This window comes from Neovison vison, chromosome 11, assembly GCF_020171115.1.
Source record: "Neovison vison isolate M4711 chromosome 11, ASM_NN_V1, whole genome shotgun sequence".
NCBI classification, from domain to species: domain Eukaryota; kingdom Metazoa; phylum Chordata; class Mammalia; order Carnivora; family Mustelidae; genus Neogale; species Neogale vison.
Genome location: NC_058101.1, coordinates 179,766,446 through 180,054,803, shown reverse-complemented (window position 1 = coordinate 180,054,803; position 288,358 = coordinate 179,766,446). Strand labels below are relative to the sequence as shown.

At 41.6% G+C, this 288,358-nt stretch overlaps 1 protein-coding gene across 2 annotated transcripts; it reads left to right on the top strand.

Moving 5' to 3' along the window:
• The first annotated feature begins 51,125 nt into the window (after positions 1-51,125).
• Positions 51,126-284,576, top strand: UNC5D (unc-5 netrin receptor D). 2 transcript variants are annotated; one of them, XM_044225400.1, is made up of 15 exons: positions 51,126-51,273; positions 65,820-65,963; positions 91,553-91,656; positions 178,254-178,434; positions 181,336-181,500; positions 200,147-200,179; positions 215,549-215,587; positions 219,243-219,620; positions 225,496-225,580; positions 244,686-244,854; positions 246,504-246,731; positions 254,883-255,032; positions 262,024-262,188; positions 269,253-269,431; positions 281,421-284,576. In XM_044225400.1, the coding sequence occupies exons 1-15, from the start codon at positions 51,192-51,194 to the stop codon at positions 281,623-281,625; spliced, it is 2,307 nt and encodes a 768-aa protein (XP_044081335.1). In that variant the 5' UTR covers positions 51,126-51,191; the 3' UTR covers positions 281,626-284,576. The 2 variants fall into 2 exon arrangements, with proteins under 2 accessions (XP_044081335.1, XP_044081336.1); XM_044225401.1 differs by lacking the exons at positions 51,126-51,273; positions 65,820-65,963; positions 91,553-91,656; positions 178,254-178,434 and having other exon boundaries at positions 181,211-181,500; positions 215,402-215,587.
• Positions 284,577-288,358: the final 3,782 nt, after the last annotated feature.

Below are 288,358 nucleotides of genomic sequence, written 5' to 3'. Positions count from 1 at the left end.
CGAAATAATGTATTAAACACTATTTTGCATTATAATGTGCTTTTGGGGGACATCTTCAGATTATTTACTCTAATGACAGATGCATGATAATGTAATAACATCTTTTCTAACCAGAACCTTTACTTAGGCTACAATATTTTTGTTACTCTTTAAAAAAAAAAATGCTGTGAGAAAGCCAAGTGTTACTATATTCATTTTCCAGATAGAAAATCTATAATCTCTAGAAAGAATTGATTTCCTAAGAATTACAGATAGATGGTGACTGTGATGAAAAGCAGTGCTCCTCATTCAGCTGTTTGCTATTCAAACCATTTGTACACCCTGGCAGAATTCTAATTTTGTGTGTGTGCCCCACATAAGTTGAGTCAAATGTGTTGGAATATTTATTCAGATGCAATTGTCCAGAATAATTCTGACAGATTAGGATTTTGTCCCACATCTAGAACATCAAAATTTGTCAGCTACCATTTTTGTGATTTTGGTTCATGTGTATTTTAATTATTTGGTTCATGTGTTTAAATATTTGGTTCATGTGTATTTCTGTTTCATAAATTTTAAGATCTTTTTTTAAGATTTTATTTGAGAGAGAGAGCAAGAGAGAGCATGTGTGTGCACACACAGGAGGGGAGGGGCAGAGGGAGAGGAAGAAGCAGGCTTTCCACTGAGCAGGGAGCCTGATTTGGGGGCTCCATCCCAGGACCCTGGGATCATGAGCTGAGTCTAAGGCAGATGCTAAGGTAGATGCCACTCAGGTGCCCCAAGATTGATTGATTGATTGATTGATTGATTGATTTTGAGTAGTCTCCACATTCAACATGGGGCTTGAACTTGGAACCCTGAGATCAAGAAGGCAGATGCTTAACCTGACTGAGCCAAGCAGGTGCCCCAATTCTGTCTTATAAAAAGGGACCTTTCTTTCCCTGTTTTAATTATACTTTTTCTCTTTCCCTATTTCATTTTTAAAGTCTCTGACAGAATCTTAAAAAATCTTGTTTTAATACTTTTTTTTCCCCACAGTTCCAGTGTTCTTTCCCCTCTCCATGGCCTTTAGGGCTCTGGGTTTTGAATTAGGAAAGCATACGTGGAAGATGGGCCCCTGTGCGTCTCCGGGCTTACAAAGTAGTGTCGGGGTTAGGACTAGAGACACCTCACAGCTAACCTTATTGCCAAGGGATGGTCGGGAGCTTATTTTAATCACAGGAAAGAGGGAGAGACTGAGGCATCTGGACTTGCCGGAGGTGCTGTCATAGCTCAGAACAGAGGCACAGGGAGAAGTCAGTGCATGCAGAGATAAGGATGGAATGTCAAAACATTTATTCCGAGCAGAATTTTGGAGGAGGCTGCACATTTCTATTTGGATGACAGAGCTTCTTTCTATTAAATAGGAGAAGAGCCACAATTTCGAGACAAGCGTTGAAGTAATTTCTGCTTTGATCTTTAAGGAAGTGGGGCTTTCCCATTTTTTTTTTCCCCATTCTGGCTGCTCCTGTCTGGGCCTCTCACACACCAGACAGCTCGTTCATTTTGGTCCTCAGTTTACCTGATTCACGTCCCCATGATACGGCTTTCAAGTAGAACACAAACGGCCACCTGGGTAGCTCTCTTGGCTAAGCATCCTGCATTTGACTCAGGTCATGATCTCGGGGTCCTGGGATGGGACCTCATGTCGGACTCCCTGCTCCGTGGGGAGTCTGCTTCTGCCTCTCTCTCGGCCCTTGCTCCCGCTTGTGCGTGCGTGCTCTCTCTCAAATAAATAAACAAAATCGTTCAAGGAAATGAAGTAGAGCATAAAATGGGTGAATTGAGAAATATTTTGGTAGTCTGATTGGGGGAGTTTAGGGAATACGTTGACAAGGGAGAGGACCGAGAAAAGGGCAGGAATCAAACATGATGCATATCTATGTAATTTTTGAAAACTGTTTCATTGAGATACAATTTACATGCCACAAAGTACACCCATATTTTAAGTATCTCACTCATTAGATTCTAGTGTAATTTTAGAGTTGTACTGCCAGCGTCAGTTGAATGAAAAAAATCTGTGTGTTTGACATACAATGTCACATTAGTTTCATGTGTGTAACAGTGATTCAGTTTCTTCATGTGCTCTGCTGTGCTCACCACAGTGTAGCTACCATCTGCCACCACACAGCACTATGACAATACCATTAACTGTATTCCCTGTGCGGCGCCTTTTATTCCTGTGACTTATCACTGCTTAACTGGAAGCCTGTATCTCTGACTCCCTTTCACTCATTTTGCCCATCCCCTGACCCCCTCCCTTCTGGTGACCCTCAGTTCATTCACAGTCTAATTTTAAAATACTTTCATCTCCTTAAAAAGAGAAGTTAAGCCCATTTACAGTCACTCCCCATGCTCATTCTCTGGCCCTAAGGCAACAGCTAATCTAGTTTTGATCTCTATAGGTTTGCCTTTTCTAGACATTTCCTATAAATGGAATCACACAATGTGTTTTATGTCTGGCTTCCCCCCCCCAGCTGAATATTTGAGATGCATTTGTGTTGTGGTTTACTTACGCCATTCAAAACCTATGGGGTCCTTTCTTTTAGAGAGGTAGCACCAGAGGAGACAGGATTAGCAATGAAGAAGGAAAAGGTGATAAATTAGATTTTAGATATGTCCCGAGTGAGGTGCCTCTTAGATTTCCAATGAAACCATCTGATTTATAGATGGTAATTGAAACTCTGCACATAGATTAAAAAGCGAAAGAGGAAAGAAAAAAGGTACCCTAGGACTGGACCTTGGGGGTATCCAACAGTTCAAAGGAAATACCCTTTGAGCTAAGAGGACTAACAAGAGTAAAGTGATGAGAACATTTCTAGAACAAGGTAATTGTTAAATATGTCAAATGCTATAGATATGTCACTTAGGTTGGGTGCTGAAAACTTCCACTGGTGAATTGTCATGGAAGCCATTGGTGATGTTGGTTAGAGTTGTGTGACGTGGATGAGTCTAGTTTGAGTGGGTCAAAGCTTGGGTAATATGGAATCATGAACGTAGGGCCACCTTTTGTGAAGGAGAAGAAAGATAGGTAGAGCTGAATACTGCTTTTGATAACAGGATGGAGATTTTAGCAAAACTAAATATGGATCAGGAGACCAGTGTAGGGAAACTGGAAAGCTGTCTGTAGTCAAGAAAGGCAACGTGGTAGGCAAGCATCCTGGGAAAGCAGAAAACCAAGATCCGGGGCATGCTTCCAGCATACCAGGAAGGTGAGATTGGAGAAGTGAGATTTACGGTCGGTCTTAGAACTTGTTTCCACCCTGCTGATACATTTGGATTGATATGGCTGGCCTGTTTCTCTAAGGGCTGTTGGTTGGATGTAGACACGAGGCATGCTCAGTCTTGTGTATAGAGGAGACAGAAACCTGGCTTCATGAGCTCGAAACTCACAATCACTGAAGGAAACGTGCGACTCCTCAATAGTTGACAAAAATTAAGTTTTTTCAGAACTTACCTTACAGATTTTCATGACTTTGGGTCCTGTGTCCTGCTTTCCCCGGGTATCTCCTGCTCCCTAACACTTAATTGCTTAGAATCAGGACCCCTACCAGCCTAGTCTGAAGCACGATGTGAATAACCCTGCAGTAAGCACCTCTAACATTTGAATCAGCAGTTGGCTCCTTCACATCTCTTTGCTTTAATCACAACAATTGATCTGCAAATCAAGTTGAGGGAAGAGCTTGGGAATTGGTGCAGACCCATCGCCTCGGTAAATGGGTAAATGAAATGTTTCTCCAGCTAAGAATACACACCACAGCACAGGGGCCATGATGACGGCGGTGGGGGTGGGGGTGGGGGCAGGATTGTTTCATTTATTACTGTCCTCCTGCCCGTTTGTAGGCGAATGCATTCGCAAACAGTTCAGACCAGAGGCCTCATAAGCATCTACCTTAGGGCAGTAATTGCACTTGGGAGGAATCTTTGGTTAGTCCCCTCCTTGGTGGAAGATGGAGTATCGGCCCTGCTAGCTCTGTTAGTTCTCCCTCATGGACATTTGTCTCTCTGATTCATCATCACGGAATGGACCGACACGACAGAAACCTTCTCAGCAGGCAGCCCACATGTGATTCAGTGACTGTCTCAAGTTCCGTGGTTGGGTAAACTTTGCTCTCTGGGGCGAAGACTTCCAAACAAATGTTGTAAATATATTTTAATTATGTGTGTTCTGACATCCCTGTGCCAGAGGAAACAATTTTTGAGGAACTCATTTAATCTCCCTTGAAAGTTCTGGTTTTAATGTTGAAGAGCTCAAGAGAAGAAGAGCTTGGAGAGGGGAACGGGGCAGGGGAGAAGCTGTAGGACTAAGTCGCATGCAAGGGGCCCATCTTCATTCCCAAGCAGGGCATCATTAATATGTAACAGTTAATACCCTGTATTGCTTCTTAACTATTGCTTATTAGTTGGAGCATTGCACAATACTGGAAAACATCCGTGAATCATGCAGACTCAAATATCTAATTTTCCCACCCCACGATGTTTCATTAATACTCATGCTGGAAAATGCGAAACATCTGATATTCTAATCAGATTTTGTGCAAATGAAATTATCAAGTTGGGAACGGGTAAACGTCCCCTGGCCCCACTCAAACCCAAGACTGCATTAGCAACAACAAGAACAAATGAGTACCCCCACCCTTCATTTTAGGTCATTTATTTCATGTTTGAGGGGCATTAAGCTATGTGTGCTAGTCCTGTTACTTCGTTTTCAAGATTTGTCTTCACCTCTTTTACTGACTCTGATCGGCTTATAAGATGCCAGATGCTTCTGTTAGCTCTGCATGTGTCTAGTCATGCTCTGAGTACGTGAACCAACGACGTACACGTAATATACATTATACTCCTCTGTGGAGCCCTTCTTAACCTCACCTTTCAGAGCACATCAATTCATGCTCCTTGGGAGTGTTTCTACCTCGCCTGCTAGACTCTGAGCATCCTGAGGGCTGTTTCTTCCCATGATGCTCAGCACAAACCCTTGCAAAACTTGAATGATCAGTAAAGAATTAGAGATCGAAGGCTTATATCTGAATGAATGAAAGCATTCAAGAGTCGTTCAAGATGGGGCCAGACCATTGTGAAATTCACCAGATGTTATCTACGTTTGAGGGGGTGGGTGTGGATAAATAAGTTTTAAGAAATGAGTGAAATGTATAACCAAAAACATTCTGTGACAGGGCTTCATAAAACTGTTAAAAATCATAAGATGACTATGAAGTAAAATTATAATGAAACAAGTGAAGAAAAAGTGGTGAGAAAGATTTCTTGAGGCATTTAGAATACCACAGGTCTTAGAAGTGTGCCTCTGAGTACACTCTTAGGGAATATGTCTGAGTTGTGCATCGCCGCCTGGCATCTGACCTGGTATCCAGTAAGTGCTCAATACACTTGGTATACAGCAGGTGCTCAATAAAAATGTGGTGTCTGAGGACCGCAAACAGGTGACCGTCAGCCATGAAGGTGCTCTGTGGAAAAGTTCACCCATTCCACAAAGCATGATTACCAAGGCAGTAGATCTAGGCCCATAGATGTAGAGGGGCTTAGTGCCAGAAATAAATTCTCTTAACGCCATCACTTCTGGGTGCTGCCTGACCAAGGTTAAAAGTGAAAGAAGCCTTCAGTGGCTAGCCCAGAGGGTGCTTGTCCCCTAGGTGTTGCTTTTGTGCTGGTGGCTGCTTTCCTTTAAGTTTTTGTACCCAGGATCCTATGGAAGCAGGAAGAAAGGTCTCACGTAGAGACCAGGCTGGGCTGCAGCCTGGGGCGGAGGCCATCTGTGCTGGGAGGGATAGGAGAGGCCTCTGGGGGAAATGTTCTCCAGTTACCCAGAGCCAAAGCTTCCCTTTGGCATCTGACTTTCTGGGTTGTTCATGTCTTTGTATAAGGGCAGGTGGACAGATTCTGTAAAACAAAAATGTCAGGAAGCTTCTTTAGTTCTCCGTAGTTGCATCTTCAAAACAAAACAATAGAGAAGGAAGAAACAAAATTCTCAAATCACTGCACTTCTCATTCAGAGTTGAAATAAATGATTTGGATTAAAATACCCCATCTTTACCGTCATTAGAACGTATTTAATGAATACAGATTCCCTTGAGCCTTACAGACTTCCCTTTCTGGCATTTTACCTATGAGCAAATAGTATCTTCGGCTTCATTTGATGTATTAACAAATAAAGCTTTGTGTGTGTTTGAGGGACTGACTCATGTTTTTTGAATGTAGTTTCTTTTCTTAGTCTCTGCATTAAGTAAATGTGAGAGACAGTATTATAGCTTGCAATATACATAATATTTAAAATTGGAGAATTTTTTGGGTGTGTATAAATGTATACATAGGTAGATAGATAGATATGTAAAAATGAGGAATTAAAATGCAAAAGAGGCTGCCATGGGATGATCCTGTCTTTTCAGCTACCACTAGTGTTTTATGAGCTTATTAATCCTCATTGGTACATGTAAATGTGTTTGTCTCCCATGGCCAGATAGAGACCTGCTTTATGGGAAGTTACCCCTCTTAATTTCTGTGCAGGCTCACCGGGCTCAGGACGTCCTGGCAGGACTTAACCTAAAACATTCAGAGAACAGGGTGGGGGGTGAGCTTAGAGACCAAAGCTGCCTATAAAGTCATCCTTCCTACAAGCCAAAGTCTTCTCTAGTCCAAGAGCAGGTACCATTCAGATCCAAGCAGAGTTATCCCAGCTGTGTGTGAGCAGGATCAAATTTTGGGCTGTTCTTAGGACCCTGGATGAAGTCTCCCAGAGACCTAGTCCTCATGTTTAATAACTGGCCTTCATTTACATATGGTATGTCCGTGGGCCCCCTAGTGCCTTCTAACGTTGGGTGCTTTGTACTCAATATAGAGTATGTTCTGGAACCCTCACAAAGACTCTGATGTAGATACTGGTATTTTTAACTTCTTTCTTAACGGATAAGGAAATTATGCTTCTGCAAGTGTGGTCCAAAGGCCACGAGCATCAGTATCCGTTAAAAATGTGTGTCCTGCCTTTTCCCAGAATGACTTAAGCAGAGCCTGCAATTGGCAACATTTCCAAAATTCACACATCTGCTAACGTGGCCCAACCAGGGCTCAAAGGCGCCATTGCCACCAACATTCACATCCAGGTAAAGTGACTTGCCCAAGATCACAAGCTGGCAAGTGTCCGATAGGATGTGACCTAGCTCAAGACTTTGTGTAGTTCTCTCTCTGTGTATGCTACAGTTGTATTCTCTTATGGAGAAATTAAGAGTAATGAGTAGCATAAGTTTTTGTTAATTAGAATGCTTAAAAGCTCTGCGGCAAGTTTTCTTAATAGGAAGGGAGTTAGAATCTTAATTCCCACTCCCACTCCTGGTGTTCCTCCCTCTGAATCATCACCCTGCGAGAGCGTGTATTAGAAGTGCCTCCTTGTGTCTCGTGCTATCTTAAGATCTAAAGAAAGCGAGTGGGCCAGTGAGAAGAACGTTAAATATAGCTGCCTGCTATGCATGCTAGCCGCGTGCCGGCTCAGTGCTTATTAGCATTTACATATGATTTAAATTTCAAGAAACTTATAAAGTCAGGAACGTTATATCCTCTGATTTTAACCCATGAAATGGTTGCGGTGTGGAGCTGACTTTTGTTAACCACGGGCCTTAAAGGATGGATCAGAGGCAGAGAGCAATAACGAAGGCGGGAGGGCATCCCAGGCAGGGGAAAGTGTGCGATTCAGTTTGGAGGGAGGGAGTGTCACGTTCATGGGGCTGGCTGGCTGGAGTGAGTCAGTAACTACCGAAAAACTCTCATTGAGTTCTGGCATTGACGCGCTGTTGTGAAAGGGCCCTCGCTCCGGAAGGACACGGCTGGATCCAAATCCTGGATCGGCCATGAGCAGCTGTGCGACCTCGGGCCAGTTACGTAACGTTTCCGGTTTTAGATTTGTAATGTGGCAAAATAACAGGAGCACAGCATCGTGAAGAGTTACTGAACAGCGGGAGCGCTTGACATTGCCTGTCATGGGTCCTTTATCTGTGTCAGCCCCTGGTACTCAAGCCACTTTGGGAAGACGAAAGTAGTTTTAGGTATAGTCCCTGTAAATACAACTGTGGGGCTAATGATCTACTTGGGAAAGGGTGGAGAAATGTCCAAGTGGGATGTAATCAGTAAATTGTATGAGAACAAAGGAAGAGAAGGGGAAGGAGACAGGTTTACCTCAGGCTTAAATACCATGGGAAAGTGTTCAGGTACCATTCAAACCCTCTACTTTGTTGGCCCCTTTGTTCCTTCTGGTCATTATAGCCGGTAAGATAAAGTCCTAGATTTTTTTTTTTTTCTTTAAAGATTTTATTTATTTATTTGACAGACAGAGATTGCAAGTAGGCAGGGAGGCAGGCAGAGAGAGGGGAAGGGAAGCAGGCTCCCTGCTGAGCAGAGAGCCCGATTTGGGGCTCGATCCCAGGACCCTGGGATCATGACCTGAGCCGAAGGCAGAGGCTTTAACCCACTGAGCCACCCAGCCACCCCAAAGTCCTAGATTTTAATACACATCAGAATTTTCTGGGGAATGGTTTAAAAAGAATATCCTTGAGCGTTTGAGGTCTAAAAACCTTGTGTTAAGTCTGGGGTAGGACTCTGACATCTGAGTTCTTATAAGTCACTCATTTGGTGGTAGTGGATCTTTGGTGGCTTTTTTCCTTGTGGTAAAACAGAACCCATCTTCCCGACTCGGGACCCAGCAACCCATCTCTACCCTCAAGTTCCCTGACACCTTATGTGCCTAAAAGATAAAGGAGCCATTGTTCTGGACTGGGTAAACATGTGAAGACAGGAACTTGTTCGGGGTGATTTGGATCAAATCCCTTGGGAACAATGAAGAAGGATGTCAGAAAATTATGGGACTATTTTGGAGATGGGAAAAACAAAATGGGTCCTGGAACAACTGAACAGTCAGAAGCTATTTTGGTAGGCTGGCTTGAAGAAACTGAATCGGGGTTTGAAAAAATGACATTGGGGTATGAGCAGCGGTATGCAGCATTGGAAACTCCCAATGGAAGGGAGCTGGTTTGGACAGTCAGGTGTAGCAGCCCCCGGGTGGCTCAGTCTGTTGAGCCTCAGCCTATTGGTTTCAACTCAGGTTGTGATCTCAAGGTCATGAGATCGGTCCCTGTGTCTGGCCTCCATGCTCAGCAGGAGTCTGCTTGAGATTGTCCTCTGTCCTTCTGTCCCCTCCCTTGCCTTTGGACCCTCCTCCCTTGCCCACGCTGTCATACACTTGATAAAACACAAAACAAACCCCAAAATAGAGAATCAGGTAAAAGTGGGGCTCATTAGAGACCAGACCTGGGGTAGGGATGTAGGCCATCAAAACACCATTGGGCGGTTTGTGGTGAGGGTCGGTGTGGATAACAAGCTCAAAGGCAGAAGTGGTAAGGGAATGAATACGCAATGGCAGTGGGTGAGGAGGCCCGATGGTACAGGATACGTATGGAACCCATTGTTAACAGAATTAACAACATATTAGAAAACCTTCAGCTTTACAGGCGGAATGGTCTATATGGTGGGTATTTTTAAAGCTAAACCTGTTACCCCATAGGAGAGCATATATGTTCAGTAGGGAAAGAGATTTTCAGTGTTGGCTCTGGACCCAGACCTCTCGTGCTCAAATGCCTGCTTTCCTGTTCCCTCTTCAGTGAATGGAACGGGTGCTGTCACCTGCCTGTGCTATTCCCTCACAGAGTCTGAGGGTCCTTGGGATAATTAGGTCAGTTAACATACTGAAGTGTTTCAAAGAATACTCGACATTGAAAAATTTCTTGATGTTAGATAGTATCATTATTTTTGCTTAATATGCTTTCTTGCAGCTTTAAGTGGTAGACAAAGACCCGGATCAGATCGTCTAAATCCTAAGGGTATTGATTATTTGACACAACATACGTTATTACTTCAGCATTCAATAAGGATATCAGAAAACCAAGTTCTTTTGGATTTTATTCTCTGTAATCCCCAGTGAGCAGGGTCTCACTTCAGATTGGGTCTACCTTTGGTAACAAGATCACTGTAACAGTTGTAGCCACAACTGCTATGTCACATCCAGACATAGCATTGTCTAGTAGAAGGGGGCGGGGGAAAGGTCCTTTCTTCTTGGGTGTATCTTTTTAAGTCCCAAAGTGCCCTAGCATCCTGCCATTCACATCTCAATGGTCAACATCGCTTCCAGTGCCTATTACTGGTAAGGCAAATGGCTTGGAATTTTTCTGATTGGCATAAGAAATTGCAGAGCCTCATGAAGGAGAGTACAAGATGGGGTTTATCTTCAAAAGGAGGAAGAAATTAGTCAACAGTAGTATCCACTAGACTTAGCATCACAAAAAATCTGAGATTCAAAATTTCAAATAGTAAGGGGGTATAGCTCAGTGGTAGAGCATTTGACTGCAAAAATTCAAATAGTTTACCTAAGATCACAGTTAGAAAATAGTGAGCCTGTCTTTGAACTATTGTGGTTGGCCCTAAAGCTCACAATTTCTTTAAAGATTTTATTTATTTATTTGACAGAAAGAGTGAACACAAGTAGGCAAAGAGGCAGGCGGGCGGAGGGGGGGGAGCAGGCTCCCTGTTGAATAGAGAGCCCAATGTGGAACTCAATCCCAGGACCCTGAGGTCATGACCTGAGCCAAAGGCAGAGGCTTAACCCATTGAGCCACCCAGGCGCCCCAGGCTCACAATTTAAAACTCTTCCTTACACTGTGATTCATAGACCCATTTGCTTTGGGTAGCGCATACATCTGTTTGGAGTCTGAGAGTGCTGATTCAGTCATTGCAGGGGGACATTGTGGAATGGAGGGTTCACAACAGGACAGCTGTGGTCCAGCACGAGCTCGTGACTCTGTAGGCATCTAAGGACTGAGTTGGAAGTGACCTGTGAATCCAGAATGGGACACGTGTGACTTTGTGGGTCAGGGCTCTTGGAAAAGAGCTGTCACCCTCTATGACTATATGAGATGGACCACATTGCTTGAGCTGATTTATTTAGTGTCATTCTGGCTTTTCAGCATCATGTGTGACGGATGAATTCATGCCCTTCGACGGTGTTTTTGTAGGGGTGAGTCCTTGGGGCCCATCTCCATCCTCGTTTCCCTTCTCATCAATCCCCGTTGACAGACCCGCAGCACAGGTGAAATAATATGGTTATTGGGGCCTTTAGAGGGAGTCTGTCCTTCACTCTGTAATAAGAATGGCTTCGTGGCGTAGGTGCCAGAGGACTGTGACAGTACAATCTGGTAGATTGGGAAATTGTCAGCGGTCCTTGGTTGACGGATAAAAGAGGAGTCAGAAAAACCATAGGAACCTTGCTCTCAGAACTGAGTAGGTTGCAGAAAAAAGCTGGGCTTTCATGGAATAGTAAGGGGCCTAAAGTCAGAAGCCCTTGCTCTGTCGCTCGCTGGTCCTCAGATGGCCAATGTCTTGAATTTTCTTCCTCAGTAAAACGAGTTTTATCATGGCAACCCCCCAGAGCCCTTAGAAGAAATGAAAGGGTTGAAGCATGTAGGAATGCTTTGAAAGTTAGAAACTGCCCCTAGGAACGTCCTGGCATCTTGACATTCCCGTTATCTCACTGTTTGGACACCAGTGCATTCTAACTGTGGTGACTTTGGAGGGTCTTTTGTCTGTTCCTTTTAAAGGGAATGGCTATTTTCAGAACAGCTAGGAAGAAACGTTAAAACTCTGACCTCAGTCTAGATCATTTCAATTTTTTTAATTATCCTCGTTAACTGAGGGCCTGACATTTTGGCTTTATCAGAGCATCAGGAGTTTTCTAATGACAAAGATGGTCCTTCTTTTCAGAGATCCATGAGGAAACAAAAATGGGGAGGGTTTGTGCTAAGCTGCTGCACCTGTCTCCTTCTGTCATTACCACGTAGGCAAGTCAAGAGGGAGGCCTCCCGAGACAAACTGCACCCTTTTTGAAGTCCTGCTGGAAAGTAGAAACTGGCTTCACATCTCGTCAGCTTTCTCCTCAACAAGATTTTAGAGAAGAAAATGGCAAAATGGCAGGAAACAAATTTTGATAGATGGCTGGGGGCATGAGGGTTGGGGCTGTGTCTCTCCGAATGCCCCTGAAGCCCTGAGCCCCTTAATTCCATACACTGGTGATAACCTAACCTGGAGTGAGAGGGTGAGCCCAGGGCTTCGTTTGCCATCCAGAAATGAGCTGGAGGCAACTGGCAGAATTCTGTCAGCTTCAGAAAATGGAGTTGAGCCACGTGGGTGCCTCAGGTTTGATTTAGTGAGCACAGTTTAACACTTAAAACAATAGTACGAGTTTAGTAGTAGTAGCTAATGTCAGGGTGGCCCAGTCAGTAGAGCGCCTGACTCCTGGTTTCGGCTCGGATCATGATCTCCGGGTCATGGGATCGAGCCCTGCATTGGGCTCCACACTCAGCATGGAGCCTGCTTGAGATTCTCTCTCTCCTCCGGCCCAACCCTCCTTCCCCCACTCACTCTTGCTCTCTCTGCCTTTAAAAACAAAACCAAAAACTAATGTCTAAATAAAATGTAATATTCGTTTAAGTTTATTTTCATCCCGTCTCACTGCCACTCCTCAAGGTGGATGTTCTACAACGCTCATTCATAGATGAGCCTCTCAGGAGCCTTTGTGTCCCCCTCACGAACTGATATCGTCCACATTCAGGGGGAACTGACTGCTGGCATTTGCTCTTTCCCCATACTTTTTACTATGTCGTGGAATGAAGGCCTATACTCAGAAACTGTGTCAACATGGGGAGGTAGCATAGATATGCGGGATGGAGTTCGGGGCAGGAGAGCGTATCAGAGTCACAGGGGGAGCACAGTCGTTTTCTTTCCTGTGGCTCCATCAGGGGATAGATGTGGTCGTGGGAAGATGGGTGAGAGGCCTGGCCTCAGCCCTCCATGGCTGGTGTACCAGGGCCAAGAAGTACCAAGCGGGAAGTCCAGGAAAGGATACTGATTGCAAAGGCACTGTAGCAAGGAAGGGAAGGCAAGGTCAACCTGGATCCTATATGAAGATCTTCAGTTTACCTGGCTTTCTGGGGCAGTCCTTTTTATTGGGGTCAAGGGAGGCAAAAATGGCTCTTGGAGACCCTGGGACATATCACATGCTGGACTTCTTCCCTGCACTGGATATGTTCCCCATCCTTTCTCACCAGCTCCTTTGTTAAAACAGCCATCACCAGTTGTGGGCTTCATGTTTTCAGCACCTCCAAGCACTTACCACCTCCTGGCTCTGACTTGTTTAGGGAAAATAAAGCTTCATTGAGGAGGATGTGCCAGATTGCTTCTTAAAACCCGTGCCCCATGAGGATGCCCTAAGCCCAGTAGACAGGTGACTCACCACCCCCGTAGCCCCACCAGTAAGCTCAAATGCAGACCACTTGCCCAGCATTGAGACAAGTCATGCTATAAATTGGAATCAGTCCCCTTGCTTTTCTAAGGTGGTTTTTGCCTTTTTTTTTAAAAAAAAAGTGGTTTCCATAGGTACCATGAAAGTTCTCCATCACCTTACCTATTCTGTGCTCTTGTCATGATGAAGGACTTAAAAAGGAAAATTGATATGTACGAGAGAATCTAAAGATGACACACATAAATCAATGTCTGGTATTTATATAATGTCACACTTTAATTATTAATCCCTTCATGACAGTAACAAATGTATAGTAAAATTTACTAATTTAGACTAATTGAAGGAAAGGCCAATTATATAGCAAAGCCTCCATTAACTGGAATCCAACTAGCAAGACCCAAAATTCGTCCCTTCTGGGTCTTCCTACATTTGTAAGAGAATCCACCACTCTTTGGAAAACCAAGCTTTCAGGGACTTATCCCCTCAAAAGTGATTTCTAGATTCGATCTTATGGTCAGTGCAAGAGAGTTCCTCTTTCACCGAACCCTGATCTTTCCCTCTACTTAGCTACAAGAAGTGCAGCAAAATCCTGAAATGCCAAGAAAATACTAAAATGAAGTCTTACAGAATTCTAATTAACATGATCTCCAGCTAGCCCTCAGAAGCTCAAAACCAGTGTGCAGAGCCAAGTTAATGACAGTAATATCAACAATGTAGACTTCAGTATCATTCAATAAGAAGCATCTTCTGGGGTTTGGGTCTTCATTTCCACCACCACACTAGGAAGAAAGTTCTGTGTTTACACTTGTTTTACATGTAAGATAACAGAGGTTCGTGGGAGTTAATTATTGAAGGTCCCAGTAGTAAGTGGTAGTGGTGGGGATCTGAATCCATGCTCTGACTCCAGAGCTGGTTGCCTTAACCACTGCCAGAACCTTCTGAGTATCTGGCCATTTGAGAGAGCAAGAGAGAGGTCGTTGGAGGCGGTGATGTACTCCAGTAGGAGATGGACAGTACGCTAAGGAGAGCTCAGTTGAGATGAGGGATGCCTGGGTGGCTCAGTCAGTTAAGCAACTGCCTTCAGCTCAGGTCATGATCCTGGAGTCTTGGTATTAAGTCCCACAGTGGACTTCCTGCTCGGCCAGGAGTCTGCTTCTTCTGCTGACCTCTCTCCTCTCATGCTCCCTCTCTCTCTCAAATAAAATAAAATCTTAAAAAAAAAAAAAAACGCACTTAAAAAAAAATAAAGTATATTGAGGTGGGATTAGTATCTCAGAGTTGGAATAAGACTTAAATATAATTCTAACAAGGAAACATACCTGGCCAAAACACCTTATCCTCCTAGAATATCAGCTAATGGATATCAACTATGGTATGCTACGTTACAATTATAATGTATAAATTAAAAAAGAAACTTAGTAACTTTCCCACTTCATAGCATCATGCAAATAAAGAGTTCTAGATTCCTGAGTGGAGATACCTGGACTCCATGTGGAATGGAGGCTTCTGAAGTCTTTGAAAAACAGGAGTCTTTTCACTAGCTTCACATTTTTTCCTTCCCCCGTCTTTATGTTGCTGAACTCTCCATATCAGGATAAAGGATCATCATTTCTAATTAGGGTAGACAATGAAGGGTTGTTTACTCTAAAATATATATGGCTAGTAAATTATTGAACTTGAGACCGGGTTGCAGATGTCTGTGTTTGGCTGAGCCTCGACTCGGCACGCATTCTGAGGTCTATTACTCAAAGACACGTACTCCCCTAGAAAAAATGAATATGGGAAGGATTGTCTTTCTGTATTAACACCCAAAAAGAGCAATCTGGTCTGCAGTTGCTTCATTAGTTACCTGGCAGCATTCTTGTTGGTTCTTAGAAAATTTTACCATTATCTATAAGAAAACTAATTAGATTTACTAAGAAGAATTTAAATTACATTTCTTCCCTGGCCAATTATTAGATAGGATTCTAATAATCTGACAAAGAGCAATTTCTTGAACTTGGGAGGGTATAACAGTTTTGAAGGGAAACACTGGCAAATGTGTTATTTTAGTTTCCTTCTCATAACAACTCATTCCTCCCTTTCCTGTCTCCTCCCCTGTCAATCTGGGTGATGAAACATTATTCTTTGTAGCACCCACTTTCTCAGAATTTCCCTTTAGTATTCACAATATAGAATTTTTTTTTAAAGATTGTATTTACTTAAGAAACATCATGAACAGGGGAAGGGGCGGAGAGAAACAGCATACCCCCTGAACAGGGAGCCCCATGTGGGGCTCAACCTCAGGACCCTAGGATCATGACCTGAGCTGAAGGCAGACACTTAACCAACTGAGCCACCCAGGTGCCCCAAAGTATAGAAGTTTGCAAGAGCTGTTCTGGATTCATTCTTAGCATTTTAAAGACCTCCTTGGATCACACAAAACAACTGACAGGATTCACAACCTTGCTAAGCACCTACTGAGTGCCAGGGCCTCGTGTAGGTATCTGGGACCCCTCTTTGAGCCAGCTGGATACATGTCCCTGCCTTGATATATTGGGTGTTTCTAGTAGAGGAGACTGGGAATACACAGTGTATATTTAAATCAGGAATGTAGGATGACAGAAGGTGGAAAGGCCTATAGGGTAAGAAGTAAGCAGATTAGAACATGAGGAACTGAGAATGAAGTCCGCACAGGTTGCAGTATTAAATAAGGTTGTCAGGGTAGGCCTCAGAGGAAGGTAATGTCTGAGCTGAGTGAAGAAAGTGAGATTATGACACTTTTGTCTAGAAACTCTAAAGGTCTGTCCCCTCGCTCAAGACTCAAATTCCCATGTCCTAAAAGGCTCCACCTGTGTACTGTGCCTTCTCCCCTTTATTTTCCTGTCCTCCCCATCTCCCTGCTTTGCCTCCTACCCACTCTTCCCCCATACACAGCTTCCTCTGCATTTGCTGCCTATGGTTCCTCTAGTATTGCAGCCATATTCTTACCTCAGGACCTTTGCACTTGCTCTTTTGTATAACTGAAATATACTTGGCTAATAATCCATATGCTTTTTACCTCCCTTGCTTTCCTAAACCCTCCTTAACCACGTTATTGTAAATTGCACTTCCCCCTAACCCAGGAGTTTTAATCCCTCTTACCTGCTCTATTTTTCAACATGGCACTTTATCATCAAATATGCTGTGTATTTTTAAACTGGTAAAAACATATTTATTGTCTATCTCCCCCTAAGAACATCTGCTTGAAGGGGAAGGATTTTTGTCATCTTTGCTGAAATACCACTCCTAGCACAGTGCCTGACACAGAGAAAGCATCAAAGATACTGTTTTTTGAATGACTGAATGGCATGTCTGATGGTTGTTTTATTAAATGGATTCTTCTAAAATCTAGGAAAATAGTTTGCTTTTTAAAACTAATGCATTAAACTGGTCATTTTGTTTACACTCTTTACCATTTTTAAGCTATTAGAAAAATACACTTCATCAGTGGATTTCATAAAACTCCAGCTAAGTAAATTGGAATTAATTGGTTATTGTTACAAAAACAAGCCACCTAAAAATCTATTGGTATAAAGTGTATGTGGGGGGGAGTCTTCTGAATAAACAAGAATAAATTAAATTAAGCTGTTCGGTACAGTGTTTTAATACTGGAATTCTTATTGCCCTCCTGTTCTCCAACTGAATCTGTTTTACATCTCAGCAGCCACATGAACTGACATGCATAAACCCCATGCAGGAAAGAATGGTTGAACAGTTCATGGGCAAGACTGAAGACCCAGAGTGCTTATGTGCAATCGTCTCTCTGTCATTAACTTGCTACAAACCCGTTTAGCCTCCCCATGCCATCACATACCCATCTGCCAGGCTCTTCTATGGTTAGGGAGTGAGCAAATGAGGGTCTTTGAGAGAAACCTTTAAAGGAGACATTATCAGAATGTCCGTGATCCATCTCTGCCTCCCAGAGCAGATGGAAGTCACTGTAACCATCCAAGAAGACTCAAAGCCCAACATACATTTCCAGGCAGGCTTGTGTACAGCATTCCAATCAGAGGGGATAATCTCATGATTTCTAGGAATAAGGTGATGGTGGGAAATGATCTTTGGTCCTCGCATTCGGGCCGAGAGATGCCACTAGCCTCGGACGGCTTTCAACATGGCTTTACTTTGAATGTACCATTTCTTTTGGCTTTTTTTTTTTTTTCTTAATATATGAAAATATTTTCTCTTTCCTTAGTGGCAATTCAAACACAAAGAGAAATCAACATTTTAAAATTCAGATAAGCGGGAGTTAGTTTACAGTTAGAGATTTTGAGCACACTGCTTTTGTGTGATAATATTTGAAATTTATTTCCACAAGTTATTGCACATTCATTTCTGGAGTTTTCATTGCAGAAAATTGCCAGAAGGAATGGATTTTGTCTTCTTCAGCTGGCAGAACAATTTTCCACCTGTCGCCCAAATATTTGATGAGAAGGATTATGTTGCCGGCTTTGAAAGTTTATACTGTGGATCTTTAGAAGTGAGAGGTCCCTAATGAAACTACTACCCTGATATCAGAGTCCAGCTTGCAAAAGTGTCTATGGAGCTGTGGAAGGATTTCTGGTGGTTAGGGGCAATTTCCAAAAGACCAGTTTCAATGACGGAAACATGCGTTTGTGCCAACACGCTTTTCAACTTGCTACGTGGCAGCTGACGTTTTCTTTTTATGCTGCAACAGTATTCTTTGTAGCAAAACTCTTGTGGCCTTGCCGAAGATCTGAATTAATTGCCTGAAATTATTGTTGTTCATCTTCCTGGTAAATGGAACGAAGGAGAGGCACTGGTGCATGGGTATAAATGAAATTGTCGTTTGATTTCAGGTTCAAGTAATTGACTGTCTGCACTGAGTTTTATATCCCTCTGTAGTTTGTTAGCTGTATAGCCAGCATCGTCTGTGCAATCAACAAAAACTGATTTCAAAAATCCATGCATAATGGCAGCAACCTTTTAAACTGTCAGAATAAATATGAAACTGTTTTTCCCTTGTTTCTTCAAACCCTTTATGGACATCATAAGTAACAATAATATTGCTGCTGTCAGGGAATTTTTTTCCTGAAACCTGGATTTTGCGAGGGTGTATCAGGACTTTTCAGTTACCTCCAGAGAAAGGGCTAACATTCATGGTCTGCGTTCATGTCCCTAGATAATGAGCCCCTGTCTTGGATTTTCTATCTTATTTTTCTCTATCCCCTGAACCCTGCAAGCCAGTCAAGCCCAACTGTGGCTTCCTGCATATTCCTTGAAAATTACCTAAATTGCCATGCTTTAGTTCATGCTGTTTCTCATCCTATTGATCAAATTTTCATTCTAACTACCCATCATGACCTAATACAAATTCTACTCTCTCCAAAAAGCTTTCCTGAAGCATGCAGCTGGAAATAATGCCTTGGTGAACTCAGACCACGTCATAGACTTTATTTGTGGAATCTTTTGACTTATTTTTTTCTTTTCTTTTTTCTTTTCTTTTTTTTTTAAATTCTCGTCAGTTGTATACAAATCTAGAATAAGATGGATTTGATCTTTAAGAGCATTTTTGTTAGGTTGTTTATGTGGATGTGCTAGCCTCGCTTCTGAGTTATGTGTATTTTCTTCTGAAAACCTACTCCAGTTTGTACCGGATGTTTGTACTTCCCTCTGCTCAGTAAGGTGACCTGACTTGTCATTTCCTGTTGGTCCGTCACTGGCAGAGCCACTGGTGGGCTGAGGGCTTCAACAATCTTCTAGAAGCCATAATCTGTACTGATAGCATTGTCAACTGATGGAAACACAATGTTCACGATGGGTGTACCCAAGACACAGGATGGAAAAGCTGACTGTACGTCCTTCAGTCTCCCCTCCTCTCTGTGTCCCCTTTAAGGTGTACCTTCCCAGAGCTTTCCCTTCAGTCTCAGCCTCTGGATTCCTTCTTCCTCCCTCTGTCTGGGTACAATCCAGTGAATATCTTTGCTTGCCTATTTTGTGCTTTCCAAGAAGACATATACCATCCTGGGTACAGGCAATGTGCAAATGGAGGAGGAATCATCTTTTTGGAACATTAATTTTACTTAAAAATGCAAGACCATTTTTTGTTTGTTTTCATTAGCTAGATATATCAAGTAAAATTCAAAATCTACCCAAATTTTAAGATGAAAGAGGTAATAGAGAAATGTCTTATGTGTGGTCCCACTGTTCTCCTCACTTGACCCTCTTAAGAGATCTACATTCTTTCCTCTGCCTTTATGATTATTTCAGTACAGTAATTTAAAAAGCAGTAGGAATAGGATTTTGAGGTCATTTAGCCTTTTTGTAGCTGATAGATTTTGTTCCCTCTTTACCTTCTTTTCCAAAACTTTGTCTTCTCTTCTCCCCCAAAACCAAAGTTTCTGTCCCATCTTCGTGAATGTGCTTCTCTTTGATTTCTCTGACCGGGGTAGCTAGGTGGTTGATACAGCATCCAGGTTGTCATGCAATCTTGTTCAAAGAATTTGGGAACCAGATGTATGGGTAGAAAAGAATGGAAAGGAAGGAACTACTTCTTGCCGGTGGCATGGTATCTCTGTAACAGAGCAAATCCTGACATGGGAGTTAATAAAAATTGGCAATGTGTTGGTTGGTTGCTTGTTTGTTTCCTTTTATTTTTAAAGAGCAGGAAATGAGATTAGGAAAGTCTGATTACCTGTTTGTGCAAAGACCTGTGCTGTTCCAGAGCTGCAGATAGGTAAGAGAGCTTTGTTGACCCCTTGACTTTAACCTAGGATGCCATGGGGTTGCGGAGCAGTTGGGGAAAGCACACTATTTCCAGTGTTTAACAAAGCATTATGAAAAATGAGCATTTATTCATGGCACGTTTTTCTGATTTGGGTTGGAACTTCTGAAATTCAGTAGGGTTACACTGGGAATAATGGATTAATCAGAGATTCTGATTGTTGTCTGAGGATTTAAAATAATACAATAAAATGTATACCTCTTTTTAACCTTGGTTATTTTTAACTATTATTTATTAAGTGGTATTAGTTTTCTATATTTGCTTGGTGTATTTTTAACAAGAGAAATAAACAGTATAGATAAAAATCAAAGTACTTTTTTTTTCATACCTCTGTTTCCCCAAGAGCACCTTCTCCTGGCAATTTAATATCTTCTATTTTATTTTTATATTTTAGCATACATTTATGTACTTGTAATATTTATTGTATTGCTTTATGGTTATGTTTTATAAAATTTATAAACATGGAATCCTACAGATATATTCTTCTATAATAAGTTTGTTTTTTCTTATATGCTAAGATTTTTCCATGTTGATAGATAGACCAATGGTCCCTTCTTATTTCAGTATAGTATCCTATTCCACAAATATGCTTTACTTGATTTATTAGTTCTCCTCACAGTAGATGTGTTTATTGATTTTACTTTTTGCCTAGAAAATATCCAGAACATATTTATGCATGCTTATTTTGGCTCGTGTCCTGGTAGAAATTTCTCTATGTCTCTAATTAAAAAACAGTGGGAGAAATTATTACTTAACAGAAATTGGTTGCTAGGCAGAGTCTTTTAAATGATATACTCCAAAGGAAGGAATGGTCAAAGGAATTGAATGTATTTGACATAATGCACCCCTCTCCCTATGAACAGTGCTAAATTTAAGTTATTTTAGAAATTTTCTCTTTACTCTTTGAAAAATTACCAGACTCGTGATGCTGGATGGGCCAAACCTTCAAGATGGGGGCCATCACGCCCCTCACCAAGAGGGTTCTTGGCTTTGCATGAGAAAGAACTCAAGAGGAAGCCATTTGAGAAAGGGACAAAGAGTTATTAAGTAGAGAAGTAAGAAAGGGGCTACTTCATAGACAAAGTCACAACGTCTCCTCTCAGATGGATAGGAGGAAACCCCCCTTTGCCTCAAATGAAGAGTTTTATAAGTTTTTATTTTATTTTATTATTATTATTTTTTAATTAGCTAACCATATAGGGAGGTTAACTTTGGGTTTGTCATTACATTGAGTGGTGAGTTTTTCCATTGTCTTAGGGTTGTGTAATTACCAACAGAGAGCAATTTAAGGAATGTCCAGCCTATATGGCCTTTACTTCGAGAGGAAGTGAGGTCTTGCAGTTTTCTGTGAGCCAGATCTTGTGATTCTTTTTATGACCTGCTGACTTTCAGGTTAAGGGTCATCCTACAACCAAAATGGCTTTCCTTTGGTCAGTTTGTCTGCCTGGTCTCCCTTCTGTCCTGCTTCAGTAGGAGTCCATGGATCCTTGGGTTACATGTTTTAGTATCTCAGAACACTGGAGTTGGAAAATTTTTCATAGCATTTGACCTAAAATCTTTTCTATTTATTTATTTATTTAAAATTTTTTAAAAAAGATTTTTATCTATTTATTTATTCTTTGACAGAGAGAGATCACAAGTAGTCAGAGGCAGGCAGAGAGAGGAGGAAGCAGGCTCCCCACTGAGAAGAGAGCCTGATTTGGGGCTTGATCCCAGGACCCTGGGATCATGACATGAGCTGAAGACATTAACCCACTGAACCTCCCGGGCACCCCTACCTTAAATCTTTTCTAATTGAAGTCCCATTTTCTCTCTCTCTTTTTTTTTTTTTTTTTTTTTTCTCCACAAGTGAGGAAGACCAACTACTTGCTTCTACCCTTGAAATAACTGTATGTCCCCATATGCTGATCTGAAGGGTTTTCTTCCCTTTAGACTTCGTAAGTCTAGTCTCTTAAGTTGTGCTCCTAGGACTTCTTGCCCTAAGTCATTTGTGTAGTTCTAATCAAGGATTTTTCAGATTGATCTATATCTTTTTTCTTCTTTAATGGCTCAAAATTTAAAAATGTGATGGCCTTGAACAGGGCTGACTGTATTACTTCATAATTTTTATATATGACTTTCTGAATTTATACTTATGTATCAATATGTATATATCTATTGCTTTGTTTAGGAAATAGATATTGTGCTCCTTCTAAGCAAGCCCTCAAAAGTTAGAACAAATATGTATACTCAGTACATATCATGCACTAACAGTACTGGGTGGCTGGATTACATATACAGGAGCTAAGACTAAGAAATGCTCAGTCTTTCAGACTTCTCCCAAGCGTGTAGCCTATTTGGTTGACCAGTTAAGGCTTTGGATGTGGTACACAAAGGCATTTTTTACTATTAGGCATTTATTTAGTTGATAATAGGGGGATGATGTGATTATCTAGAGTATGCTAGAAGATTTGTAAAGTAAGTTCACAGCAGAATTGTTTTCACTAGCTGAGCACAACGAAACAAAGTGAAATGGCCATTGACAAGAGAATGGATAAGTAAATCATGATATATTCACGCAATAGAATATTGAAGTAAAAGGCATGATCTCCAGCCACATGCATTGACAAGGATGGATTTTTTAAAACAGTGCTGAGTGCAAAAAGCAATCAGAAGAACAGAAATGGCCAATAAACATATGAAAGATGCTAGACATCCATAGCCATTAGGGAAATACAAATCAAAGCCATAATGAGCTAAGGCTTCACACTCACACGAGGATGGCTATCATCAAAAAGAAAGATTGTAAGTTTTGAAGAGGATGTGGGGAAATTTGAACCTTGGAATGTGGTTGTTGGGAATGTAAAATGATGTGGACAGTATGCAAGAAATAGCTATTTCTCAAAGAGTTAAGCCTAGTTACCATATGACCCATCAATTTTATTCCTATGTCCACACAGGGCACCTGGGTGGCTCAGTTGGTTAAGTGTCTGCCTTCAGCTCAGGTCATGCTCCCACGGTCCTAGGATTGAGTCCTGCATCGGGCTCCCTGCCCAGGGGGGAGCCTACTTCTCCCTCTGCCCTTTCCCCCTTGTTCATGATCTCCCTCTGTCAAATAGATAAATTAAAATCTTAAAGAGAAATCATATTTCCACACAAAAAGTGTTTGTGAATATCCAGAGCAGCATTATTAATAGTGAAAATGTCCCAAATGCCCATGAACCAATGAATGAAGAAAAACAAACTATGGTATGTATTTGATAATTTAAAGGAAGGGAACCCTAAGGAACGCTACAGTATGGATGAAGATTGAAAACATGCTACTAAATGAGAGAAGTGGTCACAATTCATGTTATATGATTTCATTAATATAAAATGTCCCGAATAGGAAAATCCATACAAACAGAAACATATTAGTGATTGCCGGGGCAGAGAAGGACTAGAACTGCTAATGGGTATAAAAATTTCTTTTTGAGGTGACGAAAACATTCTCCGCTTAGATCGTGGGGGTGTCTGGTTGACTTGGTCTGTAAAGCCTGTCCCTGTTGATCTCAGTCCTGAGTTTTAGTCCCATGTTGGTCAGGGAACCCACTTCAAAAAAACAAAGCAAACTTAGATTGTAGTGGTGGTTATCGAATTGTGAATATGCTAAAACCATTGAATTATCCACTTGAAGTGGGTGCATTTTATAGTATAGGAATTCTATCTCAAAAATACTTATATTTTAAAAGGAGTCCAAAGAATGCATGTACTCTATTGTGATTTTTATGACACTCAAAAACAAGTAAACAGAATGTTGTCTACGGTTACATTCCCATAGGGTAAAACCATAAACCTAAAGGAGGGAGTGAGCTGAAAAAAGGAAAATAAGAAAAATATAGCATAGAGTGGTTGTTAACAGTGCATTTCAGACAGGACGTCCTGTCCGAGGGGAACATGGAGCCATGGTGTTGGGAATATTCTGTTTCCTGTGGATGAGACAAACGTTCCTTTTTTTTCTGTGTTGCTTCCCTCGTGTTCACACTATGCATGTTGTTTTAACCATTGCTTACTACTGAAATGTTTATATGCATCAAGAACCGAATAGTAATAATCTGAATTCAGCCTTCTCTACCCTTTTTTTAACTACTTGTATTTATTTTGAGAGAGAGAGAGCGTGCATGGAAGAGAACATATGATCAGAGGGGAGGGACAGGAGGAGAGGGAAAATCAGGCTTCCCGCCAACCCGGGAGCCAATAAGGGGCTTGATCCCAGGACCCTGGGACCATGACCTGAGCCAAAGGCAGAGGCTTCACTGAGTGGCCCCTTTCTCTGTCTTTTGAAGGAGATAGTGCACTTGCTATTCGTGGGACCATATGTTTATACTATTTCTATTCCCTCAGACTGCTAGGGAGGGACAAGGGGTAACATCCGGTAGAGGTGGCCCATGGATTAGCATGTTAGTGAGATTTGGGTTACACAAATTTGAAGTGTTTTATAGTAGGAAAAAAAAGGGGGGAAAGCATTTTTTTTCCCTAAAAGGAAGGATTTTGTTTTATTTTGTTCTGTTTTACTCTTTAAGAGGGAATACAAAGGAGGGATACGTGAGGGTAAGAGGTGAACTGAGAGAAAAAGGCTAAAACTACGTGAGGGAGGGGCACCTGGGTGGCTTGGTCCCTTGAGCTTCCTATTTTGGCTCAGGTCATTGTCTCAGGGTTGTGGTCTTGAGCCCCAAGTCAGGCTCCAGGCTTGGCCAGGTGTCTGCATGGGGTCCTCTCCCTCTCTCTCTCTGCCCTTACCCTGCTCATTCGCTCTAAAATAAATAAATCTTTTAAAAAAAAAAATTACATGGGGGAAACAAATTCCTTTTAGGAAAATGACTACCTGAAACCCAATTTTGGTTGTTTTCCTGTTATAGAAGAGGAATTGCATCAATGACACAGAGAGGAGGTAAACTGAACTAGTTTAGAGAGGGAGAAAGATATAGAAGCTAAGAAATGCTCAGTCTTTCAGATTTCTCCCAGTGGCTCCTTGTAGAGATTAAGAGCTGATGATCCTAATGCTGTGATTTCCAACCCCATGAATGGTTTGGTTGTTGAGAATTTTATTTGAAATCCCATTTGAATCTTAAAACGTAAGATATATATATAAGCCATGATATGCATTATGTATGTGTGTATCCATCCTTGCGTTGTAAGATCTTTCTACCTTCTGAAACATCCCTAGTGCCTTTTTTAAATCTGTCTTTCTCTTTGCATATGTGTCCATTTTTCAAAATTGTAAAAGTAACATGGTATTTTAAGCAGCTGCTCTAACGTTGTTACACACTTATCTAAATTGGGTCTCATCAGCACCTTAATGAACAAACTCTCTATAACCCAGCCTTAATCAAAATGTTTTTTAAAATTAAAGCAATGATCAGCTCTATGCACTTCCCTTAGGTATTGAACTTGAGATGCCTTGAGGAACAGTTCGCATAATTGTTTGAATATTCGAAGTCTGACATTTTGTGACCTCATGACCCAGCCCCCAAAATGTGGCACATTGTATGCTTTACTAATCCTAATATCCTCGTGTAATATCTGCTAATTCTAGAAATTAACATTTAAGTATGTTTACTTTGTTCAAAGACTATTTTTGGAATAAATTCTGTGACAATGCTTTAGGGAATTGGCGTCATACTTGAATGTCTAAAATCAGATTTTAGGAATCATTTTTCTAATCAGTTGTGCACCCACTTGGCAGTAATCTGATCTAAACTCAATTCTTTTAGTCTTTGATGAGCTCTCATGTGGAGCCAAATCTAAATTCCCTCAAAGAGCGATGTTTCACTTGCCCTTTTTCTGATCAGTGGAGCCCTCCCAGAACTCTGAGAGCTTGGGAAGATGATTACAATGAGCTCCGCGATTTCAACCAGTTCCTGAAATGCCTTCGCATATTTTTACCCCAAAAGGTGTTTATGCAAAGACAGGAAGTTTCAGCTAGGAGGAAAGAAATACTTTAAGGTAACTTTGGGCTTAAATGTCAGGTTTTTTTCATTTTAATCTTGGTTTCAGATGGCAGAAAGAATTCTATTAAGAGCTGTGTTTCTAGTTCCCTAAACCTTGACTTCATCATTAGCTAGTTGAGTAAACGTGGCAAAGTTACATAGGTTCTATGATTGGCATTTTTCTTCTCCCTAAAATGAGTTAAGTGGGATGATTTCGATAGTGCTTTCTATCATTAACACACAAAGATTCCTAAGATAGATTTGAACCACTCTGCCCCTTTCTGCCCTTTCCATAACAAGGATGACCCAAATGTCCCTACAAAGTACTTTTCTTAAGTGCCTGTCTTCAAAATAGTGTCGTATCGAGTTTGCCCTTGCTCTGCATACTTGCTGTAGAGACCTGATTAATAGAATTTACCAATTAGTGATACCAATTGGTATCTACCAACTCTGTCTAAGACAGATCTATATTAAACAAATTATATTAAATAGATCTAGAACAGTTTCCTTCTTCGAGTCATTTTGTGACTTAAGACCTAGTTTAAGGGACACCTGAGAGACTCATTTGGTTAAGTGTCTGCCTTTGGCTCAGGTCATGATCCCAGGGTTCTGGGATTGAACCCCACATCGGGCTTCCTGCTCAGCAGGGACCCTGCATCTCCCTCTCCCTCTGCCGCTCCCCCTGCTTGTGTGCTCTCTCTCTCTGTGTCAAATGAATAAATAAACAAATAAACAAACACCTATGTTTTACTTGTAACTATGATGGCATATGTTTATCTAAAACGTAACTTCACAAACAAAAACTGCTATGAAGAGATACTGCTATATTAGTAGATAATTTTTAAGGAATGACAGATCTGGGGTGCCCAGGTGGCTCAGTTGGTTAAACATCTGCCTTTGGCTCAGGTCATAATCCCTGAGGGCCTACGATCCAGCCCAGGTCAGGCTACCTGCTCAGCAAGGAATCTGCTTCTCCCTTTGCTCCTGCCCCTGCTTGTGTGCGTGCTCTTTCTCTCAAGTAAATAAATAAAATCTTAAAAAAAAAAAAAAAAAGATATCTGATTATTCACTTGGATGGTCACATGGATAAAATTAGTTTCAGAGCAGAAATTCCTTTTAGAAATTAAGAATGCACTCTTTTGACCCTTTAACTTTTTGTTTGTTTGTTTGTTTTAATTGGGCAGAAAAGCAATGTGTTACTTCAAAGATATTTAGTCATAGTAAAATCCAGTGTAGCTATTAAAAAAGAAATTCCTTTCTCTCCCTGCCCTAGAGTGTTCATAAAGAGTCTACAAATACGGTCTGTTATTTTGTGTGTGTGTCCCAAATATAACTGGCATAATTATCTTCATATTTGGCTCATTAAGCATTACATTCTTCTGTGAATCACTGCAGTGTGACAAGGGCCCAGGAGTGAAATAGTTCCCTGTGACAAAAGTAAAAAGTATGATTCTGTTCTAGTCGTTTTACCTTTAAGTCTACCATTGTCAATTGAGAACGTGGCTTTGATGTATAATTAATCTAACTGAAGCCTACCGCTTTCCACTTACTAATAGAAAACCAGTAATCTGCATTTACGACAAGCCCAGACCTTCAACCAAGCCCAGAGTCCACATTTATCTTGCAGGTTTGTGTTGTTCCCTGTAGTTATGGGGAGAGCAGCACATTCTTCAGAAAGTGGCTCCTTGAGTCCTTGGACACCAGAGTTATAATAAGAGTGGGAGCTCGCCTCATCAATCTTGGCTGTGTCCTTACCGCACATGCGGCCTCCGAAGCGTGTGGTGCCTTGGGAGCCGAGTGGATTCCCTGATCACCCCCAGTCTTTGTGGCTGTCCTAGTGGTTTCATCTGGGGTTAGTGAGAGGTTGGGGACTACAGGTAGAGGATAGACTGGAAGATGAGTGAATTGTATTTTTGGTTTGTTTTTGTTTTTTGCAATATTCACCTTTTAATCTCTAGAGGATTAGGCCCAGAAGTTAAATGTTGAGAGATGAAGGGTTACTTTTTTTTCACATATGAAAAATCTAATTTCTGCCATCCAAGAAAAGGGAATTATCCAAGAGGGATAAGTGTTTATATCACTTACACTGGTTTTCACGGAGTATTCAATGCGCCTCATATCTCAATAATTTTTAGTGACAGCCAAATGCCCAGATTGCTCCACTGAGTGCGTACTGAGATATCTGATCTTTCCGTACCCTCCATGCTGATCTTTGTTCCAGCCCCATACTTAGGCACACTGCCTATGTGTGGGTAAGTGGTTACTCGTACTTATGATGGCTCAAAACTTTGTGTGCCTTCACTTTTGCTTTTATCGCATTTTATTGTGAGCTTCTGTCTATAATAAGTCACCTGGACAAAAAAATAAGAACACAAAAAAATAAGAAGTTTCACACTGAGATCTTACAGTAAGCATTTGTAAGATCCTTGGTTTTTTTGTTCTTGTTGTTTTGCTTTTTCTCTTTGTTCTGAATTGAGACTTTCAGGGTCTTCTCTTATCTTTTTGCTCCAAGGACCTTGGTCTTGCCAGTGGCATTCCATATAGTAGATAAACAAGGAGGCGGTGTTTTGATTGGAATCCCTTGTTTGTGGTGATAATCATTGTACTCCAGAGGCTCCCACCGGAAAGATGGACAGTGTCCAGTCAGATTTATTGTGACTTCTAAAATCAACTGGTCATTTTAAAAAGGGTTTATTTAATTATTTGAGAGAGGGAAAGACCGAAATAGCGACAGAGAGCACAGTGAGGAGGTGAGGGAGAAGCAGGCTCCCCACTGAGTGAGGAACCCCATGTGGGACTCGATCCCAGTATGCTAGGATCGTGACCTGAGCCGAAGGCAGACATTTAACCAACTGAGCCACCCAGGCACCCCTCAACTGGTCATTTTTATAGCCAGCATATTGTGTTATCATCCATCCAATAAGAAAAGATCATTTCTAAGTCTCCATTTACTTTTACATTTTGCTTCTTAGGGATTGTATAATAGGGATGTAATGCAGTATGGGTCTAGGAGTTTTTCTGGTGAGGGGATTCGAATGTCATACTTAATAGCTTTCTCCAGAACGGCTGTATACCTCATTTGTTAGCTTTAAGCACTGTCCTATACTAATTTTTATGTCTTGAATTTGTTTTCTTCTGTTAAAAGTATTTAGTGTGCTTTCTGTCAACTTTGCAGTTATGGTGCTAAATTCTAATTCTAATCGGCTATAAACATCTTTGCTGGTCTCCTCTTTTAGAGCCCTTAGGTTGAAGATTGTAGAGTTACCTAAAGATCAATTCTAGGGGTGCCAGGGTGACTCAGTCGGTTAAGCGTCCTACTCTTGATCTCAGCTCAGGTCTTGATCTTAGGGTTGTGAGTTCAAGTCTGAGCCTACATTAAAAAAATATACACACACACACACACACACACACACACATATGTTTGACATTCAGATATATATATATGTATATATATGTATTTGTATATGGAGATAAGGTGTATAATATATATATTAAGGTGTATAATATATATATATTATATATATAATGTATAATTGTATACATATATTTGTATATGGAGGTAAGGTGCTGAGATCACTAAATAATTAAATCATATCGTGTAATTATATATGTATATATATATCTCAATTCTAAACAAGTATAAGTTAAAACATTTAGATAAAACTGTATCTGAAAAGTACAGAGATCATTTTTAAAGGAAGGATACCAGAACATATTTCCTTCCTCAGATTTTGCAATGCTGTTGCTTCTGTGATACTTAAAATGGCCATAGAAATTGTATTTGACTAGGCAAGTATTGTAGTCAAACTTGCTTTAATGTATATTTGCACTTCAAAAAAGACTCTGAGACAGGAGAAGGAGTAGAAGAATGATAGTGTAATGATCTCAGCATCCGTTTTCTCTTTTCCGCACTTACCTAACAAGAAAATTTTGATTCTCTCCCAGACTCCCTACATCTTTGCCCTGGAAATTACCTCTAAATGGTAGGAAAGGTTTCATTCCTTCCAAGGCACATGGACCCATTTGATTGATGGTTTAATATCTTCCCCCAAAGTACCAACTAGTATTGGTTATTTCTTTTAATTTCAAAATCTGTTCAGTAGTAACACAGGTCATTACCAATCTCCTGACCTAGACCCTAGGTGCCAAAAAATTAAATGCTCTCTTTATAGAGCTACGGATACCTGCAAGGTATCAGCCTCCTGATGACGAATAGCAAACTGGAAGGGCCCTAGCGATAGGTACATGTTGTCTGATTCATACTCATTTGTATATAGAGGTAAGGTGCTGAGATCACTAAATAATTAAATCATATCATGTAATTAAACTTCCTGTTAGAGTGCTCTTCTCCTTCCATTGTTCTTGCTGACAGCATGTAGACCAGGTTTCACCCCAGTGCAATTAAGCTGATTAGGTAATTCTAAGCTGCTCAAGTGTGTAGTGGGCTTTTCTGTTGTTTCCATTTGTTGTTGTCTTTTTTTTTTTTTATAAGCTTCATAAGTCAAATGCTACATTCTCCACGTACAACTTTAGGTTTCTAAATGATGTGCATAAGGCCCTTTACCAAACACATGACAGCAGAGTCTAGTGGCCTTAATCCTCAAAGAAAATTCAGGTCGTCAGAATTGTGGGTTGTGATCTTAGGGAAGGAAAATCTTTCCTTATCTCTTCTAGGTGTTTTGGCCGGTCTAATCATTTAACTGACAGAGGGCAGAGTTACAGGAGGTAAAACACACAGACACACACATACACAATTGATTCTGTACATATGGGATCAGAAGAGACCCCGAATCGCTAAGGAAATGTTGAAAAACAAAAATAAAACTGGGGGCATCATGTTACCTGATTTCAAGCTTTATTACAAAGCTGTGATCACCAAGAGAGCATGGTACTGGCATGAAAACAGACACACAGACCAGTGAAACAGAGTAGAGAGCCCAGATATGGACCCTCAACTCTATGGTCAATTAATCTTCGACAAAACAGGAAAAAATATACAGTGGAAAAAAGACAGTCTCTTCAATAAATGGTGCTGGGAAAACTGGACAGCTATATGTAGAAGAATGAAACTCGACCATTCTCTTACACCGTACACAAAGATAAACTCAAAATGGATAAAAAACCTCAATGTGAGACAGGAATCCATCAGAATCCTAGAGGAGAACATATGGAAACCCCAAAGGTCTGAGTCTACCTGGCAGTTAGGCAATTGAGGCTTCTATGCTATACTGAGTTAAAGAGAAGGGGCTAGGGTTGGAACTACAATCGGGGGAAAGACAATTCATAGGAAGATGGGAGGAACAAGTGTTTGGTTAAAATTAGCTACTTAGATACACACACACAGTTACACACACATTTACTTTTTTCCCCCTGTGCCATGGGGATAAGTGTTTTTGCCATAAAAAGTTATCTATGGTCTTACTTCTCTTCATGGTTCAAGCTCTCTATCCACATTCTTTTAGAGAAGGGAGGGAGAGGTGTAAAAACACAAAAACCTTTCACTGAATCTGCTGGGTCTTTGATTGCCTTCGGCTCAAAATAATCCTCATGTCATAGTGCCATATTTCGGGTGCATGTATTCTTCCCAAGAATCCCACCTTTGAAACTTCCCCACGAAATTGCACAGTCCAGATGCTGAGTTGGTAGTTGCTCTCTTTGATCCAGGCTCTAGTCCTGACAATAGGTCCGTCCAGTTCAAGTCATTTTACACAAGCAGTCAGGTATGCATTAGGGGACAGAGCTATAGAAACAGAAGGACAGCAGTTAATGATTGGAGGAGGGCCAATCCTGCTTTCAGAGTTCTGAGGGTAGCCAGTCAAGAAGATTTCTAGCTGTCAGGCTCAAGGCATCTCCGAATGGAGTGAGGGCAGGCAGTGGCAATTCGACAGAGTTTCCTGGTTTGCAATGGGACTGGCAGCTGGCACAGGGACTGTCTATACATGACCTGTTTATAATTTCTTTGAATATATATTACAGTGTCCAAGTTCAGCTTACATGGCTTCAGTAAAACGACAGTGTCCTGTTCTCAAGGATTTCAAGTTAGAAGGTTGGAGAGAAATTGGAAGTGTTAGTTCGGAGAGTGGTAGTAAATAATTTTGGATCTAGCCCAGCTTACGGGAAGAAACAAAACCTCAAAGACAATGAACAGAGCTAGAATCTAATCTTTATAAGTGTGTATTCTACTGAAACATTAGTTTTCTCTCTACAACCACCCCCATTTCCATCGAAGATAACCAAAGTAAAACTAATTTGTTTGCCGATCACGTCGAGTTTCAATAAAGTTGGCTTGATTGTTTACATAAGTCCAGCAAGAGTAGTGATTGTTGAGAATCTTTTAATCTGTTGTGCTGGAAGTTTTTAGAAAGAATCTCAGATTTGAAAAAGCCTTTCAAGGCTTGCAGATATCCTGAGCTGCTCGTACCTATCAGGAGTGACCTTCTTACTCACCTGCTAAGGCTGCGGGGATCCCTGTTTTCAAGGGGATTTATTGACTCCATAAAGTCCACGGGAGCTCCTTAAAGCTTCCTGGTTATATCTGCCTCTGTGCCCAACTCTCTCCAGCCTGACCTTCTAATTGAAGCCTCGGTAGCCTAACATTTTCATTTGGGTGCTGTTAAAAGGAGAACAGATTCTAAAGGAACTTCTATAAATAACTGTATTGCCATGAAATAAGAATACTAAGAGTTTCTGAATTCTGGAGGGATCAGGTGGGGTGGATAAAGATGTTTCCATTCTGCTTGTAAAGGTATATTTTACCAAACTGCTGTCATTGTTCGCTTAGGAAGAAAGGTTTCCTTATATCTGGAAAACAAAATATTAAAGAGCCAGCAGTATTTCAAACAAAAAGTCATAACAATGATCTTTCTCATCACTTTTCTCGTCCCTTGTAATTCTTGTTGATCTTGGTCTTTCATTAGCAATTTTATGAAGCCTGATCAGTGTTTGTTTTTTTCATTAAAGTTCTGTAATTTCTTAAGCTAGTTCAGTGACAGAACCTGAGAGTTCTTAGAAACCTGTATTCTCTAGTACTTGTCACAGTCCTTTCCATGAATTTCTCTAAAAATGAAAGTGACACTGGCAGGAATACTGTTGAAAAAGCGTCTGAGTAAAACAATAAACTTCCTGTAAATGACCAAAAACATAAAAATGGCAGTCATTGAAGATCAGGGAATCGCTCACCATTGATAAGGAAACTTGGTTATTTCTGTGATGCACAACATTTAAGATAATAACTTGAACTGCAAGAGATAACATTATACCAGGACATTGCAGATATTTTAGAACTCTCAAGCAACTGTAGAGTATTTGTATTAATAACATTTACCCATATAATATAACCTAAGCATGTTTCAGTTTAAGTAATCTCTAACCCCAGCATGGGGCTCAAGCTCCCTACCCTGAGATCAAGAGTCAGATGCTCTTCTTTTTTTTTTTTTAATTTTTAATTTTTTGTTAGCATATAATGTATTATTAGCCCCAGGGGTACAGGTCTGTGAATCGCCAGGTTTACACACTTCACAGCACTCACCATACCACATACCCTCCGTCAGATGCTCTTCTGACTGAGCCAGCCAGGTGGCCCAATTATAACCTAAGAAGATATATTATCATTTATTTCACAGTTTTCCCATATAATTAATTTACCAGTAAGCCTAATTAGTATAACCTACCTCTTTCTCTTTCTCTCCACCCCCCTCCTTTTTTCGTATGGAGACAGAACAAATCTTTTGAGATGTTCTAGAAATTGCTCAAGCCTGGAAAATAGTTTGAGGCCAAGAAGACTTCATTTAGAAATTGAATTTTGGGAATTGTGTCAAAAATATCAAAAATCTTTAGGCATTTAACTAAGATTACAGATAATTATGAAGCAAAACTTAATTATCCATTTAACCAAACTGACAAAAAGAATTCAAAGACAAGTATAGAAGGGTACATAGTCTGAGCAAAACTTAGGGGTTTCAGTATCAGGAAGATTTGGGTTTGCTTCAGTAATCCAAGACCTGATGATAAAGATAATGTGAAGTGCAGAAAATTAATTTGATAAAACATTTGTTTCCAGGCGAATTACTTAAGAGGTAAAGAAAAATTTTTCACAGTATCTTATCACGAGCAGACTAACCATCCAGAAAACATTGTCCTTTCAGCAGATTTAGATTTATATTAAGCACACGGGTGGTATTAAAGCTTGATTTTAAGACTCCTATTATAACCATTCAGTTTTTAGCCAACTCGACCATTCAAGGTTTCCTCTCCCTACTCCCCCACTCCCCGGTCAACTTCTTTGCCCATAGTTGGTCCTTTCTATGAGCCTTAATTATATGTTAGAATTCTTTTTTTTTAAAGATTTTATTTATTTATTTGAGAGAGAGCTAGGGAGCAGAAGCAGGGGGGAGGAGCAGAGGGAAAGGGAGAGGCAGAAGGAGAAGCAGACGCTCCATTAAGCGGGGAGCCCAATGCTGACTTGATCCCAGGACTCTGGGATCCTGACCTGAGCCTAAGACAAAGGCTTAACCAACGGAGCCATCCAGGCACCCTTGTATATTATAATTCTTAACCCTTAGAAACCTTAATTTTTAGTGAAAACTATGTCCTTGTGAACTGTTTGTTATACCAGCATTCTTTAAGTTGGTTGTGAATATTTCATGATCTCTTAGAAGCATACACTTTCTCATAGTACAGTTTATTTTGCATGTGGTACCAGACATGGATACTGGCAGATCTAAGTATCTTTAGTTTCTCTGTAGTAAGCCAAAAGGAGATAAACTTCTGTAAATAACCAATGTTTCTGTATTTCATATTATTTGGAAATGTTCTAGAGAGTCAACGAAATGCCATCACTTAACCTAGCACAACTCTTACCAGCGGATGTCAAAGAAATTTAGCTACTTTTAGGTAGATATACCATAGAACAATCATAGTTGGAATGATTACCTAAAAAGTCTCCTCCTATTTCTATTTAACTCCCCTTTTGAGCAACCATTTTTAGATCCTTATGAAGATTTCATTAGACATTAAAGCAGTTAGCCATCATTTTAAGTTATCTTCCTTGCTGACAAAGTTTGTAATAGAGATTGTATGAGTTCATTTGACTTTTAGTAAACACAGGTGGAATGTGTTATACTTACTACTGATATCTCTAAAATTAAACCATCAAAATTAAACTAGCTCTTGCCAAAGAATTATAGGAAACCATGTGAACTTGATATACCTATGAGTTCACTTCCATTATATTTCTAAGATTTAGAAATACTTAATTTGATAAGTACTTATTTATTTGTAAGCCGGTTAAATAGAGTTCTTGATGAATTAATTTGGCAATAATATTTAGAGGTAGATAGATGCCATATATGACTGCATCCATAGAGGAATATAAAAAGGCAGACACAGAGACTTTGTATCTTCCATTCTTAAAATTTTAGCTGTAAATCAAGTGCAGTACAAAATTCACAAGTTTATTAATCCTGGTGTCTGTGCAGATGGAACAGGAGAAAGTTACCCACTTAGATGGTTCTAGTTTTTTCTAATATTTGTGGAGAAGTCTTTTAGGATTTGTCTTTGTCCTTGACAAGTGGTCTTTATGATGACTGTGGACCAGATTGGGCAAAGGAGCTTTTGCAACTCCTGTCTTACTTTTGGTCATAGAGATGGTATAGCTTCTGCTCCTCCTGGGGTGTTTGCACTTCAAAGACATGGTAAGATTTACATCTTCAGTGACAGATAAGAATGCAAGTTTTCTCCTGGGATTTTTGGAGTGTGTTTGTTTATCAGAAATCTGGGGCAAATTTCTCATTTTTCTTGAGTGCACCTCAATTGTACTTTCAATGTCCTGATTATTTTCATGGTGTCTTCAAATATCTGAAGGCAAATAGGAAAGGGTGAGTGGACTTGAAGTTGCTCTTAAGAGTCAGTAATTTTGTATCTCTAAAGATTCAAGGTACAAATCAAGAATTATTCATTCTAATTCTTTTTGTTTTGTTTTTTGGTGGTTTTGTTGTTTTGTTGTTTCTTGGTCTACATTTCTGCAAGCTGTGTTCAAAGAATTGGGTGGTTTTTTCCCACTGTAATAATTTTATTATTAAAGAGTTTGACTAGCTCACCCAAGCACACTATTTTGATTTTGCCCTTTTGTCAGAGAGAATACTGTCTATTAATATGTAAAATACAAGATTTTTTGTGTTCTGGAACTTCAGGATTTAGAGTGTATGCCTTTTTTTTTTTTTTTTTAAGATTTTATTTATTTATTTATTTGACAAAGAGAGATCACAAGTAGGCAGAGAGGCAAGCAGGGAGTTGGAGGAAGCAGGCTCCCGGCTGAGCAGAGAGCTGGATATGGGGCTCCATCCCAGGACCCTGAGTTCATGACCTGAGCCAAAGGGAGAAGATTAACCCAACTGAACCACCAGGCGCCCCTAGAGCATGCCTTTGAAAAGACTACAAACTGTTCAGCAATGACTTTTGTACCTTCTTCTGCTTTCTGAGTGCCCAATTTAACCTTAGATCAGTTCACCTGAGGGGGAAAATCCTCTATTTAGGTTTCTGTTCACCCCTGAGTGTCAGCCTCCAGCTAAACCATTTCCTGGTCGTGTACAGGAGGGTCTGGAGCTTTTTCCTGCCAACTGTTGCCTCTGTGAGGGAGGTTTTCTATGGCAGGCGTGGGGGTGGGGGCTGGCTTGTGTGGTAACTACAGTATTATCATGGTTGTGAAGAACACCCCTTAGCAGCCAAATATATTCCCGGTGAGGGGGCTTGTGAACGGCCACTAATCTTTTTAATTCCCCTTTAAAACTGGTAGGATGTTCTAAAAGTAAGGGTAAAGGGCTCGGTAATTTAGATGTGCTGTCGTTCACAGGACATGCATTCTTTGAATGGAGGTCCGCGATATATCCACAAAAGCCCTGAAACTCAGAGCCTGATTACATAGCCCAGCAAAAAAAGAGCCTTATGGTTTGTTTATCCCTGATGCTTCTCATAAATTTGCTTCCTGGCCTTCTGCATTTATATGAGTAACTTTTGCATTTGGGGCCTAGAGATGAGGCTGAAATGCTCTTTAAATCTTGTAGGAAAAGAGAAGCTAAAACAGGCAGCTGAATGTTTAACTGATTTTCTGGGAAATTTTCTGGAAGGAAAACATTGGGGAGGTAAAGGGATTTGGGGAGGCAATCAAGCCAGGTCTTAAAAAGGGAAATTTATGGGATGCCTGGGTGGCTCAGTGGGTTAAAGCCTTTGCCTTTGGCTCAGGTCATGATCCCAGGGTCCTGGGATCGAGCCCCACATCGGGCTCTCTGCTCAGCAGGGAGCCTGCTTCCTTCTCTCTGTCTGCCTGCCTCTCTGCCTACTTATGATCTCTGTCTGCCAAATAAATAAATAAATCTTTAAAAAAAAGGGGGGGGGAAATTTATGTTGGATGTGGGCTCTAGTTTTTATTCTAATTTCTGTTCTTTCATCTTATTAAGGAAATCTCTACTTTTTCTTTGGTCTTTCCATAGAAACCATAGAAGCTTTTGTGATGAAAGCTTTCTATTTTTTTTTTTCCCACATATAGTTTTCCTAAGTCAAAGAATCTGTTGTTGTCATCAGTTTCATCCATTGATGAGTAGGATTTATTATTCTTAATAGCTGTTCAAACCGGTAAGACTTTTTATGGCTTAACTAAGCATGCAAGAGGCAGTCCAAAGGAAAGTGCACATGGTGTGGCCCGCAGAAGATCCAGAAAGTTCTCTCCTGAGTTAGACCAAGAAAGTGAAGCCCTGTGTTGTCATGGGTGGTAAGAATGGTGTAGTGGAACCACGTCTGTGGTCTGCCATGGGATCATGTGATGCCTCTAGTCAGAGAACCACTGGTCTGTGACCCGGGAAGGCACTGCTGGAATGGGACTTTTCCAGCACTAACAAGAAACATAGGTTGAGAGGACAAAGGCCCTTCACAGACTGGGGACCTGTATGACAAATTTCCATGAGAGCTGGCGTGGCTGGACAAAGAGTGTCACACCTGTGACACACCTGTCACTGTGTCACAGACTCTCAGGCTATTGGACTGGCCACACACTACACACCTGTTCTTGCCCCTTCTGGCAGGCAGAGACCTGAGAGAATATGCTCACTGGTCACAAAGCCAGGCTCTCAGTGCATGAAAGAAGATGAAAGGAAAACTTCCTCTGGTTTTTACGTAGATGACCCACAGCAAAGTTGTCTCAACAGACACTGATCTGCCGAGAACTTTGAGTCTGTGCCGCCAGCGGGAAACACAGACTAATGGGACTCCGTCTGGGTTCTAGTCTATGGTTTTCTCTCTTAGGACAGTGCCATAAAAGACCAAGAGGAGAACGATGGCCATCTCTTGAAGGAAAAGGATCAATAGGAAGCAAGAGTGCTCTTACTAGATTTTTGCCAGAGTCGCTATACCCAAGGAACTAGCTCATGCTAATATTTTTCTCTTGCTAGTCTGCAGGGGGGCGGAGGGAAGGACTTTCACCACTTGCATTTCCACCAGATCCCACAGCCAGAGATCAGGAAAACTGACATGGTAAGAATTTTTACCATCTGTCAGCTTCGGTCAGAGGTGCCGGATCTCTCAGCCGTAGAAGCTCTGGAGCGCACAGTCTCAGTGAGTGGAGGGCTCCATGTTGGGGCACCGCATCTTCAGGGGAAGAACACTTTTTCCTTCTCCCATTTAAGTCCCTGACCTGGACTAATAATTAAATTGATATAAAATAGGTTAACAGGAGACAACAAATTGATTTCCTGCATAGGGGAACCCCAGAGAGATGAGGTTCCCAGACTGTTGGGCGGTTGAGGGCTATATGAGCGAAGAAGAGGTGAGGTTGTGGGACTTCACAGGAGAGGAAGATAATTTACAGGACGATAAGAGAAGCAATTGCTCAATAAGCAAATGTTTGCCATGTCCCAGGAACTGGTCTTTGTGATTTAAAAATTTAACTCTGGCATTAGCTCTCTTCCTGATTTAGACTCGATTTAAATTGTTTCAGACAGTTAAGGGAGAAGTCGAAAGCTCTTAACAAGTCTTGGCCTTGATTGCCGTATCTTGAAACAGTCCACATGCAACCATGCCTTGTTTTCAGGTCGTGTATTCTCCTCCCCCTGACTTTGTAAGGAAAAATATGTAAAATTTTTAGACATTTTTTGGAATGCTGAGTATTGGCGGTTCTTGACGTTGCCATTTTTTTCCTCACAAACAAAATAATCTGCTGGATGGAAATCTGCTTTTGTCCTTTGCCCATCCATCTGTCCCTTAATTTTCATTTAATAATTAATAATATGCTAATAATAATTTGTATTATATAGTGAATGCTTATTACATGCCATATAATAACCTGGTCAATTTACACTTACCTCCTTGGAGGTATAAAACAGTTTTATAGTACTACAGTACTAGAATACTACAGTATTCTTTGTCTACGTGGAAGAATTCAGAGGATGAAGTAGGTTAGATATCTTGCCTAAGATCTTATAACTAATTTTGAGAGAACCTGCGTTTGAAGCTCTAACTGCAAGCCCCAATGTGTTCCCATGTATCCAACTGCCTCTTGATAAAAGATGTCAGGAGGAACAGTATTTCATGTTTTTAATGCAACGTGGAATAAATCTGTTTCTGACAGGGTCTGACATCCTCTCTAAGGAGGATAAGGAAATTAAGCCCCCTCAGTTGTACACTTTCCACCTCCCAATCAGATGACTGTCAGATCAAGTCAGGGCACAGCTTCTGTTGCTGGTCACTAGTGCCGTGTGGTGTATGGTCAATCTTTACTGAATACCACATCTCAGCAGGATCAACTAAATCTGTGTATTAGGAAAAATAACAAAGGAATTAAAGGATTTCATATGAGCATCCAAACTTCATCCTCATATCAACATCTCATGTGATTTCCAGAGGAAGGACTTTGTTGTGCAAAGAAGGTCATCTCATTAAGAAATAGAAGACAAATCTTGTTCCTCTTACTTTTCTTTATGAATCCTCCTCATAAAGTATTGATTTTTTTTAAACTAAATTCTTCTCTACATAAGATCTTTTTTCTCTAGAGCCAACCATTTTAGTCAAAATTCTATTGCTTTTAGAATCATGGAACTGATCTTTTGATTTCTGTAATTCCAAATTAGTGATGAATGAAGGAATTAATGGATTGATAGAAATAATGTAAAATTAGGGTATAATTGGTACGATTAAGTACCTTATACGGAAACAATGGAATCTATGCATTTAAGTTATGTTTGTACTTAATTTTAGAGATTCTATAGCTACATTTTTCTTAAAAGTGGAAAACAAAATCAAAATGGTAAGAACTCTGAGTTTGCAATTTGTAAAAGGGTAAATGAAAATAGTCGATAAACATGTTTTAATATTCAACTTGGCTGGTAACCTAGAAGTATATGTGAAACAATATTCATTTTACCCATCAATTTATCCAGTCTCCCCAAATGTTTAATGCTGCTGAGGATGAAGAAAATTGGTGAAGTTCTGTAATGCTGGAGGCTATGTCAATTTGCAAAGTTATTTTGAAAATAAATTTAGTCAGACCTCCTATGGGCTTAATAAATATTTGAAACCGAGAATGGTCACAGAGTTTCATCATGGCTTCACTGAACTGTTTATTTAGATATGCTTGTCCTTTGCCTTCATGGAACCTATAGCCTCCAGGAAGGTCCGTTGGTATACATGAATAATTATATAGTAGTACGAAGTATTATGGAACGACAAAGAAGGAATGTATCCCGGAATTTCTGTTGTCCCAGTAGGGCTTTACATATGACGCGTCAACTAAATAAAGCCTGAAAGATGAGAACAGGCTATAAGCCAAACAGGGAGAAATTGGTAAGTTAGGCAGAAGGAAAAGCCTGGTACAGGCAGATCCCAGGTAAAGAGCGCTGGAACCCTGAATGAACTGATGGTCCCTGGAGCCTCCTGGTGGTGTAGTGATCAGGGTGAAGGTGAATGAGCAAGAAAGACGATGAAGACTGGGCCAGTGATAGTCATTTAGAGTAGTGGTGATGTTTAGGGGCAGAGCAGAAGGAATAGGGATGAAAAGCAGTTACTGAATTACAAAGATATTTAGGAGACAGAACCAGTAGGGCTTAGTGATACATGGGATGTGGGGGGTGAGCAGGGGGACGTAGGGGATGCCCAGCCTTGAGGAACTTGAAGAACTCAGTGACTGCTAAGGTCATTCTTTCTTTTGGGGAACTTAGGCTAAAGAACAGATCTGAGGGGCCAAGTAATAAGTTGTGCTTTAGGCATAAAAAGTTTGAGCGTTCTACAGGGGTGTGGTGGTGGGGGTGGGGCTCAGTCGGTTGGGTATTGACTCTTGGTTTCAGCTCAGGTCATGATCTCAGGGTCCTGGGATTGAGCACCTGTCAGGCTCTGCCTTTAGCAGGGAGTTGGCTTGGGCTGCTCTCCCTCTGTTGGTGCTCCCGCTTGCTAGCTGTCTTGCTCTGTCTCTCTAAAATAAACCTTTAAAAAAAAAAAAAAGTTTGAGGGGCCAATAGGGACATTCATGTGAATGTATCTGGAGGCAATTTCTTATACAAATTTAAATGTCCAGAGAGGGAAATGGGTTGAAGCTCCATATTTGTGTCAAATCAGAATATAGGTAAGTAGAACATTATAATATCAATGTAAAATAAAGTTTGAAAATAACTGTTAAATAGTGAGACAATGGCAAGATCAAAACTGATATCTACTCTCAGTCATTAAAGAATCTGGTTAATGAAAAGTAATACCATGACATAATGATGAAAAACAACTCACAAATATGCACAGCAAACCCCAATATTCAATACGTATCTGATAAAGAAGGATATGGGCATGAAATATACTGATGAATAGCAGTAGTCTTTGGGAATTTGGTGACAGTGGATAATGTTTTCAAGAATCGTATTTGTATTTTTCTCTAACATTTCATAATAAGACAATTTGCAATAGAAAACATCATAAAAGTTAAAGTTATATTTTTTGTTGTATTCGATTTTACTAGAATGTTTGTAAGTTACAAGGCCATCATAGGAGATTTTACAAGGTTTTCTGTGTATAATATCTCAGATGATAACACAAGACTTAGTTGTATATTCAGTCTTTTGTATCCTGTCCAAATGAAAGCAGCATAATGGGGAAAATATTATTGTAAGTGTCAACAGAGAGATTTCAACCTAAGCTTGCTCCTTGGAGCTTTCTGACAAGTTGTTAAACCTCTGAGGGCCTGAGATAAGATTTGGCCCAGATTTTATCTAAGGTGAACTCCCACTCTGTTTTGCTTCAGCCCAGATCACGTACAAAATAATATATCAAACCACATTGCAGTCAAATTGGCCCATATTAAAATTTTGAATTTTGCAACTTATGGGTCACCATCTGGGTTTTTAAAATGTGACCCGACATGTATTGGAAGTGTGTTTATTTCAAAGGGAATCTCGTGTTTGTTCCTTATGCTTTTGTTTCCCACCTTTTGTTTCTTCTTTTTGTCATAAAAAGATTGAAAGTCCCTGCTGTATTCGTGTGCAGAACATAAAACACGAAGCTCTTCCTGAAAGGTAATTTTCCAAGAATGAAAAATATGAGAATGGTGTTTGATTGTTTGGTTTTCTGTCATTCAGTGTTGCATTAAAACAGCCATTTTCCCATAACTATGAATGGTCTCACTCTCAAAAACTGTCAGTTACAAATGAAAAGCGATAACACTTTGAAAAGCAAAACCTTTTCCCAAATCCCACGAGGTTTTTAGAAGAATTTGAAAACTAGTCAGTGGTATACATTCATACACAAATGTATCCATTGTTGGGGGAAAATTTTAAGAAACAATGTCTAAGCTTCATCTTATCTACTATGTTCAGCAAATATTTCTTTTTTTTTTTTACATTTTAGAATGAAAAATTTTTATACATCTTAGTCTAATCCTTTACATTTTTTCCTAGGGAAAGGTTTGTTAGTCTTTCTCCGATTAGTGAATTTTAATAGAAGGTAGACACCATGAAGTAAAATCTAGAATTTGCCATAGTTTACAGAGCTTTTGTATGCCTTCACTCAACAGATAATTCTGTGTATGTATGTATGTGTGTGTGTGTGTATGTATATATATAAATAACATATACATATGAACACAGTATATATAGGTATATATAGAATATATTTTTCTTCTAAGTATTTATTTTTGGAACACATTTTGAAAATGGAGTGAAAGCGAAACAGTAAAAATTTAAATCCTCAATAATCTCATCACACATAGAGAACCATTGGACTAAATCTGGTCTCTTAATATCAGAGTCCTACTGGAGAAACTCTTATCATGGGAACAAGTGTTTCTTGCTAAATCGGATTGTATAGTGCTTGTTTATGTTCAGGAACAAGGCCTGCCATCAGAAAGAGAGTAAAATCTCTGACTTAGACTCAACGGCAGAAGTCTGTTTTATGTATAAGTCAAGGGAGAACCAAAATGTTGGTCATTTTAAAAACAAAAAGAACTTTCCCTGTGACCTTGGGTGATAATGCCACTTGTGCTGGTGTGGCTCTAAGAGTAACTCCATCCCAGGGATCAGAACAAACATGGCTTCTCCCTCATTCAAAGTATACACAAAGAATCAGTTTAACATGGCTTTGGGGCCTGTGTTGTTAAACCAAGAATGCTATCTCTCTGTAGTTTGGTAGTTTTTCTGTGTCTGCACCTTGGAAAGCTCTTAGTCAGAGGCACATAGAAACAGATGTTGGGGGAATGCCTGGGTGGCTCAGTCAGTTAAGCATCTGCCTTCGGCTCAGGTCATGATCCTGGGGTCCTGGGATTGAGTTTAGCATCTGGCTCCCTTCTTAGCAGGGAGTCTGTGTCTCCCTCTCCCCACTCCTGTTTTCTTACTCTCTCTTTCTCTCTCTCTCAAATAAAATCTTTTTAAAAAAATTCTTAGAAACAGACTTTGGAGTCAAGTAGGGCCAATGATTTATTATAACTATTCAAATAAACTCTAAAATGTGAGTTCTAATGGAGATAAATTTATCTGTCCCTAAGTTTTCAACTTGTGTTCCGTGATGGCACCTGCCATGATCTGGAATGCCTTCTCCCGTTTTTCTCTTCAGTTCTCGTGGCCAAACTGTGCTGAAATGTTTCTTCCTTGTGATGTTTGCCATGAACCCTCCCAAAAAAAGCCGGGTTCTTTCTCCTCACTGAGCTCCTATGACGTTTTGTGTATACTTCCAATATACTGTTGACATATTTATCATTGTTTGGTAATTTTTTGGTCTCTTATTTAGTACGTGAGCTCCTTGGATAAATTAACTAGGTCTTGGTTAACTTTGAATCGCCAGTACAGAGAACATTGACTAACCGTAGTAGGCATGCACACAAACGTCAATTAAAAGAAAGAACATATGAAGGTGAATTATGATAATTTGGGGAATAGTGAATGTGCTTTCATAAGCTCTGCTGAAATCTAAAGTTTCTTGTTTGAGGAACAAAGAATGACCCTTCATATTTCTTGGACTGTGTTGTAAGCATTGTTTACCATCTTCCACTCTGCAAAATTTAAGATCTGCTCAATGGAATAATATCCTGGGCTGACGAGATAGAAGATCGACACAGGTGAGGTGAACTATGCAAATGCAGTGATATATAAAACATTTCCATTTTTATTAGATGTTGGCAAGCAGGCAGAGTAGTTTGAGTTTTAAAAAAAAAAAAAAAAGGAAACTTACTGAGACCTGGGGAAAGTGTCTGTGTTTCATAAATTGCATTAAATATTTGGTATGTAAAATTCGGGCTGCTCCGCATTCAGTGGGAGCAGTGCATCCCCTAGCTAATTAAATAACCATATGGAGACAAGCCACATTTCTGTAAACAAAAGCAAAGACCCCAGCTCTATTGTGTTGTCTTTAGATTATGCAACTTGGTTTTCCCTCCTATGGTTTTCTGCTCCGACTTGCATATTGCTTTGGACCAATATGCTCCCAGACACTGAACGGAATTTAAAGAGCTCTTTCCGAGGTGCCTTGCTTCATTTAAATATTGCAGTGAGATGGGCTCTGGAATACTGGGAAGTCTCCTATGGTTAATAACGGCTTGCCTCTTGAAGGCGATGGTTTTGGGATCTGGCCAGCAGGAAATCCATTGTGTATCATCCTCTTGCTTTGCAGGATGACCATGTGCCTGGTGGACGGTATGAGCATTTGCTACGTGTTTGTCGAATAAATAAATGCTTAGCAGCATCTTTTCATGGGTTTTGACCTAGCAAAATTATGCTACCATACATATGGGTTGCAAATAGTAAAAAACGTGTTACAAGCAGTAGTTCATATCACGAGGGCTCCAGGATGAAAATAAGAGTTGTACACAAAATTGAAATATAAATATTAGAATAATAAGCTTGGGAATGGAAGTCATAGAGATCATAATTAAATAAATATCTTTCTTTTGTTTGCTCTCCTTTATCCAGGCACTGGCGGTCATAGTGGTGGCAGATTATATTTATGTAACATTTGGGCATTTACCATGTATTTTTTATAAACATTATCTCATTTTAATGTCACAAACCACTGACTCATTTCAACTGCTCATTTTTATAAAGGAGAAATTTGGAGCCACATAGTGAAGTTACTCACCTAAGTTCACAGAGGTAGCCCAGAGTTTAAGTCAGATTATTTGTTTCTAAAGGTCTTCACTTTTACCAGATTTAGTTTTTGGTTAATGGCAGAATTATTGGTTGGAACTGAAACAAATAGAAATGTTTTGTACCAGTAAGAGTACAGGCATACTTGGGAGATAGAAGAGGTACATTTTATCCACAAGAATTACTCTTGTGAGTAAAAATATGAAAATAATTAGGAATTTCTCACAACCTATTAAAGCTCAACTTCATTTATACTCTAACCCTGTGCAATACCAGCATACTTTGCTGATAGCCCAGAGTCTTATGAATCCCACTTTGGAATGACCCTGGCCTCCAGTGTGCCCAATCCTGTTACATTTTTAACAGATCAACCAGTGAAATAGTGACAGTTTTGTATGGTTAAACATGATAGAAAAGCATTACCCTGACTGCAGCCTCTTTCTTACTGTCTCCTAAAATACTCCTTGCTTTTTTCTGTTGTTGTCGTTTGTTTTTTTAGATTTATTTCTTTATTTTTAGAGACACAAGTGTGCATGCAGGTGCACAAGGGGAGGGGCAGAGGGAAAGGGAGAAGTTAAACAGACTCCCAGCTGAGTGCGGAACCCTGTGTGAGGCTTGATCTCATGACCTTGAGATCATGACCTGAGCTGAAATCAAGAGTCTGACTCTTAATGGACTGTGCCACCTGGGTGCCCTACTCCTTGTTATTTTTAATTGGAGTTTCAGTAGTTAAATATTTGTGCTCAGAGGTGAAACTATTTCCAAATGAAATACTGAAAAAGCTTTCTCCTTATGTTCTTCACAAACACGTATTCGTCATCGTCTTTGTTTTCTGACTTTAGTGAGGAGACCCAGTCATTTGATCCGAATTAGTTGACTACTTGCTGTGCTGTTCTCTCAAAAATATTTTCTCAAGACCTTGTCTAGAATGTGTCCGTAATATACCTGGAACCACAGTCTAGCTAATAGGGTGACTGTGTGAGCAATCTTTAAGAATATTCTACTTAATGTCGGCTGTGAGTTACCACACACGTAAGGTATCAGTTTATATCTTCTTTTGGTTTTAGGAACTGCTCGCTACTGCCATAAGGCACTCACTAAATTACCGTACCAGACTTCCAAGGGTCCATTCATCAGAACTAAAATGAAATTGCGAGGTGATTGGAGTCCGAGGCCTGCATTCAAATTCTCAGCCCCATTGACTAGCTGTATGACCCTAGACAAGGCACAGAATGAAAGCATTTTGTCAAATGCGAAACAGGACAGAGTCCCCACCACAGTGTGGATAGGGAGATTGAGTGACCTAATCCACATAGAAGGCAGATCACCGTAATCTGTGATCATTCACTACATGGCCGCTCTTACATTTATTCTCTGCTATCCTAGTTTCCATGTTTCTTAGCTGTCCCAAATTCAGTAACACTGAGAGCATTGGAACTTAATAAAGTGAAGCTTGGAGCTCTGGCTTTGTTGAAGAAGGAAGATCTAGTTGTATCCGAGAAAACTCGCCTGCAAAAAACAACAGAAAATCTGACTATTAGTTGCTTAAATAAGTAAAGATTAAAAAAATGTCTGGAGATGGATGTCCTGTGGTGTTATGTCAGCCTCTATATTGTCTGCTCCTTTGGGACTTTTTTCCTCTTGATCTTCCCTAGTTAAGGCAGAGATGAAAGGGAGAAGGGACAGAATGTAACATACCTATTTCCTTTATCAGGAGAATAAAAGTTTTCTCAAGAATTTCTGCTTAGGACTCTTTTGCTACGAGGTTGTCACATGACCGTTGCTACCAGCAAAGGAGTAAAGTGACTCCATGACTTCTCCAGCCTCTACTATAAAAGCAGGTATGGGAAAAGGCAGTTGACTGGGTCATATGGTTGCCAGCATTCGTCACACTAGCTTTAAAACTTTTCTTTAAATTAGAAACCAGTGGCAGATGTACTGAGATCATTAGAAACATTTACCCTGAAGCCCAAAAGTTTTCATGCTGGCTTCCATAAAACCATTTATTAAAGTAAGTTGTTTTTTTCCCACCCCTACCTCCCAGCCCCTTGCCACCGCTGAGAAGAGAATCTCTTGGCAGCTTTTAAGCCCCTGAAAAGTACCCACGTCACCTCCTTTCTTTCTGTCACATCCCTTTTGCTTGATGAATCCCCTGAGAATGTCCATGAGCAATTAGGTTCTAAGCAGTAGGTGGGGTTGAGGACAGTGGGCATCCTTGGAAATGGAGGCAGATGGTTTCCAGCCTCATGGGGTAAGGAAGGGGTATCAGCATGGAGGTCAGCCTATGGGGGAAAACCCAGCCTTCTTGCAGCACTGAAGCCATCTGAAGGGCAGAGCATTACTGTAACGTGAACTTGATCCATGGGACTTAGGGGAGGAGGAGTCGAGCTAGGGAACAGTGTTAGGTAAATACCATTCCCAACAATTTACTATACAAACGGGGGGGGAGCAAACAAACAAATCATTTATTTTATTTCTTTGTTGAAAGGATACAAATGAATGGTGGTATGTATACAGATATATCTATGATCTCACATTACCATTGCTACCCTTGATAAGTAGATTTTTTCCTTTGTTTCTTGTTTTCATGGGTCCTGGCCCTTTTCCTATACACACATGACTTTGACATGGCTTCAGTAATAATTAAGATGTAATGTTACAATTTGCCTTACCTTTTCCCCCCTTCTATGAGCATTAAGAATGATTGATTCTTAATGGAGGTCCTTGAGTTGGTGAGGACACTTACCTGCGTACTTTCCTCTTTCACTCTCTTGCTCTGTTTCAGGTGAACACAGAACCTGTTACTTTATTTAAAGGGTATTTCTTAAAATAACAGGAGGGTAGCCTCATTGCTTTTAGAACAGCATTTTGTGAATTGGATGGTTTAAACTTGATTTTGATCTAGTACCTTTTGTCATTTTATTTATTCTGAAAAATGTGATCTTATTATTTATTTAAGGGTAGTTACTTAAGATGCTCCCTGCATGGCTTCTCCGCCTTTTGGCTAAGATCAAGTGTATGATGCTCCCTGCCCCCGTTTTAGTAGTTACTTTGGACATTCACACACTGTTACTAGTCAAGCAAGATGCACCCTTCAGAGCCTACGCCTGTGGCTGTTCATTCAGGCTCTCACCTTAGGGTTTGGATATCCTTTATCAGGTGACCCTCTTCTGCAGCAGAGAATTACTTTGGACAGAACTCAAGCCCATGATGGGAGTGTGAGCTGTTTGATGTCCATATAAAATCTCTTCATACCTTTGTCATTTCCTCTAATGCATGGATTTACAAAAGCCTGAGGGGACTTGGTATTTATTGAAGATGGAAATGGGCATGAGCAGTCAGTAACAAAATGAATTAATACATGATCTATTTCATGAAGTCCATTGGAAATGTAATCTAAAACACTCAAAGAAAGCCTCTCAGATTCTGTCCTGAAACCCTTCTTATTCCATATGGCATATACACATTTTATTTTCTGGGTGACTATGTTGTACTATATTAGGACATAAATTGTTTATTCTCGTGCTATTTAGAGCATTTGCTTTATGATGCATTTTTGCTTTATGATGACTTTTTTTAAAGATTTTTTTTAAAAATTTATTTGACACAGAGTTCACAAGAAGGCAGAGAGGCAGGCAGGGAGAGAGAGGGAAGCAGGCTCCCTGCTGAGCAGAGAGCTCGATGTGGGGCTCGATCCCAGGATCCTGGGATTATGATCTGAGCTGAAGGCAGAGGCTTAATCCACTGAACCACCCAGGTGCCCCTATGACTTCTATATTACAATAGCATTTTAAAGCTTACAGTACCTTAAATACTTTATTGTGTGAGGTTTTCCCCCTTATGCTGATGTATTTAGTGGAAGAAATAGTTTAGAGATGCAAGCTCTTGTTTCGTTTAACTTATTGTGGGGGCAGTGGGGTGCTTGTGTGTTTCCATGGCTAGACGTGTTTTTCATAACTTGCAGTCTTTTATTTCCTCACACAAAAGTAGAATTAGGGGCAGACATACTTCTTGTGCCCTAGTCCCTTCCCCTTGATTTGCATTTGAGAATGTCCCAAGTCTTAAAATATTACCCCCTAGTATCGTGACTTAGGTTTACCTTTGATGGTACTTACTTCATATAGGTGACTGACTTAAGTGTGACACGTAAGAGGCTTGGTTGGTTGTTCTGAATGACACTGGAGGCACACAGGGAGCCGCGTAAATCACGGGATGCACCCTGTCTGTCATCTAGGCTCGCTCTGGATGAACTGGATAGTTCCTCCAGTGCTTTCCTTAGGTCCTTTTTCCCAGCTTCCTCTTGGAGACGGGTTTGCTTTGAATGTGAATAACCCTTTCCGGGGCATAGTTGATCTCACTACTGAAATTCTTGCTTTCTTTGATCTTTCTCTGGAGTAGCCATGGAAGCTGTACTTGTTCCTTCTGGTCATTTCCAAAGTGTTTAGTTAGTGCCCAGATCATGCTCCCCTTGACTTTGCCGTAGTTTCCCGGGACTTAAGTCCCTGCTAAGTGTAGTGAAGAGGTAGTGAAGCAAAGTCTTGGCTTCTACTTTTCCCTTTTTATTTTGCTTCTCTCTACGTATCAGTTCCTTAAATTTAGGGGAGAATGATGTCCATTTTTTTTTTTTATCTTTGAAAAAACCTAATTATAGGTCCCAAAGTAAAAGCTCACGGCTATCTTAGGGATTCATTTTAGTTTGTCACCTTGGAAGTGAGATTCGCAGTATATCGAGGGGAGTGTCGGGGCAGAGAACGGAGCTGTGAGCCTGCGGAACACATGTGCATTCCTTTTAGAAGAGTCAGTAGGTTGGTGAGGTTTTGGAGAAAACTCTTTCTAAGATAAACTACCAGCCAATCTTCAGTTTCAGAGGTAGAAAAAGCAGACAATTTGGAATTCTTTTCACATGTTGTAAGACTGAGTATCCTCCGACAACATGGTCATTACCCACGCTCGTTTAGGGGAGAATAGAAGCTGTTTCTGCCATTATTTCAGAGTCTGAGGCAGCTTGGGGCTCCCATTGAACACCTTGAGATAACCACTCACCAGACTGAATCTAAAGGTTCAGCCTCTCGCCCACCCAGATGTTGTCTCCGTTCTTTCAGCAAAGACCTGCAGACTCCAAAGTGTGGTCTGAGGGAATCTATTCCTTATTTTCCCCGTCTGGTGCCCCTGAGGATGTGTCCAGCTAGTGTCCCATCCTATACTACTTCAGCCTCTAAAAGAGAAGTATCCGCACGGGCCTTACAAGCATGTGGTGTGGACAGGAGGAGGATGCGGTATTTCCCAGCTCAGATCCTTGGAGCCAGGGAGGGTTATGCTTTGCGCCCTAATGCGTGTACCATCACTCCAGGCGGTGTCCTCATGGCCTCTTCGATTTTGCAGGAAGTGACAATGGCGAAGCCCTCCCGGAGTCTATCCCCTCAGCTCCTGGGACTCTGCCTCACTTCATCGAGGAGCCAGACGATGCTTACATCATCAAGAGTAACCCCATCGCGCTGAGGTGCAAAGCAAGGCCAGCCATGCAGATATTCTTCAAGTGCAATGGCGAGTGGGTCCATCAGAATGAGCATGTCTCCGAGGAGAGTCTGGATGAGAGTTCAGGTAAGGATGAGAAACCATTCTTAGATCGTCACCTGGTGTCCTCCCATGGTTGTATGGCTGGGAAAAGCGGTGTGGGCCCCCCACCGGTGATTTATTTGGATGACTACTAGTGAAAATTAATAACATAATTAATCTAATTAATATAGTAATACAACATAATATAATTAATATTGAATGAATATTAACATCATCTGGAAATATAAGGTGCTACCATACGCTTGCTTGCTTATTTAATTCAATTAACCAACTTACACTACATAATCAGTTTCAGATGGAGTGCTCAATAATTTATCGGTTTCATGAAACACCCAGTGCTCATCACATCATGTGCCCTCCTTCATGCCCATCTCCCAGTGACCCCATCCCCCCACTCATCTCCCCTCCAGCAACCCTCAGTTTGTTTCCTAAGATTAAGAGTCTCTCACGGATTTTCTCCCTGTCTGATGACTTCCTATTCAGTTTTCCCTCCCTTCCCCTATGGTCCCCTTGCTTGTTTCTTATTGTATGTTTAAATGACTGCACAGCTCTTTGGCTAGCCTATTCTTGGAGGGTAAAGGGGCATTTTTATCTCCCTGCACTATATAACTTTAGCACCCAATTGTGTATGGAAGCTAGTATCCTCACAAGAAATAAAACCTACCAGTCACTGCTTTCATTTTCTCAATTCTAAATATCTTGGAAGGCAAATCTTCCACCAAACACCTTTTTTTTTTCCTTTTTATTTCACCAAACACCTTTTTAAGCAACATAATTTCAGTTTCTTTAATCTTTCCTCCTAGATGTTATTCTTGTGCACATCGTTCTCCGTGGTTGTGGTTTCTGAGCCTCCTTTCTTTTGATTACTGTGTAATGACAGAGCCCAAATTTGATTGCCAAATTTGAATAGTATCTCCACTATGAAAAAATTGAGGGACCATCTTTATTAATGTGGCTGGCTTGGGCTTATGAGTATGATGAGAATAATGATCATATTGCTAGTGTTTATTGAGCACTTACTGTGTGCCAGATCTCATCTAAGCTTTTGACAGACCTTATCTCACTGTCCTTCCAACAGCCCTCTGGGGTAAATGACATTATCATTACCTTCTTATGGATAAGGAAATGAGACTCAGACACATTAAGTAAACTACAGGTTTGTGCTGGATCTGAAAGCAAGAGCATTTGACTTAAAACTTTAGTCAATTAGGTGCTAAAAATTAGCAAAATTTAGGAGCGCCTGGGTGGCCCAGTTGGGTTAAGCATATGACTCTTGATTTCGGCTTAGGTCATGATTTCAGGATCATGGAATCAAGCCCCACGCTCAGCAAGGAGCTGGCTTCTTCCCTCTCCCTCTGTTCCTCCCCCGGCTTCTGTTTTCTCTCTCTGTCTCTCTCTCTCTCTCTCAATAATAAGTAGATATGAACAAGATGGGATCGGGGAGGGAGACAAACCATAAGTGACTCTTAATCTCACAAAACAAACTGAGGGTTGCTGGGGGGAGAGGGTTTGGGAGAAGGGGGGTGGGGTTATAGACATTGGGGAGGGTATGTGCTTTGGTGAGTGCTGTGAAGTGTGTAAACCTGGCGATTCACGGACCTGTACCCCTGGGGATAAAAATATATGTTTATAAAAAATAAAAAAATTTTTAAAAAACATAAAAAAAATTAAAAAAAATAATAAGTAGATCTGGAAAAAAAAACTTGCAAAACTTATAACTTGTTAAAATTTAGTGTGTAACAGAAACAGTATATGCTTTTGAACTTTGGCTCCTCAAACTAACTGAAAATTTAGCCTCACCCTAAAACCAACCTGCTCTCAGCCTAGATTATTGCGCTTAGTCCCCACTCACTGTCTAGATAACCGATTTTGAAGAAGTCAAAAAGCCTGAGTATAATTAGGAAGTTTCAAGTCAGCTTAGTTTATTAACTATATGCCACTGCTACTCGATTACTGGAGGCCTTGCAGAGTATTCCAGGAATGCTAAGATGCAAACAGTGATCTCTAGGACTTTACACCTGTTGATAGGTAGAAGTCCAGTATACCCATAGTGCACTTAACCTGTGGAGGATTAAAAAAAAGATGATGCCCAATTAAGAATATCAGGAAAAGTGTGGAAGCTGTAGCATTTGAAAGGGACATCAATGACTACTTAATTCAAATTAAGTAACTGAATTAATTTATTAATTGATGCTACACTAAATGGGAGAGAGAGAGAGAGAGAGAGAGAGGGATCTCTGTGGCCTGGGGGTTTCGATATTAGCAAATGAAAGAAAGCTTAGTATCTGTTCAGCAGGAGGTGTGATTTGGTGAAATAGAAAACAGGATGTGGGAACTGGCAAATTCAGTTCACTCTGGCTCAAAAGGTCTCAAATAGGAAGTGAGGAGTTCTTTACTTAATTTTATGAATCTTGGAGGTAGAGCGGATTGGTTCTATTGACGTATGGGAAAGCAGTGGCTGGAGCTCTGCTTCAAGGAATGAATCTGGGGCAGGTGTTTGGGATGCCAAGAAGAAACAGGAATGGGTGATTTAGGAGATGTCGATATTTCAGTTGAGGGAAAGAAAAGTCTGCCTCTAGAGAGAGCAGTGGTCACAAAAACAAGAACTAGATTTCTGGTATGAGAAGCACCTTAGCAAATTGGACTGACTAGCTGAATGAATGAATGAATGAATGAACGAATGAATGAATGAGACAGAGGAGTAACAATCTCAACAGAAGCAGAAAGGGGATGCTATTGATGTAAGTAATTATGTTAGCAAGGAGAGAAGGCTGAGATCATGGGACAAGCTGAATTTGTAGTATTTATGGGTTGTAAGGAAAAGGGGTAGATCTGGGGTTTGTAGAGCTGAGAGACAGAAGAGTTAATTGGGTAGTCATTGGGAAAGGAGGAACTCGTGGAGGCAAAGGAGGTGTCCAGAGAGAATGAGTAATAGGAAAAGGAAATGGGTCTAGAGCGCTACTTCCTTAGGAGTCAGGAGGATGGATATCAGCCAGCAAAGAAGCAAGCAGAGGAAGAGTGTGCTGTTTTCCAAAGCAAAATGTGACACTTGTTTCAAAAAGATCTTTGGGCAGTACTGTTTCTGCCTGGGAATCAATAAAGAACTAACCCTACATAAATAGTGCTAAACATGATACGGTTCTGGACTCTTTTGGGATTGCATTATAGATGCATAACTTCAAAAGGCAGAGGGACACCTAAAACCTTACACCATTCCCTGTTGCAGTTTGGAACTGGTATGAGGAAGGGGGAAAAAAAATGCCTGTTTTCGAGGTGGTGTTCTTCAGACCAAAAGCATGCTTAGAATTCTGGAATTTAAATGTGCAAACTGGAAGGAACCTTAGTGATACTCCAATAGCCCTATTTTATACAATAAAAATCTTATGTTCCAAGAGCTGCAACAAGTTGATGGCACAGCGGTTTCTAGAACCCAGATCTCCTGAGGTGCCTGGCCGGCTTAGTCAGTGGAACGTACAACTCTCAATCTCAGGGTTGTGAGTTTGAGCCCCACGTTGGGCGTAGAGATTACTTAAAAATAAAATCTTAGAAAAACAAAATGGAACCCAGATCTCTTGCTTTCTACTTCAGATATACTTTCTCCATACTTAGAAGCCACCTTCACCTACAGTTTCCTGTTCTTCCTAGTCTTGATATTAACAAATTCACTTACTGACACAAGGATGGGTTTGAGCACATGGCTCCTCGTTTTCCGTCATGAGCCTGTTTCATATTTCTGTTTCTCAAGTGGGTAATCCCATAGCTATCCCATTGGGATTTCTTTATCCCTCATCATTTCTGCCATCTCTAGAGGGCTAATCCTTTATTCTAGGCCGTGTTTCTGGCACTGTTAAAGACGAGTTTATAGCAACTGAAGACATAGAGATATACATTACAAGGTATAGTCTCCCTCTTTAAAAAAAAAAGGATTTGGCATAATCAAGACATAGGAGGAAGACAAATCAAATCTTGGTGTCAGCAAAGTTTCTTCTTCTGTGTTCCCAGGGTTGGGATCATGGATACTCCTTGTGTTGGGAGAGACTGGTTCACAAAAAAAGCACCTCCATTTATCTTGATGTGAAAACTTCAAAGGAGGTCTCTGAAATCTGGGAGAAGACAATGAAGGGAACAGCATTTGCCATGGGAGCAAAAGCCCATAAAACAATGGGAGAATATAAAAGGCTTATATATCTTATATTCAATTAGTCCAACTGGAAAGGACTCAAGTACCAGGGGCACAGTGAGCCTCTGTGTTTTATTGTCAGATGCTTCTGGCCTAGATTTTGTCCAGTAATGAACTCAAAATAGCAGAATCCCATTGGGTTAACTCTAAATGAAAGCTAGGAAGAACACTGAAAAATGGCTGGGTATTTTTTGATACCACTCCTAGAAAATCCTATATCCATTCTCCTAGAAAGACCTCTTGATAAGTATTGCAAGCCAATTTAACACTGTGCCCTCTTGTAATTTTGCAATGTTGTGTTTTGCTATTGCTTCCCCCTTTTAACTCCCCTGGCATTGCTAGGCAACTCCATGTCTTGCAGATAGCAGTGCTGATTACATTCTCTGTTTCCATGTAAAATCTCCCCTCTCTACTTAAAAAAAAGGGGGGGGGGGTTGGGAGAACAAAAAGGTCAATAAAAGTCACAAATTTCAAAGGAACTGGGAAGAACACAACTTCCTAAAGGACAAAAACCTGAAGAGATTATATACCAATTTTTTGTTGAGAAAGAACTTCTATTTTAGCAGCTACCTTTCTGAAAAGAACTTAATAAGCACAACCTTTTCTTCCACGTAATTTTGATTGAATCAATAGAGGGGGGAAAAAGCTGTCTCTCCCTAAACAGTTTTCTTCTGTACTTAATGAAAATTGCTGTCTACTACGCACTGCAATTCTGTTTCCTAAGGTCGGTATTAATAGAGGAATAGTGGAAAGTGGAGCGAGATGAGTGGAGATGGTGTACGCCAGACCAATACATAAGGGCAATTAAGGTTGGAAACAAAATGGCCTCTGGTATTGAAAAATAGATGCATTACTTCCCTTGAGCTCTCCAAGGCTGAGCTCGAGCACAGGGCTTGACTTAATGGCTTTTGATTGAGTTTGCAAAATAACTCCTGCCACTCCAGTAAGAGGGAAGGATGCCAAGAGACGAAGGACAGTAGGACCACATTTGAGCAGAGGTAGAGAATTGTCTGTGTTCTTGTAGGAAGTTGGTCGTAACTGCTTATGTATCTTTGGCCAACATGTTCCCTGTTTCAGCACTTCCAGAAAATTTTGATATTCTTTTTGCTTAACATTTTCTTCCTTCAAAGTACTAATGGGAAATGCAGAAGACCCAGGAGTGTTTGGAGTAGACACGGAATCTTTTGTATTTCCAAATTGGAAGCAATGAGTCCTTGCAGTTGTTAAAGGCTGCAAACTGCCTTTGGTCTTTCTGGTAATTTGGCCCCATCATCTAAGAGTTCAAATAAGAAGAAAAAGGATTGTGTGTTTTCACGCAATTTAGCTTGGAAAACCCAGAGCTAGAGTTCTTTCCTGCAAAAGGCACAATTTATTTGACATGAGTTACTGTGTTTGCACAGACATGGCTATACCTCTTAGTAATGTACCCTTTCAGTTCTGTGCACAAGCCAAGGGTCCTCTTTCATTTGTTCTGCCTCATTTCGTTTGGAAATATGGGAACTCTTCTTCCTGGTGTTTTTCTTCTGTTAACATCTGGAGTTGAGAGGTAATCCCAACCCGGGGAATCGCGCCCCTGAGAAGGAGGTGGGGAGTGTTCAGTACCAGAGAAATTAAGATATTTAATGTAACAAACAGGCAGACACACACACAAACACCCCCGAAAAACAACCAACAAGAACCAGCAAAATCCGTCCTTGGCAATCAAGTTAATGCAGCCTGTGGGAAGCTCAAGTTATCAATAAGCAAAACCACTTCTTTATTGTTCAATAAAAGCAGGGGTTCCCTTAACAACGCTCCATGGCTCTTATCTTATTCTACCTTGGAGATATTGAACTCTAATGAGTGAAATAATGCATATTCCAATGTGTTATGGGAAAAGTCTCAACTCCAGTAAACTAATATTTTTCTTCTTAAAGAATATCATTTCAGAGCTTTCATTGTTAGTGATTTCCTTCTTAAACAACTGGAGCCCCTCTCTGGGGATAAAAGGTTAATGGATTGTGTTGAGAAAAGGGAGAAGAGTAGAAATAAAAATGTATTAAATCTTTAAAGTTTGTATCCAAGAACTTTGCTGTGCTAGTGATGGGGATTTGAATAGAGCTTTTTCCAGAAAACCATTAATTTTGAAGTTACCCTCGATGATTCACAAATCACCAAGGTACATTTGGGAAGCATATATTTTAGTTCACATAACGCAGAAATAATCCATCTCTCAGGTGTTCCATTGACAGTTTGTGGGTTTAAAACTCACTTTTATAGAAATGTTCTTCCATCCCACCCAGATTTCATCTTGTTCATCACTCTGCTTCTCAGAGGTTTCTTACAAACTTTTCAGGAAAATAGTATGAATTCTTCGCATAAACTTGTGACAAAGTATGAAGACCTTGTTTCTTGTGTCCAGTTTGACCTTAGATACAAAGAGTTGGTGTCCATTTGCACTCACTCCATCCTTAACAGAGATGGAAAGCAGCTCACCATTTATGTAATTATTTTTTTTTTAATATTGTATTTATTTATTTGACAGAGACAGCAAAAGCAAGAACACAAGCAGGGGGAATGGGAGAGGGAAAGCAGGCTTCCTGCAGAGCCCGTTGGGGGGCTTGATCCCAGGACTCCAGGATCATGACCTGAGCCCAAGGCAGATGCTTAATGACTGAGCCACCCAGGCACCCCCATTTATGTAATTGTTAATAACAGTTCCTGATAGGGACCGGCATTGTTGTAAACACTAAATTCTTTACCAGTGCCTTTGGAATTTTCCCATTTTTTCTATTCATACAGCACTCAGAAGTGTGTTTGAAGTAGGAATGATAAGAATCTAAAAGAAACTCTGAAGACAATAGTGGTTAAGAGCATGTGCTATCGGTGTTAGATGGTACCATGTTTGTTTGAAATCTGGCTCTCCCTTTACGGAGTCTTTCTGGTGTATATGTTTCCTAGCTGCCTTGTACCTCAGTTTCCCCAAGAGTAAAATAGCTGTAATTGTATCTACCCCATGGAACTGTTTTTTTGTTATTGTTGTTTGTTTGTTTTTTAAAGATTTTATTTATTTGACAGACAGAGATCACAAGCAGGCAAAGGGGCAGGCAGGGAGAGAGGAGGAAGCAGGCTCCTGTTGAGCAGATAGTTCCATTCGGGGCTTGATCCCAGGAGTTTGGGATCATGACCTGAGCTGAAAGCAGAGGCTTTAACCCACTGAGCCACCCAGGCGCTCCTACCCCATGAAACTGTTATGAGGATTACATAGTCTGAGGGCCTGGTATCTAGCAAGCAGTCAGTCAAGGTTAGCTTTCAAAAGGGTATATCTAAAATGGCGGCTCTTTCTCTCTTTCTCTCTTTCTTTCTTTCTTTCTTTTTTAGTGGAGCAAGTAACTGTTGATTACTTTTCCAAAAACAAATAGAGAATTGGGAACTTTTATAAATCCAAAAAGACAAAAGGACTGATAATATTAAGAGGCAAATATTGGTCTTTCTTGGAAGAATTTGTTCCTGGCTTGCGTTTCATTGCTTTGTTTTGCCCAAGCTTTATGTTATTCTCTGAGCCAATGGTAGCACTGTGGGAGGTAAAAGTATGATACAGACCCTGGCCTCAGGGCACGATCTACTCCCAGCAGGTGATCGGAGTGACTGCTGGAAAGGAAAAGTCACTGATTGGGGCTGCAAGGTTGGAAATCATGACTGTTGCCCACGAAGCTGTGAGTGTCATATCTGAGGGATCCTTCACGGGGTGCTGTCCTCTAAATAACCCTACTGTGTCTACTCTGGGCTCCCGAGTTTCCCTCTCTCTGCTATCAGACAACACTATCAAGTTAATTTGCTTTCGTCTGCCAGACACCTCTGTGCTGATTAATTCTAATCTCTGGTGTGGAAGAAACTGGAGAGCTCGAGCGTATTCTGAGTTTCTGTACTTAACATTGAACTTGTGGTGCTTCTGAGGAATCCGTGGAGTGGTTATTATCTGGGGGGAACTAAAGAGTATTCATTAGGCATTGTGCACATTCAAAGGATTACTATTTTTTTTTATCAAAATACATTTTAATCTTGTTGCTAGGATGAAGTGGCAAAAGACATTTAGCCCTAATTAAGCATCTGCCAGTAAATGAAATATGGTTCTACCTTTTAATTATCTACGTTTAACATACTATTTTCAATAGCGTGTTGGCCTGAAGAGATCTACGGTCCCCAAAGAAATGGAGGCACGCTTCTGTGAAAATGCTTCCCTGATATCTCAGACTTTTGAAACTTCAACTCCGTGTCCTGATTCATGTGTCCTTATGAGAGCCTTGCTTTAGACATCGTTCTAACTAGATAAGGGGAGAGACTTCTAGTCCCAGGTGGAATGAAGCTTCTAGTACCGCCAAGAAGTGGGAAGCCACTCCCGTGTGGTCCTGAGCGGTCTGCACTCCTGCCGTGGTGGTTTTCTTGCCCCGTTTTGGGGGCAGGTTGAGAGGTCTCCCCCTCTAGCCTGTAAACATCTCCAGGGCAAGAATCTTGAGCATCTAATCTTTAAAAAAAAAAAAGGTGGAATGGGAAGGGGTGTGCTGGGTGGCTCAGTGGGTTAAGCATCTGCTTTCATCTCAGGTCATGATCCCAGGGCCCTGGGATTGAGCCCCAAGTTGGGCTCCCTGCTCAGTGAGGAGTCTGCTTCTCCTCTGATCTCTGTCCCTATCTCTCAGATAAATAAATAAAATCTTAAAAAAAAAAAAAAAGAATCTTAAGCATCTACTTTGTCACAGTATCCTCAGCTCCTGGCCGAGGGGCAGGCACTTTTGATGCTCTGGGTTACTGTTCTCAAATAATGTATGTTGCCAACCGTGGAACATCTTTGATGGGTTTCCTATGGTGTGGGGACTTGTGGCAAGATAAGAACAGAAACAATAATAACGTGGTGTTAGGAAGAAATAAGGTCATGCATGTGATGGCACTAGTAAAAGTCAAGGGCTGTAGAAAGGTATAATAATCAGTTATGATAATAGTGATATTATTCAAAATATGAGGAAGCTTCTCATTGTGGAAGCCTGCTTTCGAGCCTCTAACCCTGGACATGGACGAGGCCCTTGTCAAAGTGGTAGACTCCCTTCCTCCAGCAGAATGGGTTGTTTCCTGTCTTCTCAGGACACAGTGGAGTAAGGAGGGACTATCTCAGAGGGGACTGAGACACTTCAACAAATGATGGTTCATTAAAGTGGGTTCCTAAATAAGACATAGTTGCTTTTCAGGAGGAGTTTGATATTTTTCTTCTCCTCTTCTGAAGAACTGAGGAAGGCCCTATGCTACCCATGAAGCTATACTGGAAATAGGTTGGGGTTTTTGTTTGTTTGTTTTTGAGCTTTGTGTACAGAAAGCAATATCCTCATTCTCTTGGCGAACAATCCCCAATCGTGAAACGCTACGACGTGGAAAACGAAGCACGAGGTTGGAGAAATGCTGAGCTACCCTGGTCCAGGGAAAGGGCCTCAGAGCCTTGGATGAAAAAACAATTCACCCAAACCTGGTTTGCTAGCTTCTGACATCCTGCGTGTGGTTTTCAGATATGAACAATATCTCCGAGGAGGAAGTGGGGTCCTTAACTTCCCGTCTTGAATCCGGTTATCCAGTGTAGTTAAGCCAAGCATTACAGAGGGACCGCCGAAAGACTGACGGACAAGAACCCATGAGGGACGGCAAGTGTCAGAGAGCTGGGTCCGATTCTTCCCCAAGTGCCCATCACCAGGTGTATGTGAGAACAGTTTGACCACCGTCCCCACGGCAGGACGCTGCGGGGCTTTGTGAACATGCGCTAACAAGCAGTAGATTAAAGCGTGGGACAGCTGTTAGGTACCAGGCTGCAGTTGGCATGGTGCTGAATGTTCTCCTCTTTCTTTTCCACGCCACAAGTTAAGACTAAGGCTACAGAGCCCTTTTATTAGAAGTTGGCCGGGAAGAAATGATTTTCCTTCTTTTTCTCGCAACATCGCCCTCCCCGCTGTCTTCTGCATTTCTCTTCTTGGAACACTAAAGCGTCTTCCTTCAATTAGTTTGAAAATTCTGTAACTTTTAGTCTCCCAACAGGATTAGACCTGCTAAGAGTAACTAGTGTTTTCTATCTGATAAATAAGGGGATTACAGCAATAACTGCTGTCAGCATTTTTCTCATTTAAACAAATAAAGCTGACAAATGATGAAGTTCTGTGCTGCTCTGTTATGTTTAGTACACACAGAGCAATTATTCATCCGCTGCCAACGTGAGTCTCCGTACAGCTGAACCATCCGACGGCGGAGAAAGCTGATTAGCATATCAGTCCCATAGTCATATTTTTATATTCTGGAAGATTCTAGTCCATAACAAAGGCTGATGGTTATAATTTACACAATAATTTAAAGGGTTGGACTTTTCTAGGCTTGTTGGAATTGCACGAGTTCTCAGGTACAGTGGGGCTCTTATTTAAGAGACGTCTTCTGTCTGCCTGGGATTTTGGAGCCCTGCTAGCATTTTCCACGGACAAGTTAGCTGTCATCTCTGGAGGTCTCGGAGTGGATGGCCGTCCTTGCAGCCCCCGCTGGAAGAACCACGGTGGAGGGGAGTGGGTGGAGATGTCCTGAAATAGAGCTGCTTCCCGTGGATGTTTGTCACGCGTACAGTTGTGTGTGCGTGTGTGTGTATATATATCACTAGACAGCTAGAATGGAGATTTGAGAGAGAATACACTATTTAAAATTTTTTTATTCAGTAGAACTATTTCTGTCGTGGTAGAGATAAGTATAATAGAAAGTATTCATGGTTTTCCATGAGTTCTTATAGAGGGAATGACTTGACAAGACTGGAGGCTTCCTGCGGGAAGAAGGTCTCATCCAGACAGTGTATCTGGGGGTCTGGGGGTGATGATGTACTTGGGGCCTCTTAAAGAAGCCTGTGGCTCCGATGCTCCCTGCAGGGGAAATGCACTGTGTTTAGAAATAGCTGGGTTATATTCATTGGGCTTCTCCGATCCTCTGGGAGAGCCTCTGAGAAGGACTTTTAACGGAGCCATCCTGACATTGAAACTGTGACTTCCACATGGGCGTTCACCGGCAGTTAGTCTCCTAAGATAGTGGTGGAATCAGTGAGGACCTTCGCGGGGACCGTCAGTGGTCTACAGTTTATGTTTCCCAAAGCAAATATGCAGCTGTCTGTCTCTGTGTCTGTATGTCTGTTTAGTTTCTGTATCTGATGCCTTGACGTCTTGGGGTAGTGCTGCTCCTGGAGGGACTGTCCAGCCAGAGGGCTGGCTGATTCCCAGAGAAAGCCAACAACTGGCTTGGGAGAGTGCCTTTCATGTGTAAACCAACCGATCCAAAGCCCGTCCCATTAACCACTTCTTTTATTAAGCTGTTAGACTCCAGGGCGATAGTCCCCATCCTTGCCCTCAGCATCAGGTACCGGACAGCTAAGGACGGCCAGAGCCCACTGAAATTTTCAAAGGAGCCAATTCTAAGCCTGTTTGCCCAGCCAGTTCCCATGGGAATCACAGTAAAGGCTCTGGCCCCTCTTTCCCCCATACCCCTCTGCCTCCTAGCGCCCTCCGGTGGTCCTGCATAGTATGCTCTGCCTATTGTCTCTAGGGATTTTTGAGTTTAAATGTTTCCTTTTCGGGATGGTTGTTTCCATCTGATGTGCACCTTACCACACCTCAGTGTGGTAAAACAAATCCTGGGTACCCTTAAAACACCGTGTGCCTAGGGGAGCCTGGGTGGCTCCATGGATTAAAGCCTCTGCCTTCGGCTCAGGTCATGAGCCCAGGGTCCTGGGATTGAGCCCCGCTTCGGGCTCTCTGCTCAATGGGGAACCTGCTTCCTCCTCTCTCTCTGCCTGCCTCTCTGCCTACCTGTGATCTCTGTCTGTCAAATAAATAAATAAAATCTTAAACAAACAAACAAAACAAACACCGTGTGCCAAGAGGAAATCATAGCAAGTTTTGCTGTTTCGATGTGAAAACTCCCTACTTCATAAACAGGATCATCCTGAACCATTTTGAAGGGGGTGTTTGTCTCCATTTCCAGTCTAGATGAAGCTGGTGACTTAGATGTTCTCATAAGATGGGGAAAGAATAAGTACATAGAATAGAATAGGTCCCCATTAGCTTAAACACATTTCTAGATTTTTAAAAATTTATTTGCAAAAGAGCGAGTACGAGCAAGCAGAGGGAGGGACAGAAGGACAAGCAGATTTCTCAAGCTTATAATTGAGTGCTTCTCTGAGACCCCCCCCCCCCGATTCCTAAATGGTGGACATAGTTTGTCTCCCCCTGTGACAGGACTTCTGACACCTGGGTTCAGTGATTGGGTGTTCTCTCCCTTCCCTTGCACTAGTCAAAGTAAATCATCCACCATTTGCCTCAGATCAAAAAGAAAAAGAGGACACAAGCCCTCTGTTCGAAGCCCAGCTCCTTAGTTTTGTTTATTTCAACTTACTTTCAAGTCCCCAGCATGTGCCGCCACGCTCCGATTTGCTTTCTGTCCTAACGACCCTGCTTTGTCCGATGGCGTGATTTTGATTCTCCTGGTCTCTTCACCCGCCAACCCCACCACCTCCTCACCTTTTCCTCCCTCTCATACTTTGTATTTCTTTAAGTGCAAAGATGAAAACACCACCGTCCTTCAGAACCCCTCTAAGGCCTCTAAGGGCCCTCTAAGGCTGGCAGAACCCCTCTTTAGTGTGGGGCACAGCTTTTGGGACGCTCACTTCTCCACCAGCCAAAAAAGGCTACTTCTGCACTGGCCCAAACTGGGAAACGTGGCTTGTCAACGGTCATCAGGGTGATTTTCTGTATGTGGTCCCTCCTCAGTATTGAGAGAGTCTAACTCCCATTCCCCACGGTGATTTATGTGGTCATAAAACTCTCTCTCATCACACACTGTAAGTAACATGCTGTGGATCTGGGAGACAGAAGTGTCTCCTCAGTCTTGACCAATCCTATACCCGTCTTCTTCTTTAAATCCTGTCACCACCCAGGATAGAATCACACTCCACCTCCTTCATCAGGAGCCCCCTGCTCATTTAATTACACTGTTGATTCTGTCCCGTGAATTCCTTTTGCGAATTTAAAGGGAAAAGCACAATTGTGCACCTCATTTTTCTTTAAATGTTCCCTGCATTAGTCTTATTTCTGTCATGAAGTATAAGCACCTAAAATATAAGGACAGAACTTTAATTTTTGAGACAGACCTGCACGTGGTGCTGGATTTTCAGGAAGACAGATCCAGCTTCCAACCCCAGATCTGCCATTATCAGACCGTGTAACTGTGGACAAATGAATTCATCTAAGACGGTTCTTCGGTCTGCCTAGTGGGGATGCGAGGGTTTCTCCTGCGTCTGTGTGTTGTGAAAATGTAAGTGAGTGACGAGGTTAAAGGCTTATGGTGATGCTAAGTATGTCTGCGGAATTCAGGACTCTTTTTCTCCCACACCGCCTTAGCATGCTGGCCGGACGGAGCGAGCACATGGACTGTCAGGGCTGCTCTGTGGCTTGTGATGACGGGACTGGTACGAGTAGTAAGGAGTGTCCTCTTGCATCCTTGGCAGTCTGTGCAAGGTGACTGTGCTGCCCAGAGCAAGGAAAGCTGATGATCGTCCTGGGTCAGGGAGTTGGAAGAAACTCACACTCCCTTGTAAGAAAGACCCAGCATGTTTTCTAACTTCTCAGGAGGATGCAAAGTCATGAATTATAATAATAAACATTAAGATTATAATAATAAACATGAAGGTTGTCTTAGTTTTATCTTATTTTCCACACGTAGCCTCAGCTCCTTTTCCAGTAAGAGCCTTTCCTTCTCTCCCTACGGGATGGCCCCTGCTAGAGGGGCTTCCTGGGCTCTCATGGACAGGGCTTTGAGACTAACATAGTTTAATTTGTCTGTGTCGCATTTGTTGTCCAAAGCTTTTAAAACCGAGGCTTGGGCTTCCCTGCCCGTTTGCACATGATCACGGTTCCCTCTTCCTCCTAAGCCACACTGCTAGACCCCAGCCCGCTGCTGTGTCCAGGCGGAGGGCCATTTAGAACTACCTGGAACTACATCTCTGGGGTCCGTGTGTTGCCTCTTTACCTTTTAGAATCCCAGAAGTTAGTGATACTACATTCCTCATTGTAGGTTTCATCCTAAGAAAGACCAAGAAGAAGTACCAATTGAGAACCTGTGAAAATTATTATATTGTATTAGACCCACGTTGGTGGGTAATACTTCACACTCCGGCTTTCCAGCCTACTCAGCTGTTGGAATTTAATTAGCAGCAATATATTATTGTCAGAGTAATTAAAACCTCGCCTTGATTAAAAACAGAATTGTGTAATTAACAAGAAAATGTTTGGCTAGCCTTAACTTTCTGATCGGAAATGGCAGCGGCCTCAGTGGATGTGCTCTGTCTCCCCACCAGGCTTGAAGGTCCGGGAGGTGTTCATCAACGTCACCAGGCAGCAGGTAGAGGATTTCCATGGGCCGGAGGACTACTGGTGCCAGTGCGTGGCCTGGAGCCACCTGGGGACCTCCAAAAGCAGGAAGGCCTCCGTGCGCATAGCTTGTGAGTACATTTGGGGGGGATGGCCTTGTCTGGTAGGACCGCGGGCCAGAGTTCAGTGCCGCCAAACGGGCTTGGGACGCGTTGGGCGCTTCTGTAGAATAGAGATTAGCAGACGTCAAGAAACGATCAACGATTGCTGCCTCTATTAAATTTACTCTTTTAAAGTTGTATTTTAAATGTTTGATAATTTCCTCTGGAGTACAATCAGCCAATCAGTTAGGCGAAGAGATTCTGCCTAGACCCTCAGTGCAGGTGTCTCCACAATGCCAGGAAAATCGGTTCCTGGGAGGAAAAAAAACTCAGGTGAATGGGTTCTGCTGTTCGTTATCAGTGACGAAGTTCAAGGGGCATTGATGGAAAGAGGTGAGCAGTGACTGTTTACTGCTCTTTCCAGCAAACCTGCAAAAATAAGACATTAAAGATTGGGATTTTTATAGCCTACTATTGAATCTCTTGTTTCTGAATATTAAAACATGGAAATGGGGTTTAAAAGTGCATGTGTTTGACCCATGGAGAACTCCAAAAAGGGAAAAAAAGAAGAAAAAGAAAAGACACTTGAAGAAGGGAAAATTAAAAAAAAGAAAAAAAAGAAAAGAAAAAATTGTTTTTCAGGAGAGTCCACGATTTCTTCATCATATTTCAGCATCAGTGTTTTTAATATCTCAAACATATTTAGAAGTACAGGAACTTCCTTTCTCTTCCTTTAAGATGTCTTCATTCCCCTACCCCCATTATCCCACCCCGACGAGTCCCCATAAAACCTCCTTTGTGGCCCAGGAGTGTAAAAGCTCCTCTGGAAAGAAATTGAGAGAAGGAAGGCAGACTTGGTTATTGTTGTTTTATTCAAATGCTGCCTTTTGAGAGTGCCATAAAGAATACGGGACAAGGGGGATTTATTTGAGGACTCAAGGAATTCATAGCAGATGTCGATGGTTTAGGGATTGAGAATAGGAATGAATTGCTATTTGCAGAGACATTTATGTTTCTTGGGAAATGAAATCTTCTTCTCAAAATATGCATTTCACCTTCACTATACTGGCAATTTGGGAGGCCCTTTCCTGAGTGTTGACGGGGCCCTGGTAGGCCAAGGAGAAGAGGTCATTGCATGAGCTGTGCTCTTGATGTAAGAGCCACGGGAAACCATTTTCCTATAGTTACTTGGTTAGTTTTAGCCAACAAGTACTTTATGATTCTAAAGTGGAGGTCAGCTGAGAGAGGGAAGAGTATGTTCAATTTTTACTCTTCCTTCCTTAACACCACCAGCTCTGTGATCTCCACCTGGCTTCGGCTAGGCTAGTCGCCATTTGACCCTCGTCAGGGGGATGCAGATTGTCTTCCAGGCTCTCTCTGTGTCTCTGAAAAAAAGGCCAAACAGCACAGGGGTTTTCAACATGGCTTCCCTCCTTGTGCGGCTTCTCTGCACCACTTTTCCCAGTCCTCTTCTTCCTCCATGTCTCTGAGGCCCCCATGGCCTATTCTTTTTGATTTGCATCTCCCTGATCTGTCCCCTCCAGGCTCTCTCACCTCCACACGTGCTCCCTTCATTTCTGATTGTTGCCTGCTTGCTAGAAAGCTCCTTCAGGGAGCTTCCCCTCGCTCACAAAGTTTGGCAAAGAATGGCTGTATCTCTCCTTTGTTCATGTCCCATAACCTTTGATCATGTACACCGCATCCGTCCAGGCACTTGGCTGTTCTACATGTCAACCTCTCTCTGACGTGGGATGTGGCGCCTGCAATTCCAGTGTCACCTGTCACTGAAGCCAGGTGTTGCATGCCTCTCGGTTTCCAGTTCCCATAGTTGGTTTTGTGATAGTGGACAAGTTATTCATCTCTCTCTGTCTTAATGTCTCCAGTGATAAAAGGGCGCCTAGTTCATTGAATTATTGCGAGGGTTACACGTATCAATAACTAGAAAGTGTATAAATCTCTACCTGGCACAGAGAGTTGGCCCTTCTCAGTCATTAGCTATTGTTTTAAGACGTACTTGAGAAATGGAATCACTTCTCAGTAGGTGTCTTACTACTTATTGAAACTAAATGCACGGAATTATAATTGTAGTGTCTTAGCAAATTTTCTGCAGGTTATGGCTTTATAGACTCTAAAAATCCCATTCTCAGGCAGCCCTAGGATCCAGCTCTGCCAAGCAGGATAGGACCAAGGAACACGACAAATGAAAAACCCTGTTCTATCATTTCCTGCCTTTTTTGAATCATCTGATACTTTTGTGGTAATAATCTTCCCAGTCTCTTCAGGGATTAAAAAAAAATCATTCTGTCATTCTTGTATATGATATGCACATGAGAATATGATAAGCATGTGATTTCTAAGTTAAAAAAAATTGATCATTAAACCTATGTTATACAGTTAAGGCAATCTCCCATATTTAAATGTATTTTTAAATTTTTGTGTGTATCAAGTGACACATCCTTTAATTTAAAATTATTTATGCAAGTCAAGATATGATTTGTCATTAAATATTGCATTTGACTTGGAGACCAGTGTACATTAAAATGTAAATTGAAATTTAACTATGTTTAATGGCATCAAAAGTGGAGGGAAAAACTGCCTTTAGGATCTTGCTTGAAATTCTTTTCATTTGCTCGTGGCAGGGTGGAGGGGAAGGCGCTCTCTCTCTCTCTCTCTTTTTTTTTAATAACTTTCATGTTTTGTTGAAATAAGATTTCTGGCTGCTATTTGCAAGTACTTCCCAGCAAATAACACATTGCACATGAGGATAGTCTTTATTCCCAATAAATGAAAAGCCAAATTGGATATAATTGTCACTGTGTTTCTTCTTTTTAAGATTGGTTTTTGAAGTACTAAAGACATCTTAATGTGCTAAATAAGGATTTTGATAGATGAATGTAGCTTATGAATCTGATGACAATTGTCTTGAGGGGACTTCGCAAAATTAGTATCATTTTTATATTATTCATTAAGTTATTGTCGTTCAACATCAGAGCTCCGTATGTTTCCTACATTTAACCGATGATGCATTCACAATTTAACAGTTTTGAAACTGCAGCGGGCAAAACCTTCATGGCAGTTGGGGCCTTCAGCCAAGGGACTGGCGTGCCTTGACATTGTCATATTAGGTAATCAAGAATATCAGGAAACTCACTGGCATGATACCATTTAGACATGATTTGATCTTAAAGGGAAACAGAATAAATACAATTTTTAAAATTTATTTAACACGTAATTTTTTTGACATGGACCCCCATGGGTTATCAGTTAGATGTGTAGATTCCTGGCATCTGCCCCAAGCCTCTTGGACCCAATTCTGGAGGAGGGACCAGGAAAGCTGTGTTTGTACAATGTTATCCGGACGATTCTGTGATCCGGTAACCTTGGGACATCCTGCCCAGGGACAGTGCTTCTCAAACTTTAACATGCATGAAAATCAATTGGGATCCTATTAAAAGACAAGTGATTCAAATAAAATGACTCCGGAAGTCCGGTTCGAGGTCTAAGGTTCTATTATTTGTAAGAGTTCCTAGAGGATGCTGCCAGTGGACCATGCTCTGAGTAGCGAGAGCCCCCACAAACAAACAAAACAAAACAAACACAAAAACCAAAAACACCTTTATGAAGCACTCCTTTTTTTTTTTTCTTTAAAGATTTTTATTTATTTATTTGACAGATCACAAGTAGGCAGAGAGGCACGCAGAGAGAGAAAGAGGAGGAAGCACACTCCCCACTGAGCAGAGAGCCCAATGCGGGGCTAGATCCCAGGACCCTGGGATCATGACCTGATCCAAAGGCAGAGGCTTTAACCCACTGAGCCACCCAGGTGCCCCTTTATGAAGCACTCTTTGGGAAATGTTGATTTAACCCATTCGTCCAACTGCCTCCTTCAATAGCTGAATAAGTGATGTTCAGGAAGGTTAGGTTGGCTTGACCGGGGGTCCACCCAGCAGATGGCAGACGTGGAACCAGATAGGATACTCTTTCCCCCCTCCTCAGTACTCTTGCTACTAAGCCCTGTCGATTCCTCTCTATCGGATGGAATTTGAGAACCAACATAGAAAAGTTCACACGCATTGAAGTGTTTCCGTAAGGAAAGCAGTGATTGCTTTTCTATTGTTTCTGAGTAAATTCCTCCTCATGGTAATGTTATTGCATTTATTGAATATATTTCAATGCATATAAGTTGTATATATTATATATACACACATGCATATATGTGTGTGTGTGTGTGTGTGTGTGTACACATATGCACATGTGCACACACACGCACACACATGAAGCCACAACCCAGCCTCTAGAAAACAGGACGGGCTTTGTTTTAGTAGCCAAAGTGCCTGTCATCTTAAACTATTGTATTTTCCTTAATAATTCCACACTGTGTCAGGGACAGGTTGGCCACCTTCCAAATGCCTGGGGCTGGAAATAGCTGAGGCCCCGTTTCAAAAGTGATTTTCTAAAGGTAAAAATAAATAAATAAAGCCACCCCCACAGGCCTGGCAGAAGCCCATCTCCAGGGAGGGACTCCCACGGGCCTTCTCTTGCTGGTCTGATTCAGTCCAGCTGGAGGTAGCCGGGCCGCTGCGGCATCTGTTACTTCTGCTGCTGGACGGTTGTCAAAACTGAGAATATTCAATTATTCGTAGTTGTTTACTTTCATGAGTGAACATTTGGCTGCCTAGCTGCTGCTTTTCTTTCCTATTTTTCTCCCTCTTCTTCATCTGCTTACAAAATGTTTTGCCTTTATCATTAACCCTTGGTCGGTCAAATGCTGCTTGAGACTTGAGCCCTTAGAAGATTCTAGCTGGGGCTCGAAAGAGGGGAAGCCTGTGTCTCTCATAGTCCCATAACAAGTTGGCCCCCTGGAATGAAACACAGCAGGAAACCACTGTTTTGTTCATTTTTTTTTTTTTAAAGATCTATAAAATATACATCCTGAATATAATTTAAACAGGCTGCTTATTTGATGCTCTCCTAAAATATCAGTGCTGTTGTGCCAAGAATGAGTGGAGAGTTTAAAAGGAGAACCTCGTGTAAAAGCCAGGGAACTCTCTCTACCTAATTTTATAGGCACACCGTGAAAATGGTATTATTTTTATTTGTTTCTTTTTGGGGGGTGGTGGTTTCTTTTTGAAAACTGTAGAAGAGAGACATCTAATTAAACCTGCATTATGGATCTCAGCTTCATGGCTCTGACAATTTCACCTGCTCAGAACTGTCAGTGACCCCCCTGCTCCTGACAGCACATTAGGTGTGGGAATAAATAGAGGCCCGTCTGCCTGGCATGCAGATGCAGCCTTAACCTACATTTGCAGCCTTGTCTCCCACCTCAAGTCATGCAGCTGTGCGGAGCTCCCACTAAGTTAGCCCAGCTCCGATTCTGGGACGTGAGACCCGCTCTTCCCCTCTGTGACGTGCTCATATTCTTTGTCCTCCCTGGAGTGTATTTTCAGCCTCACTTTACACTCCTACCTCTTCCCACCAAATTCCCACATCCAAGGCCCATCTTGTATGCTGTCTCCTCTCTGAAACCCAGTTAACTAATCCCTTAATGCTAGCCAACCTCAGCACCCGACAAGCCAGCTGAGCCATTGACAAAGATACCCCCCCAACACTACACCACCCTGCCCAGTAGCAGCTCCAGCTTCAAAATTAATAATAAGATCTAAATATCCACTTGTGAGTTCTCCTAGCAATTTCTTTACTACTTGTCCCACGGTACTTATTATAATTTGCCCAGAATCATGGTGATTTTGAAGTTATTTGTGGATTTATTTCCCTTCCTAGGATGGAACCTGCTTTAAGATTCAAGTGTATCACCCTCACTTGTCCTGACCTGTGAACCTACTGCAATGTCACGTTCCTGGTATTCAGAATGACCGTTTGGTTTGAAAAGGCAACCTCATCAGTGTCAGGTCTGATTCTATGCAGGGACATTTGTTAGTGGTTTGTCACAATTGTGCCGTGGTACTAACGGGACATCTGGCTTCTCAGCAAAGCCGTAGCTCGGCAGGACATTATTATAAGGATCACGTCTGGCCTCCCTGCCTCGTGCATACTCCTAATGATCTTTCCTGCCATAAAGAAAGGGTCAAGTAGGTGAAACATTACAACCAGGCAACTCTGATAGGCAGTGCGTGGCTCCAAAGGAGGCCAAGTCCACCAGCTCTGGAAGCACTGTTTCCCTTCCTCTCTTTTCAGCACAGGGAATTTGCTCCCAAGTTACGGGGAAAAAATTGTTAAGACCTCTCAGTACTTGGTCAAAATTGCACAGAAGCTGGAAGTCTTCCTCCCCCTCTTCATGGGAGAACATGGCCAAAGTGAAGAGAAAATATTATTTTACTATTATTTATTTATTTTAATATTATTTAAATATTATTTATTATTACTATAATAATATTTAAAAATATTATTTTACCAAAGGTCAGTCATTTCCTTTACACTGAAATTAATTTACAATGGACCCTTGAACACTGTGGGAATTAGGGGCACTGACCCCCACCCCTACCCCCACCCCATGCAGTAAGAAAATCCACCCTTTAGAACTTATGACTCCTAGTAACTTACCAGTTATAGCCTGTTGACAGGAAGCCTTACAGATAACAAAATCAACTAACAAATATTTTGTATGTTTTGTGTATCATAAACTGTATTCTTGTAGTTTAAGCATGCTGGGGAAAGGGAAATGCTATTAAGAAAACCACAAAGAGAAAATCCATTTATAGTTCTGTACTGTATATACAGAAAAAAATCCACACGTAAGTGGACCTGTGCAGTGGTGCACAAGGTCAGTGTTCTATGAATATCATCGAAGATATGAGAGTCGGGGCCTCCTCACAAAGCTGGGCACTGTATGGGAGCATCTATCCAGGGAAGGGAATGGGGGTTGAAATGCAGCCTCCATCCCACCAGCCAGGACAGGTACCTGAAACATGACTGCAGTCACCTGAAGTCAGGGGCTGGTTTTTCTCGGCACAGAGGTGATTTTTTTTTCCAAGTCTCCTGTTCATATTTGTCTGATTTGCACATAGCTTTGTGGCAGCAGGACTAGGTTCATAATTTGCGGGACTGGGTGCAAAATGATGGTGTGGGCCCCTTGTTCCAAAATTAAAATTTTGAAGCCACCCACCTGGGATCTTTCAGGGGGCCCCAGGCAAGCCCCTGGCCCCATGCACGCGAAGCTGGCTGTGACTGGCAATAATGTGATGGTTCAGGAAATCACTGCATATAAGTAATGTTGATATAAAAAGGGAATAATTGGCCTAGAAAGATCAGGGACTCATTCACATTGATTCCATGTAGAATTGGGAACAGGATCATTCTGTTTTACTCCAAAGCCAGAGGAAGCATCATAGGCTCTAAGTTTTCAAATGCATGATTGGGGTCATGTTGGCACCTGGAAATGTTCGTTGACAAAGCGTTTTTCTTTCGGAGAACAGGTCCTGTTCTCTTGTGAACTGTGCACAGGCCAGCAAGGGGTACATGTCTGCCGGGGGTTCTCTAGAAGGAATTACTGCATTCGGTGGATAGTGAAGTATGCGCTCATAGAGGTTTTTAATGTTTTTTTCTATGTTGACGTAATTTCAGACTTCAGGAAAGTTACAATATAGTACAAAGAGTCTCCCAAAGTCTTTGACTGAGAATCTTGAAATGTTAACATTTTAACACCTTTGCTTTGGCGTTCTGTCTCCTTCTGCGTTTATGTATGGTTTTGCATGTAGACTATTATGGTTTATTTTCTGACATGCTTAAGATTCAACTGCAGACGTCATGCCCCCTTTCCCTTAAATACTTCATTGTGTCTGTTTTTAAAGAGCAAAGATATTTTCTGACCTAACTAGTAGTAAAATTATGAAGAATTAAGATATAGATATAGTACAATTAGATATAGTACAATTAGGAAGAAATTAACATGGATACGATGCTGGCATCTAATCCTGAAACCTGGTTCATGGTGCATCAATGGCTCAGTAACATCCTTTCAAACAATAACAAAAAACCTACATCATGGATTATGTTCAGTTAAAAGGTGACTTTAGCTTTCTTTAATCCAGATAATTCCTCAGTCTTCCTTTGTCATGCATGACCTTGAGTGAACTGTAAATGTCAGTTCTTTTGTATAACGTCCCTCAATTTGAACATGTAAAGAGGAGATCCCACTGGCCAAATCTGGGACAATTTGAGTTTCAAAATAATTGGTAATGACAGATGACAACTCAGTCCATAATCCAAAAATCCATACTGGTGTTTTGAAAAATGACTGAATGAACATATAAATAAATGGGTGCAAAGTGAGAGCTCTTCCTTAGAGTAGAGTAAATGGATAAATGGAAAATCATTATTTAGCACCCTCATAATATTCATTGATTTAGACAAGTATCACGGATGCTTAAACTAGAGAAAAGTTTCAGGAGTAACAGGATATTGATATAACCTCGAAGTATCTCTCCACAAGATACTTAATGATTTTCAAAGGGAAATATATAGCTTTTCAGTGGAAAATCCTGCCATCTACCATCTTTATCAAGTGATGGGTGTTGACCTCACAGTAATGGGACCTGTCCACAGTGTATGTCTCTTGATGTGAGGGACTGAGCAGATTGAATCACTTAGTGATGTTTCCTCCAGAAATGTCTAATCTGTATTTAACCATAGGAAAACATTGGACCAAGCGTAAATTGAGGAATGTTTTACATAATAGGTCATTTTTAACTTGTCTTTCAAAATGCCAGCCCTGTGTGTAACAACACAGGGATGTTCTGGGGAGAAGAGAAGCTGCCTCTCTGTAGCATCAGCTATATTTCCCTTTTAGGTCAGTCAGATATAAACATGGATTCAAGGTGTAGAAGGTAAATTATTCTTAAATTGTGCGAATATGCAACTTGAAACTTTAAAGCCATATCGTGTCCCATCTTTCTAGGCTCTGGCCATCAATGCAGGGGAGATATGAATTTGTTCTCCTCTGCCCATAGGAGAACAATAAGATGTTGTAAATCTGTGAACAGAGTAGAATGATTGGGATGGAATTGATGGAAATGGTGCTACCTTGGCTTCACTTGTGTCCAGTTGAGTACACCAGATTCCCCAAATAATATTCCTTTGTGCTACTTTTACTGACCATTATTTGACCAAGAAGAATTGGAAAAATTATGGTCATCACCTTTTTAGCACCACCAGGCTGCTCTTCTTGTGGTAACGATAAACCTTCGACTTCCTAGAAAATGGCCGTTTCTGTAAACACTTTAGTGTAGCGGGGAAGAGGATACAGATTTCATTGATCTCAACTAAGGAAACCTTCTGACAGATAATGCAAACAGCTGTTAAGCAAAACAAAAATAAAACTTTGTTAATCTTCAAGGACTCTGAGCTTAGTGATAGTATTAAATTAGTCTTGCATCTTTCCACAAGAACGAGGACATTCTAGATGATAAATAGCAAAGAAAAGCTAAGTTAGATGTAGAAGTGTTAGCCAATCATGAATAATTCTGTCATATTCTAGATGGCACAACCATTAATCAAATTCCATCCCTTCCTTTGAAGAGTTTACAGTCTAGGGAAGGGCTGTGTTAGGAACAAGTATTTTCAGTGAAGCATGGTTAGTGGTCATTAACTTCATTGTGTTTTGGGAGCCCATAGGAGGGGCACATTGTAGCTTCTCAAGATCTTAGATACACTTCCTGAGTTGATATCTGAGCTACTTCCTGAGAAAAGAGAAGGGTTAGCAATTTAAAGAACAGGGCCAAAGTGCAGAAAGATGGAACGATATGAACTACTTAGGAAAACTAGGAGATGCCACTAGGAGTAGATAGGGTCACATCAGAGATGGTGTTTGAATTCTTGGTTGAGTTTGGACTCATCCAAGATGTGGCCTGGTGCCACCGAAGTGACATGAACAGGACAGTGTTGTAGCCTTGTTTTCGAAATCTCATGCCCTCCCATTCCCTTGAGCCAGAGAGATTTAGGGGAACAAGACAACAGCAGTCCAGGAGTGGAATTCTGTAAAAGGTTAAAGGGTGAACGGAGAAAGAGACACAGAGGAGACTGGGATTGTGGGGGAGAAAGGTTGAAGAGGCCCCGGGAGACCCAAGAGGGAGGGTAGACTTGTATGAAGGTGTCAGCAGTCGTTAGTGTCCATGCGATCCAAAGATGAAGGTAAGAAGTGAGAAGAGTCCATGAGATGTGATCATGTCAAGGCTTCATTGGGTCTGGGCAAAGCAGTGTACTGAGAGGAGGCGTTAGGAGATCATGGTGGATCTAGGTATCCATAGGAGATGAGAAACCAGAGGTGGTATGAACAGCCTTTTCCAAAAATCTGGCCACAGAGAGAAGTTAGAGCAATGACTAGAGTTAACCATGGGAGGAATGGACAGTGATTTAATATAAGCATGAAGATTAATAGGCTTCCTATACTCAAAGCTGATGGAGAAGGAACAGGAGCATCAGAACGCATGGCGGAGAGGTCAAGAGCTGGCTTTGCATTTTGGGATCAACTAGGTAGCTTTGCACTCCTGCATAGAACCCCCCAATCCCACTGTACGTGAGATCCACATGAGAGATGCTTAGAGATTAAGATTACTGGACCTTGGTGGAGAGCCACGGCATTGGGCTCTCTGGGGGGTGGGGCCCAAGCTTGCTTTTAGTGACCGTTGCTGTCTTTCCTCCTTCTCACTACCCACAATTCCATGTGCTGTGCAGGTTTCTCCTTCTCTTCCCATCTCTAAGTACTGGGGTGCTCTAAGCCTCCCTCTTGAAACCTCTTCTCTCCTCAAGCCACAGACTCGCCCAAGGTGAAAGCTCTCCCTCCATAGCTTCAGGTCCTGTCTGTTGACTGTGGATGACTCTCAGCCCTGACCTTACACCTCCTCTCCTGACTTCTTTACCCACGGCCCACCTCGTATATCCTTGGATATTTGGGAAGCATCCTTAACATAATACGTGCCAAAGAGAATTCTGTTGGTTTTCACGCCATCAGCACTGCTGCAAATCTGTGTTTGTCCTCCAGTCTTTCCTGGCCCAGTTAGTGGCCCCTCAGGGGCTTCTGCCAAGACCTGGGCGTCATCCTTGACTCCTGCATTTCTTCCAGCCACATCCCACCCAGTAGCAGCCTTATCTCCAGAACACACCCGGAACCGTCCCACTTCTTTCCATTGCTACTAATAATTGTTATTCCTTTACCCTGATGCTCTCCTCCCTGCTTTCACTCTTAACATCTTAAAATCCATTCTCCACACTGAAGCCACAATGCGTTTGCTTCCAGAAAGGTGCACAGCGTCTGGTTGGTGTGATCTCTTAGATCCTTCTTCTTCTGGCAAGATCGATTCGAAGTAAAGAAGAATGCAGTTTTTCCTCCTTTCTCTCCATTGCCATATGGGGCCCAGTAGGAGGCAGGGGCGCTAGATGTTTGGTGGTGTATGGTTGGTTGACATGCTCAAGACACTGGCCACATCCTGTGCCGATCGACCTTCCTGGCTTCAGGGAGGCCTGGAGTGGGGGGAAGAATCAGAAAGCTGACAAGGCAGGTAAAAACAAAAACAAAAACAAAAACAAAAAAACAAACAAAAAACCCAAAAAATATACTCCCTACTGCTGGGGTAGCTTTTTCTTTTGGATTCTCCTCCTCTACTTTTTATTCCCTGCTCTGCCCCCGCCCACATCTCAGTAGCTCTAGTACTGAATTCTAATGAGACAGTGGTTCTGGAAAACTTCAGGTTATTTTTAGGTCATCTCTTTTGAACCTCATTGCTGGTTCTCATCCTTCCAATCTCCTGTGGAGGGCTGTGAGGGTGCCGGGAAAGTCAGGAATGATTCAACATGTCTTTGTTGCTCTTAAAACTCTGTCTCATCAACGATGGAGTCTGTTTTGCATCCGAGTGTTCATCAGGATGATGAGCTGTAGGAACTCTACTGCAGCTGGGAGGGGGGCTGGGACTTAAGGGACACTGGGGAGAGGGAATCCTGACAGTGGGAAGAGGAGCGGTGTGCCCTTTCTTTATACTCCTTCAGAGCTGGGCAGCCCAGTCTAGTCAATGATTCCTGGGACTGCGCTTTTTTTTTTCCCCCTCCATCAAGAGCACTTTGGCTTGGTGTCTCCTTCTCCCTGCATCTCAGATTCTGTGTCCCCATTAGCACAGCAGGGAGAACAATCGTGAAGCTTAGGGGTGCACTGTCCTGAGACTGTTCAGTGGAACACGATGTAAAGATACCATAGGCAAGGTATTAGCTTTTTCTAATTTGATCGAATGCTTTAAAACTAAGGGAGCTGAGAATTTCTGTATTTTCACCTAATAACTTTTCCCTCTTGAAGCTTGTGAAGATCTGCTATTTAGGTCAAACTTCAGCTCTCCTCTATGAGCCAAATCAATATAATCAATACACAGAAAGTGCCTTTAATGGAGCTTGGAGTCCAAGCAAACCTCAGAAATCCTTCTACAGGCATGGTTCCCTTGTATGGAGTCTTGCCTATATCTCTTTGTTGAGGGAGGTAGTGTTGATAAGCCTAAGTGGCCATGCTGTGTCCCTCCAAGGCCCGCTAGCATGTCCATCGGACCAAGAATGCATATTTAGGTTGACTGCATAGGAGTAAATTCAGTATGAGAGACCCTCTCAAGAAGGCTTCACATGATCATGTACTTCTAGATTCTTGCTCTTTTGGATGACTTGATCCTGAAAGAGAACTGATGGTTGGCCAAGGCAAGAGAAAGGGACAGACAGCGACAAAGAAGCAGGTTGTGGTGTCCTGAGACAGGAGAAGAAGACATGCGTGAGTGTAAGCAACAGAGAAGCAGAGGCCTTTGATGAGAGCGGGTGCAAGTGACTAAGGCCACCTCTGTGCTAAGAGGACTATGCAGTCACCCAGCACATAGAATCACATTGGATCTCTTCATCCCCTTGCTTGGTCATGTTACAGCCTCTTTAGGACCTGCTTGTTTATGACACTTTCTCTTTCAAGCCTGGTCTTTCTTGGTTTCCAATCAGTCCCGGACTCAAAAGGAAGATTCTTTTCCTTCTGATTTTCAATAAATACTCAATTTTTGATGGATTCCAAGTTTTGCATCCTTGTCGACAAAAGAAGCCCAATGCAATGGAATGGATTGATTTGGGAATAGCTTGATAGAGAGCAGGTTAAATTAGTGCTCCGAGTGGTTTATAAAGCTGCAGCTGTTTCTCCCCGCCGTAATGTGTCCCTACTGCTGAATGCTGCTTTTGCAATACCACTGGTGCCTGACAAACTAGGCTACTTAGTGTGCAAGGGGTAGTGACACACAGGACTGGTTATAAAATGATTTATGGATAACAGCCATTGAACAGCAGAGGGATGGCTCAGTACGGGGATCTAGCAAAGTCCCAGAGTTATTCCGTGTCCCTGAAAAACAGCCGTGAGGAGTCCCTGAATGACAGGACCCCTTTTATCAGCCAAATGCCTTCTTGTCCCCATAAACATAGCCCGCTCATGGCTTGGCACCAGGGTGGGGCTAGGGAGAGTACAGAGAAGCCCATGCACTTCAACTATGGCCAAAGGTGTCCCTCCTTCACTAATGCTGCAGGATTTACTCGGCAGGAGACAAGCCTACAATAGTCACAGATCTTAGGAAAGACAGACATAGATGTGGAATTACACTTTGGGGCCAGTTTTCCTTTGGGGACACATGGTGAAATCAGAACTAGAAGATTGACAGTGAAGACATGAAATGAAAGATAAGAACAGTCTGGCTTCACTGTGGTTCGGTGGTCAAGAAATGTGCAGAATGCGTAGATCTCAGCAAGGCAGAGAGCTTTAGCCAGGCCTGCAAGGAAAGCACATACAGAGGAAGGAATGGACCTGACAGGAAGCCTTTTATATGCTTCCTCAGGGAACTGGAGTTAGGAGCTGACATCTTAGGCCGTAACCACCTAAAGGCTGGAGGACTGAGACAGAACCAAGTTGGGGCACGGGTCCTTGACTTTCATTTTGCTGGCATCCATCTGTTCTGCCTTTGAACCAGCCCCTTTATCCCAACAAATGAGCTGTATTTGGCTAAGTTACAAATTTCTTTTATGTATGACAAATGGGGTTTGTTGTTCCTTCCGAAAAATATTAAGTGGGAGAGATTCAGCGCCGATTTGCATACCAGTGTGGTTGGACGCTAATGGGACATGGTACCATCCTCCTGCAATCTTAACAAATGACTATGACTATGACTATTAAAAAAATGACTATGATTTTTCACTGGCTGATTTGGTTTGAATGAGTAAATTATTTTTATTTCATTGCATTAACTGCCAGAACATTGAATGAGCCGATAAGTCCCTGGTGTTGCTGAGCCGCAAAGAACTATTATTCGGAATTGAATTTTTATTGATTTTCTTGTGCTACAATGACTTTTCTAACATAGTAGCATGAAAGGAAAATGAGAAAAAGGCCAAGGAGGGCATGGGGCGAGGAAGGGGAGGCTGCCGCTTCCCATGGCCTCACCCCAGATGGACTGCTTATTGGCAGGTGCTGCTGACTCGGGATGATCCTGGTGCTGATGAGATGATTTATAGGTTAGCCAAATACCTGGCTTCATCACCTTGCCCTCCTCTTCCCTTCTGCTGTCCTTGTTTCCAGCCACTTTGTGCCTCGATGGCATTCTGCCGTGGAGCGGGACTGGGCGGTGGGGTGATGAAGGAGCGGAAGTAGCCAGGGAAACTCTCCACGTTGGTCAGTACCAGTCCTGTTAGCATTGTTAGCACATGTGCTCACGTGTGCGTGTGCACGCACATACTCATGGGAAATGAGTAAGTGTTACTTTAACATTATTATAGTATATTTATCTCTTCATGGTTTTGTTTTTTCTAGTCATCATAACTATTGGAGATCTAGTTGTATATAAGTTCATAATCATACGAAGGAGATGAAATGGAAACTCATTCATTCATTCAACGAGTACTTATTGAGTGGCTACTGTATACCCTGCTAAGTACTAGAGGCAAGTCAGTGAACACAACAAATGAAAATTTTTGACCTCGTGCACAGATTCCTGTTAGTCAAATTTAAAAAGAATATTTTAGAATTGACAAAAGGTTGAAAAATAGAATCCTCCTTGTTTCCTTTAATGAACATGGTAAGAGTGAAACTTGCTACAATAAAATGAAACAAAGTGTCCTTCTTCCCTGGTTTCTGATTCACTTTGATCTACTTTAGAGAATCTTGACAACTCCTAGGAAAGAGTGACTTTTTTTGGACAGTATTTTTTCCGGCTATAAAAATAATCTATGTTCATTGCAGAAATTTTAGAAAATGCAGAAACCAATGAAGAAGAGAATTGGTACACCCAGACTCATCCAGTAGCAGATCATTGACATGTTGAATTGTTTCTCTTTAGGGCTTTTCCTATAACACATAGAGTAATCCCACACCAGTTGCTATTTTAAAAATTTAAAACCTTCAATCTTGCTGTGTATAGATGCAGTTTGGTTCAGTTCCCTTATACAAAATGACATGAAAATTATTATTTCTCTTCTTTCCAGAGGCCGTGTGAGCATGATTGTAAGTGAGATCGGAAAGTGGAAATCTATTTATATTCCACCCTCTCAATATATATGAATAGAAGACCCAGTCTAATAAAAGAGTGTCCTTATGTGATGTGATAACTTATGGAAAGAGGGGTAGCTAGGCAGGCATTTTGCAGAGACTTGCAAAAAAGAAACGAGAGCATCTATGTGCAAAAAAAAAAAAAAAAAAAAAAAAAAAAAAAAAAAAAAAAGCCAGTAAATGCCTGATTGAAACAGTAAAAGTGGTACAATGTGCATTATGTAGGCTGGGTGATGTTCTACCTCTGTTTACCTAGAATTTTCTCAAGGAACTTTCCTGGGATCACTAGATTAATGTAGGGTCCACTGTGGTAGATCTGTCTCCTCATTCATTTATATACATCTTAATTTGTTTCATGTCTCTTCTCTCTGCTGTCATATATTCTGTGGGAGGGCTGAGTTGGTGTGTGTCAAGTTCAGTAAAGCACCTCCCTGCCTGATACAAAAGTGTCTGGCCCATGGTCCACAGCATGAGTGGAGGAAGGATGCTATTGCACATACACTGAAAACCTGAAGGCAAATTAGGAGGTGTGCCTACCAAAGCCAGTTTGTATGTAGATGTACTTACTTTTATTTGGAAGTTGATACATTCTATAAAAACATAATTATTACATTTGAGGAGGCCAGGTCTCACATATTAAAAAATACATAAAAGAGACCATTCGCTCCATGCTATTTTATCTCATGTAGCAATTTTTTCAAACATTTAGTTGAAATTTACAATAATCTTTGAGCTTTTTAACATCTGCATAGTATGCCATTATATGAATGTACCAGAAGATGTTAGCCAGTATTGTATTATTGAACATTTAAAATGTTAGCAAAGGTTCAGCATTATAAGTGATGATTTGAGCAGTGTTCCCATACCACATTTTTCTGGGTAGCTCTGTTGTCCTTTTCTTAAAAAAGGATTTCTTGAATTATGTAAATGAACCCTTTTAAATAATAACTTTATTAAGATATAATCCCTAATACCTTGCCACCAGTGCCTCTATTTAAAGTCTACATTTCAATAGTTTTTAGTGTGTTCTCAGAGCTGTGCAACCATCATGAGTCTGTTTTAGAAACTTATATCACACCAAAAAATAAAACTGTACCCATTAACTGTGATATTTCCCCCACCCCCCACTGCAGCTGTCTGCAATGCTAGGCAATCACTTGTCTTTCTCAGTCCCTGGACTTGCCTATTCTGGGAATTTCATGTAAACGGAATCATACAATATGTGGTCTTTGGTGTCCAGCTTCATTCACTGAGCATATTATTTTCAAGATTCATCTGTGTTACAATATGTACTTCAATATTTTATTTCTTCTTATTACCAAATAACATCCCATGGTATGGATATGCTACATATTTAACCATTAGAAGTTGAACATATAAGGGATGCCTGGGTGGCTCAGTTGGTTGAACCACTGCCTTCGGCTCAGGTCATGGTCCCAGGGTCCTGGGATTGAGTCCTGAGTCGGGAACCTTGCTCGGCAGGAAGCCTGCTTCTGTCTCCACCTCTGCCTGCCACTCTGCCTGCTTGTGCGCTCGCTCTCTCTGATAAATAAATAAATAAATAAATAAAATCTTAAAAAAAAAAAAAAGAAATTGAACATATAAATGAACTTGTAAAGTGATTTTGAAACATCTTATAGCTAGCTTTTCATGCTGACCTATTTTCACTTCCTCTAGCAGTATTGCCTGTCTGGTTTTCCACACTTTCTCTTTCTCTTCCCTTCCCTTCCCTTCCCTTTCTTTTACTTATTTGTTTGAGAGAGAGAGAGCAGGAGCAGGGCTAAGAGCAGAAGGAGAAGCCGACCCCCCGTAGCCCCGAGAAGGAGCCAACCCAACCCCAGGGCTCCATCTCCAAAGCATAGGATCATGACCTGAGCCAAACGCAGACGCTTAATGGACTGAGCCACCCAGGCGCCCCTCCTCACTAATTCTAGGGCTTAGTACTTAAAGAAATGGACAAAGGAAAGCGTGTTTGGAAAAGTAAAAAGACCCGTTGGTGCTTTATAAATGGACGTTTCTTTATAATGAGTTCTGTTGGGTCTTCTATTTATCTTTATTAGCCCTTTATATCTCTTCTTGGTAAATTTTGCTGAAATATCACTTTGCCATTTTATATAAGGGTATTTATCTTTCCCACTTCTTTCAAAAGTGCCCTTTATGTATTAAGGCTATCAAACCTCTGCCTGTAATGCTGCTTGTAATGTCTGAGAGTGAAACAATTTAATTTTAACAGTATCTGCCAAAACAATTATCTGCCAATCATTTCCTCAAGCCTTCTTCCTTTCATTTTGTTTAGAATTGTCTTCCCCATCTTAAGACCCAGTAGGTATTTTACTACTGCTGTGGTTTTACCATATACTAACTTACACTTTTCATTTGAGTGTCTTTGAAAAATGCTCTAAATTTTATAATTAATATGTATATCTGATTTCTGAAAAAGCCAACCCCTTTTCATCGTCACGGCCTCATAATAGGATTTTAGTCATATCTCTGACCTTGACTAACCCATATTATGTACCCTGCTCTTGAAAAGATGTTGAACGGGACGCCTGGGTGGCGCAGTTGGTTGGACGACTGCCTTCGGCTCAGGGCGTGATCCTGGAGTCCCGGGATCGAGTCCCACATCAGGCTCCCAGCTCCATGGGGAGTCTGCTTCGCTCTCTGACCTTCTCCTCGCTCATGCTCTCTCTCACTGTCTCTCTCAAATAAATAAATAAAAATCTTAAAAAAAAAAAAAAAAAAGAAAAGATGTTGAACATATTAACAGTTAATGCTCACAAAAACTATATGTAATAGAAATTATTGTCTTCATTTTACAGATGAGGAACCAAAGGCAGAGAGAGCTAAAGATATTTATGGAATCAAGTTTCTGTAGGTGACAGACCCAGAATTCAAAGAGATACTCGGTCTCCTCGCCCACCATCTTCCACTAAAGTGTTCAGTCTTCCCGGCTGGAGTTCTGAAAGAGATGACCGAGGAGTTTAAATCCTTATCCTTAACTATCATGCACGATTATGATGTGTGACCCCTTTCTCCTTCCAGAGTTTTGGGATAATTACATGAATATTCCTTGCTATATTAAAAAAAGATTAGATGTAAACATTTTAAGGTGGTTTTTCTTGGCCACTGCCAAGTTTTTTGAAACCACAACTTCTGAATATTTAATTCATTGCTTTGAGCCTCATCTACGAAGGTGATGTTTCCAGGAAGGGTATGTGGCTGATTACAATCTCTCTTGGCCCTGTCATGTCTGAGATGATGATGATATAATTGTTAGTTTGCTCACGTATAATAATAACTTGTTTGGGAATAAAAAATTAGTGCCCATGCCTTTTTGTCCTCAAAAATAAAAACACAGATATGATTAATTATACTCTGGTATATGCTAATATAGGAAAAAGTTTCAATCATAGCCTGATTTTTATTTCATTGTCAGTTACTTTTTTTTTTTTTTTAAGGTTTTATTCATTTCACAGAGAGAGACACAGTGAGAGAGGGAACACAAGAAGGGGGAATGGGAGAGGGAGAAGCAGGCTTCCAGCTGAGCAGGGAGCCCAACCCGGGGCTCGAACCCAGGACCCTGGGATCATGCCCTGAGCCAAAGGCAGAGGCTTTAACCCACTGAGCCACCCAGGCGCCCTGTAAGTTACTTTTTTAAAAAAAATTTATGTAGTTGTATTGAGCTATATATGACAAATATCATTGTATAACTTAGGATTTGTGATGATTTGATACATGTTTGTATTGTGGAATGATTACCAGAGTAAGGTTAGTTAATATACCCATCACCTCACATAGCTACATTTTTTTTTCCTTCTTTAGTAGTAAGAACACTTAAAATTTACTCTCTCTGTAACTTCCAAGTGTCTGGTACAGCATTATGAACTCTATTCACCATGTTGTATGTCAGGTCCCCAGAATTTACTCATCTTGTAACTAGAAGTTGTAACACTTTAACTAACCTCCATTTTGCATTTCCCTCACTCCCCAGCCCTTGGCAACCATTAATCTACTCCTTATTTGTGAGTTCAGCTTTTTTGTCTTCCAAATTATACAGTATTTATCTTTCTTTGACTTATTTCACTTAGGATAATGCCCTTAAGGTCCATCTGTATTGTCACAAATGGCAGGATTTGGTTCTTTTCTTAAGGCTAAATGAAAAAAAAAAAAAAAAATATATATATATATATATATATGTATATCTATCACACACACACACACACACAAACTCTATCCATTCATCTGCTGATGTACACCTAGGTCATTTCCATGTTTTTTCCAAAAATGTTGCAATGAGCATAGGGCGTCAACATCTTTTTTGAGATAGTGATTTTTATTTCCTTCGGATATATACATCTAGGAATGACATTGCTGCATCCTGTGGTAGTTCTGTGTTTAAGTTTTGGAGGAACATCCATACTGTTTTCCACAGGGGCTGTGCCAATTTACATTCCCACCAACAGTATGCAAGTTTCCTTTTCCTCCAAATTCTAGTCAACCTTTATCTCTTGTCTTTTTGGTGACAGCAATGCTAATAGGAGTGAGGTGATATCTCAACGTGGATTTGATTTGCATTTATCTAATGATTAATGATGTTGAGCGTCTTTTCACACACCTGTTGGCCATTGGTATGTCTTCTTTGGAAAAATGTTTTTCTGAGTCCTTTGCCCTCTTTTTAAATGGATTGTTTATTTTGTTGTTGAGTCGAATGAATTCTTTGTGTCTTTTGGATATCAGCCCTTTATCAGACATATGGTTTGCAGATATTTTCTACCATTCTGTAAGTTGCTTTTCTACCTTGTTGATCATTTAGTTTGCTGCACAAAATGTTTAAATTTAATCCAGTACTGAGCGGTTGTTTTTGCTTTTGTTGCTTGTGTTTTTGTTGTCACCAAAAGTTGTTGTCAAGGCCCAAGGTCAAGAAGTTTTTTCCTCCTAGGTTTTCTTCTAGTCATTGATGGTTTTAGGTCATACATTTAAGTCTTTCATTGATTTCTTCTTCGTCGTCGTCATCGTCGTCTTCTTATTTTATTTATTTATTTATTTATTTTTAGGGATTTTATTTGAGAGAGAGAGAGAGCTCGCCCAAGAATGAGTGGTGGGGAGCAGCAGAGGGAGAGGGGGAATCAGAGTTCTTGCTGAGAGGGAAACCTGTCTTGTGGCTCAGTCCCTGGACCCTGAGATCATGACTTGAGATGAAGGCAGGCGCTTAACTGACAGCTGCCTAGGCACCCCAAGTCTTTAATTCATTTTGAGTTAATTTTTGTGAGTGTTAAAAGATAGGAGTCCAGTATAATTCTTTCCAGTATAATTCTTTCACATGCAGTTATCCAATTTTCCCAACACCTGTAATTGAAGAGAGTTCCTTTCCTCATTTAGTATAATTGGCTTCCTTGTTAAATATTAGTTATCTGATTACTTGAGGTTTTATTTCTGGGCTCTCGATTCTATTTCATTGATCTGTGTGTCTGTTTCTGTGCTGATACTATATTGTTTTGATAACTGTAGCTTTGTAATGTAATTTGAAATCAAAGTATGGTGCCTCTAGCTTTGTTCTTTTTTGTTTCAAGATTTCTTTGACTTTTCAAGGTCTTTTGTGGTTCCATGTGAGTTTCAGGAATTTTTTTTTTTTCTATTTCAGTGAAAAATGCCATTGGAGTTTTTATATGGTTTGTGTTGAATCTTTTGATGGTTTTGGATAATATAGAAATTTTAACATATGAATTCTTAAGGTCCATGATATCGTTAGTTATATCTGTTTATTTACTTCTAAGATACTTATAAAATTATTATGTGTATATTTTTCTCAATTTTGTTAAAATTCAAAATTTCAACCATGACATATTTAGAATCTTTCTTTTTTTTTTTTTTTTAAAGATTTTATTTATTTATTTGACAGAGAGAGATTACAAGTAGGCAGAGAGGCAGGCAGAGAGAGAGGAGGAAGCAGGCTCCCAGCTGAGCAGAGAGCCTGATGCGGGACTCGATCCCAGGACCCTGAGATCATGACCTGAGCCGAAGGCAGCGGCTTAACCCACTGAGCCACCCTCTTTTTTTCTTTTTAAGACTATTTTACCTTGTATCCAGTGAGCTCTTTTGCAAACTCAAGTCTTTCTACAGCTCAGAGAAGAACTATTATCATTATTAAAACGATGATTATGTATTTTCTTTCAGCTTGTTGTTTCCTTCTAAAATTCCCATTATATTTAATGTATTTCTCTATCTCAATGTTATTCATTTTATTTTCTGGTAAATTTATTATCATTTTATCAGTTCCCTTTCACTCATTCATTCAACATATATTTATTAAGGACGTGCTGTGTATTAGATGTTTAGTAGGCACTGGGAACCTGTGGGTGACTATCCCAGAAATAAAGCCCCCCTTCTGAGAACTGATGATCTAGTGAGGAAAGCAGATAGGGGTAAGCAGTTACAAAAGCTCTGCTAGAGGAATTTTGTTGGTTACAGAGCTTTTATCTCTTGCCTCTAAAACCACTGCTTTACAGTTTGTAAAGCTGGGGCTGGGGACTTCTTTGCTGGATCCTGGCTCCATACAAGGTTTCATCAGCAGGAGGTGCCAGAGGGGACTGAACAGTGGAAGAGGAAGAAAGGTTGCTGCTTGTTAATTTTCTGCCTAGGTCAGTTATCACTAGCCACCACCCCCTGCTCCTGGGAGAATTTCTTGATTCTGGAACCTGGAAGTGGCAGTTACTTCTTGCTTCCAGCTTACCATTTCCCCCCAGTACTTCCAGAGCCAGCTTTGTCTGACCCCGCAGAAGCGTCAGCACCAAGGTGATGGGCAGTCTTTCTTCCGAAGTCAGGGTCTTGACTTGGCTCCCTCTTCCAAGTTCCTTAGGTGCTAGCACCAATACCTAGCGCTGTGCAACTCCATTACCCCAAACTCTTCCTTTTGGCCCCCTTGTCCCCCTTTGCCTTTTTCAATTTCCTGCCTGGATCCTCCCTAGTTTGATTTTCTGCAGTATTCAGAATGCTGTTTACAGTCTTCATGATATGTATATTTCTAACTCAGCACTTATGTTGTTTTTTTCTTCCCCCTGCATAGTGGCAGTTTTCTTGATCTCAGATGTTATCCTATTTATAACTCCCTACTCTAGATTCTCAGTTGCTATTTCCTTTTGACTTTAAAGAGCTTAAATTAGAAGTTATCCAAAAATGCCTCTTGTTTCTTGTCTTAGAGGAAGCTACTCAATCTTAGTTCTATGGTTTGCCTCCTTTATTTGTAGAATTCTTTTTATATGGCGGGGGATGGTTTCCCTACTGTGGGAAGTTGCATGGGTTCCTATCTGAATTTTTCAAGCCTTGGAACTAACATAGATGATAAGAATCCTTGGTTTTGCCAATTCAGAGACTTAATTAGGTTGGGCGACCTGTGGTGAGAATCAGAGGTAGAGCTGGAAGCATGTACATCTGTGTCTAAGAGTTAATTTCCATGGTTTTTGATACATTTAGTAGCTAGCTGGAATTTTTCAGGTCTGTTTGCCCTTCTTGGGAATCACAAATGCCAGAGCTCTCTCCACCAGGCTCTGGTATAGACCAGGACTCATTGATACGTGCTTTCTCCCTCCGTGTGATGGTGTTCGTGGTTGGCTGCCTGTTAGAATCCTGATACACGACACCGCATTTTTACCCTGACCCTGTAGTCTGTTGCTAATTAATCTTTAATCTTTGTATCTCCACACTGAAGAGTGTTAGATGCTTCTTGTTGGAACCCTTCCAGTGATTTCCACTGTCAGTGGGGAAGAGCAAAAGGTTGGGTAGGTCCCTTCTTTAGTTCGGTCCTGGCTGGATGAGATCTGTTAGAACTGTTAGAACTTTCTCAGAATTTCTTTCCAAGTACCTTTGCCTACATCCCAGGGTCAATACTGGGTTTCCTTTTTTAATATACATATTTATTTCTTTTTTGAGCAGTTGGGAATGGGGAGGGAAAATGATTTCGCTCTCATTTTCTTTTCATCTGCCTCCATATTAACATAGCAGAGTGCCGAGCTAACCATGAACTATGCATTTTGCTACCTTGCCCATTTCTTCTGAGCAAAGAAAGGCAATGGGAGTAGAAGATGGAATAGAAACTCCCACCATCCGTTTTCTGTGCTTCATCCGGTTGAATATACATTATTTGGTGTTGTCAAAGCTGTAACAGTTCTGTAACAGCACAAAGAGAGGCTTCATTTAGAAAACAAAGCAATCAAAGAAAACAAAATGGCAAAGGAACCAAACAAAAATAGCCACCCAAACTCAACCTTTTCCATTAGCAAAGTGAGTGTTAGCAAAACTCGTGCTGGAGTCACACTCACACTGTACCCTAGGCTGATTTCCGTGCGGTCCTGATGACTAAATGAACGTGATGGAGGAGGGATTTGGGGCTCACAGCTTCCTTGTGTGGAGAGCAAAGGAGACTTGGTGGTCCAGGGGTCCAGGCAGTGGGAGATTTTTCATTGTGGTCTTTACCCACAGTTCCTCACTCACTTTTATCATAAGTCAGGTGACCCTCATCCCCCTTAGAGTCAGAAATTCCAAATCATAAGGGCTATGGCAGTTTACGGATCTCAAATAGAATGAAGATAGCTTTAGGATTCGGGGGACAGCAGAGAAGAGAGAAGAAGGATCCTGTCCCCTGCCTGCCATGCAAACCCTGTTCAGATCTTTTGCCTCATATATACTCATGAAGATCTCTAAATGCATAGCACTACTGACAAAAGACATCGGTTGCCTCTGGGAGGGAAAACATTAAGAGCAGAATTCGGAAGAAAGTGGATACATGCATTACTCCGCTTGATATTCACCCAGTGTTTCTGATTTGCTAAAAGCAAGTTTAATGTATTTATACAATTTGTAAAAATGTAACTGATTCCAGAGCTCTGCTCTTTACAGGGAGCATATTTCATGTTATTGTAAGCACTAAAGAAAATTAAATCAATAAATCCACAGCCTGTAATTTGAGATACTCAATTGGAGAAAAAGACATTGTCTGAGAGGGAGGGGGAATCATTTACATCCAGAAAGACTCGTAAAGCTGTCTTCGCTCCAGCTCTACCATCCCACAATTTCGAATGACAGCAAGAGTTAAGCCTGAGGTGTAAAATTATCAAAGGGTTGTGGTGACACCTCAGAGCAAAAGCAGAGGCCAACTCCCACTTTGGTTCTTGAAGCAGAGGCTCACGTGGAAAGCCACACAAAGCTAAGAGCTTCCTCTCGCAACTCTCTCTGTGTCCTTTTTCCTGGGAAAGTTTGGCTGGTTAGCAGGCAGAGACTGGCGGTCCGGAGGCTCAGTGACTGTTTCCCCCTCGCTGGCATTGATGTTCTCTGTGACCACTGGCAAGCCAATTAACCTCTCCAGCATCACCCTTTCGTGTGTAAAAGGTTAATAGTGCAGCTTGTTTGCAAAGTGCCTCGAGCCTTCCGTGAAGGGCACTACACGGATACCCAGCATCGCTGTTTGACTGGAGGGCCTTGTATTTTTTAATTATATGTTTGGTTGGATGGGTTATAGATTTTGTTGTGGTTGGACATTGCCCCATTCTCCCTGGTTACGCATAAAAGACTAATAGATAATCTCACTCTATTACCATCTTCTGGAGCCCCCTAGAGGGTTAAGAGAAAGGCAGAGGTTACAGATTAATAAGGCATTCTTCAGTTAATAAAAAAAAAAAAAATCACGTGCATCTCCACTGCATAATAGCTGTGGATAGCAATTTATTAGGCCAAGTGTTTCATCAGCTGCTAAGCAGATTACGTTGGCAGAGACTCAGGGAATGATGAGTTGCTTTTTGTTTATTTGTTTTTGTTCTGCTCCCCCACTAAATCTTTTCTCCTTCACGTCAGTGTAGAGCATTAGAAAGTGCCGTTAAGGTTTATTTCCAATGTGCTTGTGAGTATTTGGGAAAACGATTTTCTTCTCCAGGAATTCCTGAAACCCAGACTTCTTTGTCTATATCTAGTTTTTGAGGTTAAGCTCACTATTTTATTGTATTTGGAACAAATATGAATAATACTGGCCCTAGAGCAAATTGTCAAGGACCTCATACCTTTTTTTTTTTTCCCCCGTCAGATTTACGGAAAAACTTTGAACAAGATCCACAGGGAAGGGAGGTTCCCATTGAAGGCATGATAGTGCTGCATTGCCGACCACCCGAGGGAGTCCCTGCGGCTGAGGTAAGTGACTCGCAGGACCAGACCTGGTCCCAGGAGGGAGCGTGACATCCTGTGTGGTCTTAAGCAGAAGAGCCTGTGTGTGGCATTCTTGCTGTCCAGATCCATTTGCTGAAGGCGGTGAAGAAACAGTGAAGGAAATTAGTTGGAAGAAGAAATTGTCTCTTGTCTGCTCTGTGGTTGACGGAAAGCTCTTGCACAGTAGCCTGAGTAGGATTTAGTTCGTGTTCTTGATTCTGGTGACCTCAGATGACACAGGTGGCATCTTTTATGTCCTCAGTCACCTTGGATGGTGTAATACACACATTGGGTCCTGGATTACCCTGAACTCTAACAGGCAAAGGCACGTGAAAAAATGCTAAGGAGGGGAGATCAGCCCCTACTGCCAAGTCTCACCGACGTTTGTACTTCAATCTTTCTTTACTTACGGGACAAATGTTCCTTGATCATTTATCGGGCTATAGGCCCTGTGCTGTCATGGCGGATATAAAAGGCAGATGGAGTCACAGGTCTTCTTCGCAGTGGGAGTCTAGAATCCAGAGTCACTCTGGTTTTTGCTCCCTGCGTGTTTTCTAGAAGGTCTACCATGCCTTCTAGAAAACATGCCACCATGTTTTCTAGAGCGTCTACCATATAATTGTCAGTGATGACATATTGTGGTCATCGGGAAGCCTTCCTAAGTCTTTCAGTCTCTCTTCAAAGATATCCTGATAGAGGAGTAATATCGTGAAGGCAGCAGTGGGGGCAGGGACAAGGAAGGACGAGGAACCCTTCCTAGAAATGATAATTTTTCTAAATGGAGGCCTGGGTTGAGCAATAGATAATCCATGTGGGAAGCTAGGAAACTGTCCTTAAAGCCATGGCTTGTTTATTCATTGAGAAATAGAGATTTAAAAAAAAAAGAAAGAAAGAAAAAGAAGAAAAGGAGCCTTTGCTTCACATTTTTCCCTAAAATTGCTCTGGGATTTTGTAATTGGAAGGACAAAAGAATAGAGAAAGGGGAACGGAAAAACACACACACTTGCATGTTTAGACAGAAAGCATGCTGGGTGGACACTATTCAAAGCTCAAGTAGTTCACAGAAATGAAGTAAACGGACTTGAAAATTAAAGTGAACCTTCCATGCATGATAGAAAATGATTAGAAAGGAAAATGCTTATTTTTAGATTTTTATTTAATGTGAAACAGAAAGATTTTTGATCTTGTGCTCCCTTCTTGCTCCTTACAGAGCGTGCTCTGGCTTCCAGAGTGGGGAGGGGGGGCAACAGGGCATTAAGTGCACAGGGGAATGTGTCCCTCCCCTTCAGGACCCCCCCCCCCAGTGTCCCTGGGAGTCTGACCTGGGCATAAGCAGTCTGCTCAACCCACCCCTGAAAATCCCGATTTGCAGATGTCCATGTGGACATGAAATCAGGGGGTGGGGTGGGGGGAGGGCTTTTTAAGTCAGTGCATTTCCCATTCTGCCTTTGACATCATATGACCCTTTTATTTTAACCACGTGTATGTTATTAGGAATAAATTTCAGAGCCAGGCTGGCTGACTTGATAGAGGGCCATTCCAAGGAGCATCCAGGCTGAGAGTGAGAGGAAAGCTGTGTTCCGTACATTCTGTCTTGTAGGATGATATGGAGAGTGTTTCAGCTACATGGTGGGTTCATGAGCTATTGTGGGGCCCTGACAAGCATCGATAGCATCATCATAATGCAAGAAATCATCCCAATTCCATACACTTGGATTACCCAGGAATGTTTGAGTTGGATACTACCTACATCCACACACCGATATTCACAGCCCTTTTAGCGTGCAATAGCTTACACGGTTGTTATTACCACCAACATCTGTGTTTTTGCTGAAGGGAGGGCAGAATGAGAGAAGAAAGCTGAGCGAGAGAAGGACAAGGATAGGAAAAGCAAGGGAGAACACGCAGACCCTTCTAAGTGGGTCTCCCCGGGTGGAGATGCCCGCCCCTGCCCGTCACACGATCTTCAGCTCTCCAGCGGCGCTCCACTCTGCCTTCTGACCTCGCACTCAGGTGACTACCTGTAGTTCATGATTCTCCAGGATGGCAGTGACTGGGAACTCTGCTTGGAAATTGATCACTTGCGTCAATATTGTCACCGTAAAATACTGCCCTTTATCTTCCTTGAGTGGGGACATTCTTCCCTTTCCACCATGTGGTTCCCTTTCTGCCCACCTGCTGTGGGGGCTGCAGGGTCATCCCTGAATCCTGGCAGGACCCTTGGTGCATCAACTGGTCTTGTCCTGCAGTAACATGTGAGATCTCCTCCTTGGCACTTTGAAGACCTGTAAAAGTACTTCCTCTCTGTGAGGTAGAACTTCCTAGGCAACTAACTCTCCTGTATGAGCACAGAAGGTGGTTTGGAGAAGCATAGGAAGAGCTACCATGTATAGAATATTCCCACGTGCTGGGCACTGTGTTTAGTACCTTCTCTGTATTATTTCATTTGATTTGCCAAAGAGATGCCAGAAAAATATAGGGGTTTTCATGTCCTTTTTATAGGAACGTATCCAGGCTCTCAGATCTTAGGAAGCCAATCTAACCTTAAAGCTCAGATCTTTTTTTTTTTTTTCCTTCTTCTCTCTAATATTTTTTGTTGGTTTTTCATGAGCCTGTGGGTTCAGCCAGTTTCCTCAAGCCTTTTTGAAACTTGAGAGCCCCTCAGCCAGCAGTAACCTTTCTGTTTGCAATAGTCCTGGACTTTCAATCCTTAGAAATGGATTTTTCAGGGTAAAATTTCTTCTAGCTAATATGCCAATCTTAAACCTTGTGTAAATAATGATCTTTTGTTTGAGATAGGTAATCCTGTGGTGAAACAAAGAACAGCGCCAAATGAAAAAAATGGGGGTTTGGGAGCTCAGGGGGGCAAGGAGCCTGGGTTTGATATTTCCTATATCCTAGGAGACAGGAAAGTACTGGATGTCCAGAGATTCAGGGAGGAGGCCATGGAGGAGAAGAAAAAGGGATATATAAAAGGGGAAGGGAGAGATCCTAGGGTAATCTCTACCCTCATTACATTTTTCCTACGTGTGGCATTGGCCATGACAGATCTCATTTTCACGAAAGGTCATGCTCTATCACTTCCCTGTTCTGTGACCTCTACCAATTTACTAGCCACTGTGAACCTCAGATTCCTCATCCAGTAATAGGAGCCATGCTTTTTCCTTGTAGGATTGCTTAGGACACAAAGAAGGAAAAGAATTTGAGAATATGCAAAACAGCTCTTAGTACTAAAGACATAGTAGAGATCACACACTTTGATTCTCAGAGAAAATGTTAGTTTTCTGTGGTTGAAGATCCGGATTAAAACTGAGACTCTTAAGATATCTGACATATTTTCAGCCCCAAGAGAAATCCGAGAGCTGCTAAGACCATTCTCTTTACCCCACACCGCCCATGACCTCTGCCTCCTGCCTGAGCCCTCTGTTCTTACTTCTCAAGCTCATCCAAGGACAAAGACATGCTCTCCACTTCCCTCTCTTTTAATCTATCACACGGAGGAAATAAATGGTTATTAACAGAAGCTGGTGACTATGCATGTTTGTTCACCTCGCTTACCCCTTGAAGAGCCTAATGTATGGTATCATTAGTAGTAAAACACTTTACAAAAAGTAGCATACGAACTGGAAGATTCTCACCAGATGCATTTACACACTGGTTTAGATGAAATAATAGGTCACATGCTCTTTGCAAAACACCTGAAATGTGAACAGATGATAATTCAAGTTTTTCTAAATGCCGTGAGCTCCTCCTATAGTTGGGTGTATTAGAGCACGTTTGTCTCTCTCCTGTTTGAGGTTCCGTTTAACCTTAACCTTGGGACAGTTCTAACTAGAGAGAGCAACTTTAGTGTTTGACACTTGTTGTTTAGCTAAAACGAATTTGCTCTTTTCAAAACAATTCATTATCCCACACTGCACTTTTTTATACTCCCCAATTAAATGGAAAATCTATCTTTCATAAAAGTTAGAAATTATGTCCAATGAAAATCCGACATTTTAATGGTTTTCCACAGATTAAAATTGTAGAGTTCTCAATAAACCCTGATTTACTGATGTTGGCTATAAAATGGTTATTGCTGTTAATAAAGCCTGTAAATCTTAACAGGTTATATTTGCCTTGGACAATAAAACTTGCCATAAAGGCTTAGTGTCTAAGGCTAATTCTGCTCACATCAAGGTAAACAGCCTACTCAAAATAATTCAAGGTCTTTGAGAATTAAGGCCCCAAAGCTAAGCAACTGGCAGAATCTAGCCTTGAGCCATTGCATGCCAGGCACTGTTCTTGTTTCTATCTCACCAAGGAGTCAGGACGGTGCTGGAATTAGAAAATTCAAGAAGGTCAGGGGCCTTAGCGCAGTGTGGGTAAGAAGAAGGTTCCCTTCTTGCTGCTGGGCACCAAATCCGTTTTGTCATTGACTGATGATTAGGTTGGAATGCTTGTATAACAAGGGGAGGTTCCAGGAGTGGAACGGAAGAATGTATTTTCTGTTTCATAAATTGTGTCAGAGTCCTACGAGTATAAGAAGCCAAATTATTGGTGGGGGTTTCGGAGGGGAGGCGGGGGCAGGGATCTGGGGGCAGGAGAGCCTTTCCTTTCCAGAGGCCCAGGTGGAAATCAAAGGAATTTTGAGAACCTCTATTCATCTTGGTACATTTTGGCCATTTGACATGTTTTCTTACATTTGTGGAATATTTTTGGATCCCGTTTTTAAGGTAAAAGACAAAAAAGAAAAGCAGATTGTCTACTCTTCTTTGCGGTTAGTTTCCCATGAGTCTGGTGTTCTTGAACAGATCGGGAGGAGATGTGAACAGTGTCACGCTTTTTGGACTGTCAGGACATTGCTGAGGGACTCTCCCTTTCCCTACAGGGTGGTTGAACGTTTTCCTGGCTGCTTGGCACCTTGGCCTGGCTCTTTGGCCTTCCTGGAGGCTCTGGATACTACTCATATTTTTTTAATCAAGTCCTTTCCTGCATACACCAGCTAGAACAGGTTTGTTGTTTGCAGTCGAGAGACTGGACTATTACAGTGCACCTAACATGTCTTTAAGGATGTCTTTGAACCACCCCTCCAAGTGACCTTTGGAATAGAGCAAGTCACTACAAACTAAAGTTATGGGACATTAATATCTTTTCTCTTTATCTATAAAAGAATCATTATCTGTAAAAGTTATGGGATGTTAGTATCTTTTTTCTTTATCTGCAAAACAATTATCTCTAATTATTCCTGATGTATAAACAGTGAAATCCACATCCTTTCTATGACTCATTTTAAATAATTCTGCCCAGACTCTTGGCAGCCAGCTTTTGAAGCAGAAGCCCTTTGCCCTTATCCCCTGTGAGGGTGTTCTTAATGAAAGGTTCATTTGTTTCAAATGTGTTCATTGGCATAAAACCCAGGAGAGAATCTTATGACATTGAACGGTTTAATACAAGAATCACTAGACTATTGTGTTTAACCTCAATCAAACAGACTATGAAATGAGGACTTTATTTTAAAAATAAGATTCTTAATAATTCACTAGAGAAATGTTAAGTGAGGTGCCCAAGTTCTGAAGCAATGAACCTCAGGTATAAATAATTAATCTAATTTGGTGCAGCCAAAGCAGAGAGAATGTCTAATAGTCCAGATAAACTTGGCTTTGAGGAGACTGACAAAGAGGACCTTTGCAGAAAGCCACATTTGATTAGAATGTATAATATTGTAATAGAAACCTAATGGACTCTTAAGAAAAGAGAATGTTGAATTGGTTAAATACTAGTAATTAAGTGCCAGTAAATTACTTCTCTAAAAACATTTCTGCCAAAAAAAAAAAAAAATTGCTGTAGTAGGAGAGATGGGAGAATGAAGTTAATATAAGTTACTTAAGAGGTGACTGTCTACAGCCCAAATACCCTCATGGTTAAAACTGGTCCTTAACTAAATCTTATTAATATACTGACTTTTACCACATCCTTATCTGGGAGGCTCTGTTTCTTCACTGAGGAAGAAAAGGAGAGAAGACATCTCAAGTTCCTGATTTGTATTTATTTCCATCTTTTCTTCTCGTTCTGTATTTCCCTGGAAGATAGAATTGCATTTCTCAAAGCCAAGGGCGGGGACCCACAATGAGTTTGCAAAGGTTGCCTAGATGCTGGTCTTGCCTTCCTTTTACTTTTTCTCTGCATCTCCTCGGTTAGCTGCACACACCCCATCTCTTTCTTACCAAGCACTACGCTCTGTTATTCATGGTCCTATCTCTGTGTCTCCCCAGTTTCTCCTTGCCTGGAATGCCCATGACTTTGGACATCTATCTATAGCATGCATGGTCTTGGAAGATCCATCTTCACCCAGGCAGTTTCTGACTCCTACCTTGGCCATCCCAGCTGACAATGAGCTCTTTTGCATAGAGACCCCTAATCTGATTGGTGTGGACTGCTCAAGAAAAGGCAGCATCTTCTTCCTCCCTCTGAAGACTTCTATAACATATTGCTTTGAAGGTTTAGTTTTCTCTCCCCAGCCCAGTTCCTCTGTATTTAACTTTTCATGACTGTTTGTCTTATCTCCTCAAGGTAATTCTCCTCAAGATAGGAAATGCAAATTAAACTTTTCATTGTCCTTTCCCACCTCCCTTAGCAGATAACACAAATGCACCTGGGAACATAGTAGATACCTGGCCAGTGTTTGTGACTTAATGGTTGAATATTTACACAATGGCTGTATGATACATATAAGAATAAAATCTTTGGGGGAGGGGATGGGAGGGGCAGAAGAAGACAAAGAGAGAGAACCTTAAGTGGGCTCCACACTCAGCAAGGAGCTGATGTGTGGCTCTGTCTCCTAACCCTGAGATTGTGACCTGAGCCAAAATCAAGAGTCAGACACTTAATCAACTGAGCCATGCAGGTGCCCAAGAATAAGCTCTTAAATTTAAGCTATCACCTTAAAATTTACATAGATCTTCACGTATATTGACTCATTGGGTTCTTAAAGCTACAATTTGTAGGTAGGTAAATATAGAAGTATCTCTGATATTTATTTATTATTGAACTGTAGTTGACATAGAATATTATCTTGGTTTCAGGTACGTGACATAGTGATTCAACATCTGTATACATTAGGAAGTGATCTCTACTATAAATCTAGCTGCCATCTGTCTGCATACAAAGATGTTATATATTATTGACTACGTTCCTTATGCAGTATGTATCCTTGTGCCTTATTTATTTTATAACTGGAAGTTTGTACCTTTTACTCTCCTTCCTTGATTTTGCCCATCCTTCCACTGACTCCCCTCTGAAAAACACCAAACTGTTCTCTATATCTACGTATTTCTGTTTTGTTCTTATTTTTTTTTTTTTTTGGTTTTAGATTTCATGTATAAATGAAATCATACAGTATTAGTCTTCTCTATCTGACTTATTTAGCTTAGCATAATACTTTCTGGGTCGATCCATGTTATCACAAATGGCAAGATTTCACATTTTTTTTTTTTAGATCCTTTCTTTTTTTTTTAATTTGACAGATCACAAGTAGGCAGAGAGGCAGGCAGAGAGAGAGAGAGGAGGAAACAGGCTCCCCGCGGAGCAGAGAGCCTGATGCAGGGCTTGATCCCAGGACCCCGGGATCATGACCTGAGCCAAAGCCAGAGACTTTAACCCACTGAGCCACCCAGGCATCTCTCACTTTTTTTGAATGACTGAGCAATAATCCATTGGAGATATATATATATATATATAATGTATTATATATAATATGTAAAATATATATTATATAATTATTATTGTATCATATTTCATACATAATATATTTTTATTATATTTATATATTATATATAAATGCATATTTATAATATATAATTATGTATAATTATATAATATTACATATAATATTATTATATAATACATATAAATGTGTGTGTGTATATATATATATACATATACCACATCTTTATCCATTTATCTACTGGACACTTAGGTTGTCACCTTATCTTGGCTATTGTGAGTAATGCTGCAATGAATATAGGAGATACACATATCTTTTCAGTTTAATTCTTTTTCTTTTGGATAAATACCCAGAAGTGGAACTGTTTGGTCAAATAATAGTTCCATTTTTAGTTTTTTGAGTGCTAACCTCCACACAGTTCTTCCCAGTTGCTGCCCCATTTCGCATTCCTACCAACAGTATGTGGCAGTTTCTCCACATCTTCTCCGAGACTCGTTATTTCTTGTCTTTTAAATAATACCCGTTCTAAGTGGGATGAAGTGAGACCTCATTGTGGTTTTGGTTGGCATCTTCCTGATAGTGCGTGGTGTGTAGTGTCTTTTCATGTGGGTGCTGGCCGTCTGGGTCTCCTTTGGAGAAATGCTTACTCAAGTCCTCTTACCACTTTATAATTGGATTGCTTTCATTTTGTTTGTTTGTTTGTTGTTGCTGTTGTTTGATGTTGAATTGTGTGAGTTCTCTTTATATTTTGGATATTAGCCCTTTATCAGTTATATTATTTGCAAACTTGTTCTCCCATCTAGTAGGTTGCCTTTCCACTATGTTCATAGTTTCCTCGCTGTACAAAAGCCTTTTAGTTTGATGTAATCCCATTTGTTTATTTTTGCTTTTGTTGCCTTGGCTTGAGGAGACAGATCCAAAAAAGTACTGCTTAGACCAATGCCCAAGAGCTTACTGCCTATGCTTTATCTAGGAGCTTTATGGTTTCTGGTCTTAAATTCCGGTCTTTAATCCATTTTGAGTTTGTTTTTGAATATGGTATATGAAAGTGGTCCAATTCCATTCTTGTAGATGTGTTGGTCCAGTTCTCCCAACACCACTTACTGAAGAGACTTTTTCCTATTGTATATTCTTGCCTCCTTGGATGAACACTGATCATGTAAACTTGGATTTATTTTTGGACACTCTATTTTATTCCATTGCTCTTTGTTTCTGTTTTTGGGCTAGTTTTGATCACTATCGCTTTGTAGTATGGTTTGAAATCTGGAAGTTTGTAATACCTCCAGCTTCGTTTTTCTTTCTCGAGATAGCTTTGGCTATTTGAAGTCTTTTGAAGTTCCATACAAACTTTAGGATTATTTATTCTAGTTCTGTGAAAAATGCCATCGGTATTTCTATAGGGATTGCATTGAATCTGTAGATTGCTTTGAGTAGCATGGGCATTTTAACCATATTCTTCTCAATCCATGAGCATGGTTATTTTTCCACTTACATGTGTTATGTTCAGTTTTTCTCATTAATGTCATAGTTATCAGAGTACAGGTCTGTCACCTCTTTGGTTAAATTCACTTCTAGGCATTTTACCTTTTTTGATTCACTTGCAAATGAGACCATTTTCTTAATTTCCCTGAGTTCATTATGCAATGACTCTATTTACAGAGTCATTTATTCTGATATAAACTGGTGCAGAAACTACTGTATAGCTAACATTTATTGCATATACACTCAGTGTCAGACCCAGTTCCCTGGACACTCCTGACAGCTCTCTGAGGTAGATGCTGATAATCTGCCAGTTTTATAAATAAGGAAACTGAGGCTCAGACAGCCTTAAGCACCTCACTGGAGGACACAGTTGCTAAATGACTGACCCAATCATTGAACCATCTGATGAAGCTTCTCTGTGTGTCAGACATTGCACGCTGGTTAAGATCCATGCCTGGCAGTAACTAGACCACCATCTCATTTCATGCATATTATAGCTAAAAGTATTAAGTAAGATAATGGCATCTGTAAATACATATGTGTGGCCCACTCGCAAGCCTATTGTTGCTTTTCCAGTTGCGGTGACACCCCATCCCCGGACGGCATTGGAATCTGCATTGTGTTCGAGTTCTAGAGATGGTTTTGCTGAGTGGCTCAGTGCCAGTGACAACTTTGAGTGGGCTTTGATGGGTGTAGAAACCCTACTAACAGAGCATCTCTTTATCCTCCTCTTCATTTTTTTTTCCTTTGACAGGAAATGACATCCTTTATCCTTTCAGAAATATAAAATTTGCATATTGTATTTAAGGTTTCTCAAATTGGAAGAAGAAGCAAATGGATCAAGAGGGAAGGCGGTTTGGAGGAAAAATCAGAAGGCTAGCAATCAGTCAATCAGTAGTAAAAAATTTAAAGGAAAACACATAAGGAAAGGAAATGTATGATTTCTAAATTAACCTAATGAAGGCGGAGAGCCATTTCTCTGTCCTGCGCCTTTTTTCACAGTTTAGCGGCAATAAACAGTCTTTATATCTTGAATTATGCAGAAGTAAAAGCAGTCTGGGAGGCCTCCACATAAAGCCGCGGTTCTGTAATTCAGCAGTAATGCTCCATGGACATGAATCAAGAGCTCCATCCCAGTCCTGCTGAGACAGCATGGATGTTCACGTGCCTGGGAAGCACAGCACACACCATCCTGATTCACTTAGCCAATGCCTTTGTTTTGTAGGCAGACCTCATGAAAACAGAAACACCGGGCCGCCACCGTAATCAGCTTCTCCGGGTAATCTTTTGCCACGATCCCCAAATCCTGCCTGCTGTCTGTAGGGTCTTTTTGGGGAGACAGTGACGCTTACTGTAATGCCTTTTTTGTTTTTAGTTAACTGTGGGGGACTAAAAGGTACATCAGCTCCCCTCTCCCCCACGTCGGGCCATCTTTCACATAACCACCCGTAAAATAGAGCGTGCCAATTTTGGCTTCATGGGCAGGGATGTGCCGACTGAGCACCTGCCTGCAGGAGCTGCCGAGCTACCCCTCCCCCAGGGGAGAGAAGCCTTGGTGGCCTCTTCCGCCGCACTGCACGGCACTCAAACTTCACTTCATAAAGTCTAAAGGGGCCGCGATCTTCCGTACAGCCACCTTAGGTTCAGTGCAGTGAGTACACTGCGTGAAAGAGAGTGACTTACTGAGATTTGGGTCTATCAGTTAACCCCCCCCGCCCACCAAAAAAAAAGAAAAGAAAAACCCTTGCCATGGAGAATTTTGGTTTAGATATAATGAGTCTTTCTTGACTCTGGTTTAGCTAAATTGGGCCCGTTCTTTAATGGCTGATCCAGAATCAGACTTAGAGATCCGGCCGTCTGTCTGTCCTTCCAGTGGGATCTCTGTAGACATGTGTGTCACCCGTGTGCTGTATTCCTCACCCTCCGTGCACTCCCAGCCCTGGTGCCCGCTAGTTACAAGCAATGCTTTAAACCTCGATTTCCATGTGCGGGAAGTGTCAGACGGACGATTCATGTGCTGGCTCAACAGTATCACTTGGAGATCACCTTCAGGAGGCAGCTCCGGCATCCCACTGCAGGGCAGGGAAAGAACGGACCAGCATCATACTGCTCCTCCCCCCCACCCAGATTAGACAGGAGCAGTCACTCTGGGGCATCAATTCTGTATGAGGCTAGGTGGTCAGTTTCATCTTTCCTTTTCACATTGTCATCTGTGCATGGCATTTCCTGTGCATACCCTGAAATGCCATTGTTACAGATCTGGGTATGTTTACTTATTTATTTTTATTTATTTATTTATTTATTTGACAGAGATCACAAGTAGGCAGAGAGGCAGGCAGGCAGAGAGAGGAGGAAGCAGGCTCCCTGCTGAGCAGAGAGCCCGATGCGGGACTCGATCCCAGGATCCTGAGATCATGACCTGAGCTGAAGGCAGAGGCTTAACGCACTGAGCCACCCAGGCGCCCAATCTGTGTATGTTTAGAAAAGGTAAAGGATTATGTGGTAATGGACATTGTGCCTTTGCCTGGGGTGGAAAAAAGGTGTCTCTTTCTTCAGAGCCTAGGAACTCACATTCTCATTTTTAATTAAATCAGTCAAACAGGAGGCAGCAGGAATTGGTGCTATAGAGGGGTAACAGTAAAAAGGATGATAAAGCTAAGGGGGAAAAGAAGCCCCAAAGTGGAGATGGGAGCTATATATGATGGATTGTGTTTATATGCCATGGCATTCAATATTGTGTTTCGCCAAGATACTAGGCTCCCCATTAATGATCATCTTCGTTAGTTACCATGTATCGAGGACCACATGGCAGGCTCTCTGCTGTAGGCACTACCATTTGTCATCCTATTTCATTCTCTCAGCTGAATTATCATTTCCATTTTATAGATGTGAAAACTGATGCTTAGGTGAAGTAATTTCCCCAAAGCCCCTCACACAGTAAGGGGCCATGTTCTCTTTGATTACAAAGCCCAAATCTTGAGATAATGCAAGTGTCTCTTGTTACGGACCATACGCCATGCATTTGGTAAGCAAGGAAGAAGAGATCCCAGCAGGGATGTGTCTGATTCCAGTATTGAGTCCTATAGCTCATACCACCCTACCCACCCGTGGCTGCTGGTTCAGCTTTGTGGTATCGGGTATCCGTGCATGACTTCAGGACAACTCGCGGACAGTCTCTTGTGTGGTCTAATACAGCTTTAATCTCCTCCTACTTTCACAGACGGCTTCTTTGTCTCAAGACATCCAACAGTATATAAGAGACGGTCTTTATTCCTGACGGTCTTTATTCCTGCTCCAGCAACCAATAACTGGGATATAAATATGTAAATAATTACCTAAGACCATATACTCCCTAGTAGAATAACAACAATAAAACAGAAGGTGTATAATTATTTCTGTTGGCCAGAGTGGTCAGCCAGGACTTGGCAAAATATAATTCTCATACAGGTTTTTGGAGGATGTGGAGGAAATCATTGCATGGGACATTCTGAGAGCAAGATCAGGATGGTTAAAAGCACGCAGCTGTGAAATAGCCTGGTTGGCCGGGAAGTCCAGCTGGTTTTGATTTGAGACAGTGTAAAGAACACGTGGGAGAATGACTGGGATAGAAACTCTAGGTCGTAGGGAGGGGTCAGAGGAAACCTTGTTTGCCATCCTAAAAAACGGACTCTGCTCCTAAATGGTGGGGAGCCCCTGAAGGATTTGAATCTGAGATGTAAGACGCCAGATTTATTTGCTCGTGTGTTTTCTCAGTGTCCATATTTGATTTTTTTTAAGATTTTTATTTATTTATTTGATAGAGAGAGATCCCAAGTAGGCAGAAGGCAGGCAGAGAGAGGGGAAGGGAAGCAGGCTCCCCGCTGAGCAGAGAGCCTGATGTGGGGCTCGATCCCAGGACCCTGAGATCATGACCTGAGCTGAAGGCAGAGGCTTAAACCACTGAGCCACCCAGGCACCCCCATATTTGATTTTTTTAGTGCAAGGACCCCCTAATGAGATTGTAACAGGGAAGCCTGTAGGAAGTTTTCAATCCATGTGTGTCTATGTCATTGTGGGACCTCGCTTTTTCAAGACTATTTGCACTTAATTGGGAACTGGCAGAAAAGTCTCGAGAGGGAGACTAGGAAACCTGCTTTTAACAGCACCCTGACCACCTACCTGGCCTCCACCACCCCTGCAAGTAGCTGGCCTGTCTTTCCAAAGCCTCTTGTCATTCCTGCACGTGGAAGGAAGTGCAGGCAACGGGGACATCTGCGTTCACCAGCCTCGATGCTGATGCCTCTGAGGGCTGGATTCCCTTCGTTCCCACCACACAGCTTACCGAACGGGGGCCCTCCCCTCCCCTGCTTCAGAACAGAAGTGGCAGCTGAAGAGAAGGGTCACCGTCTGCCTGTCGGTAGATGCCCCTGCGGCTCTGTATTCAGCGTGGACTTCCCGAACTATCTGATGAAGCCTTTGAGGTACCCTTTACCTCCTTTGTGCTTGCTCCACATTTTCCTTGAAACGTGCCGAGCTCCTTCTGTTGGCCGGCGACTGGGAGCCCATTAGAGAGGCCTGTGCGGCCGCTCTGGCTTTTCAGGCTGTCCCACGTCGTTGGGTACTTCGCTAAAGCCCGGGTTTCGGGGCAGACAAAGGACAGTGGCGTGTTGTCATTATTTCTGGGAGGCAGGATCTTTTTATCCAGATGATGTGGATATCCTCTCAAAGGTTCTTTGGAACCGCAGTCGTGGAAAGAGCTTTTGTTTTCTCTCAGATTACCCCTGCAAGGCCTCACGTGAAGTGAGTTTCCCCTCACACCCTCCCCTTTCCCCATTGTCTCAATTACCCTTTGCATTTGCTGTCGCCCCACATGTGTTTTTTCAGTTGGGCTTTATTCAGCCGTGTGTCCTCGAGCTATTACGGCTTCCCTCCCCGCCTGCATTTAGAGTGTGGGGACCATTATTCCTTTGATTTGCCTGCTTTTAAGTCTCAAATCTGCCTCTAATTCACTTCTGTACCTGGGACTCATCAGGCTCTCATTACTGGGTTTTCATCCTGTTTCCTGCTTTCTATTGACTTTCTGGCTCCTGGAAGCCACTGTGGGTCCTGAGGCAATGGAGGATAGCTTCTATCAAAGAGAATTCCTTTCTCTTTTCTGGGACAGGTCACTCAGTACTTAACACTGACCCAGACTCGGAGGAGCATAGAAGAGAGCGTGGTTCTCAGCCTGACCATTGTTCACATTTGGGGCCTGATACTCCATTGTGGGGGGTGCCTAACCTGGGGGGGGATGTTTAGTGGCATTCCTGGCCTCTACCCATTAGACACTAGCAGCACCTTGACCTTCACACCCCATTTTGCGACCACCAGAAATGTCTCCAGACCTTGCCAAATGTCACTCCTCACTGAGAATCCCTGAGACACAGAGTTCTTGCTGTAGGTTAGAATCCCACTAAGATGCTGTACGCACAGTGTCTAACCCACTAGCTACCGTATTGCAGGTGCTCGTAATTTTTGGTTGGACAGAGCCCAGCATCAACCCGTAGCTGTTCACATAGGCCTGCTGGCCTGTGATTACATCGAGGCGGTGAAAACCATGCTGTATTCATCTCCACAGCCAGCCCCCAGCACAGTACCTGGCAGGTAACAGGCACTCGAAGTACATGTCAAGGGAGTGCTTACATGGAAAGAGGAGGCAGGGAGCTCCAGTAGAAGTGATTGTTAGATTTTGATGATTCATTGAGGAGCTACACGTATTGGGTGTATGAGCTGACCCGCCGGTGAAGGGTGAGGGGACCGTAGGCAAGAAGAGACAGATAGAGAGGAAATCAGTGTGAGAAGCACACGGAGGCAGGCAGCTGTATGTTCTATTCCCTAAAGACTGGTCATCATCTACCCTCTGCCTCCACTCCTCAGATGGCCCAGTTTGCTTCCCGTGGTGTGGGGAAAAGCCACATCACACCACGGTGGGTTGCATCTGTGGACTTACACTGGTGGCTCAAAAATGTCCGCCCTGGATGAATCCCGTCAGGCCACCACCCTTCGGTGGAAGCCCCCTCAGAGCAGAGGGCCTGCTGACAACCCCAAAAAGGTGCACAGTGGGGAGGAGCATGTGTGCCTGGAGTGTGTGCCTCAGTCCCCACGGGGGGGGTCTCTTCAAAACCTGAGATGTCCAGCAGCATCCTGTAGCTCCTCTTGACGTGACAGGAGAGGAAACGGGATGTGGGTCCAAATCCCCTTCTCAGCCTCATAACTGGGAAAAGTTAGAATCCCTTGGGGTTTCTTAAATGGAACAATTACCTTTCCTAGTTGAAAGGCAAGGGGTTGGGGGAGGGGAAACAAAGTCTTTTGGAGGTCCCTTAAAATCCAAGGGAGGCATTATTTACTGTCAGCATCTTATTTAAAAGGATGTGTCTTGGAATCCCAAGTCAGGCAGGTACGGCTTAATCCAAGTCCCATCTTTTGTCAGCTGCATGATCTTGGGCTCATTCTATAACTACTTCCTGAACTTCAGGGCCCTCATATGCAAAATGAGAAAATAACGCCTCAGAAGGGTGCTGTGAAGATTGACTTAAATAATATAGCATTTACTTTGATTCTTAGCACTTAGTATGGTCAATGGGTATTGTTATTGGTTATTGTAGTATTAGACAATGGAATCTATTAATGCCTTATTTTTTAAAAATTTTCCTCTTTGCTCATAGCATACCACTCACAAGTTTGAGGACCTAGGCCTGCCTCTGTATTTCTGTGCCACTATCATGGGTTCCGATGTAAGGTCGTGTTGAGGTTTGCTTCTATTATGCCGTCTTCCTAAAACCCTTTGGTCCAACCTCACCCCCACCCCCACTGCACTGTCATAGCTGATCATATTCCAGTCCTGGCTAATGCGTTGTTTCCAAGCCATCACCATCTCTCTCGATGTTAGGGATGTAGCCACTGTTGGAATCATGTTTTCTCAGTGACAAATACATTTACTTTCAAAGTAAAACAATGAAGAATGTGAACAACTTGATTTTGTCATTGGAAGTGCTCTGTACCAGTCAAGGTGGAAGATCCAGAATCAATATGACTAATGGGTCCAAGCTCTAAGAGATAGAGTCAGCAAAAAGGATAAATTATCACTTCCCCATGCCTCCAGGACGGCAATTTCTTCTCCCCGCCGGCTCTGTGATAGCCAGCGCTGTGCCCTCCGTCGTGGCTGTCAGCCCCATCGCAAGCCGAGACGGGGAAGCACTTGGTCCATACATCCAGGGCGTCGAGCTTTGAGTCATTTTTATGTTTGTTTGTTTCCCCTTATTACTTTCTTTGGCTGAGTAAAATCTCTATTACTTTGGGCTCAAGAACGGAGAATGTGCGGTGAACACCCAAGACGTACATTTTATTTTATTTTTATTATTTCTTGTGATGACTTCATTATTCCCCTATGCCTGAGTTTTTCCAAAATTGTTTTTTTTTTTCCCTTCCTCTCTCTCTCAACATTCTCTTCTTTGCTTCACCATTTCTTCATCCACGCTGCGTGGTACTGAGCTTGACCATTGCTTGGCCTCTCTCTTCAGAGCAGTGAATGGTTCCAACTTCTGAATTTCACAGACCAGAAAAATCACTCCCCTCACCCTTCTCTAAGAGGAGGGACTGGCTGATTGTTGACAACTTTTAGCTTCCCGCCCCCCCCCCCAGGAAAGGACATTATGATTCCATAATGGCTACTTTCCATAATCATCATTTCATTTAGACAAGGACATTGAAAAACAACATGCAATCTAAGAATTACACATTTTAGATAAATTTTGCTCTGTAAATAATGCATCATACTGGTCTCATTTTACAGAACTAAAAAAAAAAAAAGTCATTCTGGACAATGCGTTTTGTGAACGAATGATGTCTGTCGCCGTCTTCGCAGAACACTGGTAGGGAACACTGCTAGAGGCCATCAAGAGTGGACGCAACAGTTGAAGATTCTTTTTTCTTTAACCAATTCCTGTGCATTATTCTCATTTTCAGGAGTACCGCTCTAAACATTTTGTTGCCATGTTTGCATTGAAATCATCACTGCCCAGAAGAGAAATTATCTTCCATTTGCATTAAAAGCTGCACATCAGAGTTTAGTTTATGTAAATATCCACTGGGATGTCACATCAGGCAGAGCCCATTAAAGTGCCAAGCCCGTGGAAAACACCCTTGTTACATGCGTGCCCGCTGATTCGCCTTTAAGATGGATAGCGTGCGTCATTCATTCACAACATGAATGACTTATGTCTGTTTTGCTTTTGCCTTTGACTTATACATTCATTAACAAATCACCTGAGCTTTTGGAATCAACAGACAAGGGTTCAGACCCTCTTTTTGACAGTCCCTGGCTGAGTGATCTTGGACAGATTTCCTTTCTCTAAGCTGATTTCTCCGCTGGTGGGAATGAAAGGGGTGAAAATGCCCACCTCTGGATTGTTCTAAGACTTAAGTGAGAAGAAGTATGTAAGAATGACCGTACCGTACCTGGCACGTCACTTGATGGGGTACACACGCATTCCCTTACTCTTTTTCATTTAACTTGCCAGCACTTTTTTTCAGAGAAAACCTAAACAGGGCGTTTTAAAACGGTTCACAATCTTTCTCCAAATTAACTAATTGCTGTGTTTCTTCCCTCTCCACAGTCAGCCAGCTGTTTTGAGTCACATTCCATATATGTATTTGACGACATTAAACCTCCTTGTTAATTTATTCTTTAAAATAGGGCCTTTTCAATTACGGGAATGTTAATTATTATTTATCACGCCTTAATTATTGTAATCGACCACACGCTTATTTTGAGTGTGTGTGTGTGAGTGTGTGTTTCAAACCTGCAGTCTGTGAACGTCCGCCTTTGATAGACTTTTATCTGTTTCTTTCCCATCACCATTTCATACCCAGCCCTGACAGGGTTCTCCACGGTGATGCGACGTACAGCTGCTTTACTGAAAAACATAAACTTGCCTTGATTTTTGAGTGTTCTGCAGAGGTCGGTACAGTGTTATAAAATATCTTTAGAACTCTATCACTTGAAAAAAATTTTAGGAATGTGCCTTTCAGATACTCTTTTATCAAATGTTTAACACAGGGTTTGGCACTTTAATGGGCTCTCCTCGGTGTTCTTGTGGATATCTACATAAACTCTGATGGTTTATTTACTACTGTAGCTTTTAATGGAAATGTAAAATAATTTCTCTTCTGGGCAGGACTGATTTCATTGCAGACACATCAACAAAATGTGAAATCCACATAAAAAAGCAAAGTTGGAAGGATCACTAAAGCTGGGAGAGTCATTGCTGCATATTTTAGATGGGCTAGTGTATTTATGGTTCTTGTACACATACTGTAAAATGTAATGTGGCAGGATTGCTATATTGTAATAAAACAATGTGGTGCTTGCTGAAGAAAAAAAAATGGGGGCTGGTGAATTATAGCAGTCATTGTACCTTGTTTCCCGTTATTGAAAATGGAGTATGATTATTAAATGCGTGCCGTGTGCATTTTACACACTTAGTTATAGATCTTGGTTTTTATGTGTGCCTGGAATATCAATATTTGCTTTACTTTTAAGGAACATTAGTTACAAATACAATAAGTGTGTTTCATTTTTCATCGAAGACATACCAGCTTCAGTTCTCAAGTCGGAGTGTGCAATATATGTCTCGATGATTATTGATCTAAGAGCCCCGCTGAAAGTAAGCAAGACTGGTTTTGTAATAAGCAAACACGGGTGCCGCCGCTGCTCTCTGAAACCCGTGAAACTGGAGTGAGTGGCAATGAATAAGTGTTTAATTAAATTGCTTCTTGGCATTCGCAGGACTGTCTTCCAGCTGTGGTTTAGAACCTGTGGGGTCTCTTTTTCCTCTTGACGTATGTGTGGCATTCTCATTAATACCGACGGGAACCATAGGCACTGAGGGGGCAGCTGACCCCACGTTCCACTGTGTCCGCAGAATATCTCATGGAATTTTCTCCCTTGGGCCACTCAGATGAGGGGGGGAAAAAGGCAAAGGAGGAAGGAAATCTCAATGTTTAAGAAAGTCCCAAGGTATAAACTCTAGGCATTACTCTCAGTCACTTACAGATGCTAAAATAATCATCATAATATCTTAGAAATCCTTAAAAAATGTCCACTTGCATTTTGTGGTGGGACTTAGTTTCAAATTGTAAATATAACCAAAAGATTAAAATATAGCCTCCCGTTGGAATTTAACTCGGATTAGCTATATGCATATATGTGATTATGGTACTTGGTAAACCATGGAAACTATGCTCCTAGGCTAGAAGTGAATGAAAATGATTAATTAGATTCTGTAAGGTGTTGCCTTTATAGCAGGTTACACATAGCCTTCAGCTCATTTGGGTTCAAAGCCATCTGAAAGATAGGAGTGCTTGAAAAGGATTAAAGCAGAGCTAGCAAGGTGCAATTTCCACTTGCTGTGTTGCTCTTCCTTTCCCTAGAGCACCGACTAGGAATACATATCATCCAGGTATCCTCAGTGCTCGCAAGAGATACTTCATTATTTCTCTGTTTGAGTTCAAATGTTTTCGGGAGAATGCTATCGGGCAAACCTCCATATACATGTAGAGACCACATCTGTATATGAAACTGCCTTGCTGGTTTGTAATCGCTTGTGTGTTTGCCCGGACATCTGACGTGTTGGTGCTAGAGACAGATTCACTTAGTAAAGTTCTGCAGACAGACTCTGAGCACTTACCACTCAGTGCTCCTAATCTAGCGCATGTGAACTCTCTGTCTGTAGAAACTAATGCTTCACTCCCTACCCTTCATCACCCATCCTCTGGGAAATGGTTAAGAAGGCAACGGCTGCATTCATCTTTCCAGATGAGGCACAGGTGAGAACAAATGCATTCGGGTGTCTTTAAAATCAAAATGAAAAGAAGTGGAAAAAAGCTTTCCATAGGCTCTGCCATATTAGCCTCTTCTTCCCTAATTCTTTTTTTTTTTCTATAAGATTTTATTTATTTATTTGACAGACAGAGATCACAGGTTGGCAGAGAGGCAGGCAGAGAGAGAGGGGGAAGCAGGCTCCCTGCTGAGCAGAGAGCCCGATGGGGGGGTTCGATCCCAGGACCCTGGGATCATGACCTGAGCCGAAGGCAGAGGCTTTAACCCACTGAGCCACCCAGGCGCCCCCTTCCCTAATTCTTTATATGTGCTTTATACACACCGTCTAGAGTAAAACCCAATGACCTTTAAGGTAGAGTTCTGAGTTCCGAACAATAACGTTCAGACATAATCACCTGGCCTAATTAATCTAATAATTTCTGCCCTAATTTGTTTGATTCATCATCTTGCAATGACAGAGGAGCCGGGGGGTAAGGGTGATTGGATGGGGGCTGTAGATTCTTAATGTACTCAGGGCATCCTTCTTGTATTAATTTGTCATTATTCCCCTCATAGCAGTCATGCTGTCTTTTGTCCTGGTGAATAATTTATAGTGTGTGGGTCTTCTTCTGTCTGAGCCATCTTTACTTAGCAAAATCCAGCCCTTTTGTTTCTGTGGAAAATAACCCAGGATTTTCAAATAGTCATCATTGCAGGATATTTCGAATGCCATTCTCCAGTTGCTATTACTTTATGAAAATAATATACTCCCCTTTTGCATTCACTGTCACTCTGTATTTTTTCTTTTTTGAAGGAAAGTTGTGCATTTGGTCTTTATGTGACAGATAATACCATATTTCATAGATTTTAAGATGACAGCAGTTGTAAGAAGAACCATTACTTTATATACCACTGAAATGAGGCCACTTTTTAATTTTAAGATGTTAACTATAAAACCTGTCCTGATTTCAAGGTGTCAAAATGAAAAGTATGCATGTACATTATAGAACCAGAGAAATATGTACTGTATCGACTCTGACTTTTCTTTCTTTCATTTTCCTTAGTGTTGATGCTCAGAAACTTTGCAACTCAACAAACAGTTGTTTTTAAAAACACAACACAAAACTCTGTATTTAGTGTTCTAGGAAATGGATCAGGTATTAAAATAGTAGGTACTACATAACCCTAGCGCGATAGGTTTTCTAGGTTCATAAAGAAGTTAGGCTTATGAAGAGAATAAAGAACAGGCCTGTTATCACAGACACCCATGAGAAGCTGGCCTAACCCGTAACACAGTATGAGCCTTAACGCTTGGTGATACCATGATTAGAAGTTTCCAACAGGGTGGTCTCTTCTAGAGACTCTCTATATATCTCCTAGAACTGGCAATTGTCAAATCTGGATAGAATTATACTAACTGTCTAGAGTTGTCCAGCCCCCATTTAGGGGTGAGGAGACCTGTCTTAGAATGCAAACACAGAGAAGTTCCTGTCTGATACTCGGACTTCCCGGTGGGTATTCTTACTCCGTTTCCTTGGTGTAGAGATGGGGAGCAGACCTGTGGTATGGTTTCTGTCCAGAACTTCTAACCCGTGCCTTTTGCGTTTGCTGTTTTTCTCCCAAACTCCCAGCACCCTTTCAATAGAAACCATTTTTTTCTACTAAATAATGGCAGCAGTGTGTTGCGTTCTTTTAAATCAAGGAGTAGAAAGCTACTTAACATGAGCACTTTCCTACATTTTGAATCACTCATTCTTCCCATAATTAGAAGACGGGATGCTTTCGTTTCACAAAAGTGAATACAAATTCTAGCACACAGCTTGCGACCTCTGTGCTCTAATAGATCATCAGTTTAGGACAATCTTCAGTTCCCCTCTGAGTCATAAGAGTATTGACATCATTATAAATGAGGGACTTGTATGATGCCTAAGCCCAGACTTGTATTCTCTTTGGGGTAACCATAAGATTGTTGTCTATTTGTTTTCCCCTCCTTTTTAAAATTGAATAATTTGGGGTACCTGGGTGGCTCAGTGGGCTAAGCCTCTGCCTTCAGCTCAGGTCATGATCTCAGGGTCCTGGGATCGAGTCCCGCATCAGGCTCTCTGCTCAGCGGGGGGCCTGCATCCCCCTCTCCCTCTGCCTGCCTCTCTGCCTACGTGTGATCTCTCTCTGTCAAATAAATAAATAAAATCTTTTAAAAAATAAATAAAATAAAATTGAATAATTTATTTACAATATTTTCTTAACCTGGTAACCATTTCCTAGAGAAAAAAACAAACATGTAATAGATATTTACATATGGAAAAGTTTTCATTCGGTCTTTTATTTTTTGGACTGTAATTGATTAATCCAGTGAAATAAATTTAATAAATTGCTTCCCTGACAACAGATGAACTCTGGACTTTTTTATACTGGAACTTTACCTACTTCACACAGGAAATATATTTATTTATTTATTTTTTAAATGAAATTGGAATTAGTGGTAAAGATTTTTTTTCAGTAACTTGGACCCTATACAAATACTCTTGTGTTCATTGATCTGCAGATTTTATTTTTCTCCTGCTTGCAGTTGGTTTGTGTGATCAGTGTATGATCCGGGATTAGTAGTCACTCATATGCATTCTGAGCAGCCCTGAGCTTAGAGACTAAGGCTCCCTTCATGGACAGCTCAGTGTTCCTTTGACAGTGACTTGAGTCGTCCAGACTAGTTATACCTGGAGTAGAGGATAAGGCGAAGCTAAGTCTTGTTAACATCCCAGAAACAGTCATGTCCTTTTCTGTTTCTGCGTCACCTGGCCAGGAATATCATCAATTAGATATATTTGACATTGGTCTGGCTCTTTCGCGAGGGGCCACAGTGCGAATTCTTGTCTTAGTAATGTCCTGGGATTTTCGTTAGAATTTTAGGACTGCGCCATCTGATCCAATTTCTCAGTCTCTCTTACCTAGTAGTTCCTAGAGAGAAAAAAAGTGATTAAATCTTCCCCCATCTAATTCAGTTACCTGGTTGAAACTACTACCAAAGTTTTCATGATTAATTTAGAGCCAGAAGAGTTGACAAGAGGGAAAAAAGTCTGTCAGAAGTTTGCGAACTTCATCGCGAATGCAGGCTAGGTTTCACCCCGCGGCATGACTGTGGGTCTCGGGCATTCAGGACCGTACACTGATGGCTCAGTGCACAGAGATCATCATTTGTGAATGAAAGCCGTTTCTGTGGATGGTGGGTCTGTGACCTCTGCTTTGTGGAAACACAGAATAATTTGAGCTGGAAGGCATCTTCGAGTTTCTTTGGCCATACTGCCTCATTTTTTGGACGGTGAGATGAGATCTGAGAGGCCTGATGATTTATGCAAAGTTGCACCATTGGTCATGGTCATGGCAGCCTCTCAGTGGAGCTCCTCTGGCTCCTGGTAGAATATTCTTTAATATTCTTTTAGCTGCAGTGTGCACTGCTGGATGGCTCCCCCTGCCCACCCTTAGGAAATTGTTGACCCAGTCCTCTCAGATCCTTGGGCATCAGGCCTCATTTGGCCTTGTCACGATAGCACAGGTATGGACTGGGAGCATTAGGGTTAACTGAAGCCCAGGGTGCCTCACATGTTCATTTCCACAGCAAGTAGTCTGAACAGAGTAGGTAAAGAAAGAACTTACTCTCCTTCTGCTTCGAGCTCTTAACGCTATGTATTTTGCCTCCCTGGGACCCAGTTCCATACTTGTAATAGGAGGACATTGACCATCACCACCCTTAGGCCTGGCCTTATGTGACTGTGCATGCGGATTGTTTATAGTTGTAAAGCTTTGGGATCCAAAGCTTGAGATTCCACCACTCTCACGCATTCTCTAGAATGGGTTTCACGTGCCTGACGAACTTAGGTTCATGTTGATTATGATCTTATATTAGCCAGTAAATAATTCCCTATGCATCATTTATCCAGTACTCTAATGACACAATGAATACCTAACAGGTACATTGGGTGTTTGCTTTCTGCATGTGCCTCGCCTTGCTCACTCTCTGGCAGGCCTCGCGGCTCTTTCCAGACCTAGGCACAGAACCTGCTGCCTTCCCACAGTGGAGTCAGGGCCTCCTTGCACATAGGACCAAGAACCAGCTATAACCAGACCGCTGACTCAGATACGTGCATGTGTGAACTGGGACCAGTAGCAAACCTATAATCCTTCTGCCACAGAATCAGCATTCATATTGGAAAGTTTTTCCATTTCTCCTCTTTGCAGTGAAATTTAGTCTTTTATCCACTCATCCTTCCTTGTCAAGGTATGTGGAGGGAGTGGGACCGCCTGGGTGGCTTAGTTGGTTAAGCAACTGCCTTTGGCTCAGGTCATGATCTGAAGTCCTGGGATCAAGTCCCGCATCGGGCTCCCAGCTCCATGAGGAGTCTGCTTCTCCCTCTGACCTTCTCCCCTCTCATGCTCTCTCTCACTGTCTCTCTCTCTGTCTAATTAATAAATAAAACCTTAAAAAAAAAAAAAAGATATGTAGAGGGAGGAAATCCTACATCGTTTGAAGAATGAATCTCTTTACCACGGCAGTGATCCCCTCCAAAACCTGGAACTGAAAGCCTACCTACTTTTATTTGGCTTGTTAGATGGGGTGGCAGACATCTCTTCCTAGTGACCACAGTGACCACAATAGTTAGGAAAGCTGAGGAAGAGGGCCTGGATCCCCAGAACCTGAGGGACATTTGGCTTCAAATCCTGTGATTGTCCTCTGGTACAGGTCACCTCTAATCCAAGGGCTCAAGAGAACCTTCTAGCAGCCGGGGTCTCATCCCTGTGCTGCTAGGGCTGCAGCATTCACAGATAAGAGGGGAAATGGAATTCTCTGCAGATCACGTTCCTGAGGCAGGGCTTGTACCTCTTTTTGCTGTCTTGTCCACTGCAGGGCAGGGCACATGGTCTATAGGAGGTCACACCCCACAGGGCCGTTAAGCTCCTCCTGGCTATTACCACCTTCCAGGCCAGAGCCACTCAGGCCAAGAAGTCTGGGTTCATTCCCTCCTCCACCACCAGGGGGAGTGTGGTCCAGCTCGTTCCAACAGTCGTCTCTGTTTCTCAGCTACTGACTCCGGTATCTTCAGCACTGCTTCCCTAGTTTGAAACCACCCCTTGACAATCCACATCACCACAAACTGCCTGCCAATAGATTTTTCACCTCCTTTGTTCAGGCTAGCATTTTAGTAACCAGCTCCCACCTGATAGAAGAGGAATTGGTTTGGGGTGCCCAGGGGGCTCAGTGAAGTTAAAGCCTCTGTCTTCAGCTCAGGTCATGATCCCAGGATCCTGGGATCGAGCCCCACATCGGACTCTCTGCTCAGCGGGAAGCCTGCTTCCCACCTCTCTCTCTGCCTGCCTCTCTGCCTCCTTGGGATCTCTATCAAATAAATAAAAATCTTAAAAAAAAAAAAAAAAAAAAAAAGGAAGAGGAGTTGGTTCTCTAGGACCAACTTGCAGATCTGAAAATCTGGGTCCCAATAATTCTCACCAAGTCAGTGGGCTTGGGGTCTGTTCTGTAAGGCTCTCCCTTTTTGTCTGACAGTGCTGTTGATAACAGAGCCTGAAACATGCTGCCTGAGATACTCTGTGCCCTTGATGTTCTGGGCTCCCCTGGGGAGAAGACTCAGCCTGCAAAAAGTTGGGATTATAACTTCACAATGTTTAGGTAAATCAACAGTCTGTCTCTACATTCTTGTGAACTTGCTGCCAGGTTCAAAGCCTACAGGCTTTTGTGCAGGTGGGCCTCTGCGTCCCACCTTTTCCTGATTTATAAAGACTTTTTCTAAACCACACCAATCATTTAAGGGGCCCGTATACCTTCTAGTCTAATATTGAGCAATTTCTCTTAGCCTCTCTTTGATCTGCAGGATAAAAAGTCATGTTCTGTTTGAATGCCCTGTGCAGCCTCTAAAAATCTCAGAGTGGCTACACCTGCAGGTTCTGCTGTCCCATACAAACTTCCAGTCAAGCAAAGAGCCAGATCAGTGAGGTCCACGCAGTAGTGTGATGCCGCAGAGTCTGGGGCAGGCATGAGTAAGTCACGTACCCACAGGTCAGAGTTCATAGAGTGAATAAAGGTCATGTGGAAGGTAGAATCTTGGCAAGAAGCTGGATCAGCGCCCAGAAACCGATCCAAACCAGTCACCCATTAGAACTGACAAAAAAAGAACACAGGTGTTATAGTAAAACCAAAGCTGGCATCTGATGTTAACTCCACCACTTGTTAACCCTTGTGATCTTAAGGTTTCTCGATCTCGGTCCCGATAACAACCTCTCTCTCCCTCAATTGTTGGTAAAGTGTGAAATCAGGGCTGTTTGAAACATGACTTCTCAACTCCATAAGTAAGAGGAAAACGCATTTTGCTTGAATTCAGCTCTTCAGCATTTTCCCAGAATGACACAGAATTTCCATTCAGTCAAGGCAAGGTAACATGGTCCTCTTCCCTCGGATCCAAGAGGCTTGCCTGTTTCCGCTTCGGTGTTAAGCCATAAACCAAACAAGGCCGCCCACAAAGGAGTAACAAAGGTTACAGAAATGAAATGCTGGAGCCAGCACATCCCCACTAATGGGAGCGCTAAAGTGAGAAAGATTTGCATCACGAGGTCTTCCGGCCCTGACTAGAGAGCTCCTCTTAAAGCTGTGTGAATTCATTTCCGGGGCCTAGGGTGACCTAAATGGATCTATCTGATAGAATTAAGAGCATTCGAAGAAGTATACTGAGTTGCAGGGCACGGAGAGACAAGTTATTTAGTTTCGGAAGGTTGCAAGCACGGACACAGGGGAGGAAAATAGAGAGTGGGATGGCACATATTGATTTCAAAGTGCTTTTTGCACATTTATAAGGCAAATAAAGGTACCGTTCTTATGGTGTGTTTTTTTTTCCTCTCTGGATTTTTCTACATAGTCTCATGAATTAGATACAGAGTTCTTAGAAGGGCCCACTAGGATTTCCCTACCCCCCAATCCCTACTACCCTTTGGCACCATGATCCCCATCCTGTTGTGGGCAGAGTGGACCCTCCTTAGTCTGGACTCCTGTCCCTGCCTCTGCTCAGGGGTCTCATTTTAAGTATTTGCACCCAAGTGTTTCCTCTGGGTTACAGGGATGATTTCTGTAGACCGATACCTTGGCTGCTGTCAGAACAGCACATCCACACACAACAAAATCTTCTGCTTTCGAAAGGGATGTCCATTTTCTTTTAACCCGTTAAGTATTTGTCTTGTGCTTTTCCTGTCCCTCATCCAAGGTCTGCTCACCTACCCAGGAAACAGGCTCTGGCTTGGAGGCAGTTCAGCTCTTAATAAGAAGTTGAACAGAAGTTATAATAACTCATTGCCTTGCCTGCTTGGAAAACATGATAATGCTCCTTAGTTGTAAGAAATCATTTTAACCACACTGACTGGTGGCAGTTCATTGATGAAGGCTGTGTGAAGCGTGCTATAAATAGCACAGGCTGCACGCAGTAAAGGCTTTTTCTGTGTGGCATTTATTTATTTGTAATTTATACCCTGCCTACTTTCACAAAAGGATTTGAGCTGGCTGACAATAAAAGACACATATACAATAAGATGATTATGTATGTAGGAATGGAAGATCAAAAAATCATATGGAATGGGAAGAGGAAAAAGAATTATGCTTGTAGTGTTTTCCTCCTCATCAAGGCAACAGAAGATTATGGTCTTGGCCTTGCCTCTCTGGGACTCACGGAGGTGCGCTGAAGAGGGGACGTGCCATTCACCCTTCGAAAAAAGGAAATAAGTAAAATTACTCTGCTGCATGAAGGGGAGGAAACTATATTTAGGAGAAAGGAGAAATCTCAGAGATCTTATTTTGGGCTGAAAGCAGGTACGGCGAGGAAGGCAGTGGAGTAAGCTGAGCTACATAGTGATTATATTTTTCCTCATCATTTAGAGTTCTGATTACCTCCTGCCCAGTCTGCATGGCTCTTACCTGGCATTATGCAGGAGCTATTGATTTGTTCTGTACTCATTTGTGTAAATCAATTTCACTGAGATGGGGGGAAGCAAACAGAGTCCAACAATAGGTTTGATACCTACCAAGAATCATTTTTAGTGACTGAGCATCTTTCGCAAAGGAGATGGTGACTGACCGAGAATCAAATAAGTAAAGGATATGTTCTTTTCATTTAGATCAGACACTGTTGACATCTGGAGCCCCAGTAATTGGCATGGGGACTATCCTGTGAATTGTAGAAAGTTTAGCAGCATCCCTGGGCTCCACCCAGTTGATGCCAATAGAACCCCTCCCCCACCGCAGCAGTGCCAGTCAGAAATGGCTCCAGACATTGCCAGATGTCCCCATTAAATGGTGGGCAAAATTGTCCCCAGCGTAATCATGGGTTTAGGTAAAGGGTGGCACAGAGACTTCCTCATGGAATAGGTGATACCAAAGAATCTTTCCTTGGTTCTCTCTTCCCCAGTGAGGGAACCCATCTCAGGGAAATACCCCCTGGTGTGGGAATTCCCGCTGGGTCCCCTAGAAGCATATCCTTTCCTCTTCTTCTCATGAGATCCATGCGTATCTTGCTTATGTAAGCATTTTGGAAAGTTGGCATTCCTGCTTACTCAGCAGGTACAAGTAACCCTGGTGCATTGCTGTGTTTACCCCAACAGTGAATAAATCACAAGTCAGTGTCGGGTTCATTCCCACGTGGAGGAAGTTCTTCATTTCTGCCCGAGGTCTGTCCCTGTACTCCTTCTGACTTCCTCTGGGGAAGATGCTCATAAACCTTCTTCTAATTCAACTGTTAAGAAATGTTGGAAACAAGTTGAATCGCAATGTGATCATGCCTAAGCACGTAGTGCAATTAATTGCAGTTAGTTTTCCAAGTGGCGAGCCAATCACCAGTTTCCGAAAGTGGTTCGCAATTTGCAGCACACATTGTTCATATGTTAGGTCCACAGACAGATTCGTGCTCTGAAGAACTTTTGTCTTTTTCTTTTCTTTTTTAATGATCACACATTTTCTTTGTGATTGAATCCCAAACATACTTTACCTCAACTCAGTTTCCGTTGTCGCACCAATAGAAAATACTGTCTTCTCTGGGTGTCATGAGGAAGCCAAGCATCCCAGGTGTGTAGAATGAATGAATTTCTATCTAGTTCTACTTCAATTTCCATTGAAATCTCCAAAGCACTTTGGAGTATCTTTACAATTATCTTTACAGCACCTGAATAAAATGGAGAGGGAGCTGGTGATAATGAGCCCATTTCAGGGGTGGATGTAAGAGACAGGGTTAGAGAACACATTTTCAGAGTCCTCTCGAAATGGTCTGGGGTAGTCTGGGATCAGGCAGGATCAGTATATTACCCCAGAAGATGAAGTAAACACATGGGGGTAAGATCTTAACACAAGTCACCCCACTCTGTTGGTGTTGGTGTCTCTTGGAGCAAATTTGGGATTGTTCATAGGTGTACATCCGTGGGGAAAAATGGTGCACTCCACTTCCTGGGACAGAGCTTCTTCATTCCTGCTTGGTGATGAGGATGCTTAAGAGACACACAGCCTTTGGTATTATTCAAGAGCTGTTTTCTGACCTGTGAGTTTTGCTGACCCTGCTCTTGATCCCTTATGCACCAGCCAACCACTGTACAACATGATAGGTCATGTCCCTTGATTATGTTTCTAATTCGGGTGCAGCTGTCACTACCAGCCCTTGCTCCCCAGCATATCGCTAGAACAAAGCTCTCCAGGTCTTGAGAAGGATGGGAAGGAACAAGTGAAAAAGTCTGTGGTATATATTTTGCATGGAATCTTCTCACATTTTTATTCTAAGAACTGTGTGTGTACCAATTAAAGATTTTTCACACATTTTCATCTTTAAGGGAAGGCAGTTATTTGCTGTTTAATCCAAAACAGTGAAAGAAGTTATTTCACCTACATTTCCTGCACATATTTTTGTTATGAGAATAAACACTTGTCTCACAGTGATTAAACCATAAGGCACAGTAGCTTCGATGCTCAGCTTTGAGAAAGATAATGGAAGCCAACAAATACAGGTATAGTGTGTGCTCGTAAAGGTGGGTTTAGGTACAGGAAGAATTATCCGAATCAGAATTCACTGCCAGCAGTAATATCTGGCATGTAATAGATTTAGTTTGACTAAATGAATGATAACTACAAGAATACACTATTATTATTATTATTATCATTATTATTATTTTGTTATGTTTTGGTTTTTATCCTCTAATAAGGAAAGGATTAAAGTTTAATATATCCTGAGACTAGCTCCAGTCTACCAAGAATAGGCAAAAAGGACCAAAGTGAACATTCTTATTTGATACTGAAACTTACTGGGGCACCTGGGTGTCTCAGTTGGTTAAGCGTCTGCCTTCAGCTCAGGACATGATCCCAGAGTCCTGGGATGGAGCCCCACAGCAGGCTTTCTGCTCAGTGCAGAATCTGCTTCTCCATCTGCCTCCCACCCACCCACCTACCCCGCCATGCTCTTATGTTCGCTTGCTCACTCTCCCTCTCTCTCAAATAAAAAAATAAAAAATACTGAAACTTATTGTTGTTAAGACATGGTAAAGGGAAGAAAGGTATATGAGTTCTACCTACTTTGGTTGATTTTCTTTTCCTGATATTAGTTCCATCTCCTATAGGTCAGATTCAGGAAAGGTTCTATAGATACCATGATAAATATACCTTCCATCTTTAAATTGTGTACCCAAGCAAGACTCAAGTATAAGAAACCAAAGCTGAGCAAAAGGCTCCAAGGCAGGTAACCCTGAGGGATAGGGATGTCCAGAAAGCTTATCTCCAAGGAGACAGTGGAATCAAAGGGTACCTAATTTATCCATGTAATTCATCGTGTATATATTGAGAGGTTCACAGTTCTTTTGGAGATTTTTTAAGATTATATTTACTTATTTGACAGAGATCACAAGTAGGCAAAGAGGCAGGCAGAGAGAAAGAGGGGGAAGCAGATTCCTTGTGGAGCAGAGAGCCCAATACGGGGTTCAATCCCAGGAGCCTGGGATCATGACCCGATCCGAAAGCAGAAGCTTTAACCCACTGAGCCACCCAGGCATCCCTCTTTTGGAGATTTAATGAAAAATTTCCTCCACTGAAAATTAATGGAATTATTAACCCCAGTGGGTAAAAAGAAGGTGCTAAGAAAGAAAAGCGATCACAGCAAAGTAAGTAATTTAAATGCCAACAATGCTAAATAGTCACATTAGAAACCTTGAGTACTAATTTAATCAGAAGTATAATATATTTATTATATTGCTAGGGTGATTAAGAAATATGCTGCTTAGGGATGGTATTAATATTAAATCCTCCTCCTCAATAGTGAAAAGCAAATAGATCATTTTTAGAATCTCAAATCTAATTAATTACCAGAAAATCACATTTATTTAAAACATACTGATATAAATAGTAGAATACTAGAAGACAAAACTCAAAGGCAGGAAGGAGTAGGGGAGGGAAACCAACTCTTTTTCATTGAAGTCAGGTAAAATCTCCTGGCTTTTACAGTTATGTACAGGGCTCATTTTACTCTTTTGAAAAATATTTAAGCTATCTCCTAGAGACCTTCATAAAATGGAAAAAGAGAAATCTGAAGAAAGTGAAAACAGTGGTTTCTAGCAATTATCAAAAGCCCAGCTTCTGCTTTACACTTTTGCTCTTACTTTGTGTCAGGAGGTTAAATCCACACTGGGCCAGATCTGTTCCAGCTGTCAGAGTTCCTTGGGTTCTACAAAACTGAGGATCCCTTCACTCCTTGACCTTAAACTTTCATCTCCTGATCAAATTGTATCTCTGCGTTGAGGATAATGGAAGGAAACACATAGCCCTTCAAGAGTTCGTGCACCCAGAAGAAAGCAACTGACCATGGGCACGTGGCCATTATGCTCCCCTCCCCCTTTTTTTTCCTCCTTTTGATGTGATTCTCTGTGGAGTGAGTAGCTTGAATTCAGGTTCTAGAGTTTGATCTTTAGAGGATGACCTAAAGCTGGCATGAGTGACTCTCCCTGAGTGAGAGGCCCTGGTGTTAGGAATCTCTGGCATCTTCCATTATCACAGATCTGCCTGCAAAAGATAACCTAAGAGGATACTATAGTCATTGGTAGTGGAACTACACATTCTGCCCTGATTCCAAGTAAGTGTATCTTCCAAAATCTAAACGCCCTGGAAGCTCAGAGATCTTTTCACACTTGCCACCTTACCTGGCAGGTCTTTTGAATTCTTATCTATTGGGCAGTTCCTATTTAATACAGCACAGATTTTAAAGTAGGCAGAGTCCATCTATATGAGCAAAGGAATACTTTCAATGGAATCAATTTTTTTAGATTTTTGTCCTGTTTTTCTTTAAACATAACTCTCTGACCCCACCCCTTCTCTCTGTCTCCTTCACTCTGTTCTCTCCAGTGATTCCCTGAGCCACAATCTTTAACACCCAAGAGCATGTCTTTTCTTCGGGTTCTTTTTGCTTGTGAGATAGCCTTTTTGAGATATGAAAGTACATCCAACGTTGGCCCAGTCAAAGCCTAGAACCGTAAGCTATTTAATACTAGATGTTCATGAAATACAGATTAGGGTTGAGAAAGTTTCTCAAAGAGACAAGCATCCCATGCTTCTCTGACCTACAGAGCCAAATCTCTCCAGTGTTTTCTATGTTCATACTCATCTCATTTGTTACAAAAGCAAAGTCTACCAAGTTATATTTTATAGCTGCCAAATTTTTCTAATCATTCACTGTCTTTTCAGCTTTAGGCCAGCAAAAATGTTAACTGCATAATGTATCTTATTGCTAACCGGGGGAAAAAAGGAGTCTACGACATTTGGGAAGGCAGAGGTCACTGGCTGGTGGGCCCGATGAGATCTTTGCCAGCTGCTTAAGTCAATGGCCCTGCAGAGGCTTAGTAATTACCTTTCCCTGGGTGGGAACACCTATAGCCTTCATTTCAAAAGTAATGCTAGTCTTCATTAGAGATTGAGTCATGTTCTACAATTTATAATATTTTATGACAGTATAACATAGTCTGTAGCGTTTCATAGGTAGAAAGAAAGGAAAGCAGAAACTGAGACTCAGACTCTTGGGCTGCATTCACGGAGCCTGTGTGAAGTACTGCTGTTTCGAGGTCGCTGGGGAAAACAGGAGCCGGGACCTCTAAGCAGATATCCCTTGAGAACAATATCATTTATCTGAAACTCTGGGCTCACAGATCCCAATACCAAATGCTACCTATGACTTTTCTAATCTGAATAGAAAGGCCTGGCACCATCTCAGAGGGACCATATTTCTCCAGGTTCTTTCTTGGGTGCATATGGGGTACCATCTCACCATTTAGTACCCAGAAAATCCATTTGGCTCCCTGGCCTCAGAAATCACTTCTCCTCTGGATGAGACTCCAACAATACTACTCCTACCTACTCTTCCAGTTGTCTAGCTGCGGCAGATCTTAACACAGTCATCTCACAGTGATAGAAGAATGTAACCGGAGTGGGGGCTCCTGGGTGGGGCTCAGTTGATTAAGTGTCTGCCTTCAGCTCAGATCGTGATCCCAGGGAGAGCCTGCCTCTCCCCCTCCTCCCCGCTCATGCTTTCTCGCTATCTCTGTCACTATCTCTGTCTCGGACTCTCAAATTAATTAAGTCTTTTTAAAAAAATTAACAGAGGTGCATGGCCCCTCCCCTCATATCCTCCCTATAAATTAAGTGTATGACCCACAGGGCCGGGGTGTTCACGAAAGCAGTATTAGATCCCAGGTCCTGGGATCCGGAGATCTTTCCTTTACTGCACCTTTCTTCTTTAGCCGTTTTTATTAGTAGTAGATAATATATGCTATTCCCCTGTTTTGACATGAGCCTTATCACCAAAGTGATGGGAAAAAAACAGGAGAAAGTAGTGTCTTTCGGAGATTTTTCAGTCTTCCCTCTTCCCCCGGCCAAGTCTTCACTGGGCAAGTTGTAGGCTTTAACCAGTGGGTGGATGTTTCCCTGCTAAGCCACGGGGTCACCGGCTAACAGTGCTCCTCTGAACCTTACCAGGTCTGAATCAGGGCAGTCTGCTCCTCAAACCAGGCAAGAGAGGAAGCATATCAACAGATTGCTCTCCTAGCTGGCTTCTTGGCTAATCTCAAAGCATTTGCTAAATTTAATTAGTACATACTCCAAAGATTACTGGAAAGTACTGTTTTTTGGCAGGTACAGATTTAATTTTAATGAGGCATTAAGCACCTATAAGACATTTTAATGATGCACTGAGCTCACAGAAGGTACATTTTTGCATAATTGCAAATTGCTTTTCCCCCCATCTTTAGTTCCAAGAATTGTTTTCCTCTTCTCCCTGTCCCACTCTAAATCTGGTGAAACATGTGTCCTTTGTTGAACAGTTAACACCCACTGAATGGTTTATTATCTCAGGCTTAGGAACATGCTAGAAAGGCATCCTTAGGAAAAGGGACAGACACAATAGCGTCTGGTCATCCTGCTAATTCTTGTCTCTAGAAAAGTCAGAGTTATTAATCTCCCTACATTGGAGACATTGAGGGCTGGATATCTCTTTGTTTCGAAGGCTTATCCTGTGCACAGTAGGCTGTATAATAATTCTTCCAGAAGAAGCCACTAGTATACTTCACTCCATTTGTGACAATCGAATACATCTCCAGACATTACCAAATATCCCTCAGGGGGAAAATCGCCCCTCAGTTGAGAACCACAGCTGTGATTCTGTCTCCATCTCCTGAGTCTCCTTCATGCAGTCCCTCTGTCTTAAATGCTCCACAGTTGAGGTTTACAAAGCCGAGTAGTCCTTACATGACTTTGACGTCATTTAGTGGTTTCCAAATGTCTGAAAATGTTTCAGAATGCTAACGGGTCAGGAAAGAGAATGGAGAAGGGAATGAAATCTGGAGAGATTGTTTTACCATTTTAATTGAGCAATGTCAGCAAAATTGAAATAGGTTAAAGAATAAAGCCCTGGTCTTCCTCAGGCTTCAGCAGCCCAAGACTGTTGTCGTTCCCCAACTGCACCTGGAGCCCACTGTTTCTCTCATACCCACGGGTCACAAGGGGAGAAGAATACAGATCTTGGAGGTGTTGGGCCATCCGCTGTGTATCTCACCAGTTCCAAGGTTCACTTCTGCCCACAGTTTCAGTAGGCACATTTCAAATTTGTGAAGTCCTGGCACAGTCTCAGAGGACCATACTTCTGAATTTCAGAAAATTAGAAATTGTCATGTATCATAGGCATTTGGTTTTTTTTTTTGCTAAGAGATGGGTCAAAAATCCAGTGTCTTCTGGATTGAAACTGAGGCTTCTCTAGAGTTAAGATTTTTGATCCCCCGATCCTTTTTATTTCAGAATGGATTGGGATATTAGTGGTTAACAGAGAAAGGGGAATGGGATTTCCCTTGGGCCTATTGTAGACGTGTCTGTGGCCATGCTTTGAGCATTTAAAGAAAACCCTCATTTCTCATCAGCACCACTGACGTCAGGAATCCATTCACAGGGGACGAGGAAGCCTGTCTCCACTGTAGCTGTGTTGATTTGTGCTGATTCAGTATCTTCCCTCTCCCTCCATTGCCCCCAGATACTTGTAAGAACTTGAGAATTAAAGTTGACTCTGGGCCTCAGAATGGAAAGTTTCTCATCACACCAGTTCCTGGGTACATAACCTAGCACCATTTTGAGCATTTTTAAAGCTCCCTGAGCTCATCGGATCAGATTAGACAATCAATCAAACAAACACACAAATCCAGCGAGCCCGAAGCGCTCTCATGCTGTAAGCGTCACTCGTGTTGTCATCCAGTTAGTGCCTCTCTCAGCCCTAATTGATAAAGAACATCTCGGATTCTATTTCAAGAATGCATAGCGGGATACCTGGGTGGTTCGGTGGGTTCAGCATCTGCCTTTGGCTTGGGTCATTATTCAGGAGTCCTGGGATCGAGTCCCACATCGGGCTCCCTGCTCATTGGGGAGCCTGCTTCTCCCTCTGTCTCTGCCTGCCGCTCCCCCTGTTTGTGCGCTCTCTCTCTCTCTCTCTCTCTGTGAAATAGATACATAAAAAGAATGCATAGCATTTCCTCCCTTCCCGTGAAAGTTCTCTGATCATCTTGAAGGGTTATGGTTCATCCCATTCGTGCCCAGCTAGGACAAAACCTGCAAACTGTAACATTCCTTAAAGAACCTACTTGTAACATTTCTCCATCCAAAAGAAAAGAAAAGAAAAAGCATATTCTTAAGTGAACTCTGCCTTGTTTCTGGTACTTCTACTCTTCTTTTCATCATGTGCAATTTAAATGAGGTGAAATCACTAAGAGTCAGATGTTTGAGGCCTGGAATTTCAATCAGCATAGACACAGATTAAATAAACAGTGAGATTTAGAGCAGTGACTAGTGGAATTCTGGGATTGATCCTTTTCCAAATAGCTGATATAAATGTAATCATACCTAGGAGTTCTAAAGGTCTTTATCTCTCCGTCCCACAGATCTGTTTTCTCTTAGATAGGGTAGCTACCGTATCCCGTGCTTTGTGGCTTTCATTTCTGGTGCTTTGAGAGCGTGCACACGTTTGTGGGAACACATACATACACACATGCACGTATACACACACACACAGCAACCTGCCCACATCCCTACCTCTTCTTTCTGCATGAATCTGATTTTGTTGTCTTCATATAAATGTGTTTGTTATGAACCCTGGAACTCTTGGACAAGCTTCCCTGAGCCAGGTAGCTACGTAGAGGGAATTCTCTGGATGGGTGACAGAACCCGTATGTGGCTTAATGTACTGCTTTTGAGGAAGCTGAAGCAGCAGCCTGGTCTCCTAATTAATCAGTTATTGAATCCACTGGGCATGCATTGTGTTCTGTGAGGAAGATGCACGGAGGCTGCCTGCTTTGCAGTTTTAGCCTCCAGGTGACCCTTTCACAGAACAATGAAAGAAACTGGAGGAAAAAAAAGGCATGGAAACCGTAAGATCCTTGTACCGACGTGCAACATTTTTCCATCAAAAAAAAAAAAAATCTGTTTTTTAAGTGAATTATCACTTGTTTTTAGTATGTCCCTCTCTCTTTCAGCATATGTAATCTAAGTGAGGTGTTTTCCCCTGAGTCAAAGACCTAGAGCCTCACTTCCTTGCAGTAGCATTTTGTGAGTGTCTCTGAACTAGGACACTTTCAAGCAGAAATGGGTGTCCTTCAGAAAATCCATAGTGGCAAGGCATAGGAATCACATTATAACGTCGAGGGTTTGTTCTCTTTGCTACCCTCCTAGACTCGCTGGTCAAGGTCAAGACAGATGAGATGGAGAAGAGAAGGGAGTTGGGGGAAATCGGAGGGGGAGACGAAGCATGAGAGACTGTGGACTCTGAGAAACAAACTGAGGGTTTTAGAGAGGAAGGGGCTGGGGGGTTGGGTGAGCCTGGTGGTGGGTATTAAGAAGGGCTCATATTGCATGGAGCACTGGGTTTGGTGCATAAACAATGAATTTTGGAACACACACACAGAATATTAAATTAAAAAAAAATTTAAAAGATGAGATCTTTATGGCAGAGAATGATGACTTAGGCCCAACTTTCTTTTGTCTTTAGCTTATTTCTCAGTCCTAAATAAGAGTGAGGTCTGTGTTCCTTTAGGGGGTTTAATTCGCTAAAACCACCTCATTGTTAGGACTTTGTTTCTAGGAGATATATAAGTACATCTCTTATACTCAAGAGATTGTGCTGAGGTGTTCCAAAATTAAACCAACACTAACAATAGTAACAAATTCCCAAATAAAACCGATAGCAACCTCTGTCCATTGGGTTCAGTAGACACTGTTGACACACGGAGTCATATAAGTGACAGGAAGCCCGTGAAGTCACGTAAGTGACATCTGAAAATCAAAAGAGAGCAGAATACTAATAGTAATAAATATTATTAATAGTAATAAAACCTTTTTTTTTAAGGTTTTATTTATTTGATAGAGAGATCACAAGTAGGCAGAGAGGTAGGCAGAGAGAGAGGGGAAGCAGGCTCCCTGATGAGCAGAGAGCCCGATACGGGGCTCAATCCCAGGATCCTGGGATCATGACCTGAACCGAAGGCAGAGGCTTAATCCACTGAGCCAACCAGGCGCCCTCATAAAGGCTGTTTTTATTGAAGGCAGCAGCCCTGTTTTTATTGAAGTGCAATTGAGCATACTCACGACTTTTTGGGTACTTACGCTGGGTCTGGACAAGGCAGATGAAGGCAGTCTCTGCTTGAAATGTGTGGATAATTAGGGAATAAGTGAAGCTGGGAAACAAGAGTCACCTACTTAGACGTGGAAAAATCCAAGAGAAACAGGCTGCCCTCCCTTTCTTCTACAGAGTTAAAACATTTCTTTTTTTTTTAAGTCATGATATGTCAGAAGCCCTTTGAGTCAAAGACTCTGGAATGAAGCAGAGGGAGCCCTGGGAAGAACACGGGAAGGTGCTCACAAGCCAATGAAAATCAGCTCCCCCTTATTTGTGTCTGGTCCTGATGTCGTCTTTAGTTTGGACATTATTACCACTCCGCGACATCAGCCCGCTCATGGAAGTACTCCGCAGCGTAAACCATGGACCCAGAGTCATGACTGATGCCAGTCAGTGATGTGCTGGGGGAGGGGGAGTTAAAGGACAGTATTGTGGTACTTAAACACTAGCGTCTCTGTAAGCACATCTCCCTCTCCGTCTGCTCCAAATCAGAGTGTGGGCACGTATGCATTAGCTTGTGCCTCTGCAATGACAGATAGATAACAGAGACACCCAAATTAGAGCAGTGTTTATCCCTGAATGATGGGATTGTTGATGACTATTTGTTCTTTGTTTTCTTCAGTTTTTATAATAAATGTGTGATCAGTGAAAAAGAACAGTATTCATTTTAAAGCAGGAACTCTGACTTGATAAATATATTTAACATAATATAAATGTGTGTTTGCTTAGGTGAAAATGGGATGTCGCCATTGATGGACTGTATTTTTTTTCTTTAGCGTTAACAGACCCCGTGCTTGTTTCGTAGTTAGTATTCATCCAGCCATACCACCTAAATGTAACACATTTGTTAACCAATAATTGTATTTCTTCAAACATAGATGCAGTATTGAGTTCAAACACTTATTCCCAGTGCAAATGGGAGGATGATTCATTAGCAGATCTTAATGATGTTTCTATCTGTCTGACTTCACCTGCATCGTATAAACAAACGAAAAATGTACTCTTTGAAGGCAACTGTTTATCAAGAGAAAACGTCTTATATCTGCAGCCTTCCTGGTTAGCTATAACTCTAAACGTAATCACATGTAGACTCTATTGCTTTTACACGCAGTGCAGAAATATTCAAGTTGCTGCTGTAATCAAAAATAAGGACCACACAAGCCAGCGATGGAAAATAATTTATTTTTTTCTGACCATGGTACATTTATCATGATACTTCATTAGCACTAAAAAATCTTAGTTTTGAGCTCCTGGGTGGTGTGTGTTGCTATATGAGAAAGAGTGTGTGTGTGTGTGTGTGCGCGCGCGCGTGCACGCACGCTTGTGGGTACGTGTGCATCAGTTGTGTTTCTTTTGGGACCTCTAATGTTATACATTTTTTTCCCTAAATTTTATTCAGTCTTCTTCCTACTGAGTTCTCACGTTAAAAGATGGGAGATACACAAGAACTTTATTGATTTATCGCATTAGGTTTTCTATAATTATGTCCAGATCCTTATCTCTCGAAATGAGTGCTAGACAAGCACTCTCTTAGAAGATTAAACAAAAATACAATTGGTGCATTCTTATCTACCGTTGTCCTTTTGCACGGTTTATCTGTTGGCGATGTGTAGGCACTTCCTGGTTAATTATAAATGAAGACAAACTAGAAACAAGTACGGACAATGATTTTTGGACTTCTTTTATCTGTTGGTCTAGATTCGAGAAATCTGCTTACATCGGCATTATAGAAAGCAAGGCTTTGTGTTTCCCGCCCTCTTTACTCCCCAGGTTAGCAAGATAAAGTACTGTTCCAAAGACAACTCACATAATTTGCCGTTCTCATTCCCATGAACAATAGTCAAGGGATCCAGAGTTTCAGCAGTAGTCAGGTCATTTATTTCTTACTAGAGAGTAATGGAAGTCAACTGATCTCTGGGTTGTGCATCACTTGAAAGTGTACCACGTACATGTACTGAACTGAATGTAGTCTTTCTGTCACCAGTGAATCATAGTCCAGCATCTGCAGAAAGGAAGAGGTGAGTGGGGATTGCAATTAAAACGGGGTTGGGGGCGCCTGGGTGGCTCAGTGGATTAAAGCCTCTGCCTTTGGCTCAAGTCATGATCTCAGGGTCCTGGGATCAAGCCCCGCATCGGGTCTCTGCTCAGTGGGGAGCCTGCTTCCTCCTCTCTCTCTGCCTGCTTCTCTGCCTACTTGTGATCTCTGTCTGTAAAATGAATAAATAAAATCTTTAAAAAAAAAAAAAACCGGGGTTGGGGAGAGTCAAATAGCTCTTCCTTATAGAATGTGGTCTTCCATTAGCCAGTCAATCAAGTCTTTTTAAAGTACATAATTGTTATGTAATGGTAGGGTCTACACCGAGAATCTGCACCCTATACCTTGCAATAACATTCATCATGGGACTATTAACATCATTAATAAATGGGGCACAAGCCCCTGCTCTCGTAACAGCCCCAGAGGCAGGAATCCTTAAAGAAATTAAAGATTCCCTCAAGTCAATAGTGAGAGAAGCTGCAGAGAACAAGAGGTAAAGTGAGAACCCTTGTTAATATTTAAGTCAAGATCTAATAATGTAAAGTTGTGTCATTGATAGATGGAGTTGAGCTCATCATCCTTTGGCATGAGATGCCTGGGAAGGCCACCGGACAGGCCGAATACCCCCTCTGTCCCCAAGAGGTGATCATCTCAAACACCTAACACTGATTTCTGTATGCAAAAATGTACAAGCCACTCTATAAGGTCTAGCAAGGCAATGCAATGTCAAAAACAAGAATTATTAGAAAGAGATGATACTGCATTTTTGTCACACACTAAGACTTCGTTTGTCACTGAGATTACATTCTTGGAGTAAGAACAAAGGGAAGGAATCTTGTCACATTTCCATAATCACATTTATAAATCAGGTTTTTAGAACCATTGGATGAGAATATTTCTAGAATGGGGAAAATTTGTCAAAGTGACACAGGAACACTGTTACAATGAACAGGCAAGGGAGGTTGCAAACCTTTCCACGTAGACACAAAGACAGAGATTAAAGAAAGGACTACAAAACCCATATCTGACAAATAATCCCACGGCACCAGGAATTTAGAATAGAAAGTAGATGATGACCTAAGGCTCTGGCTTCTGCTCTGTGACTGACTTGGTGTGCAAACTTGTGGCCCTTTAGCTCTCTGGTTGTTCTTTCTTCCTTTCAGAGGTGATATTAACCTACTGTGCGTGTCAGGAACCTCCTTGAGTCCTGCTGAAGCAGTTTCTGATGTGCTAGATTGTTGAGAGCAGGAATCTTTTTTACTTTTCTTAAGGATCAGAACCCTGGATTATAAAGTAGAGGCACTGTGTAAAAAGGTGGCTATTTTTTTGATGTAACACTGGGCCCGCACTTGCAGCAAAGAAGCCGGAAGCTAGAGTGTCCATTGCTAATACCATTGGGTATCTTTGCAAACCATGATGACTTTCAATGAGAAAGAGGTACTTTATCAAGAAATAAGCCCCCCCCCTTGTTTTAAGTTTGTCCCTTCATATCCCTTGAAGGTCTTGTATTCTCAGTAGCCTAACAGGTATTTGTCTCTGTGGTCATATGTCAGGCTCTGCTCATAGAACTTTCCATATCTGTCAGGGATAATGCAGTGTTCATGGTGCCCCTGATATATTGCTGGATACAACAGTGCTGGTGTCCTTTAAAGGACAGCCCTGAGTGAGGAGTAAAGACACACAACCTTTATGTTTCTGATATCCATATATAAACTGGGTCAATCCAACTAGGATTTTTTTTTTTTTTTTCAAACAGTGCATGTGAATAGGAGTTCCCAGGGGCCAGGCCAGAACAGGAAGTTTGTATGTGAATGTAGGGAGCCAGAGAAAAAGAAGAAGAGCTTAGCAGGTGGGACCCAAGGTTAGAAGCTAAGAGCCACCATAAAAGGTGCATAGGAAGCAGGAAATGGAGAGACAGTGGTTGAGAACAGAGCTAGGAACCAGGTTTGCAGATGCTGAGATCAGACAGTTTGAGAAATCAAAATCTGGGTATGTGGGATGAATCAAGTTATGCTTTACTGGTGTGTTTTTAATGGGAAATACAAAGACTATATATAACTTGCAATTTCAGCTCAAAGAAAATTAAGAAAACTTCATCAAAACAGTTTAAAAAATAAAACCTCTAGATGACTGACCCCTCCCCACCCCATCCCTGACTTACAGCTTTTTTCTCACTCTACTAAACATCACATTCGTTTTGAAATTTGGGCTGTTCATTCCTTTATTTTCTACAGTTCTTTTATTTTCTGCTTTACATGTTGGGTATATTCCTCAATAATATGCTACTCGGTTTTACCTAGTTTTGAATTTTATGTAAGTGAAATTGCCCTCCTCAGTGTCTCCACACACAGTGGAGTATTACTCAGCCATAAAAAAGAATGAAATCTTGCCATTTGCAACAACATGGATAGAGCTAGAGAGCATTATGCTAGGTGAAATAGAGAAAGATACTGTATGATTACACTCATATGTGGAATTTAAGAAACAAAACCAATGAACAAAGGGGGGAAAAAAGACAAATCAAGAAACAGGCTCAACTCTAGAGGACAAACCAATGGGTGGGGGGCCAGGGTGAAATGGGTGGTAAAAATTAAGGAGGGCAGTTGTTGTAATGAGCCCTGGGTGTTCTATGGAAATGTTGAATTACTGTGTTGTATACCTGAAACTAATAGTATACTGTGTGCTAACTACCGGGAATTTAAGTAAAAACTTAGCAAAAATACCTTCGGATTGCAAGCAATTCTGTTGTTTCCGCTCTTGGTATGTTTCCGGTGCAGAGATGTACGAGTTTCTCTAGGGAACATACCTAAGAATAAGCTGGCTAGCAGAGTGTGCATATCCAACTGTGCCATGCTGTGCCAAATTATTTTTCTAAGTGGTTATATAAAAGTAAACTCTTAACCAGCCCTAACTGATCCTTATGGCCCTCCTCAGCAACCCTTTATGTTCTCAAACTTTCAAGTTTTTGTTGGTAAGCAGGAAGGTAAAGTGGCATGCTATTCAAGTTGAACAGTTTGTGTTCATTTTTATTTTCTTATTATGTTCAGTTAGCCACTGTATAGTACATCATTAGTTTTTGATGTGTTCAGTGATTCATTAGTTGTGTGTAACATCCAGTGATCATCACAACAGGGGCCCTCCTTGGTACCCATTACCCTGTTACCCACCCTCCATCTCTCCTTTCTAACACCGTTACTGTGTTTCCCAGGGCCCAGAGTCTCTCATGGTTCATCTCCCTCTCTGATTTCTCCCCCTTCAGATTTCTCTCCCTTCCCCTGTGGTCCTCCGTACAATTTCTGATGTTCAGTATAAGAGTGAAACCATATGATAATTGTCTTTCTCTGCTGGACTTATTTCACTTACCATAACCCCCTCCAGTTCCATCTGGTCAGTGCAAATGGTGGGTAACCATCCTTTCTGTTGGCTGAATAATATTCCATTGTATAGATATGTTTGTCTTAAGAAAGTTTACTAAAATGTAAAACATGTTCATTGTTCCTCAGAATCAACAGCTTATTTTAGTAATTTTGGGGGGGAATTTCTATCCATGTTTCAACTGCTATGTCTTGATTTCCCAAATTGAGATACTCACTGTATTAGTCCTAGAAAATGAGGATTGGCTTTCCTTTTCTCTCTTGAGCCTCCTAACATACACACACCTCCTAGTGCCCATCTCCGCAATATAGTTGTACTATGTAGACCATTATATGATCACTTGTATTAAGAGTATAGAAACGCTGTTCACAGATGAACAAGGTATAATGTGATTACTTTTATTACACAATATTTTGTTTTCCCTGGAGAGTAATTACTAATCTTTCTTCTGCCCACCTTTCTTACTTTTTGATGTGATTATCAATCACTCAGCCCCTAAGATTTTTGCCAGGAATGAAAATACTTTTTTTTTTTTAATTCGAGCATATTAGGTATTGTGTATTCAGTGAATATTATCATCTTGAAGCAATCTTTCTTTTAGGTTTCTCATCAGCTTTTATCTGCACTGACCTCTCTCTAGGCTAGACTATATTCTTAGGATTTTCTATGACTCTAAATTGAATTTCTTCTTGGACTGTTTTTAAAATCTTTGGTCTTTCTTTTTTATTATTATTATTATTATTACTGTAAGTGAGGATTTCTTTTTATTTATCCTGTTTGGGAAAAATTGAACTTTTTGAGTCTAAAAGTTGGTCATTCATTAATTTAATACATTTTGAACAACATGTAGGTCTGTGTTGTGTCTTGAGAATATGCTGATGCCAGTGCTCGTTATTCTAGGAACCACACCTGTACCAAACTCTGTTAGACCTTCTTATTCTATTTTCCTGTCATTTAACCACTCAATCATAGGTGCCTTTTTTTCTCTTTTACTGTTTCTTTGCATGTAATTTCTTGATCTATGTGTGTGAGTTTACAAAGATCCTCTTCAACTATTAAATTTTATATTTTCAGCTTTGTTCATTTGAGTTTTAAATTCAAGTGCTTTTCATTATTTTAAGTTCTGTTTCTATTTCATTATTTCCCAATCAATGTCAATAGACTTGTTTCCATATGTTTTACTTTCATATATTCTTTGATTTAAATCTATTGTGGCTGTATTATATTCTGTACCTATTAATAACATGCAATCAATCTTGCAAGTCAAATACTTTATTTTTTGTTTCTGCAGGTTCCTTCATAAGACTTGCTTCCCCAAGTACTTGGAGGTATTTTTTATGATGACATTATATTTGTTAGAATTCATGTATAGGACTTCTTTGTGGCCTACGTTTAGAACGTGTTTCTCTAGAGAATATTTGTAAATTGTTTATGCTACCTACGTAGGGACACTACTCATTTGATACTTCTTGAGATTTTTCTTATCATGTGAATCTTGGCCTTACTCTTTGGAAAATGGACTTTGGGCAAGGAACTCTCAAGAGAAACTTTGTTTTCCCTGTCTCACTTAACGTCAGCTCCAACTGTTTTTTTTTTCCAGTGTGTCTTCAGTGAGTTGTTGCCCTTGGTCAGTACCTGCTTTATGCGGGGGTCTCTGATGACCTCCTGCTTACTTGGATGTCAGGCTTTGTCCATATCCTGTGTGCATTTCTCACTACCCCAGGGACTGGATGGCATACCAATGGAAAATGCCTGCTCCTAGACTCACCTACCCAGAAAATACCTTGAGATGTCTGGCCCCTAATTTTTTATCTTACCAACACCAGCCTAGCCATCCTTTTAAAAATGTTTTGTTTTGTTTGTCATATGTTATCTACCATCTTTAATTACTCTGCACTAATAAGGATTGCCCTGTATAGTTGCTCTGTCATATTTATAGAACCAGAATTTCTAGCTTTTTTTTTTTTTTTTCATTTTTAGCAGAGTTTTTTATACCTTTTATGGTGTGGGTGACTAACTTTGATTAAAATACCAGACCCAGGGGCGCCTGGGTGGCTCAGTGGGTTCAAGCCTCTGCCTGCGGCTCAGGTCATGATACCAATGTTCTGGAATCAAGCCCCACGTCGGGCTCTCTGCTCAGCGGGGAGCCTGCTTCCCTTCCTCTCTCTCTGCCTGCCTTTCTGCCTACTGGTGATCTCTGTCTGTCAAATAAATAAATAAAATCTTTAAAAAAATAAAAAATAAAATACCAGACCCGAAATTACAGGTCAGTCACGTGATTTCAGGTAACTTGTATTCTTCCTTTGCCCTGAGTGTTCTCAGATCAAGAGCAAGAGAGCTGAGCTAGGTGAACTCTACGCCTTTTCCATGAAATCCTATGATCAAACGTGGTGAAAATGGTGCCCCAGATCTACTTTGTAATGTGGAAGGTCAGTTAAGGAGCTGGAGGTGCTGAAGCAGTCAGCAGAAGTAAGTGGCCAGGTACAGTGTGCTGGCTTATGGAATTCAACTCTTCAGTTCTTTTTTTCTCATAACAAAAATAGGAAAACTATTACAAAAGTTTCTTCCAGCCTATTTCATATGGTTATTTATTTATTTATTTATTTAGGGCTCATGAGATTATATCAGCGGTTCCACATGGATCCTAAAAATGTTTTAGATGAAGTTTTTCGTGTTCATCTGGTTTGGGCCATTCATCCCTTGGCTCTTAGCCAAAAATATTGTCATCTTCTCTTATTGAAATATAAGTTTCCTAGTTATGTAGCAAATGTTCATATACATTGTCTTCTCAATTGATATATTGGGCAACTGCCCTTTTCTTTAGGGTATTTAATTGGTATCTAAGGAGCTGTGCAGAAATAATAGACTTTTTGACCATCTCTCTAACTCCTTTTTATTTCAGTTCTATTAGAAGGACAGCGCTCATTTTTGTACTTATTCATAAAAAGAAGCAGTATGGTCATCATTTTAATAATAATTGTTGCGTAATAAACAATAGTTAGATATTCAGGATCTCCAGAGATATACTTCATTCCTTTGTGGGTTCTGCAATTTAGTTGAGGAGATGGAATTTATGAAAAAGTAATTAATAACAGTAGATAAAAGTCCCAGTTGAAGGTGTGAAGAATAAATGCTGTAGGAATTTTGAGGAGGAAGAGGCAAATCATTACAAGAAGAATAACTCAACTAGATAGCATTGTAGACACAAGAGAAGACAGAGTGCCCACAGCCAAAATATAATTAATAATTGCAATGCATAGGCATTTGTCTAAAATTCACTAATTTTGCTCGTTGCAACTTTATATTCTACATTTGAATAATATAAAGCTGGGCCCAACTTCAGTCACATATTTATATAAAATGCTACCTGAATTTTCATGGAAGTGATACTCAGCTTGGGGGCTACTGATATTAACCCTTTCCACATTCGGTAGGAAGAACATGTTACAGTTTTCATGTTACACTTACATCATCTAAGCATCAGCCTCCTTCTGTCAAGAGTCACCACCTTCTTCTTTATGGGGGAGGGGCAGAACCTGTCTCCTCCCCATTCCTGAGCCATCTGCCTCTCAGCTGGTAGGCAGGTGTCCTGAGCTCCTGCTCACTGTTCCCTTCTCCTGCACAGACCACTGCTAGCTGTGCTCTTGGCCTCCAGAAACCCTTGAAGTCCAGCTTCAATGCAAGAGACGTGTGTTTGGCAGGACACGTTTGATTTCCTGTCTGCAGCCTACACTCCTCCCAGGATAACCAGACAAAGCTATAAGGTGCATCAGATTTTACCAAGAAGTTAAAGGTTAATAAAGAGAGAATTTTAGCTTAGAAAACAAACAAAAAATTGAATATAGCTGATTAAAAATGATTTTCCCCATCATTCAAGGGAATGCAGTTAGAGGTAATCACTTCACAGGGCTCCCTTCTTGAACATACCCCATTTCCTAGCTTTCCTTGTTCTCCTTCCTCCCTATCCTTAAGTCACACCAAACAGTCACTTCCTTCCAGCTTTCATAATGCAAACCTTAGCCCGTTTAGAGGAGCTCTGCCCCAGAGCTCCATCACTGTTAGGTTGGGTCTTAGTCCCAGACTCTGTCTCTCTCCCCTTACTTTGCAGTCTTAGAAATGTAAGTACAATCGCAGTACATTCCCCAAAGCCACACAGGGAAGCTTCAGCAGCACAGGCCAGAGTGGAATTTGCTCCTGTAGTTAACCACCATAAAAGAGAAAGGTACACCCATGCCTTCTCATTCTTCCCATCTTCCAGCAGCTTTTTAAAAAATATAGCAAATAGAAACACACATGTACATGTGCATACACAGACACACACACATCTCCCAAAATAAATATTAATTTTCATATATGGCAGTCTAGAACCACATTCAGCACTTCACCATGAAAATACATACATACATATATATTATATTTAAGAAAAATATATTATATTATATGTTAAGAACCAGGTGCTCTTTGATGCTCATTCTCTGTCTACACAAAAATCTGGCTGAAAGTTTGGAATAGTTTGAATTTTTTGTTTGTTTGTTAGTTCCTTCGGCCACACTAGATTTTTAAGTACAATATATACTTACATTAATGTCCATATGCAATAGGGGGCACTATGAAGATACACTGATTTTATCCAAGAGAGCAGAAGAAGAGCTGCATTCCAGTTATAAGTTAAAATTCTTGATTATTTCTGGCATTTTGCCTGAGATTGTGATATTTTTATAGTCTTTAAAATTAGCAAATCTTCTATAAATTCTTTTTCAAGATTTTTATTTATTTATTTATTTGACAGAGATCACAAGTAGGCAGAGAGACAGGCAGAGAGAGAGAGAGGAGGAAGCAGGATCCCTGCCAAGCAGAGAGCCCAATGCGGGACTCGATCCCAGGACCCTGAGATCATGACCCGAGCCGAAGGCAAAGGCTTAACCCACTGAGCCACCCAGGTGCCCCAAATCTTCTACAAATTTTAAATCAAGGGAGGAATTTTTCATCTTTAGCAAATTATTGGACCAGCCAGGCACACTATGATAACTTCATAAGTAAAGTGAAAATTTACATGAGTTTAGAAAAGTCAGTCAAGATGAGACCTTTGAATAAATAAGCTCTGTAACTTGTTACCATCAAAGGCATCATGACTACCTCATGAAACACAGAATAACATCTTCTAAATCACGTGTGAGGTAACAAATATATTTGTTTAATATTTTTCTCATCCTTAGTAAATTCACATCTGCTTAGGTTGACATGGAACTATAATATTATATGGCCTGCACAGACTAATGGTTTTTTAGGTGTGTTATAAAATGCAGGAACAGTGTTATAAAATGCAGGAACAACTTACTTTGTCTATAAAAAAAATTTTAGGTAAAAATATATTATGTCCACAAAATGTATTTTATAAGTGATGTTCTTTTCATTATAGGTAAGTCAGCAGGTATAGATCAATATTTAGAAAGCTTCTTTACTTGGGATTAAAATTATGATTTTTTTTTTTTTTCCGCCCGAAAGTATTACATCGTGGGAGTGCCTGGGTGGCTCAGTGGGTTAAGCCTCTGCCTTCGGCTCAGGTCATGATCTCAGGGTCCTGGGATTGAGCCCTGCATCAGGCTCTCTGCTCAGCAGGGAGCCTGCTTCCCTCTCTCTCTCTCTCTCTCTGCCTGCCTCTCTGCCTACTTGTGATCTCTGTCAAATAAATAAATAAAATCTTAAAAAAAGGAAAAAAAAGTATCACATCGTCTTTGAAGCCAGGGAATGCGTCTACTTTTCCATCCCATTAACAGCAGGCAAAGTGCAGGACTTGTCATAGATGCTTTATAATTAGAAATGTTGGTGGGTTAAGGGTGCCCAGATGTTGCTTGATGTGATAAAAACAGAAGAGTTGATGTGATCCGATTGGTGGTGGGGGGGTGGGGGGGATTAGGAAGTGACCTTTTGTGAAGATTCATGAAAGAAATCTTTTTTAAATGTCTGATTGCACAGGAAAATGGAAGTCAGCATAATCCTCCACTTGGCAGTAGGACTAGGATAACTCAACAATGAGAACAGGAAGTAGAGTAACAAGGGAGCATTATCTGAGTGGTTCAAATTATGTTATGCTATGCATTTTTATAAAACCCTGTTGCTTTCTTTATCCCCCCCTTTCTTGGGCCTTTGGAATAGAAGTAGAAGCTGATTTATGAGTTGAGAGCCAGTGCAGAGTGTCAGGTTTCTATAATGAGATTATATATTAAATCTAATGAAGGGAAAATATGCTTACCCGAACCAAATGACAGTGCCATGATTAAAGGACTCAAGATCTCTCCATGGATTTGTTTAGACAATATCACAGGTAAAGTGACCTCCTCTTCTCCTAGGTTTGTGATCAATTCTGTGAAATGAAGATTTATGTCTTTTATTATTCTGATGACATAACAATATGATCATAGGAGCAAACATGCGCAAGATGGAACTAGTAAGCCAAGGGATGTGTTCTGGATATTGTGGAGGTCTGCTTCGATTAATCACCCGTGTTACGTTTTATGGCAACTGCTGACTTCCTTGTAACAATGCAGTTATGAGCCTCTATTTATCCTTTAACTTGGGTCTCCAAGGTACATTTTTCTAAGTGCTTACATTGCATGGGTGTGCTCCTACCCAAATCCACACCCAGGTACCAAAGGATGACTTTGTAGGAGAAGAAAATTTTTCCCTTCTTCCCTTCTAAGTTCTTTGGCTGGAATCATAATTAAATTGACCTACCAGAGATGAACATGAGAAAAACAAATTTAATTATGTACATACAAGGGCCCCACAAAGACATGAGGGGATCCCCCAACAGTCAACCAAGTTAGGTTTATATATCATCTTGAGCTACGGAGAAAGGGGGTATGGGTCTGGGACTTCAAAGAAGGAGAGAGACAGTTTTTAAGAGGATGTGAGGACAAATTCCTGGTAAACAAGTGTTTGCTGTGGCATGCAGGTAAGTCTTTCTGAGGTAAAACCTTATCTGTGGTTATTAGCTATCTTTCTGGTTTGGACTCTGTATCTGAATTATTTTAAGTCAGTTAAGGGGGAGGTAAAAAACTTTTTGAGTCTGTCAGGCCTTGATTGTCTTCAGCTTGAAGTAATCTGCATGTCGAGATTGCACTTTCTGGGTCAGCCTGCCTTGAACCCCATCAGTTGCCTCCTCTGAAATGTTTTCCCTGGAAATTTCACATATCAAAAGCTGAGCTGTTGTTCCAGTATTTCATTGAATTAATCTCTGAGTCTTGAAAATAGGTCAGTTCAGGTAAGCAGTTTTGTCTCACTTTAGGAGGTGGTATACAGCTGGGCTCTTGAAGTTAGGCCTATATTCTATGAGAAATCCAGTGTTTCATAAGGAAGTTCTATGGAAGCAAAAGAAAAACGATGGCTGATGATTGCGGCAAATTATAAGCCAGTTTCTGAGTTCTCAGGGGAGTCAGTCAAGATGATTTCTGTCCTCCTCACGTTATCTATCTTCAGATAGAGTGAGGGTGGGCAGGGCAGTTGGAATCTGACAGAATATCCTGGTTTCCAGGTTGAATCTGCGCAGTCTTTCTGAGTGGTCCAGTGATCTTTCTGAATGGCCCACACAGCCATAGCCATGAAGATTGTCTGTACGGGGCCTGTTGTGATGTTTCTCTGAAGTTGATATCACATTGTCCAACTTTAGCTGGCGTGGTTTTGAAGAAAACGGTTTTGGTTCTCAGTGATTCCAAGTCATAAGGATGGGAGAAAAATGGAAAGAGTTAGTTTGGAGAGTGGTAGCCAAATATTGGAGAAAACAACAAGAGTTTAGGATTCAGTTCAGTTTACAGGTAGAAATAAAATCTCAAAGACAGTGAACAGAACTAGAATCTAATACCCACAAGTATGCATTAGAGTTGCTACTGAAACATAATTTTTCTTGGAACGGTCACCCCCGCTTCTCTCAAAGATAACCATAGTAAGACTGATTTGTTTGTGTAATATGTCATTTTAATAAAGTTTCCTTGATTATTTATATAAGGGCAACAAGAAGAACTGTTGACCATATAGAATCTTTTAATCTGCTTTGCTGAAATGTTTTATAAGGAATCTCAGAGTGGACTTTTTTTTTTTTTAAGATTTTATTTATTTGACAGAGAGATAGAGAGCACAAGTATGTAGAGCAGCAGACAGAGGAAGAGGGAGAAGCAGGCTTTCCATTGAGAAGGGAGCCCAATGCGGGACTCTGTCCCAGGACCCTGGGATCACGACCTGAGCCGAAGGCAGCCGCTTAACCCACTGAGCCACCTAGGCACCCTCAGAGTGGACTTTTAAAAGCCTCTTGAGTCTAGGAAATCAGGCCAAGAACTTGCCATCAGATTATGCCTATAGTCAATATAGAGTGGGTTAATTCATCTCTTTGCAAAGTCCCCAAAATATCCTGAGGTTCTTGCACCTGCCAGAAAGTGACCTTCCTCACTCACCTGACAGGGCTGCTTAGAACCCTGGAAGCAAGGTCCCAGCCAGTTTTTCCAAGGGGTCTCATGGGCTCCATAAAGTCATGCTTCGTTCCTTAAAGCTGTCTGGTTTTATCTGAATCTTCATACATCTCTCTCAGATATGACATTCCAGTTAAAGCTTTGGAAATAGAATCAAAGTTTCCGATTGTGTCCTGTTAACAAGGAGGAAGACAGATCCTTAGAGAACATCTGCCACCATACAACACTATGACAATACCATTGACTGCATTCCCTATGCTGTACCCCGTCTCCTTGTGACTTACTCACCCCAAAACTGGAAGTCTGTATTTCCTGCTCCCCTTCACTTGCTCTCTCCATGCTCCCACCGCCTCCCTTCTGGGAACCACCAGTTCTCTGTACTTATGAGAACCAGCCTTAAATAATCAGAGACTTGATATGAAACAGAGGAAATTATTTTGACAAGACACAAAAATCTTGCTTTAGGCATATTACTTACTATGCAAAGGAAAACTCCAAAACATCAAGAACAGATCAATAGTCCAAGAAAACTTAGTCCTTTTAGCAGATGAAACAGAATTAAGTTTCAGTTTTACATAAGTATGCTGTTGTTATTAAAACTTCATTTTAAAAGAATTCGGTTTTTAGCCAACTTGACCACACAAGATGACATCTTTTGTTCTCTTGTCAATGTTCTGTATCCATGGTTTATTTTTTATTTTCCTCCTTTCCGTTCTGAAATAATCAGCTTCATTTTGGGACAAAACAACTTTTTTCTTAACGAAAATGTGTCTCCATACCTCCTACCTTTTGTTAATGGAAAAAAAAATTATATATCCTACTTGCATACAGAATTGTTTCCCCTTATTACTCCTCGTACTTTTAATAACATATATTGAAATTTTTAACCCTTAAAAACCTTGCTTTCTAGGGAAAACTAAGCAGTTGTGAACTGCGCTGTTTATATTGACAAATTTATAGTACATTTCATAATTTCTTGAGACTTACACTTCTTCGTGGTGCAGTTTCTCAATGTGACATGAAATACGTTTACTGATAGACCCAAATTTACTGATAGACCCAAATAGCTTTAGTTCCTCTGTAAAAGGACACCAAAAATGGATAAACTTGTGTCCAGGAATTAATGTTTCTATGTTTTATCTTATTTAGAAATAATCTAGATATTCAGTGAATTTTCATCATTTAATTGGACTTGGCAAAACACTAAGGGTATAAGTTATCAAAGAGGTTTTGGAAACTATTTAAGTAGATATATGATAAAGCAATTATTGCTAAAAATTTCACTAAGAACTCTTAATTCACATTTATTTCATTTGTCCTTAACAATCACACTGAGATTTCTCATGAAGATTTTATGAGACATTAGAGCATCTAGCCATCACCTTATTTTTGTGAACAAATAAATTTTGTAACAGAGACAACTTGAGCTTATTTGATGTTTAGTAATGACACATAGTATAAAACTATTATACTTAACGTTATTAATAGAGACATGTCTGTATTAATTAAACCAACAAACCTAAATCACCTTTTATTTTCTTAAAGTTATCCTAGATATTGTAAACTTGAAAATATTTGGGTTAGTTTCTATTATATTTCCTTTCTTTCTTTTTTTTTTTTAAAGATATTATTTGTTCATTTGACAGAAGGAGAGAGATCACAAGTAGGCAGAGAGGGAGGCAGAGAGAGGAGGGGAAGCAGGCTCCCCACCGAGCAGATAGCCCGACGAGGGGCTCGATCCCAGGACCCCAAGACCATGACCCAAGCCGAAGACAGAGTATTGAGCCACCCAGGCGTCCCTCTATTACATTTCTTAAGAAAAACATTTAATGCCAGTATAATGTGAACAAACAGTTTTAGATTAGTTTCAGGTATTCCGCAGAGTGCTTCAGCAATTCTGTACATTCCTCAGTGCTCATCATGATGAGTGTACTCTGTAGTCCCCATCACCTGTTTCATCCACCCCCCCCCCACTTCCCATCTGGTATCCATTAGTTCTCTGTAGTTAAGATTCTGGGGTTTGGGGGGGTTTATTTCTTTTTCTTTGTTTTGTTAAATTCCACATATGAGTGAAGTCATACCTTTGTTTTTCTCTGGCTTATTTCATGTATCATTATACACTTTAGCTCTATCCACATCTTTGCCGATGGCAAGATTTCATTCATTTTATGACTGGTATTTCGTGTGTGTGTGTGTGTGTGTGTACACACTTTATCCGTTCCATTGTATATATATACTCCTTCTTCATCCATTTATTAGTCATTGGGCACTTGGGCTGTTTCTATAGTTTGGCTGTTGTAGATAATACTACAATAAACACAGGGGTGCATGTAAACCTTCCAGTCAGTGTTTTTGTACTCCTTAGGTAAATACCCTGTAGTACACTTACTGAATCACAGGGAAGTCCTATTTTTAACTTTCTGAGGAACCTCCATACTGTGTTCCAGAGTGACTGCACCAATTTGCATTCCCACCAGCAGGGCAAGAGCGTTCCTCTTGCTCCACATTCTCACCAATGCCTGTTGTTTCTCGTGTTGATTTTAGCCATTCTGACAGGTGTGAGATGATACCTTGTTGTAGTTTTGATTTGCGTTTCACTGATAAATAATGATGATCTTTTCATGTGTCTGTGGGGCATCTGGATGGTTTGTTTGGATAAATGTCTCTTCATGTCTTCTACCCACTTTTTAACTGGATTATTTGGGGTTTTTTGATGTTGTGTTCGTTCTTTATATATTTTAGATACTAACCATTTCTTGATATGTCATTTGCAAATATCTTCTCTTATTGAGTAGAGTGTCTTTTAGTTTTGTTGGTTGTTTCCTTTGCTGTGCAGAAGCTTTTTTTTTTTTTTGATGTAGTTCCAATAGTTTATTGTTTTCCCTCAGGAGGCATAACTAGAAGGATATTGGAAAATTACTGCCTCTCCTCTCTTCTAGGATTTTTATGGTATCAAGTCTCATATTTAGGTATTTAATACATTTTGAGTTTATTTTTGTGTATGGTGTAAGAAATGATCCAATTTCATTATTCTGCATATAGCTGTTTGGTTTTCCCAGTGTCATTTCTTGAAGAGTCTGTCTTTTTCCCATTGCATATTCTTTCCTGTTTTGTCAAAGATTAATTGACCATATTATTGTAGGTTTAGTTCTCAGCTGCTTCTTCTGTTCTGTTGATCTATGTATGTGTCTATTTTTGTGCCAGTGCCATACTGTTTTGATTCCTACATCTTTGTAATAGAACTTGAAGTCTGAAATTGTGATACTTTCAGTTTTGGTTTTCTTTTTCAAGATTGCTTTGGCTATTCGGGGTCTTTTGTGGTTCCATACAAATTTTAGAATTGTTTGTTCTAATTCTATGAAAAATAATATTGGTATTTTGATAGGCATTGCATTAAATCTGTAGGTTGCTTTGGGTAGTATAGATATTTTAACAATATTTGCCCTTCTAATCTATGAGCATGGAATTTCTTTCCATCGCTTTGTGTCATCTTCACTTTCTTTCCTAAGAAATTTTATAGTTTTCATACTACAAGTCTCACCTCTTTCATTAAGTTTATTTCTAGGTGTTTTATTTTTGATGGAACTGTGAATGGGATTTTCTTATTTCTTTTTCTTGCTGCTTCATTACTAGTGTATAGAAATGCAATGGATTTCTATATGTTGATTTTGTATCGAACACCTTGATTAACTCATTCATCAGTTCTAGGTTTTCTGGTGGAATCTTTAGGGGTTTTGTTATATAATATGTCATCTGCAAATAGTGACCATTTTATTTCTTCCTTATCGATCTAGATACATTTTATTTCTTTTTGTCATCTGATTGCTGTTGCTAGGATGTCTAGTACCATGTTAAATAGAAGTGGTGAGAGCGGGCATCCTTGTCTTGTTCCTGATCTACAAGGAAATATCAGATCTTCAAGGAAATATCTGTTTTTCACCATAGAGTGTGATGTAAGCTATGGGATTTTCATATATGGCCTTTCTCATGTTGAAGTTTGTTCGCCTCTAAACCTATTTTGTTGAGAATTCTTATCATGAATAGATGTTGTAGTTTGTCAAAGGCTTTTTCTGAATCTATTGAAATGATCATGTGATTCTATCCTTTCCCTTATTGATGTGAAGTATCACATTGTTTGATTTGCAAATATTGAACCACTTTTGACTCCCAGGAAATCCCATTTGATGGTGGTGAATGATTTCTTTCTTTCTTTCTTTCTTTCTTTTACTGTATTCTTGGATTTGGTTTGCCAATATTCTGTTGAGGATTTTTGCATCTATGTTCATCAGAGATATTAGCCTGTAGTGATCTTTTTTTTTTTTTTTTTAGTGTTTTCTTTACCTGCTTTTGGTATCAGGATAATGTTGGCCTCATAGAACCAATTTTGATACGTTCCTTTCTCTTCTATTTTTTGGAAAAGTTTAAGAATAGGTATTAACGCTTCTTTAAATGTTTGGTAGCATTCACCTATGAAGCCATCTGGTCCTAGACTTTTGTTTTGGGGAGTTTTTGGATTACTGATTCAATTTTGTTGCTGGTAATTGGTCTGTTCAATTTTTCTGTTTCTTCTTGATTTACTTTGGTAGATTATGTGTTTCTAGAAATTTATTGACTTCTTCTAGGTTTTCCAATTTGTTGGCATATAATTTTTCATAATATGTAATCCTTTGTATTTCTTTGTTGCCAGTTGTTATTTCTCCTCTTTCATTTGTGATTTTGTTTCAGTCTTTTCTCTCTTTTTCTCTCTCACTCTCTCTCTCTCTCTTTCTTTTTCATGAACCCGGCTAGAGACTTAACAGTTTTGTTGATTTTTTTTTTTTTTTTAAAGGAACAAGCTCCTGGTTTCATTGATCCATTCTATTGTATTTTGTTTTATTTTGGTGTCTATATCATTTATTTCTGCTCTAGTCTTTATTATTTCCTTCCTTAGGCTGATTTGGGGTTTTGTTTTTTTCTTCCTTTTGTAGCTCCTTTAAGTGTTAAGTTAGGTTGTTTATTTGAGATTTTTCTTGCTTTTTGAGGTAAGCCCGTATTGCTGTAAACTTACCTCCTAGAACTGCTTTTGCTGCATCCCAGACATTTTATACTATTGTAATCTCATTTTCTTCATGTAATTTTTTATTTGTTCTTGGTTTCTTGGTTAACCCATTGTTTGGAAGCATGTTATTTTACCTCCATTTATTTGTGGTCTTTCCAGATTTTTCTTGTGTTTATTTTATTTTATTTTTTTTTAAGATTTTATTTTATTTATTTGAGAGAGAGAGACAATGAGAGAGAGAATGAGCGAGGAGAAGGTCAGAGAGCGAAGCAGACTCCCCATGGAGCTGGGAGCCTGATGTGGGACTCGATCCCGGGACTCCAGGATCACGCCCTGAGCCGGAGGCAGTCGTTTAACCAACTGCGCCACCCAGGCGTCCCTTTTCTTGTGTTTAATTTCTGGTTTCATAGTGTTGTAGTCAGGAAAGTTTCACAGTATGACTTCAGTCTTTTATAATTTGTTAAGGCTTGTTTTATGACCTAGTGTGTGATCCATTCTGGAAAATGCTCTATTTGCACTTGAAAAGAATGTGTGTTCTGCTGTTTTAGCATGGAATGTTTTGAATATATTTATTAAATCCATGTGGTCTAGTATGTCATTCAAAATCACTGTTTCTTGTTGATTTTCTTTTGGGATGATCTGTCCATTGGTGTAAGTGGGGTTTTAAGTCCCCTACTATGTATTACTAAGACATGTAATACTTCTAATATATTACTATCCATTAGTTTTTTTTAATGTTTGTTATTAACAGTTTTATGTATCTGAGTGCTTCTATGTTGAGTCCATAAATATTTACAATTGTTACATCTTCTCATTTTACTGTTCACTTTATCAGTATGGAGTGTCCTTTGTCTCTTGTTATAGTCTTTGTTTTTTCCAATATAAGTATTACTACCCCAGATTTCTTTGGCATCCATTTGCATGATAAATATTTCTCTAGGACTTCACTTTCTTTTTTTTAAGATTTTATTTATTTATTTGACAGAGAGAGAGATCACAAGTAGGCAGAGAGGCAGGCAGAGAGAGAGGAAAGCAGGCTCCCCGCTGAGCAGAGAGCCCAAAGCGGGGCTCGAACCAGGACCCTGGGATCATGACCTGAGCTGAAAGCAGCGGTTTAACCCACTAAGCCACCTAGGCGCCCTAGGGCTTCACTTTTAATCTGCATGCCTTTAGGTCTCAAAGGGGTCTCATGCAGGTGGCATATAGATTGATCTTGCTTTTTTATCCATTCAATCACCCTATGCCTTTTAATTAGAACATTTAGTTCATATACATTCAAATTAATTACCTATAGGTATGTATTTATTGCCATTTTGTTACTTGTTTGGTATTTGTTTTTATAGTTTTCTGATTCTTTCTTTTCTTGCTCTCTTCTCTCATGGTTTGCTTTCTGGCTTACTTTAGTGATATACTTGGAGTCCGTTGTCTTTATTTTTTTGCATACATATTACTGTTTTTGATTTGTGATTACCTTTAGGTTTGTAGTTAGCCTGTTACATGTATAACATAACATAAGTTGATGGTCCCTTAAATTTGTACCCATTCTTTACTTCTCTGTCCCCTACATTTTAGATATATGGTGTCATATATTATGTCTTTTTTATTTTGTGAGTCTCTTGACTGATTTTTACAGATACATTTATTTTTACTATTTGTGTGCTTCCTACTTTTCTTAACATTACTTGTGTTAACATTTCCTATAGAACTGGCTTAGGTGTCGCGAACTCCTTTAGCTTTGTTTGCTTGGGAAACACTTTATCTCTCCTACTCTGAATGATAACCTTGCTGGATAGAGTATTCTTGGCTGCAGATTTTTTTTTTTTTTTTCCCTTTTAGTACTTTGAGTGTATCATGCCACTCTCATCTGGCTTGCAATGCTTCTGCTTAAAAATCAGTTGATAGACTTCTGGAGTTTCCCTAATATGAAACTGCCTTCTTTTTTCTTTCTGGTTTTAAAATGCTTTTTTTATTACTACTTTTGCCATTTTAATTACTATGTACTATGGCTCTGACCTCCTTGGATTGATTTTGTTGGGGGATCTCTGTGCCTCCTGGATCTGGATATGTTTCCTTCCCCAGATTAGGGAAGTTTTCAGCTATTATTTATTCATATAAACTTTCTGCCCCCTTTTCTCTTTCTTCTTATGCTTCCAAAAAGCAAATGTTATTACACTTGATGGGGTTGCTGAGTTCCCCAAGTTTATTCTCATTTTACAATATTTTTTTTTTCTCTCATCTGCTCAACTTGATTAGCTCCATTATCTGTCCCCCAGCATGTTAATTCCTTGCTCTGATCCTTCCAGCCTGGTAGTCATTCCATCAATTGTATTTTTCATTCATTTATTGTGTTCTTCATCTCTTACTAGTGTTTATTTTTTGTTTTCCCTTTGTTAAGAGTCTCACTGATGTCCTCCACTCTTTTCCCACATCCCACATAAAATGAGTATCTTTATGATCAGTACTTTAAATTCTCTCTCTGTCTCTCTCTCTTTCTCTCTCTCTCTCTCTCTCTCTCACACACACACACACACACACACACACACACTTATAAATCTTTTGCTCAGTTCTCTTGCAGTAGATTTGTCCTGTTCTGCTATTTGGAACATAGCTCTTTGTCTCCTCATTTTATCTAACTCTCTGCCTGTTTCTTGTGTTAGGAAATTCAGCTACATCCCAGGCTCTTGAGAGTTGTGGCCTTATGAAGAGGAGGTCCTGTAGTGCCCTGCAGTCCTGTGTTTACTGCTCGCCAGAACTTGGCTCTTCCTGGGTGTCTCCTTTGTGCTTTTGCGTGCACCCTTGTTGTGTCTTGGACACTTTTTCCTTCAAGCCAGTCATCTGCAGTGGCTCTCATTCCCTCTTGTGGGCAACATTTGGTTCCTGTGGTGTTAGTGGGCCAGTGTTGGGCCCCGTTGGACTTGTTGGATCAGCATCTGCCAGAGATGCAGTAGCAGCACACTACAGGGCACTTTCCCCGGGTTGTCCCTTGAGAAGTTTTCCTTGGTGGGTAGGGCCTGCAATCAGACCAACTCTTTGCCCCCAGCCCAGTGCTGGGGCCGCCATTCACAGGTGCATGTGGTTGTCTTCCCCTCACCCCAGGGATGGAGGCACTTTGGTTTAGTGCTGGCTTCTATAGGAGCTGTTTGCTCTCTGCCAGCCTTGCGGCACCACTTTGGATGGGCCCCAGCTGAGGGCATATCAGAGGGGACATGCCGCCACCTTGGGACTAGACTGGCATGGTGGACACAGTTTTAATACAGTGTGTGCTGGCCTGCTTGCCAAAGAGAACCTGCTGCCAGGCTACTGGGACTGGATTGGCCTGGTGGATCTATAAATTGTGCATGGGCGACATGCCCAATTTTAACAAGGTGCAGATTAGTCCTCCATGGGCTGCCACAACTGCAGCTGGGACCCAGGCCCCACAAAGCACACAGGTGAGGGGATGTGTTGGCAAGATTTGCACTGATCTTCTTAAGGAGGGGACCCACAGCTCTGGGACTAAGGCAGACGTGATTGGAAGGAGCAGATCCTCTAAAGTATGGGGAAGTGGGGCTTGGTGTAAGCAAGTTACATATGGAATGCAGGAACAGCACTGGTTTCCACAGGTGGCCATGCATTTATGCTGGGAGTGGGTTGGGAAAGAGATGGTGCCTGCCAGCTCCTTTGTTCCTAAAGGGGTTTTCCTGTGATCCCTGCCATCCAGAACATACACAGACTTAGTTAAACATGCCAGCGACAAAGGTCTTTTAAGTTTCCATTGTAAAGTTTTAATGATGAATCAGATATAACCATATAAAACTCACTGTTTTATAAACAACAGTTGAAGTAAGTTAAGTTTATCTGCTCAGATGAGTAAAGCTTTTTACTGTGTGTGGGGAAAACTTTCAGGATTTGTATTTGCCCTTGACATGTAATCTTAACAGTGCTGTGGTCTAGAGTTTGGACAAGACAGATTTTTCGGCAGTTTGTATTTTATGCATGTATGTATGTATGTATGTGTGTGTGTATATTTACTTGAAAATGGTTTTTTTATTCTTTTTTCTGTCTTAGCAGCTATGTGACTTTGGGCTAGTTAACTTCTCTGTCCTTACCTGTGAATTGAAGATAATTATATATCCCTTATTGTACTGTTGAGCATGAAAATATGTAACATATAAAAATACTCATACTGGGGGTGCCTGGGTGGCTCAGTGGGTTAAAGCCTCTGCCTTCAGCTCAGGTCATGATCCCAGGGTCCTGGGATCGAGCCCCGCATCGGGCTCTCTGCTCAGCAAGGAGCCTGCTTCCTTTTCTCTCTCTGCCTGCCTCTCTGCCTACTTGTGATCTCTGTCTGTCAAATAAGTAAATAAAATCTTAAAAAAAAAAAAATACTCATACTGAATGAAGGTAGTTATAATAGTTACTAAGTTTACTGTTGTAGTTTATATTTTTAAAAGGTCTCTTCTTTCTTTTTTTTAAAAAGATTTTATTTATTTATTTGACAGAGATCACAAGTAGGCGGGGGGGGGGGCACATGGAGGGAGCATGCCCCCTGCTAAGCAAAGGGCCCCATGTGGGGTCTCAATCCCAGGACACTGGGATCATGACCTGAGCCCAGGGCAGAGGCTTTAACCCACTGAGCCACATTCTTCCTCTTCCTCCTCTTCCTAAATCACCACCACCACCACCCTTTAGTTTCAAGGAAGTATTAATTACCTCCTGGGGTGTTTACATTTCAAAGCCATGGTAAGATTTACATTTTCATGGGACAGAGAAAGAATGCCTACACTGAGCCTCCAGATTAGGTTGGAGTGCTCTGGAAAAAGGAAGCTAAAATAGGCACTTTCACCAATTTTCTGGGGAAGGTAGAGAAGTTTAGGAGTGGAGGCAATGAACTGAGTTTCAAGAAGGGGAGTTTATGTTGAATATAGACTTTAATTTTGTTCTAAGTTTGATATTTGTGTTTTCATTTTAGTAAGGGAGTTCCCAAGGCCAGCCACTATATCCTTTTGTACCCACTTTATAATTGGGTGTCGTAAATACCAATAAGATAATTTTCCAAAAAAAATATTTTTTATACTAAAGTTTTTCTAATTTAATGTAACCTTCTCTGGCCATTGACGGGCAGGATCTATGCATCTCTATAGTGACTCAAACCAGTAATCCTTTTTTTACGCTTAATCAGCAACACAAAAGGTGGTCCAAAGGAAAGTGCATAAGGTATGGCCCTTATAAGATTCAGAAAGTTCTCTCCCTGAGTTAGCCCAAGATAGCAAAGCCCTTTGTTGTCATGGGTGGTGAGAATGGTATAATGGAACCATGTCTGTGGTCTGCCATGGGATCATGAGATGCCTCCAGTTCACAAACCCACTGCTCTGTGACACCAGGCAGGCACCACTGGAATGGGACTTTACTAGCACTAACAAGACAACCAAGGTTGAGATGACAAAGGCCACTTATGAGCTGGATCCCTTAAGACAAATTTCCCTGAGAGCTGGCATGGCTGGACAAAGAGTGCCATTTGTGACTTTGTGTCGCAGACTCTCAGGCTATTTGACTGGCCACACACTATGCACCTGTACTTGCCCCTTCTGGCGGGTAGAGACCTGAGAGAATATGCTCACTGGTCACGAAGCTAGGATCTCAGTGCATGAAAGAAGATGAAAGGAAAACCTCATCTGGTTTTTACGTAGGAGACCCACAGCAAAGTTGTCTAAACAGACACTGATCTGGTGAGAACCTTGAACTCACCAGTCTGTGTAGCTAGCTGGAAACACAGGCTAATAGGACCTCTGTCTGGGTTCTAGCCTATGGTTTTCTCTCTTATGACAGTGACATAAAAGACTAAGAGGAGAATGATGGCCATCTCTTGAAGGAAAAGGATCATAGGAAACAAGAGTGCTCTTACTAGATTTTTTTTTTTTTTTTTTTTACCAGAGTCACTATACCCAAGGAACTAGATCACACAAATATTTTCTCCTGCTAATCTGAATTGGCGGTTGGGGGGGGCAGGGATGAGGGGTGGAAAAAAGGACGTTCACCACTTTTGTTTCCACCAGGTCTTGCAGCCAAAGAGGTCCAGGAGACTGACATGGTAAGAAGTCTTACTTTCTGCCAGCTTCTGGCAGAGGTCCTGGGATCTCTCAGCCGCAGAAGTCCCAGTGAGTGGAGGGCTCCATGTTGGGGCACCAAATCTTAAGGAGAATAATAATTTTTCCTTCTCCCTTCGAGGTTCCTTGACTGGTCTAATAATTAAATTGATATAAGACAGGTTAACAGGAGAAAACAAATTTAATTACATACATTCAGGAGCCCACCGAGACAAGAGGGGCCCCCTGACAGGCATTTAAGGCTTTTTATCCCATCCTGGGATAAGGGGGAAAGGGTCTGGGATTTCAAATAGAAAGAAGGCAATTCACAGAAAAATGGTAGGTAGGGACAAAGTTTTGGTAATCAATTGTTTGCCTTTGCCATGGGGACAGTTATTTCTGATTTTTAAAAAAGTTCTTTGATAATCACTTATTTTCTGGTATGGGCCTTCTATTTAAATTATTTTAGACTGTTAGGAGCAAAACAAAAAGCTCTTTTTGAATTTGATTGCCTTCAGCTTGAAATAATCTGTATACCAAAGTGGCACATTCTCAGGTGGCCCGTCTTGAACACTATCAGCCTCGTGAACTATTTTGTAGGCAACAGCAATTTAAATGGGTGTTGTCCTCACTGCAAGTGAGTGTTCAACAGGAGTGGTTTCTAAGATACCTTGGCTTCACTGGAGCAAAGAAATGAGAGGTAACTGGGTTTTACAGGGTCAACATTTGAAAACCAGGATATATTTGAGTTCTAAGCATCTCCACTACTATCACCACCCATTTTTAGAAGGAAAAAGAATACAGATAGAGTAGCAGTCAGCCCTGTAGAAAAGAATTTGTATGAATGAAGGAAACTATTTATGGGCTATCGCTTAAAGAAGATTTAATTTACTAAAACTTCCATCCATTTCCAGCTAGCCTTCATTTTCTCATTCTTGCCTGAAATTTCACCATTAGAGAGTCATTTCTTAGCTTAAACCTTTTGTCCTCATTAAAATGCAAATATAGCGGACTGTGTCATTTTTGTAATCTCCAAATACATATTGTCCCCTCTTTGGGCAGGACATGCTAGAAATGGAAAGATTAAGGAGCTTGAAAAGAAGAGAGAATGGGTGAAACAATGTATCAAGAAGAAAAAGTTTTATGTCTATTGTGGTTTTGCCTAGAGGGGGCCATATGACAGGAAGTAAGCCTGATGAATGTGGTTTTCTCTTAGTAGCTTCCTCTACTTACTTTTAGCTGCTCCACTGCTGTTTTCTTCTTTAATATTCATGCATTTGAGTTCTGTGATCTGTAACTGAGACTTCATGGTATTTAGCGTTGCCACATGCAGATACTTTTAAGAGCAACTCCATTAAAGATCATTTTCTCCTGGAGCATTCTGTGCTCTCCAGTGGTATTTATCACCCAGCATTTAGTTTTGATCCTTGTAATGTATGCAGAACCAAAGACACCCCTTCATCACTCTCATTCTTCTGGGAGTTGGTTTATGTTATAAAACAGGGGAAATGGGAAAAAAGGGAGCCAGAGGGAAGCAGAGTTGCATATATAGAGTTATGTGTTGAGATAAAATAAAGCCATGGCACTAGACAATTAGGGAGTTGGGTTGGGGATAAATGGATTCCCTCCCCTCAGGGCTGCCTATTTACAAGCAAATGCTGGCTGACAACATTCTGCTTGGGTTTTGCTTTTCTCTTCTTCCATGAAATGAACTTGGAGCAAGCCACCGTTCTACCTCTCCCACACCCTCCAAGCCATAGGTGTATATTTAGGCGTTCTGGTCCCTTGGTGAGGATCCTAGCAAAGGACAGGAAATAGGTGACATGTAAATTCCTGGGGCTCTCTTTTCAGGGTACATACTGCAAGGTACAGCACTCTTACACCTAGGTTGCCTTAGACAAGAAACTTATGAAATTCACTGCAGTGGAGAGGAGCTTGTTTGAAAAGTACTAGTATATATGTTGCTTGTTCTTCCTAATAGTTGAAATAATGAGACATCCTTGACTGAGCATAGAGAAAACTCAGGATCTGGAACCCACATTTCAGATTAGGCATGCCCATTTTAGTGCCATCCGTATTTCTTTCTTTCTTTCTTTTTTTTTTTAAGATTTTATTTATTTATTTGACAGAGAGAGATCACAAGCAGGCAGAGAGGCAGACAGAGAGAGAGGAGGAAGCAGGCTCCCCGCTGAGCAGAGAGCCCGATACGGGGCTCGATCCCAGGACCCTGAGATCATGACCTGAGGCGAAGGCAGCGGCTTAACCCACTGAGCCACCCAGGTGCCCCGCCATCCATATTTCTGTTCAAAATTTCATTTCATTTTTTTTTTTTAAGTTTGAATTTTTTTTTTTTTTTTTAAATTATCTCCCCTCCCCTGGATACAATTTTTAACTTCTTCATTTCTGGTTTAATCTCGGATCTGGTTTAAAATCCCCATGGGAGGAGTGCCTGGATGGTTCAGTCAGTTAAGCATCTGCCTTTAGCTAACATCATGATCCCAGGGGCCTGGAATCGAGTCCTGTGTCAGGCTCTTTGCTCAGTGAGGAGTCAGCTTCTCCTTCTCCCTCTGCCTCTCTGTCCCTCAAATAAATAAAATATTTAAAATAAAATAAAGGGGGCGCCTGGGTGGCTCAGTTGGTTAAGCGACTGCCTTTGGCTCAGGTCATGATCCCAAAGTCCGAGATAGAGTGCCGCATAAGGCTCCCGGCTCCACTGGAGGTCTGCTTCTTCCTCTGACCTTCTCCCCTCTCATGCTCTCTCTCACGCTTTCTCTGTCTCAAATGGATAAATAAAATCTTTTTATAAATAAATAAGAATAAAAATAAAAATCCCCACGGGAGATTTTTGGATAGGAAAAACTTGGGTGTGGGCCCTATACTGGAAGATTTTGATGGAAAGCAGCCATACAAAGAAAGAGTACGATTTTCACATCACAGCCATGATTAGCTTTCCTTCTGTCCTTACGCTGCTTTAGACTTTATGCTCAAGACCCTTGGCCCCCACTGCAGGGTGATCTTTTATGTCAGATTCTAGAACCCATCCTCTGCAAGATTCGGGAACTCTGAGGAGCCCCAGTAGATATGTAGGGCACATCAACCTTCTGATCAGCCAGAAGTAAAGTTTCTGTCCATTAACTGTCTCTGTCTTGGCACAATTGACTTCTTTTGGTGATCACCCTCCATCACAGGTGAGGTACCTATCACTGAATGCAAAACCAAACCAATAACTGTATTTGTTTAGTGAGTGTATGGGTTTCCCACTCTTCAGGTTTCTTGTCTGGGACTCCCGAGTGGACCCCAGCCCTAATCCGAGGCAGCTCTATTGTGACTAAGAGCATGCGTTCAGCTCAATTCCTGCTCTATTGTGCTTCCCTCCCGGCACTCTAGATTGTGTGGCCGAGGACCTAGCATCATTTTGTGCCAACATTATCTTCTCATAGGAAATAGGACAATGGGGTTGCAAAACACATTTTCTGCTGCCAGGACTGATTACTCTCCTAAACATGTATCAATTCCAGCACTGTCCCTGTTATGAACTCAGAGGACGTGTGTTCCTTTGAGTCTCTTTGCTTTTAGCAAAATCAAAAAGACACAAAACAGAAGCTTAAAAAACAAAATAGAACTGTACAGAATAGACGGATTTCAGTGAAACCTGGTTCTCTAATGAGATGCGGTCTGGCAGCCCCATCTATAGTTAGAGTTACAGACTTGACTGGGAGAGAGCAGGCAGGCCCTGTGCTTTATGGAAGCTGTAGCAGTTCATAAAGCAGACAATGCCCTCTGGTGATATTGCATTACCGCCAAGGTTGATAGGGATTGCAGATGTGTGGATGAGGAAGTGAACAACCACACTCGGTCTGTGATTTGTGTAAAAAATATGAGCTTGCAGGAGAGGAGTCTTGGTTTAAAGCAAAGTAAATACAGGGAAAGGGAAGGGATCTTAGAGTTCCAGGAACCTGAAGTGGAGGGGAAGATGCCCGACCCAGAGCTGGAAACACCGAGCCCTCCCTCCATACATTTATCACCGCCTCCCCCACTCATGTTTTCAAACAGGCCAATCCAAGCTAAAAAGGAACAGCCCTGCAAAGGAAACAAAGTCATAAATGGTCACAAGTTTGCTGTTACCGTACATCTCCTTTAGGGCCTCATGGATATTTATTTATTCCTAACCGATATGTGCCAGAGACAGTTTTCAGGGACGAGGCAACAGAGCAAGCACGTTTCTTGTCTTTAGGCAGCCCAGAGCCTCATAGAAAATGATCGAACTTTTTAGCACTTCCTGGCCAACCAGGCTTCCTGCCCTTATTCTAATTCATGGTAGTCTAAAGACAGATCCAATCAGCTCACGTTTTTGTTCTTCTTAAGCACTAGACAGGCCGACTCTATTGATTACAGTGGTAGCTCCTGTGCACTTTTGATGGTTTGAGCCTTTTGGCCTAGAGATAATATAAGTATTCATGATATGCTAAGAATCCACAAGAAAATAAGGAAGGTACCCTTTCTCTGTAATCATGTCTGTCTAGATCACTCGGGCGCTGGTGATGGTGGTTGGCAGTGGTGGAGAGGTTGGGGTAAATATGTCTAGATGTGTGAGCGAGAAGGACATAGAGGAAGAGAGAATATTTTCGAAATGGAGGAAAGAATTTGATTCTAATTATTCCCAAATATAATGCCCCTGCTTTTATCTCACATATTGTGCCCTTTGTAAAATGATGACAGAAAGTATCCAGTAATTGTTTAGTTTGATGTGTCCTACTGACACTAGAAAATGCTGATGAGAAGTGGTTGGTTTAAAAATAAGGGGTCATAGGGGCACCTGGGTGGCTCAGTGGCTTAAGCCTCTGCTTTTGTCTCAGGTCATGGTCTCGGGATCCTGGGATCGAGCCCTGCATCGGGCTCTCTGCTCAGCAGGGAGCCTGCTTCCTCCTCTCTCTCTCTGCCTACTTCTGATCTCTCTTCCTCTCTCAGTCAAATAAATAAAATCTTAAAAAAAGAAAAATAAGGGTTCACAGATTAACCGAGGTAAATGGCTTGTGAACAAGCAATGTGGCAAGTGTTAAAACGAACTACCTTCCAGGTAATAGAAGAGGTGGGCAAGCATGCCCAGAACTCTTCAGAATTTCAGTGGCACAGAAACTGGCACGATTGGGTCATCCATATGGATATGCTATTGTGCCCTTGTGTGTCTTGTTTTCCCATTTGCGTCCATGTTCCTTGAGCAGGGTGCCATGTCACTACCTCCACGTGCCCACGTGCCCAGTATAGCATCACTTACGTAGTAGATGGTCGAATAATGCCTGTGGATTAAAGAAATAATTTTCTCTCAAAAAAAAAAGTAATAAAAGCAAAACTAAAGGGTAAAGAGCCTTCAACTAAGTTTTTTTAAACAAGAGTATGGGCTTATAAACCAAAAAGAACAGGCTATAAGAAAGTGAGTCCTAACCACCAGCCAGATGTCGACCTTTTCAATTTTACACTGGTTCCAGGGTGATCTTGCCTCCAGAAAATGATCAATTGCTCTCCTCAGGGAGTGGTGACATTCTGGATGAGGTGACTCTGATATTTGTGTCCACTTTTTTGACCACAGTCAAAAGTCAGATGTGTATAAAGGCCAGAGTAGCTTCCTCTTAATTCAAGAATTATAAAGTTATTTCATGATGTGACCCATAACGTGATCCTAACCAGAAACCAACAGAGAAGCAGTGTTTTTATTGATGATTACAGTGCCTGGTGGGAGGGCTCTGTATTCTTAAACCGGAAACATTGACTGTTGCCTGTTGCTGGGATGTCTGTTTAGCTCTGAGTCCAGCTGCTGGAGCTGATGCTCCATTCTTGAAAGTGGCCAACAACGTAGAAAGCATGTGCCAAACACGTACCTGACCTTGAAGATCTGGGACTCCTGGTCTTGGTTAAGGGTGCACATTGACCAAGCTACAAACTTGTGAATTAGACACGTTTCTTCAGGTCCTTCATTCACCTCTTCTCTGATGATCAATGACTACAATGTATCAGTCGTATTTATTCTGTGTTGGATATTCCCTATGTTTCTTTACCTACTGCCTAATGCAGGCCCTCACCCTTCTGTCCTTTGGTGAAGCCCTAAGGACTCATCTGGCTTCGCTAATCCACAGTCACTTAGCAGCTTCGTGTTAATACCAGAATGATTCTTTCTGAACCCGAACTCTTCATGTTAAAATGCATCAGTGGCTTCTTAGGGCCTTCAGGGTTGAGTTCAAATTCCTTGAGTGGCATGTAGGACACATACTCAACCCGCTCTTGCCTGAGCCACACAAGACCATCTATCTGTTCCCGGACTCTGCTACCACATTACATTAATTTCTTGCTTTATATTTGTACCCAGATCATTTCATCCATGGTTTCATTTTCAGCCCCCCAAGATCCCTGCGAGGACGGGAAAGTAGGGACCATTTTGTATTCCTCATTTTACAGAGGAATAATAGGGGATTAACTCCACACTGATCTAACAGGCAGGTACTACACAGAATCAACTCTTGATAATCTTTATGTACATTATAGAATTCATGAGTTATCTGTGCAGAAAGTGCAATGTATATTTTTATGCTCTAGCATATTACTCGTCTCTGGGACCCTGTGTTCAGCTAATTCTTTAAGGAGAACTGTATGCTCACTTAAGATACATGATATACATTTATATTTCCCAAAATGATTAACATATTCCATTCCAAAATAGGTTATGCTTCTCTTTTTCAACAGTTGTGACTATTTAATCATTAAATACTTTTTTAAAAAGATTTATTTATTTAACAGAGAGAGATCATAAGTAAGCAGAACAGCGGGCAGGGAGAGGGAGAAGCAGGCTCCCTGTTGAGTAGAGAGCTGGATGTGGGGCTTGATCCAGGACCCCAAGACCATGACCTGAGTCGAAGGCAGAGGCCCAACCCACTGAGACACCTGTAGGTAGAATTTTTAGGGCACATAAACTGCTAAATATATTATATACAGATATTAATATATAACATCTACATCATAGACAATGAAGGATAGGAGTGGGGGGAATTCTAGATTAACCTGTATATGCATAGAAAACAAGTGTCTCCCCTAGTGATATTAATGGAATATCATAAGCTCGTTTTAGTACAAAATTTTAAATTAAAAGGGAATGAGGGGGTTATAGCATAGAGGCTGTTGAAAAGTCTCATTTTCAGCAAATCTGGAAAAAAAAACACATCATGAACACAGCAATTTAGTTTATTTTTTAAACATTCCCTATAGTGTTGTGAAGACCAAAAAGCAGCTTTGAGGTAGTTCATAAAAACCAGAATGCAAAGAAGAGGGAGATAAACTGGGAGGAAACAAATAGGAAACCATCCAATTTAGTTGGCCAGACTGATTAACACAGGAAACGTAAACACGTAAACACCGTCCCCAAGTGAGACAGTGTCACCGTGTTGGATGTGCAGATTCACTTCTGTTTAGATTCCTCTTGGAATGTTTGTAACCCAGGACACTACCTGTGTTATTTAAAATAATAATAATAATAAAGGGGCACCTGAGTGGCTCAGTGGATTAAGCCTCTGCCTTCGGTTCAGGTCATGATCTTAGGGTCCTGGGATGGAGCTCCACATCGGGCTCTCTGCCTCCTCCTCTCTCTCTCTGCCTGCTCTCCAGCTACTTGTGATCTCTCTCTCTCTGCTAAATAAATAAATAAAATCTTAAAAAAAAATAAAAACAGATTTGGAAAAACTCAGTTTTGCTGATCAAATTATATAGTTAACTGAAGTAAACATGACATGTAAAAGTAATATAATTTCATTTAAATTTTCCTCCATGAACTTAGAGGTTAGAGTGTAAATGCGATGACTCACTAACTATGATCTACACTGTGTAAGATGATGCAGAAATCAAGGAGTTATCTAAAATAACCAGGTAAGGACTCCTATGAACATAAAATGCAGTGTGGGACAGTCACTTAGCCTGGCAGCCAGCTAGAAATGGATTGCTTTTCTAGTTAACGTATTAGTTTGTGGTGGGGGAGAAAGATACGCAATTTAAGATAATTTGTTTACCTCATAGAGACCGGGAGTGTTAGAAACATTTGGAGGAACATATCTTTGTTTAATGAAAATAGCTTTTTTCTTTCTGCTTAAAAACATAATGTAGATGCCAGAAAATAAGGTAAACTAGATTACGATAAAGTAACAAACAACCTAGAAATCTCAGTAGCTTAAAACAACGAAGATTGATTACTCTCTTGTGTTACGTAGCTATCACATGTCATCTGGGAGCTCTGTCCATGATGGTCTTACTGCAGTTCCAAGGTTAATGGAATAGCCATTCTCAAAAAAATGGTGAGCTGTAATGGCAGAGGGAGAAAGAGAGAAGTCAAGAGAGTCTCAACACAGGGAAGTAAATTGTCACTCCTGAAACTGACAAACAGCTTCCACTGAGGACTCATTGACCAGAACTAGTCACATGACCCCATCAAACTAAAAAGGGACCAGGGAGTGGAACTGTAATTATAAAATAGGGAGCCAGAAATTTTGTCAAATAATTCATACTAAAAATTTCAACCCTATAGGGATTTAGGAAGAAGGAAATTTTGATCACTGAACATTCCACCACACAAATAACATTTGGGGGACTGCCTGTCAGCTATTTGTGAGTGTCTGAATGGAGAGATGATAGAAATACAGTTTTAAGATCCGCTTTTAACACTTAATGAATGTCTCACGGAACAATGTCCCATTAGAAATGCATCCTTATTTTTGATGGTTGCATAGTATTCCGTGGAATACATGTGCATAATTGATTGAATCTGTTAGTGAACAATTAGGTTGTTTATACTTTCTTTATTATAATAAACAAGGCTATAATTATCATCCGAGCACATATCTCTGGGTTTTTTTATATAAAATTTTTTTTAATTTATTTATTTTCAGCATAACAGTATCATTATTTTTTCACCACACCCAGTGCTCCATGCAATCCGTGCCCTCTATAATACCAACCACCTGGTACCCCGACCTCCCACCCCCCTGCCACTTCAAACCCCTCAGATTGTTTTTCAGAGTCCATAGTCTCTCATGATTCACGTCCCCTTCCAATTTACCCCAACCCCCTTCTCTCTAACTCCCCTTGTCCTCCATGCTTTTTGTTATGCTCCACAAATAATTGAAACCATATGATAATTGACTCTCTCTGTTTGACTTATTTTACTCAGCATAATCTCTTCCAGTCCCGTCCATGTTGCTTCAAAAGTTGGGTATTCGTCATATCAAAAAATGGGCAGAAGATATGGACAGGCACTTCTCCAATAAAGATATACAAATGGCTGTCAGACACATGAAAAATGTTCATCATCACTAGCCATCAGGGAGATTCAAATTAAAACTACATTGAGATATTACGATACACCAGTTAGAATGGCCAAAATTAGCAAGACAGGAAACAACATGTGTTGGAGAGGATGTGGAGAAAGGGGAACCCTCTTACACTGTTGGTGGGAATGCAAGTTGGTGCAGCCTCTTTGGAGAACAGTGTGGAGAGTCCTCAAGAAATCAAAAATAGAACTTCCCTATGGCCCTGCCATTGCACTCCTGGGTATTTACCCCAAAGATACAGATGTAGTGAAAAGAAGGGCCATCTGTACCCTAATGTTTATAGCAGCAATGGCCACGGTCGCCAAACTGTGGAAAGAACCAAGATGGCCTTCAACGGATGAATGGATAAGGAAGATGTGGTCCATATACACTATGGAGTATTATGCCTCTATCTCTGGGTTTTTACATCAAACGATAGCAGGATTTTCAGTTTTGGTAAAAGTTGCAAGATTGTCCCACAAAAGGGATGAGCTAATTTAGACCAGCACCTAAAGTAAATGAAAGCATCTATTTCTTTACAATTTTGACAACCCTATATGGTTTTAGGTTTTGCCACAGGAATAGGCTAACAGTAATTCTCTCCTTTTCATTTTTGGAGAAGTTGAACAACTTTATATATGTTAGTTCTCCATATGTATTTTTCTCCTAAATAGTCTATTTATGTACTTAGCTCATTTTCTGTTGGAAGTCATCTTTCCTATTGATTTTCACATGATCTGTGTATATTAGAAAGCAAGCTGACATTCAGTACATACTGGTAGAGCATATTATCCAGCATCCATTTTTATTACACAGGCATCATGATGTACGAATCACAAGATGTATTTAATATCTCGGTTGACTTTAGTATAATAACAGTTTGTCATATGTTACAAACATGATTTTTAATCTTTAAGGTGTCTTGTACATATGTTAAACTTTAAAACTTTAATAGTCAATCTTTGTGGCTTTTGCTTTTATACCATGTAGGAATTCCTTTCCCAGTCTAAAAATTACCAAAATACTCACCTGTGCTTTCTTACAGTACTTATGGTACTTTTGTGGTTTCACTGACTATATTTTTAATATTTTATATGCCTGGGGTTTGTTTTATTGTAAGGAGTGAAGAAGAGATACTGCTTTATTTTTCAAGTGGGCCAATTGACTTTGGGGAAATTTCTAGTGAATATTGAGGAACGTGAACAGAGGAGGAAAATATTTTATTTATTTATTCATCCATTCTTTCATCCATTTACATTCATTAACAAAGAGTGGAGTCCTTTAGTTCACATACTGTAAGAGGAGCTTTGGTGTCGAAATGGAGCCTAGGACTTTACTATACTCAACTTTTACTTCAGGGGTAATTTTTTTAAAATTAATTAATTTATTGATGGGCAGACAGATCACAAGGAGGCAGAGAGGCAGGCAGAGAGAGAGGAGAAAGCAGGCTCCCCGCTGAGCAGAGAACCCCATGTGGGGCTCGATCCCAGGACCCTGAGATCATGACCTGAGCTGAAGGCAGAGGCCTTAATCCACTGAGCCACCCAGTTGCCCCTCAGAGGTAATTTTAAACACTTAAAATGTTTTCATTTTGGCTTCCATGACACATACATTTCTGATTTCTCTCTTACTTCAATATCAACAATGTATTTTTGCAGTCTCTTCTTCCCTTTTTGTGTTGTTAAAATGGTGATTTTCTTCAAGGGCTTTTTATCTTGAACCTATCCTTCCCACCCCCTGCCAGCCTTTTTACACTTTCTGCTTGATATCACATTTGCCTGTAGGCTTGGATACAATTTATTCTGAAGTCTGTGGAGGAAATAGGCCCAGAAAGTAGTTGACTATGTTGGTCTGGAGCTGAAGAGAGATCTGGGTTGAAGGTGTTTATTTCAAAGCCTTTTTTTTTTTTTTTAAACATTTTATTTATTTATTTGGCAGAGAGCGACACTAAGAGAGGGAACACAAGCAGGGGGAGAGGGAGAGGGAGAAGTGGACTCTCTACTGAGCAGGAAGCACGATGCAGGGCTCAGCCAAAGGCAGACCTGAGCCAAAGGCAGATGCTTAACAACTAAACCACCCATATGCCCCTATCTCAAAATCTTATATACACTGTAAACTTCGCTGTATGTATCACTGAGTTATTCATATACTTTGCTTATTTTTCTGTTGTCTTGTTTGTTTGCTTATATCTATTGATTTGAGAATGCTCTTTGTATATTAGGACCAGGGTAATATTCAGTCAGTGCATATCAGTACAACGTCCCCCAATAACCTTTTCATCTGTGTCCCCTATATCACTTGTCCAAGTCAGAAATATGGGCACCAAATTTTGACTGCCCTCTCTTTAAATCTTTTATCAAATCAGTCACAAATTTTCATTCATTCTGTTTTACCCCTTCACTTCTCGTCAAGGCTCTTTACTATATAAACCTATCATAGCCTTCCAGTTCACTCTACCAGGGTCTCCCCAAGCATAATGTTGCAGTCTTTTAAGGATTTATTTGCCTTAGCTTTGCCTGTCCCGTCCTGCTCCACGTAGTCTATATATGACATCAAGAGTGGGCTTTTTAATGTAAAATTATCACCAACACTCCCATTTCTTCCATGAATCCCTATTTTCAGATGAGAACGTTCCAATATTATAATGTCAGACATGTAAAGAAATCTTCTTATGCAGTCATCAAAAGAAATGAAATCTTGCCATTTGCGACGACATGGATGGAATTAGAGGGTATTATGTTTATGAAATAAGTCAAGTGGAGAAAGACAACTATCATATCTCTCTGATATGAGGAAGTGGAGATGCAACGTGGGGGGCTTGGGGGGTAGGAAAAGAATAAATGAAACAAGATGGGATCAGGAGGGAGACAAACCATAAGAGACTCTTAGTGTCACAAAAGGAAGAGAGTGGTGGGGTTATGGACATTGGGGAGGGTGTGTGCTATGGTGAGTGCTGTGAAGTGTGTAAACCTGGCGATTCACAGACCTGTACCCCTGGGGCTAATAATACATTATATGTTTATTAAAAAAATTAAAAAATAAAAAAAGAAATATTCTATTCCTTGCTTACTTTTGGAAGAAAAAATATTCTAAATTAAGTTCCACATGTTGAGCTTACAGTATCTTTGAAGCATACAGAAACAGATGCTGAGCAGGCATCTGTATATAAGAAGCTATAGCTCATGGTCAGTGAACTGAGAATATTGATTTGGAAATGTTCAGTATGTGGCCATGAATGACACACAAGTCTGGTGATATCATATGGAAATACATTTTACAGCGTGGTGTAGAGAGGGACCTAATCCTGAGAGCCAATGAAATGCATCACTTCATGTTTGGATAGAGAAGAAGCCAACAAAAGAGACAAGGCAGGATTGGCCAGAAGAGTGAAAAGAGAGAAAATGTGGAATTATTAAACAAACAAACAAATAAACAAATAATGGGGACACCTGGGTGGCTCAGTTGTTAAGCGTCTATCTTCAGCTCAGGTCATGATCCCAGGGTCCTGGGATTGAGTCCCACCTTGGCCTCCCTGCTCAGGAGAAAGCCTGCTTCTCTCTCTCCCATTCCTTCTGCTTATGTTTCCTCTCTTGCTGTGTCTCTCTCTGTCAAATAAATAAATAAAATCTTAAAAAAAAAATGAAAGAGAAAATTCGAGAATATTCTCTATCTCATTATCCCTGAAAGTCCAGTAAGAATGCAAAACAATGTACATTTAGTGAATGTAGAAAGTTGGAGGTCACTGGTGCCCGTAGCAAGAGCAATTCCAGTGAGTCAGTGGAGTGGAAGCCATTTAAAATGTCATGATAGGGAATGAGCATTTGCCAAAGAATTCGAGAGACACAGCTATGAAAAAAGAAAGGAAAGAGTTTTTGTTTATTGATTTAAGTTGCTAGAATTTTTAGCATATTTGAATATTTCAGTTCTTGCCTTCTCAGTTACTTTTTAAGTATAAAAACATAAGGATACCCAGTTCAGCAAGTAGGTTAAGATGTGGAAGAGCCAGGGCACCTGGGTGGCTCAGTGGGTTAAAAAGCCTCTGCCTTCAGCTCAGGTCATGATCTCAGGATCCTGGGATCAAGTCCTGCATTAGGCTCTCTGCTCAGCAGCGATCCTGCTTCCTCCTCTCTCTCTCTCTCTCTCTGCCTACTTGTGATCTGTCTGTCAAATAAATAAATAAAATCTTAAAAAAAAAAAAAGATGTGGAAGAGCCTACACTAGTCTCTACTGTATAGCAGTCAGTACAAGTAAAATGTGAGTCTTCCTTCCTTTCCTCTTTTCCCTCCTCCCGCTCTGCTGGACCTGCCATCCTTTGTAATGGGACAACCCACTGTATGTCATCACAATAGAAATACGGTTTCTGTGTTTCTCCATAACCTGCCCTCTCTTGAGCCTCTCTTTCATGTCAGTTTCCTGGGCACACTCTAATACGTATGTATAATCTTATCTAGTTAAGTTGAATTGCTTTTTTTAGCTCTAAAATTTGGAGACTAAATCTGTTGCCCTCTTTACAAAATCGATTTAACTCTCCTGGACCCTTTCCAGACGGGCAGTGGTTAACAAGGCAGCAGGTTCTCTGTACGATGGGAAGGCAAAAACGAAAACAGGATGAACAGCAGTAGAATTACCCTAGCCAAACAGCACTAGTTTCTGCACGGAGAACTTCTGTTTGGAGCAGATGATGACAGGTTTAGTCACAGTTTTATCCCTCATCAATATTTCAGAGAGAACATAAGAGATGATGGGAATTACTGTCTAAAATTTAAAAGCTCTATCTTTAACCACTGATCTAGGGAAATTATCCATACAAGACTTTAGACTTTACAGTTGTGTTATTATATTGAGCATGATTTCTTTTTCATACAGCGTGTATTATTTTTCTTCTTTCATAGTGGCTTTGTGTCTCAGCTAAAAGGGAGCTTGTATGGAGTGTATAGTAATCAAAGAGATGAAAGATGAACGAGTATAGAGCTTTTTTTTTTTTTTTTAGCACTATTAACTCAATGGCATCTACCTGGAATGTAGATGCACTTTGGTGATTTCATTTTGATAATGCTGTACGCTGGTCTCTGATAATTGCCTTCTGTAATTGGAACAAATTTATGATTATGCTAATTCATTCTCAGCCACCCAATATACGGAAGCTAATCCATATCTGTCCATGCATTTCCTTTGTAGATCATTTCATGATTAGCCTTTCACTGTGGCTGATGGAAACATTTTTATTCTGAGCAGACTAGATTTCTCAAGCGGTGTGTATATATGTACATGTAAGTGATATGTGTTTGTGTATCTTTATCTAATTGTATGTAACTCAGATGTCAGCTTCCAAAACCAGTTTATGATAGGAACGTTTAGAGTCTTTAATCCTTTAAAATTGCCATTTTCTCAGCGCTTGAGCATTTGAGTATATGTTATGGTAGCAAGGAACAGGAAAAGGGAACTATTAATAGCCACCATCTTTATACCTGTTAATAGCCACCATCTTTATACCTGATTTACATAGTAGAAATTATGGGAGAAGATGTGAACAGAGAAACAGTTTTGAGTCTCTCTGAAACTCAACTCTTTATAATCTTGTTAATTCTTCCCATCCTAAAATAGTCTCTTAAAATGAAATGGCACAAGATGCTATGAACATGGTCACTCCTTGGGATATCAAGCTTTGGAAGCATCTTCTAGGTGTTGCTTCATCAAAGGATCAAACCCAGAATCTTCTTTTTCCCTAGCAGATGGGAATAAGTGAAGATGTGTCGCACTGTGGAAAACACAGCTAAAAATGGTAGCAGGTGCGTCCCCTGACGAGTCCTCTGCCCATCACTTCTCTCTCCCCCTTCTCCTTTTGACGTTTCATCGGTTCCATCTTGTCTTTTGCCCTGATCATCATTCCTGTAAATGTTTTACCTTAATATTTACATTTTTACATTTACATAACGTAAATGTAAACAAAACATTTACATTAAGGTAAGCAGGGCTTCTTCTTCACTAGTGACAATGTTACACTTTTGGTAAACAGTGGATCCGGGTGTTCCCTTTCTCAGAGACCCTTTTCCCTGTCAAAATGAATAAGAAAATAACAGACTACACCTGACTTTCATAACTGAAAAGGGGGAAGTTAAAGGACGACACTGATCTGACAAGACGCAGACAGTGTCAGAACATCAAGTTGCATCATCAGAATTCCAGCTTCTGCATGTCTGTCGTTTCCTTCAGCATCAGCGAGTGCAATTCAATCTGTGATCATTAGGTTTCTATCATTTGCCCGGTTCTGCTGCTCTGACTTCACAATTAAGCTGGATTTCTGCTTTCTTTTGTGATGCATAATCAGATAAGTGGAGCTAAAGTGAAGAAACTGCAGTGTAAGTGGCTTTAAAATCAATCTATACAGTCTGGCAAGAAAAAGAAGACAAAGGGGAAACCTGATAGTACGGTTATAAATAACTTGAAGGAAATATTATCAAGGAGAGAGGAGAGGACAGGTGACATCTCATCTGAAAGCAGCAAAACAAGTAATGGCCTGAACGAACCTTAGAAAACAGTATGCTCAGGGGTGTCTGGGTGGCTCCGTCAGTTGAATGCCATCTGTTGGCTTTGGCTCAGGTCATGATCTCAGGGTTGTGGGATCGAGCCCCACAGTGGACTCTCTGCTCAGCAGGGAGTCTGCCTCCCCCCTCTTCCTACACTCCCCCCACTCATATGTGAGTGTATGCCATCTCTCTCTAATAAATCTTTTTAAAAAAGAAAAAGAAAAGGACAGTATGCTCCATCATGAGTAGAGGAATGTCACGCTATGCAATAGGAAAGTCACAGTTCAGACTTATTTGAGAAGGGCAAGTCAAATTGTGAGAAATGTTGAAGAACAGCACTTTATGTGGTCAGTAAAAGACATAAGTGTTTTGTGATAGAAAAAGTATTTGGGGGCTACTGCTTCTAGTACTGCCATTTTCCAAGTATGCTCTATTAGGCCAGTCAAAGAATCTGTGAAATGGGAAGAAAATCTTTTCTTTGCATACCTTGGAGTTCTGAGAATCAAAGGCGATAACGTCTTGTGTCACGACGCATTGACTTGGGAGTATCAGGACCATCACCAGCATCTCTGTGGCTTCCTGCCTTTTGCTTATCCTCACAGGATGGCTGTCGTGTCTTTAGAATCACATTGGTGCCCAAACAGGTACAAGGCCAGAAATAGCTATTCCTTTTCTCAGGAAAGCAAACGTTTTTCTACATATCCCCCAAAGGACTTGGATACACTTGGCCTTCTTAAATATTTTAAGACTGCAGGCTCTGTGGCCCCAGCCTGATTTCATGGACTGTGTGCGCCACTCATTTCTGCTCATTGGCCAAAAAGCCAATGAAACACCAGATAACCTTGAGAGAGCGACCATGACTTTTCATGACTTATACATGGACAAATATTGAGTAATTTTTTATGTCAAAACACCTCTGGCCACATCCTGCAAAATTCTGACTCGTTAGTGTAATGTAACCAGAAGGTGCACATTCGAATGAGAGCTGTCCTTTAAATCGGGCCTCTAGGAGACCACACGCTTGTTCCAACAGTGTGGCTTTTATCAAGAAAATTTCTACAGCTCTTCCTTAGGAATGATCATGAAATCCTGAAATATGTCTACAAAATTATCTTTGATGGTGCCAGTCCTCTCTATTTCAGTGTAATTTTGCAAATAGCATATGGTCATTCCGCCCAAATCTGGCAAATGGTAGAGATGACTGAGCACAGTTGTTGCCAGCAAGTCTCTCGGTTTCCGATTCTGGCTCTGCCATTGACTATGTATCTAACTCTGGGCAAGGTATCCTTGGGCGCTGACTCGGTTTAGTTAGCCCCTTATCAGGTAGAACGAATTCCTCTGCTTTCTGTTTTCTCATAGAAGTCATCACATTTGTTATTTTGTAAGATGGGCACTTCACAGAAAGTTTGAGATGTTTCATAGGGAATGACCACATTGGGAACTGCTATGCCCTTCCAATATTTGCCTGGCTCTTCCTCTCTTACTCCCTAATGTAGTCTTTCTCTCCACTGTGTCCTACAGGCTGGCCTTCCCAAGCCATTCCTAGTTGTAGTAGGAAGGAAAAAAAAAAAAAAAAAGATTACTCTTATATAATTCATACTTGGAGCAAATACATAAAATTCAACATAAGACCATTATGAAGTGGCTCCCAGAATATATTTAAGAACAACTTCTCTAGGGGTTCCTGGGTGGTTCAGTGGGTGAAAGCCTCTGCCTTTGGCTCAGGTCATGATCCCAAGGTCATTGCATCAAGCCTTGTATCGGGCTCTCTGCTCAGCAGGGAGCCTGCTTCCCCTCTCTGTCTCTGCCTGCTTCTCTGCCTACTTGTGATCTCTGTCTGTCAAATAAATAAAATCTTAAAAAAAAAAAAAAAGCAACTTCACTAACAATGTCTGTGTTCTGTATCATATCTGCACTCAACTCCGGGATCTAAAGCAAGGATATCCTTCTCCTTTGACCCTCACAGCGCAGCTTGAAGTTTTATTGTATGTCTGCAAGTATAGCACACCAGTCTCTAAATTTGTAAGCACATCAATTTGAGCTAGAAAATGTACTTTAAAAATAAATAAATAAATATTTAAATCTTAAAAAAAAAGAAAACGTATTTAAGAGATGCCATTGAACATCCTTGGAAGTAGGTTCTGTGAAAGAGATAAAAATATTTAAAACATTGTTCATATTCTTAAGGAACATGCCACTGAGTCATTTTCAGAAAGAAGATGATCACAGGCAATGAGTAAATGGAGAACCTTCATAAGTCATAAATCTGAGTTTACATCTATAATACATATGAATATCTCAATTTCATAACCAGTCTAGCAAATCCTGACAGAAGACTGGAATTGGCGGAGAGGTACATGATATCAACAAATGGTCCTCACTGGCATTTTCTCTGGGGTATTAAGGAAAAATTTCAGGGTGATGCTATCTAGAATTCAAAGGAGAAGTGGTTTGGGATCCTGCATAGGAAGAGAGCTGGCCTATGAAAATTGCTTTTTCTTTCTAGTCTTGTTTTGTTTTTACATTTTTGAAAGTTTAGTAACACTGCCTTCTCTTTCTTTTATGAAATATTAAGAACAAGAGCAGGGGCATTAGAATTCTAACATAATGTTTGATGGAAATAAACATTTAAGTATAAGGTATATGTGTATACATTCATAGATGTCTCGGACAAAAGGTCCATAGAGATGAAATGTTAGGTCTCGTGTGAACATTTTCACCTATAACCCAGGTCTCAGATAAGGGAAGCCCCCACAAAGCATTAGTCCATTGCTCTTCCAAAGGAGGTTCCCTCCCCATCCAATTGCACCTTGTCACCTGTTGTTGAGAAAACCTATACTCATCAATTACTTATATTCGGTCCTCAGCTAACCAGAATGACAGATCAGGAACCTGCTGTCTGGCATGAAATCTAATTGTCTTTGATGGTCTGCTTTTCCAGATTTGTTTATCAACTGGAAAAATCTACAAATTGCAGACCATCTGTACATAACACTATGCTAATAGATGCGGGCGTCCTGCAAATCCATAAGCTCATTACCTCTAAGTAACTAGTTTCTTCACACACACGCCTAACTGGGATTATCCATCTAAACCGCATAAGGAGAAACAGATGAAGCATTGTTTCTCCTAGGAGTGAATGCCTCTAACAACCTTCTGGACTGGTAAACCTCTCTGTCAAAGAGATGACCTGTGAGCACAAGGTCATTTGGCTTTAGTGATACAAATGTCCGTTAGTCTCAGGACAGTCAATGTATTGATCCCATAATGCTAATTTGGAAAATTTGTGTTGCTTCTGTTAAGGGCTTAATGAAGGTGTTCTTGGTGTTGGCAACCTCTTGTAAAATAATTTTCCAACTCAATATTCATGCCCTTATGATACTTGTCAGACATTTCTAGGAGAAAGCCTGGAGAGTTGCATATGATACATATGAGCCAAACCATTTTCGGATGATGGGGAGGCAGAGCTAATGGAAAGGAATTAACTTCAGTGAAGGACGCCAAGCCCTTCTATGTGGGAACATTCATGAGTGGTCAGGAGGCTGATGGGTTGTATCTGTGGAGAAGAGGGAGTGGGTCTAGTTCCTGGATGTATTTTTTTTTTGGCCCCTGCAATAGATTTTTGAGCCATCGTGTTAGAATCAAGAAATATTACATGAGACTTGGTGTCCCTGGTTTTCTCATGAGAGTTGGAAGCTCTGGTTACACTGGTAGCCACAGTCTGAACCTGACTGGTGGCTGCACGAGTCATGTCTTCTACATTTTGTCATAAATGGCGGCCGCCATAATGGCGGCTCCCATGCACCCTGACATGGAGACTCCATACTCCAGAAACTGAAAGGCCACCATGATACTTTTAAAGCAAGAGATTTTTAAGCAAAATGAGCTCATTATCTCTTTCATTCTACTTGTGGGTTTTTTCTTTCTTTCTTTTCTTCTTCTTTTTTTTTTTTTTTTAATAGTTATGTTTCTACCTCAAGTGGGAAAAACAAAAGAGACAGAAAGTGAAAACATTTTTTAAGACAAATGAGAGTGAGCTCATTCCTTTGGGGAAATGAGCAGCCCCTTGTCTTTAATATGCAAGCGATGTTCATGGATGTCTTGCACCCAGGGCCACTTCTGTAAATTTATGATCCCTCCCTGGCCCCCAGGAACATTTGAGTTTGCAACTGCTGGTGTAGGGCATGCTTTTTTTAAACTTATTTATTAAACTACTCAACATTAAGAGCACTTAGCTCATCAAAAATGTTTTAAAATTTCTCTAAGTGACAAAAGCGTAAATCCAAAAGCAATTTGTCATTTTTATAAGCCCAGAAAATACCAAACTGATTTCCTCATAAAGATCCTGCCATCAGTTTAATGGATAAACTATTAGTTTACAGATAAAAAAAAACAGTCCCACTGTCAGGAGTGTCCTAATGCACCACTTGTTTATAGACATAATTGGATTGAGGGACCTCAGTCAGGACACCATAAACACCTGAGTGTACCACAATGTGTATATACCTATGATATCAAATACATCCTGTAACATTGTTTTTCACACTATGAGCTGGGGAGACCCAGCAGCAGACCATTGCATATGTCCATGGTCCATATGGGTGGATAGGGGGTAGATAGCATGGTGGGGGCAACTTGTATGGTGGTACAGGTTGTGTACTGAACATCTCTGCAGGGCATGATTGACATAGGGAAGGATAGGAATGATCTCTTCCGGAGTTCTGCCAGCAGTGGCTCTGGGAATGGCCATGTTAATGCAGTGTAGGGTCCCTCACATCTGTGGCTCCCATACCCTCACTTCTTCAGCAGTTACAAGAAATTTCCTAATCTCTTTCTTCATCTTGGGCTTTCTGATAAGCATTAGACTGAGGGAAACATTCTATGGTTAAATATAAATTTGAAAATCACTGCGCCACATGGTAATTAAGAGAGATTTTTTAAGCTAAAGTGATTTTGTCAGATTACTAAATAGCTTTCCGTTGAATGTGCCACAATTAACCACCAGGAAGAAAAGGTTTCTCTTAAAACCTCTCTGAACATATTGCATTTTTCTTCCATTTTTTAAGTATATATATGTTCGTGATTTTTTTTTGTTTTATGAATTTATGATAGCACTAAACATATAATTTTGTATTTTGACTCTTTCATGTATTAGGAGCATTTTCTATGTTTTCACTAGTTGAAATCATGACTTTCCATGTCTATATAACATTAAATCATATTGTTGCATCATGATTTATTTAAACAAAGCTCTGTTTGGCATGTGGCTTTGGCATATGTTTTCTTTCTCCCTCCCTCCCTTTCTCTACCAAAAATAATTTACTGTGTTTAGATCCTTGCTGTATCCCTAATACTTCCCTTTGGTAAATTCCTAGGATTACCATTACAAGAGCAAAAGACATTACTATCTTTAAGACTATGAGGTAGAGATAAATATTAGAAGATTAAAGCAGATTGGATAGAGTAGTGGAGCAGGAAGGGAGGCTGCTTAGGAAAAAGGTCTATTAGGCAAGACCTCTCTGAGGAGGTAACCATTATCAAAGATTTGAATGAATAGTGAGATTGAGCCATGAGGGTGCTTATGGGAAAGGTTTCCAGGCAAAGTAATCAGCAAGTGTTAAGGCCCTGAAGTGGGAACTTGCTTTGAACTTTCTAGGACTGGAAGGAGTCCGGAAGGGCAGGAGCAGAGGGAGCACAGATTACCTGGGTTGGGGGAGGGTGGTCATCATTAGTGCCTGTGCCTCTTCCAGGCTGGGACACAGCGACCCCTTCAGGAACTCAGGCTGGTAGTCACCCTTTCCTCTTTACTTCGTGGCCCTGAACCACATTCCTTTTTCTCCTCTTCCTGATATGTAAAAGCAGTTCTCAGATCGCTTCTTTAGCTATTTTGTGTCACTTTGTTTTCCAAAATTGACCTCTTGGAGGGTAGTTTTTGGATGGTGATGTTTTGGTACTCTGAACTCTTGTTAACGGGGGAGTACTTGGGGTAAATTTCATCACAGAGACCAACAAATCCTTACAAAACCAAACTGTTGTACAACAGATGCCACTTGTTTATTGGAAATTAGAATTCCTTGGATTTAAACAGCAATGAGGTATCTTATTCCAAAACCAACTTTGAATCACCCGCGCTAATGGTGGGCAGGGTGTGAGGGAAAGACCCCCAACGCATTTGCTACTGTGTGGTGTCTCTTTGGGGTAGTCACTGCTATAGCTTTTCTGTGTTAAATTATGGCTTTAATGTGTCTGTTAAGTATCTGCGTATAATATACGCTGATACCTAGAGCTAAATGGTTGTTGTCAAGTGAGATGCATCTAGTGCTACCAAGATGGCACTAGAGAGTGGAGATGTTGTTTAGATGTGGAAGCAGGACACAGTGAGAAGGTAGGCAGTTCAGGGGTGAAGCTGGCCCTTTTGATAAAATAGGGGCACTAAGGGTGGTGAATTCTGTCTGGGGGGAGGGTGACGATCCAGGGAGCAAGAAGGTTCCATCTCTGTCTTCTCCAGATATCCCAGGAAAGTGACATTTGGGTCAACAGTAGGATTACAGCAGAACTAGAAAGAGGGAAATAGGTTCTCCAAGAGCAAACTAGAGAAAGTATATCAGAGATGGAACTAGTCTGTGCTCAGAGAAGTCCTCTCTTCCAGAAGAGAAGCTGGGCCTTAAGTGTGCTGGGCATTTAACCCAGCCTAAATGTCTGTTGGATAATTGAAGGAGTTTTTAACATAACTGATCACTAGAGAAATGTATCTCCAAGACTAGAGAACACTGAGATTTGGATTTTAATCCCTATGATTGCCCAAATCTGTATTATATTGGCCTTTATACATTATCACACCTTTTAAAAAAATTTTTTAAATGTTTATTTTAGGAAGAGAGAGGGACAGAGAGAGCGCAAGCAGGGGGAGAGGTAGTAGGGGAAGAAGGGGAAAGCAGACTACCTCTCTGAGCACAGAGCCTGGGGCAGGGCTCAGTTCCAGCACTCTGAGATCATCACCTGAGCTGAGAACAGACCAAGAGTCGGATGCTTAACCAACTCAGCCACCCAGGCGCCCCATTCCACCTTTCTTAAAATGTGTTTAAATGCAGACATTGACCTGAAACCTTGTGTGACAACATAAATATCCTCTCAGCACAAAGTTCTGCAATGTGTGTTGATTTTCTGAGCTCCATATTGGACTTGTCGTGGAAACATAGTCGTCGTCATCCGTGTTGCAATAAAATGAAATATAATGAAATGACCTAATTGTAGTCTCCTCTTTTCCCTCCTTCACTGCCTTTTTAAAAAATGGGGTCAAAGTCAGTGCATATCATGTACTGAATCAAGTAGTCATTTCCTGAATATGCCAGATGGCCTAAGTAAAAGGGATGAGATATGGAAAAAATCATTGCCGTTGCTCTATATGTTAGGAATGTGTATCTCCCCCACACCAGAACTGCTCACCTAGCAATTCCAGAAAAGAGTTCTTTTTCTTTTTAATGACCAAGAAGCGTTCTTTTCTTCATATAGGTGGAGTGGCTGAAAAATGAGGAGCCCATCGACTCCGAGCAAGACGAGAACATTGACACCAGGGCTGACCACAACCTCATCATCCGGCAGGCGAGGCTCTCGGACTCAGGCAATTACACCTGCATGGCAGCCAACATCGTGGCCAAGAGGAGGAGCCTGTCAGCCACAGTGGTGGTTTATGGTAAGACCAGCCCAAAGGCCAGGAATGGATAGGGAGGATGGAAAGCAGAGAAGGAGAGGGATGTGTATTTCATTACAACGTCCATCGTTTAGAGCTGAAAGGACTTCAGGGGTCATCCGCTACCGTGCTCTCTCCTGCCTCTCCCACTTGGTGGGGGAGATGTGTTTGCTCTTCCCTCCAGTACTGGACTTCTGTGAGAGAGTGACATTTCCGATCCCTCTTTTAAAAAATTATTTTAAAAGTCGTTCATTTTCTCCCATCGTGTTTATATTTGAAAAGAAGCGAAGTGGGCAGCTTCTGCCTCCCACCCTTCCCAAATCCGGCATCCACCACCATCCTCCCCAGACCTGCTGTGGGCGCTTCCTCTACTGGCATAGGAAATCCACCAGAAACAAACATTACCATTTGCTGAATATCTCAGGTATCTGATAAAAGAACTTCCCAGCTATTTAAGTAAAGGTATTCCCTTTCACCACAGAAGAGCCCTGGGATTTATTTCTGAAGCACTTAAAGTAATAGAAATTCAAATGCTGATATTTTCCTCCTGTACTCTGGCTTTTCAAGTGCTTTGGAGATAATGCTGATGACTTCTTCCCGTTTTTCATAATTTCCCACAGAGGAAACTCTCTGGGTCCCTCTCCTATCAGATGAGTAGACAGAGGGATAGAGACGGGCTGAGCCCCACTGTTGCCTCATGATGGAGCGGACAGTCGCGTCTGCAGGGTCTCTTGGTCCCTTTATGCCGAACTCACAACACCCGGCGCAGTGGCTTGCACATAGTAGGCAATCAGTAAAAACCTCTCTCCTTTCTTTCTCCCCTCCCCACTTTTCTCTCTCAGTGAATGGAGGCTGGTCTTCCTGGACAGAGTGGTCAGCCTGCAATGTTCGCTGTGGTAGAGGATGGCAGAAACGTTCCCGGACCTGCACCAACCCAGCTCCTCTCAATGGTGGGGCCTTTTGTGAGGGAATGTCAGTGCAGAAAATAACCTGCACTTCTCTTTGTCCTGGTGAGATATGTGTAGATTCCCTTTTTCCCTTCTGACCCACCAACACTAGTAAGCTGGTGGGAAGCCCTGAGTAGAACCTTCCTTCCCAAAGTTATCTTCTCCCACCGTCTCACAATGCAGCCTTTGTCCAAAATGCTGGGATAGCAAGCACCTGGGTGAGAGGCCTCCATTTGGGGGCGTACATATGTTTAATATTCATTCACATGATCCTGGACACTCACCATCAATAAGCCAAAGTCTTTGAAGTATTTCCATATCACCCGTGTCGAGTCAGGCTAAGCCCTCCCTTCTCTCCTTGGGTTCTCCCATCGGGTGGCACTTATATGATAACAAGAGATGGCGTTGTCCGTGAGCACAAAGCAGGTAGCAGAAATTGGCCCCATCTTCATCACTTACCAATCAACTAACCTTCTCGGCATTGTATTTATTTCCAGTGCAGTTGGCGGAGATCTTACAATATCACAGCAGTTTCTATTTTACATGTGGTCTGTGTTTGCCTTCCTTTCTGTAGAAGCTTCATTGACCAAATATGGCTCTTATAAGCTCTTTTGTTCATCTCTTACTGGCTCTAACCCAATTTCTACAATGAGGAGTAGATGAGTTGGAAGATGACTTTCTTTCTGGAAAGCGTATCCTCCCACTGAGAAATAAATTGATCCTGGGTCTCACATGCGTTATAAAACATGAACTCCAAGGACACTGAACTTGAGCCTCGAGTCTTTAAAATTTCAGATCTAGTTCCGCTCAGAGCTAAGCTGAGGCTCTTGCCAGCAGCTGATTCTTGGAGTTTCATTTTAAACTCGTATCCAGTAAACATTTATTGAGTGCTTACTATGTGCCAGGTACTGTGCAAGATACTTTTATACATGTAATGTCATTTAACTCTGTGTTGTGAGTTTTATTAGCCCCCACTTGACAGAAACAGTAAAGTCAGGCTAAGGGATTGCCCAAGAGCCAATTTGTGAACACAACTGAGACAAGTAGTTGGACATTTTGCTTCAAGTTCAGTATTTTTTAGGTTACCCTCTTCTCGACTCATTGCTCTAGATTAAAAATTGCACAATCTATCTTAACCCACATAAACGTGGTTGGACTATTCCTAGGAGGTAATGGGACAATTGCCTCCAACAGCTGCCATAATCTCTAGGGTCAATTTTTAGTGGAATTAAAATCAGTTTGTTCATTTCTACATAGAGCAGCAATCTGTGACCCACGAAATTCTATTTATGTAAGTCCTGGTATCTTGGGGTTTGACTGACCTGTTTTACTTTAATACTGTCAATATATATAGGTTTAACTTCTTATTGTTTAGGGCTTTTAGGGCTTAAAGATAGTTTGTTCTACTCTCTGTTCTGAACTGGCAACCCACAAGGAACTGGTGATCACCCCCATATACTTTATCTGTCCATCTAAGATGTACTGGCATGCAAGACTGGGAAAGAATGGGTAATGACATTATTAGCCACCCCAGGGGCACTGATCATGCGAATGCTTGCCTAAATTCAGTAACTGGTCTCCTCCTGAAATAGGCAGAGAATTACACCACCGCTTTTGTTAGTCTCTGTCTTTAGGAAAGAAACTATGGAGAGAAGATAAACAGAATTTTTTTTTTTTTTTTTTTTTTTTTGTGGTAGTGATGGTTTCTTTAAAAATCCAGCTATAAGTTTGAAGTGGCGGGGGGGTGGGAGGTTGGGGTACCAGGTGGTGGGTATTATAGAGGGCACGGCTTGCATGGAGCACTGGGTGTGGTGAAAAAATAATGAATACTGTTTTTCTGAAAATAAATAAATTGGAAAAAAAAAATCCAGCTATAAGAACAACAGCAGTCCTGGGGTGAGTCTCCCGAGAGCTGCCCGCATCCTTCTAATGGTGGTTCCTTTTGTTTCCCTTGAAGTGGATGGGAGCTGGGAAGTGTGGAGCGAATGGTCGGTCTGCAGCCCAGAGTGCGAGCATTTGCGGATTCGGGAGTGCACGGCCCCACCCCCAAGGAACGGGGGCAAGTTCTGTGAAGGGCTAAGCCAGGAATCTGAAAACTGTACAGATGGTCTCTGCATTCTAGGTAACACCTTCTGTTTCACATTTTCAGTGTTTGTCCACAACTGCGAAAGAAATGTCGTGACCATTCATTTGCTCGAACCCATGAGCAGAATGTGAAATCATTCTCCGAGAGCAAAAAGAAAATGAGTGAGAAGAGTAGAAAAAGTGATCCAGTACATTTTTAGTAGTGACGGGGTCATTTTAAATATTGTTTCACTGTTACTTCCTTAAAGGTGCATACTTACTAATCTAACCAATAATGTTTTGTTTTTTCAGATTTTATTTATTTATTTATTTGACAGAGATCACAAGTAGGCAGAGAGGCAGGCAGAGAGAGAGGAGGAAGCAGGCTCCCTGCTGAGCAGAGAGCCTGATGCGGGGCTCAATCCCAGAATCCTGGGATCATGACCGGAGCCAAAGGCAGAGGCTTTAACCCACTGAGCCACCCAGGCGCCCCAACCAATAATATTTTAAGAGGGCTGATTTCAGAAAGTGGTTAACGTTGCTTTTTAGCTCAGCAGTTCTTTTCTTTCACTAGCCACCATTTTAAAGTTTGGTGACATTCTGTTACTGATCACCTTATGCTTTTATTGAGGCCAAGAATTTCACAGCACTGTAAAGCATTTATTTTTTATATAATATATTTTGTATTTTATAAATTTTGTTTTATATATATTTACTATATATTTTTACTGTTTTATATATATATATATGTATCTATATACTATATTTATATTTTAATAATCTCCAGAGACCATGGTTCTGTGGCAAAGGACATGTATTGTGACTGTTACCTTACAAATAGGGGGGAAAACATGACCCTTGAGGAGGTGGGTGGTTTTGTACCTAAATAAAATGTCCAGTTCAAAACTCCCAAGCCTTTGCTCTATTCCTAAGGTTATAATATCACCATCTCCAGGTGACAGTCTGACCAGATAAGAAAGTATGGGAGGATCAAAGCATCATATAGACAGGATTTTGGTGCTATCCCCATACAAGCTTTGTGACCTGGTCATGTCACCCAACCGCTTAATTCCTCCATGTAAGTATCAAAAACTCTGTTATTAGAAAGACTAAATGATAAAAGAATATATGTGAGTATTTCATGGCACAGAGTAGGTGCTCAGTAAATACAAATTCCTTCTTCGCTTGCCGACTCAGATGAGCTAAGGTGTGTTGACTTTGCTTTTAGGTCCTTAAGAAACAGGAGATTTGGGACACATTCATTCTCTAGAACTAAGTAGCCTTCCTGGAAGATAGCCTGCAAGAAATAATATAGCTCAGTAGTTGGTCACCTTTTCAAGAATATGTGTTGCTATTTAGGAAAATGACAGTATGAAGGGAATGTCTGAGTTGGATCTACTTTTCTGCATCGGTATGACTGGATAGCCTTCCGAGCAAGGATATTCAAACATGCTGTTGTATTCTCACAATAAATCTAGGTGCTTAAAACATTAGCGAAAATGATTACTACTTTGAAACGACCACTTACTGATGCCCATAGTGCCTTTATTTTCTCAACTCCAAGTACTAAAGGCCCCACACAATTCAGTGCCAGGAACTGTATCAGAAGCTGTCTGTGAGGGCAGAGCCATGCTCCCTAGTTTTCCAACCACTGGCCTTCCTCTGAACACCTTCTCTCTCCTAAAATGTTAGGAAATTTAACACAAACTCGGTAGCAAAGAGGTTTAAGGAAATGTGTTTTTGACCATCCTTGACTACCACCACATTTTCTGAAATAGACCTTTGAGGTCTATTTTTTAACACAGAGCCATATATTTTGATATAGTTAGGACTGTGAATCTTGGCTGTCTTCTAAAGAACTGCTGACAGTATAACTCTTTGGCTACTGGCTGAATTTTAGATGATCATAGTAATAACCCTCTCTATCAACCATCGATGAGATGTGCACCTGGGGGAAATCTGTGGCTAAAACTTGGTCTTCGAGGTACTGCTGGAAGCAGACAATCGTTAGCCCTTAAGGGAAGAAAGAATTGTCAGATATGTGAATATTATCTATTCACGCTTGCACTGTGGTACACAGGCATTTGTCATTTGAGTAAGAGTTGTCTTTAGAGCTGAAAGGAATTACCAGTCCTTAAAGTGTCCTGGTCAGCCTAGACCTCAAGTCTCAAATTTGAAAGCTGTATAAACACACACACATGCACCCCTTAATACATATATATCCTATTAAATTATAAATTATATAAATTATAAATATATATATTTTATATGTACATATATATTTCTTTATATTTATATATAGCATTTATATATAGTAAACTATATATAAATGAGCCATTTCCATATACATATATATAATAGAAAAATAAATTATTCCATATATATATTCAATATATATATATGGAAATGGCTCATTTGATTATAAAAGCCAGCAAGTCCAAAATCTTTAGAGGCAAATGTCTCAGTTCAAAGACAGTTAGGCAGGCGAATTCTCTTACTCAGGGGATGGTTATGCCTTAAACTGAGCTTGGCTCAGTTTAATTATATATAGTATTACATATAATATATATATAATATAAATTATATAAATTATAAATATATATATTTTATATGTACTTATATATTTCTTTATATTTATATATAATAAACTATATATAAGTGAGCCATTTCCATATATATATATATAAATAGAAAAATAAGTTATATATAAATGAGCCATTTCCATGTATATATATGGAAATGGCTTATTTGATTATAAAAGCCAGCAAGTCCAAAATCTTTAGAGGCAAATGTCTCAGTTCAAAGACAGGCAGGAAAATTCTCTTACTCAGGGGATGGTTATACCTTAAACTGAGCTTGGCTTTGGCTCACCCACATCACGGAGGGCAGTCTGCTTTTCTCAGTCTGCCAATTTAAATGTTGACCTCATCCCAAAACACTCGCACAGCATGATTTTCAACCAAATACTTGGGCAGCTGATGGCCTAGTCAAGTTGACCCATAAAACTAATCACCACGGATGCGTATGTACTTGTGAAGTTCCAGAGCTTCGTTCTGCCGCTAGAGTGGGTCATGGCCATAGTTGAGGTGGTTGCTTGAAGCAGTCCATTCGTTTATGGAATGAACCTCTCTGTAGACATTGGGCATGTATGGTTTTAGTCACACATGTATAATTTAGTGCGGTTTTGGTTTCTGTTTTCCTATAGTGGAAATAAAATCACTAGGGAGACGAGGAACCTTGGAATATGTCCGGCTTTGGAACTAAGATCACTGTGAAGTTCCGCCATGAGTTTAAAATGCTGTGAGCCTTTCTCCTCTGTACATTCCTCCGTTGTCTACCCAAGCATGGTTTTCTAGCTTCCTTAGCCTCTGTCTTATGCTTATTGAGATGTCAGTCAGATTCGATCAGAGACTCTTGATGGCTACAATGCCTAAGCATTTTGAGGGAAAAAGAAGAAAGCCTCTGAAATCGTAGAGGTGAATAAGATCTATTTTTATATCAATGGCAAAGGGTGTGTTTATACGAGCCCAACACCAGAACATAGAGAGAGAGTGGCTACCAGTGTGAAGGAAAATGGATTCCATTTTACCATCTCTGCAGGAAGCAATGAGCAGCAGTCTAGTTAAATGGTGCCAACATCACCGCACATGTCACTGGTCATCTGCCATAGTGCTCTTGGTAAAACTAGCTGTTTCGGCAATGAGCGCCGGATTTGATTAAAATAGCATCGGGCAACAGCTTTATGGAGCAGGAGCTTTGCAAAGGATCTAGGTCATGTTACAGTTGGGGAATCTCCTTCATTCTGATTTTTTTTTTTTTTTTCCTTTCATGCCAAACATGACCCTCAAGCAATTCTTCAGTTCCCAGCTTCTCTTGGAGGTTTAACAATGGCACTGCTGACTCTTGGATGACCTACAATTCTTAGATTTTATTTAGCTTTCAAGAGAGTATCTGGACTTGCTCGGTTGTCCCTGAAGGCTGCATTTCTCCTAGAGATGGAGCTGCCAGCTCTGAATGATTGCTTTAATATTTGGGTGTGATTGTTGCTTGGTCAGTTGTGACTGGTGCACAGAACCTTAGTGTTATGCTATCACAGACGGCCACACCTAAATGCTTTCCGCAAGAAAATAAATGCCCAAGACTTGTGAGAGTAAGATCAGGCAATCTTTGCCAATAACAGTCCGAGGATCCAAATTACAAGCTAAACTATATATCCACTACTTTTATGCTAGTGCATTTCTCTTCCGGAAAGATAATTTTGTGGTATGATTATCAAGAAACTTTTCTAAGCTTAACCACCAGCCTCGGGTAGTTTTCTGACCAAGGTTCTTTCTACTTGGTGAACCTGGTGGCTTCTATGCTGGGAGGGTTGCAGCCAGAAGTCAATAACAGGTGCATGCCTCATTGACGGGAACAGAGGGTGAAATTGGTGGGGTGGTAAGCTTGAACCTGAGGAAAAAGAGAAGCCTGTTCCCTCTCCCTCTCTTCTGGCAGATAGAAAACGAAGGGCTGTGGCTTGAGAAGATTAAATCGGTCTGCTTCAGAGGAGATTAGTGCCTAGCTGTGTCATGAGACTGAAGCCAGAGGAATGCCATGGGGGTCTGAAAGAGAGAGGAAATCTTTAAGGCTGAGCTACCTGGTAGCTAATCCGTCCTTGTCAAAGGTGTGAGATAGGTCAGTTCAACGTCGACAGCTCAGAAAACCAACGTATCAGTTGAATGCTGGTTTGGTTTCATTTCTGATGGGTATATTGATAGGAAAAGTTTGAATAGGCAGTTTGGAAACAAAATCAAGGGTAAAGACATCTGTACAGCAGCGGGTTCAAGTAAATATCCCCAAGCTACCTCTAATAATCTAACCACATTGTCTATTGAATGATCCGCTAAAATGACCTAAAGGAAGCTCCTGAAAAGGTGAGCCTGTAATCGCATCAAAGGAAAGGCTGAGTTGGTCAGCATTTTCTCTTGGACCATTCTGAGCTTTATTGTTATCCATTACAGTAATTACCTGGGTCCCTTCTCGATCTTTCCTAGGGCACAGAAGAGGAGAATTTTCATTCTGGGTTAGCTCAGTGCATCCAAAACAACTCTTTTTGCTAGTGGTTTACAGAATGCCTACTTTTTGTATATAGGATTACAAAGGGTGAGTTTCCCTTTACCAAAACAAAACCCATTCTTTCCTTTCCTTCAGGCAGAAGAGTCCAGAATACCTACTTGACTCATTCTTAAACTTTGTGTTGGATAAGTTCGTATTTGAGAGCCAGCTGCACTGCACAATTGCTTAATTACAGCATAAACTTTACATAGCAAAAGGAAAATGGCGCCAGTAGGATAACATCCTAGCACAGTGCATTCTTAAGTTGTCAAGAAGTTAAGTACTGCCTGCTAATTCTCCCAAGTAGTTTTAATATTAAAAACCCATTTCCATCCCATTTATAGTACATAGTAGGTTTTCCTTCTTACACAAAGGTTTTTCCTTGAAATACCCAACAGCTGCCTTTCTGTATAACAATTGATTAATTCAGAGTTGCCTTCATGTATATTGCATAGCAGAAATGGATATAATATTGCAGACCCACAGGAGTAATAAGAATGTAGATTTGGACACATATGGTATCATTAGCAGCTTAGCAACAATCTCTCCCCCATGCCCCAGTAAACACTTTCCCATTATGGGACCCAATAAGAAAGCCTGTGAGTAACAAGCTTTAATGAGACAGAGTGGAGAGCCTCATGACTAAAGTTTCCAGTGTGCTTAATTAAAAAAGAAAATAAAGCGCAGATATCTCAATACTCATGTGTTTTAGTGAAAGCAGTTTTTTAATTCTATAAGGCTAAAACTGTCATTTTTGCGTCATGTCCTGAGTGGAATGGAGCATAAAGAAGATAAAGAATAAACCATATCCAACAAATTACCATAAAATCTCTCCCCTTTGTTATCCATCCATTATAGACTTCTCTACTTTTAGCCTCGTTAATAAAAAGATAAAGACATCTGATCATTTATCTAGCATAATCCTCCTTCCAAGTAAAGTTTGGCTTTCATCCATTGGTCTGTGATGGATGTGTATTTTGTAAGTCATTAAAAATCTATGACCCTTCTAAGTAACTGGTTTTAAAACACTTAATGTGCCTTTTTCCATCTAGAACAGTGTTCTTCTGTCATCACCTTCTCTTTAGTTCCTTATAGACCTGTATGCTACACATACATAGTCATGACAGAGGAACCTAGGGAAGAATTTCTCTCCCAACTAATTGAAATCAAGGCAACTATTGTACCGTTTGTCTATTCCATCCACCTTTTCCTGTCCCATGCCCCACCCACATATTTCAATGTGTACTTTTATACTATGCTTACATTGTTTTGGTGGAATTGGACAGAAAGTGCTACACATGCTTCAGAAACATCTCTGGAAGATCATTTATCTCAGGCACATCTTGTTAACTTGGTTCATTTTATGAGCACAATTGAAATAAAACACCTCCACTATAAATAGGAAGGACTATAAAATTAAATTTGGGCAGCTGGAGAGCAGGATACATTACCTCCAGATCATATTACTTAGATTGGAAAAAACAAAAACCCAAGAAAAGTAAACAGATAAGAACAGATCCCCATGGCAGCATGAACTCGAGACATCCCATTAGAAAACTTACAAACGTTTCTTAAGGAAGTGAAATTTCGGCCACAGAACCAGAGAGTTGGTGGGAATGCACATCCATAACAAAGTAAATAGAAATATTTGTAGAAGCCATACCCAAGAAGCTCAGGGACATCATCAGCTTCTGATGAAGTTGAGCTCATGGAGGCCAACCCAGGATGGTGAATCTAGCATTCAGAGCAGAGGCTGAATAGCCTTTGAAGGTTCTCTGTGATTCTGAGTTGAAACTGGTTATTCTCCTTTTCAAAGATTAGAAATGGACCTGAAGCTTGGATTGAAAAAAATGGATGAGCCAAGCCTAGTAGATCTGGACATTTATCCTGTAGGTGAAGAATAGGTTGAAAAGTCAGGGCTCTGGGGTCAGACTGCTTGAGTTTGAATTCTAATTACAGTCCTATGAGCAAGTAATTTCTCCAAGCCTAAATTTACTCCTCTGTAAAACAAAAGCTTGAATAGTATCAGGGCACCTGGGTGGCTCTGTCGTTACGTTTCCAATTTCAGCCCAGGTCATGCTCTTGGGGTTGGGAGATCGAGACTCACATTGAGCTCCATGCTAAGTGAGGAGAGTGCATGTCCCTCCCTCCCTGCTCGCTTTCTCACTCTCAAATAAAATCTTTAACAAATATATATTTTAGGGGCACCTGGGTGGCTCAGTGGGTTAAAGCCTCTGCCTCCGACTCAGGTCATGATCCCAGGGTCCTGGGATTGAGCCCCGCATCGGGCTCTCTGATCAGTGGGGAGCCTGCTTCCCTTCCTCTCTCTCTGCCTGCCTCTCTGCTTATTTGTAATCTCTGTCTGTCAAATACATAAATAAAATCTTTAAAAAAAAAAAATATATATATATATATATTTTGAAGTTCTAATAGTGCCTGTTGAAAAGGGTTCTTTATGAGGAGGAGATGAGCTAATCCGTGTAAGGCATCCACAGAAAGTGTTCCATTTGTGAAATTAATTATCATGTGTGTGTCTTCTAGGGAAGGAATTCCTGTGGCAGAAAAACTATGTTTTCCTTATTCTGCTAAATATTGACACTATGACACTTTAGATATTTTCTTAAAACATTTCCTAATATATCTGATGAATATAGTATATGTAATGAAATAAAACGTACTTGTCATTAAAATCTATGAAATACAAATTGTGTTCTTTATACCATCCAGTTCTGATTGATAGTTGTGGGAAAATAGAGTTTAAGAATCATGATGTTTCTTTCTTTCTTTTTTTTTTTTTTTTTAAAGACATTTATTTGAGAGTGAGAGACACAGAGCTTGTGAGCAGGGGAGAGGCAGAGGGAGGAGAGGGAGAAAAAAATCTCAAGCAGACTCCCACTGAGCATGGAGCTTGTCCCAGGGCTCCATCCCAGGACCCTGAGATTATGACCTGAGCCAAAATCAAGAGGCAGACTCTCATCCCACTGAGCCCCCCAGGGGCCTGGGAATCATGATGATTCTTAAACGCTGTGTCAAACCAGAAATTGAGTGTCCTTTCTCAGAACTTTCTGAACAGCTGAACAGAGAGCTCATCATCTTCCAGCCTCCCTTTGCAGGTGGAACTTGGTCCTGAGGAGGAGACAGGTGACTTTTGAGGTCCCAACCCGTTCTAAAATTCTTTGATTCTCACCAGTAATTCAAAATCACGTAAAGGGAAGGCCACAGAGAGAGGCCTGGATGATCCCACATGAGAGAATCAGTCCTCACAATATCGACTGGGAATTAGATAGGTTTCCTTCACGTTATAAAATACACCTGTTCTGACCACCTCCTCAGAAAATCAATTTTTATAAATTTTTTTCCAACACAAATTCAAAATTTCTTTTTCTCTAGAAAAGAATTCGGGCATACACACTATGAGACTGTATATACAGATTCCAGAATTACCAAACTGTTGCCAACCATTCTGGATTAATATTTGTTACATGTCTGGTACTTCCCTTATTCTGCATTCCCACATCTGAAAAATTAGCAATTTTGCCATATTTTTCCATATTTTTAAAAAATACTTCCTAGGTTTGGTTTATCAGTAACTATGGATGTCCAAGGTCCTTTTTCGGAAGTTTCCAAAAATTTGGCTTTCTGGCATGTAAAATAAACTCTTTCTATTTCATTAGTAGTGTGAATCCAGATTCTACCTCTGCAGTATATCTAATCGGGATTCAACAGTACACAACTCTGGGTAAGAAATATTAGTCTAGACTAGAGGAAGATTTAATGCCTGAGATCATGGAGTGGTCCAGCTATAAAAGAAATGGCAAGAACCCAATCAAGGAAGTGATTTAAAACAGAGGAGAGAATTCAGTGGCCTCTGGGGTGTACTACCAACATGAATTAATAGAGAGGAAACTTCTTTGTGTTGACTCTACCTTTTCTCCTTAAATTACATGTGTATGCGTCTCTTCAAGGTCATGGAGAAAGGGAATACCTAAAATGAAGATGTTAACATCATCAGCAGACATCCTCATCACCCTGGCCTTCCCCTTTCTCCAGAGAAGTGTCGGTATTACAGTAAGAAAAGACCTGGCTTTGCATACATGTGTTTGCCAGAGGACAGTGTGAGTGTTCAGTGGAGTGGAAAATTGCCAAGATCACTGAGAAAGAGATCATGGGATAGTAAAAAGGGCTCAGAATCAGGAATCGGGAGTCCTGGGTCTTTGTTCAGTTGTGTTGTTAACTAACATGTGACCTTGAGCAAATCCCTCTGGATTCTGTGCTTTGCATCCATATCTATTAAAAAGAACAGTTTGGGGGCACCTGGGTGGCTCAGTGGGTTAAACCTCAGGTCATGATCTCAGGGTCCTGGGATCGAGTCCCCCATCGGGTTCTCTGCTTGGCAGGAAGCCTGCTTCCTCCCTCCCTCTCTCTCTCTCTGCCTGCCTCTCTGCCTACTTGTGATATCTCTCTGTCAAATAAATAAATAAAATCTTTTAAATAAATAAATAAATAAATAAAAAGAGCAGGTTGGGCAAGATGATTTCTAGATTTCATCCCATGATAAAAACATGAAATTATTATAATTTTATATCTTAAATGTAGCTTGCATATACATATATGTATGTATGTATATTTCATAGGTAATTTTCAATAGCTTATGGTTAATACATGTGTGCATATAAAATATGAAAACAATACCATGGGCATGTCAGTGCTTTCAGATACTTGTTTTTTAGCCAGTTTTGAGGAGAAATTTTAATTTGTTTGTATATAAAATTAGCCACTTGGAGGACTATCCAGCAGCATGAGGGGGGACAACTTCTACATATGAAACAAAGGTAAAACCATGTCAGCCTCACCTAGAAAATGAATTAGCAAATCAAGTCTCTAGCATTCCATTTCAATTCCTTCACTGAAAGGCTATAGTATCCTAGGAATTTGTACAGACCTTAGGGAATTTAGGGACCCTGATTTTGTATTCCACAAAAACTTGTTGATGTATTCAACAACTACTTATCAAGAGCCTACTACATCCCATTTACTATTCTAGGGACTGGGAATAGGTGGAAAACACAGAGATAGACTACGTGCAAGTCACTCAGTCTATAATGGTAGGAACACGTATGGCTAGCATAGGGACTGATGAAGCTTAAAAAAATGTACAAGTTGGGACACCTGGGTGGCTCAGTTGGTCAAGTGTCCACCTTGGGCTCAGCTCACGATCCCAGGGCCCTGGGATGGAGCCCTGTGTCAGGCTCCCTACTCAGCAGGGAGTCTGCTTCTCTGGCTCACCCTGCTTGTGCTTGCTCTCTCTGTCAAAATAAATAAAATCTTTTTTAAAAAATGTACAAGTCAAGGTTTCCTCACAATTTCTCTTTAAGCAAAATATTTTTAAGGTGGGACTGATAGCCGATGTCTATCAATTGCTAAGTATTTTCTTAGCAACTGGTAAATAGTCATTAAGCCACCACCCTCCTGAATCCTATCCCCGTCCATTCCCTACCCACACTTCCCTATGATCCAACAGCAAAAGGGACAACTCTGGACACAGCAGGGAGCCACACGACCCTATGTCAAGACCAGCACTCATTGTAGAAGGTTTTTAATTTTCTTTTTATTATGTTCAGTTAGCCAGTGTATGTACATCGTTAGTTGTAGATGTGATGTTCAGCAATTCATTAGTTGCATATAACACTCAGCGCTCATCATGACACGTGCTTTCCTTAATACCAATCACCTGGTTACGCCATCCCCCCACCCCCCTCCACTTTGTAAAAGGCAAAAGATTTATACGATCTGAAGAGAAACCAGAGCATGCCTGCTCCATTCTGGAACCTTCAGTTTGTTTCCTGGACTCCAGAGCCTCTCATGGTTCATCTCCCTCTCTGATTTCTTCCGGTTCAGCTTTCCCTCCCTTCTCCTGTGGTCCTCCGAGCTATTCCTTATGTTCCACATATGAGTGAAACCATATGATAATTATCTTTCTCTGCTGGACTTACTTAACTCAGCATAATCCCCTCCAGTTCCGTCCACGTCAATGCAAATGGTGGTATTCATCCTGATGGCTGAGGAATGAATATTCCACTGTATATATGGGCCACATCTTCATCCATTCATCTGCTGAAGGGCATCTTGGCTCTTTCCACAGTTTAGCTATTGTAGACATGGCTGCTATGAACATTGGAGTGCCTGTGCCCCTTCTTTTCACTACATCTGTGTCTTTAGGGTAAATACCCAGTAGTGCAATTGCTGAGTTATAGGGTAGCTCTATTTTTAATGTCTTAGGAGTTTTTTTAGATTTTTAAAGAATTTAGATATCACTCCTGCCTTGAGGTAAAGAAAGTAATCATCAGGACCTTAACTAATAAGTTAATTCCTTAAATTTATATTATCTGAACTGTGTTTGGTTTTGAATGTGTGTGTATTCCTATTGTGGTTGGAAGGGAGGGAATCAAAGCAAATTAATTTATTGGATAGAAAAAGGATTTTAATAGACATCTTCCCTTGGAGCTGAGATAGAAACATTGCATTTTATTACTTTGAGGCCAATTTCTGATAAAGTCTTTGTGGACCCGTGCTTAGAAGTGTTTGCAGCGACTCAAGAGCATATTTTACTCTGTTTATCACAAAAAAAACCTAACACAGAGAACCAGTGGGAATGGATAGAATTTCATAACTAAGATGGTATGGATTCTAGAAATTCAAATGATCTCCCTCAAAAATGAAATATGCAAATGCTCCTTGTGAACATGGTCATTATGGACACTGACTTGTCTGAGTTTAGAAAATGCAAAGGGCATTTCTATAAAGAGACCTCAGATTTGAAAGGTGGGGGGAAGACATCGTCTCCTAATTGCACACTAATCATGTGCTTTGACTGAGAGCCAATTCTGGAAGGTCACTGTCAAGAGGAGTGACACCCATAAGCTCTCTGTTGTGTACCTGTCTGACCTCCCCTAATTAACATGATGGGATCTGGAACAATTTGTAGGTAGAAGATGTCCCTAGCGCTGTTTTTATTTACTAATAATGTATCTCGGGCCTTCTGACTTTTTATTCAGGTGGGTGTTTTTGCCGTTCAGTCCCAGAATGTCACTAATTACCCAGATACCTCTGGCCAGCAGGGAAACCCTGGGAGAAATCTCTAAAACCCTCGTGTTTTCAGCATTTGTCCTCTACGGATGTGCTCAGAGTGCATTTTCAAAGGAGCCGTAGATGTTGGAATAGTCTGTACAGGCTGGGTAGGGGCGGGGATAGGAGGGGTGGGTGAAGAAGCTAGAATTGAACGAAGCCAGTAATGTGTGTCCACAGTCTGGTCTCTAAAATGTAAGTTCTGAGCAGTATCTTTGAAATGAACCAAAACCAACATGCAGCGAGGAAATTAAAAACTCAGAAAGAGTGGAAACCAGAGATGGGCTCTGTTTAATGCTCTTTTGGTTTTTCTGCGGTTTTGATCTTGGGAAGAGCTGGAGGCTGGTGGTGTTGTCTCTGTGTTCTACTGCCTACAGGAACTTTCCGCTTCGAGAGGAGAACAGAATAGACCCCCTCTTCTCATCTTCAGGGTCTGCCTGACATATTCAGTAGCAGTGGTGTTGCCAATGCAAAACCAGCTTGGTGTTTATCTAATTATCTGCCAGAGCTAATAGAAGGCAGATCCGGCAGGCCCTGGGATTTCCTGCAGCCTTGGCTAGCATTCAGAGAGCATAACACTCGTCCTTAATTATTTCTAGTTATGGGAGGGAGCAAAAGCATGTACAAATTAAACACATTGGTAATCAATAACATCAACTTCTTTTTGACCAATCAGTAAATAATCAAGCAAATTTCATTTTTCCTCTGTTTTTCTTGCTGTGATTCTCTGGTTGCCGTGCCAATTATTCATGAGCAAATCATTTAAATATGATTTATATGTTAGGGACCCATAATTGACCGTGATTCAAAAGTCTAAAGTAAATCAAATGAACAGTTCTGAAGTATACATCTGGAAAAAAAAAATCCACATTGTATTTTTTTTAATTTTTTTATTTTTAAGATTTTATTTATTTATTTGTTAGAAAGAGGGAGAGAGAGAGAGCGAGCACAGGCAGACAGAGTGGCAGGCAGAGGCAGAGGGAGAGGCAGGCTCCCTGCTGAGCAAGGAGCCCGATGTGGGACTCGATCCCAGGACGCTGGGATCATGACCTGAGCCAAAGGCAACTGCTTAACCAACTGAGCCACCCAGGCGTCCCAAGTATTTTTTTTTTTTTTTTTTTTTTAAGTAAGCCCTACACCCAGTGTGGGTCTCGAACTCACAGGCCTGAGATTGAGTCTCGTGCTGTACAGACTGAGCTAGCCAGGCACCCCCTCCCACATTGTATTGTAGTGACTATAAGAAAGATAAACTGTCCAGAGAGGTGTGACATTCCTGTAAGCAGAGTAATCACCAAAGAGATCATGAATGCCTCAGAAACTGATCTGTGCCTGAGAAATAGGGCATTTTTACATAGGAGAGAGAAGGGTCTCCTAAGGGGAGTCAATAACACGGAGGTGAGCCTGAAGAGCTCAGGGATTGACCAGACTGGAGCTTGGGTTGGTGTTCAAGGGCTACAGAAACAAAGTCACTTTGGATAGGGTGGGACCAGTTCATAGACGACCGGAAAGGCGGGCAGAGCATTTGGCCGTGACTTGCAGGCAATGTGGAATCAGGGTTGACTCCTGGGTGCTGATGCTAGAGAATTATTCCACCGAATACAAAAATAGCTAAAGAATGACTGAGAAAGGAGGCTTGACTGTTCCACTGACTTCAGAAATCAGCTCTTAAATATTTTAAGATGACAAAGAATGGAGAGTCAGAACAGTCAACACGTATCTTTGGCAGGGTAGGGGGACTGGTGAAAAGGGTTTCAAAGCATAGGATCTATGAAGGAAATAATAAAGATGGTCTTTGGAGATGAAAAAATGGGGCATGGCTGGTTTAGTGAAATTAGAGAATGGTCATAATCATTAAGTATAATGACATATGTGAATTACTGCCGTGGGGCAGAGTCTGGGCTCACTGTTCTGGTGGGTTTTCAGTCCCACTGAGTGGGCTCTGTGCCTGATTCTCAAAAATAGTGACATAGACTCTGAGAGTCTATCAAACATACCTATATAGTCTTTAAAAGACGAGGAGCTGATTTCAAATAATCAACCCCAGGTTTTGAGGAGCGGTCTCTGGGCCACCCTGTGGGCTACAGTTGAATTCATCTGTCCCCCAGTGTCATTTCTCCTCAGGCCTGCTCTCTGTACACCCCTGGGATAGGGGCTAGGATATGCGTAGCTGACCACGCTTGTTCCTAGCAGAGAAAGGATAAGGCTGGCTGTGGGTGGGAAGGAAGGGGTGCAGCTATAAATAGCTCCTAAGAACAATGGATACCATGGGAATGCTTGAGGAGCATCTCCTGTGACAGAGGAAGCAAGAAAAGTAAAGATGGCAAAGAAATGAATCATGGCCAAAAATAATTCTCTCTTTCCCTTTATTCTTAATCACTTCTTATATATAAATATGTATACCTCTACACACATGCAACACAGACAAAAGCAGATTGTAAAACAATATATAAAGGGCAATTCCATGTCTTTGTAGGTAAAAATGATCAATTACTATCAATCTTCTATAGTTTCGGGCAAATATACATGTATAAACATATATGTGTGCACATAGTTTTATATATACAAATATGGGGGGGGAAGCCTAGGCTGTGTATATAACTTAACATTAATGATGGTTATCTCTTGGTGTGGAATTACAGGGGTTTTTGTCTTTGTACTTACATATGTATTTTATTTTGCATACACTCACTGTGTACCGACTATGTAAATAATAACAAAGATTCTTAAAAAAAACTTGACTGTGTAAAACACACTTTTGCATATAACACCAGGTATATGCAATTGATGAATTACTGAACTCTACATCTGAAACTAATGATCTCTATGTGTTGGCTAATTGAATCTAAATTTAAAAAAAAAAACATACTTTTGCATCTTTAACTTGTAAATACACACAATCATTATAAGACTGAGTTGTAATGACATCAGTTTCCATTTACCCAGAAGGTGCCTCTCAGTGTCTAAGTTAGACCCCAGGAAAACTTGTGATTTTCTCAAACTAAGTTCAGCTGCCACTAGCTCAGAATTATATTTTTCTGCCTGCAGGATACAGGAGGGCTCCTCCTGGGTCCATCCGTATACTGCGGCCACCCCAAAGGTTCTCAGAGAGGCAAGACTACTGAAGTTGAGTACACAGGGCCCCAGATTTGTTGGTGGGAAGTATTAGTACACTCAGTAATCACAAAAACACAAACCCTAATTAGTCAGGAGGCCTTGGACTAGGGCCCAGGCATGGGTATTTGCTTAAAAGCTCCCCAGGTGATTCTAATGTGCAGCCAACATTAAGAACTATGGCCCTAATGGATTAATTTACTAGGGGGTTATTTGAACATGGAGAGAGGTAAAATGAAAATAGAAAGGATTTGGTTGACCAAGGCCAAGTGGATGCATGGCCCAGGGCCTGTGAGAATGATTTTGCAAACAGAATAAAAGAACATGGAGTGTGGGGTGGGCAGTTGTTCCAAAAGAGAGGGAGGTCAGTGGGTAGACCTCTCTCTCAAGTTCATGGTAGAGCAATCTCTGATATTTCGAACCAGGAGAATGTTTAATGATAGCAGCTTGCTGTCAGGATACTGGTTATCTCACAAAATCCAGCAAGGCCCAGTTTTGATGCTGATGCCAGGGAACGGAAGCTGTTTTGGGCACCAGAGGCTTCTAGCATTTTCTGTTAGAGGATACACACGGACACGCTAACAAACCCTGCAGTAGAGCAGTGGCCCTCTGAATATTTTTTTACTCTGTTTTAGGAAATCATTCCATAGGAATTTCTGTGGAATGCCTTTGCTTTTAGTGCACAGGTTTATAGTGGGTGAAAGCTAGGGAGCCCACAGAGGTCTCCTGGTCCTTGTCCTTTTTTCATATCAGGAAACTGAAGTTTTGACTTGTGCTCAGTTTCCTAAAGCAGAAGCTAGGACTAGACACGGCTTCTTAACTCCCTTCGAGAATCCCTGAAATCCATTACAGCTTCTGATTTGGACTTGTGACGTGTCTCAAGCAGGGTGGCTCAAGGGGTCCTGTTTTTATTCCGAGTGACTGACGAGGATGTTCTTGTTCAGAACATGTTGAAGTTATGTATCAGCTACCATTGATGGATACTGAACACATGCTAGCCCTGAGCTATTGGCTTTATATTTATCATGTTTCATCTCTGCACCGATACTCAAGGACATTATTATTTCCATGTTACTGTGCAGAACACTGAGGTCACACAGATAGAATGAAGGCCATCCACGACAGAAAGCCTGTTCTAATCGTGAGAGTATGCGCAGTTTCCACAAGGCCACTGCCAGCCACGATGTCCCCAGAGCTGAGTCAGGAAGGGAAGTGTCCCACTCTTCTGCCCTGTGTGCCCTTGTGGCCTGACCTTGTCTCATGACCAGTTAAGCCCTGGCTTTTCCGCCCCAGTCACTCTTTCTTCCTGTGGAGCTGCACCGGGTAGAGCCCGACCACCTCAGTGTTTTAACAACCTGACTGTATTTGATTTATTTTGTGAGGAGTGGTTCTATATCTCACCTGTTTTTAATGGAGTTTCGTTTTGCTACCCAGCATAATCTTCGTTCCTGTGGTTTAGGTGGAAGAAAATGCTGTTAAGCTCAGCGAGAGTCCTAAACAGATGTTCTGCATGTCTCTGTGTGTAACATTAGCAATGCATCACTTCCAGACGTCTTGGCCTGGCCTGCCAGCATCCTGCGCCCGTGCCAGACACGTTCTGATAGCAGGCAACAAGCAAAAACTGAAGCCAGGTTAAACCCACCAAAGTCGGTGGATTCTCAGTCTTGAGCACATTATCATCTGGGCTGGGGGAAGGGCTACCCGCTCTCAGGCCAACTAGCTGCCCTCGATTCATGCAGGAAGGGGGATCCAAGTGTTGTCTGTTTTAAGAAATCTGGCGGTATAAAAATCTGAACGTGATCCTATCTGCCTGAGCAAATTATTATCTTTTATGAAGATTTTTCATTTTAAAGAGAGATTTGTCAAGAGTTATCCCTTGCCAATTAACCTTCTCCTTGTAATGAGAAAAAAACAATGGGGGTGCCATTGCGAGAGTGTGTCTTACAACTTTTTAAAAGCTCCTTCCATAACAGATCCCATGGCAGAACACACAAGAGCCGTCTTCCATAAAGCACACAGCAAGGGTTTTCTGTCAGAAAGAGTATCAAGGGCAGGAGTGGGTTAGGGTAATACCTGTCTGGTGACGGATTCAAACCATAGCTATGTCTCTCTGCCTGGGAGGGTTATGTGGCCTTCAGATTATATTTCTGAAGTTCTCCAATATGTACTGGGCGAGATTTGATGCCGTTAAAAAGGTAATACAAAATGGCAGTGTCTCACCCCATGTGGCTCGCCTTCAGGCACGTGGAGGAAAGGGACCCTGTAAGGTGACCTCTCAAGGTCCCCCTGCCGTAGCGTGACTCTGAATGATAAGCAGCAGCCTCAAAGCTTACATTCTGACCATGTTCCATCTAAGTCCTCGGGAGGGGACTGATAGGAGAGAGGGCATGCCGTGCGATCTTCTGGAATCTTGACATGGTCACTAAAGCCGCATCTTCTCAGGTTTCTGTGCCGTGGTGGAGTTGTGTTAGCCTGGGACAGCCGGGGAACGGGGACTGAGAAGTAGATGGTCTATGGTCTAAGACAAAGTTAGCCACGGGCCCCAGCTCTCAAAGTGATGTACAGTGTTCAATAGTGATGGCAGACAGGGCAGGACAGAGTGGCTGGAGGGCAGGGGAGAGAAATGACGAAAAGGTCTCACCTGAGCCTGACCCCTGAATGGGATTTCTCTGTCCCCTTCACCTTCCTGCTACACTGCTCAGTATCTTGATTAGGGAGAGATGATACACATTGTAACAGATCAGAATGCTATGAAACCAACGAACTGCCCTTTTCAGAGAGATGGTACACATTGTAACAGATCAGAGGGACATGAAACAAGCAAACCTCCAACTAGCTCACAATACTGTACCCATCCTTGACAGGGACGGGCACATTCCATAGCCTGGAGCTTTTTCATCCAGACTATGATAGCTGCTAAACCAATGTAGGATCCCTTTAAATATGTACTCAAGAGCTCCTTTTTTTCCTCATCACACAGAGTGAAATAACATCCCTTACCTGATCCGTTTACCTGATCTGTCTTCTGACTGTATAGAAAGTAGGGACTCGCTGGGAGCTCACTGCTCTCATCACGCTGATAAGAATCCAGCAAATGCAACGGAGAGGAACTCTAGTAAGCCTAAGGGAAAAGAAAATGTAAAATAAAAGAATAAATAAAAGAAATGAAGCAATCACCCCCAGGAAAATATTGCACAAGAGAAAAACATGAAATTAGAATGAAAGGGGAAAATATGAACAACATAATCCATACCATCTGCAAAAATAGAGAAAATGTTTCGTTTATAGAGGTGGACATACAGTGATATAGGAAATCTGTCTGCTCCATGTAAATTTATTAAATGAAACTTTCTTTTTCTCTTTCTTTCTTTTAGATAAAAAACCTCTTCATGAAATAAAACCCCAAAGTAAGTTATTTTTCCTCTTGTGAATATAATTCATTCTCCTATTTGCTGCCTTACTGTTGTATTTGTTTAGGAGCCAAACAGAATTGAAGCTTGTGCGAAAGACCCAGGGTTTTCAGGGCTTCTCCTCATTGGGTTTGGAATCGGGCATATCAGAGGTTGAAATTGAAAGGAAATATGCACACCCTTCCCCTCCCTCCAGTAAAAGTAAATCTCTCCTCTTGATGCTGCCTGCCTGTAAGTTCATTTCTCTGCAAATGTCATCTAGGATTCTTATTGCTGAGGAGATTTATAGCATTAAAATTAATAAATATTTGTCAGTACAAGCTTCCAGGAGAGCAGCCTTGGGCAAAAGCCCAACAACAAGCCTTTCCACCTAGGAGGAGGGGGCACCTGAGAAGCAAACTGTGAACTCCATGGCAACTAGGTAGATGAGAATCCAGTATTCCACAGTGGAATCATCAGGACCTGCAAAGTTTGGTGTCAGTGCTATCTCGAGCTTTCCATCCACAGGCTTGCCTCCTGGGGAGGCCTTTGCCTTTTGTGGGCTGTATACAGCCAGCAGATTTGGGAAAAGCTGTGCAGCGTGAATGGTTGACTGCTCAGCCTTTGACCCTGTGGTTTTCAGCCTTGGCTGAACTTCATAACCACCTGGAGGCCTTTTAAAAACCCCAGTTCTCAGACTGTACCTGGGACCAATGCAATCAGAATTGGGGTGGGTTAGAATCCCTGTTTTTTGTGTTTAGGATATAAAAACGTTAATGCATATTTCAATACATATTTTTCCCTTGAAGTATAGTTGATAGACAATACTGTATACACAGTGATTTGACTTTTATGTACATTAGGAAATGACTGCTGTGATAAGTCAGTTACCATCTATCACCATACGTAGTTATTACGATATTATTGACTGTGATCCCTTATGCTATACTTTAAATCCTGTGACCTATTTGTTTTATAACTGGAAGTTTGTACCTCTTAATCCACCTCAACTATTTCCCCCACCCCCCCACCCCTTGGGCAACCACCCCCTTGTTCTCTGTATTTATGAGTCTGTTTCCATTTTGTTTCCTCGTTTGTTTTGTTTTATAGTTTCCACCTCGAAGTGTAGGAATGCTTATTTATTGAAAGAGCCTCAGATTCCAACGTGTAGCTTGGGCTGAGAGTAACTGTCTTAGAACAATATTCTCAAGAAGTGGATCAGCAACCATGTGCACCAGAATCTTGGGGTGTGGTGGGAGCTTGTTAAATATACTCCACCTCAGAACAGAACAAATGAATCAGAATCCCTGAAACAAGGTGGGGGTATGAGGGAAAGGTCCTCCTGGGAATCTGTGTGTTCATATGTTCTCCACATGATCCTGAAGCACTCAGAAGTGTATCAGGCATTCCGGGGAGATCTTGAGATGGAGGAGCCTCAGCAACACAGTTCTCAGTAACAGGAGAGGTAGCGAGCTGCCTGGTTTTGTTTATAAGCCTGTAGAAGATGTCCCTGGCCAGTATCTCCCATTTTAATATAAAGTGGATGACTTTTGATCTTTTAAATCCTAGGGTACTAAAATTCAAATAGCTTGGGAGAGCTAATAGCTTTTATGAGCTAACTTCTTTGAAGGAATTAAGACCCTGTGAGGATAGACAGAAATAGGTACCTTGGGACAGGGGTCAGGAGATGGGAGAAAAAAAATCCAGGAAAGCTGTTGGGTTCAGACTGCCTTAGGTTCCTCCAGGCAGGCTTGAGAGATAATGGGAGTGGGGGCGGGGCATTACTTACGAGTCGGAGAACTTGACAGAACAACACAAACAAACTTCCTTCCTTAACTTTTTTCCCCTGAGGTCCCCTACCCGTCAAATCATGAACGGTACTTAGTGAGTGGTCCCCTGACATCCTGCCTGCTTGATTTTGAACTCAGGAAGGTTGAAGGTGGGGGAACCTTGTTGTGTATGTGTGTGTATGTGTATGAGGGAGGGAAGGAAGGACGGGAAAAAATCGGGTCAGTGAATATTTGGCTTGAGCCTGTGTCAAGAGCTCAGGGTGACAGGGTGACAGCTGGACTCCCAACTGCCTCCTGGTGACATAGCCATGCCCACCCCACCCCACCCCCGACCAGTGGTCACGCGGCATACCCACAGGATCATGGGTATCCGTGTGGTGGCCGTCGTGAGAGTTACTTAGGAATGTGTTTTTTAAAAAATTAATTTCATGCTTAGTTTGTGAGTCCTGTGCCATTCTAATTTGGTTACATCTGTACTTCCAGCCATAAACCCCACAGTAGCTATTTCTAGTCCTCAGGGACTCCTGAATTAGTTTTTGCTTGGGGTTCTCGCTCATGAACACCATGCTTAATTGCTGGATACTGCAACGGAATCGCTTAAACTGTTTTAATTTGTGATTTCCTAAAAATAAAACCTTAACAGAATCAATGTGATTGCAGAAGGCTCCCAGAGGAATCCAGTTGGGGTTCTGTAAGCTGCACGGTTAGGAGAGCATTATATAAATTCAGGCTGTGGTTGTTCCGTGAAAGAGGGGCTTAGTTTAAAGACTACATGAATCATCACTGATGCAAAATCAAAGTCAATTATGAAGATAATTGAGAAACAACCTGTTCCCATATATAGCTGTGCTCATGATCCTCCACGAGGCCTGGTGGATAGAAGACATTACTCAGAGCTCGCGAGCGGGGCTGAGTGAGAGCAGGCGGGCCGAGAAGCCAGCTCTGAGTTGCAGGGAGGTGTAAAGAGAAAGTGAGGTCTTAAGATATCTGTTGGCAAATCATAATGACAAACTGGGGAAAATATGTGCACCGCATAGCTCATGAAAGCACTTATTGTAAATGAGATAATTTAATCAATTACGTTTCCTAATGTACTAAACCGAATGTTTCATTTTCTGCTTCTGCACATCTTAAATTATCTTCAGGTGCTTTATGAGATTTAATCATAGTTAATAGAAACTTCATTACCATCAAATGTGCTTTCAATAAATGTTGTGTAACAATGTCAGGAGGTGCAGTAAGATATAGTAGGTTCTGAATGGCAAACACGCACCCCCAGAGTCAGATGGGAAAAAAGGCCGCCTTCAGACAATAGGACTCCTAGGAGGCTTGGGGCCGTGGCTTTTCTGAAAGGCCATGGGCTCCAGAGGTGTGGCTTGTCCAGCATGTTCACCTTAGCAATGAAAAGGATTTCACTTTCCCCTAAAAAGTAACCGAGAACCACACACACACACACACACACACACTCACGGTCTTCTCTTCATCTCCTTTCCATGTAGCTGTTCTGCATCTAGCAGCAATGGCTGCTCAGCCCAAATCCCATTAGCACGTCCAGAGTCCAGAGTCGGCCACCTTCTGGACCTTCATCTCAACTTTTTCCAAAGTGTCTTTCTCCTTCTCTACCCCTGTTCTTCAGTCCTGCATCCTGTCTATAGTTCGGTCACACCGCACCATCAACTCACTTGTCTGTGGGTGGGACTTGGGCGGTGTTTGGGACCCCTCTTTTCCCTCTGCTGTCTCCTGCTCTGCTTATTACTCAAGAAATCATTACAGTCTACCACCCGGACGGATCTCTAGTTCATCAGCATCTCCCCATTTTTACTCTACCCATATCCAGACCTCTGTTCACTCAATAGCTGTCTGTTGAGCGCTTGCCACGTGCTGGGAAGTGGTGGTGGGGAAGCGCTGAGCTGAACAGGCAAAGTTTCTGCTTCCACAAAGCATCCGGTTTTAATGAGTGGAGATGGATGGATGCAAACAAACCAGAAAAACCTATAGTGCTGATGGTAAGTGTCATGAAAGGAAATGAAGCAGGGTAAGGGGCTCAAGCGGGGTCAAAAGAAGTGTTGCTTTTTTTGTATAAAGTGTTCAGAGCAGGTCTCTGTTTAAAAATTACATTTAAGAAGAGACCTGAAAAAAAAAAAAAAATTCTGGATGTCTGGGAGAGATTGTTCCAGACAAAGGCTGTTTGTCTGGGAGAGATTGTTCCAGACAAAGACCAGAGGCAAAGGCTGCGTGGTGGGGACTTGCTTGGAGTGTCTGAGGAACAGCAAAGAGGCCAGGATACCTCGAGCAGAGTGGCAAAGGAAAGAGTCCTGATAGCTGAGATCAGAGAAGTGAGATGAGAAGGGAAATATCATAGGCCATTGTAATGACTTTGACCAAAGGGAAGCCCTTGAGCATTAGTCATAGTGACATGACCTAATATTTTCAAGGATAAGCTCTACTTGTTGCATTAACTGTTAACATAGAGTGGATCAAAGCAGAAACAAGACCTGTTGCCGTGATCTACTGTAACCATAATCTGTTATAGTAATCTAGGCTGTTCCAATATGGAGGCCCTAACGTTACCAAGGTTTAAGATGACTGTGGCTTGATGTAGATAGACGACATTAGAAATTGTAAAAATGGGTCATACGTGGGTATCTTTAGAAGGCAGAAAGGATTTGCTGATAGACTGGATATCGAGTGTGAGATAAAGAAAGGTGTCAGGCATGATTTCAAAAGTTTGGCTATGGCAGCTGGAAGGATGGAGTTACCATTAGTGATGACGGAGAAAATGTGGTCTAGCAAATCCAGAGGGACAGTTCAGTGTGTTACTAGTGCTAACTTTGGGATACCTCTTCAACATCTAAATGGAGAGGTTGAGCAGGCAATTGAATATATGAGTCTCAAGGTCAGAGGAGAGTCCTGGCTGATGACATAAATCTGGGGCTTGTCAGTGTCCAGATGATATTTAAAGCCATTAGGTTGAAAGAGATCCCGGGCTAATGAATGTGTGTGGAGACGGGGAAGAAAGTGGAGGACTGAGCCCTGCGGGGCATCAACATTTAGATGCAGACGAGGTCAGAAGTCACTGCAGAGAAGACAGAAAAGTAATAGCCGCAGAGTAAGAGAAAAACCAAAAGAAAAGAAAATGGCATCCCAGAAGAAAAGTTTAAAAAGTTCAGGCCATCTTCGTTCCCAGCCAGGATTTCTACAGTGGCCTCCCTGGATTCCGTCTTGCCCGTCGTCAATTTATCTGATCTTTCCAAAACGTAAATTCTTGTTGTACCATCTCCATGTTTAAAGCTCTTCATTTGCTCACTGTTCGTTCTAAGATCAAGTCCAAGTCCAAGGTACTAAACAGGTATGTGATCTGGTCTCAGCTTCCCTTTCTTAATCATCTCTCTCAATCAGCTTAATCATTAGGTAAGCTCCTTCCTACCTGCTCACCACTTTCTATATTCTTCAGCCAGATAAAGCTTCTGGGTTTTCTGGATACCCTCTGCCCATTTTCACATGTACGCTCTGCTACTTCTGCCCAACAACTTGTTCCCACCACCTGCTCCTTAACTTGTTAAGTTCATTCTTCCTTCATCTCCTCTGACTTTCACCCATGCAGCCTCCAAGCACTGGTCTGGTTATTTACCCAGTATCAGACAATTTTCCTAATTCTCTACTCTATTTTCATTGACTTGTTGCTGGTCTGGATTCCCATTCCCATTCTTATTTACTCTTATTTACTCTTGTAATAAGAGTCTTATTTACTCTTGTACCTGTAGCATTCACCGCTGACCTATAATGAAGTAGATGCTCAGAAAACACTGGAGTTAATGCCTTATATCCTCCTGTTACTCCCCATGGAGTCTTTTATTGTTTAAGGTGAAAATAAAGTCTGCTTCTAAATATTTTTACACATTTACGTAGTAGCTATTTATTATACAATTGTTGTATATAAATAGTCTTGTCCCAGTGAAGCATGAGGGAAAAATAAGAAATGTTTTATCCCCACAACTTCAGTACAACATAGAAGATGATAAATGACTTGAGAAAAGGGGAAGGAACAATTTCAGATAATCATTTATTTTGTACCAGATATGAAGTTAAAGCTCAAAAAGTATGCTTTCCAGAATCATTTCCATCAAAGAATGGCCCAAATGTGTCCTTAAAGACTAAAAACAATGTATACTTTTCTCACTAACACCCACTGCGTTCTATATCTTTTCTAAAAATGTACTACCTTCATCCATATTGGAATTATATGGAGCCTGGGAATCCCCATCTTCTGGATCTTCATAGGGCTGGGGAATGCCTCACAAGATAGGGGGCCCACACTACACTTAGATTTTTATTTTTTAAGATTTTATTTATTTATTTATTTGACAGATCACAAGTAGGCAGAGAGGCGGTGAGGGGAGGGGAAGCAGGCTCCCCGCTGAGCAGAGAGCCCAATGCAGGGCTTGATCCCAGGACCCTGAGACCACGACCTGAGCCGAAGGCAGACGCCTAACCCACTGAGCCACCCAGGTGCACCTACATTTAGACATTCCTTTCTACGAAGACTTGAATAGTGCCTTGAGCCCATAGAACTGTCTGTGACTTTGGGACCTACCTTTACATTCTCAACAGAACTTTAGGCTCTTCTAAGCTAACATTAGGCTACTGGCATCAAAGCTAATCTTCTAACCATGCTTTAAAACACATTTTTTTTTTTCCCATCATATTTCTTTACCTCCTGCGGATTATTTTCAATTACATAAATACAGCACTTTCTGCAAATTGCGTGACTTGCTTTGTCCTTCAGGATCATCCCTACTGTGAATCAATCCAATATGTCTTTATAGGCAACATTTGTAATTTTCTTACCACTTCCAATACCCTTATTATCCAATTTTTATCCTATCATGAGTGTGTGTCTTTTCTTACTACTCTTTTCAATGACATTGTTGACTCTGCCCTTAATGAATGTGATGGGAGTTTGTTCATTATATACCTCATAACTAAGCACAGAGGAGTAGTTGAGAGACCAATATGTTCTTCAGCAAGAGGGTAAGTTGGAATATGAATTTTCAGGTCCCATCTTTCCACTTGTCAGTGTTTTCCAAGTTTAAAGAGTTTGTGCCTTCAGTTTTTAGGATAGGACATTAAATAAAGTGAAGTCATTTTTCGCAAGGGCTAGAATTCAACTCCTATTCTTTTTGACTCTATCTCTACTCTAACTTGGTCTTCCTGTCTGATGGGGAAAAGCACAGTTCTTTTGCAGCCAAAGATAGAGTTACCAAATAAAAGAGAGGACCCCCTAGTTAAATTTAAATTTCAGATAAAGAAATTTCTAGCATAAGCATATTTCAGATATTGCGTGGGAGATACACTAACATTATTGTTGATCTGAAATTCAAGTTTAACTGTGTCATATTTTTATTTGCTAAATCTGGCAGCTTTGGCTGAAAGGAGGAGTATAATATGCATGAATGTGCACTATCAAAAAACATTTTATAAAATAGATTACCTTTATTGCCAGCCTTGGAAGAATGGTTAAAACTGAAACAGATATTAGAGGGTCAAGCCTTTCCGTAGGAGCAAAAAAACGGATTCAAATAAATAAATAAATAATTCTCCTGGAGTACAAGGTCTACTTGAAAAAATAAGTAATCAGACTTGGCCAGAGAGTAGGGTCCATATGAATGAGAAGTGGGCGAAAGCTTTTGAAAAATGGGATGGTGCAGAGCATCAAGTATCTTGAGCCATGATATAAGTCCTATTGGAGTGGACTCAGTTCATACTGGAGAGTCGTTGAAAGGTGTTGGAGTGGCAGTACCAGGGCTGTGTTTGGGAAGATGAATCCACATGTAAAATGGCTCTGAGTGACCAAGACTGTGTATACTAGGAAAGATGAGACCATACACCATGGGTGTCAAGTGTGGTATCTCCTACTGAGATTGAGACGTGAGAGGCACTGCAGATGTAATGAGTAGGACATGTGAGGGGTCTGGGGAAGGGCTCAATGGGGACGAAATGAAAGATGACTCTTCAGCCTCACTCCTGGTGTCACATTACCTGAAAAAGGGAATTCAAGAGAAGAAAATATTTGAAGAGATAAGAATGATGAATCTAGAAGTCAGATGGCAGATCTGAGATGTTAGCACAATAGGCAAGTAGTTTTGTCCAATGAGCAGGAAGGAGATGTGGCCTGAGGTCTGCAGACAGGAGATGAGGCAGGAGATCACGGAGATCACCAATGGAGAGTGTTAGGTATCAAGGAAAAAGTTAGCACTGAGAGCGATTATCCAATTAGATTGGCCTGGAGAAAGGAAAGGGGCTAAGAACTGACCTTTCCAGTCTGTCTATAGAACTTTGAGAGTGGAGGGTGGTTACTCAGTAAGAAAGAAGAAGGTAGGGAATCGAGTTTAAGGAACGTTTTTTCTCTCTCTAGAAGGAGGGTTGGCTTGGCTGGTCCACCACTGCAGAGCAGTGGGAAGGAGTAAGATAGAGAACATGACTGTTGAGGCAGTGGTTGTAAATAACCTTCAAGAAGGAACAGTACTTTGGCAGAAAGACAGACCTTAAAGGGTAAGAGAACAACCAAATTTAGAAATACTGGACTAATTAAATTATCATATAGCCTGGCAATGGGCAAGGCAAATGTAAAAAGAAATGAAGTGGGTCTCCAGGTTCTAACAGAAAGACCTACAAGATACTGTATGTGGAACAGCGACAAAAAAGCAAAGTACAGTAAAGGAAATATAATGTGGAGCCTTTAGGATAAAAAAAAGATAAAGGACATTCACACACACCCCCGCCCCCCCCCCGCCCCAAAGTCTCAAAGATATTATTAAGACTGCTTCTGGAGAAGAGCTAGTTGGAGGATGCATTTTCTCCTTGCATACTGTCCATTTTTGTATTTCCTAAAACATTTTCTCCCCTTATGTGTATAGGATAGCAGTTAGCTGGTTAGAGAAATTATGCATTAAGAAAACACATACGGGGGCGCCTGGATGCCTCAGTGGGTTAAGCCTCTGCCTTCGGCTTGAGTCATGATCTCAGGGTCCTGGGATGGAGTCCCGCATCAGGCTCTCCGCTCAGTGGGGAGCCTGCTTCCCCCCTCTCTCTCCGCCTGCCTCTCTGCCGACTTGTGATCTCTCTCTGTCAAATAAATAAAATCTTAAAAAAAAATTTTTTTTAAAAAGCACATACTAAGAAATGCTGGATGTTTAAAAAAAAAATGCTCAAAGTTCTTTTATACAAAGAGCTAAGAATCCATGGTTATAGAGAAGACCGCATCTTTGAGATGTTTATCTGAGAGGAAGCTGGGGGAAGGATTTGGGGAGAGGTGATTTAAGAAGTCTAGACTGCGTGTGGAGGCAGAGGGCAAGGCTCCAGTACAGAGGAAAAGTTTGAAGATGCAAGACCAAAAGGGAATAATGAATGAGTCCGGGTCCCAGTGGAGGCGGGAGAGGGCGGAATCGGAGCCGGCCTGACACAGAAAAGGAGCAGCTCTTCGGGGAACAGAGAAAAGGGAAGGAAATGTGGGTGAAGAAGCCGAGGAATTTTCGAGTTGCAGGGGAGTGAGCTCGCATGGGATGGCCTCCATTTCTTCAGCTGGAAGGAAGGGCAGGCGAACAGGAGGGCGCTTACTGAACCAGAACAACACAGGGCACATAGCGCATTTCAGAATTGGCACTTCGGTCATTCCTTACAACAGTAAAACACCACCACCACAAGAACAATAATGAGGTTTTTGACGAGAGATCAGAAAAGTGGAGGTGCTGATTGGTGAATGGGTTGTAGGATTCCAAGCAGTGCAGATATCATTGGAACGGTTCCCCATGGTTGGCCGTGGCTGGCCATTTAAAAGCTATTTTCTGATGTGTTATTAAAAAACTTTGCCTCTCAAAGACACCAAGGATAAACCACTGTAACAGTAATTTTCGTTGTATGATATGTCAGCATCTTATGAAATATTCTGGCACATGACCTTGTATCCACAGCACTGGCTGTGCAAGGGGCCAGGGGCAGGTCCTGAGATGCCTGGGAGCTGCCTTTCTAAGCGAGTGAGCACAGCAACAGCTTCTTTGATGGTGTGGGTTCCTTGATAATTCACCGTCTCTTTGATGGTGTGGGTTCCTTGATAATTCACCGTCTCTAGTATATGTCAATGCAGGTTGTTTGTTTTTCTTCTGAAATGGCAGCAGTGGTCATTCTACCATATTTAATCGGAGATGGGATTTGCTCTGCTCCTTTATTAATTTTGTGTAGCTATCTAATTCTCTAAAATAGATTTTAATCTGATATATAGTTAAGCTCATAACATGAGAATTGAGTTATAGTCCCACTAATTAGTGGCAATGATCAGTATTTCACATGGGAGTCATGTGAAGAAAGGCAAACCGAGTAAACCGCCCTTGTATTTCGTCCTTTGGTATTTCGAACCTTACATTGGTTCCTCTAAATGACTAGGTATGATGGCAATTCCTAAAGACACAGAACTTGCGGATGCCTCATCCTTGCCTTAGGAATTTCACAGGGGTTCTGAAAGGCCAGTTACTCCTCCTCACCAGCTTTGACCAAAAATAAATAAATAAAACAACTGCAGACACTTGTCAAGTCATGCTTTTTTTTTTTTTTTTTTTTTGGCAGAGACCTTCTGAAAGTAAATTTTAGTCTCCCTCAGAACTTCACCACACTTTTTTTTTTTTTTTAAAGAGCCCTCATTGCAGAAAAAGGTCATTTAAATATCTAACCAGAGTCCCAGTTGCTATAATAAAAGGCCACGTCCTCCTTTTCAGTCCTTGTTAGAGATGGCGAAGTGTTGGTTACTCACATCATCATAAAGGAGAAGGGTCACTGAGTGCCTCCTGTGGCCTGTTCTCCTCTTGGGACAACACTCTGTGCCTTAGAGATCACCTCAGTCACTTTACAGCTTTCCCTTCTCCAGGCCAGATGAGTCCATAAACATGTCCTCTCCAGGGTCCTCATTTCCAGCTCTCTATTCATCTTTTCAGACATTCCAAACTCCTTCCAGCAACAGACATACTCCTCAGTAGTTCCTGACCAATTTGGAATACAAGAGGTTTCTCAGTCAGTTTTCGGTTTTGTTTTCTTTCCTCCAAGATGTAGATTTTATGCAACATTTTTTTAATTAGTTCCAGAGGTAGAATTAGTGATTCATTGGTTGCATCTAAGACCCAGTGCTCATTCCACCCTTAAGGCCCATCATCCAATTACTCCATTCTCTCGCCCACCTCCCCTCCACCAATCCTCAGTTCATTTCCTAGAGTTCAGCATCTCTTATGATTTGCCTCCCTCTCTATTTTCATTTTATTTTATTTTTCCTTCCCTTCCCCTACACAACAATTTTTTTTTTATACCACATGTTGGGACTTTCCACGCTTTGCTTTGTGTGGCTTTTGGATCAAGGAAAGCTTTTGTGACTCTTGGATCAAGGAAAATGGGGGTGAAGACACAGGAAAGACATCAATAACACAAGGATACGTAAAGCTTCATTCACGAAACAGAGAGGAAAGTATCCTGTGCCCATAGAAAGCAGTATAGATCAGTCACGGGGTCTCAGTGCTTCTGTTCAAAATCACTCTGAGCAAACAGACCAGCAACACACGTGTCTGTGAGCAAGCAGACAGGTGTGAACACATATATGTGTTCCATGTAGGGGGTCCCTGCGGCAGGAGTTTGGTAATCAACCTCAGATTGTGATTTCTTTTTTTTTTTTAAAGATTTTATTTATTTGACAGATCACAAGTAGGCAGAGAGGCAGGCAGAGAGAGGAAGGGAAGCAGGCTCCCTGCTGAGCAGGGAACCCGATGCGGGGCTCGATCCCAGGACCCTGGGACCATGACCTGAGCCGAAAGCAGAGGCTTTAACCCACTGAGCCACCCAGGTGCCTCAGATTGTGATTTCTTTAATGCTTCTCCTCCCACTGTTGGAGACCAGATGAACAATCAATAAATAGTTGCAGTAGTTTGCAGATTTCTGTGGGAAATTATAGAGATAGTACTGCTTTTAAAGTGTGTAAAGCAGTTAGGGAGAATGCATCGGCATTTAGATAATTCAACAATAAAAAAGTGATCCAAAAGGAGTGTTGGAACCCTGAAGTGATGCTGGAGTTTAGAAGAACATGGTTGGCAGGGTTGGCCAGATTGGGCAGGTCAAGGTTGCTTTCTTGGAGGAGGTGGACCTTGAGAAGGCACCTGTTGGATGAGTGGTACCTAGATGCCCAGTGGGGTGGGGTGATATTTTATAATGACTTGCCATCCAGTAGCAGGCACCCATCTGGCAGGTAAATTCACGGTTGAGTTTGGGGTGTAGGGCAATGCAGCAAAGGGGAGCATGAGCACTGACAGGACCGTGAAGAAAGAGCTCAGTGCCTGGGGAGTGGTGGTGCCAGGTGGTCATGTGGTTGGAAAGACTCCTCTGGGAAGGAGCAATGGAAGCTTCCAGTACTTGGATGTTGAGTGTGTGCCTGCATGTGTATGTGCGTGCCCGCGTACACCGCACGACCCCCCCTTGTCCCATGAAGTCGCAGCGTAGAATATGGGACTAAATCTCAGATTCTTCTGGGGTCAGTTCTGAACACACAAGAAAAGCGAATGGGTTACGTTTTCAAGCATACGGCCATCCTTCTAGGGGAAACCACTCTTCTTTCCCGGAGGACAGATTAGCAAAGAGTGAAGCAGAGAAAAAAAGAACAAGAATAAGGCGAGATAAAAGCAGGTAGAGAGAAGAGAAAGAAAGAAGAAAGAAGCACTGTGGTCCAACTTTGGAAAGGTTTGAGCCGTGGGTAAGGATGTCTGATTATTTCTCTCCATACAAACACAGGTGACGTCGAATGACTTGTGTCCGCTTCTGTCAGAGCCTCATCACTACTGTTGGACAAGAAACAAGAATATGTTAATTTATCCGTGCATGCCCATTTCCATGGCATGGCTGGCCCTTCACAAATGTTTGTTGAATAAATGAAATTATTAGATTCTGGAGTTTTTAATTCCCCAGACAGATTGCTCTTGTAAAGTAAATACCACATTGCTTATCCTCCTGTAGGAATCGATTGACTTCTGGCTCTTAGATTAGACTGTTCCACCAAGTGCCAGGATAAACATTATACGGACACGGTGCCCTCCATATGGTCTCACTCCCTTCTCGCCCCATCCCCATAGTCTCCATACTTTTTTTTTTTTTTTTTTTTTAGTTCTGTAATTCAGTATTTCATTCCCTTATGTCAAATAGATTCTGCAAATATTCTTGGGAAATGCATGGAACCATATCAAACATTTAAATCTCAATCTGCAGGCATATGTAGGGTCCTTTCCTAAAAACAGGGTTTGTGTCTGAGAAGGAGAATTCTGGTTGTCTGGATAGCATAAAGAGCAAGGTAGGAATACAGAGGAACAAGCACAACTTGTTCCCGCTACTCAGTTTGGTCTCGGGATGTCCATTTCCAGCCGAACTCTTTGGCCCTGGTCATCCTCCTGGTTCCTGCTCCTGCCTGTTTTAGCACCTGGGACGCTAAAGAGGTCATTGGCTCTCCTTTGCCAATTCAGCAGCTGCATTCAGTACACTGCCAGAATGTTTCTGTGTCTGTGCTTCGATGCTGAGCAGGTGTGTTCTCCCCAGATATGCCTTTTAAGCTGATAGTGTCATCAGTCAGTAGTGCCTGAGGAACCGATGGCAAGCAGGGGGGAGGCTAATTGGTTTCAAGCCAAAGTTCTCTCACTACTCCTGGTCCCCTGTTGTGTTCTGTGTCCTCTCTCCGCTCTGAGTACAATTACCTCATCCAGGGAGCTTAATTGAGGAGAGGGAGGGTGGGAGTCTAACGGGGGGCATAGGTGCCCTTCCCTTTCTCTACGAGACTGAAAGGCTGGGATCGGCCGCACTTACCACATGCCTGGTTCTGGGTGGTCAGAGCAGACCATCACCCAGAAGCCTCCATCCCTTTGCCTCTCCCACCGGGACCACCGGGACACTGGAACTAAAGCCCGAGTCATGCCCTGTTTCTCAACACCGTTGTGGTTACCGACAGTGTCTTACAACCCGTGAACCTTTCAGATACCGTTCTTTTGGATGGTTACGCTCCCTTGCACGTTATTTGTATGTGTTTGCGGCCCTGTTGCTGAACCGGCTCTGCTTGATTTCCTCGTTCGCTCTTTAATTTGGTAGCACCTTATTTTACAGCCCACTAACTTTGTCAGACATAAATGCCTTTTACCTGTGTGGTTAGCAGCACTCCGTTGATAACGTGAGTACCATATTAGGCTGCAGTGAAGGCGTGCTAAGCACCATGCAATTACAAGGTGAATATACAAGAGCTCTGTTTTAGCCTCTAAACCCAATACAGGGTGACAGAGTCATTACTTTGGGACCTATGAAGTGTACTCACCCCATAATCCGTAGGGAGATGAATTACAGAGTTAGCGCTTGCCACCTTCTCCTTCCACATACTTTCCAAGATGAAGCCTCTCTCAGGGTCGCGTGATCTTGGATAATTCTCCTCCTGAACCATAGTAGCCATGACGAATGTCTTCCGGAATGAATCACACCCACAGGACAACTAGCAAATGAGTTGGAAAACAGCTACAACTGATCGTGGGGGTTGGGGAGACACCCACATTCTCAATTCAAACTAACGCTTTTATTTTTGCTTTGCCTATGCATTCAATAGGATGGAGTAGGAGAGGTATGGGAGAAACAGCATGTACCCTTTTAGAGACCGGTCCTCCTCCACAAAAACGTTATTAAGTCTAGCACTTAATGGTGCTAGAAAACATTGACCATGGACATTGGAGCACCTAGGACCAAGACCTCCTTATCTCACAACAGAAATTTTCTCATAATGATTGTAAATGTCTTAACCTGATGTTGTCAATGTTCTCTTAAACGGAATGATTTGTGCCAAAGCTAAAAAAAAAAAAAAAAAAAAAAAAATCCTATTTGTGAGCTCTGGTCTTCTCTCTCTCAGCTCCTAGACTTTGTATGAGCTTCTCACCCCAGCCCACTCTCTATGAATGCATGTGCCCCACCTCATATAGAAGCAGAACAGTTTGCCCATGTTTTGTCATTGTATGTGGCTCTCATGTCCCCCCTTCAAGTAAAAATAAGATGCCAAAAAATCCTTTGTGGGTAAATATGACTTCCTAAACCAAGTCAGTTAAGGAGTTGTCTGTTTTTCCTTGAAAAATATTACATGCTTTGCAAAATTGATTCTCTTTAAGATTTTATGATGATGTGGTCAGCTACCTTAATGCAGTCAAGATATTTGACTGGCGTCCCTCTGATTTATACAGGGTATTTGAGAAACATGATTACGTGTAAGAGTAGAACTTACAACTAGCTACATATGTTATTTTGTCCGAGCGGCAGCTCCAAAAAATCCAATAGCATTTCATTTGGTATCCCAGGGTGGCTTTTCAGCTCTGTGCCTGTGTTGGCCATTTAGGATTTCTCTTGTGTCTTTCAGGCATTGAGAACGCCAGCGACATTGCTCTGTACTCGGGCTTGGGTGCTGCCGTGGTGGCCGTTGCAGTCCTGGTCATTGGCGTCACCCTTTACAGACGGAGCCAGAGTGACTATGGCGTGGACGTCATTGACTCTTCTGCATTGACAGGTGGCTTCCAGACCTTCAACTTCAAAACGGTCCGTCAAGGTCAGCGGCGTAGGTCCCCCCAACACCTCGTCCTCAGGACCATAGAGACTACGCTCACACAGGACCCCCAGTGCTCTCCGGCCCTGTGTGAAGGTAGCTCTTGGCACTGGGAGCCGCTGCCTAATTGTCTTCACGCATTAGGAACCCAGGCCCCGTGGGGTAGTCTGCCTCAGTCACTGGCTACGAGGAAGACGAATGGAAGATCTCAGTTTACCGTTAGCAACATTTTCAGGCACTCCCATCTTTGATAGTCAGTAAACTTAGCAAGTTACTTTGTCTCAGATTATCCAACTTTCTATCTTAACAAGACTGCTTTGAGACTATTTCATTAACTAAAATACTGATTATTCAAACCTGAGCACCAATGACTTTCCCATAGCCTCCCATGCATATGAATTCTATTACAGACTAGGTAGAGTGATTGGTGTTACTTCTATTTTGTAGAAGTGAAAAGGACTTCAGAGAATCTGTGATGGGTCAGGTAGCCAGCAGGGGAAGAAAAAATGAAGTTCCCAGCTTAAATGACTCTCACCTGTTGCCCGGTCGAGGCAATCTTTTGTTGGAGGGAGAAGGAAATCGATCATTTCACACTATAGCCATGCTCATTTTCAAAACAGAGTCATTTAATTCTCTTATGTGAGCCAAATCTGTTTCTGATTGCAGGATGGAGATGAGCTATACATGGGTTTTGGTTTAGAAGAAATGAAACTATCTCCTTTCAGAGGGTGAAGTTTTCCACGTTGACCCTTTCTGTCAATATTATCACCTTTATTTCTATTTATTATGCATCACTAGGGCCTATAGCCCTGGACAAGAAGGAGTCTCACTGCTTGGTAGTGATTGAGGAGTGAATGGGTTCCAAAGTGGAATCCGAACACGCTAGAAACTGGGAGATGGCTGGTAGAGACAAAATGCTTTCTTGCCTGCCGCTCACTTCTGGGCATCAGAGTTTCAGGTCTGAGCCTGCTTCTCCGAAAGGGCCACAGGCCCTTGACTTGGGTGCATGGTTTAGTAGATACGATTTGGTTTTGAAGGGGCCAGGGGACGGGAGTGGGAAGCTGGGTGAGCCTGGTGGTGGGTATTATGGAGGGCACGTATTGCATGGAGCACTGGGTGTGGTGCATAAACAATTAATTCTGGTACACTGAAAAGAAATTTAAAAAATAAAAAATTTAAAAATACAAAAAAGAAAGAGAAAACAGAAAAAAAAATAAATACTGGGTTTAATGTAAAAAAAAAAGAAAAATAAATCAAATGAAGAACTGATCTTTATACTCCATAAGAAACTGGAAAGATTTTTCTATCAAATATAAGATCTCAAGGTCTCAGACTATAACATTTTAAAATAGAAGAAATACAGTCATTTGAGAGACAGAGGCTTTGAAGTCAGATAGATAGAATCCAAAATTGCTGTATGACCTAGTTAATTGCTTGTGCTCTGGGTCTCAAGTTTTATAGCTACAGGGATCCTCCTATCCACATCAGAGGGTCCTCGTGAGGATTAAGTGACCCAGAATAACAAGGATTATAAGCCCTTGGCATATAGAAGATGCTCAATAAATGTAATGAGTGTGAGTCTAAATGCTAGTGGTTTCCTCTGACTTTGGCCCAGGAGGCCCAGTGTGTTCCCTGGAGCAGCAGGTGAGGGGGTGGTTCCCTTGCCCAAGGGTTTGGAGAATGCTGACTTGCATAAGCTGAACCACATCTCCTCAGTGTGGGCCTCCTCAGAGCTCGTACTGTATTGTGACTCTCTAAAAGAATAGATAGCCCTTCCAAACTTCCTTTACCATTTTGGTTTTATTTTTAACCAAGAATATCCCAAAGCTAGTGATTAAAGCAAAACTCTTTTACTAAGATTCTCCTCTACCCTAGATTCACTGTGATGCTACCTACACCTCCCATTGACCCTCATATGATTTTCACCTCCATTGTCTTAAGAGACATCCCTTCTTGAGCAAATAGAGCTGGAGGATGAATGGTGATGACACTTTTAAGCAGAAGGCCATGCTTCGATTTGACCAGAAGTTTTAAAAGGATTTCCAAAGGGAGCTGTGGAATAATCAGCCAACTTTCTTCAACCGTGGACTCTTGCCATATGTACATACTTTTGTAATCAGGCATTTTCTCCTTAAGGTAGACTTCAGTGTAACTCTAGGAAATCTTTTTTGCTGCTTGGCTTCACATAAGCTGGGAGGGTCTTTTAAAAGTGGCCAAAAATTAAGCTCCAGAAGGTGAGGACTTGAGATAAAATAGCCATGAGTCTCGGGGATGCGATTTTTTAGGTCTCGGTGGAAGGGCCTGTTCCAAATTCTTTTCAGTTGTGACATGGTCCTTAAGTCCTGCTTCTTGCTCAGGAAGACCATAAACAAGAACCAGGCTGAGACCTGTAGAATTCAGTGCAGTTCCATTAAAAAGCACAGCTCCTTGATTGTGTCTTAGCACCAGAGCCACAAGTATGAAAAAAAATGCATCCAAGGAGCCTTTAGATCTACAAAGCCTTTTCATCTCATTTTGAACCTCCTCCTCTATGATTTTGGATTCTTAGAGCATTCGAACAAGAGGTGGGAAAAGTCAGGTTTATAGATTTCCTGCTGGCATTGCTACAAATTATGAGTTGGAAGAACAATAGAGGCTAATAGAATATGGCCTAGAATTGCAACATTTTCAAAAATACCATACTTTAAACATTTTGTCAGGCCCCAAAGGAAAATTGTTTAATATAGTTTGGGTTTCAATTTGAGAAGACACATTGGTGGACTGATACGGGGGTGGGGGGGAGGTTTGGGACCGAGAGTTATTTCGTTATTTACTAACAAATGAGGTTACTTCATCACAAGAAAATAGCACGGCATTTCTTTGTTAATATTTGGCCTAGAAAATATCGGTGAAAGTCCAACAAATGAAAGCCCAATTTCTCATGTTTTTGTAAAGATTTTTTGGTTTCAGTTGTTCTGAGACAGAAAGGAAGCCGTTCTCAGCTGCTCCCCAAGTGCAATCAGGAGTCTCACTCTCCCCGTGTGGGGCCCCTTTTTCCTCTCCGGGTGACATAGGCGCTGTTAGAGCAGACTCAGACACGGAGCGATCCCTGGGCTTCCCTGACCGTTTTGCCCAGAGGACACAGCATTTCCTCCCCCGGCTCCAGAAACTGCCCAGAATGCCGCGTGAGAGGTTCCGCCACCAACGTCGTTCTCGTTATAAACAGCCCTACCTCGCTGTGTCACCTCTTACCATTTCAAATGAACAGATGTTATTTTTCCTCCAAACTGGATTCCAAAACATCTTTCTTTTTTTTTTTTTTCTTTAAGCTTCTCTCTGCCAGTTAAAATAGTCACATAAACAATAATACCTGAGCTTGCTGCCTGATGGAGTGCCAGAAATACTTGTTTTGAAAAGATGGCATCCGAGGAGCTCTGGAACATTTTTTTTTTTTTCCTGATTTGGGTTCACTGACATTTGGAGACTCTGCTGGGAAAGCCAGAGCCCCCATCTCCAAGGCTCTGGTCACTCCTGACCAGCCTGTCAGAGCTGCCGCCGAGGCTGGGGCCTGAAGGGCCGCTGACAGGTGCATGGGTGGTTATGCAGTTAGAGGCAGAGGCAAGGGGGTAACTGGGATGCCTTTTCATTTCTGAGTGACAGATCAATTTTCTTTGACCAGGTAACTCCCTGCTTTTGAATTCCTCCATGCAACCAGACCTCACAGTCAGCCGAACATACAGCGGGCCCATCTGCCTCCAGGACCCTCTGGACAAGGAACTCATGACAGAGTCCTCGCTCTTTAACCCTTTGTCCGACATCAAAGTCAAAGTCCAGAGCTCATTCATGGTGTCGCTGGGTGTGTCTGAGAGAGCTGAATACCACGGCAAGAATCATTCCGGGACTTTTCCCCATGGAAACAACCGCAGCTTTAGTACGATGCATCCCAGAAATAAAACACCCTACATCCAGAATCTGTCATCGCTCCCCACAAGGACGGAACTGAGGACCACTGGTGTCTTTGGCCACTTAGGAGGACGATTAGTCATGCCAAATACAGGTAGGTGGTTAAGTGTGCGTTTCTATTCCAAGCATTCTTTTAAATGGTTTATATTGATACAATTATGTCCTGTAAGATTCGTTTTTAAGATGCTTACCATCTTTGTGTCAGAGCTACCAACTCTGGTTCTATAAGACTCCTTGATTTACGTGGCCAACCAGAATCGATGCTGATTTTAGATTTTGCGGTCGTCACTTCACAGATCACTTGCTCTATTTGATGCCTTTTCCAGTTGACAGCCATGTTTGCTCAGGAGGTTTAGGTGGTCCCCAGAGTTAAACCCCCTTGAAATATATTTCCTAGAGCATGATCAGGCAGCACTGAGGACATTCCTTGACAGGAATGAGAAATACCATGTTTTATAGCCAAACATGGTTTATACACTAGTAGATAATTTAGCAGAAGGACACTGGGAGTCGAACTTCCTCCATAACTGATCTAATAAACATGGTTGAGTGTCCACAGACCTTGCTATCATGTTACTTTACAAGGATCAGTGATGAAGGTTCATTACCGAGTCGCTCTTTTGAATACAAACTTCAGGTCCAAGGCTAAATCGTGCATACAATTAGTTCTTAGGAATTTTTTTCCTCCTTTTGGTTAGAAGGAGGGTTTTCTTAATGTTTTGACAAGGATACTTTAGGTATATAGACCAAAAAGCTTTTGTTTTTTAATTTTTTTTTTTAGTTTCCAAGATTCATTGTTCATGTACCACACCCAGTGCTCCATGCTCCCTCCTTAATCCCCACCACCAGTCTCACCCATGCCCCCACCCTCTCCCCTCCAAAACCTTGAGTTTGTTTCTCAGAGTCCACAGTCTTCCATGGTTCCTCTCCCCCTCTGATTTACCCCAATTCACTTTTCCTTTCCCTCTCCTAATGTCCTCCATGTTATTCCTTGTGTTCCATAAGTAAGTGAAGCCATATGATAATTGACTCTCTCTGCTTGACTTATTTCACTCAGCATAATCTCCTCTAGTCCCATCCATGTTGATACAAAAGTTGGGAATTCATCCTTTCTGATGGAGGCGTAATACTCCATCGTGTATATGGACCGTATTGTCTTTATCTATTCGTCCGTTGAAGGGCATCTTGGTTCTTTCCACAGTTTGGCTCTTGTGGACATTGCTGCTATAAACACTGGGGTACAGATGGCCCTTCTTTTCACTCAATCTGTATCTTTGAGGTAAATAGCGCAATTGCAGGGTCATAGGGTAGATTTTTAATTTCTTAAGGAATCTCCACACTGTTTTCCAAAGTGACTGCACCAACTTGCATTCCCACCAACAGTGTAAGAGGGTTCCCCTTTCTCCATATCCTCTCCACCACTTGTTGTTTACGGTCTTGTTAATTTTGGCCATTCTAACTGGTGTAAGGTGGTATTTCAATGTGGTTTTGATTTGAATTTCCCTGATGGCTAATGATGATGAACGTTTTTTCATATATCTGTTAACCATTTGTATGTCTTCTTTGGAGAAGTGTCTATTCATGGCTTCTGCCCATTTTTTGATGTGATTATCTGTTTTGTGTGTGTTGAGTTTGAGGAGTTCTTTATAGATCTTGGGTATCAGTCTTTTGTCTATAGTGTCATTTGCAAATATCTTCTCCCATTCTGTGGGTTGCCTCTTTATATTGTTGACTGTTTCCTTTGCTGTGCAGAGGCTTTTGATCTTGATGAAGTCCTAAAAGCTCATTTCTGCTTTCATTTCCTTGGGAAACACGTCTTGAAAAAAATTGCTGTGGTTGATGTTGAAGAGGTTACTGCCCATGTTCTCCTCTAGGATTTTGATGGACTTCTGACTCACGTTGAGGTCTTTCATCCATTTTGAGTTTATCTTTGTGTATGGTGTAAGAGAACGGTCAGGTTTCATTCTTCTATATGTAGCTGTCCAATTTTCCCAGCACTATTTATCTAAGAGACTTTTTCCCCACTAGATATTTTTCCTGCTTTGTTGAAGATCATTTGGCCATAGAGTTGAGGGTTCATATCTGGGCTCTCTACTCTGTAGGCCAAGTAACTTTTAAAATGACATCCTGTCAATGGATTAGTCTTCAGAGATGTCATCTAAGACCTAACTGAGTGGCCGAAGAGGGCATACTCTCCTCTGATTTCTAAGCAACAAGAATTAGGTAGTGCTCTGAATCATCACTGGTTGGCCACTGAGAGGAAAGAGTGCACTCTCTCTGTAAGTGTGACAAAACAACCAGAGAGCATTGAATCAAGACCATCAGGGCCTTGACAGCCCACTCTGAGGTATAGCTAACCACCCTCTTCAAATCAATGATTTTATCCTCTAAAATGAAATCTGCCATAGGACTACTCTGAAGCTCCCATTCCAGCTAACCGACCCTACAGTAGCTTACTGAGTTGACACTGCACTTAGGTTCAAGTTGAGAAATGCTGTCTTGTTCTCCTCCCTCAGCTGATTCCTTAAAAATTGCCCTTAAATGCAAACCCTACTCATCATGATTTTGGTTTCTGAACTTTCAATTCTCGAAATCTTCCCTAGTCCACGTTTTAGGACATCGTTAAGAATCTTCGTTTAAATATGCATGAATGTCAACATGGGACGTAATCCTCCCTGGTCCTAATTGGCCGTCAGGAGACTCAATGCAGAATAAGTTGGTCAGCCATGCTTACCAAGTACCCTTCTTGTAAGAATCTATAAACTGGAAGTATGGGCTCTGGGAGAAGAAAATGACACAAACCACTCCTAAGAACAGGATATATTCATAAAAATCCTGGGAAGTTGCATTTTTGTCTTCCCTTCCCTTCTTAACCCAGTGTGTGGCACTTCACAAGCTCCCAGAATAAATTGGCCCACACTCCTCCTCTCCCTTCCTGTCTTTGTGTGTTTACATACATGTGGAAGGCAGGCCAGGATCAACCCGTTCACTGGCTCTGTTCAACGTTCATCAAAAATAGTGAGATGAAACCATGACACAGATTTTTCTTTTTCTTCCCTTTTGACTTGAGAAGTACTTGCATTGCAAACGCAAAGTTTTGATAGCATTGTCTGGTTCCCAAACACCTCTTCTGTGAAAGGGCATTTTCAAAGCTTCTAATAAGAAGTCCTGGACAAGATTGAAGCTGTTCACTGGGAATGAGTTTGAGGAAAAATAAGTGTGGGGAATTGAAACATATGCCATGTTATTTGCAGAACATAAATGCGAAATATGCCCTAGGGGGCTAAAGTGTAAAGAAGCAAGGCACAGCAATTAAATTGTTCTAATGCCATCCATCCCGAATTATTGTATGATGCCTGGCAACGATTTTTCAAAGAGGATGGGATGGTCCCCATGCTGTAGTAGTCATTTATTATGCAAAATATGAAGCAAGAAACTCAGACAGGTGGTTCTGTTATCATACCAAATAAAAGGCTGTCAGGGTAGCAGGTGGAGTTTGGGGGAGAGTATGTTTCTTTAATCAGAGATAACTGGTGAGTGACATATTGAAAACGGACTCTTCTTAAGGGGACCACACGCATAAAGATTCCCCACTCCGCCTTTCCTCCTTCATAAGCTATAACTTGCTGCCCGCCCACATTACCACCCACCATGACCCTGCCTCCGTGGTTTTGTCCCATCTCTGTTTACAATATGCTTATTTTAGTGGGAGGAGGGAAGTATGTTTGAAAGAGAATTGTGAAATTTCTGACTGAAGGAAAGAGGAAATCATTTAAAGCTCTAATGATCCTGTAGATTCAGGTCGTATTTAGGAGTATTATGAAATAATGTTTCAATCTGAACACAGGGAATTAAGCTGACTTGAAAGGAATGAGATAGGATCCGTTCTACAAACAGCCCTATCTTAAATGGCCACATGCATATTTATTCTGATTCGATGTGGGAGTCGCCTGTCAGACACGGATGATCTAGAGAAGAGAACACGTCTCAGCATCTGGCTTTTTTTTTTTTTTTTTTTTAAATAATTTCTAATCCTATACCTTCATTTATTCAGGATTTGGTTTTTGTTTTTGAGTGCCTACTGTGTGCCAGGCATTGTGCAACATGTAATTGATATAATATGCTTTTTTTATTTTAAACACACTGTAGGATTTATTTGCGAGTTTACAAAAGACACACTAATCAACATGTCAGAAAGTGAAAAGTGATCATTTTTGTTGGCAATCGAAGAAAGGACGATACAGGGCACCAGGCAACTCTGTGGTGAACTTTTCTGTATCTTGACTATGGTGGCGATTAAGAGAGTATATATGAGAAACTCATCATTTTGTACTCTTAAAATGGGTACAATTTATTGCCTGTGAAATATACCTACAAAAAGGAAAAAAATAGAAAAAGAAAAATGGGAGCACGACAAAGTTATTCTTTCATTGTTTGATGATGCCACATTTGCTTCTATATCTAAAGAATTTGGACTGAAGATCTCTGTTGTCCTAAGGGCCTAGAGTGTCTAAAAGAGAGGCAACAGAGAAGAAGTACTGTGTCAGACAGAGAATACAGAGTGTGTAGGGTGTGCGTTCAGCTTGACACCCACACCCAGTGAATATCCTGTGTATCACACCTTCTGCTCCACAGCAGGGAAGGATGTCCTGGAGTCCACTTCATTTGGCAATTACATTTAAAAAAGAACAGGAAATGAAAGGAGGAGCCTGATCAGAGGCCCCTAAGTATGGCAATTACAGTTCCATTGACATTAAAGTCCAGAATATAAATGGATACTCTTGCTGAAAAGCTGTAAGCAAGATTTAAATGTGCCTCGTTCTTAGTGCTGGTGAAAGATACTGATGATAACTAGCATGTTACTGACTAATGCTCATAAATGTGCATCACAAATAACGTGTTTTGCAATGAGTCTTGGATTCCTTGATTCCACAGCAGCTAACAGGCACACTGAAGGATATCAGAAAAGCCTGCCATCTCGAGATGTAAATTACCACCGGCAACCTGAAAAGCTTTCTGTGCAATTACATTAGCACTAATGAAAGGGGGGAAAGGTGGGAACTGCATTATTCAAAGACTTGGAGGATGCCCTGAGATTTTATTTTGCAAAGGTCTTACTGTGTCTCTATTTCATCTCTTTTATAAACAAGAAACTACATTAAAAAGAATCTCTGCCCTCTCTAGATTCTTCTCTCTTGGCCAAAGTGAAATATTTACTTCGCAGTAGACAAGAGGAAAGAGAGGACGTTGCACACACAGAGTGATATGCCTTCCTGGGCCTTCCCTCTCCTGCGTTACAGGATCTTGCTGAAGTTAGGCTACTGATTTTTCTCTGATTTGACATGAATATGGTTATGCCACCTTTAACGTTCATCATCTTTTCTTCCCCAGCAAATACAGGTTGTCATATAGCTGGTGTTTGGTCCTATAACGTCCCTAAATTCATCCCTGCTTTTTTTTTCCCTCCAGTTTTCTTGAAAAAATACAGCACCTCTTTAAACTTACTTTGAGATGCATAATTTATAAGACAATTTCATACCAGGCCTGAGCAAAGCATTAGAAGGCTCACCCACCATCTCAGACGCCTTTTCTGGAAATGACTGGAGAGGGATGAGCTACAGCAATACAGTTGGATAAACTCTTATATTCTCAGACAGGTTTGATGGTGTCTGGTCTCAGGACGTCCAGTCATTTAAGAGAATTAGAAAGTGCCAAGAAGACTCTAAGTATTTTGAATTTGAGTACACAGTCGAGTAACATGCTCCTCTTTATGTCACTGTTGGGAAACAATGTTTTCTCCATTAGTTCTTAGACTTTATAAACTTTGCAAAGATCAGGGTTTCATACATTGCTGTGAGGGGTGTGTGTGTGTGTGTGTGTGTGTGTGTGTGTGTGTAAGGTGCTCAGCTGAGGGGTTTCACGACTATTGGAAAAATCGGTGAATAACCTCTGGGCTTTTTCTGTTTTAGGAGTGAGTCTACTCATACCACACGGCGCCATCCCAGAAGAGAACTCTTGGGAGATCTACATGTCCATCAACCAAGGTGAACCTAGGTGAGAGACAGAGAAGGGTGGCATATTGATGACATCTTAAATACAGAATGGAGCTTCTGCAGAAAACCTGAGGTTTTTGAGATAATTTGGCGTGGAGGTGTACAACTAAGATCTGTGCGTTACTTGACTAAACAGAGGGAAATACCAGTTGCAAAAGTGTAGGCTAAAATGAAAACACACAGAGCTAGCTCTGCAATTTTCAGTAGCTCATCTAGGTCACTGACCTCTTGACTGCAGACAACAAACAACCATGACTCAGTAGGCAAGTCCTTAGCAGGTCCCCTCCATACTGATTGCCTCACCTAATTTTTCTCTCAAAAGAAAAAAAAAAAAAAAAAAATCATCCCAGCAGGCGCTTTTCGGTGCTAGGCATTATGCAAATGCTGAGAATGACCAACCTGTGACCTCCTCAGGTCAGCACAAGACCTGCTGTAGGCTGAGAGAGGATTTCTCAGGTAATCTTCCCTCCGTGGAAAAACACCTTCTACGCTGCAGTAGCTTCCAGGTCTGACACATTTCAGTAGCATTAAATTCAATTACATATACAAATCTTGTCGCGGAGTCTTTAATGAAAGTAGTTGGTTATTTTCTTACCACAAGTATAATATTTGTGGAAATGTCGCTTTCCTGCACACAAGATAAAACCCGGCTCCTCTTTAGAAAGCAATTTCTCTCATCAACTGGATGTGTACCTCTGGCATTTTCAGTCTTAACATCTTGGTTCTTTGAGGCTAGATTTTTTTTGTTGTGAGCAGGGAACACGTGAAGGAAAAACACTGGAAGGAAAAAGAGCCAGAGAAACAGATGGTTTGAACAGATTCTGATAGCTATCTCCATGAAAGGATTTGTTGGTGCCCAGTGGTTTTAACTTTCTGCTCGAGAGAGCTTGGAAGGAATGGAAAAGTCTCTGCTAGCTGGCTGTTGGCAAGGTGCTCAGAGGGCGCACGAGTAGGTCGTGGTGTGGCTGGCTCTCTTGCTGTTCCTTTCAGTCCTGGAGAACTAGATCCCTCACCTCTACACCTGAAGGCACGCTAGGGTCTGAACACCTCCATGTACAAGTAGAGGCAACCAAGACGCAGAAGGGTTTGGAGTTTACTCAGCATCTCACTTAAGCAGACCTAAAAATGGAGTTTCCTAGATAAAGGTCACCTCTTTTTTATCCCTTCAGTTGACTTCTATGAGAAGCCATACCTGTTTAAAATTTAGGTCAGGGTCCATTCTACATATGCTGCTGAAAAGGTCATCCTACAAAAATCAAGAACGAGGCTGAATCCAGTCAGCCTGCTCCAATCACAGCCTCTTGCAAACCTTTGCTCCAGCCTCCAGCTTCCTTCCTTATAATCCATCCACTGGGCCTACGTTCAGCTCTTTCCTCTCAAACCCAGTGTCTTCCACCTCAATAAATAGGACTTATGTGGGAAACATCACTCAAGCTGTCCTGCAATTACAAAAGGAGGAGGAGAAATATATGAAAGACATGCCAGAGTCCACAGACCTTGAAAGACAGGTTTGGCCTGATGCAGTCGCCTCCTGGACCACCACGAGCTTTGTAAGTTCTGTGCTAACCTGTCTGGTTTATCTATCCGTATCTAAGACATGAGTTTATTACTGTTGTCCAGGAAGGTGGACAGCAACAGGAACGGTTCTTCAAGGACTTCAGCTCTGTGAGGTGGGCATTTTCCTGTCTACTCATTGGAGGATAAGATACAGTTGCAGGAGCCCTGCATTTCTTTTCTTGTTTTCCTGCTGCTCAAACCTTCCCAGATGTTCCTAGCTCTTAAGAAAATGACCAGTCGCAGGCTACTGCTCATTTAGCGTTCTTGAAAATCTTCATTTCAAAATGCTCCAAACTACTAAAAATAGCTAACTACTAAAAATAGCATATGCCTTTCTGCCGCTACTTTTCTTAAGCTTGGTGATTTTTTTTTTTTTTTTTCCATCCCTAACAGGAGGTTGCTCAGATCTAAGTTCTGCAGCTTTTCATCCTGGGGTTAATCAGAAGGCCATTAATGTAGCACTGTTTAGTGTCACCTTGCCTTTGGGACATCACTTAAAAACCCATTGTCATCTTATGGTGTCCTTCTGTCCTGCTGAACTTGTGCTCAGAAGAAGGCCTGTTTTTTTCTACCATCTGTAGACCTGGAACAGCACAGTTCCATCTCTTTAACCTCTGACTTTCCGTCACTTCCACACCCAAATTACAGTCAGATCTTGAAAACAGCCTCTTTAAAGTCCATTCCTTTTCCTATTGATGGAACCTTTCTGTTGCTTTTTTCTGAGTGACATCTCTGGGATAGCTGTTGATGAGTTAGTGGAACTGTCACTTGAAATCATTGATCCAAATTCAGTAGCAGATTCCCAGAGACAGGGCTGTGTGGAATGAATCACAGACTTAAAATAACCCCCTGTATTCAAATAGGTTCCTAGGGCTGTATTTTGAAATCTGGGTAGGTTTTCAGTGAGGGTGTTCATTGTGTGAATTTATGCACCCTGGCCCTCTTGGAAGGCCTGGCTTCTATTGCTGGGAAGTCTTCAGGAGGACACTCTGTACTTCCCATTAAATGGAATGATGTCACTCTTCCTCAGTGTCCCTGCTCTGTCTACACTTTCAGACTTAAGCTATGATTTTAATGAATCTCTCCCAACCTTGTGCAGCGGTCTGGACCTCTGGTTGTCCATAATGCTGAGGAGATGATCTCTGTTGGCTTTTTGGACAGATATGTGTATTAAATGTTTTGCTGGATGAGGACTTTGCATTCTTGGAAAAGTAATAATTACCTCCATTTCTGTGTAACTTGCAAAGTGCTCTCGCATGCATTTGACTCATTTAGTCTTCCATTGTGTCAACAGAAGAGGATATTGTAGCAATTTTAGAAAGGAGAAAAAAAAAATCTAAAAACATGAAGGTTCCAAGCAGCAAAGCTGCTTTGAAGGGCATGTTACTCTCCTGGCGGAGCTGGGATTTGACTTCAGGCTAACTGACCGCAATGGCAGTGCTCACACACTAAAGGATGCCATCTCTCCCTGATGTCAGAGCCTTTACAGAAACCACTTTCTGACTTCATGTTCCAACTCTCAGCCCCTAGAATGGGGCATCCTCTGGAATCGCTCTCTCTGAGCATGAGAATTAAGCAAGGCAGAAAGACAGGACCAAGTTGAGTTTTTCTTAGAAGTACATTAGGACAATTGCATTGTTACATCATAGAACTGAGGGCACAGAGGCTGGAAACAAGTCCCACCAAAGTGATGACTCTCAGGGGACATGATGTTAGGAAACATCTAAACGCAGTGGCTAAGAGTGTGAGCTCAGACATCAGAAGCCCTGGGTTCAGATCTAAGCTTCACTGCTTCCTCCATGTGACTTTAGGGAAGTTCATAAAACTCTTTGTGACCCAGATGTGTCCTCTACCTTATAGGGATATGGTGGGATTGTGTGGTACACAGGGATACAAAAATCTAAAATGTGATAAAATAAGTATTCTTTTCTTCCTTGCTACACTTATATTTGACAAAGCATTCTACCTACAGTATATTCTTTCATCTTCACATTGAGCCCACATGGTAAACAATAATGATTATCTTAATTTTTATAGATTTGAAAATTGACAGCAAGAAAAGTTAGTAAGCTCGACTTGGGCTGTAGCCAGATGAGGCACCAAAGCAAGATGATCTGGCTTAGAAGGCATTTCAGTGCTTCATCCCAGTCCCTACCTTAAGGCACAGTTAGGTATGTCATCCATGAGTCCAGTAAAGCACACTTGGGGAGAGACAAGGCTTACACCTAATGATGGAAATAAACCATGAAACAGATGGGGAGGGCCCCAGATTGTGGAAGGCCAGGATCACTTTGCAATTCAATGTGGAACCACACTGCAATAGGGAATCTCATGGAAAACCATGGAAAAATACAAAATGGCCTTAATCCAGTCCAAGCATAGACACACAGACAGGATGTAGAGAAGAGTGCTTTCCAGAAGATGTCACTTGACCTGAGTCTAAAACATCAGTAGAAATTAGCCAGGCAAAGAAAGGCATAAGGGCAGTAACTACCTCAATATTCAGCTCCAGGATACATTTTCCATAATCTACATAGCATAAGAGTGGCTGAATGCAGGTATCTTTCCCTGCTTTTAAGTCATTATCTTAAGCAGTTTCCTTCCAAGTGTAGCCAGGCCAGGGCACAGATTGGACGACGAGTTAGGTTTCACCCACTGAGTCATTCACAAATGAAAGAACACTTAGTGGTATCCCAGGAATGGGAACTCGAGTAGCCTCACAGAAAGGCAAGAGCAGGAAATTGGGGCTGCCAGAAGTATTTGCTAGGGAAGCCCTGGCGCTCCTCCCAGAACAGGAGCATTTGGTCAGCTAGCTCAAAGTCAGAGGTGACCTCCTTTCCTATCGGCCCCCTTTGGAGGGCAGGAGCCCAGTACTGATCATTCTCAGAAAGCCCCTCTCTTTTCCCAAACTTCAATTTGAAAGAATCTGAGGTTGTTCTTGGTACATTTCGACAGGAGCTTTTGGGGTCAAATTCTTCTCATCCTTTCTGACCGGGTTTTGATAAACTTTTATAAAATGCAGGTATCTCGGCAAGGGAATTAAAGTCTCATTTCAGAGACTCTTCTCACATGGATTACAATAAGAAAAGATGTGGATGCAACACAGCCTTCCCTCTACCCTTCCCACAGGTCTTGCACGCCTCCCTACCCCATAGTCAGAGAGTAGAGAACTGGACCAGAAAATTATTATATGGAGCTTTCTTCCAATAAGCAATAAAATGAAACCAAAGGCAAACACTCATTTCCTTTTCCAATTACACTGTCATGTGGCTATCCCTGACCAAATGCCAAAACTGGAACTGGAAATATAAGTAACCTTATTGAAAAATTTACAAAAAGACACATAGTTTTGAATCTGGGCTTGGCCCAGATGGCGTATTTCAACCACTTTTTCTCTCTGGTTTTGTTTTGCTTCTGAATGGTCTGAGTCAGTGGGTACTTCTTGGGGTGAAGAGCGGGAAAACAGATGTGGTGGTGTTAGGAAGCATGAGCTGTTTTTACGGTGCCTTGATGGAGAAAGAGTTTTAACAGCAAACCATGAGGTAAGACCAAACACGAGACCAGGAAGACACAAAAAGTCACCCTGGGAACTGAAGAGAATTTCTTTCCCAGGAATGGCTCACCACGAAAACAGTGTGGTGGAGGCTGTTCCTGTGAAATATGGCTTCCTGTCGCTGTCCCTCCACAGGGACAAGACCAGCACGCATGCACACAGACATGCACATGACGTACGTCTTTGTGACTCAGGCCTAGCAAAACATATAAACCCTCAGAAACACACTTAGGCTGATCTCGTTTCTAGAAGAGTAAGAAGAAAATCTGGCTATGGATGGCCATTCCTGTAAAAATGAAATTTTAATGATGACTAGTCTTCTGTGAAAGACATTTGAGGTCAATCTAAAACCCCATGTCACAGAAAAATAGGAAACCACATTCACTTTCCTGGGGCCTCCCAGAGCTCGGATTTCTCACAAGGTAGTGAACCCTGGTTCCACCTGCCACCAGGTGACTTCTCAGGACATTGCCACCAGGGAGAAAACCTGGCTAAAAGCTTCTGGGTTGATTTGTATCTCTGTTGGCTTTCTCCAGCTTGGGAGACCTACCTGCTAGGGTCCGTCTCAAGCCATCCCCCAGCTCAGGCAAAAAACACTGCCCCTTCAGCACTGCAAAACTGTTGCTGACTTCTGGAAAAATTTTCCCAATTAATATTAGAGCTCAGTATAGTCTATGACTATTAAGCCCCAAATCTGCCCAGTACCATAAAGCAGGATAAAATATCCCTTCTATAAGGAGTTTATTTCTGGTGGAGGGGATGGTAGAAGGACTCAGGTTGTATATATATATCAGAATGATGTTTGGGGGTACAGTGGCCTTTTCTGTATTCTGAAAATTGACAAAGCCCAGAGCATATTTATAAAAAGAGACCACCAGAGAGAGAGAAGTGCCCCCACATTCTAATTTCAGAGATTTTCAAACTATTATGCCAAAGGCTGATTTTCCCACCTCCCTGCCAAACCTTCTAAGAAGCTTCATTTCATCAGCATGGGCACTACTGCTCCCCAGACCGCTCACAGACCAGGTCCTCTCCCTCCCTATTGATAGAAGAAGAGAGAAAATAAGTCCTATTTTGGAGGAGATCAGTCATCAAAAGTGGCTGCCTCTGCTCTCTCCAATGTCAAAGAGAATAGGCTCAAGAGAATTCCTTATTAAACTTGGGCCATCTGCAGGAGAACTGGACAGTGATATTTGATTTTCTCATTGTTTATAAGCTTGTTGACTTGTCCCGTGATGCTAAAACCAAGGAGGGAGGAGCAAAGAACACTTCCATTATTCCCAAGTCCCCATCCTTCCAAGGGGTAGAGAAGATGGACCCAAGCCAGAGAGAGTAAGTGAGGTTGAAAACAGGTTTGCCAGGGGCAGTGCAATGTGAGGCAAAGAAGTCAGAGAGCAGAGTCAAGATGCTGCCAGATGGGGGCCAGTTGGCGAAAGTAACCAAGACCCGCAGAAACTACAGATGCTTCACAGCAACTGTTTGCTGTCCCATCACCAGCATCCTCTGTCCCAGGTGACTTTTGGCATCCCCACCTATCTACTGAATCTGGTAAGGATTCTCTTAAGACTTGTAAGTCACCTGAGAAAATATCATCACCCTGTCACAGGTAGTTACGTAAGGAGGTGGTGTGCTTTCCTATCCCTGCTCTCTCTTGCAGTGCCATGGGGATGAGCTCCTGGTGTGGGAAGACAGGAAGGAGCAGGTGGCCTGCTCTAGAGCCCCGGGTGTGTGTGTGTGTGTGTGCATGCATGTGTGGTCTTGTGTGCTGTGTGCATGGGTACCAGGGGTCAGGGTGGAATTTTGAATCAGATGGAAGATTAAATTTTTAACATAGTTTTTAGGTTTCCTCTGTTTAATTAACTTTTAAAATATAGTATCAAACTGAGAAGTTTTCAAGGGACCCTGTTACCCTGGGCAGTTCTAGTAAGCACAAGCATTAGCAATTACAGCTGACCCTTGAACAACAAAGGTTTGAACGCTGATGTCCACTTCCATGAGTTTTTTCAGTACAGTACAGCGCTGTCAATGTATTTCCTCTTACGATTTTCTGAACATGTTCTTTGCTCTAACTTACTTTACCATAAGCGTATAGTATGGAATACATGTAACATACAAAATATCCATCAATTAACTATGTATGTTCTTGGTAAGGCTTCCAGTCAACTGTAGGCTGTGAAGTTTGGGGAGAGTCAAAAATTATATGCTCATTTTCAACTGTGTTCAGCTGTATCATTCAGGGGTCAGCTTGCACTAGGAAAACTAGAGCCACCTTATACCACAATAGCTGAAACCCCCAAAGCAAACCCAGTTACTCAAATCACCGATGATAATTGCTCCGTGATACATGCGGTGACAGATACACAGGTACTAACCAGGAGCAAAGGGATGGGCCCTGTGTAAAGGCTCAGGGAGGGCTTCCAAGAGGAAGGGACAATTGACTTAAAAACTGAACATGAGTAAAAGGTATTCCAGTCAAAGGGAATAGAAAGTGTAAAGGCACAGGGGTATAAATAGCATCATATATTTTGGAACTATGCAAACCCAAACAAAATATGCAAGGAAGAGTGATCAGGACTAGACTACGTTAGAGAGTAATTTGCTGCCTAGGGGAAATAGACAGTCACCTGCTAGATAGGGATTAAGGAAGAATCAGCTTCAGGAGATCTGGTCCACCACTTTTGGTATCTTATTTTCTGCTTCATCTCTAGGACCACTTCCCAGTTCAAGTCTTCTTTATGCCAGCACCCTCCTTGTGAGGACAGTGAACATGTGCCTCATTTTTGCCTAGCACGTTTATTAATAGTGCCCTCTTCATCCTCGGAAGTATCTGCAATGTGGGCTATAAATAATAGTCACTCTACTTTTGAGTGTCCTTGTCTTTGGTTGTGCACGAGAAATTGGGAGGGAGCTGTTAACGTGAGCGATGAAGGAGTGGAAGATAATTCCCAGAATTCTGCCTTGGGAACTGACGATTAACTAGTTGAGAGAGATTTGCCAGCTGAAGGTCACCTGACAGTTGGTGATAATAGTTGCTCCAGGAGCCTCTTTGGCTTTCTTTCCAGGGAATAAACACAGCCCTCTGACTTACAAGAAAGGGGGGAGAAAGGAAACTGATTAAAGAATAAATCAATACAATGCAAAAACAATATTTATAACCAAGAAAAAAAAAAAAAAAAAAGACAACTGCTGAATCGAAATCCCCGGTGAAGCTTTTGGCCAGACTGTCTGGCAGCAAATGCTCATAGAGCAGAAAGTCATGATATTGGCCACAAACCCTGCCTGCCTGCCGTGTGCAGGGCAGAGTCTTCTGCCTACCTTTGTTTTCTTTGCCTCCCTAGCTGGGTAAGAATCGGTCAGTCCTGGAGCTCACTGAAGTGAAGCAACAACACACATAACTTGTCGGGAAAGTAGTATAGACGCGGTCACTGGTCTCCCCTGACAGGTAAAGAGGGATCAGAAAGGAGATGGCGGGTGGCAGTGAGAGCACAGGGATTCCGAAGGCCTGAGTTCCAGCTCCCCAGCTGCAGCGACTTCTCCAGCCTGAATGACTCTGAGCAAGTCATTTTCTTTCTCTGGGCCTCAACTGTACCATTTAGACATCCTGTATAATATTAGCTGCATTCCAGGATTTGGGGGAGGACAATAAAGTGACATATATGAGAAGTCTGGTGCAAAGGATAAAGTACCATACAAATGCTATCTTTTGATATTATTGTCTTTCATCCGGCCTTATTATTTTTTTTTTAATTGCATAGATAAGTTCTCTGGAGTCCCTGGAATGTGCTTTAGCTCTGTCCCCATGATGCTGGGTTCCTTTAGATGGCTACCTCATTCCTAGACTGGGAGTAAAGATCAATTCAGTGATAGCACACATATTAACTGTTCACTCTAAGATCAGAGCCTGTGAAGATACGAAGGACTCTCCATCAATTCCTTTCAGTCGGCTTCGATCTCCTTACACGGGGGCCTAGGATTTATACTCTAGAGGCGTATTATGTGGAGTCCAAAGAGTGGACTCGTGTCCACAGTAGGAGATCAGTGGCCAGTCAAGCTGGGCTGGCAGCTTAGGCCAGCCTTGAACAAGATCTGTCAGGCTTCCCTTGCTAGATCGTGATGGACAGAAGTGAACAGATTGTTTTCTGTCACCACTTCTGTTCAATGCTCAGTCATAGATTGGAATCCCGCTTGTGGCTTTAAGGGAGTTTTAGGGATTCTTTTACTGGAAGACTCAGAATGGAAAACATCTTCCCTTTGGAGGGGATTCGGCATTAATGAGCTCTGTGTCTGGCAGAGGCAATGCTGACGAGGGAAGGGGCTTTCTAAGGAAAAACAAAGGGGCTCTTTGCACGAGTGCAAGGGGAACAGATTGCTGCCATTTGGGAAACACATTAACTCGTTCCCGCTACCAGTGCCATGCAGTGTGATAAAAGGGGCAATTAATCAAATAGTATCTTAATGGCTTAGAAGGGTTAATGCACCTTTAGATGAAGACTGTGTTCTTTACTGCCGTGAAATCACGGAGACTCCTTCACAAAGTCATTTCAGTTTGAAGAGAACGCCATTACCCCCACAACGAGAGGAGAGGTGGAGAGAAAGAAGGAAGAGGGGGAAAGAGAAAGGGAGGGGGGAAAGCTCCCATGCTGTCATCTTCTGATCTGCTTTTTTGGGAAAGAATTTCTGCACACCACGCTCTTCACCGCTCCTCCCACCCCACGGCCCCTTGGTTCACAAACAAATACGCATAAATAAAAATTGCCATCATTTTCATCAGAGTACGTCGGAAGCCCCTGTGAGCTCACAATGTGAAGTGATTAGAACGGTCCAGAGGAGTCTTTAATTAAAGATGCCATTGACAAGATAACAATGGTTTGTGAATGTTGTTAATAGATCTGAATGGAAGGTGCACCTTAATTCAATAAGAGGAAAGTCATCGGTTCATGAGTTTGATTGCGCATTGTAAAGGAACACCACATACTGTAATTATTTTTATTTGTATATGCCATCTCTTTTATTGCCCACGCTGGAAGTAGAAATAACCTGTCCTATTAAGATATTTAATATATATCATCCTTTCCACTTCACTTAGTTATAGCCTCATAAAAATGCCAGAACACACCAGCCCACACTGAGGCTGGCCTCCATGCTTTCTAAGACAATCCGCACAGCCCTTGAAAAAACCTAGATGACCAACCTCCTAACTCCTTTGGTTATCATCTTTAAAACAAAGGAATGAGAACTTCCCAGGACCCCATAAAGTTGTAGACAGATAGGGAGCTTCCCTCTGGAAATGAGGATGGACATGCCCGAAGGTCAAACAATACCTCGGTCCAGTTGTGTGGCATCTTGGAGACAAGAGGGGATCAGGAGACAGAAGCAGGGGCATCTCTAGGTTCTAACTTTAAAGTGAACACGCCATGAAAAACCAGGTAGCAGACAGAAGAATGCCACCCCCTCCCCAAAATGTCCACACTAATCCCTAGAGCCTGTGGATGCTATGCTGCATGGCAAAGGGGACTTCAGAGGTGTGATTAAGGTTAAGGACCTTGAGAGGGAGAAATTACCCCGGGTTATGCGGGGGCGGGGATCCTGGAAATCTCTCATAAGAGGAAGGCAGAGTATCAGAGTCTGATACAGAACTGTAAGGATGCTGTGCTAATGGCATAGGGAAGAGGGACCGCCAGAAGCTGGAAGAGGCAAGGAAATGGATTCTTCTCTAGCACCTCCAGAAGGAATGCAGCCCCTCTGACATATTTTAGCTCAGCGAGACCTACAAAACTGTGAGATAGTAAGTTTCGGTTGTCTTAAACCACTAAGTCTGTGGCTCAGGGATAATAGGAAAATACCATAAGCTTCTGTTGCAATCACTGTACCTTAGTGCCCGCCATCTTCCTAAGACGCAGTCCCTATGAATACACCCTTATAACTCTCACGCCGGCGTTTGACCTTAGAAATGCCAGGTTTAGGGAATGTGTCCCAGAGAACATCAGTTCCTTCCCCTGCCTGCCCATATCCACCACCACCACCACCACTAGCAGAAGAGACTAGCCCCCCCCACCGTCGCAGGCAAGGTCCAACTTTGGCTTGTTGCTCAACCCCACCCTCTGCCCTGTGTTTCGTCATCTGAACAAAGATGGTATTGGGACTGATAGCTCCTGAGTCCTTTCCCAGCCTAAAAGAAAGTGATCCTAGAAATAGGACTCAGGTTTGCCCCAGAAGAGTCTGTTGTTTGTCCCATTCGAGATGGAAATGCGTCAACAACCTGTAAGTATAAAGACTGTCATAGCCGCGTGCCACATAGACCCACACACTCCCATCCCATCGTCCACCATAAAGCATCTCAACGAGCTATCATTCTGCCACTCCTGGTAAACAAGCTGAACACAAGCCCAGCACTGCATGAAAGATGAGGCTTAAATTGTGTCTAAGAACTGGTGGCTTCCACATGATTTGCGATTCCTTCAGTAATATTAATTGGTAAACACCTATGCATGTGTGTGTAAACTAAAGCCGTTTAATGTATGCAAACAGTCTCCTCTCTCAGTGTGGTACCGCTCCGTTTCAGCAAACTCAGATACACACTCCAGTATGAATATAATTCCCCTCCCGCCCCAGCCCCCCTCGTGCTATCTCCCGTCCTGTGATCCTATTTCAGACAATACCGAGTGGGTGACCCAGATCTTTAAACCATTTCGTCATAGAGCCATATGCTTCTCTCCTCGGTGAATTGTGCTTGTTGCTTGTTGGAATCCACCGCACTAACTGCTCTGTTCCCCACCCCAGCTAATGGAATATAATGACTTGATGAGCAATAGCATTATTTCCAGTTACTGCTCATCACCCCGCCCCCCAAACCTGACATCGTTGCTTATTAGCCACACGCTACTCGGAGAAAGGGGATGTAGGACAATCCCTGTGTGGTTCTATTTCCCACCACAGGAGCATCATCTGAGACCTTAAGACTGAGCGTTTAACCTTGACCAGCCTCCAACTTCCATTTTGGAAGCCTACCCTTTCTGCATTGGACAGACCACCAAGTCCCTGTTTTCTCAAGAACCACACAGTTTTTCTCAAAGATTAGCAGTAGGGCTTCCTTGTATGTAAGGAACACAGGTTTCAAAAAACTGTAGGCTCCTGGGGCCTGCCCCAGAAATAGAGAATCAAAAAAAAATTTTTTTTTAAGATTTTATTTATTTGTCAGAGAGAGAGAAAGAGCACACAAGCAGTGAGCCTGTAGTAGAAGGAGAAGGAGAAACAGGCTCCCGGCTGAGCAGGGAGCACAGGGTGGGGCTCCATCCCAGGACCTGGGGACCGTGACTTGAGCTGAAGGCAGATGCTTAACTGACTGAGCCACCTAGCCATTCCCAGAATCAAAATTTGAACTGACAGTGTCTATAAGTATCATTTTCAATAAGCTGCCCGAAGAATTCTGAACCATTCAATACTTTGAAGACCACTTCAACGCTGAAGAAGGAATCCACAGTGATAAAGAGAAGATTTTGCTGAACTTCTGTCTTTGTCCTCTGTTCTGCTGCTCCTCACCCCCCCTAATCTCCCTTCGCAAAAGTCTTTTCTTAACTCACACGTGGCAGTTATGGAGTGAAAAGTCCTCGGGAAACCTGCTAATGGTGTTGGGGTTGACTGATGAGCCAGCTGGCTTTCCCGGACTCCTCTCTGCAGGGGGTTCTCTGAAGTCATTTTCCTGGGGCCTGTCCGAATGATCTGGTCAGAGCTAGAGAATGAGACAGGTATCTGACTCCAATAAGATAAAAGGAAGAATAAGCCCCAAACCTCGATTTTTCATCCATAGCAAGGTTCACATTCGGGTCAATATAGGAGGTTTTTAATGGAAAGAGAAAAAGTATAATAATAGCTAAAACTATGTATCTTCTTGGGCAGGAAACTGTAGGAGGCTGGCGCTACCTTGTTTTCTGAGCTCCAATCTTAAGACTAAGTATAGCTTCCATCTCTCTGCCTTTTATGTCCATTCCATTAAAATATGATTTAATTATGTATCGACCCAGGGTCTGGCATAGTAAAACTATCATTACTCTCCTGCCTGCATTCCTGAGTGATACTCTGGGTAAAGGTGATCAAACGTACATTAATCTATAATATAGACCATGAGGAGGAGAGGCGAGAGCAGTAATTACCAAGCCCAGCATGGCAGACAACAACAACAATGAAAATCTCATCTCGAAATACAGAGCTGGTTGTTTTGCTTGAACAGGGTGACACACGGCCAGTCCAGAATCAGGTGAGGAAATTCTGAGAGCAAAAGCAGAATGTGCACAGATCCACCTCCAGACCCACAGTGGTTCCCAGTCGCACATGGTCATGTTCGGCGTGACCTTCTGTTGCCATTGGTGTGCACATGTGTCCTGCAGAATGGCCGTTACCAGGTGGCTAGTGTGGCCAAGCTTGGACAACCAGCTAGAGCACCTGTCACCCTCCAGCGCACATTTTATGCAGTAGTCGGTGACCCTGCTGATTTCATTATAAGTCTGGAAATTTTTCCCTGGGCTCCTGTCTCCATTCATTTATTCATTCATTCAAAAAGATTATTTTTGACACAACTTCAAACTTAAGGATGAGGCACCTCGGTGGCTCAGTCAGCTAAGTGTCCAACTCTTAAACTCATGCCATGAGATCGAGCCCCACCTTGGTCTCTGCACTCAGCACAGATTCTGCTTGAGGTTCTCTCCCTCTCCCTCCGCAACTCCCCACACTTGCGCACATGTGCTCTCTCTCTCTCTCATAAAATAAAATCTAAAATAAAAAATAACTTAAGGGAAAGTTTCAAGAATATAATTTCCAGCTATCCCACAGTTATATTCACCACTGTTAACATTTTACTGATTTTTACATTTCTGCTCTCTTCTCTCTCCATATGTGTGTATATGTGTGCATATACACATAAAATACAGATGTACATACACACACATATATATTTCTGTAACCATTGTGAACAAGGTATACTTTTGACCCTAGATACTTCGGTGTGTATATCCTAAAAAGGAATTCTCTCATAAAACCGCAGCACAGTTCTCAAAATCAGAAAGTTAACATTGATACACTTCTATCATCTGCGCCACAAACTTTAATCATATTCCTCCTGTTATCTGAATAATGTCCTTTGTGGCAAATGAAAATCCAAGGCTGTTCATTACATTCTATTGCCATGTGTCTTTAGTCTCCTGTAATCTAGAGCAGTTCCTATGTCTGTCTCTATTTTATGACCTGGACCCTTTATAAGAGTGTGGATCAGTTCTTTTGCACCATGTCCCTCAATTTGGGCTTGTCTGATAGCTTCCTGTGGTTAGATTCAGGTTGTATATTATTGGCAGGAATGCTACAAACAAATGTGAAGTTCTTCTCATTGTGTCCTATGGGAGGCGTGTCCTGTCCATCCATCCCATTTCTGCCAGTGTTAACTTTGATAACTTGGTTAGGTGGTGTCTGCCAAGGTTCTCCACTGTAAAGTAGTCTTTTATCCTTTTTAATTAGTAAGTCTCTCGGGGGTGGGAGGGGCGGTGGAGATACTATCAAACCCTTATAAATAGTTCCTTTTTATTTTCTAAACTTCCACCAAGTAGATGAGCATCTATTCATAATTTTTTTTTTGAAAGATTCTATTTACTTGTTTGACAGAGGGAGAAAGCACAAGTAAGCAGAGAGGAAGGCAGAGGCAGAGGGAGAGGGAGAAGCAGGCTCTCTGCTGAGCAGGGAGCCCGATGCGGGGCTCAATCCCAGGACTCTAGAATCACAACCCGAGCCGAAGGCAGCAGCTTAACCAACTGAGCCACCCAGGCGCCCCCTACTAATAATTCTTGACTGAATCAAGAATCAATACGGTTGGTTGCCAAATGATTTTCTGCATTTATTACTTGGCTTCTGCTGTATAGGAGAGTTTCCCCTTCTCATTATTCGTTCATGTATATATCCATATATCTCATGAGTTATGTTATTCAATGGGTTATAATCCTATACTACCATTATTTCCTTTGATACTCAAAATGTTCCAGGTTTTGGCCAGTAGGAACTACTTCAGGTGGACTTCTCTGTCCTTCTCAACATCTATTTCTGAGTGCTTACAACTGGCATCTAGTAGACATTGTAGATACAATGACAAACAAGAAAAGAAAATAAATTCCCTGGCCTCATAGAGCTTCTATTCTCATTTGTGAGAAACAAAAGTAAAGAGTTATGTAAATGGTATAGTGTATTAGAGGGCAGTTAAGTGTAATGGAGAAAAAGAAAAGCAAAGATCAGCTTCAGTGATGGGAATGGTCAGGGAATGCCTCACTAGTAGATGTCTTTGGGACAAAGACCTGAAGGGCACGAGGGAGCCTGTCACGGGGCTGCCCGAACGAAAAATTCCAGGCAGCCCGGAGTGCTCTAGAGCAGCAGAACAGCCGGGATTCCTGGAGGTGGAAACGTGTTGGCATTTCCAGTGGGATTCCGCTGGTTGCCGAGTTGAGGACAGACCGTGGGAGGTAAGGATGGAAGCATTGCCAAGGTGCCTTAAATTCCCTTAAATAGTGTACATCTTTAAGGCTGTGAAATGTCTGTTAAAGCACATCTTGCTAGAATGACAATTTATTGAATCAATTAGCAATTTCAGAAAGCACAGTTCCCATGAAAATAAGGCTCCTCAAAAGGCAGGAAAGATGGGCATTTGAGATAGGGAGAAGCAGAACCTCAACCCACTGAGGACATAGTAGGTGTTTTTTGTGCTGTTGTTCAATTCTCACAGCAGTCTTAGAGGAGGCATTATTTTGCTTGTAAGGAAAGTGAGGCTCAGAAAGTCCTGGGCTTTCCCTTCTGCTACCCTGTGGCTTTCATGACAGAAAAGGTCAGACGAGGGATGTGGTATCAGGGCAGAGCTGTGAGGGGTAGCGAGGACACAAACGGCACATCAGAATGTTCTTTCCCCCACTTCTTGTGTCCTCCGCAACTACTCTTCCCACGTTTTCCCTTTCTGGTTCTAAACAAAGTAGCAACATGAGTCTTCCTACTTTACCAGATTATTAGGTCAAATGCTCTTGTGGCTGCTACGGGTGCCCCCCCCCCACGGATATCCTGTGGTTCTCTGCAAAGCTGGCAGATCTCCCTAGAACCCTCAGCTGCACTGAGGAAGCAGAAATTGGCATTCATAACCTGCTTACCTACAGTTGCCCCACAAGCTACCTGGCCACCCAGAACTGGCTCTTAATTGATTGATCTTTTTATATCCTTAAGTGTTCATAAATATGTACAGCATTTGGATGGATGGATGGACAGATCAAACACAAGGAAAAAGACAACTAGCAAAAGTCGAACACACCCAGACTTTTCCGTCTACACTAGAGCATGTGATGCCTAGAAGTGGTTCTAGGATAGCCCTTGTAATTGCTGCTGTTCGTAGCTCACAGCAATCCTAGCAGGAGCGTGAATACTTCCTTGTCAGATGTGCTCTGGGAAAATTGAAATGCCATCCATACTGTCCTCAGGAATCTTCAGTTTTGCCCAGGCCCAATTAAAGCCTTCTCTCCCTAGACCTCCTTCCTCAAATGTCCTAAGTCTGTATCCATGATGACACTTGGACTACATGCCCCCCTACCCCCATCTTTACTTGGGATGTCACGAGAGCCAGCAGTGTGCCCAGAAAATCTGTTAGTAGTTACAGAGGAGGAAAGTCCATTCAGTCACAGAGAGCAGGAGCCTGCGTACGAGTCAGAAATGTAGGGGGCATTTTGCAGCTCATCACTTCGGCGAACTGCTCTGTGACCTTATGCTGTTAACACCTGCCTCCACAGGTGTGTGAAGAGCTTTAATTAATATTTGTAAATCTCCCTGATTGCCACATATAGAAGATGGCAGAGAAGGACAAATTATTATTAATCGTGGGGGGGGGGAATGGAGAGATGTAAGTTTAGTTCCTTCACCAGAGAACTACACCCACGTAGGAGGCTTAGCTGTCAATCCTGATTTGCTTCCCTTGCCCTGGTGGAAATGCCCAGTGCCTGCTTAATGCAAACTCCCCTTCCCTGCTCTGCCTGCCACTCCGTGCTCTGCCTCTGCTGCCTAATGCTGTTGAAGTTATCACGGAAAGGAGCCTCGCTATTCATGAGTGTAAGAGTTCATCTAATTAGCTGATTTCACTTCATTTGGCATTAAATAATTCCCCAAATTCCCATATGTTGGAACAATATGTTCAACAAGGGGGATGAGTCTCTGAAAGCAATTAAGTAGTTCTTTTAGGAGAGCTTGTCATCGGTCACTCCCAAGCATCCCTGCTATTCCCGTCTGTGACAAACGCAAGCAGCAATGATAAGGAAAACGCTTAACCTTCTCTAATGGCCGCTGGCAGGCATCCACAGACAGGCTGCCCCACCCCGTGCTGCTTAGAGCTCACCCTGGAATTTTACCTTATTTTTCTCCACACGCCCCCAAACCTCAAATATATTGTATCCAGACTGTTCAGCGCACGTTTGTTACTTGCTAATACACTACTTACCGACCCTGCCCGCCTCGCTCGCCTGCTCTGCTTAAAGGCAGAGGCAGACTATTTTCAGGTCCCCCTGTGTTCTGGTTGTATGGGAAGAATCGTTGACTTTGGACTATGGTTTCCTAGGTGGATGGTTGGATTTTGTGACTGTGGCTTCAGGGCTTCCTGAAGTGGGGAGGACACTGCAGTCACGTTCAGGTCTGTTTTAGATACAGTGGAGAGAAGATGTTCCTGCCCACTTCTGTGTCTGGACTTTAAAGCGGCAGTAAATGACAGATAATGAGCTCGAGTAGGACCGTGCCTAATGCGCAATGTCAACAAAAGCGACTCGGAAACTAGTAACATGTTCGATGCCCTCACAGGAAACTGTTCTGTTTATACAAGACCATGGCATCTCTTGGTGCTAAATTTCATCTTTATCTTTATCTTGCTCAAGGGGTGGCTTTTTTGATGAGGGATGACATATCTACATGCCCTTCCTAGGTCGTGTAAGAGCAAACTTCTGTCTTAATACCAAAATTCTGTCTTAATACCAATCGCAGTGCTCATTAGCATTGCTCATCTGAGAGTCCTAAATGACTTTATGGACTATATTCTGGGTCACTGTATTTCTTACAAATGGAAATACGCTCCCCCCCAAATCAGATAACACAGAAGCAGTTGGGGAAGAATGAGCAGACTTGTGGGTTCTTCTCACTGACTGCTGGCCTATAAACCAGCCCGTCTTACTTTTGGGGACAGAGATTAAACCCAAAAGTCAAGAAATTGAAAGATATCATGCAATGATATCATTTCCCTTTAGTTAAATTTCACCTCCTTTTATCATTTCATGACTCCGCATTCCCATTGTGAATAATTCACAATACAGAAAACTCTCCACACTAGGCTGGGGTGGAATGACTTTAGATTTAGAACTAAAATAGTGAAGAGTTGAAAGCTATGTATCTATGTATTTTATTATGCACATTTATAACCGTCTTCTCTGCTGTCACTATGTAACCTGTGTATTTGTGCACTGGGAGAAAACAAATGTTTTCAAAACCAGAAGTGACGTCCTCAATCTGGGTATGTCGGAAGGGTTGCTTTGTTCTGTAATAATTTGTTTTATCACTTACTAGCATTAAAAATATTTGTAGAATGGGTTGTTGGGAGGAAGGAATCTGATGGGAAGATTACCAGAGCAGTCCTTCCTACAGAGCTCTGGACTTTGGTTATAGATAATGTTATCAAGGAGAATAACACACCGGCCAGGTCTTTGTGGTCTTCTGTTCCGCCCTGTATTTCTGAAGAAGCACCTGTTATTTTGTGTGTCAAAACTTAGCTTTGAAATCTAAGCTAAACTCATTCCTCGTGCTTGAGCCGTTCAGGATAAATGGCTATTGCCCAGACCAGCTCTGGGCACTTGTAGTGCCAGGAAGCTTCAAGAAAGCCCCAGTCTATATAACTAAATTCTCATTCAAATACGCCCCTTTCTTTACACACTTCTTGTATCCTCTCCCAACCATAAAGCCTCCAGTCCGATGGATCCGAGGTGCTCCTGAGTCCTGAAGTCACCTGTGGCCCCCCAGACATGATCGTCACCACTCCCTTTGCACTGACCATACCACACTGTGCGGACGTCAGTTCTGAGCACTGGAACATCCATTTAAAGAAGAGGACGCAGCAGGGCAAGTGGGAGGTGAGACCCTAGTCTTCCTTTTTAAAAAATAGGGTTTAGCTTCCACCTATGGGATAGATTTACACGTACTTCTTTTAACACAAGTCTGCTGTGAAATCTGTAAGCATGTTCTTGTTTTTTGAGAGGGCTGGCGGCATGTGCTTTACAGTATCCTCAGGGTTCTGGCTGGTGTTTTTCCATGATAATGGAAAAGAGAAGCAGGAGAGGATCCAGAACTTTTCTCTTGGGTTTAAGAATACCGTTGTAATTCTCCGCAGAGACTCATCGCCTTACGTGCCCATTCCTGGTATATAAAACCTATACTTCCATCCTTCCTCCTAGACCGTGTCCGCATCTGAATTGACTTTCCCCTGTGGCCACTGTGGAGATCGGGAGGCGGCTCAGGGCACCCAGGGTGTGTTCATGAAAGAAACTTCTCTGATTCTGCCATCGTAGGGATTAGAACATGTTGAAATGTTCAGCAACAGAGCAGTTGCTAAATGTACGCTGAATATATTTTGGTGAATTAATGAATGCATTGAGAATTACTGAGCGTCCGTTGCCTTGTGTATAGGAGTGTATGAAAGCGATACAGCCGAAGGGGAGAGCCGAAGAGAGACAAGACAAGAAAATGAGGTAGCGTATGAGGAGGGAAACAACAAGAGAGACAGACACAGCAACTATTGCACTGTTATTACTATTTTAAGTGAAACCTCTGATTTCTCTGTCTGATAGGGATTCCTTTTATGTCTGTCTGAAGTCAGTTTGCATGAAAGCAGGTGAATTATCTTGCTGGAACACAATGACCTATTCCAGCCAGCCCTGGGATCCTCTCTCCCAGGAGGTGCTTCAGGCAAAAGGAGTAAAAAGGAAAATCTTGTTTCTTTAGGAGAAGAAAATTCCCAGTTGCGACAGGGGATTACATTTACCCTGCCCAGCTATCTCTGCAGCTAGCCTGTACGTTTTGTTGAAAATGCATTCTGCTATGTATTCAGTCCTAGTCCAGCCGGGGGCACATTTCCCGGGCACAAAGTTCCGTGGGGTTCATAAAGGGGCCGGATTTGGCTCCCTTTTCCATTATAGTTTCTTTGCCTTGATTTTTATCACTTGAGTTTTTCCATGGAGCAAGTCCTCACAAGTTTTTCATCCAGATGGTGTTATATTTATGCTCTACCCAACCAGTCACACAAACCAAAGTTCTTATCAGGGAAGGTGAAATATTCTCGAACATCTTATCAAAACCATTTATTTAATGGTCCCTGGTGGATGAATTTGGTGGGAAGAGGATAAAATATTTGAAGGAAAATAAATATTATCTTAAGGATACTGAAAGAAGATTTTCAGATATAGAACCTTCTCAAGACAGAGTTTGCTTGTCGGGTGTTAATATTTAAGAGTTTTCTTAAATTCAGCGCTGCACAAATTAACGGAAAAAAAAAGAACTTTGGAAATGAGGTTTGTTGTAAACTATAAAATTCCAACACACTGAATATAACTATTTCTTGAGTCCCTGATATAAGCAGTTATTTTGCTAGAAAAAGAGTGTTTAACATCAAGGAAATGAGGACTGTAAAAATATCCTGAAAAAATCGTGTCTGTCCATGCAACGTCATTGTTAAATCGCATCTTATTTCGAAGCTGAGAGAATTTCTGACACCTTTTCCCCACAGGAAGTGATGTCAGTGGAGGATGAATCCACATCCTGCTATTGCCTTCTGGACCCCTTTGCATGTCACGTGCTGCTCGACAGCTTCGGGACCTACGCCCTCACCGGGGAACCGATCACAGACTGTGCCGTGAAGCAGCTTAAGGTGGCGGTTTTTGGCTGCATGTCCTGTAACTCTCTGGATTACAACTTGAGAGTCTACTGTGTGGACAATACCCCTTGGGCATTTCAGGTCAGCCTTTTCTCTACAATTCTTCTTTTGGTGTCATGAAAGCATGGGGTTGCCTAAAGATCAGTATCTGTGGAGAATTCTGTTGCTGGGGGCCTGCAACATGGAGCCACAGCACTGGCTTACTGGGGACGCCTATCCTGAAGCAAGAGGTGTGTTACCATATGTCCAACAATGTGCTGAGGTCCGAGGACATGACACCCAAGCATAGAGAAGAGTCAGGGCACCTGGGTGGCTCAGCTGGTGAAGCATCTGCCTTTGGCTCAGGTTATGATCTCAGGGTCCTGGGATCGAGTCCCACATGGGCCCCCCCCCTCCCTGCTCAGCGGGGAGTCTGCTTCTCCCTCTCCCTCTGCCCCTCTCTCTGCTCATGTGCCTGTGTCCTCTCTCACTCAAATAAATAAAATCTTTGAAAAAAGAATAGAGAAGAGTTACATAAATACACATAGAAAACACCATGTACTGAATTATAAACTGACTGAGAAGTGTAGTCAGAATTCAGAAAATAGGGACCCAGTTGCAATAGATTGGAGAGCAGTCTCTGAGAGCCCTCTGTGAACCTTCATGGCTGTCATTTAGGGCAAAAGAGAAAGGGCTGCCGTGTCAAGAAAGGAGAACAGCACGAGGCACAGGAACAGCAAGTGTTATTTGATGTGCAGAAGGCAGTGAGAAAATTGCTTGAACAGCTGAAGGTTATACTTAGGGAACAACAATTATAAATCCTATCTATCAGCGGGCAGTCATATTATATCCTGGATACACGGTCTATTAATAATTAGGGCTACTAGGGCAGAGGTAGTTCAAGGTTCTTTTCCATTTTTGGTACTTTTAATCACGTTAAGACTCATTTTAAATTAGCTACTCATGAAGAGTGCAAGTTTATTAATAGCAGCAAGGATAATGCAGAAGTACCTGTGTAAGCTTTGCCCATATATAAATAGCTTAGCTCTCCTGACACACCTCATCCCAGATCCCTGCTATTCCAGTCCTGGATCATTAAGTCCATTATGCAGAGCATTTCCTCAGTAACTAGCTTTGAAGACACTGAGCTGGAAAACTCATGTTTACCAATAGAGGAGATACAGTGACCTGAATCTTTAACACAAGCCAGGAAAGGTGACTCACTGCCAACCTACGTTCTCGAACCTTCCCTCTTTCTTAAGTAGCATGTCGAAAGGCACACAGCTTATACGGCTGCTCATAAAAGGTCCTTTTTGCAGATGGGCGCCATTTTGGAGAGGAAAGAGCTTCCGTGTGAGTCGTTAAACGTCATCCTGTGATTGCTATTTGATAACCTTCATCCATTTTCACCACCCCTCATAACATCTTTTCCAAGATAAAACACATTAACAGACCATTCGGCTACCAAAAATAAAGAATGAATTGAGGTTGTTACTACAGCTGAATGCGGCAGGAGTCAAGTGGGGTGTTCGGTGACTCGGCCGGATTTTGTAGGCTGAGTAAACTGGAGTGAACATGGGGGGCCTGGGAGGATTTCCAGCCTCTGGGCTCATACGGGTATAACCCACTGCTGACCAATGTGCCCGTGAGGGTCTGTTTAGCACAGGTGCCTCAGAAGTCGGCCCTCATAGCCATTTTGATCTCACTTTGAATAATGCTGATGTATATTTTATACTAGTGAGTTCGACATTTGCCTGAAGAAAAAACGAAGTGACTTTCAGATAATCTATTTTCCTTCCTGTTGATTGCTACCAGATTCTACCACAGCTCAGTTGTTCACAGATGAATGTGAATTGCAGGGGAAGTCACGAAAACGAGGCCCTAAACACAGCTTTTCAAGCCACTCTCCTTTCCTGTGGGTAATATACCCTTCTTCGTCAGTGCTAGGGGAAAATGGTATATTCTCTCTCTAAATTGAATCCAAATTATCTTTATTTCATCATTTAGAGATACTTCTTAAAACCCTATAATTTTGCGTTAGAGAAATGTTTTCCAGTAGAAACACTCTTAACCCCATTTGTCATCATCTATTTACCTCAGTGATTCTTTTTCTCTCCTATTATGTCCAATAAAGCTGATTTTAAAGTTGGGTTTGGTTGTACTTGTTATTGACAGGATGTATGTGACAGCCGTCACGGTGAGCAGCAAAGGCCATGCTTCCCCCTGCGGTGCTGAGAGACCGTCAGCCTTGGTCGAATAACTTTTCTGGCCCACGGAAAGATTAAAACATAACCTGTAGCTTTTCGGAACACAACTGTGCAGTCTGCGGTCTTCATCTCTGGGTTTTGTTTCTGAGAGAATCTGGCTTTCTGGATTTTTTACCCTGCTAATAAGTGGACATGTTCCGGGCCTTCTGCCCAGGTTGCTTTAAACCCCCTTAAACATCCCAAATCATCCATGTCACATTTTTCACAGCTTGGTACGTGGTATTTAATTAGAAGGGAAAATTATATAGTTACTAACCCATTAAAACTGTTCCACTTTAAGAAAGCCTTAGCAACAGCTCACTTTTTGAACCTCTAGCAGACTTCACACGTTAATATTAGCTCCCCCAATTGTGTGGTGTGAGCTGAAAATATTATATCCAGTGATGACTCGCGTTCTGGAACTCGGATGGAACCCTGACTTCTTCATCAAGAGTAATGGGTCATCTCTCAAGAAGCATTTCTGCTGAAATCGCCTATCTTGGAATTCACCTCCATTACCATAGTGTTAAAAATGTGTGTTGGGATTTGGAAACAGACACAGTCTTGGTTGTAGTAGTCGCCGGTGTTTATTACAGTGCATCGTTCATGTCTCAAAGAAATCGCAACACATATGTGCCCAGCTAGGATTGTCCTCTTAATCAGGGAAGAAGCCTAGTTGAAGATCATGGTGAGGTCTTTCATTTCATTCACAGTTCAGTGAAGTTATATCTAATAGAATACTTAAAATTTACGCCCTCTGTGGAAACCTTGGAAGGAGGGCAGCTTCCAGACCCAATTCTTCTGTCCTCTTAGAACCAGTGAGGGTCTGGTGACATAATGGTCCTACCAAACTGTAGTCCTGGGAGTTTTAGTACAGGAACAGAAACCCTGTCTCCTTCCAGGCCTGCCCTCCTCCCCTGTACCTCCTGCAGGCGCTGCTGGGCTGGCTTCCCCTTTGCTCTGGGGATACTTCATCTGAATAATAGTACCGGTTTCTCTCAATGACAAAAACAAAAGACCTCCTACACCTTGGTAAGAGATAATATAGTTTCAGGTTTTTGAAGATCTGTTCTGATAAATACATCTACAACTATCTCTGGGAAGTTAAATCAACTCAGATATGTTTTCTTTCCTTTTCTTTTCTTTCTTTCTTTCTTTCTTTTTTTTTTTTTTTTAAGATTTTACTTATTTATTTGAGAGAAAGAGAGCTCCAGCAAGGGGGTGGGGCAAAGGGAGTGGGAGAAGCAGGCTACCTGCTGAGCAAGGAGTTGGACCTAGGGCTCCATCCCAGCACCAGAACCCTGGGACCAGGACCTGGGCCAATGGCAAATGGCTTAACTGACGGAGCCACCCAGGTGCCTTGTTAGTTTGTTTTTAATAAAAAATTTGCCTGAAGATGAGAGGAGAATAAGAGAACAAGCCATGACTTCTTGTCCTTCCTGTTTCTGTGTTTCTGCGATAATTAGAGCGGCCATTTTGCGTGTGTGTGTTTGTGCGTGTTTGACATCATCTCCTTTGGTGACTGGGTGAGGAATGGTGGTAACATCTTAAGACCTAGATTCTGTTACTGTCCATGTTTCATTTACTGTGTCTGTCTCACAAAAACGTGCACGCGCGCGCGCGCACACACACACACACACACACACACAGCTCAAACAAACCTTGACTCAGGGAAAGCAAGGAATTAAATGCTTGCCCCATCTTAGAAAGAAAGAAGGAAAAACAACTAGATTTTTTCTCCATTGCTCCCAGACCTCCTATTCAGTACCTCTCGGTATTCATTACTTACTTGGCATTAATGTGGATTTAGAATCTAATTTCAAAGGATTTCCTCCAGATGTAGTTCTTGTGTTTATCAATAATGCAACCTTGGGAAATATTGTTCATGTAAAGCATTTAAAGGAAAACACAGCAGTGACATAATTTCTGTGTGTGTCTGTGGGGGGGGCACGCGCATGCGTGTGCACGCACATGCTTAAGTTCAAACAGTTTTGTCTCATAAATATGTAAATTTAGCCTGCCTGTTTTAGTGTCCCTGAAGCACACCTGAGTATTGCTGCCTGTCTCATTAAATCAACATAAAGAGCTCACTGAGGCACAAAGCCCAGGCTTCTCCTGGCCACAACTCTAGGATCTGGAGAGCTAGCAGCCCCCAGGGTGAAATGAGAAAGGAGACAGACTAGAACCACCACCAACCATAGCCTTTGGGTACATTTTATAGGAAATAAACTAGCCAGAGACCATATTTCCGAGTTTAATTAATGCAGATATCAATTTAGCAATAGAAGTGGAGCTCTAACATAAGGTCCTTGTCATATAGGAGGCGGATAGGAGAAAGCAGTGACTACCGGCCCTCACGCTCGGGCAGCTACATCTACTGAGTGACTCAGAACTAGCTCAGCAGAGCTGTTTGTATCACTGATTCTCAAACCCAGCTGGACATCAGGATTATCTAAAAAGCATTTAAAAATACAGGTGTCCAGGCCCAGCCCTGAAAAGAATACAATAGATTGTAGGTGTAACTGGGAATTCTATGCTAAGTGTCATTTATTATTTTTGGAGAGTGTTTTAAAGCTTGTACTTAGGAGTTTCTCTAACTCTGAAGCCAGTTGTGCCTTCACAGATCTAGAAATGACAATGATTAGTTCTTTATTGGGCTTCTTCATTTTAATAATTACTTGTTTGGTTACAGAGTAACTATGGTTACTTAATATTTGGTGCAAGATTATGAGACACTGTTAATTGTATATGGTGGGTCCAATGTGTGGAGAAGAAAGTAAGCTAAGAAAAAAAAAAAGCAAAAGTAAATCATGGTTGTATTTAAAATGGGGGCCGTAAAGCAGGAATTTCTGAAAGGTACCATTTTCCTCTGTGATAATTGTAACTGGACATCTATTAAAAATTTCTAATGTTCTCCATGCTGCATTTCAGGGACTGCTTAGGCAGTATATATAACCGTAGGACAAATACAGACTGACTTATGTCATCTATATATATATATATCTCACAGCAGTGAAAAATTATTTACGGGATAGAGTTAATAACAGTCTGACCTTCACATGACTCAAAAAAAAAAAAAAAATCAAGTACAGAATAGAGAAAGGCAGCGAAATGTAGAAAAAATATCAGACCACAGTCAAGTTGCCCTGTTTTGGTCTTTACTCCATCACTAACCCTGTAAATAGGAAGAGGACTTTCTTTGGGAGAGGGGTGTGCTTCAGTTTTCATCTGGTAGTAAGGTACATGTGATTTAAAACTACAGTTCTCTTTCTAGTGTGATGGTGCTCCATATCCTTTCTAAATATTAAAGTAGCCAAGCCCTACACTAAGAAATGTGCCATCTTGCACAAGGCACTTCATCTTCTGACCTCAGTTTACTTCTCCGTACACTCAGAGAAGTTAGATTATTTAAAGAAAGGGAATATGCTTTAAACAGCCCAGTCAAATGTAGATGAAAGGGTCCACACTTGTTATTGTGTAGCTTTTGAAGGGTCCACACTTGTTATTGTGTAGCTTTCAAGTGGTTTTAATAAGTACCTTATTTATTGGTCCTTGTTTCTAATCTCAGACTAGAATTGCACAGAGGTTAACAGATGGTGTTGCTTGGCCAGAAATAAGCCCAACTAAGGAACAAAGGCCTAAAGAGAATGAGTACCCCACCTAAAACCACATGGAAATGTGACTGGTATCCTGTGCCTCCATTTTTGGTTTACAAGATTCTTCTTTTGAGCATATGCACTCCCCCAGAAATTCTTATACACCTTAAAACCCAAGTATCCATGCTCTAAAATTAAATACAAAGTCCTTAGCACAGGAAGCGAAAATTCATGATTTGATGTTCATCACCTCCAGCCACTCACCTCCTACCCTACCCTGTCCCAGCTCTGCCTCACCTGGTACCTTTGCACAGACCCTGCTCACTGCCTCCAGTGCACGCCCCCTCCTTTTCCTGTGCCCATCCCTGATCTTTGCCTCAAGGTTCAGCTCAAGTATCACCTCTTCTGGTGATTTCCCACTTCTTTTCCTGGCCTCTCCTCCCATCCGGCTTAGGCTATAGCCTGTGCCTCGCGTTGACCTCCTAGGTAGACACGTTATTTGTAATACCTAGATATGATCATCAGAAGCCCATTGTTCTGAGCCTTTCACTAAACTGTGAGCTCCCTGGTGGCAGAGAAGGTTTTGTAAACTCAAGCCCAGCTCAGGCATAGCTCCAGTGGACACTCATTAAATCTCAACAAGGAACCAGCGGTCAGCATCTGTAAAGATCTCCACTCAGCCTTTGGAGTGAATTCTCCCCCCACCCCCTCCTGCCATGATCCGTCCACCCTTCGCAGTGGCCATCAGAGGCCGGCTACTATGTTGTCATGCCCAACTCCCAGAGACCCCCACTGTGAGGAACTCCCGAGACTGTGCTGTTCAGTACAGTAATTACAAACCCCATGTGGATATTTAAATTTAAGTTAATGAAAATGAAAAACTCAGTTCCTTCCTCGGTCTAGCCACATTTCAAATGCTTAATAGCCACTGTGGCCAACGGCTGCCATATTGAGCAGCGATAGAGACCATTTCCTACATCACAGAAAGTTCAGCACTGACCTAAGAGCCCCCAAGAAACACCCCTCTCATTAAAATAACCGGAGCAAATGACCTTGGAATCGAATCATTTCGTCCTGAGAAAAGATACTACTAACAACTGGTTAACAGTACGGGTATGTGACAGGTAAAAGCTGGACAGCTATGTCTTAGTAAGACATGTTTTTTTAATTCCTGTTATTCTGCACCTAGACAAGGGCCAGTAAGATAACCTCTGGGGCTGCTTTTACTTGCTGATAATTGAAATGTAAGTTTTATTGTATTTGTAAGCCTACTTGCCTAACTCTCACAATCTATTTTAGAATCTGGGAAGATTACAGGACATAATTAAAGGATCTCAGTTTTCTTATTTATTGTACCTCTGCAAGGGAATTATAAGTCAGTTAATGGTGATTTTAAGAAATGGATTTAGGGAGCTCTCTTATCTCCAGTAACACGAACATCCTCAACCCAACGGCAGGTTAACCTTTTGCAGAATTCATGTCGGTTATTTTACTTGGCTTATCATCTCTCCAATAGGATTGTAGACACCACAAATTTGGAACCAGTGAAAATGGCTTGCTCCATAGAATGTAGGTGAATTGTGTTTGTATGAAATATAAAGATTTCTCCACAAAGGATACAGGAGTATTTACCTTCAGGAATCTGATTTATTTTTTCTGAGCTAAAACTAACTTGATAAACAACCTTCTTCTTTGCCTTTTGGCATAACTTTAATGAACGTTACTACAAATAAATAGGATACATTCACTCTATAATATTTATTTTGAACCAAAGAATAAGTATTGTATAATGTTCATGTTTGTGGTGAACATGTGAAAGGGTAGAGGGGTAAAAGGGTGAAATTGTTGTTCAACTTTCAGTGTAAAAATTGAATACATCCCAGTGCTCCTGGGTAACTCAGTCGGTTAAGCGTCTGCCTTCCACTCATGTCATAATCCCAGGGTCCTGGGATAAATCCCTGCATCTGGCTCCCACTCAGTGAGGAGCCTGCTTCTGCCTCTCCCTCTGCCTGCTGCTTCCCTACTTGACCTCTCTCTGCCAAATAAATAAATAAAATCTCTAAAAAGTTCTGTATACATTCCTTGGTTATGGTTATAGCAGATGAAATTCACACACTTGTGGAAACTCAACAGTGTAACATTTTGCTTGGGGCCAGGGAGGTCTTTTAGTTTTAAAGAAGGGTCTGGTGTGTTTAGCAAATAATGAAGAACAATTGTTTCTTTCTGCTCAGTTTCTTATTAGTCAGCAGCTTTGAGTCCCCAGTCTTGACCTTGCAAGGATATGGCGGTAGCAAAGAAGCTAGGGTCTGTTCTGCTGTTTGTCTGTTTCTGGGAGAGTGTGGATAGGAGAGAAATGTGGCAGAAATTGAGTACTTTATTGTTGTGCCTCTTTTCTCTTTCCTGCCCCGTAGGAAGTGGTTTCAGATGAAAGACACCAAGGTGGACAGCTACTGGAAGAGCCAAAGTTGCTGCATTTCAAGGGGAACACCTTCAGTCTTCAGATCTCCGTCCTTGATATCCCCCCATTCCTCTGGAGAATTAAACCATTCACCGCATGCCAGGTATTGGCCAAACGGGCTGCTACCAGAAATAGCTTTGCTTTAACCAGGAAGCATGTCACTAAACCCCGGTGAGGGTGCTTTTGACTTACATTCTCCTTTAGAAATATGGATTTAGTCTCAAAGTGTCACAGAAATGTAGCAGTTTGGACGGTACACAGGAAATGAATCATGTTGTCATCAACTCACAGGTTTTGAGCAGGTCGGGGGGAAGAGGTGCTTGAGGTCCAGTAATGTGAAGTTTCTCCTCTCTCCCACTTAAACTCTTGCTCAGTGTAGGTTGAAGATAGTCATTTAGCAACTAAGAACGAAGTTGGTTTGTCGTTTGTTTTTATTAAAACCAGTTCATTACAAGACATGGTTTTAATCATTGTCAGCTATGAATGATCTGGCTGTCAGTCCTTCCGGGGGTGGTGATTTTGAGTTCCGGGGAGCTCTGGCTGGTGGGGTGGGCGCAAGAAGTTTCATCCTGAATATACGAAGTGTTTGCCACCAAATGAGTTGGGTACGATGGGAAGAGGAAATTATAAGCAGAGAGCCAAAGAAAGGATCATGCCTCTTAGAATCCTTTTACAAGCCTATAAAGATATTTCTGTATTCACCTATCTCTGTATCAGAGAATTTTTAAAACATTGCAAAATGACTTGGAGTCTCCCCAGATGACTTTTAGGGGATTTGAGTAATTGCTTAGCATAGAAAGTTCTCTTATCGATGTGTGACCCTGCCACCAAATGCTACGGAAATTCCCCATGATGAGTGCCATCATCGTAAGCAGCTAACTGGTCTACAGTCGTTTCCTAAACCAAAGTCACCGTGCTCCAAGTGACAGGATAGGTCCTTAACTTTGGAAAAGCTTCTGGTGGGCTCAGATTGGTCCAAAATCACGGGAGGCTTTCAGATGCCTTTGTTTCTGTCATAAACTGCAGAGCCCTATGGGATTTTAACCTTTCCATCCTTGTGGCATTTATTAAAAACAAAAACCAAAAACTTGCACAAGGTAAACCAGCTTGTCAGAATGGGAACAAGGCAAATCACAGAGAGAAAAACCTTGCCTGCGCCATGAAAGTTAGAAAAAAGGGAAAAAAAAAAAAAAGTTGAACCACCAGCCGTTCGAAAATTCACGATTTTCAGATTGGACAAGGTTATAGTTTCCTGTTTGCTTTTCAGACTTCTCGTTACCTTGGGAACTGCCCCTCTGTGTACACTTTGAGGGCATTCAGAGCAACAAAAGCATCTCTCATGGCTCTAAACCATTTTTTTTTTGACACATTCAGCGTATTTCCGTATGGTGAGAAGTTTTCTATGAATAAATGGATTGTTTATGATGTTCTAAGACCTAGCTTTCTCTGTGTCCAGGAAAGCAGGATTCAGAGTTTCCAGTCCAAATGGAACTTCAGGGCATTGTTAAAACAGGTCCTGATAGTCATGTAAATTCCTGTGTATTAATCTTTATAGGCTTAAAGGCATTGTTCCACTGGATCTAATGCAAGTGCCTCCATCCAAAGTAACTATTAAGTTTAATGTTTAGAGATTAAAAAAAAAAACAAAATCAGAAGAAAGGACCATAACCTTGCACTGGCTTTTAAATAAATAATTCCAGCACCAGGAATACCAAGGAGAGTCCCGGGCCGGAAAGGCGTCAGGGGCTAATAGTGTGTGGACCTCAGAGCAGGCAACACGGCCAGCCAAAGCCAAAGGGCATTGGCTTACATGGAAATCCAACAAGCTTTACTCCCGGGATGGGTTGGATTGCATGGACGTTGTGAACGTGGATAAATATTTGCCTTCTGTAATTGAGCATAATTTGAAAGAGTCTTGGAAGGCTGAGAAATAATTTAATTTTCTCTGCACCAGGAGGTTTGCCACCGAGTTGCGTTTCCACTTCATTTTTCTTACCCACAAATGACTTTCTGCTCTGTTCCTCCTCCCCGCCACCCCCACCCTCCGTGCCGCCAATTGTCTCGCCCTTGTCATCACTGAAATCCCCTCCCTTGTATGAATGCATATTGTGCTGCTCTTAATGGCCCTGCTGTGTTTGTTCCAGGCATCGGAGGGAAGCGGTTTGGGGAGGGTTTGTGTTCATCCTGCTTGAACCTCATGTCGAGCATGATGTGCACTGATCAACTCGGCGTGGATAATAGAGAATGGCTCTTCATTAGGGCTTAGTGGATGGGAACTAACCGAGAGCTACTGCAGGGACAGAAAGTCTCACTCTTCCTGACATCATGTATAGGTCTCTCCTTCAACTGGTAAATCTCCCTGTCGTCTTCCGTCATCTCCCAACTCGGCACTTGGAAGACCACTGGCCTTCCTCTCTCCTCCTCTCTCTAGCTTCACATCAGGAATCTGAGAAGCAACCTATTCCTGTTGGAATTCAAAGCCTATTCTCCTCAGAACCCTGCCTTTCTTCTGTGGAATTCACTAAGAACTTTCAGGCCTAGGAGAGACCCACTGCACAGAATATTTGCCCTAGCAGACACCAACCAAACTGCATGAGGAATGTTTTTAGAATCATACGAATTCAAGGTTGGATCCAGAGCTACATGTGGAAACTCTGTGTATAGGCAGACTAGCTGGCTTTGAAATCTTGTTGGGTTAGGTTCAGGAGGATTACAGCTGACAAAATGCAACACTACAAACCACACTGCTAGTCCCCACCCCCAACCCCAGGGCCAAAAAATACCCAAGTATTCCTTCTCTTTTTCTCAGGCTTTTTCAGACTTGGGCCAGTTAGAGATGCTCTCCACAGACTTAGCAGACCTCGTCTAGGAGGTAACTAATTCTGCTTTCCATCGGTTCCTGGGACCTGGGTGCTCCTGAATTGTATGTTCTGCTATTTCTTGCTGACTGTGGGGTGGAGAAGCTGGAAGAGACAGTACACAGTACAATATTATTCTTTAAATCCTACAAAACAGAAAGTCGGGCTGTCCCCTCCCGAAGATAAAAGCAGCTGTCTTTTCAGCATACTTTATGTCTTGGGGAACCCAGTGTCTGTCTCCTGCTAGGATGTGATTTACATTCTCTCCATCTGCCAGGAACCTAATTATAATGGGAATCAAAATGAAAACATTTCCAGAATGCTTTAAACACCAGTAACTTTGCTACACTTTATCCTCCCGTATAACTTGCTGCAACATTTCTCTCACTCAGTGAGAATCTTAATAGTTTTTGGTTTTGTTTTGTTTTGTTTTAAGAGTTATTTATTTATTTATTTATTTATTTTATTTGAGAGAGAGAGTGAGCTTGAAGGGGAGAGGTCAGAGGGAGAAGCAGACCCCCCCACCGAGCAGGGAGCCTGATATGGGACCCGATCCTGGGACTCCAGGATCCTGACCTGAGCCGAAGACAGTTGCTTAACCCACAGAGCCACCCGGGTGCCCGTGATCGTTTTGTTTGTTTGTTTTAATAAACGAAAGCAAAAATGATTGCCCTGACAACACACTAATCACGATGCTTCTAATTCCATTACTTTTAAATGTTTTGTAGAGCTCTATTGGCAGCTGCTAATCAAGCCAACAATAAAAAGAAATATTCTTTCGAGACAGTCTTAAAATCAGATTTTTAAAATGTTTTGATTGTGTGCAGTGGGATGTAAAGGGGAAAGAGAGGAGTGTGTGCTGATTCTCATGGCTTCCCACAAGGGAAGACAGTCTCTGCAGTGGGCTTCACTCTCTTACCTTTCTGCCATCATTCTCTGGAGAAATGTAGCAAATTATACCAGAGAAGATACTTTTCAATAAATGGCCAGTACCATTGTTTTATTTCGTTTTGTTTTAGGTTAGGAAGCATTATCAAGAATTCATGGGACGCCTGGGTGGCTCAGTGGGTTAACCTGCTGCCTTCGGCTCAGGTCATGATCTCAGGGTCCTGGGATCGAGTCCCACATCGAGCTCTCTGCTCGGCAGGGAGCCTGCTTCCCTCTCCCTCTCTCTCTGCCTGCTTCTCTGTCTACTTGTGATCTCTCTCTCTGTCAAATAAATAAATAAATAAAATATTAAAAAAAAAAAAAAAAAAGAATTCAGATCTACCAGACAATAAGGAGCTCAGTTTAAGAGCAGGATCTTGAATTCAGCTCTGCCTGGCTCTGACATCCAAGAACTTACGTTACACTGTAAAGACTCAAATTTCCATTTAAAAACACAAAAACCTTAATTTTTTTTCTTTTCTTTTCTTTTTTTTTTTTTTAAGAGGTGGGGGAGGAAGGGGGAGAGAGAGAGAATCTTAAACAGGCTTCACACCCAGCATGGAGCCTAACAGAGGGCTTGATCTCACAACCCTGAGCTCAGGACCTGAACCAAAATCGAGAGTCGGACACTTAACCAACTCAGCCACCCAGGCACTCGTTTAGTTTTCTCAGTTAACCACTGAGCCCTATGTTACAGTTTCTTTCATGGAAGGGGGTGGTGCAAAGGAAGTATAAAAAAAGTACTAGTTTGAAGGAGAGTTCATTTGAGGGCTATTAAAATAAAGATGGGGGCACCTGGATGGCTCAGAGGGTTAAGCCTCTGCCTTTGACTCAGGTCATGGTCCCAGGGTCCTGGGATTGAGCCCCACATTGGGCTCCCTGCTCAGCGGGGAGCCTGCTTTCCCCGCCCACGCCTGCCTCTCTGCCTACTTGAGATCTCTCTTTCTGTCAAATAAATAAATTAATTAAATCTTTTTTTAAAAAGATGAAGATGGGACAACAAATAATGGAACCACAAGGCAGGAGACTCAGGGGGCCATACTGGGTCCCCATTGCAAAGGATTCTGGGAATGAGAGCACAGTGCCCAGCAATCTGGTCACATCAGTGTCCCCCCCCCCCCGCCTCATGATTAGAGGTAAAAGACACATCACGATGCTACTTCCTGACGAACACCAATCAACTGCGTCCTGTTTCCCTCTCCGGTCAAGCCCTAACCCCCTCATTAGCTCGTATTGTAGAAACTGCAAGCAGGAGACTGGGGAGTAGGTCACTACAGTTAGCTCTAATGAGGAGAGAGGAGGATCACTAATGGCGATGGGAAAATTAGAGAAGGACAAGATAGTGAATGGTGATAATCAGTTTTGAAAAGGTAGAGTTCTCGGAGAAAGTAAAGGCCAAATAAAATGATTTGTAGTCATTAGAGGTATAATGTCAGTGATTGATAATGAGATAAACTCCAGAGATGTAGCCACTGGGAGTTCACCACAGAGAGGTGGCAGTTGAGCGTCTGTGAGCAGATGGGATGAGTTCAGCAAGCAGAGAGAGAAGTGTTGGAGCCTGAGATCATGAAGTAAGGGTTACCCACGGCTTGTAAAATGGAAGCAGCCTTAGCGGGAGGAAGACAATAAGAGTCAGGTTAAAGAAGAAGAAGAAATGTCAGAACTTGTAAATATATATTATTATTTATCTGGTGTAGAATTTGGTGCAGGTGAAAAGTCATTTTTGATGTCGCCGGGAAAGTGACCTCCTCCAGAGATTGCCGGGGGACCTCCCCAATCTACCTCACTTCTCTCTGCTTCTTGAAATGAAAATTCCATTGTCTTTCCCTCAGTTTAGGATTAGGAACGAATGAAACAAAACCACAATGCCTATACTCCTTACTGAGATGTGAGGTAGGAGTTAGGGCGAGAGTTTCTTCTCTCAGACTCCCTCAGCTAGCCCGCCTCTCTTCAAGAGGACAACAGTCAGAGTCCATCCCTCCTTGCTGGTCACCCTCCCCACCCCCCGCCCCCAGGAGCATCCAAAATCCACAGAGAAAACTAAACTAAGAAAAAATGATGCGCCCATTAGAGCCAGGAAGAACTAGATTACCCCTAGTTCCTCCAAGTGAGGAGACTGAATTTTAATCATGGCCGCCAGTCTCATAACACATGATGGCTTTATCACCAGTCACACTTCAGAGTATCAAACCTCCAAACCTGATGCATCTTCTGCCACCTGCCAGTGTGAATATTGGAGAAATGGTATTTATAGTTACAGGTAAAAAAAGAGCACATTAATGCAATGAGAAAAAGAGAAAAAGGTGAGGATGAACCTTACAAGAGGCTGGTCATACATGGTCATTGCCAAAAATCTCAGCTTCATTTGCGTAGGAAGGAGAGTTTTTTTAGTAGATGAAAGAGTATCAGTGAGTGACCTCTAGTTCGCATTATTATAAAGCCACGTGCCTGAGCATGGTCTGCTCAGTGGCAGGCATTGACTAGTAATGGGGAAAAAGGCTAATGTATATAGAGTTTATTATTTCCCCCCTCGTTTAGTAAAAATTGGTTTTGCCACTCAACTGTCTATAAGTCCTGTGACGGTAGAGACGGAACCTAGTTTCCTGTTTTTTATTGTTCATCTTGTACAGCGTCTGGTCATTAGCAGGCACCGTGCACATAATTGCTGAACAGATGAATTGAGTGAATGAGGAGCTGGCAAACAGGATTGTTCTGGGGAGCCTAGTTTGTTTGTGTCTCTTTCTGGAGGGTGTGTGCGTGCCTGTGTGTATGTGTGAGAGAGAGATCGGCAGTAAGTATAATTTTTATGTTGGATACATTAGCAATATCATGTTCTGTTTATACAATTCTGTATGAGTTTGTGTGGTGTTGGGATATGTTCTGGTCAGTCAGTTCTTTAGAATAATTTTCACTTAAGGGAAAAGATACCATCCTACCCCAGGCTTAAGAAGAAGGATGGACCAGAGGAGTCTTCTAAAAAATTTTTTTTTTCCATGGGAAAACATGAGGATGAACTTTTGATAGTATGCTAATTGTGTGTATCACCAAGTGAAATCTGAGTTCTGGCACTGTGGTTTTGGAATTCAAATGTTATCAATTGGAATTGACGTTAATTACTTTCTGTGCTGCTTGGCATATGCTGGAACATTATTTCTACAACAATTCCACCAAAGTCGCTTGGGCAATTTTCTCTGCTGCAGTCGTTGTCATCATCATCATAATTATTGCCATTAAGTCTCTCCGAGTCGCCACTCCTCTCAGCCGGGCTCTGCACACCACAGCCCTCTTCTGTCCCCCGTTTCCCTGCAGGAAGTCCCATTCTCCCGCGTGTGGTGCAGTAACAGGCAGCCCCTGCACTGTGCCTTCTCCCTGGAGCGCTACACGCCCACCACCACCCAGCTGTCCTGCAAAATCTGCATCCGGCAGCTCAAAGGCCATGAACAGATCCTCCAAGTGCAGACGTCCATCCTGGAGGTGAGTCCTTGGTTGGCAGGACCATTTGACGCCATTTTGACAGGACACTAATGTCAATGTACCTATTTCAGTCATGCTACACAGGGTCCAAAAGAGCTTCGGAATGCACTCAGTCTTAATCCTCGCTTCCCATAAGGGCAAATAAACATTTCCCGGGCTGACAGTTGAACTGAGCTTCCTGTTGGACAGAGAAACTCAACCCATCAGAGCTTATGCTCCGTGAAGAGCTCTTAGGGGAAAGAACTAGTAGAAGGCTTTTTATATACAAAACTGTGAGCAATCTAACAGTCGGTTGTAGGTTTGGAGTATATCCTGAGATTCTTTGGTGGCTGATGGTACATCTGAGACATGTACCATGAAGAGGCAGGCGCAAGGTCACCATGGGGCTGTTTTTCTCCTGGCTCTGATCGGTTCTCCAGAAATCGTCTTCAGGACCTGGGTTCCCTATGGTCTTACAAGATCTCCTAGCCTCCAGATTCAGGGTTCTGCATAGCCCCATCTCCCACTGAATCTAGATTCATCGATGCACTCATGTACGACAGAGTAGATGTAAGTCTCATACTACAAAGTAAGGAAATACAAGTGCAGAGAGGGAGAGGACACTGTCCAAGGTCATATCACTACTGAAGAGCAGAGTTAGAACGGGAATCAGAGAATTCACTTTTGCAAAAAGACACCTGATTTCCGCCACGGCTCTGATTTGCCCTAAACCACTGAATGGCTTCATGGCTGTGAACTTGGCTTAGAGAGGAGATGATGGCAGTCCCTCCTGAATAGTTAATTGAGAGTAGAGGGCTAGAGTAGCTGAGGGGAAGCATGTGATGCTTTTGTTGAGGAATTCCAAGGTAATCCCTGGGCAGTGTAGAAAAACGCATCTTATTGCTCATCAGTAGAATATATATATATATATGTATATATATATATATATGTATATATATATGTGTGTGTGTATATATATATATATATGCATGCGTGTGTACAGGCACACATACATATTTATGTACAAATATATACATAATATGTATTTATTCATTCAGGTTTGGCAGAAGGCTTAACAAATGGTATATACATACCACTCAATTCATTTTTTTTTAAACCTTTAGCTTCATAGCATTATCACTTCAATTCATTCTCATTTCAATTCATTGTTTATGCAAAGTGAGCATTGCTAATTCCCCGAATAGTTTTTCTGAAATGCAGATGGCTTTCCAAAGGATTGTGCCTCAAAACTGATAGCTGTCTTAACTGACATGTTTGAGCAGCATTTGCATGCATTATCGCCAGTTAATATTGTGTGGTAAAGTGGTTTTGATGGGAAAGGTAGATCCAGAAACATAGGATATTTTGAGAGTCTCTTTCTTCAACAGTCGTGGCATATTTAACACAATACATTTCAAAGTAAAATTAAAAAATTGCAGGAAAGTTTTCAAATAAACACAAAGGGAAAATCCAAGCCGATTTTCCTTCTGGTGTCCAGAAAAGCATGAAAGGGCAGGATGGAAAGATGACCTCTAATGCAAACTGCCCTAAATGTCGGATCACAGATCAACGCAGGAATTCGAGGTTTAAAGGGTTTTTATTTTTTAAGGCACTCCAATAGTGAGGACCAACTTCTGCTATTACAGGAAATCCATGTTAAAGGACTGTGAGAGAGCTGATACAGCTTGGTACCTGTGCTCCTTGCTTAAACACATTTTGGAAGTGCAGGGGAGGAAAACGAGCTAATAAACAGAGTCTTACCCTTTACTCTCCATTTCCTTGTCTAATGCTTTGCAAGCTTACAATCATTTTGAAATGCCCTGAAAAAGACAACACCGTGGTATCTCTTGATAGTAAGAGGCCAGCATCTGGATGATATTTATTCATTGTCGGGTTACCACTATCCAGTATGAGGCTACTCCCATTTTAGAAGCTCTAGTAACACTTTCAATCCTGGAAGGATCATTTTTTTTTAAATTTTTATAAACATATTATGTATTATTAGCCCCAGGGGTACAGGTCTGTGAATAGCCAGGTTTACACACTTCACAGCACTCCCCATAGCCCATACCCTCCCCAATGTCCATAACCCCACCACCCTCTCCCTAACCTCCTCCCTGGAAGGATCATTTTATTAATGGCTTCAAGGCTTACTGCTGGCATTTGGCCCAGGGCATCTCTATCTCTGTGTAATAAACTGTATTTCTTAAGCAAATCTGTTATTTTGTCAGCAGAAAATTAAGAACTTTTGAAAGCCACTGTGGTTCGGTACCATTTCATGCTGCTTTAAGATGTAACCATCCAGCTCTGTGGATTAAATACTATACTGTCACAATTTGACATGATGTAACATTTTCTCAAAGAGGTCAACCCTCTTGCTCAAGATGATAAAACCAATAGTGGGGAGTCAGAGTTCCCAACCGAGGTACCTGGCATCAAGGTCAAAGTCTGGATTTCCATTCTAGACAACTTTCGGAGGGAAGTCTAATTTAGCAATACTGACTTGTGCATAATGTAAGCCTAAGCCTTCTTTCTGGGGGGCTTAGGCACTAGTGACAGACAAATCGAAAATTCTGTCTTCGAGTATGAAAGTAGGTGAAAATTGGGAAGTTCTTTTCTCAAGACTGCAGAAGGATGGGACAGGCTGGCATAAGTATTCATTCTATAGGTCTTCAGGAATAGAATAGATTTCCCACATGTCTGTCTGCCTGGAAAGGGAGGTCTTCAGTGAATTTTTTTTTGATCTCTCACGTTCTTTCCAACTCCAGGACTGTCTCATTCCTGGGAGAAACATACATCTGCTGATAGGTCTCATGAATACAAAGCATCTTCCTTACCCTAAAAATGACTTGGTTTTTTGTAGTAGACAGTTTCAGAAAAAGTAAAGATCCGTAAAGCGCTGAGAAATTGGGATTACCTAAGTAGGAGACAAGATACATTCTAGACATGAACTTGTATCAGTCAGTGAGTTGGGCATAATAGATCCGTAAGGGCGTCATTCCTTATGGCCTCTAGGCTGGAAGACCCTGCATTAGGTGGTTTTCATGATTAGTAATAGCATTTCATAAAGATAATAAGAAGAATAATAAGGAAATCAATCTTTTGAAGCTTTCCAAAGACATCTGAATTTTTTAAGTATCTGTTCCTCTTCCCACTCCAAAAAAAAAAAAAAATTCTCTGTATTGTTAAGTTCAGAGCTCCAACTTCCTACCTTACTTTCATAGATCTCTTAGTGTGTGTTTCATGAATTTAACAATGGAACCATGAGAAGTAAAAGAGGTATGTATGTATGTGGTTGTATTTATAAGATAATATTTATTTTAAATAGCTGAATCAGTGCAGTGATTATCCTCATTGAAGGCCTTTGGTTCTTCATGTTGAGCCTCCCATGCTCAACATTCCTTCATGCCTCTCATCTAAATGGCCTTCCAAATAAATACAATCATCCTTGTCATTTTCACACTTAAAAGTTATTTCAGTGATCAAGATAATGTACTTTTTTTATTTATTTTTTTTTTTTTAGAGGGGCAACTACTGGGTCTATCTGTAAAAGCAGGTGATTCTCTTTAAATGTAACCTCTCTGAATTACCTAACGGTTATCACCAACTGATAATTCTGTAAAAGCAACGGTATCAACAATCCAAAAATTGTGGAGTGAATCAAAATAATTTTACTAATATTGAAGAGATGAGAAGAATCCCTAAGTAATTTATTGCATCATCCCTTGTTAATGTAATATTACTGGAAAATCCTTTTTTTTTTTTTTATAGAAAGAACTTAAATGGGAAACTTGCATGTTACAATTTTCCCTTCAAGCAGTTCTCTTATCTTTCTTCCAAAAGTGGTGGAAGGTTGGGGGATGATTTGTCTGTTGCAAAATAGACAGAATACTTGGAATTTCTCCTTGATTTACAACTCCCCAGCTAGCCAAGTAGCAGCTTCTTATCTCAGATGTGCAGAGCATGAAAATCTGCTGTTCCTCTGCATATTTAATTTAAACAATCAGAAAATGTGATGTATCTACAGGATTCTTATTACTTGGCCCAGCTGTCTTTTAGAATGCACCATAAATGTTACATAAACTGTCATCCTTACGCATGGCAAATATTTGAATTGGGAAACTTTATGAGGGAAATGGGGGCCCACTTATTAGTGTCAAAAATAGAAAAAATACTTAAGAGTCAGTCTCCTACAATACTTTATTCACTTTGGAATCCTACCACTTCTGTCCTGCGCACTGTGGGTCTGGGGTGGTGTCTCTCCTGCCAACAGTAAAGGCAGAGCCTGGTGAGCTTGGTCCACTCAAAGATGCTGTAAGAGATTGCACAAGCCAGCCCTGTCTATGCAGTCACCCGTCAGGGATACTTTCAGTGTTCTAAGTTTCACTTGTGAACCCCCTTTGGATGCCAGTTTGTAATGACAACTCCCATGTTATCTTGCACAGAATTCCTCATTTTCCTCTCTTCGGTTTCTACCTTTTTTTAAAGTCCAACCTCCTGCCTTAAGTCAGGAAATTGAAGGAAACTGTTTTTGATTTACATTGTTTAAAGGCTAGGAGAAATTTCATGAGCCATGATTAAAAATGTTGTTTCTCGTAACCTGTTTCATACATCAAGAAGCCTGAGTTGGTTCATTTTATAACCATCTAACGTATAATAAGAATTGTTCATTTTGCAAAGAATCACTAGTGACCCACTCAGTTTCTATTCAGTCAATAGCTTTTGGACCACCATCCTTCGAGGCCCACCAAAATGCCTCCTCCAGGAAGCCCTTCCTGCTTTTAATTCCTGAAGCATAGATCTAATAATGCTCAGCATTTTTCTTAATCACCTGCCTATCTGGCAGTAGGGTGGCATAGAGAAATGAATCTTGGTACAGGTGTTAGGAAGTCAGACTTCTGGTTTCAGCCATGTTACAAACTACCTGGATAATTCTCACCACATTTCATAACCTTTATGGCGTCTATAAAAAAAAAATGCCAAAAGACTGATTAGGAAATTGGACAGATGTCATGGAGCCTCCAAGGTCGCTGAGCTAAAAAGTATAAAATTATACCCCAAAGCAAGGTTCCCTCTGCCTCTGAAAACCATGATTTTTTTCTATTACCCCACGCTAACACGAAATACTGGAAGAATTTTGATGAGTGTTGTTCTATAATATTCCAGGGACTAGAACTAAAACCAGTAAGTAGAATCTATTTAATATGATAATATGTACTTTGAATTTCCAAGCAGAAGATATAATATGCAGCATTTCTCAAATGTATTTGACCAGAGATCGGCTCTTTCTTGGAACATCTTCTGAGATACCCTTTTGGAAATAATGAATTAAAGCACCATGTATCTAAGACACAGCCCTCAAAATGTAACTGTGTCAAATGGTTATGGAACAACAAAACATATTATCATTAATAAGATCTCTGCATGAGCCAGCTTCCTCAATTAACAGATTCTTGAAGGCATAACACTCACTGAGGTTTACAGCTATGTGAGCCTGGCCACTTGCCAAGAAGGTCTCTCATGGCTGTGGTGCCTGCCATAGGAAGGGGTGTTAATGTTGGAAAAAGCTTCAGGGCAGGCTCCCAGAAAAGTTCATAAACAGCACATGTTGGCTTAAAGGAAAACACAAGAGGACACATTCCTAACATGAAGGATAGGTTCTTAGGATTTAAATAGTCCTAACTATTCCCTTAACCCCGTGTCAGATTTGATGTTTTAAGTCCTCTTTATATTATTACTATTCTATTTTCTTTTTTGCTCTATAACAAATTACCATAAACTTAACAGGATAAAACAATACCTATTTACTGTCTCATATTTTTTTGTAGGCCGAAAGTCCTGACATGTCATCATTGGGTTTTCTGATCAGGATCTCAAAAGGCTGAGATCAAGGTGGTGACTGAAAACAACATTCTCACCTAGAGCTCAGGGTCCTTTTCCAAGCTTATTTAGATTGTTGATCAAATCTAATTCTTTGCAGGTCCCCATTTTCTTGCTGTCTCTTGGACCAGGGTCACGCTCAATTCCTAGAGGATGCCCTCAGGTTCTAGCTCCCTGCCCCTCTCCATAGACTGTTCACAGCCTTCCTGTTTGCTTTCTACTAGGCCAGCAGGAGAGATGCCTTTTCTCTTGTCTAAAGGTCATCTGATTTGGTCAGGCCCACCCTGGAAAATCTCAATTTATAGTCATCCGATTAGATGCCTTAATGAAGAATCCCTTGTGTCCAGTAACTTATCATAGTCACAGGAGACTGATTCAATCAGATACTTTTTAGGCTTTGAAATTCTGTTGGTTCACATACGCTAGTCAGCAGCCACTTTAATCTCACAGATATCTGGGGATGATGATCTGATTGCTAGGAGGCACTGAAATCACCAGTCCTCGTTGGACAGCTCTAAATCAGAAGCAGAGTGGGCGGGCAGCAGGCAGAAACCTTCCACCACCCCACAGGCTCTAGACCACCTCACTGACTCATGGCAGGCTCATATATGCCCAAAGCAATGTCATTCTGAAACAAGACCAAGATATTTACTATGGAATCACACACTTCACAACCAGGGCAGGCCAACACAAACTTAAAGATGATCAATATTCAGTCAGTTCCCCTTTGGGGCTTTCCTGACGGGTACCTGCCCAGCCAGCAATGTGGCTTAGCCCATTTGTCTTTGGTCAGCTCTATCACAGGGTCATTCCTTACACTGAACTGGAATCTGTCATTTGGGGGTTTCTTCCTACTGATTCTAGATCTATCCCTGAGATCAAAAAAAAAAAAAAAAAAGAAAAGAAAAGAAAAAAGAAAGGCTTAATTCTACGGTCACCTGACATTTCCCTGGGTATAGGAACCGGACTCCCCTGCCACCCTGAGTGGAAGACACTGTTGTAAATCTCCAGCACGTGATTCACGAGGCCGCTGGAGAAGTTATTTATTATGTTAGAAGAAAGGGGAATGTGTCAATGTATTTTACAGAGTCCCTCACAACAAGCAGGCCTGTTGTGCGTGTGTATTAATGGATTTTCTTAAATAAATAGAAGTGTTGATCGGTAACGCTTCCGTTTAGATCTGACCACGCTTTCTTTCTTCGTAGAGTGAAAGAGAAACCATCACTTTCTTTGCACAAGAGGACAGCACTTTCCCTGCACAGACCGGCCCCAAAGCCTTCAAAATCCCATACTCCATCAGACAGCGGATTTGTGCCACCTTCGATACCCCCAATGCCAAAGGCAAGGACTGGCAGATGTTAGCACAGAAAAACAGCATCAACAGGTAATTGGGGATAACAGGAAAGAAGACATTCCTGAGGGTTTTGAAAACAAAGGGGTTGGGTGTATCCATATGGTTTCTAGGTCCTGATATCTTTATCAATCCTTCTGGCCATATTTCTTGTGAGGCCTGAGTATGTATGTGGGCAAGGGATAAGAACAGGATGCTGTAGCATTTTCTTCCACCCATTCTCCCTTGGGGACATTATAGAAAAGTCTTACTTTGGTCCTGGTCGCATCTTTAGGTTGGCTAACCTGGGCCACCCAAATGGGGGTAGAGATTAGGTCATCTTGGTACCTGGGGGAGATCCCAGCACAGTCATGAGCCAGTGATGATAGAAACAAAGAAGTGAGCAGCTCAAGCCTCCTCCCTGCCATCGGGCCACCTTGGGCATTATTTAACCCTTTCTGGGGACACGCTCAGTCTGCAAAAGTGGGCACGTCGGTATTAGACCTTTGAGGATGAGAATTCCCAGGTCTGAAGGCAGGGGACATGAAACAAGCAGGTGACCCAGGCATGTGAATGAGTCTGCTGCTTCACCGGACTACCATTACCAATGCTAGCACTGTAGTGGAGTTGAGAATAGAATAGAGAGATTCATAATGGACTTGATTACTTTTGATGAGAAGCAAGACTGATGGCATCCAGGGCAGCACTGATGGACAGACAGCTTTAGCTGGGCTGGAAGGGTAACCAGCAGGGAGAGGGCAGTGGCAAGCAATACCTCTCTTCCCCCACCCCCACCTCCCCTCAGGTCCCAGAATGAATGGAAAGGAGAGCAACTTTGGCCAGAACGTTTTTACTTCCCTTTTCCTCTGGTTCTCTTTTTTACATTTTTTTTTTTTTTTCTTTTGAGGCAAAGCCTTATTTTCTCACTGTTTGGCTCACTCTGTCATTTCCATTTTGAGTCCTTGATTTCCACAGACATCTACCTGACTCTTTCTTCTCTGAAAGGGAGGTGAATGTCTGCCAGGAAAGGATAGAGTGCCATTCCCGGTTTCAAAAGGGATCTGGAATCCAAGAATGAAGGACCCAACTAGAAAGCAGTCAGGCTCCGAGAGGCAAATCAAGGAAGGAGGCATGGCTGCCAAAGGAAAGGGAATTTGCAGAGACAAGCAAACCCGGAAAGAATAGATACATTCTTGAGAGGCAGTATATTGAAAGTGAAAGAATAGAAAAGTCTATGTGTACAGGGAAAAAAAAAAAAAAAAAAACTTGGGTTGAATATTTCCCAGCAAGTCGGACAAAGGGAGGAGATGCCTCATTTATAACCCATGAGCACCATGACAATATCAAGCTCACTTTCTGATCAACACAGGGACAAGAATGAGAAACCAACCCTGACAACAGAATTTGGTTGACAAGGGAAAAAAGGGGGGGAGCAGATTGGGCCCCATAAGACATCCTTGCTTCTACAATCCATACCAGTCTGCCTGAACACATCACTCACATGCTGTTTCTTTTTCTACAATTACAATTCATAGAATTCGAACTGCATTAACACTGAATCCATTCTGACGTTAAGAGTTGATGATTTTTAATTCACCGTTTGCATGAACATTATTGCAGAATATCTGTGGGTCCACAGAAGCTATCATTCATTTGCTGAATGAGTCTGCACACATTCCTCCTGCCTCATTCCATTTCATTCTCTGCTTACGGTCTACCTACAAAAACGACAAGTGTCCCCAAAGGCGGTTGGGGCCCTTGCACAGTAGGGAAAATGCATTTCAGACTGGGAGACTTGAGTCAACAACCTTTTGTGTCACGTGCTCTCTCATGAGCAGGAAATGGTTGTGCAGGAGCAGACCGCCCCTCTGGTGTTCAGGGTCCTCTGACATAAACACTTGGTGTGCCTGTTTGCTTGCTTCAGGCTTTCGCTAAGACCCCTTCTCCAGGAAGGCCCAAATTTCCTTGACATAAGAAACACAAATGACCTACTTTATGCAAAGTTTCTAACACAGTGCCCAGAGAATGTTGATTTTCTTTTCTTTTCTTTTTTTTTTAAGATTTTACTTATTTGAGAGAGAGAGCATGAGAGGGGAGAGGTCAGAGGGAGAAGCAGACGCCCTGCTGAGCAGGGAGCCCCATATGGGACTCGATCCCAGGACTCCAGGATCATGACCTGAGCCGAAGGCAGTCGCTTAACCAACTGAGCCATTTTCATTTTCATTTTTTAACAAGATATTATTTATTTACTTGACAAAGAGAGAGCACAAGCAGGGGGAACAGTAGGCAGAGGGAGAAGCAAGGTCCTTGATGATCAGGGAGCCCAACTCATGGGGCTTGATTCCAGGACCCTGGGACCATGACTTGAGCCAAAGGTAGGCGCTTGACCAACTGAGCCACCTGGGTGCCCCCAGAAAATGTTGATTTTCAATCAGTGCCACTCTTTGCAATTCTCACTAATAGCAAGATAGGATGGCGTGAATACATCCATTAGTAATCTACTAACTTTACATGTTCCTTGGTGGACATGTTCAACTTCAGCGAATGGCATGTCCTGACTCCCTCTTCATTCTCTAGCTTAACCCTCCAAAAGTCGTCTACCAAGCAAGAATGGTTTATACTGAGAATCAGCTAACTTCTTTCTGTTAAAGAACCAGATGGCAATAGTTTAGGCCATATAGGATCCATGGTAATTGCTGGGCACCTTCAGCCCCGTTTCTTTAATGGGAATCATCCAGAGAAGATGCATGGAACACAGCTATGCTTGTTTATCTAACAAACTTCATAAGAACAAGCAACCAGCATTTGCCCTATAGACTGTAGTTTGCTGACCCCTCCTTTAGTAAGATTTCTATAGGATCTTGTTGCTTCAGTCAGAGGAACACCAGGAGATGAGGCTTCCCAGTCAGCTCAGCATCCAAGCTTGGGGTGTGGGAAGGGGGAGGGGACCCCTTTCTGCAGACTGGCTGGTTCCAACAGAAGAGCCACCAGCATATTCACAGAAGCAGAGTAAAGACTGCTGAAAACCACCTTGCACCACGGTAACTCATTCTCCTTTTGCAGAAATGGTCAAACTCCTTTTATGTTTTCATTACTATACCAAAAATCTGTCTTCTCCTACATGGGAAGATACTCTACATAATAGAGAGGAATGGGATTTTCAGATGTAATTTGTCACAACTTCCTATTGCATAATCCTAAATCACTGGCTGGGCTCTCTTAGGGTTACAAATAATATAGCATGGATCTCATCATTCATGTGTGTTAAGACACCAAAGTTTGACATTGTCAATTGCTTGAGAGCTCATCCACCCTGGGATCACAAGACAAAGATGATGACCAAGCACACGGGCCTCCTGTTAGAGAATTCACTTTCCGTAATCTCGTGACAGCAACTTTTCACCTGCCTCTCCCCCTCCTTTCAATTTCCAGACGTATCCAAAAGCTGGCAAAGCCACAGCCCTCAAATCATGAAGGAAGAGTTTTCAAAGGGATTGGAGGGAAACGTTTGCTTTTATTTTATTGCCAGTGAAAATGCTCTCCTACCCTCCTTTTGGGAAAATGCAAATGTCACTGATGATAATCTGCCTTTTTGCCGAACAAGTTTCTACTTAGATCTGAATAGGGGGAGAAGAGAACTTGGAATATCAAGTGAAAGGCTTAGCAATCGATGGGGATGTGAGAAATGTCAGTGGTGTGTCTTATGAGGCGGCAACACAGGTGGCCTTGCCACTCGCCTGGCATATGGAGCGCGCTAAGAAAGCCGCACAGCCTAGAAAGAATGTCATCGAGAGCAGTTGTAATTATAGATGCCGTGAGCAGACGTTCACTGCTACTCAGAGTCCACACTCGCCGCATTTCAAAGCTGAGACTGCACATTTGTTCTCTCCATTCAGCTGCAGTCACTCTCCACTTCGGTGCTCCTGCCCTGCGTGATGGCGGGGTGGGGAATGCTGAGAAATAAAGAATTGGCAGCATGAAGGTCGACAGTGGGGAGCATCACTATGGACCAAACAGATTCATGTGGGAAACTTAACTGCTTCAGCCTATAGTGCTAAACTTGTGTAGACACTTTGTATGGTTAGTGATGGTCAAACCCCCCAAGGGGGTTCTCTCCCCTTAGGGGAAATTCAGCCATTTTTCCTTGAATGAATGACATGAACTTTCATTGGACACTAACCTTGCTTAACCTTAAAAACTTTCTCCCTCATAAATAGGACTGATAGGACTAAGCGTCAAAGGATTTTGAAAATTGGTCTCCAAGGACAACAGTTTACATGGCTGACGTGAGGGAGGATTCGGATCTCTTCTCTCGGCTCTCACACTGTCCCCGAAATTCTCCCATTAGCTCATTCTTCTTTAAGGCCTCATGATTTTCATATTCCAGAAACCCTTGAGAAAACACAGCCAGCTTGACCATGTTGCTATGGGAACGGCTGCTGGGTAAAGTGCATGAGACATGGGAGTCTGAGCAGAGGGGGAGCAGCCGAGATGGAAGAGAGGTTGCCAAGGTGGAAAGAAGCACATAATTACATCTTATTAACAGTTTTTCGTCATAGTACACAGTTGAACCTTGAACAACACAGTTGAACCCTTGAACTGCACTGGTCCACTCATACTTGGATTTTTTTTCTTTTTTTTCAGTAAATACAGTCCAGTGCTATAAATGTATTTTCTCTTCCTTGTGATTTTCTTAATATTCCTTTTCTCTCACCTACTGCATTGTAGGAATGCGGTATATACTACACACGACATACAAAGTCTGTGTCAGCTGCTGTGTTATCAGTCAGGCTTCCTGTCAGCAGTCAGCAGTAGGCTAGTGGTAGTTAAGTTTTGGTTGGGGGAGGGGGGCAGTCAAAAGTGATACTGGACTTTGGACTGCGGAGTAGTCCCCACAAGGGTCAACTAAAACATATTTCTTATTGGTCAGGGGTTAAAATAGTTCATTTTGGCTGTTAATGTTTGTGAGGGATAGTGTGGCAGTTGTGAGCAAATGAAATTTCTCAGACCTCATGGCTAAGAAGCAGGGCTGTATAACCTGTTTTTTCACCAGGACCTCTAATGAGAAACAGAATCTTCTCATACTGAGGTCATATCCTTTCACTCTCTGTCCACCCTCTTAATTGGATGCACGGGAACGGCGAAATGACCAGAGGGCAGTGGAGGAGGACAGAGGAAGGTCACAAGGCAGCTTCCTCATCTATCTTGGAAGAACGGTTGAGAATTCACCAGAAGTAGAGCAGCCCCCGTGCCAGCTGCCTTTTGGGGTGAGGGAGGAAGAGGAGAACCAAAGCCGTACAGGATGCCAGCTTCCTAGGCAGGCCACTGAGGGGGGTCACACAGGGTTCATTCCTGTGGTTTGGGGTTTACCGTGATGACACCAAACTCCCCTTTCTTGGTCATGCGGGCTGGAGGCTAGAAAACAAATCCTAAACTTCAAGTAATAAAAATGGATGTGAGGCCCTTGTTTCAAAAAAAAAAAAAAAAAAAAAAAAAAAAAATAGACACCTGTAGGACACTTTCAAGGAAACTTAATATATAGGGGGATAGCATTACACGGGGCCTTGGAGACAAAATAGGGTGAAAGCCAAATCAGATTTCCTGGTTCTGGCCCAGGAGGCTTATGCAGGGGGTGACATGCAGAGAGCCCTCCCAGTGAAGCCAGAGGGACCCAGCACAGCGAAGCTCCATTCCACCGAGGTCACGGACTCCTGAAACCGCACACTAAGAGGAAGCTGAAGCGGCCAATCCTGGAGCAAGTGCAGCTGTTGGTTCCTTCTAGGCAAGGGGCGAGTTTGTAGGGATCCTCGAAAGAATAATGGGGTCTCCTCCTTTATGCTAACAGAGTTTTCAGAAAAGATGGACATGCCCAGGCCCCTTTTACAGCCTAAATAACCCCCTTCAGAAGAGCAGTCTCAAACAGAACTGACAAAGCCGGCCGGCGTCGGTATGCCTGCATAGGATGGGTTCATCATTTGCGAAAATTAGATGAGAGGAAGGATTTTTACCTAGTTCATTAGAGTATCCTTTAAGGAATTAACTGTTTCTTTTCAGTGACTTGCGAGGTTTTATTAAACCCATATTGAGTATTTTGCAAAGGGAGCAGCCTAAATACCGCTTGCTTCCCTCACGCTGCGGTAGCACCGGGGGCTTCGCGGAACGGATGGTGGTCGTTCTCCTTCACCCTCAGGACGCTGAAAATGTCTCAAGGTTACGGAGTAGGGAAAGTGGTTTAAATGAGACCTATTTTTCCTTGATACATCCCAATTCAAAAAACACTAGAAATCTGACTTGGTAGTTTTCATGGCCCTTTACTTTGAAATAGGACAAATTGTCATAGACAATTTCATCCTGTGAGGAACGAGACTAGAGAACTGACAATGGGGTCTTCAACCGGCCTTGTTCTCTTTTGGCAACTCACAGGTATCCCTGAAAACTCCAGGTTCTTAAATGTTTCACAGTTAAAAAAAAAAAACAAAACACACAAAACAACCTTGCCATTCCCCTTCAGGAGTCGGATAATAGATGTGACAAAAGGAAAAACTAAGAGGAATTTCATGGCCACATTAATTGGCCTAAAACAATGAATGCACCTGTCTGAGGGCAGGGCAGAGTGGGACTCCATGTTGTCTACTGTCTGTTCCCTGTCCTTGTGGGTCACCCCTGCCCACGGCCTTGCACTTGAGTGCAACCCCAGGGAGGCTGAAGTTTGGGGATGAAAGCCTGACAGACGGGACAAATGCTTGTGTTGTGTCCAATTACTGCTGTTCAATATGAATGGCTTTTCTCTTCCATCCACATTGAAAGAACCATATGGAGGGTTGGTTTTGGTCACATACGAGGCTCTCATTAAATGAGACCATGAGGATGATAGCAGGAATATTAATATTTCTTCATTAGGATTCTGTTTCCATTCCCTCTGGCACTAACAGTAGGATTACGCACTGCTTCTATAAACCATGGCTCCCTATTTGTTATGGGCAGCTTAACTTAGTTTTCCCTTTTTATACCACAAGCCTACTCGGAAAGAAGCTGTTTTTAAGATATGCTTTTTATAGGCAAAAACAATTCAGTTGACTGAGATGTAAATGGCAAGTTTGTAGAATATAAATAGACTTGCTGCCCAGAAGATTACAGGGATAAGTGCCCCTCCCCCACTTGAAGGTGCTGGGTGAAATCCTCAATTCTGAACTAATTTACAGCATGCCCCTCGTATGAGGGGCTCTTCCATGCTGATGACATTAAGCCGCAGCTCTAATGTGGTCCCCAACTAGATTTCAATAGGAAACCCATTCTCCCAGTTGGTCACCAGAGGACCTTACACCTTGGATTACAGCCCCCACCATAGCAGGATTCTGAGACACCAAGAGTTTGTTATCTGGAATTCAGAATGAAAGGGAGCCCTTATAGGGCACACACAGTCGGACCTAAGAACACTGAGCCAGGCCAACTCCAGTGCGAGCACAATATGAGAGCTTCCGTGTGTTAGGGCTGAGACAGACCCTTGCCGGCCCTCCTTCCTGCTAACTGATGGAATTAGTCAGCTGATGTCGCTATTCCTGAATATATTTACATTTGAATATGCTTTTAAGTACTTAAGAAAAGGTGGTATCTCTAAATTCACACCAAAGAGTACCCTGTCACTTTTCCTCTTCCTAACACTAGCCCATGTTATGTAATAGGGTGTAAAGACATTGGAGGGCAGAATTCTATCATGGGCCCTTAATTCTCCTCTTCGCATCCAAAAATGGGAACAGCAGAGTCCTTATTTCCAGAAATCCTCAAATTTTAACCTAGTTTCTGTAATTCGTTTAACATGGTCATTAATTTGAAGATGTATTTGGAAAACTGGGATTCTGCATAAAAATTTGGTTTTGGACCATATACATCATGATAGGTTGGCCTGTGTCTAGCTAGTGAAATCACAAAGGTAAAGATTCATGCTCCCAATTCTTGTCCTGGCTTCCACCCCAACCGTGGGATTTTTAATTGAGGATAAGGGATGGAGATAGAAAAGGCTCAGAAAGAGGAAATTAATCACTTTAATGAAACAACCACCTCCCTCCTCTCCACTCCTTCCTGCCCAGAATGCAGGTGAATAGAAGGCATAGAGGCTCTAACAAAACAAAATTAAATTTGATAAACCATTACTACTCAATAAACTTACATGGGGAAATTTATCCAGGTGTCTTAGCATGTTTTTTTGTTTTGTTTTTGTTTTTTATGATTTACTGTAAGTGGGAGTTTCAAGGGGCTTCATCTTTTCTTTTGGATCTACAAAGCTTAGGACAAATAAACTGACCTGAAGACCTAAAAGGAGTCTAAAGTCAATTCTTAAAATTTAAGAGTATTCTTACCTATATAATATGCAGCACCTCTAGGACACCGCAAAAAATGAAAAATTATTTTTTCAAAGGGAAAAAATTATTTTTTCAAAATAATCTCAGTCTATCAGAATCCTAAAAGGCTATGACAAAAGGTCACCTGAAGTTCAGAGCATAAAAAAATAAAAGTTTGAAGCATCTAACACCAGCACAATAAATATTCAGTTGTTTAAACATGTTTCAAAGAGAAAGAAAAAAATTAAGTTTTACTCTGAGGCATCCACCTAAATTTTAAGACTTCTACTTTTGCTAAATGTTCTGGTTTCATTTAAAAAAAAAAAATCTAAGACATTCAGAAAATTTCTTAATACCAACTATTGCTATGAATTCTATTCTCTAGTAGTAACACAATTCCCTGAATTGTGTGTGCATTCACCTGCTAGTGTCCGAATGTATCACCATTACGAAGAGAAAAGAGTCATATAGATTGGGATCAGAATAATTCCAAAAGGGCAGTATGGAAACCACCTAACAGATGCATGGCATACCAATTTTCAAAACAAAACAAAAATCCGCGCATTTGCATGCATGTAAATGGTTAAATTAACCCAGCTATCTTGGAGGAATAGCCTATTGCATTAGGATTTCAGGGTCTTTTATACACAAATTATTCTGGTGTAGATGGGTAAAGGTAATTTAATAGGAGGTCTCTTTATCACAAAGCTAACGGAATCATTTTTAATAAGACTGATTATGTTCCTGTATGTATCTACCAGAATTAAGTGGAATTTGAGATTTGTGTGTGTTATGATGAATGTGCTTGTAGAGGATAAATCAGAGCTATGCTTTGGGGAGCACACTTCGCTTGTTACAATATGTTCAGAGACCTGTGCCAAGTGAGAGTTATATTTCTGCCTCTTTTGATCACTTAGCTTGCTTTAGCCCTGGGTGCCTATTCTACAAATCAGGACGGACACTGGCAGGTCTTTGGAGAACCAGAGCCCTTCGCCAGTCCTGCTCCTCTTCCTCGAGGCGGGTGTACTGAGAACACACACCTCCCCATCCCCACTCCCAACCCCACCACGGATTCATGAAGACTTCTGATATCATGCTGGGACAAAGATGCATCCCGGCCTCCAAAACCTATTCTGTATGCCTCTCCCAGAGTTTTATATTATTGCATTTTTATGCCCGGATCTTCCTGTCATATCTGGAAAGGTCAGAGTCCCAGAACACTTACTGAAGATGAAGTGCTCAAAGTGCTTGAGGCAGGATGCTTAACTTGTAGATTCAACAGCCTAAGCCCTGTGTGTCCTTCAAAGGCAGCACAAGACAGTAAAATCGGTTTCATCTTCTTTCAAATAGTTACCACCTCTGGAAATTGAGCCTGGGTGGTAAGACAGCAGAGGACAGGGATCAGCACTATGGCCTAAAAGCTGAATTTGGCTCACCACCTGCTCTTCTAGAGCCCAGGTGCTAGAATAGTGTTAGGGTTTTGTTTTGTTTTGTTTTGTCTTGTTGTGGTGGTGGTGGTGGTTTGTTTGTTTGGTTGTTTTTTTACATGGTCTGGAAAGTAAGATAAGTAAGTAAGTAAATAAATAAATAATCAATCAATCAAAAGAAGAGGAATATTGGGTGATGTGACAACTGCAGGACATTCAGATTTCATGGTGTCTCATTGAAGTTTTTCCCTCGTATTCATCTCATTCACGTGTGTCCGTCCATGGCTGCTGTCACTGTTGTCACAACATTGAGTGGCTGCTTTAGAGACCACATATAGCTCCTAAAGGCAAAAATATTCACTAGCTGGTCTTTAGAGAAATATTTGTCAACCTCTGGTATAGAATAAAACCTAATGTGGGGGTTAGTAAGATCACCAGGATTCTAGTGATTCCCACAGGACGCCAGTCCATTGTTGTTCAAGGGAAAAATACAAAATACAAACCCTCGATAGAAAGATGAGGAATCTGTGCTTTTGTTTGGCTTGCTGTTGTTCTAGTGTTTTTGAAACATTAGCGTGCGTAAGTATTTACCCATTCCGGGAACAAAAGTATGTTAATGGTCTTTAGTCTCAAAAAGGATGTGGAAAGAGATGCTCACACAGCCCACCCAGCGTCCACCCGCACCTAATCTACCAGGAGGCCTCTTTCTCAGCTACACCTTCAGTTTCTGTTCTGCCTGGACGTTGGGAAGGGTGTGCCCGTTGACTGAACAGACCTAGAGGTATAGAAGCTTTCTCTATAAACACTGGCCCACGACCAGGAAGAAATACTCAAAACAAAGTTCTTAAATAAAAAGAACTAGGATTCCTCCAATTGCCCAAGCAAGGTTTGATTTGCCACTTCCATTAGCGTAGAAATAAATAACTATATTTGACTACAAATGAGGGGAAGGGGCTGAGGGTGGGGGAGGTGGAATAAGGAAAAAGATAAAGGAAACTAGAGAGAACATTTTTAAGCTGGCCTCCTCCTGCTCTCAATTACAGATTCGGATGTAGTAGAAAGTATATATAGTACGCTGATATTTCTGCTGTTTGGCGACCAACTAGCTTTAAGCAGTCCCTTGAGACCTTTGAATAAAATAGCACTTTATTCGCTCAAAATTACTGTATGTGTGTGTGGTGCTTGTAAATGGTAATGTGCCCTTAAAAGCTTGTCTTCTCTTCCCAGTGCTCTTAGTTACGTTGAGTCTTCTTTAAGATTATATGCTGAATGTGGTAAGGGAAAATAGTGCCATCCTCAAAATAACCAGTTCTTGGTTGACTCTCAAAAGTCTTTTCAACTTATCAAAATTTTACCAAAGGTGACATTTCCATCCCTGCTCTACAAGTGCCTCTGAAAAACTGTGACCTTTAATCTTTTGTGTTGTCTTAATCTTCATCATAGCAAAGTCTTCGTCCAAAAGGTTACCATTTGTTTTCACCAAAGATCCCATATCATCTGAAAAAGGCTCATAGCAATCAATTACTCAAGACAATGGATATTGAATAAACACCTGTCATGGTATTATGATAAGGACTGTTGCAGAATCAGAAGATTAATAGCTAGGATCCTTTCCCTTCAGATGTCTGTAATCATGCTGGGTGGGCAAAATTCACATGAAATATATAAACAGTTTAGTCATATGAAATTTTAAGCACAACAATAGGAAGAACTCAGAGAAGAAATAAAGCATGTTAGGCAAAGAGTAGAGGAGAATTGAACCAGGCATTACAGGAATATAAGGTCTTGAGAAACAGAGGGGAAGAGAGGAAGTAGGTATTCCAAGTGGAGAGAATAGATTGAATGAAAGCAAGAAGCTTTCAAGCTGGCAAGTATTACCTAAGCCAGCATTAATGGCTCAAAGGGCAAAGGAAGACAGAGTATATCAAAAAGAAAGCAATAGCATAGAAGGAAAAGTCAAAAATAATGTCCTAGTGTGAGAGATTAGAAGGAAATTTATAATTACTGGGATACTTGTTATAGTTACAAAGGGGGACGATTTGGAGGCACAGGGAAGATAACCCATTTCTGATCGCCGAGTTTGAGGAGGTGGAGAGATATCGAATCCGAGCAATCCTCAGGTCATTTGGAGACCTGTAACTAGCTCCCATGAACCTCCTACTCCTACTATAAGACTATCCATCGCAGTTCATTTTAGGCCCCTATAGTGATTTTTATTTGTTCCTTTATTTCTTTTTTCATTTTCATTATTGTTTGTTTCTTAAAATCCCTGTCTAGGAATTTATCTTATTTTGCTACACAAAGCAGTCCATCTGCTGTCATTTTGAACCTGTGGGAAGCTCGTCATCAGCACGATGGTGATCTTGACTCCCTGGCCTGTGCCCTTGAAGAGATTGGGAGGACACACACGAAACTCTCAAACATTACAGAAACCCAGCTCGATGAAGCCGACTTCAACTACAGCAGGCAAAATGGACTCTAGTCCACGACCGCTCATGAGACAGTGACGGCCAGCTTCGGGACATTTGCTTTAAATGGGAAAGAGGCAGCTTTCTGCCCGGTGGCATTTGGAGAATTCAGCCTTCATTTAGAATCAGTGCGAATCCCTGGTTGAAAAAACTGAATTTTATATAGGTATAATATGTTCATAGAGAAAAGTATAAGCTCTCTTCAATATAAGAGGGCTTTACTGTCTCATCTGAGTCCACTCGGGTTAACACTTGATGAACTTTCTTAGCTTTGGAGTGGGGAGGATAAAAGTGAGGGCGTAGCTAGAGGAAAGTAACTGCGGGGGAAAGACGAGCCACGATAAAGCCAGGAAGGCAGACATTGAATCGTGCATGTTTTGAAACAGGTTTTTAATGATGTGCCCCAAAGGGCCAGCTGATTCTGCTATCAGATTGTCAGGGTTGTCTACCAACTGGCATCCGTGATGTCAGCAATCATTATAAAACTGGCTTTGCGAAGTGAAACGGGGCTGCCAACCCATTGTAGGACTTTGGTAACGTCAAGGAGGGCATTTAGAATCTAGACTCTGAGTCCATCACACCAGCACCGATTCCCTATTTATCTCAGCCACTTAATGGAAACAAGAGGAGAAGGTAAGACAGACCATGAACTAGTTCTTGCCACATACACCACCTTCATTTTCTTCTGGAGACCAATCTATCCACCTTCTTGCTTCCCCTTCCTTACCCGGTTTCAGAACATAATTAAACTCAATATGGACAGTTACTTCTAATTCAACAAAACAGAACCCTCTATTCCCAGCTTAGCCACTCAAATTGCAGAGTGCTGTTAGAACGCAGCTCCACGTGGATTTGGAGGGGGCTGGGGCAGTCAAATTGAGCCCAGGGAAAGACAGGGTCTGCAGATGCCACGGGCCTCAGATAAGCTGTAATTCTAGGATAGAGGTATTGACCCAGTCTCTAAACATTGTTATAAGGGGATGAGGGCCTCTGCTCGACTTTTCAATCCAGGCTCTTGAAACTTTCTAGCCTCTTGGTACTGCGTTTTCACAAAATCTCTCCATAGGGCTATAGGGCAACGTCCTTTTGCCTCTTGGAAAATGAACAGATAGTCTTTGGTCTAAATGATAGGAGTAAATAGATGTGAGGGATGGGTCTACCACAGTGTCCCAGAAACCACATACATTGTTCAGGAAGCTTTCGAGCTCTGATTCCTCAGCCTCCCCAGGCATGTTTTCTCTATGGGACCATGAACATAGGACTGTTGCTCAAAGATTCTTTTTATTTTATTTTTTTTAAAAAGCCAATGATATTGTGGAAAATTGAAGTCCACAGAGAATTTGTGAACCCCATCTTAACATTTAATCCATCTTTTATCCTGTTAAATCACTTTTGACAAGATGTCCTGGTAGACTAAAAGAGGCACAGATTTGTTCCTGCTCATCTTCTGGTGGATGTTTTAATTAGCTGTCCACAATCAGGACAAGCAAGGCCAAGGACCTAGATTAACTACAAGGCTGATCAGATACTTAAAAGTTGGCTACATTAGAATAAAGTACAGTCAGGGAATGGGGGAGTAGGGGAACACTTGGCAATGGGGATATGGTCAGTTAAAAACAACAATGGTTTTGTAAGTCCTGTAGTTAAAAAAAAAAAAGGAAAGAAAGAAAGGAAAAAAAAATGTAAATCTCCACCAAAGTACAAAAGACCTAAAAATAGGTAGAATTCATGATACCATGGATAAGGCATTAAGAACTCTTGAATGTGTTAGCCATTTTCTCTAACGTGTGGTATAGATGATCCCCTATATTGGATGGAAGACTTTGCTACACGAAATTCAAAAGCACCTTGCTCTTCTCGGGAACCAAAGGCATATTATATAGAATAAACAGATCCTCTTAGAACTGCGAGCGTATTTTCAAAATACCATCTCTAGATCAAGAAAAGACCCTTCTGTTTACATGCCCTACTTGTTTATTCCTTCTGGGGAACAACAAAGAGAAGGCATGAGAGGGCAAATATTCTGACACCCCTGCTAACATTTCTGGAAAAGCAAGAAGTTGAAGTAGATGGTCAGTCACCCAAAAAGGATTTGCATTGACTGTTTAATAATAACTTGTAGAAAACATATTGTTGAGCACTTTTGTCAGTTTCTATCTTGGAGGATTTTTGTTTTAAAACCATCCTACCCTTTATTCCTCTTCCCTTCTAATTGGCCTTATCATTGCTTTATATATTCTGTGAGTCCACACAGATCCTTTTTAGAGCTGATACGTTTTTTATATCTTAAATGAAAAATCTTAATGTTTTCCCTAGAATCTAGATTTTAAGATAAGCGATTATCATCAATCCCTCAATGTCTAGAATTTCCTCCCATGGACTTTTTTTAAAAAAATCTGGGTGTTTATAAATGCCTGTGACCATCATACCATATTGAATAACAAAGGAAGCAAATTAACATGAATCACTGCTGACTTCAGCTTAAGGTTCAAATATACCCTTCAGTCCATTTTGCTCCCTCTTTTCATTTCTCTTATTTCTGCTGAAATTCTACATGGGATTCCTACACAAATGTATGAAATTCTGTGGCCATTGTATGTCCGGATCATACTTCACACTAGAATTCCAAAGAGAACCCATGTTGGTGAGATGTACAGACACAGGGGGTGTAGGAGTGTCAGGGAGGAACGGAGATTACAGATCAGAGAGAATTCACTGACATCTGAACTTTCAGTTACTCGCTGTGACCTTGTTCTATTTTAATGTCTTCCCATCAAAACACAAATGCCCCTCTAGAAAGAGATTTTTGCCCTAATGTAAAAGGAACCAAGATATTAAAAGTGAGCTTTAATAGTTGACAGGTTACTTCCTTTTTTTTTTTTTTACAAAATATCCCACTCAATGCCAAATCTTTCAGGCCTCAAAGGCATTTCAGTCTAATGGTCATGCTTTAAACAGGGCTTCAAATTATGCCACCAAAATGGTGCACTTCACAGCTGTACCAGACTGCTGCTGCATCATAAAGCTAATTTACGGTTTTTACAATACTGCTTGAGCAGTCTTACTGGTTTACATTAAAATCCTTTAAGCCAAAAGGAAGCTCACTCTACAGATTTAAATGCAAACTTCATTTACCAGTGCAGAAAGTCTCGTAAAACTCAGATGTACTCCCACAAAAACTTTATTGGCCTTTTTGTAAGAGATGAATAGGAATTGACACAATTCTCTTTAAAGAGGGGAAGTTTTCTCTCTTTTTATTATTTTTATCTCCAGCTGCAGGTGTTCTCTGGTGCCATGGTCCTTTTTTTTTTTTTTTTTTTCTTTTAGTTGACTTTGAGAGGGGTTATTAAGTCAGATGACTAAGACAGGGTTCTCTTTGGATTAAAAGTCCTGGAATTTACTGCTTCTCTTTCCCTTGAGAAAATTCTCAACATCACAATTGTTAAGCCAAGGTGGAGTATGAAAATGGTATACAGATCTTCCTCGACTTATAATGGGGTCATGTCCCGATAAACCCAGCATAAATTGAAATATCTTAAATCGAAAATATACTTACTACGGCTAGCCTGCCCAGCACCCGAGCTGAGCCTAGCCTAACTCAAGCGTGCTCAGACATTAGCCTCCATTAGGCACAGTCATCCAACACAAAGCCTCGTTTATAATGAAATGTTGAAAATCTCATGTAACAAACCGAAGACTGTACTGAAAGTGAATGATGGAATGATTGCCCGTGTAGTAGTGGCTTATCCTTGTGAGGTCGTGACTGATGGGGCTTCAGCTGCCCCTGTCCAGCCGGCATCACGAGACGGTCAACCCCGGTTTCGTTAGCCCAGAGAAAGATGGAGGTTCAGAGCTGCCAGTACAGTTTCTGCTGAATGCCTACCACCTTCGTACCATTGTCAAGTCAGAAAGTAGTCAGTTGAAACACCGCCGTAAGTCGAGGACCATCTGTAAGTGGTTTTAGAGCGCATTCTCCACTTGCCAAACTTCTGGCAAAATTGACCTACGGATTTCAAAATGTTGGAAGACCTCTCCATGTGCTTGTTTTTCCTTTCTGCCATTTTCACTGCAATTCCTTACTTAGTCCTTCTGTAAAGGTGTGGAATACTAACTAGCAGATGTGGGGAAGGTAACATTCCCTCAGAGGTGTTTGTTCCAGATCTGTGAAGGTCACAGACACCGGAAGGAGCTGGAAAACATGATTCTTATGGCCCATCGTGTGGCCCATTTCCATTACTTTTCCTCATGAAACATTGCGATGTTCTGAATCCTGGTACCTCCCATTGACTGGACTAGGGGTCACAACCACAGCAAATGGGAGAGCAAAATGTTGTCCTACAGGAAGTGACAAAATTTTATTAGCGCTTCAGTGTTAGTGTATGGCCATAGCGCTGTATTTGACAAATCAATGCTTTAGCCAAAAGTTGAACGGCCACCCTTTTCTGCAGCTTCCACTGTTTTGTCTGCATAGAATTTTCCTGAACTACAAGCAAAAATGTATTTCGTCAAATGTCACAAAGTGAAAATGTTGCTAATCTTAGATGTGTTACATATTTTGTGTTTTTTACTTTCCATACTCTTTCAAAAGCTGCCGCTATAAAGCTGTTTGGCTGTATTGACAGCATGTGGTGTTCTTTGCAAAAGCAATTCTAGGAGAGCCAGCGTCTAACACGGACTCCTCACATCCCCACTCCAGGGTCGTCAGCAAAAAGCAAAAAAAAAAAAAAAAAAGCAATTTGTGTGCTGTGTTTTTTCAAAAAGATAAAAGGGGATGGAAATCAGACCTGGCCGTTAGTCACTAGTGTGTAGTACTGTGATCTGAAGTAGGAAATTTAACTCACATAGAATAATTGTGGTGCTTGAAGCAGCTACTTTTTCTTTTTGCTGTGAAGATCATGGATTTGGAATGTCCTTACGAGGTGGGCCTAAGACAGTGACCGTGAACTTCACATCTTAGTGCCCACCCTCCATCTGAACCCAAAGATTAAAAAGGCAGTAAGCTTCATGTTTAGGCCTAAGCTTAAAAATATCCTTCCCCTCCCGGCCCCTAAGACTGAGTTGGGCGGAGGATACATCCTCTTTTCCAAAAAGGTACAGCCTTGAATTATAAAATGGATCACTAAATTTGGCAATGTAACTCTCTGCATGAGTGGAAATGTGTGTCAAGTACTTTTCCAAAAAGCATGATTATGATAAAAATGTCCTTTTGCCTCAGATCTTGCTAACTAACCCCAAAGAGTATTTCACTATTTCAAGAATTATATACATAAATTCCAAAATGGGATGAATTCTACAACTCCTTTAAAATTAAAGAGAGACGAGAGGTAGAGATTTAACTATGGTTCTGTCGAATCATGGGAACATGGTATTTTAAGGGAATTGGTAAGCAGAATATCTTGCCTTATGACCCTCATTACAATCAGAGACGGATCTAATAATTCCAAAATCCTTCCACTAGGAGCTCTGATGAGACTGAAGTAAGATCAACCCCTTAACCAGGAAGCTTTGATCTAAGCCTCATCAGAGTAGAGCTAAAAAATTTCCATCACTCTCTATGGCCCAGGCTAGATTATGAAGGCCCTTCCCATTCAAAACACATCTCTATAAGAAGGTTAAAAAAAAAAAAAAAAACTCAGTGTGGGAATTTCCTGGTCAGGAAAACAATTTCCTCTTCTTCCAAATTGGAATCAAGACAGATTTTAAATTTCCCATTCTTCACACACATTTCTAATTGATACAGAACACGTAATTGATAAAGTCTGTGTTGCCCTAGAAATAGGGCAAATAAAAGCAGTTAGAGGGAAAACTGGCTTGTTCTCCTGACCCGAACTCAGAAGATCTGAGTCATTGTTTACCTCCATTTCTGTACTGATGAATTTTAAAACAGATTTCATTTTGTTCTGTTTATTTTGGGAAGGTGCGGGGCGGGGGGGAAGGTGGTTTGTTCGTGATTCATATCTCCAACCCATTCCACTCTCAACTTTTATTTGATGTGTTCAAAGCTGAAAAAAAAAAAAAAAAAGGCAGAACTGAACACTTAATTTGACATGAAGCTGAAGGAGAGAGCAAGCCAGAGGAGAGTTTGAATAAAGCATGGCCTTGGCTTCATACCACACTTTTTGTGCCTTGTATTATCAATGTAAATTCTGAATGTTGTACAGTAAATACTTGGATGGACTTCTTAGAAAAGGCTGCACTGGCTTCTTTTTCAGCACATGTACATATCTATAAATATATATACATATATATTTGGTAATGCCAAACAGCTGTGTTATATTGTACTGAACAAAATGGACCGTTTGGATGTTTTATGTAGAGTTTGCAAAAAACAAAAAACAAAAAAAACAAAAAAACAAAAACAAAACTGGATGGTTACTGACTTTTCAAGATAAATGTACATACGTAAATTATCACATACCAGTTATTTACGAATAAAGAGTCTTTTATTGACATTTTAGGATACTCCATGAGTGGAAATTTGAAATCCCAAGGAGGAGCTCCTCTGTGCACTTTCTGCCACAACCTAGCGGGCACTGGAATTCCCTCCACATTGAGGGCAGTTTCCAAATACCTATTAAGGGATTGAACCTAATTTCTCCTTGTGGCCTCAAGAAAGAGGTAATATGAGGCTACTGGAAACAAAGATGAGATCATCTCCTACCATTCTCAACCCAACCACCATGCACACACACACAAGTACTCCCAGGACATAGTTTTACAAACTGAGAGAATCCCGACCAGACCATT

Bases quoted from the DNA above. Each gene is read 5' to 3' on its own strand.
- UNC5D (XM_044225400.1), top strand. From the start codon at position 51,192: ATGCAGATATTCTTCAAGTGCAATGGCGAGTGGGTCCATCAGAATGAG. The intron at 246,732-254,882 runs GTCAGCCTTTTC...CCTGCCCCGTAG, and splicing joins ATACCCCTTGGGCATTTCAG to GAAGTGGTTTCAGATGAAAG. The intron at 255,033-262,023 runs GTATTGGCCAAA...GTTTCCCTGCAG, and splicing joins AACCATTCACCGCATGCCAG to GAAGTCCCATTCTCCCGCGT.